The sequence below is a fragment of the Erigeron canadensis genome, chromosome 8 (genome assembly GCF_010389155.1).
Source record: "Erigeron canadensis isolate Cc75 chromosome 8, C_canadensis_v1, whole genome shotgun sequence".
Classification (NCBI taxonomy): domain Eukaryota; kingdom Viridiplantae; phylum Streptophyta; class Magnoliopsida; order Asterales; family Asteraceae; genus Erigeron; species Erigeron canadensis.
Genome location: NC_057768.1, coordinates 43074721 through 43359815, shown reverse-complemented (window position 1 = coordinate 43359815; position 285095 = coordinate 43074721). Strand labels below are relative to the sequence as shown.

General features: G+C 33.9%; 34 protein-coding genes and 1 pseudogene across 45 annotated transcripts; 17 read left to right on the top strand and 18 right to left on the bottom strand.

Moving 5' to 3' along the window:
• Window positions 1-2522: 2522 nt before the first annotated feature.
• Window positions 2523-4180, bottom strand: LOC122580243. The gene is made up of 2 exons (XM_043752520.1): window positions 2889-4180; window positions 2523-2729 (listed from the first exon to the last, which is right to left on the bottom strand). The coding sequence occupies exon 1, from the start codon at window positions 4085-4087 to the stop codon at window positions 2912-2914; it is 1176 nt and encodes a 391-aa protein (XP_043608455.1). The 5' UTR covers window positions 4088-4180; the 3' UTR covers window positions 2523-2729; window positions 2889-2911.
• Window positions 4181-22214: 18034 nt separating this feature from the next.
• On the bottom strand, window positions 22215-26899 carry LOC122578688 (phosphomevalonate kinase, peroxisomal-like). The gene is made up of 10 exons (XM_043750707.1): window positions 26820-26899; window positions 26556-26703; window positions 25893-25984; window positions 25663-25772; window positions 25545-25597; window positions 25083-25466; window positions 24336-24440; window positions 23883-24110; window positions 23196-23318; window positions 22215-22695 (listed from the first exon to the last, which is right to left on the bottom strand). The coding sequence occupies exons 1-10, from the start codon at window positions 26825-26827 to the stop codon at window positions 22465-22467; spliced, it is 1482 nt and encodes a 493-aa protein (XP_043606642.1). The 5' UTR covers window positions 26828-26899; the 3' UTR covers window positions 22215-22464.
• A 5070-nt stretch (window positions 26900-31969) lies between these two features.
• LOC122579473 (pentatricopeptide repeat-containing protein At2g26790, mitochondrial-like) lies at window positions 31970-34737 on the top strand. Its single transcript, XM_043751655.1, has one exon. It carries the CDS (start codon window positions 32144-32146, stop codon window positions 34586-34588), a length of 2445 nt encoding a protein of 814 aa, XP_043607590.1. The 5' UTR covers window positions 31970-32143; the 3' UTR covers window positions 34589-34737.
• A 1798-nt stretch (window positions 34738-36535) lies between these two features.
• Window positions 36536-38615, top strand: LOC122610926 (annotated as a pseudogene).
• A 1023-nt stretch (window positions 38616-39638) lies between these two features.
• On the top strand, window positions 39639-41783 carry LOC122610925. The gene has a single exon (XM_043783879.1). The coding sequence runs from the start codon at window positions 39639-39641 to the stop codon at window positions 41781-41783; it is 2145 nt and encodes a 714-aa protein (XP_043639814.1).
• A 9923-nt stretch (window positions 41784-51706) lies between these two features.
• LOC122610924 lies at window positions 51707-53989 on the top strand. Its single transcript, XM_043783877.1, has one exon. It carries the CDS (start codon window positions 51707-51709, stop codon window positions 53987-53989), a length of 2283 nt encoding a protein of 760 aa, XP_043639812.1.
• A 3623-nt stretch (window positions 53990-57612) lies between these two features.
• Window positions 57613-60003, top strand: LOC122579104 (40S ribosomal protein S3-1-like). The gene is made up of 6 exons (XM_043751204.1): window positions 57613-57723; window positions 57844-57991; window positions 58792-58963; window positions 59079-59133; window positions 59212-59343; window positions 59627-60003. Exons 1-6 carry the CDS (start codon window positions 57694-57696, stop codon window positions 59816-59818), a joined length of 729 nt encoding a protein of 242 aa, XP_043607139.1. The 5' UTR covers window positions 57613-57693; the 3' UTR covers window positions 59819-60003.
• Window positions 60004-65131: 5128 nt separating this feature from the next.
• Window positions 65132-70748, top strand: LOC122578447 (transcription initiation factor TFIID subunit 15). Of its 2 annotated transcripts, XM_043750415.1 has the most exons (8): window positions 65132-65236; window positions 66973-67141; window positions 67260-67621; window positions 67744-67938; window positions 68121-68204; window positions 68805-68886; window positions 68997-69123; window positions 70329-70748. In XM_043750415.1, exons 2-8 carry the CDS (start codon window positions 67022-67024, stop codon window positions 70556-70558), a joined length of 1200 nt encoding a protein of 399 aa, XP_043606350.1. In that variant the 5' UTR covers window positions 65132-65236; window positions 66973-67021; the 3' UTR covers window positions 70559-70748. The 2 variants fall into 2 exon arrangements, with proteins under 2 accessions (XP_043606350.1, XP_043606351.1); XM_043750416.1 differs by lacking the exon at window positions 65132-65236 and having other exon boundaries at window positions 67077-67158.
• A 9941-nt stretch (window positions 70749-80689) lies between these two features.
• Window positions 80690-85048, top strand: LOC122578933 (BTB/POZ domain-containing protein At1g50280). The gene is made up of 3 exons (XM_043750984.1): window positions 80690-80912; window positions 81087-82205; window positions 84302-85048. Exons 1-3 carry the CDS (start codon window positions 80847-80849, stop codon window positions 84836-84838), a joined length of 1722 nt encoding a protein of 573 aa, XP_043606919.1. The 5' UTR covers window positions 80690-80846; the 3' UTR covers window positions 84839-85048.
• A 4279-nt stretch (window positions 85049-89327) lies between these two features.
• Window positions 89328-91195, top strand: LOC122610923. Its single transcript, XM_043783876.1, has 3 exons — window positions 89328-89351; window positions 89483-89558; window positions 90753-91195. The coding sequence occupies exons 1-3, from the start codon at window positions 89328-89330 to the stop codon at window positions 91193-91195; spliced, it is 543 nt and encodes a 180-aa protein (XP_043639811.1).
• A 674-nt stretch (window positions 91196-91869) lies between these two features.
• Window positions 91870-97292, bottom strand: LOC122578231 (large ribosomal RNA subunit accumulation protein YCED homolog 1, chloroplastic). The gene is made up of 3 exons (XM_043750141.1): window positions 97183-97292; window positions 95919-96676; window positions 91870-92423 (listed from the first exon to the last, which is right to left on the bottom strand). Exons 2-3 carry the CDS (start codon window positions 96464-96466, stop codon window positions 92048-92050), a joined length of 924 nt encoding a protein of 307 aa, XP_043606076.1. The 5' UTR covers window positions 96467-96676; window positions 97183-97292; the 3' UTR covers window positions 91870-92047.
• LOC122578230 (auxilin-related protein 1-like) lies at window positions 92808-94662 on the top strand. Its single transcript, XM_043750140.1, has one exon. The coding sequence runs from the start codon at window positions 92928-92930 to the stop codon at window positions 94374-94376; it is 1449 nt and encodes a 482-aa protein (XP_043606075.1). The 5' UTR covers window positions 92808-92927; the 3' UTR covers window positions 94377-94662.
• A 5561-nt stretch (window positions 97293-102853) lies between the features above and the next one.
• Window positions 102854-106785, bottom strand: LOC122579010 (protein COFACTOR ASSEMBLY OF COMPLEX C SUBUNIT B CCB3, chloroplastic). The gene is made up of 4 exons (XM_043751089.1): window positions 106656-106785; window positions 106506-106573; window positions 104233-104366; window positions 102854-103284 (listed from the first exon to the last, which is right to left on the bottom strand). The coding sequence occupies exons 1-4, from the start codon at window positions 106690-106692 to the stop codon at window positions 102930-102932; spliced, it is 594 nt and encodes a 197-aa protein (XP_043607024.1). The 5' UTR covers window positions 106693-106785; the 3' UTR covers window positions 102854-102929.
• Window positions 106786-112826: 6041 nt separating this feature from the next.
• Window positions 112827-115226, top strand: LOC122578884 (protein S-acyltransferase 11-like). The gene is made up of 4 exons (XM_043750932.1): window positions 112827-112987; window positions 113368-113593; window positions 113702-114000; window positions 114595-115226. The coding sequence occupies exons 1-4, from the start codon at window positions 112970-112972 to the stop codon at window positions 115072-115074; spliced, it is 1023 nt and encodes a 340-aa protein (XP_043606867.1). The 5' UTR covers window positions 112827-112969; the 3' UTR covers window positions 115075-115226.
• A 530-nt stretch (window positions 115227-115756) lies between these two features.
• On the bottom strand, window positions 115757-117718 carry LOC122610921 (pentatricopeptide repeat-containing protein At1g09220, mitochondrial). The gene has a single exon (XM_043783875.1). The coding sequence runs from the start codon at window positions 117716-117718 to the stop codon at window positions 116351-116353; it is 1368 nt and encodes a 455-aa protein (XP_043639810.1). The 3' UTR covers window positions 115757-116350.
• A 1142-nt stretch (window positions 117719-118860) lies between these two features.
• Window positions 118861-120792, top strand: LOC122578635 (large ribosomal RNA subunit accumulation protein YCED homolog 2, chloroplastic). Of its 6 annotated transcripts, none has more exons than XM_043750636.1 (8): window positions 118864-119030; window positions 119107-119280; window positions 119374-119463; window positions 119546-119635; window positions 119931-120011; window positions 120232-120277; window positions 120402-120488; window positions 120600-120792. In XM_043750636.1, the coding sequence occupies exons 1-7, from the start codon at window positions 118899-118901 to the stop codon at window positions 120476-120478; spliced, it is 690 nt and encodes a 229-aa protein (XP_043606571.1). In that variant the 5' UTR covers window positions 118864-118898; the 3' UTR covers window positions 120479-120488; window positions 120600-120792. The 6 variants fall into 6 exon arrangements, 4 of the variants coding, with proteins under 4 accessions (XP_043606572.1, XP_043606571.1, XP_043606570.1 ...); XM_043750635.1 differs by having other exon boundaries at window positions 118865-119030; window positions 120603-120792; XM_043750634.1 differs by having other exon boundaries at window positions 118865-119030; window positions 120595-120792.
• A 6218-nt stretch (window positions 120793-127010) lies between these two features.
• On the bottom strand, window positions 127011-135033 carry LOC122579027. The gene is made up of 8 exons (XM_043751108.1): window positions 134704-135033; window positions 133823-134221; window positions 133553-133623; window positions 133061-133456; window positions 130737-131961; window positions 129424-129518; window positions 128897-129038; window positions 127011-127926 (listed from the first exon to the last, which is right to left on the bottom strand). Exons 1-8 carry the CDS (start codon window positions 134915-134917, stop codon window positions 127238-127240), a joined length of 3231 nt encoding a protein of 1076 aa, XP_043607043.1. The 5' UTR covers window positions 134918-135033; the 3' UTR covers window positions 127011-127237.
• A 3656-nt stretch (window positions 135034-138689) lies between these two features.
• LOC122610020 (MAP3K epsilon protein kinase 1-like) lies at window positions 138690-150151 on the top strand. Its single transcript, XM_043782992.1, has 23 exons — window positions 138690-139071; window positions 140296-140430; window positions 141179-141199; window positions 141368-141441; window positions 141535-141625; window positions 141700-141783; window positions 141879-141980; window positions 142072-142203; window positions 142305-142376; window positions 143140-143246; window positions 143322-143412; window positions 143520-144227; window positions 144665-144709; window positions 145032-145211; window positions 145305-145394; window positions 145869-145960; window positions 146047-146130; window positions 146587-147389; window positions 147854-148242; window positions 148338-148472; window positions 149012-149418; window positions 149544-149658; window positions 149867-150151. The coding sequence occupies exons 1-23, from the start codon at window positions 139012-139014 to the stop codon at window positions 150041-150043; spliced, it is 4194 nt and encodes a 1397-aa protein (XP_043638927.1). The 5' UTR covers window positions 138690-139011; the 3' UTR covers window positions 150044-150151.
• Window positions 150152-151284: 1133 nt separating this feature from the next.
• Window positions 151285-151893, bottom strand: LOC122610920 (zinc finger protein ZAT11-like). Its single transcript, XM_043783874.1, has one exon. It carries the CDS (start codon window positions 151834-151836, stop codon window positions 151285-151287), a length of 552 nt encoding a protein of 183 aa, XP_043639809.1. The 5' UTR covers window positions 151837-151893.
• A 7496-nt stretch (window positions 151894-159389) lies between these two features.
• On the bottom strand, window positions 159390-163835 carry LOC122578347 (eukaryotic initiation factor 4A-3). The gene is made up of 8 exons (XM_043750292.1): window positions 163368-163835; window positions 162294-162534; window positions 162081-162161; window positions 161469-161576; window positions 161268-161387; window positions 160227-160394; window positions 160021-160107; window positions 159390-159792 (listed from the first exon to the last, which is right to left on the bottom strand). Exons 1-8 carry the CDS (start codon window positions 163673-163675, stop codon window positions 159679-159681), a joined length of 1227 nt encoding a protein of 408 aa, XP_043606227.1. The 5' UTR covers window positions 163676-163835; the 3' UTR covers window positions 159390-159678.
• A 1882-nt stretch (window positions 163836-165717) lies between these two features.
• LOC122578346 (probable inactive ATP-dependent zinc metalloprotease FTSHI 5, chloroplastic) lies at window positions 165718-174985 on the top strand. The gene is made up of 19 exons (XM_043750291.1): window positions 165718-166861; window positions 167087-167558; window positions 167672-167872; window positions 168332-168622; window positions 169405-169656; window positions 169756-169845; window positions 169944-170075; window positions 170654-170827; window positions 171006-171127; window positions 171205-171406; window positions 171496-171624; window positions 171709-171891; window positions 171993-172112; window positions 172553-172738; window positions 172829-172903; window positions 173426-173485; window positions 173764-173871; window positions 174152-174232; window positions 174604-174985. Exons 1-19 carry the CDS (start codon window positions 165918-165920, stop codon window positions 174670-174672), a joined length of 3891 nt encoding a protein of 1296 aa, XP_043606226.1. The 5' UTR covers window positions 165718-165917; the 3' UTR covers window positions 174673-174985.
• Window positions 174986-176556: 1571 nt separating this feature from the next.
• Window positions 176557-179371, bottom strand: LOC122579936 (probable metal-nicotianamine transporter YSL7). The gene is made up of 7 exons (XM_043752203.1): window positions 179044-179371; window positions 178757-178929; window positions 178478-178575; window positions 178242-178379; window positions 177874-178063; window positions 177637-177721; window positions 176557-177600 (listed from the first exon to the last, which is right to left on the bottom strand). The coding sequence occupies exons 1-7, from the start codon at window positions 179333-179335 to the stop codon at window positions 176606-176608; spliced, it is 1971 nt and encodes a 656-aa protein (XP_043608138.1). The 5' UTR covers window positions 179336-179371; the 3' UTR covers window positions 176557-176605.
• Window positions 179372-183947: 4576 nt separating this feature from the next.
• On the top strand, window positions 183948-185586 carry LOC122578626. The gene has a single exon (XM_043750623.1). The coding sequence runs from the start codon at window positions 183974-183976 to the stop codon at window positions 185333-185335; it is 1362 nt and encodes a 453-aa protein (XP_043606558.1). The 5' UTR covers window positions 183948-183973; the 3' UTR covers window positions 185336-185586.
• A 202-nt stretch (window positions 185587-185788) lies between these two features.
• LOC122578625 lies at window positions 185789-187581 on the top strand. Its single transcript, XM_043750622.1, has one exon. The coding sequence runs from the start codon at window positions 185852-185854 to the stop codon at window positions 187343-187345; it is 1494 nt and encodes a 497-aa protein (XP_043606557.1). The 5' UTR covers window positions 185789-185851; the 3' UTR covers window positions 187346-187581.
• Window positions 187582-187919: 338 nt separating this feature from the next.
• On the bottom strand, window positions 187920-200998 carry LOC122578266. Of its 2 annotated transcripts, XM_043750185.1 has the most exons (25): window positions 200717-200998; window positions 199033-199691; window positions 198823-198947; window positions 198248-198342; window positions 197928-198143; window positions 197284-197374; window positions 196601-196652; window positions 195731-195796; window positions 193873-194024; window positions 193621-193691; window positions 193318-193512; window positions 192830-192868; window positions 192628-192735; window positions 192411-192500; window positions 192236-192311; window positions 191523-191619; window positions 191260-191329; window positions 190715-190891; window positions 190512-190634; window positions 189766-189849; window positions 189467-189651; window positions 188950-189088; window positions 188809-188868; window positions 188324-188395; window positions 187920-188249 (listed from the first exon to the last, which is right to left on the bottom strand). In XM_043750185.1, exons 2-25 carry the CDS (start codon window positions 199599-199601, stop codon window positions 188142-188144), a joined length of 3060 nt encoding a protein of 1019 aa, XP_043606120.1. In that variant the 5' UTR covers window positions 199602-199691; window positions 200717-200998; the 3' UTR covers window positions 187920-188141. The 2 variants fall into 2 exon arrangements, with proteins under 2 accessions (XP_043606120.1, XP_043606121.1); XM_043750186.1 differs by lacking the exon at window positions 195731-195796 and having other exon boundaries at window positions 200717-200997.
• Window positions 200999-206944: 5946 nt separating this feature from the next.
• On the top strand, window positions 206945-211509 carry LOC122611185 (nucleolin 1). Of its 2 annotated transcripts, XM_043784163.1 has the most exons (18): window positions 206945-207113; window positions 207202-207244; window positions 208007-208197; window positions 208351-208431; window positions 208531-208722; window positions 208844-208945; window positions 209038-209157; window positions 209258-209299; window positions 209392-209469; window positions 209570-209758; window positions 209841-209885; window positions 209967-210049; window positions 210122-210236; window positions 210318-210406; window positions 210488-210578; window positions 210672-210763; window positions 210849-211165; window positions 211263-211509. In XM_043784163.1, exons 1-18 carry the CDS (start codon window positions 207081-207083, stop codon window positions 211286-211288), a joined length of 1929 nt encoding a protein of 642 aa, XP_043640098.1. In that variant the 5' UTR covers window positions 206945-207080; the 3' UTR covers window positions 211289-211509. The 2 variants fall into 2 exon arrangements, with proteins under 2 accessions (XP_043640098.1, XP_043640099.1); XM_043784164.1 differs by lacking the exon at window positions 208531-208722 and having other exon boundaries at window positions 206946-207113.
• A 988-nt stretch (window positions 211510-212497) lies between these two features.
• LOC122578433 (reticulon-like protein B8) lies at window positions 212498-215083 on the top strand. 3 transcript variants are annotated; one of them, XM_043750397.1, is made up of 6 exons: window positions 212498-212611; window positions 213431-213613; window positions 213699-213870; window positions 214319-214451; window positions 214566-214635; window positions 214761-215083. In XM_043750397.1, exons 2-6 carry the CDS (start codon window positions 213436-213438, stop codon window positions 214922-214924), a joined length of 717 nt encoding a protein of 238 aa, XP_043606332.1. In that variant the 5' UTR covers window positions 212498-212611; window positions 213431-213435; the 3' UTR covers window positions 214925-215083. The 3 variants fall into 3 exon arrangements, with proteins under 3 accessions (XP_043606332.1, XP_043606331.1, XP_043606330.1); XM_043750396.1 differs by having other exon boundaries at window positions 213424-213613; XM_043750395.1 differs by lacking the exon at window positions 212498-212611 and adding an exon at window positions 212635-212660 and having other exon boundaries at window positions 213424-213613.
• Window positions 215084-215184: 101 nt separating this feature from the next.
• LOC122578435 (endoglucanase 5) lies at window positions 215185-218082 on the bottom strand. Its single transcript, XM_043750398.1, has 7 exons — window positions 217885-218082; window positions 217556-217768; window positions 217223-217423; window positions 217042-217128; window positions 216669-216957; window positions 216058-216594; window positions 215185-215477 (listed from the first exon to the last, which is right to left on the bottom strand). Exons 1-7 carry the CDS (start codon window positions 218080-218082, stop codon window positions 215185-215187), a joined length of 1818 nt encoding a protein of 605 aa, XP_043606333.1.
• Window positions 218083-219339: 1257 nt separating this feature from the next.
• On the bottom strand, window positions 219340-234834 carry LOC122580685 (alpha-galactosidase 1-like). Its single transcript, XM_043752951.1, has 25 exons — window positions 234646-234834; window positions 233810-233955; window positions 233598-233651; window positions 233443-233523; window positions 233227-233367; window positions 233116-233148; window positions 232899-233033; window positions 232716-232809; window positions 232356-232438; window positions 232230-232258; window positions 222943-223062; window positions 222379-222437; window positions 222236-222292; window positions 222114-222148; window positions 221930-222033; window positions 221665-221740; window positions 221469-221527; window positions 221314-221379; window positions 221157-221240; window positions 220990-221054; window positions 220809-220891; window positions 220637-220727; window positions 220343-220392; window positions 220118-220258; window positions 219340-219730 (listed from the first exon to the last, which is right to left on the bottom strand). Exons 1-25 carry the CDS (start codon window positions 234830-234832, stop codon window positions 219638-219640), a joined length of 2166 nt encoding a protein of 721 aa, XP_043608886.1. The 5' UTR covers window positions 234833-234834; the 3' UTR covers window positions 219340-219637.
• Window positions 228466-229538, bottom strand: LOC122580686. Its single transcript, XM_043752952.1, has 3 exons — window positions 229203-229538; window positions 229008-229106; window positions 228466-228904 (listed from the first exon to the last, which is right to left on the bottom strand). The coding sequence occupies exons 1-3, from the start codon at window positions 229479-229481 to the stop codon at window positions 228545-228547; spliced, it is 738 nt and encodes a 245-aa protein (XP_043608887.1). The 5' UTR covers window positions 229482-229538; the 3' UTR covers window positions 228466-228544.
• A 663-nt stretch (window positions 234835-235497) lies between the features above and the next one.
• Window positions 235498-239972, bottom strand: LOC122578437 (3-oxoacyl-[acyl-carrier-protein] reductase 4). The gene is made up of 11 exons (XM_043750400.1): window positions 239617-239972; window positions 238871-239013; window positions 238664-238717; window positions 238225-238305; window positions 238100-238145; window positions 237275-237369; window positions 237165-237197; window positions 236933-237067; window positions 236754-236847; window positions 236045-236127; window positions 235498-235753 (listed from the first exon to the last, which is right to left on the bottom strand). The coding sequence occupies exons 1-11, from the start codon at window positions 239774-239776 to the stop codon at window positions 235721-235723; spliced, it is 957 nt and encodes a 318-aa protein (XP_043606335.1). The 5' UTR covers window positions 239777-239972; the 3' UTR covers window positions 235498-235720.
• A 6283-nt stretch (window positions 239973-246255) lies between these two features.
• Window positions 246256-251020, bottom strand: LOC122611257 (photosystem II stability/assembly factor HCF136, chloroplastic). The gene is made up of 9 exons (XM_043784251.1): window positions 250566-251020; window positions 249289-249524; window positions 249064-249194; window positions 248809-248941; window positions 248447-248569; window positions 248224-248298; window positions 247085-247200; window positions 246868-246941; window positions 246256-246455 (listed from the first exon to the last, which is right to left on the bottom strand). Exons 1-8 carry the CDS (start codon window positions 250939-250941, stop codon window positions 246875-246877), a joined length of 1257 nt encoding a protein of 418 aa, XP_043640186.1. The 5' UTR covers window positions 250942-251020; the 3' UTR covers window positions 246256-246455; window positions 246868-246874.
• Window positions 251021-251628: 608 nt separating this feature from the next.
• Window positions 251629-255667, bottom strand: LOC122578920. The gene is made up of 3 exons (XM_043750972.1): window positions 255136-255667; window positions 254811-254947; window positions 251629-252578 (listed from the first exon to the last, which is right to left on the bottom strand). Exons 1-3 carry the CDS (start codon window positions 255346-255348, stop codon window positions 251864-251866), a joined length of 1065 nt encoding a protein of 354 aa, XP_043606907.1. The 5' UTR covers window positions 255349-255667; the 3' UTR covers window positions 251629-251863.
• A 4993-nt stretch (window positions 255668-260660) lies between these two features.
• Window positions 260661-270568, bottom strand: LOC122611073 (ENHANCER OF AG-4 protein 2). 2 transcript variants are annotated; one of them, XM_043784031.1, is made up of 14 exons: window positions 270194-270568; window positions 269435-269511; window positions 268586-269046; window positions 267115-268453; window positions 266527-267019; window positions 265073-265181; window positions 264848-264960; window positions 264688-264772; window positions 264585-264645; window positions 263622-264240; window positions 263073-263538; window positions 261521-261616; window positions 261332-261420; window positions 260661-261031 (listed from the first exon to the last, which is right to left on the bottom strand). In XM_043784031.1, the coding sequence occupies exons 1-13, from the start codon at window positions 270305-270307 to the stop codon at window positions 261350-261352; spliced, it is 4104 nt and encodes a 1367-aa protein (XP_043639966.1). In that variant the 5' UTR covers window positions 270308-270568; the 3' UTR covers window positions 260661-261031; window positions 261332-261349. The 2 variants fall into 2 exon arrangements, with proteins under 2 accessions (XP_043639966.1, XP_043639964.1); XM_043784029.1 differs by having other exon boundaries at window positions 264585-264772.
• Window positions 270569-274098: 3530 nt separating this feature from the next.
• Window positions 274099-278526, bottom strand: LOC122579282 (ATP-dependent Clp protease proteolytic subunit 2, mitochondrial). The gene is made up of 3 exons (XM_043751417.1): window positions 278108-278526; window positions 274465-274892; window positions 274099-274364 (listed from the first exon to the last, which is right to left on the bottom strand). Exons 1-2 carry the CDS (start codon window positions 278436-278438, stop codon window positions 274474-274476), a joined length of 750 nt encoding a protein of 249 aa, XP_043607352.1. The 5' UTR covers window positions 278439-278526; the 3' UTR covers window positions 274099-274364; window positions 274465-274473.
• Between the last annotated feature and the right edge of the window lie 6569 nt (window positions 278527-285095).

Sequence of the window (285095 nt, the reverse complement as noted above, 5' to 3'; positions counted from 1 at the left end):
ATTTTATTTGTGTTAGATAAGATTTGATAAATGTTATATAAATTGATTGTGTTTTAAAACGTGTTTTTTAATGGTATAACTTTTATCAAATTTTATATAACAAAACAAAATATATTTAGGGATTAGTTTTCTCGAATGTAAGAAACTTTGAACGAATGTCTATAGTAGGAAATAACTAAAGTTGTGTGTATTGTATGTAAACAACTTTGAAATAATGTTTATTGTATGTAAGAATTTCGTTTCAACCAATTAGAATCTGACAAGTGGCACCTGTATATGGTTGACATGTATGTTTTCTTACATACAATAAGCATTTTTTCAAGTTGCTTACATACAATACACATAACTTTAGTTTTTTCCTACTATAGACATTCGGTCAAAGATAGTTACATTTCAGGAAACTAATCCCATATATTTAAGGTCAAAGTTTAAAAATAAAGACTTTGAATATTCAAAGTTGAACACTTCTAGTGGGATGGAGAGAGTATCATATAATGCAACATATATAGTTTTGTGTTGCTAATCTTTGAGCAAATATCTAATGACGATAATTGTTGAGTATAACGGAAATGGAATCATGTATCTGGATGAACTTCACGAAGGATTTTTGGTGTAATTGTTCATGGTATGTAGAAGATGGGACGTGACCAACGTGGCAACGTGAATGGAAGATATATGAGTACTGACTATATAGTGTGATAAAAATGTAAGATTTAGACTGTTTATGATTCTATCGAGCTTATGTATTTAAATGTTGTTGGGTTATATAACTATTTATCAAATCAAATCACAAAGCACGCAATTGAAGACAAGATCTATGTAGTTTAATTAATTAACCAAAGTATAGAATATGTACCTTAAATTGGAGAGAATTAAGCAAGAAACCTTAATAAGAAGGTTTGAATTAAACTTCTCTACGATTGCACACACAACGTTGGAATGTATGTATGCTAGTACTTGATCACGAACCGAACAACCCTTGTTCCTTGCTCTTGAGTTTCGACCCAAACAAAAACCCAAAACCCTTTTTCCTTTGTAGTAGTCGACCGAACCAAGAGAGAGAGAAGAGATTTTTAGGGTTTTAGAAAATCTAATTAATTGTGTGTAGAAAACAATTAGGTTAGACCTCTATTTATAGTGTTTAGGAAACTTGATGACCAAGTTTAGGGTTTTTAATCCCTAGGTCGACCGTCCCCCCTCATAGAACATTCTAGAGGGGTTTTTTAATTCCAACTCTTCTCCGTTAAGTCCGTTAGTTAAGTACCGTTAACTTTTAACTCTTTTAACGGACCTCCGTTAGTTTTTCGTGATCAAATTAATTAATAAAATATATTAATTAATTTATAGTTACATTCACGTTGAGGTGTGACCCCGTAGGCTTAAATACTTTTCGGACATACGTTCATTTTACGTGATGATATTCTAACAAATGCATATATGATTACTTTTCCTTTTTTTTTTGTCTTGCAGGAAACTGTGATGCATTCTGTTGCTAAAATTAATATTGCGCATTACTTTTTTAACAAACAGAAAATGGTGGTTTGTATTCCATTAGGGGGTTTACTGGAAATTGCTTAATGAAAATCGGTGTTCCATTCAATTTTCACGGTCTATTTTTAATATGAAACCAAAATCGGAATTGATTCGTTCAATTTTTGAAAAACCAAAACCAAACCAATCCGTTGGGTTCGATTTTTAGTTTTTGGGTTCAGTTTTTGCTCACCCCTACCAACAAACTTATTATGAATTTTTTTCCTCTATTTTATGAGCTAATTTCTAATTTCTTTCACTTTTAAGGTTGTTTCTTACTTTTTTTTTTTTATTTTTATTTTTTATCTTATGGACTTCACTTATAGGTTTCTAAATTCTTTTTGCGCATTACTTAAGGTTGTTTCTAAATTCTTTTTATATCAGCTTTATCAACAATTTTACCTAACTGATCAATCATGTATACTATAATTATATAAAAAAATAATAGATAATAGATATATATATACAAACCTAAGAGTTGTATTTAACGTGTATAAAGAAAATTGTACTTTCTATATCAAATCCATTTCAGAATTTTACGATAAATGTATAACTGTATTTTTTAAAGCTTTGTTTAACAAAACCCAAATTATATACCCAATTTCAAGATTAACAATTTCTAGTCAAATCCTTGCTGCTTATTTGCTTTACCCTTTTAAACTAAAAACGTCATCGGTTATATTTTGTGTTCGCAGAGAGTACCGAGTACTATCTATGTTAACAGATATCTATAACTTTTTGTTTTGTTTTGGGAGGTAATTAGGAGGGGAGCTGAGAACGGTCAATAAGTAAACAAAAAGAAGGAGAAAAGAGGTGAAGCGGATGAAACAATAATATATAATTGATGGGTTGTAACAACTAACAAATCAACAATTAATAAGAAGGGTAAAAGAGTCATAACAAATTAGTAGCAGTAAGGGAAGAGTATTACAGCAGCAAATTCACTTCCCATAATTAATTGAGCAAACAACTTAGATAAACACATTACATAATACATAAATGTTGGAAGCATTATATTACAACACACATGACTTGCAAATATATATAGTAGATACTGTATATTCAACAGAAATACTACTAGAAGCTAGCTAAATAAGAAAGCCTCCGTGATATACACATAATGTTACAGAACAAAACGTCTTAAATAAATGATAGCTAGATCGTCCAGCGGAACAGCTGAATTCTTGGATATACATCACCTATATTATGACACAGTGGCAAATCAAAACACATTCATTAGCTAAAACTTATAATTAACTAAAGACAATTAAGCTAGCAAGAAAACTTATAGAAGATACGAGCGTACATACTATAATTAGTACGTGTAAAGAAAAGGAATCGAAAGTGTATATACGTACGTGTTGAAGGTAATGATCGAATTTCAAGGTTGCTTCAAATGAATAATCCACTCCTCAATGGATGCCATTTTGTCTGGATCAAGACCTGCAGGTAGTTGGCATTCTTCAAGTTTTTCTATTATCTTTGTACTCTGGACAAGAAGTTTGACTGCAGCCTCAACACTTGCCTCCCGTTTCTCAATCTCATTTGCATGGCATTTCATCATAACCACTCGTGGTAGGTTGGAGAAGCAAGCAACCAATACGTCTGCAATCATGCTACGCAAAAGTCGGAAGAAACGCTCGTTCGTCTGGATTTCTTCTGGGTACTTAGACGAGATTGAGCGTTTAATACGCCGCATTAATAAACCAGCAGCACTACTACTACTACTCGACTGATCATCATTGGGAAAGTCGATCGTGTGTGCCCCAGTGGTGGTGGCTTTAGCGTCGACCCACAATGTCGTTGCGGCCTTACGGATATTTACAAATTCATTTGCGCGGTCGAAGCTTTCCTCCACAGGATGAATACACAAAAGAGCTTCATCGATAGCTTGAATCAAGCTTTGAACTTGGTCCTTAGCAATACCGGGGACAGAAGAAATGGCAATGGATGCTAAGGTTATTACTGGTACACTCCAGCTGCTACTAAGCTTTATTTGATCGTCGTCGTCGTCGAAGATTTCAACCCCTTTGAATCCATCATCATCAGGCCGCTTGGCAGCAAGAAGCTCTAAAAGATTGTTGTTAAATACTTTGTTGTTTTCTTTATCCTTGGCGCTCTCAATCCGGAATTTCATAGAGCGTGAGATTTGCTCTACAACTTCTGGAGAAGCTTTCATCTCATCATCAAGTTGCAAAACATAACCGCTTAGGTCTTCAATTTGACTTATTGCAACCGCCGGTGTAGTTGGTACCCGGCAGCAAGGCCTTTTCATTAACGCTCTTAGGCCCCATACAGGATAGAGCATGCAAATTTGGATGACTAAAACAAATGTACTCTGAAGACCAATGCAAATGCTTAGCCCCCAGTTTGTCATAAAATAGACGCATTTGTTAACAAGTAATCTAGCTGCAGGATAATTACTACTACTAGCAGCTGCTGCTATACGATATCGATTAGTACAAGCTTTTTTCCATTCACGCAACTTGTCTGTCCAATACTTTTCTTTTGTGAGGTTCCAATTATGTGACTTCAAGCTGAAGCCTCTGAATTTCATACACCCATAACATCTAAAACCCACAAATACGGTACCTAGTAGGTTACCGATGGACTGTACTACAAGAATGAAAGGAATTGACCATTTATAATCTGATTGGTATTCGGTCGCCCTATCAAAGTGTTCAAAAAAGGACCAAAACACGATTGTGAATATAACCATACCACAAGCACAGAAGAAAAGAGAAGCATATGATAATATATTCCTAGCCATAACAAACTCAGGGCTACCGGTTTTTGCCATGATCAAAAACCTGGTCACATACTGTGTTATTTCCTCAACTGTAGTTATTCTATTATTGCCATGACGACGTTGTTTTATAGTAATCTCTTCATTTAAGGCCTGTCTTTTTACTTGATACTTGTCATCTAGAATTTTCTTAAAGGATGGGATAATGATAGCTGTGGATATGGATATTGCTAGCAACAATACCATGATACCTGCATAGGTGGCCGCCATCCTTACATACCTGATACTGTAGTAAATTCCACGTACCGTCCATCTTTTTTCGCCCTTAATCTTGTATTCGAAAACATGAAAGGGGCCACCATCGTTAATCACACCGGTACCAATCTCGATGAACACGTTCGCTGCTACGGTGACTACGAAAAGGACCAAACCTCCGATGTTTACACTCAACTCCTTGTTGTTCATAGATGCCAAAGAAGGATTAAAAATAGCCAATGAGGTGCACAGGAAAGCGATGCTACCTATCTTGGCTGCTTGATCCAGGTTACCTGGCATGGAACCACTCAAATCCACCGGCAGCTTCATCGCCGCGGTTATCAGCGTCAAAGAAACAACATTAAGAGAGAAAGACTTACTTCGGAATTCGTAACGATCTTTCCGCATACCATGTACAAAATCAGCCCCCATAGCAAAGACGCAGCACAACGACGTTAGTGCAATGTAGACCCCAATAGCGACCAGAGGTTTGCTGAACTCGTCATCATTTAATTTGGTTTCGTTGCCCTTGGCACAGAAATAGTACAGGTTATATAAACTCGTAGCGTTTACCAAAGGGTTGTTGGTCTGATCATTGAATAATTTAGTCACAGTTTCGTTGCAAAGTGTCGGATCAGTATTATCGAGATCCATATATATATATATATATATATATGTTCAAAAAATTTTATTTATTTATTTTTTTTTCTGTAATGTGTGAATTGGTGCCTTTTAGTTTGTGTACAAAGCATCGAAGTACTTACACTTATTTATATATGAAAGATTTATAAACAAGTTGCATGATATCCAAATTTGTACCCATGCATGATCAGCTACATGGAAGGTAAAACTTGATAATGGCGGCTTAACTATTCGGTCAATTAAAGTTTCATATGTTTATTAATTATAATTATATTGGTCTTTAATTGAGTATGTTACATACACTATTAACTTAACTAGATTTTAGACTCGTGTCCAATATTGTACACGGAGTTTACGATATTATCAATATTGGATCTTTATACATTTAAGTCATAAAAGTTTATAATTTTAAAAATATATGGTTCTAAGTGTTTTATATTGGAAGTTATAGTACAATAATTACAAGTTCGTCACTGTTATTATTAGTTGAGACATATTGATGAAAATGTTTGCTGTAGTCATTCCACAAGACACATGTTATAATAAATTCTCTATTATAAAATTTTTTGAAGCCAGTTGTACTCATAATGTGATATTATTATGAAGATAATTAATACTCATATATAAAATATAAACATACTTATGATCCTGTACTTGACATTCAAATATATATATTTGATCGTGAAACAGACCTATAACACGAATAGGTTTATTTTTAATCACATATCCTATGATAATTAGATAACAATTAGGATTGTTTTTCATATTCTTTGATAACAATTAGGAATTTTGATTTGAATGACAATTGTAACTTTAAACATTAATATGCAAAACTAATATATAAAAATGAAGAAATATATGTACAATTTTTTATTGAGAGATAAAATGAATATTCAATGAAATTCATATTGGTTTGGATTTAGTATTCAATTAACCATCTGTTGTAAATCGTGCTTTGTTCTGTGATCGGCCCATGTTGAAATTGATTCCTATTTTGAAATTAAGCGGAGATATTTCATTAGTTAATAAATCATTAGGTTTTGAAATAATTGTTTGTAGATAATATTTCATATGTTGAAATTGTTTTAACTAATTAAATGATTGTTTTTAAAAAACTCTTCTTGTGTTGATGACTTAAAATAAATAGAAATTAAATATAGGGTTAAAATTATAAATTATCGATGAAAAACAAAAAAAATACAAATTAATGAGACTTTTCCTACAAAATAATATAAATACTAATATAACAATATATTTGGATAATGATTATTAGGATTTTTAATTTATAGTTAATCTAAATGATGACATAAGCGAAAGTCAAGTTGATAAAATCGAACGATTTGAAAAAAATTAAGATTAAGATTATGAAAAAAATAATTAACCATATAATAAGTTAAATCTTAATATATATACACTATAAGACAGTTGAACTAATAACTTATTAACCAATCAAATCGCACAATTTCATCAACTTGACTTTCGCTTATGTCATCATTTAGATTAACTATAAATTAAAAATCCTAATAATCATTATCTAAATATATTATTATATTAGAATTTATATTATTTTGTAGAAAAAGTCTCATTAATTTACACTTTTTTATTTTCCATCAATAATTTACACCTTTTATCCATGAATACTTAATTTATATTTATGTTTAACCATCAACTTGAGAAATATTTTAAAAATTTATAATCATTTAATTAGTTAAAAAAATTTCAATATATTAAATATTGTTTACAAAAAATTATTTCAAAACCTAATGACTTATTAAAAATATTAGATTAGATTTTTATAAATTATAAATATTAATATATAGTTTAATAGTTAATATAAACACAATTTAAACTCTAGATACATATCCAAAACATAATAACATATGACGATATATAACATCCTTATTCTAAACACAATACGAATCACAAAACATGAAACGGTCACAGAACAAAACACGATTTACAACACAGGGTTACTTGAATACTAAATTGAAGTTAATATGAACTCTATTCAATATGCATTATATCTCTCAAATCAAAGAGGTACATATATATATATATATATATATATATATTAGGTTTGCGTATTAATGTTTAAAGTTACCATTGTCATTCAAATCAAGAAACCTAATTGTTATCAAAGAGTATGAAAACAATCTTAATTGTTATCTAATTATCATAGGACAAGTGATTGAAAATAAACATATACGTGTTATAGGTCCGCATCATGATCACATATATATACTTGAATGTCAAATACATGATCAAAAGTATGTTTATATTTTAATTCTTAATTATCTTTAATAATAATATCACATTATGAATACAACTGGTTTCAAAAAGTTATATAATAGAGAAATTATTATAACATGTCCCTTGTGGAATGAATACGACAAATAATTTCATTAATATGTCTCAGCTAATAACGACAGTGACAAACATATGATTATTGTACTACAATTTGCAAAGTGTAACACTTAAAACCTTATAGCTTCAAAATTATAAACTTTTATGACTTAAATATATGTAGATCTAATATTGAAAAATATCATAAACCCCGTGTCCATCAGTCTTGGACACGAGTCTAATATCTAGTTATAAATCTATAAAAAACCAATAATTTATCTTTCAAATTTAATGTATAAAACTACAATATTGTATTCAAAACTCTACTTACTTATTAGAGTATATTTTTATGATAATTAGTTTACTTGTTTTTTTAATAATGTCTAAATCATATTAGTGTATTTGTTTTTTGAATAATGTCTAAATCATATAACATACAACAAATAAAATAGATAAATAAATTACTCCGTATAAAATATACTTCATAAATAAACATAAGTTTAATTTCAATTTCAATGCATAAAACATAAATTATTGAAAGGGTTAATTTCTAAGAAATAAATAATTTATTAAATTTGAGTAAGAAATTGAATTTTTATTTAAAAACTAAAAGGTTAAATAAGATTTTTTAAAATACAAAAGATGAAAAGAAAAAAAATACTATAATATATAACTTAAGTAAATACGTGATTAAGTTTACAGTTTGAAAGTTTATTCATATATTGTATAATCCTTGAATAATAGATTTGACTAAATATATTCTTTTAAGTAAGTAATATCACAAATTAGTAGAAAAAGATTGACAATAAGCAAAAAAATTTGTTAGACTCAAAAAGACTTAATTCAAATTAGCTTAAATTATACTCGTAAGACTTTTAATTTTATTGTTTTGGATCCTAACATTCAATTTGTTTTTTCTTTCTTCTTTTTTTTTTTTTTAAGTTTTACCAAGTGGTTGAGCATCTGTCTTACAAACAGAAAGTTTTGGGTTCAAGACTTGGGAAGTACATAGGAAGTCTTTCTATGAAGGCTTGGCTTGGGTATACCCAGGTTCAAGTCTGAGGAGGCAGAGTTTACCCTTATTGATCGTCGTGTCTTCGGGCGGATTAGTAGGGGGTTTTCCCCTCATCGGGTATTTGAAATAGCCATTCCTACTTTGAGAGAGCTCTCTAATGCGGACCCGGTTAAGACAACGTATGTTAGACCTCTTGCTGTCATATCACGACACGACGTTCTCAAGCGAAATCCACCTTTAAAAAAAAAACTCAATTGTTTATAACAACCAGCAGCCAATAAAACAAAAACCGGTTTTCTACGACATTGGAATTTAGTAAGGCCGGTGCTTATAAGAGTCCTACGGAGCGTCCAAAAGGAGGAAAGACGCGGACGAGCTATGGACACCCATCGTCCTTGTGGTTGCGTCCTTGGTAATATTCTTGGGGAAGAAGTATGTGGACGCTATGAATGGTGGGGTCGAACAGTTTTTTATTTTTTTATTTTTTATATATGTGTGTGTGTGTGATAAATAATAAATTAATGGCGAAGAAGTTTTGAAGAAGTTGTTCTTATTGACAGTGAGAGTCCTGAGGGGAGTCCTGGATTATGTAATGCTGATGTGACAAGGAAGAAGCTCCAAGAAGCTGGTGCTTATAAGCACAGGCCTAAGAAGACGTTTCAAAAGTGGTTAGTGTTGGCATATGATCATATTATTATAAGTCGCATGTCCGGGAATAATTTAAGCCTACAGGGTCACACGAAATGACACGGTAACTCGATAATAACAATTGATATATTAAAGTAATATATTAATTAGTTTGATCATGAAATAATTAATTAAACATAGTTAAAGGATTAATTATATTTAATTAATTAAAAAGGAGGATTAAAATGTGAAAATTGGAAAGTGGGCTTGGACCTTGGTCCATGTATGGGGGACGGCACATCAAGGCTTTCCATAGCCTTGATGTTGCTTAGTTTCCAAGTTTTGTTTAACCTAAAATTACCCTATAAATACAAGGGCTAATTCCTAGGTTTTTCATTCATTCAATTCACAAACAATTCTCCTCCCTCTCCCTCTTCTTGGTTCGGCCGAAACTCCCCACCTCAAAGGGGTTTTCGGTTTTCAACTTTAGTTTAGGGTTTTAAACAAAGGCTTGTTTAGGTTCGTGATCGGGGTACTAGCATACATTATTCGGGGTGTCTAGTGTGCGATCGTGGATGGGTTTTGCTTTAAACCCTAAGCATTAATAATAATCTTATTATTATTATTTCAATTGGATCTTTGCATATAAGGTACACGTCTCGATTCCCTCTTTGTTAATTAATGTGATTGCATATATGTTTCGATTTCTTCCGTTGCGCTTATTCGTGATGTTGTTTGTTTATATGTTCATATATTGTAACAGTTAGTCCCTTGATAAACCAAGACCAATCAGTGGCTGGGTACATGGTTTGTAAGTTGTAACAATAGGTATCTAGAATAAAGATCATTATTATATGAGTATATAACAAGAAGTGGGGTACCACTTCTATATATAGTTGAGTCCGTGAGTGGTGATTCAAACAAGTGTTGATATACTTTCTCTATCAGAAGTTTCTATCAATGTGCTACACAAGAAAAAGACGTGTAAGGTCCCTTTTGGCAACTGAGAATAAAATGAATAAATGAAAGACTTTGGCAATTTTCTTGGTCGTCAGATTTCACTGGAAAATATATACTCATATTATATTAGGTTGTTGAAATCGTTATTTTATTCATGGGGTACGTTATTTGTCTTTGGAAGATCTAACTAATCATAAATTTGGTATAAGATTGGAAGTTCAAATTGTTATCTGGATGTTTTAATCTATACTAGACGGATGCCAGCGCGATGCAACGGTGGTAGTGGTAGCGACGACGGTGTGGCGATGGCGGCAGCGGCAGCGGCGATGACGGCGTGTTATATAATAATAATAATTAAATGGATTTTTAATAATATAATACTTTTATTATGCATATAAAATCTTGTATAATATTTACTCGGTTGTGGACTAATAAATAAACTGTATGATGGTGAAATCATTGATTTCAATAACTGTGTATCATTTTTATTAAGTACACTAATTTCGGGATACACAAGATAATATCTAATGACTTTAACAATTGTAAAGTAAACGACATTGCGAATATCACGATGCTTTATTAGATAGATACATAATTGTAGTATAGAGTTCGTAATTTAGTATTTGATTTTGTATATTTAACGAGATAACATTTGTTTTTTTTTAAGTATTACACTAAATATTCATGTTTTATTTATGTTTATTATGCGGAAAAATAAACTAACACGTTCATTACTACTTTTAAGTAAATTATAAGACTTTTAATTGTGTTATTTTATATCTTAAATTTTCTATTTGTTTTTTATTGGGTATAACTGACATCTCATTTTTCAAAGGATAATAATAAATTAACTTAATTTGTATGCTTAGAAATCAATCTAATCATAGGATGATGACATGTGGAAAAATCAGAAGGCAAGATTATGAAAGAGAATTAGTGGAATCTACATGTCAAATTCTTAAGGTTTTAGGTTGATTTTTAGACATATGAGTTAGGTTGATTAATCATTTTTTTTTTTAATATCCTAATTTAAGTAGAGATTGGATATTCTTAGTTTGTTGTTATAGGTTTTACACTTCTACTTGTCGACTTAATTGTCTATAACAACCAGCCAATAAACCGGTTTTCTACGACATTGGAATTTAGCAAGAAGACGTTACAAAGTCTTTAGTCCTAGGTAAATGAAGACCAATCAGTGGCTGAGTACATGGTTTGTAACAATAGGTATCTAGTTTTAAGATTATTATAACGATATAAATGGGGTTCCGGCCGCCTATATATGGTTCAGTCCGCGAGTGGTTGTTTTTAGAAGAAATACTTTATCTATCAGAAGTTTCCATCAATGTGTTACAAGAAAAAGACGTGTAAAGTCCCTTTTGGCAACTGTAGTAGAATGATGTATGAAAGACTTTGGGACTTTTTTATTGGTCGTCAGATTTCACCGAAAAATATATATGTTACTAGATTAAACCCCGTGCGTTGCACGTTTTTAACTTGTTATATTGATTTTTCGAAAATTATATACAGTAAAAACAATCATGGAAGTTAAGATAAATGATTACATATTGTAAAATAGACATTGAATTGATATAAATTCAAGTGTAAAAACCAGATTAAGCTCATCATAAGTATGTTCATATTGATTGAAGTTTTCCGTTACAATGTCAATCGGGACAAATAATAAATTAGTCATTTGGTCATAAAACATTAAGACATGTCCTTTTTATTAAGGTCAAAGTTAAAAATGTTATACTATTGTGCGTTGCATGTTTATATTTTATTTATCATTAATTCATCAAACTATATATAGTAAACACAAAGTTAAGATGAATAAATATATGTCTTAACATAGACGATTCATATTATTTTAAGTAATAATATCAACAAAACGTAAGATATTAAACATTATTACAAAGTAAAAGTTGTAAAGATTTGAAGAATTAAACATGAAGTATGTACAAACATAAATTCAATTTAAATTAGTCAAAATTTTTATGAAAACAACAAATATTGTGGTAACTTATTACGTAACAAAAGCAACTAAAATTAATTAAAAATTCTAAACTCTAAATATAATGTTCACAACTTTATTATTATGCTTTAACTCTATCATAAGATCATCATAATAAAAAATCACAAAAATGAAACAACATATGGGTTGATATAAAAGTTATCTTCTATCTTTAAAATCATGGTCACTTTTTTATTTTCTAGAGAAAAGTTTGATATGCCTAAATAATAAGCCTAATGATATACCTAAAAATTTAATATTGATACATAGTATGATTAAAGGTGAAAAAAAAAATAAATGACATCCATATGTCATCCATTAAATGTTTTTAACATGTTTTTAGATTTATATTTTAAGCATATATATATATATATATACAAACTCAATAAACTTAAATAATGATATATATAATGTGGTCATTGGTTTGTATGACATACTCAATAAACTTAAATCTATCTATGGGAAACAAGCTGAATCTGAAGTATTTGAATTGAATAAAACACTTCATAGCTTGCATCACGAGCAAGGAGCACCGGTCAGTCTTCATATCCTCAAGATGAAGAGGTATTTTAAGCAATTGGAAAGGTTGAATTATGCTTATCCACAACCTTTTATAATTGGCATAATTCTCAAGTCTTTATTCAAGGACTGTGAGGAATTTGTGCGCAATTATAATTTGCATAGCATGGACACAACCATTGCTGAACTTCATGCCATGGCGATTGAGTATGAAAAGAAGCTTCCAAAGAAGTCTGCTACACCCCGAGTTCTCACGATCAAGGGGGGAAACAAAGGGAAACGACCGAAGGGAAAGGGCAGCAAGAATAAAGGAAAGCAAGTTGCTCCTCCTAAATCTAAAAGGACCCCTCCGGCGAAAAAGGAAAATTCTGTTAAGGACCAATCTTGTTATAACTGCGATAAAGTGGGACATTGGAAACGGAATTGCCCTAAGTATCTTGCTGAGTTGAAGAAGAAGCAAACTGGTTCGGCCAGTACTTCAGGTATCTTCACTATTGAATTATATTCATTTTCTAAGCAGAATTCATGGGTTTACAACACCGGGTGTGGTACTCATATCTATAATTCTTTACAGGGGCTTAGAAGAAGAAGGAAACTGAAGCCGGGATCTTTACAACTGTTCGTGGGAAATGGTCTACCGGCAGCTGTAGAAGAAATTGGAGAATATCATTTGGTTTTACCTAGTGGTTTAATAATTGTTTTAGACAATTGTCATTATGCACTTTCTATTACTAGAGGTGTCATTTCAGTTTCTTTGTTGAAAAACAACGGATCATTAATGTTTTTAATGATTATGGAATTTCAGTTTCTCGTAATAATGTTCATTATTTTAATGCTATTGATTGTGATGGTATTTATGAAATTGAAATGCATGGTTGTGATTCAAAGGATATTTCAATATATAATGTTAGCAAACGAGTCAAGCTAAATTCGGACTAGTCGACTTGCTCATGTTGGCAAGAAATGCATTGAAAGACTTCAAAGGGATTGTGTCTTACAAACAAATGATGAATCATTTGATAAATGTGTATCTTGTGTTTCAGGCAAAATGACAAGGAAACCTTTTCTAAATAAACCGGAAAGGGCTAGAGAGCTACTTGGACTAATACATACGGATGTATGTGGCCCATTTAGACATGTGTCAACGAGAGATGATAGCTACTTCATCACTTTTACGGATGATTTCAGTCGTTATGGTTATGTTTATTTGATTAAGCATATACATGAAGTCTTCGAAACATTTAAGGAATTTAAAAGTGAAGTAGAGAATCAACTCAGTAAAACCATCAAGATTCTTCGTTCGGATTGAGGTGAGGAATATTTAAGTCAAGAGTTTAAAGATTATCTTAAAGATTGTGGAATAGTTCAACAGCTTACTCCTCTATATACTCCTCAACATAATGGTGTTTCGGAGAGGAGGAATCGAACCTTGTTGTAAATGGTTCGATCAATGACGAATCATACAACTCTTCCCTTTTCGTTTTGGGATTATGCCCTTGAGACTGATGTTCGCATTCTCAATATGGTTCCAACCAAGAAGGTTGACAAGACACCGCATGAATTGTGGCATGAGAGTGTTCCCAAATTGTCTTACTTAAAGGTCTGGGGATGTGAGGCACTCGTGAAACGAGATACGCCTGAAAAACTTGAATCTAGATTTATTAAGTGCATCTTTGTAGGATACCCAAAGGAAACAATGAGTTACTACTTCTACTTTCCTAAGGAAAACACTGTCAAGGTATATAGATTTGCTGAGTTTTTTGAAGAGCAACTCATATCTCAAAAGGACAGTGGGAGAAATGTTAAACTTGATGGGCATCAAGAAGATGTGTCAACTTCTGAAAGCACTAGGAATCTTCAACTTTGGGGGGGGGGGGGAATGTTCAAAGAGATGAATCTCTAGATGAATATCAAGTTGAAGATGAAGCGATTCCACTTCGTAGGTCCTCAAGGACAATACGTGCTCGTGAAAGATTAAATCTTATGATTGAATCTGAAGAACACGTAGTAGGAGATTTGAATGAACCTCCTAATTTCAATGCAGCATTATCAGATCCGGCATCTGACAAATGGCTTGAAGCTGCGAATGTGGAAATGAAATCCATGAAAGATAATCAAGTCTGGAGCTTGGTTGATCTTCCACCAAATGGTAGAACCGTTGGGTGTAAATGGATCTTCAAGAAGAAAACTGACATAGATGGAAATGTACACACCTATAAAGCTCGTTTTGTGGCGAAAGGTTATACTCAACTTTATGGAGTTGATTATGAGGAAACCTTTGATCCCATTGCGGACATTAGAGCTATTAGGATCATCTTAGCCATAGCAGCGTACTATGACTATGAGATAGGGCAAATGGATGTCAAAACTGCTTTCTTGAATGGTTTTCTGGACAAGGAAGTCTATATGGTACAACCAGAAGGTTTTGTCAATCTAGAACATCCCAACAAAGTATGGCAAACTTCAAAGGTCCATTTATGGATTGAAGCAAGTATCAAGGAGTTGGAATAAATGGTTTGATGAAGAGATCAAAAAGTTTGGTTTTGCTCAAAATCCTGATGAGCCATATGTATATCGCAAAGCTAGTGGGAGTAATGTTACTTTCCTTGTCTTGTATGTGATGACATATTGATAATAGGAAATCACATTCCAATATTGAAAGACGTTAAATCTTATCTTGGAAAGTGTTTTGCTATGAAAGACTTGGGAGAAGCCACATTTATACTTGGAATCAAGATCTATAGAGATAGAAGTAAACAGTTGATTGGATTAAGTCAAAGTGCTTATACAGATAAGATCTTGAAGAGATTCAAGATGGAGAATTCTAAGCGCGGGAACTTGCCTATTGTTTGATCAAAGAACCGCGTGGTCCTCCGACCGAAACAAGGAGGGGGTTTTGACCGATTCGTTGGAGATTCCCTATCGGTGTAAAGCTTTGTGAAGCTTAACGCCACAAGATCGGGTGTGTTTGTGTTGGCGGTGGAGACGACTCCGCAGAGAAGACGACCACCATAGGTGTTCGGGTGAATGAGGCTTAGTGTCTCATAGAAAGAACTTGTTGCCTTTATTCATGAGGAGAGACCTCCTTTTATAAGAGAAACTTATCTTGGGGGATAAATTAGGGTTTTAGGGGGATACCCTAATGTTTTTCGGGCCGAAGATACGATAAACATGTTTATGGGATTTACATGCCATATTATAGATATATTATAATAATAAAAGATAAGGAAACATACCTTTACTTTAGGAGGAAGAAAATAAGAGATTTCTTCCATATTTGGCGGAGCTCCGTTCTGACGGATGAGCTTCGTTTCTGACGGAGGTGACCTCCGGTGAGCTCCGTAATTCTGGCAGATTTACCTTCGGAGATTGTGAGAATGTAGAGAATGGATTCAGTGAGTGCTTCAACTCTGTTATATTAACTGTGAGAAACAAGCCAGTTATCACAATATTTGAGTCAATCAAAGTAATTATTTTGGAGAGACAATCAGTAATGACAGAGTTGTGCCACAGATGGAAGACTGACATAAGTCCTTCCATAGTGCAAAAATTGGAGTAGGTGAAAGATCAACAAAGGTCAGTTTATTTGTTCATTCATTTTTCTGCATTTTGATTGATATGTTGGTGTATTTTCTAAAAGTTGTGTTTTAAATATTTACTTAGATTTTGGAAACCATACCATTGTGGTGGGAATGACTGGGAAGTAAGGCAGCTAAATGATTCTTTCAAGGTGAATGAAGCTTTTAGACATTGCAGTTGTAGGATGTGGGAACTATCTGGTGTTCCTTGTCCACATGCATGTGCTGTGATATTCAAGCTAGAAAAGTCCCCTGAAGATTATCTACCTGGGTGGTTTAGGAGGACAAAATACATTCAGACCTATAGCACCTTCATTATGCCAGTAAGTTGAATGTCACAATGGAATTTGATTGATCATGAGAAGCCTTTACCACCTCACCCTAGGAAGATGCCTGGCAGGCCAAAGAAACAAAGGAGGAGAGCAGCACATGAAGGTGGAGTAGTGAAATCATCACAACATTTGACCAGGGTACCTAGAGGAGGCATTGTAATGAGATGTAAGAAATGTGGTCAGACTGGACACAACAAAAGAGCTTGTACTAATGAGCAAGTTGAACCTCCACCAAGACAAGCCAAACCAATTGGGAGACCTAGGAAAGATGGAAAACCACCAAGGCAAAATTCATGTAGAGGATCTGCTTTTGTGACTTTGAATGGTCAGCCTGCTGCACATGTTAGTGTTAATGTTCAAGGGCAATCAAGGGGTCAGGCAACTATCAATATTGGTGGTCAATCTGGTTTTGAAGCAACTGTGTCACTAAACACTAGAGGAGAAGATTCCCCATTGCCTTCAATGCATGCCACACCATCACCAAAGGAACACTTTGAAACAAGTCCACCAAAAAAAGACCTACAACCCCAGACACCCCAAACTACACCATTAACAACACAAGAAATTCAAACTACACCACCTAGATTTACATTGAAAAAGAATACTTTACCTCAACCAAGGTGGACAATATGTAAAATATTACAAGACACATCACCAAGGAAGGGAACTAGTGCAAGCCCTCCAATCAGACCCTTGTCTGCAGACAATGTTGTAATTGGATCTCAATTTTCCATTAGCAGGGCAAGTGCTGGTTTGGGAGTCACTAGTTCTGGATTTCGGAAAGTGAGAACTCAAGGTGTGATCACATCTAGATATTGCATATTGGTTTCTATAAAAATTTGTCAAATTTATTTCCTTGACTAGCCATTATGTGTTTGATGTATATATATAAGTCTCCAAAATGGTGGGGTGTTGGTTTATGTGTTGACCCAGTGACTAATGAATCCTTTATAGGTGGAGATGATGGCATTCATGTTCCAATGTGGCCCAAAGATGTCCCAATGCCTAGTGCTAGTGTTGAATGAGAAAAGAAACAAAAAGCTAGGGAAGCTGTGAAAAGGAAGGTTTCAAAGGCTGCAAGGAGTGATTCATTAGAGGCATTAAAAAGGAATTATCCACTGCAGACAACCAATGATTCTGCCCAACCAAAGAAAAAATTATTTCAAAGAGAAAGGCCAACACCTGAAATTAAAGCACAACAGAAGAAGGCAATTTTGGCTGTGAGGAGGAAGTTAGCAGAGGATGATGCAAGAAAAGAAGCAGAAAAGAATGAAACGACCACACCTGAAATAGAAGCACAAAAGAAGAAGGGAATTGCAACTGTGAGTGTTGGAAAACGTGTTTAAGCACGTTCCCGGATCGATTAACACGAGATCTATACAATCATAGATGTGCGGAATCCGTCTATGATCGTCTTTAGGGTTAATTAATGATTGTATGATAAACACACACGAAGATAATAAGAACAGGAGATAAACACGAAAATACTATCATTAATCATATGATTACAAGGTGAATCCGTATGAAAAACATCTACAATGATTACGGATTACAATCATTGAGACGAATCGTGATAGTTTGGGCGGTATCTCGAGGTATAGATCTCTACCTCCAGAACCTAGTGAATGACTCTTTGTTGCAACTAAATCATCAACCTAAATTCGTGACCTAAGACTTATATTTATAGGCTGAACAAACGGACTGGGCTGTCAAATTCGTACAAACGGGTTGGGCCTTACTAACTTAATAGTTCTTACGAACTTAATCTTCGTAAGGCATATATGTACGAAGTTAATAGTTCTTACGAACTTAAACTTCGTAAGCATAATTGTACGAATTTCTCAGCCTTTTAGAATTATTGCATCGGACAACAAATTGTGCACTTTATGTGCTCTAACAGTGAGGAAGAAACTAGCAGAAAATCATGAAAGGAAGCAGAAAAATGCAAGAAACAAAGCAGAAAAGAATGTTGAAGCTGCAACAAAGAATGCTGCCAAAGCTGCTGCTGTGGGGAGGTCAAAACGAGAAAGGGAATCCAACAATCAACCTGCACCTACTAAAATCTCACAAGTGAAGAACAAAACTAGTGCAAGTCAACCAGTTAAGGCAAAATTACCCCTCGAACTTAGAGCACCTAGCCAAAGGATCCTTTCAAGAAAGTTGGCCAAGCATATTGAAGGCCCAGGGAGCACATACGAGACTGCAGTTGAACTCTGAACACATTAACATTCCCAACCCAAGTCTTTTGATGTCCCATTATATAACTTGTAATATCTAAGTACACTATGTTAACTTATAAGTATGGTAGGATGTTGTTATTAGCTTGTGGATGGTATATGTACCAATCATGGCAGTCTTTTGGTGTAGTAGCTATGTGCCTAACACGGCAGGCAAACTCTGGCAAGAATGGCATATATAACTTCTTTTGTATGTAAATTATGTGTTGTTATTACTTGTGTTGTTTCCTGGTTGTATCTGCATAATTATGGTTATATATTAGGGCTCTATATATATTAGTTGTTAATAATGTGTTGCTTCTATACGTTTATGTTAAAATACATCTTTTGAACTTGGTTATTTTACATAATTTTGCTAATACATTACTTGTCTTGTTTGTTGATTGTATCTGCATAACTTTCATTCAATTATATTTGGGTAAAAAATAAGATTAACTGCATAATATAACCAAAATCTATTACATAAACTTTCATTACAACTTGGATATGTCTACAACACTAACCCACCGATCCAAATACATAAGAACATGACCACTAATAACAAAGAAAATGTAATTTTTTCATACACTTTCTGGTTTGACTTTTTGATAGTCAATTCTTTCAATAACTTCAAAACCTCTCTTTTGGTGTGTTCATGTTCCAAGTCCATATCCACGTTATCTTTCTGTTTTATGCTCTGTAGCTTCATGTGCATCCCAAAAACCAGCTCTTTGTAATAATCAAATGGAAGTTCATCATCCAAAAAATGGTACATCCCACACTTTTTCTTTGAATCCTATCATAAATATTACAGTATATTGGTTAACAACAATTTTGTTACAAAGAAGTTGCATACAATTGATCGATTACAAAGTGGATTATACTTACCACAATCGGGCAGGCAAGGAATTTTCTCCCTGGGTTCTTCATTGTCCAGGATGTACGTGGATAGATTTTGTAGCCACAATGACAATAACATAATAGGGGTTGATGTTTTGATCCAATGGAAGACGAAGAAGAACTCATGTTATGAGAATGGATTTTATTAAATTAAGGGTTTGGGAGGCTTTGGAATTAAAAGGGAAAAAGGGGTTTTAGTTAAATTAGGGTTTTTTTAATGCAAAAATATCTACTCCATTGACCTATATATATATAGCAGATATGTAGTGGAATAAGGACATGGCATGCCACGGAAGACAAAACAGCCAAACAAGGATGGTGATATTTTCCGTCCCTAGGTTAGCAAAGATTTACACCCTAAATGATTATATTAGACGGTTTTTTTGGTTTATACCTTTAATAGTAAAAAAATGGCAAGTAATATACCTTTATAACTAATTTGCCCTTTGCAAAATGGGGAGGTAGATGACGGCAAAGTCGGCTGGAGATCTAAAGAGTCACCGGAATCTGATAGAAATGTATATTTTATCACTTAAAGGAGGGTTTAAGGGGTGTGTTTTAAAGGGCTCAGATTCACCGGAAAAATATGTTGGAGTCGGCGGCAAATTCCGGTACTATATGTACAAGAGGTGGTGTATCACTTTTCAACCTCAAAATTTTACTTATATAGAATATAGAATATATACATTATATATATATATGGCTACCATAGCATAGAGAAAAAAATAAAGCTAACTTTTAATCCTAACCATTAAAATTCACAATCCTTTAAATCTTGGCCTTTAAAATTCAAAGTCAAATTTCTAAAGTTATAAAAGTCAAAAGATATAAACATGGTAACTTTTCAATTGTATTAAACATATTAACTAATTGCTTTAAAAAATTTAAGTACATAGTACACTAAAAAAAACAAATCATACGACAATGATAAGAGTGTTTCTGTATAACGACATACTTTAATTAGTTATTCTTACACTACAGTAGATAAAATTTTTTTTTTTAAAGGTGAATTTCTCTTGAATATTTCGTGTCATGATTCGACAGCGAGAGGTCTAGCATACGTTGTCTTAACCTTGTCCGCGCTAGAGAGCTCACTCGAAGTAGAAATGCCTATTTCAAATACCCAATGGGGGGGGGGGGAATTTAATTAGTTTTGAATTATATATGATGAATAATGTTTGATATTTTCACATTTTTGATCGATTAGTTTCAAATTAATGGAAGTTTTCTATTTTAGTTAATTTGGTAAATGGTAAACTTATAAATTCTCACACCAAATTTATAATTTCTAAGAAAAAAAATACTATAAGAAAGAATATGATAGATTTTTTTTTTGAACGGCGGATGGGAAGGTCGTTCCATCGAGTTGAGCAGTGACATCCAAACGGGCAGTATGTTTAGGGTTCGAAACGCCTTACACCGCTGGTACCCCCAAAGGGAGCCCATTACATGCAAAATTTTGTAATCATAGATTCAAAAATAACTAGATGTTAGAGTTTTTACATAGATTAGAAGTGTGCTCGTGTAATACATGGCATCCAAATATTTTTTAAATGTTATCGTAAGGGCATGAAGTTAAAAAGTAAGTGACGGTTTCTGGCTGCTGGCATCCGTGAGAGTTGTGTAACATAGAGAGTTTAAGGTGTATCATACTACAAAGTTGAAAACCTTTGGGTAATACTCCAGTAGCCACTAGCCACCACTTTACAGGGGAGGTCAAATTTGAGATAATCAAAGGATTATTAAGTGACTGAGAATCATCTGGACACTAGCCTGACTGGAGGATTAGTGGATACCAAATGGTACATTAGATTATTTCCATCCAATTACCTTTTTTACTACAAAGTTGAATTTTATTTGTATTGTTTTTACATTACCATTTGTTGTTATATTGACTTTTAAATTACGATAATATATAATATATAAGCACGACCCAGTTATGTTGACATGTTGCACTCTCTGATCTAACTCTAAACATTAAAAGTTTCATGTTCAAAAGTTCAACTCGTGATCGACCCGGGTTTACAGAGTTGGCCAAGTTATAGGTTAGCGGGTTGATAAGTAAAATAAGTTGATCAAATTATAGGTTAGCGGGTTGATAAGTAAGATAAGTTGGTTAGTCAAGTATGCTTTTAAGTGGATTGGTTTTGATTAAGTATGTCAAATCAGTTGTTTTTAGGTCAATTTCATAACCCGGTCAACGACCGGGTATTGGTCTAGTTATATAAAGGGAAAAGAGAATATAAGATTGTCTGACACCTAAGCTTAGGTGTGGAAACCTCACATACTAATATTTTATTATTTCTTGTTTAATGAATAGATGATAGGTCCCCATGATTTTTATGGATTAAAAAAATAATATGTGAGTATTCTACAGCTAAGCTTAGATACCCGACAGCCTTATATTCCTATCCCCTTTTATATAATATAAAAATAAAGTAAAAGACATTGCATCTTTAAGACATTTTTTAAAGTTCGTTAGATAACATAGACTCTCGACTAGATCAATACATATGTTTATCATAGTTTTATACGGGTCATTATCCCAAACAAAAAATCTTCAATTTGTGGAACTTCCGAAAGATGTTTTATCTTCAATTTGGTAAATAACATTAGATAAATCACCATTAAAAAAATCTAAAGACTAAAAATAAATCGCAAACACTTGTAAAGGGCCACTTGGACTCGATCATGCTAACAGACTTTCTTTCGATGTGGAAGCTATAACAATTCAATGAAAAAACCCGTCTAAAGTAATCTCTGAACATGCCATGCCATAACTTGAGAAAATTACTTGGCACGGGGATCATGACTCTCTAACGACACACCACGGGGATCTTCCCTCACTAGTAAAACCAAAACATTGTGGGAACTCCATGCTTTTGTTAGATTGTTATTAGAGTCACTTAAAGTAATAGCAAACATAGCATCAAATCCACCTGCACCGGGAACTCCAGCCAACAAGATACCTTCTGTGTCCATGGTCACATCCAGGAGCCGAGTTTGTGATTCAGGTTCTATCTGCAAATAAAAGAAATGAATTGCCAAACACAGAAGGAAAAAAAAGTGAGCTAGTTTGACTTTAAGTCTAATATGTTGCAACTTTGGAATGGTATCGAGATGTTTCAGTTTTGACAGTCAAAATAAACTACATTTAACTTTATAATGGTGTGAATATTGTTAAATTTAGAATAGTGTGAATATTGTTAACTTTAGGAGAAGTTTATAACTAGAATTAAATGATTACACAGTACCAAAAATTGGTAAAAGATCTGTTTAAAACTGCAGGATGATTACCAAAAGTTATTTAATAGAGGCGACCCATCAACCAAAAGGTTGCCCTATTGTGGACAATTGTGTGAAGTGTTGTGAATTATGTGAATTTTGTATCAAAACTATTTTCTGAGGATGATTGATTCATGATCTTGAATTTGGATAGCAAAGTTTGACATTTCAAGTCAAACGATGAACATAATTTATGGATACAAATGGAATGAGCTAAAAAAGTTAAAAGAACTGACCGGGATGCCGGCAGACTCGCCCATCTGCCTCATGTGGCATCTGATGGTAAGCATAACATCTCTAGTTTCCAGTAACGCCTTAACAATTTCTAGATGACTAGCTTCAGTAAACTGTCCTATCCACTGCTCAAGCAATAAATATATATCAGATAAAGGCTAATTGACAAGAGAAACACACAATATGAATAGAAATAATCTTGAAGCTACAATTAATAATTTAATATTGATGTAAATGAAACAGTATTCCTTTAGTTACAGAATCTAAATACATCCACGCATTGAGGGTCTTACCACAATTGACTTTATAAAGTAGTCAAGTACAACGAGTAATACAATGCAACATGCCAGTAATTTGATCTTCATTTTCTCTGGTAATAGTTATGATACTATGTACCTTTTGCAGTTCAAAAGAGAACATCAGTAAATGTTGTCATTTTTTGGGTTAACCTAGGTATCCGGCTACTTTGTGAGCCAACTACCCGCTTTGCGGTAGCTAGAGTCACCGTTGTTGAAATTCCGGGGTTACAAGGGGATATATATATTTGCTCTTAGCATTTGAACTTGGGACCTCTAGGCATTTTGACCTTTAGAGACTTTGCCTTTACCACTAGGCCATAACCTTGTTGTTATAAATGTTGTCTTTTACTCTGCTTCTAGAAAAGATTAATGGAATGAAAGATATAAAACCTTTTCTGATTTATAAATGCTGCAGCAGTTGATGACAGTTTTGTATGAATCCCAGTTATCTGCAGCCAATTTGCTTAACAAATTAAAATGTGACTCAAGTGCTGAATTCGCCTCAGACAACTTGTTCCACGTATCCTTGGCCTTTTCCGGGTCAGATTTTTGCCATTTCTTGACAGCACCAACCATCGATGGTGAAGATGATCCTCCACATCCTGGTTCTCCTAAGATCTGATAGAAAATAAAAGGCACGAAAAAACGAAAACTTAACTAATAAATGTGAGCAAATACCTTGTAAAATCTTACAAACTTAGTATTCTGAAGTAAACATGAAAAACAAAATAAATCTGATTAGTTGTAAGACACAGTAGTACAGTTACACTGTAATATAATATGGTTTCAGACTTTCAGGAGCAATTCAATTAGTCACGACCAGAGAGTTTATAGGATATTCACCAGGTTCATTAACGGAGGCAAGGAGAATTTTGTCCTTTCATGATCCCACTTGCCTTTCAAGACTTCACCAATGACTTCATCTAATGGTCTGGTAGAGACAGCTTCCTGCAATGATGAAATGATATTGTGTTTAATTCTATAACATCACAATATTATGGATCGGACTATTGTCAAATATATATCTGTTCTCTATCAGGATTTAGGACTATATAGGCTCTATGTAGTCCTTTCAACACACAGATTCGGCTGCAAAGAAGCTCCTTAATACTTTTATAGTTTTATTTAGAGGTGACTTTCGAGCCCTGTACTTAAGGGGTTGATAAAGGCTACATTTATTCTCGAGCGTATAAAGAAAAAGAAAACTGTACCAAAGGAAACGGGTCAATTGAGTGAAACAAGCTGAAAGTCTCCCTATGGGTTTTTTTAATGCATTAAACTCCTAAATCATCTTATTGAAAATTCTAGATCATCGATGAAATACTTTAACTGGTGTAACAACATTTGGCCCACTCAATGACCAGTAATCGATTAAAGGTTTAACCATTTTGGACTTAAACTGTTGTGAGCCAGCCCATTTCAGCAAGACTTGCACCAAAACTATCCATTTTCACCCATAACATCCCTGCCTGATATACATATGTTACCGCCTATACAAGTAAGTGCCTCTGTGTGTGTGTGTGTGTGTGTGTGTGAGAGAGAGAGAGAGAGAGAGAGAGAGAGAGAGAGAGAGAGAGAAGGCGGGGGGACCTGAGCTGAAGAGATGATATTTGGAGAAAAGCGGACATAACGATGACTTCCATAGACAGCAGAACTAACATCAAACCCACTGCCAACTTTCCCTTGAGCAATGCAATGAGCAGTTTGAGCTATCATATGAACCATATCAAGATCCGAACTGGACTCACTTCTATGACCTATTATACTGGTACGCGGAAGATCAACCACCCCAAGATAACTTAGTAAAGCAGCTACTACAGCAGTTGTCATAGCCGCAGATGACCCTAATCCAGTTTTTGCAACTTCGGGTTTGCAATTTTCTGCATTCGACTCTCCTGAGTTGAAAGTAATTGATGCGAATGGTGGAAGAGTAGCCAATGATTCCGGGCTTAAAGGGAGCTTACATGCTTCAATCTTAAAATAGGTTAACAATTCAGTTACTTTTCTTTGTATAGCAATAAGTCATATACACATGTTGATGGATATAAATACCTGATTCCGGTATGAGTAGAAGTCATTGCAACCTAAGATTGTAATATCCATACCTGCATAGCTGATTAGTTAGAGATCAGATGTGGAGTTCATTTTTGTTCAACTTATGACATTTTACCTTGTGACAGTAATTTGTGCAATTGGTTCCTCTTATTATTGTCTAGAGTAGCATATGCTGCTGCTATGGAATACTGGACTGCATACTCAACAAAGGGGTTTCTTGATTCACTGTGATGTAATCAACAATCGATGATCGATCAGTTATTAGACTTTAACTCGCACCTTCAAATCATATTCATTTATTAAACATACAGCAATAATTTTAAAAACCAAATCAATAATACTTGCCTTGAACAGTGAAGTGAAAAATCTTTTAGTGACATTCTATATGTAGTTTCTCTTGACATCTGAGGAGAATTTACCATCACATCCATCCACTCCTGAAACACAAGATTTTTAGTTGTAGCAAAAAAGGTTTTAAACAGCAGAGAAACCAGATCCTATGGTCCAATGTACCTTTCCCGAAGTATCAACTAGCAACGATATGTAAGTTAACCAAAAACAAAACTCAAGGCAATGTTCAGCCATCTTTGAGTACCACAATGTGGAGTGAGAATGGATTTTAAGCCAAAACCATAACGTCCTCCAAAGTTATTCCACAAAATATTTACAGTGATACCACTAGGGCCTCTATATACATCATTATTACCAATATACTCGTATGTTCTGTTGGTATCCTTGTGTATCACTATCTGTCTTCAAATGTGTTCAGGGTTGCGATTTCAAAACTAACTTTACATTTCCAAAAGTACATTTTGGAAAACATGCCTTAACTTGCTTTTTCAAACACTTTTTTGCCAAAACAATCTATCTATTAGCATTTTCATTTTGTAAACACAATAAAACGCAATCCCAAACATTCTTTAATAACACAAACATTTATAAGCAAATGGTTAACTGGTAGATGAATATAAAGATTAAAAACAAGATGCTTAAAAAAAGATCACTCACTGCTGTCAAAGTAGCAGATTCATCATCATGAAGCGGATTAAGAATGGCGTAAAACCGAGCGTTTGTGCTAAGAACAATTCCTGGATTGGGCCTCTCTAGTACCAAATAACCACCAGTCATCAAGACCTTCCCTGGAGCAGAAGCAACCCTGAAATTATAAAGAAAAAATAAAAATCAATTTTCAATGACAACATATATATCCCTACCGATAAATGAATAAAATCACAAAATAAAGGATGATAAAGTTATTACTTAGAAACTTACACAGCCATATATTTCACAGAATTATAGAACAAGTTGAGAAAATGATGATGGAAATGAAGTTGTTGTGATTAAGAAATGAAAGGGAGGGAACAGCAGATGGATGGCATTATAAAATACTTTCTTTATATTTATAGTTTTTCAAGTTCAAAGTTGCGTCGCTACTTTGATGCTCGGGTCCCACAAAACACAAACACACACTTCACAAGTTCCACATTTTAGTGCTCATGCATATTTTTACTTGGTGAATGATGTTTCTACAACAACATTTTAACCGTTTACAATAATGTATTTTTTATACAGTTGTACATAGTACAGTATAAGATGTACATTTGTTGTAGATAACAAAAAGGTGGTGTAGATATATCATTCCCCTTTTTACTTAGCGACTTAAATATAATGATATTAATTTAAATACGTATAGTATATACACTACTCGTACTATACAATACAAAAAAGTCTCTTAATATAAAGCATGACAATGATGTTTTTAAATAAAATAATTTAAAATTTTACATACTTCTTATCACACGCCTCCTAAATAGTGACGCTTCAGGTATAAATAACAAAAATGATAACTCTTAGAAAGAAAAAACCCTTAAAAATCCGAAATCAACAATTATTAAACCTAAAAAAACATATATTATTACTAAGTCGTGGATTTAGGATTCAAGTTCAAAGGGTCCTCATTACCTTGATTCTATGTTTCTAGTGAAGAAAAGGACGGGTCGGGTTGGGCCGTAAATATGAACATATAAACATAAATTTGGTAATATGATTAAAATACCATATTCTAAGAGTTAAACGACCAACAAAATAATAGTCCTAAACAAACTCAAACTGTAAACTGTTAGAACATCATATAATATTATGTTAATCAACTATTAATAACCAAATTCATTATCCTTTAAGAAAACTAATGTTAGTACAAACTATACCGAGTATACCTTCTAAGATTTTTAAGTTTTTACAAAGGGTGATGATATTAGTACAATAAGTTTTTATTGATCTATGTTGTAATATTAATACAGATAGACTAATAAAAACCATGATACTATATCCTTTCTCTTTTACAAAACCCATATAATGGACAAGTTAGGTGATTTTGTGGGAAGAGAACCACTAAATGAATAATATAAATTTGGGCTTATTTTCTTATTTAAGCCATGGGCTTACTTTATCAAAAGAAAAATAAGGGGTTTCTCTTTGTTATTCACTTCTGTTTGTTTCAAGTTCCAGCCCAGAAAGTTCGCATGTTCCAGCCCATTTACGGTGTCCAACCCTGTTAACCCAAAAACAAGACCTTAGCTTCATGTTATACATTTTGTGTAGCGGTTATTGACATCTTTGTAATTTTTTACTGTTTTATTTATGGATGTGCAAATGGCCCGACCCACGAAAACCCGGCCCGACCCGTGACCCGTGAATGCATGGAAATTGAAACCATGACCCGGCCCGTGAAGGTCCGAGTCGGGTACAGGCGGGTCTCGGGTTTTCTTCACGTTTTTGCCTTCACACGACCCGCGTGACCCGTGACCCGCGAATGCAACAAAAACGTGACTCATGACTCGGCCCGTTTGGGCAACGGGCGGGTCGGGGGCGGGTCAACTGTTCTTTTGCTCATCCCTAGTTTTATTTTAATAAAAGATTTCTATATCTTCTTGAAAATTATCAATATTGGATATGAAAAATACCCACATATTACTTACTTACATATTTATACCATACTAGGTATTTTACCCGCACGATGTGCGGTAGCTTTAAAGTTGATTTATTTCTTTTTATTTTATAAAGCGAACCCTACAAATAAAATTACAACATACGAAATCACTGAAAACTCATGAACCAACTGCTATTTTTATTGTTCTGAATAAGCATTGTTAACATAAACGAACTTGCTTTTTTGCAAGACATCAATGAGAACTCAGTAAACTATGTAATCAAGGTTAAGATATTGCGTATCTCGAATAGTTTGCATAAAAAAAAAACTTGCTACACCATACAATCTTGATATGATTTAACAATTAGTATTTACATTTGAATATTTCAAATAATTTTTAAATATATTTTTATATTTGAAGGCATAAGTATTTTTTCTTACATATACTAATTTTTATATTGATAATGTTATAGAACTTGTGTATTTGATACGAGTCTAAAATCTAATAATATTTAAGGTGATCCAAAATATATTGGATGGTATTGTTTTCATGTTGATACAATTTACATACATATAATTGAAAGTAATGTTATATTTTAAATTGGTTATAGATTACTCTGAATATTAAAATTAAAATAAGATAATATGGTCTAAAAAGATTGCACACTTAAATTCCGAATAATTTTAGTTTCTAAAAAATTGACGATTTGTTCACCATTGTTTCTTTTCTTTTCAATTTTATTTTTAATTTTATGTTTATTTCTATTTTTGTTTTCTTTTAATAATTAATTTATATAAGTATATGTATACTAATTTTTATATTGATAATGTTATTAAACTTGTGTAATTGGTTATTGATTAATCTGAATATTAAAACTAAAATAAGTTAATATGTTCTTAAAGATTGCACACTTAAATTCCGAATAAATTTAGTTCTTAAAAAGTTGACGATTTGTTCACCAATGTTTCTTTTCTATTTTATTTTTAATTTTATGTTTATGTTTATTTCTATTTTTATTTTCTTTTAATAATTAATTTATATAAATATATGAGATAAAATATTATGAAAAATTATAAGAATTACATATAGGATAAATTCTACATGATAATGTTTAAGCATATCTTTGGTTTTGAAGAGGCTTTAATTACTCTTTTAATATGTATATAGATATATCTTTTATCTTGTGAAATATTTATAATTATCTTCACATCAAGTAAATCAGTTACATTTACATCTATTTACATCACTTACCATCTATTGCCACCACACTATTTATTGCCGTCACATTATGCGGATCTAGTTTTATGTAATTTTTCATTGTACTAGTTTTCTAGTTTTGACATATTTTTTTGTTTAATAAATAATTATTTACACAATCAATTATATTTTGAAGGATTAGTATCCTTACAACACATTTGATTATCAACACGTATGTTTCTTATAATTGTGACGAAATTAACAACTCCCTTATTTTTTTAAGCTTTTTTTTACATCCAAATGCCCACAGGCGTGAGGGGCTAATATCCTCTTTAAAATTTAAATTTTGTTATGTATCTTTAAATTTTTTGGATTTTAAAAATTTTCTTATAGATTTTTAACATTTTGTTCTTTTTTAGATTTATATTTTATGATTTTTTTTAATGTTGCCTCATCTGAAATTTATTCTAGATACTGCCTCTGCAAATGCCTAATACTTCGTTAATTATTATAACCAAAAGTTATCGAAATACCGAAAGATATATTTCCTTTAGACCTGGCAAAATGGGCGGGGCGGGTGGGTTTGGGTAACGGATCAAAGCGGGTACGGGTCGAAACGGGGTGCGGTTCCAAGCAAGTAATTTTAGAAATGCGGGTCAAAGCGGGTTGGGTGCGGGTCGACCCGCTTTTTTTTTTTCTACAAGTGAGAAGAAAAGTAACAATGACTAAAATTTAGTTGTTCGACATAATCGTCATTTAATAGTCAGACTAGTTACATCTTTTCGATTTTATTTGCTTGTGCTAAGACAAAATAATAAAACAATTTCTCATCATGAACGATCTCGAGTTCTCATTCCAAAATATTTCTATATTTACAAAGAACCTATGCTAAAGAAAATTGATATTAGTACCACTATTTTTAATAAATATATCATCATGTACAAGTTTTACAGTGTATAATAAGTATTATACAAATATAATACATTAATCACATGTAGTGGTCAATATCATCCCCTTATGCTAAAACATGGCCATTTTTAGTGAGCGCACGCACAGATCATGCTTCTACTTACCAACTATCATTCTGTAACACAAAAGTTAAAGTATTGTTTTTATTGTTTATTAATACGGAGTATAACGTTTTCTAATATATAACTTGATATTTGTACATGATGGTTTTTTTTTTGTGAATTAAAGAACTAATTTAAAAGGTAAAAGTGTACAATACATTATTGTTAGTATTATATTATACCTTATAAATAAATAAATAAATATAAGAATTATATTTACATCGATAATTAGTATATTTGTATGTATGCGATAATAATCTATATTCCATTAATAAGCAAACTACTCCACCCCCTTTCAACACCTCTATCTTTAAAATGTCTTTTATGCCCTCCTAATTTACACTACCCTATTTTTTCTCCATCACGTTCATTACACACACATACGTTCATCCGATTTCCGATTTTCTCTCCCTCCCCCCTTCTCTGATTTTCTCCCCCCATAAACACCATCCACCACCGCCCCAAATACCACCATCCACCGCCGCAATCCACCTTCTATGTACGCTATCCCCCATAAATACCATCCACCACCGCCCCAAAAACCACCATCAAACCACCATCCACTGCCGCCGGCTTATTTTTTTTTTCTTTTTCATCGCCGCCGCCCCATAAACCACCATTAAACCATCAGCGTTTTTTTCTTATTCCTCGCTGCATCGCGCTAGTTGTTATAACAAACACATTACACATTTGCAAACACATTACACATTTGCTAACACAATTACGTGTAAGGTTTATTCATGGACAGTTGACACCATGCACCAAGTACTGACATATATATATTTTTAGATTTTTTTAATATGTATGAAATAAACAGTTATATAATTAAAAATAATAATAATAATAAAATAAATAAATAATGTTGTACTAGAAATTAGAAAATGTGCATAAACCTTATTGGCAGCTCTCTTTCTTATCCTACGCCTCACCCAAAATCTAAATTTAGTTTTACATCGCATACTTCCGTCGTCCACGAGATAGCAATAAAAGATACCCAATGGGATGACCCGCTATGAATATTGGGAAAAGATTGAAATTACCCACTAGACCCGATGTCATTGTTTTAAGCACGCCCATCTTAACCCAAAAGATCAAATTCCTTGCCCAAGGAAACCCGCTTTGGGTAAATATTGCCAGGCTTAATTTCCTTCTATACGTTATTATTTATTTATAAAAGATTTTCTTGTTTGCCAAGTATTAATAATTCCTATAATTATCATAAATATTTTTGTTAAATATTTACCTCTCAAAATTGCATAAACCCTGGAATTCTGCTAACATTCTCTAAAACCCTTAAACAACAGTGGCTACCATAATTCAAAACCCACAATCTTTCTTCTTTTTATATCCAAAATCACTACAAATTTTCAGAAGCAAATGAAATGTTTGTATAACTTCCATGTTGGTTCCTTTGATCAGGTCAGTTTCTTTTCGGCATTTCGCCAAACATAACCCCTTTTTTCGTACTAATTTCTTTACATCGCTTGCCCGGTTACCTTATTCCGATGTATCTGATTCGGGTTCCGAAGAACACCCACCATTTATTTTTAATGAATGTGGGTTTAACTCGGTTAAGTTTGATAGTGCCCACCAAATGTTTGATAAAATTACAGTTGTTAAAACTTTGGATCAGTTCATAGGACAGCCCAGTAATGCATTGTGTTTGATTAACCATTTGAAAGAATGTGGCTTTAAGCATGATGTGGATACTTATATGGGTGTTATTAGGTTTTTGTGTTATTGGGATATGATGGGTAGGTTAAAGTTTACGTTTTTAGAGGTTATCGAGGATAAAGATGGGAACTTTGGGTTTGGTGTTTGGGATTTAGTTGAAGAAGTTTTGAAAGAGGTTGGCTTGGATGGCGAAAATGTGTTGGCTAGAGCGATTGATGGGTTGATTAAGGCGTTTGTTAGTGTGGGACGGTTTGATGAGGTTTTGGATGTGTTGGCGAGGATAGAAGGGAGGTTTCTTCCGAATATGCGTTCTTGTAATCTATTTATGAACTTGTTGGTTGAAGAGGGTGCAGTGGATACGTGTTTGGCAGTTTATGAACATTTGAAGAGGAATGGTTTTTGTCCTAATGTGTATACGTATGGGATTGTCGTTAAAGGGTTATGCAGGAAGGGATGTGTGAAAGAAGCTGGAGATGTTTTTAGTGAAATGAAGGAAGCTGGGGTTGAGCCTAACAGTTTCACTTTTGGTTCTTATATCGAGGGGCTTTGCTTACATGGACAAACACATTTTGCTTATCGGTCCCTTAAAATGCTTAGAGAATCAGGCGCACCTGTTGATCTTTTCGCTTATGCTTCTGTCATTCGTGGTTTTGTAAAAGAGTTGAGGTTAAAAGATGCAGAAGATGTGTTTCTTTACATGAAGCAGTTAGGAATCTTCCCGGATGCATATTGTTATAGTGCCTTGGTGCAAGGGTATTGTAATCAAGGGAATGTTTCCAAAGCCTTGGAAATTCATGAGGAAATGCATTCGACCGGTATTAAAAGCAATTGTGTAGTTATGAGCTCAATTATGCAATGCTTATGCCGTCTTGGATTGTTATCTGAAGTTGTTTACCAATTCATAATCTCAATGAACTCGGGAGTTGTTCTTGATCAAGTCTCATTTAATATAGCGATTGTTGCTCTATCTAGACTAGGGAAAATGCCTGAAGCTATGTTGTTGCTAGAAGAGATGAAGCGCTATCAAATTAAACCAGATGTTAAGCACTACACAACTTTGATTAAAGGATATTGTCTCCTTAAAGACCTTAAGAATGCTGAGAAAATATTCAGTGAGATTAATGACAACGGTCTGAAACCCGATACCATTACTTTTAACGTGCTTCTTGATGGGTTCTCAAAATGTGGGTCTGTTGAGAAGACAATGATTTTTTTAGATAAAATGGTAGCACTAGGTATAGAACCCACTAGTGCTACATATGACATAATCATTGATGGATTATGTAAAGGTGGAAAGGTGAAGGAAGCAGGATTTATTTTTGATTATCTTGAAAGAAAAAGCTTCCAAAATTATGTTTCTATGATGAATGGGTACTGTGACGCAAATGACATAGAAAAAGCATATGAACTTTTTCTTAGGATTTCCAAGCAAGGAGAGAACGGGCTTCTAGTGCCAAAAGCTTGTAGCTTTAAACTTCTAAGCACACTCTGTGAAAAAGATGAAACCGATAGAGCGTTAGTGGTATTTAAAACTATATTGAAAACAGAAAATGGGCCGTCGAAAGTTATGTATAGTAAGTTGAAATCTGCATATTGTCGGGCTGGAAATATGAGAATGGCCCGCTGGGTTTTCGATATGATGAAAGCAAGAGGCATAGCACCTGATGTCATTTCTTACACGATCATGATACATGGTTATCTTCAGGTGAAACGCTTTAAAGAAGCTTATGATCTTTTCAAAGATATGATAAATCGGGGTATAGAACCTGATATCATAACTTATACAGTATTATTTGACGGGGAATCTAAATTAAACCGGAGAAGCCCTATTAGTGGAGGGAGCAAGAGAGAAGAAAGGGATTTGTCAGCATATTTGGTCAAAATGCAAGAGTTGGTTCCTGATGTTATTTGCTACACGGTTTTGATCGACACTTGCTGTAAACTAAACAACCTTCAGGGTGCTATATCTCTTTTCAATGAAATGATAGAAAGAGGTCTACAACCAGATACTGTAGCCTACACAGCTCTTATAGGTGGCTATTCCTCTCGGGGTTTTGTAGAGGCTCGGACACTCTATGATGATATGCTATTAAAGGGGGTCCTCCCAGATTCTAGAACCATGGTAGCTCTAAAGATGGTGAAAGGCAGGAAAATGCGAGTTGAGGGCTGAGGACACGTTTGTCAACTCTTCACATGTTTGATAATTGAGGATAATTGTATATTATTAAAAATTCTGTATCTTGTACAGTAAATTACTAAATTGGCAGTTGAATTGATCCCATTATTGTTTCCTATACAAGTGACAACATTGCAGTGGCATTAAACTATGCACAAAATACCTGTAGTGCCCATTTCCTGCAAAAGGTTGACTGATATGAACCTAATGTTTGCAAAATTAGGCTGTTATGTTGCCATGAATCATTTGAATTGTGTAGGCTGAAATGCAATGGATCATGAGCCAGTTTGTGATGGTATACAAGTTCGTGAAAATTAAAGAGTTGATTCACCTTACTCGTGAGAATGTATCCTCAATCATGGTATGCTCGACTTCTTTTATAATTAATTTAATAGTTAATACATAGTAAAAGATTGTGATTTTCTTGTATTTGTTCACTTTACAGTCATATGAGGAGATATAGGCACAGGTAAAAAAGATTCACGAGTGAAACAGCGATATGCTTTTTGGCAGGTGAAGTCACTAGTGAGAGGTAATTTCCTTTTCTTTACCATCACTTGAAAATTTATCCTTCAGTCTACCTTTTTTTTAAGAAAAATTATATTTCTGTGTCGACAATCTCATTACCTGTTTATTTATAAATAATCTATTTGAATGCCTAATACACAGCTGGGGGGAGTTTAGACTTGTATCATGTATGCACCTATGCATTCATTTTGAGTTATGGTGTGCTCAAATTCTTTCCCAAATATATACTTGATATACTAGCAGATTGTTATTTCCCGGTATTGTTCAACCTAGTATTATATATGATGTGTTAAAAAAGATGCAGTAGCAACTTTCAATTTCACTTTGTAATGTAATATATACGAGTAGTTCGGTTATACTTTTCCAAGTAGTTTTGAACTGGTCAATACTAACTCTACATGTCACCAATGATGATATTACCATCTACATCACAAGTCAATGATGTTTACTTTTTGTTGAAGTTGAAGAAATTTCCGACAAATCCACCGTTGTTGGATATGCCAAATTGTTGTTGGATATGCCGAATCATTTTCATTTTGTTAATTTTTAATTTTTTTAAATCTAGGTTTACGATGCTGATAAATATACTTTGTGATCATTATGACGTCATGGTTCCTTTCAGTGACAATTATATGGCATATAATATAATGGATGTGATCATCTAGTATTTTAATGATCTTCCCTACCTGTCTTATTTTGGACATTTCAATATCCCAATGACTAAGTACTATGATGACAAGTAGATAAATAGATGTTGGTAATTTAGTACAATTGAAGGATATGATTTTAACATTTGTAAAAGGAATTGGAGGTATGAGTGTACACCCGTTAAGTGAATTATTTACATGACACATTAAGCGTTGATTTGGTTAAAAAAATTGTTGATGGTTGAAGATGGAAAAAAAGGTTGGACTCCTTAAGCCACAATAGCCCTAAATTATCCTCACTTAGTTATATATATAGATAGATACCGGTGAAAATTAAAAAGTAATAGATATATTGCATTCCTTTGTATTGAGTAGGTATGTTGTCACAAATTTCTTGATGATGATTTTGTCTAATGAGAGTCTAAGTCAACGTAGTCCTAGTCATTTTAATTAATGCTATGATCTTATTAAGAAGTTGAAGTTGATGCGTGCTTCATAGTTACACATTACTTGGCAAACATGATGAATATTTTGCAATGTTACCAAGTTCTGAATCTGAATACCACGTTGTGTGACATCTCGGAAAACTTCAGAAAATCGTTCAACATAGATGATTGGGGTATTACAGTAACTAACTTGCAAACTCTAGTAGATTATGCGGAGATTCAAAATCAAAGCAGATATAGTGAACCTATTGTGTGGATTGGAATTTACATTGCAGTAGCTTCATTTCTTTGCATTATTGCCATGGCTGCAGATTTGTGGGGTGGTTTCCGAAATAAAAAATTATGGTTTCCAAGTAAATATTTCTCTCTCAATGCTGCATCTGTCACGGTGATAACTATCACCATGAAATTGCCTGTGGATCTAAGTAGTGAGATGCCAGGTTACGTGGACCAGGCAGCCAAGCTAGGGAGTATGGCCTTCATGCGCACTATGATGGCTACCTTAATGCCTTCTTTGGCGTCAATGGACAACAAGACCCTTCTTGCCAATATCATAGGTTTGTCTATTCTTGTTATCACCATAATTGTGAATGTTGGCGTCCAGATTAACACTGGTGTCATCGATCATTATTATATTGACCACTATGGTATCATGTTTCACTGTTTTACGGCCGTCTACATCTATACGGCTATGATCTTCCTTTTACTAGTAATAATGGTTTCCTCATCTCTAACAATTTCAACATCCAAGATAATTTTAGAAGGAAAGTATCATGCCACAAACAAAATACTTTTCTCTGACCAATCTCTACAACATAGCCAAATGTCTACAGTTGAAAAACTAACATGTTAGAAGGTATTGGGTCATGGCAGAAACTGGTAGCCCTCAGTTTGTGATGGCTAGCAATCCTTTATCCATGGCTTCTGGAGTAATTTGTGCCATTGTTTTCCTCATGAATTTACTTGTGGTGCTTGAAGCTCTGTATGGATACCGTGAATACCTTGATGCGAAAGAACCTATATCAGTTTACAAGCGGTCAACACTTTTTATTGTCATAACACAGTCCTTTGGGGTTGTGGTGGGTACCATTGCTCCAATATCTAGATGCTTTTCCGTTTTGAGCTTCAAGTTGGTCACTAAATGGGATAGGAATCATTTGATGGTTTTTCAGTTAGAGAAGTACTGGACCCAGAAGCTGTATGAGTGGAAAGAAACTGGTATACCATTTCTATCAAGCAGCCATCTTTCAAAAAAATTTCTATCAAGCAGCCATAGAACAAGAACTTTGGTATATATTTCAAAAAATATCATTCTAAGCTTTTGCATTGGGTTTGGTAATTGTCGTATCGTGCAAATTGATATGGCTCATCCCGGTAGTCATTCTTAGATTTGTTGTCTACTGTTTTTATTGGTGGAAATCATTTACGTCAAGGTTGTTTCCTTCACCAATGGCCACAAAAACCGACGATATTAACGAAGACCTGAACATTTATGTTTTACAAATTCATGATAAGATGGAGTTTGCTGAAAAAACACTGAAGGGCATTTCAATCTCTATGAATTCCCTCATCTTAAAGGCCGAGAAGGAACAGAGCAACACTCTTTTAAAGCTTCTTGAGAAATCTGCTGGATTCAATGGAGTGCAGAACTTTGACACTAACTGTGTTCAATCTCTGCTTTCTGTTGAACTCTTTAACATTTGGAGTTTGCCGGTAGTAACATTAGCATGCATTGCTGTTGCTCTCCCAAGCATACCCAAGGACAAAGTTAAGTTCTTAGTCAAAAGTGTTGGAGAAGGTCTTTCATTCACCCATCTCATCGAAGAGAGCCTCAACAGTGCAAGTAAATATGTCAATACTCAAAAGTCCACCATGACCTTATGGCATAAGGTCGAAAGCCAATGCCAGTGGTTGGAGATTACTCTAGCAAAAGATGCTTTCAAAGGGAAAACATCAACTGAGATTCTAAATTGGTTTGCAGATAAAGCTGAAGAAATTGTGACAGATATAACGAAAAGTACCAACGGGGAATTGGTGGAGAACCCTCCTACGAAGCTGATTGCTGCCATATCAATGTACCGAATAACACAAACTCTCTTACATAGACACCAAAGCAACACCGAACCAATTTGCGAAGAGCAGCTGTTTATCATTTTAAATGACATGATTGCAGACATATTGTGCACTTGCTTCAACAACATACCGCGAGTCATAACAATGAAATGCCATGAAAGTTCGATAGAGAAACGAGAGGCAAGTGTCAAGGTTGCAGCCATGCTTCTTGGTAAGACCACAAAGATAATAGAACTACTAGAGATGCGTGAGCTGCCAAGCATGGATCCTGATAAGATGGCATACGTTGATGAATGGCGTCATTATTTGAAGCAATCAACCCCTTAAGTTGATTTCTCAGGCTTCATTATTGCATAATGCATCTTTTGTGTGCAGTATATTGAATTAATACAGTAATTTTTTGTAACGCAATGAATGAATATAGTAATGTGGACAATGATTTTGATATGATAGAGGTAAAATTGCAGATAAAGATCCCTTCCCCTGCTTTCAAAAATGATGAATATAAAGTCTGGCCTGAATTGAAAAGATATTGTGAGACCTAAACGGCTAAACCCGTTTCCACTTGAACCCATTCGACTTGCTTTTCTAAATGACTCGTTATCCAACCCGAATTGTCATTTTTTTTTAGAACAGCCGAATTGTCATATTTGCCATTTATTTTATCGATTAATGCGCCAATAATACATGACAAAGCTTTTAGGAGTGAGTCAAGGTAATCTGGTAATGATTTTGTCAAAGTCAATCAAGTCAATGATGTTGACAAATAGTCCAAAAAGTCGACGTCCAACATTAATGATATGACCACATTCAGGCTGCATTTACTAGCAGATTGTGATTTCCAGGCCGGGTATAGGTTAGACCTAATATAGCATGATGTGATAAAAAAAAAAGAAAAAAAGGATGAAGCAGGTGAAACGCAAGGTTATATATATTTGACTATCTGAGTCGTTCGGTTACTTCTAAAGTCTCGATTAAATGTTTGTATTATAGGAACATGTTTTGGTAATGGACATGATAATCAATGGTTTGGTGACTTTGTCTAATCATTGACAGCGTAAGCCTACAAAGTCCAAGTCAAAGTTTTGAATTAGTCAAAACTCACACGTGTCACAAATTATGTTTGGACAATAGTGACTAGGCATTAAAGTCAGTGATGTTCTATAAAGAAGATGCGTACATATCATTTTTCGTAAAAACATATACGGATTAATTGGCTAAAGTATCCCAAGATGAGTTCATTTGATTATTCATCTCTGAGATATTATTACCGCCCATGACCATGCCGAATTGTTCCATGCTTGTGACGTGGAATGGGATACGGAAAACAATAACAAGTATAGCCAACCTATGGTATGGATTGGGATCTACATTGCAATTGCATCTTGTTTTTGCATCTTTGCCATGGCAACTGATTTAGTGCATGGTTTCCGAAATAAAAGGTTCTGGTTTCCATCCAAATATTTCACACTTAATGCTGCTTCTATAACGGTGATAAGTGTCGCCATGAAACTGCCTGTGGATCTTAATAGTGGGATGCCAAGTTACATCGACCAAGCGGCCAAATTAGGAAGTTTGGCTTTTATGTGTACGATGATGGCTAACTTAATGCCTTCTTTGGCGTCTATGAACAACACCACACTTTTTGCAAATGTCATAGGTTTGTCCATACTCGCTATTACCATGATTGTGAATGTTATTATTCAGATAACTGCTAGTGTTATTAGTGATATGCATCTCGATATTAATAGTAGCTATTTACTTGATTTTAACTGCGTCAAGGTTGCATACATCTATACAACTTTGATCTTTGTGTTACTAATAATAATAATTTCTTCATCCCTATCAATTCCAACCTCTAAAGATATTTTAGAGTTCAAGTATCAGGAGACAAATAAAACCTTATTAACTGATCAACGTCTGCAACATACTCAAATGTCTATGGTGGAGAAACTAAAACAGTATGTGACGAGGTACTGGGTCATGGCAGAAACTGGTAGCCCTCAGTTTGTGATGGCTAGTAGCCCGGTATGCACAGCTTCTGGAGTAATTTGTGTACTTGTTTTACTAATGCACTTACTCGTGGTGCTCAAAACTTGGTCGGGAACTCATGACGGAGTAGTAGAAAAACAAAAGCCATATGGATCACCGTATAAGAGGTCAATACTTGCCATAGTTATAACACAATCCATAGGAGTCGTAGTGGGAACCATTGCTCCGATATTTAGATGCTTTTCAGTTTTGAACTATAGGTTGATCACTGAATGGACTAGGAATTATTTGATGTTTTTTGAAGTAGAGAAGTACTGGACCCAAAGGTTGTACGACTGGAAACAAAGTCATATACCTATTCTATCAAGCAGTCGTAGATCAAGAACTTTTGTCTATAATTTGAAAAACACCATTTTAGGCCTTTGGATTAGATTTCAAAAGGTAACTGTCGTATTGTGTAAAGTCATCTGGCTCATCCCGATTGTCTTTCTAAGATTTGTTGTCTATTGTGTAAATCGTTGTAAGTCATTGAAGATGAGGTTGTTTACTCCACCTATCTCCCCAGGAGCCGAGGGTGTTAATGAAGAACTTAGAAATTACGTTTTACAAATTCACAATGAGATGGAGCTTGCAGAAAATATATTGAAGGGAATCTTAAACTCTATAAATTCCTTCATCTTAAAGGCCGAGAAGAAACAAAACGAAAATCTTCAAAATCTTCTTGGGAAATCTACTGGGTTCAATGGAGTAACAAACTTTGACAACGAGCACGTGCAGTCTCTGCTTCCTGCTGAGCTTGTAAACAGTTGGGGCTTACCAATAGTAACCATGACATGCATTGCTATTTCTCTCCCAAATATTCATAAGGACAGAGTTGAGAGCTTGGTTAAAAGTGTTGGAGAAGGTCTTTGGTACACCTATCATGTAGAAGAGACCCTCAATAGTGCAAGTGAATATGTAAATATTCGAAATTCTACTATGACCATATGTCATGAGGTTGAAAACAACTGCAAGTGGCTGAAGAATGCTTTGGGGAAAGATATGTTTTCAGGGAAAACAACAACAGAGATTGTCAAATGGTTTGCAGAAAAAGCAAAAGATATTGTGATAGAAATCAAGGAAAGTACCAACGGAGAAATGGTGCAGAAACCTTCTAAGAGTTTAATTGCTGCCAATTCAATGTACCGGGTTGCAGAAACAATCTTGCTAACAGACCAAAGAAATACCGAACTACATGATGAGCAGTTGTTTGTCCTTTTAAATGACATGATTGCAGACATATTTTCTGCTTGCTTCACCAACATACCACGAGTCATAATAACGAAATGCCAAGAAAGTGTGATAGAGAAAAGAGAGGCAAGTGTCAAGGTTGCAGCCAAACTTCTTGGTGAGACTAAAACGATAATACAACAACTTAGGGCACGTGAACTTCCAGGCATGGATCCCGATAAGATGGCATACATTGATGAATGGCGTCATTATTTGAAGCAATCAATCTCTTAATTAAGGTGATTTCTCCAGCTGCATGTTAAAAGTGTAACAAGATCATCTTGTTATTACATTGTTATCTAACTTGAGGTAATTCACTTGTCAAAGGCTCAGAAGGACTTAGCAGGATAAAGTGTTGAAGATAAGGGACTGAAGGTGTGAAGCATAGAAGTGCAAGGACTACTCGACTATTAAAGGATATTGAGGGACTCTAGTGTAAAAGAACTAGGGGTATATAACGACCCTTATACCCAATTTAGGGTTCAGAAAAATATCACTGCTCAAATATATATCTATATTTCTAGATCTTATATCTTAGATATAAATTATCTTTCAATTTCTATCATTGTATCTGGACTATTAAACATTAATATCAATCAATCTTTCATTCGTGTATCTTATTTGTGTTGTGAATCTCTTCTGTAAGGTTGCTCTTGGATTGTGTTGTGATTTCTTACATGGTATCAGAGCACTACGGTGGTTCTAGTTTATTGTTTTTTCTTTTGTGGTGGTTGTATCTCCAATCTAAGGCGGATTCCACTACGAAACCTTAGATTTGTTCTTTAGGGTTTGTTATTCTTCTTTCTGGGTTCGGGGTGTTTGGCTTCTCTTTGGCTTGATTCTTGACTAAGTGAATCAAGAACAACTATAGGGTTTGGTATTTGGATCTCCTGGCGTATTATTGTTTTGTATCTTGACTAAGTGAATCAAGGTCAAAACTATAGTTCTTTGTTCAGATCCTGATTATTTTCTTGACTAAGTGAATCAAGAAAAAATTAGGGTTCCTCATCCTTCCATCCGAAAGCACTGTATTGTTTTCTTGTTCCCTTTTCTTATTTTTTTTTCTTTCTTTATCTGTTATTTGTTACAAATCTTCGTATAGTCTCTTCTCAGCTAAACCTTTTTATATATAAATATATCAACCTTTTTCTACTATCTTCTTCTCATAAAAACAATGGTATTAATACTTGACCTGCCTTCATACGAGAGGTTAGGAATCCTGTCCCTGATACTATTGTGAGACTAAGATATATTTTCAAAACCTTTTTTGAGGAGAGATTATTTGGGGACTTTGTCTCTGTGCTATTTGTTTTTTTTTTCTTGTCTTTCTGGTACTTGTTCTCTATTGTGGCTATCTGCTCATTCTTGTCTAGTATCACTATCTGTTATTTGCCTGCTCTATTTTGCTTGGTTGAATATTTTAATTGTTTGTTCATCTCTGTCTCTGCCTGTGCTTCAATATTAAGTTTTATATTTTTGTTAGTTGTTCTTTGCTTTTAAGATGTCTGCTTCTGGGTCTGGTACTATTCCTCCTATTAATACTGGTAATACACCTCCTGGCACACCTATAACTAACCTAAATGAAACTGAATATGATGAAACAACTAAAATCAGTAAACTAGATTTTGGAGATCCTCTGTATTTACATGCTAGTGATACTCTGAGTACACCTTTAATTGGATTTAAACTGTTAGGAACAGAAAATTACAGAGTGTGGTCCTGTGCCATTGAGTTAGCTCTTGAAACAAAAAACAAGATTGGTTTCATTGATGGTTCTTGCTTGAAATCTGATAATGATCCTGTTCTTGCTAAGCAGTGGGATAGATGTAATGCTGTGGTTCTAAATTGGATCCTTGGTTGTGTGTCTCAAGAATTGTATTTAGGTCAAATTTACTCTAAAAATGCTACCATTGTCTGGCAAGAATTAAAAGAAACTTATGACAAAGTGGATGGTTCGGTAATCTTTAATCTGCATCAAAAAATTAATTCTCTGTCACAAAATGGTTCTACTCTATCTGAATATTATCACAAATTAACCTCTCTGTGGAAACAATTAGATGCTATTGTGAAACTGCCTGCTTGTTCTTGCAAAGCTGCCAAAGAAGTTCAATCACACAATGATTTAATGAAACTCATGCAATTTCTTATGGGCCTAGATGATGCTTATATGTCATTTAGATCTAACATTCTTATGAAAGACCCACTTCCTTCTGTCAAAACTGCTTATAATATTGTGTCAAGAGAAGAATCACACAGAGGGGGGATGGGTAACAAACCTCTCAATGTATCTGCCTTTGCTGCAAAAACCAATTTTCATAGAAACTCAAAGTCATTTGACTCTAAGAAAACTTATGATAATCACTTTGAATCCAGAAAAACTTTTGAACCCTCTCAAAGAACCTTTAGACCTCCCAATCCTAATCTTCACTGCTCTCATTGTAATAAGGTTGGTCATACCATTGAAAGATGTTTTCTTCTTGCCAATAAAAGATCCTTTCATCAAAATACCAAAATGTCTAATAATCATGCTAGTGTTGATAAAACCTCTATCTGCTCTAATTCTGTTAATGTGCAATCTTCTTCTGATCATTCTAATTCTCCTGTTACCCTAACTGCTGATCAACTCTCTAAATTACTTAGTCTCATAGATTCTCAATCTGGTTCTACCTCCTCTTCTGGTCTGCATGCCAATATGGCAGGTAATATCCTGAGTCATAATAAGTGGTGGAATTTCAATACTGTCATGCTAAATAAAATCTTAAAATGGATTATTGATTCTGGGGCAAATCAGCATATGACATGTTCTGAAGAAAACCTTACAAATGTTGTTGATATTAGTGATTTAAACCTAACTATTGGTCACCCTAATGGTTCTTTTGCAACTGTAAAAAAGATTGGAAATCTGCATTTACCAAATGGTGTCATTATGTTTGATGTTCTTGTAGTTCCAGAATACAATGTTAACCTAATGTCTGTTCATAAACTGGCCAGAGATAATAAACTTTATATAGGTTTTGATGATACTAAATGCTACATACAGGATTTAGCTCAAAAAAACCTGATGGGGACTAGTAGTGAACAGGGTGGTTTGTATCTGTATGATGATATGCCTATGTGTTCTAATGTGGTATGTAATTGTAACACCCCGAGCTACGCACGAAATGTCTCCGAAAAGATATAGCGTATGCATGGAATTATCGTAGAACATGATCAATATGCATAAAAGGATCCGGTGAATCCAACATAAATAATCAAGTATAAAATGCATAACATAGGGCGAATGAATCCTGGATCCATGTAAGTCCAAGCCCAGGTCCTAGCACAAGCCTCAATCGATCATCACGTCTTGGATTCACAAGTTTACCTGAAAAGTGTACTAAACAAGGTCAACACTAGGTTGGTGAGTTCGTAGGAGCAAATGACAAGGATCTAAATCCAAATCCATTCGCATTATGAACAAAGATAATGAACAAGGAACACACTTACAATAAGTCCTTAAAAGGCACAATTATTCAATTTGGGTTGGCTCGTAGCGCAACCTAGACCAACACGTATCCATTACACAAATTATACCAAAGCTAGAACACATGTAATGCACGAGAACACTAAATATGGACATCAACAAGTATCCATTAAGTTCTAAAATGTCAAACAAGTTCATCAATGTTCCTAAATTGTTCTCATGTCATTCAATTCTCATTAAGTACATAAAGTACTCGTTTATTGCACTTGCACACATTGCACCTCAATTGTCCACCCTATTGTCTCAAGTACATCCTGTCCATCAAACACAACCAAACACAATACACATACATTTCATACGACTTTACATTTAAGGAATCTTAGATGTTTGTATACAGGGTCACCCGCAGCCTTCCCACCACATCTGCAACTCATTAAATGTATCATCGTCTTCCCTGTATGTACAACTATCCTAATCATAAATAAAACAATCATACTCAAACAATCCATAATCAATCAATGTCCATCAATGACCCTCACATAGGTACTCACATAATGAACTACGCAAGGTATTTAGAATACACATAGTAAACAAGAACAAGTAATAATGATATCCATAAGTATCTAACAAGTTCTATAATGCCAAACATGTCTATCAATGTCCCTCAATTGAACTCAATTGCACGTAATGTACCTCATTGTACTCAATTGCACGTAATGTACCTCAATGTACTCAATTGCACGTAATGTACCTCATTGTACTCAATTGCACGTAATGTACCTCATTGTACTCCATTGCACGTAATGTACCTCATTGTACTCAATTGCACGTAATGTACCTCAATGTACTCAATTGCACCATGACCATCAATGTCCACCCAGAAACAACACTATGTGTATATACTTCGTACGATACTACTTTAGAAAGGCCTTTGATGCTTATATATAGGGTCACCCGCAGCCTTCCCGCCACATCTCCAACCTTTCGAAGGTAATACCGTCTTCCATATATACACAATTAACCTAATAATCAACCAAACATGCACATACAATAATCATATAACAACCACGTATTTACACGTCAACAAATCCATCTATCAAACAATATCATCACTCAAGACACTCAAACATATGCACAATCAAGTCATGTCATCATCAAGGAAATAAAACGTATGCACAATTGAACTATGTCATCAATCAAGGTAAACACATAATTGCACAAACAAACAAGTTAACACACAAAGGTTGTACACTTTTCAGCCCGAATCTCAAACGAGTAGGGAGCTACGAACTCACCTTGATTTCCAAGCAAAACGACACGTTAATATCGAGCTATAAATGTCCAACAACCATCACGTGTCCACAACCTATCAACATATATCATAGTATCATCAAAGACAACTCTATAACCCTGCACAAGTTGGTTAAGTAAGTTCAAGTCAAGTCACAACTCACAAACGCTTCAACAACCTTTCCGAGTAGGAATAAAACACTTTGACTCGACATGTCTTAGAATCGAAGGAAGATTCAACCCAAATAAATGTTACCACAAGAAACTAGCCTCTCATACGATTCCAACGATAGGCCATATGACTCGATTGGACTCACGGATCAAAAGTTATAGACGTTTGAAAACTTGTCAAGAAAGCTACACAAACTCGCGACACGAGTTTATTGGCTAGCGACACGAGCTGAACAACACCTCGCGGCACGAGTTCCCCAGGTCGTGGCACAAGAAAAAGTACTGGTCAAGAGACACCAAAACTCGCGGCACGAGTTTCTGCAGGTCTGCAGAAAAACATGATCCAAACTCGATTTTGACATCCCCAAACACCATTTTGACTTCCAAATCGACCAAGGAACCTTTCTAACTTGTTTTTGAACATTATCAAACATAAATAAATATTTTAGACTCGACCCACTTCGCAAATTCGTTTCATTACATCAATTTCGTACCAAAATCGTTTTTGACCTAAATTGAACCACCAAGAACCCTAATTCGCGTTTTGACTCGATTTGTTACCCGAATTTACTTGAAACCAGTTAGAAACAAGTTAATAAACATAAAATGATGAAGAAGGGATGAGTTTCACTTACCAAATCTTCTTCCAAAAGCTTAACCCCAGTTTGACCCAAAAGAGGATGTTCTTGCACTTTTTGATGACTCAAATCTTGATATGATGCAAAAGAGATGTAATAGATGATCTTTTCTAGCACTAATCTAACTTGAAACCATAATATTGGTGTAAGAATCTTAGAGAGAGAGAGAAGGACATTTGTTTGTGTGTGTTTTGTTCTTATAAGAAGAAAGAAAGAAGGATAAGAGGGGAGAATGAATGGATGGGTGGTGAGGAGGAGTTGGAAGGAGAGCCGGCCTAGATTCCAAAAGGGTAGGCTCCCGCTCCGCTAAATTGACAAATGGCTAAACGTTAACCCTTTAAATGCCAAAACGAACTCACAAACGTACTTTAACTTAACGTTTCGCTAAAGCTCGCTTATTCACCCAAGTTTCTACCTTGATTAACAAAAGTCATTTAATTTAGTTATTAATTTGATTGTTTTCAAATTGTAAGCATCGATTAGCATGACTAATGATCTCGACACACACACAAGTCCCAAATTGCACGACATATTGTTCTATATGTACACATTGCACTTAAATGAACCCCAAAAGACTTAAATTATATTACTAACTAGATTGTTAGCCAAGTTGCACAAATAGTCAACGGGTCAAAAGTCACAGTTGTTACAGTAATTCTGCTAGTACACCTTGTGAATCAAAATTACTTTGGCATATGAGACTTGGACATCCTGCAGACACTGCATTGGATGTCTTCTTAACCCAGAATAACATTGTTGGGGGATCTGTTGGTCCTTGTGACATTTGTCATAAAGCCAAGCAGACCAGAATACCATTCCCTTTGAGTGAACACAAGTCTAAACAATTGGGTGATTTGATACACATTGATGTTTGGGGACCTTATAAGGTTACTAGTAAACAAGGGTTCAAATATTTCTTAACTCTTGTGGATGATTACACAAGAGCTGTCTGGACCTTCATGATGACTTCAAAAATTGAGGTTTTTGAACATATTTCTAACTTCATTCAACTGTTAAAAACTCAGTTTCAAGTCAATGTTAAGGTCATTAGGTCTGATAATGGTTCTGAATATGTAAATAATAAACTGCATGCCTTGTTCACTCATGAGGGAATTATTCATCAGACTACCATTCCTTATACACCCCAACAAAATGGCATTGCTGAAAGGAAACATAGACACCTCCTAAATGTGGCTAGGTCTCTTATGTTTCAGGGGGGAATTCCTTTGTACTTGTGGAGTGAATGTGTTTTAACTGCTACTTACCTTATTAACAGAACACCTTCTTCTATTCTAAATGGTAAAACTCCTTATGAGATGATATATGGGTCTAAACCTTCTGTCAAACATTTAAAAGTATTTGGGTGTTTGTGTTTTGCTACTATTCTTAATAACTCTGATAAGTTTGGGTCTAGAGCTGAGAAATGTGTTCTAATAGGATACCTGAGTTCTCAAAAAGGATACAAATTGTTTAACTTAGAAGATAAAACCTTTACTCATTCTAGAGATGTGAGATTTTATGAGAATATTTTTCCATTTGTCATGACAAAAATAAATGAAGGCTCTTTTCCTGATGTTAATCAGTTAAATTTCTTTGATCATCTTGTGAGTGAGGATAATACCATTAATATAAGTCCCAGTGATGAACAAGAAGGTACCATGGTTCATTCAAGTGATGATGGCAGATCACTGTCTATGTCTGGCAGTCCAACAGTGATTACCAGAGATGTTGAACCATCTCTTGGCAGTCCAAATGAGGCAACTGCATATGACAATGAACCTGCAACATCTCTTGTGAATGAAACTCAGAATTCTGAGGGCAATTCACCTGAAAATGAACATGTTAACCTGAGAAGATTTGACAGACACTCTAACCTTCCTGAATATCTATCTGATTTTCAATTGGATGGAAAAGTCAAGTATGGTCTTAACAAAGTTGTTAATTATGCTAATCTCAGTCCTGAACTTTTCTGCTTCTCCACTAATCTTAATAAAAGTATAGAACCTAGATCATATTTTGAAGCATGTAAGGATATAAATTGGGTAAATGCCATGAATGAGGAAATGGAAGCATTAAATAGGAATAATACTTGGTCTATTGTTGCTTTACCTGAAAATAGACAACCTATTGGCTGTAAATGGATTTACAAAATAAAGTACAAGTCTAATGGTGAAATTGAAAGGTATAAAGCTAGACTTGTTGCTAAGGGTTTCAATCAAAAACCTGGAATAGATTTTGATGAGACCTTTTCTCCTGTGGTTAAGATAACTACTGTTAGATGTATGATTTCTGTGGTTGTTTATAACAACTGGCCTTTGTACCAGTTAGATGTTAACAATGCTTTCTTGTATGGGGAACTTGATGAAGATGTTTACATGGATATACCTGATGGCTATAACCAAAACAACTCTAATCTTGTGTGCAAACTTAATAAGTCCTTGTATGGGCTTAAACAAGCTCCTAGACAATGGAATTTTAAACTAACAAATGCTTTGATTGAATGTGGATTTGTTCAAAGCAAATCTGACTACTCTTTGTTTACTAGAGAAGTTAACAATAAGTTTGTTGCATTATTAGTTTATGTAGATGATATTGTTCTGACTGGAAATTGCAATGAGGAAATTAACTCTGTAAAAAACATGTTGAATTCCAAGTTCAAAATTAAAGACCTTGGAAATTTGAAATACTTTCTTGGCATTGAAGTATTAGAAACCAAGGAAGGTGTGTGTTTGTCTCAAAGAAAGTACTGTTTGGAACTTCTAAATGACTTTGGTATGCTTGGATGTAAACCTTCCTTGACTCCTATGGAAATGAACAAAACCCTAAAGCCTGTTTCTGATAAACATAAACCCTTAAAAAACATCTCTGTATATCAAAAGCTTATTGGTAAGTTAATATATCTAACACTTACAAGACCTGATATTAGCTATTCTGTGCAAAGTCTATCTCAATTCATGCATGCACCAACTCAAGAGCATTTTGATCTTTGTTTGAGAGTTTTGAGGTACCTAAAGAAAGCACCAGGTAATGGCTTGCACATTAAGGAAGGTAATGAACTTATTCTCAAAGGCTATGTTGACTCTGATTGGGGAAGGTGCATTGTATCTAGAAAGTCTGTCACTGGTTACACTGTCTTTCTTGGTGACAGTCTTGTTTCATGGAAAAGTAAGAAACAACCCACAGTTTCCAAGTCCTCTGGAGAAGCAGAATATAGGGCTATGGCAGCTGTGACTTGTGAAATTATATGGCTAAAAAACCTTTTACTTGATTTGAAAGTTAATGTCCAAATTCCTGTAGAACTCCATTGTGATAGCAATGCTGCAATTCAGATTGCTGCAAATCCTGTTTTTCATGATAGGACCAAGCACTTTGAAATTGATTTACACTTTCTTAGAGAAAAAATTTCTGCAGGAATTTTACAAACTATCAAAGTGAAATCTGAGCTTAACATTGCAGATCTATTTACTAAGAGTCTAAGTATTAGCCAACATGAGTTTCTGTGTAATAAACTTGGGATTATTAATCTGTTTTCAAGATGATCTTGAGGGGGGATGTTAAAAGTGTAACAAGATCATCTTGTTATTACATTGTTATCTAACTTGAGGTAATTCACTTGTCAAAGGCTCAGAAGGACTTAGCAGGATAAAGTGTTGAAGATAAGGGACTGAAGGTGTGAAGCATAGAAGTGCAAGGACTACTCGACTATTAAAGGATATTGAGGGACTCTAGTGTAAAAGAACTAGGGGTATATAAACGACCCTTATACCCAATTTAGGGTTCAGAAAAATATCACTGCTCAAAATATATATCTATATTTCTAGATCTTATATCTTAGATATAAATTATCTTTCAATTTCTATCATTGTATCTGGACTATTAAACATTAATATCAATCAATCTTTCATTCGTGTATCTTATTTGTGTTGTGAATCTCTTCTGTAAGGTTGCTCTTGGATTGTGTTGTGATTTCTTACACTGCATTATCATTTGTTGACTAATTAGTTGTCAATGTACGTAGTTTAATTAAAGTTTTCAATGCATTGCATTTGGAATGAATAAAAGACTTATAACAGAATAAGAGAAAAGGGCAAATAAAACAAGTCAGGAGTGATTGATTATTTATATTTATTCATTTATATTGAGCAAAGTCGGCAATGATCATATACTGACCAGCTGGTCTAACTTAAAAAAGCAAACAAATTATTAAAACAATGCTAACGGCACTTAAAACACCAACTTAAGGATGGCCTAAGTAATTCTAAACTTAAAATATCAAAAAACTGCTCGTAATTAAGGTCAACAAACTATGACAAATTGGTCTATGGTGGTAGTTAAAACAAAAGATAAAACAGAATTAGAGATGTAATGCTTTGTACACAATTTTCATAATGAAGAGTTTTGTCATGCCGTTACCAGAGTGAACAAGAAATTTCGGATTTCTCAACCAATTAGTGGGATAATTGTTTATCTCATTATATCACAGGGCAATTTAATTAGAATCATCATATCCTTTTATTTTCAAGTCTTATAATATAACTTCTATTCCAGTGGATAATTAGCATCAACTTTGATTGAGTTAATAAATAAATTTCAAAATGGTTAATTCATACCACTATTCATCTACAGAGTGTAAGCATATATTCGATAGTAATATTCCAAATGCGCCTCCTAGTTTAGCCTTCATGAGGGAGTTATGTGATGAGGTAGATGATATTGTTGCTCGAGATCAATATAGCCAGCCTATGTTGTGGATCGGGATCTACATTGCAATAGCATCATTCCTTTGCACGGCTGCAATGGCAGCAGATTTATCACATGGTTTTCTAACTAGAAAAATATGGTTTCCATGTAAATATTTCTCTCTCAATGCGGCTTCTATCACCATGATAGCGGTCGCAATGAAACTACCTATGGATCTAAGTAGTCCAATGCCGGGTGCAGTGGATCAACTAACCAAGTTAGGAAGCATGGCCTTCATGTGTACAATGATGGCTAACTTAATGCCTTCTTTGGCATCAATGGGTAACAAGTCACTTCTTGCGAATGTTACAGGTTTGGCAATTCTTGTTATCACCATGATTGTGAATATTTGCATCCAGATTAATACCAATCTTATCAGTCATGAAATTAATAATGCAATGTCTAGATCTGTAAGTAATGTAAATTTTCATTTTGCAAAGATGGCATGCATCTATGTGGTCTTGATGATCTTATTACTAACAGTCATGATTTCCTCGACTATATCAATTCCAATCTTTAAACAGATCCTTGAACTGAAGTATCGAGAAATTAGGACTATGGTTCTATATGATCTTGAACCACAGGATGCAACTCTAGAGAAACTTAGGCAACATGTGAGAAGACATTGGATCATGGTTAAAACTGGTAGTCCTCAGTTTGTGATGGCTAATAATCCGCTATCTTTTGCTGCAGGCGTAATATGTGTGATTGCAATAGTCATCAATACATCTCTATTTCTGAAATTTTCAGACAAAGAAGTATATGTGGCTTTTAGATCGGATTATAAGCTGTCAATGCTTGCCATCTATATAACACAGTTTGCCGGATGCATAATGGGTGGCATAACCCCAGTATTTAGATGTTTTACCATATTAAGCTTCAGATTTTCCAGTAAAACAAGTAGAAAGTTTTTGTTGGTCTTTACAGTAGAGAAGTATTGGACCAAAAAGTTGTGTGAATGGAAAGATTGTCAGATAACTTTTCTATCAAGTGGTTGTAGATCACGAACTCTTGTCCATAAGTCAAAAGCCATCATAATGAGCCTTCTCATTATTTTTCAAAAAATTATCGTTGTATCATGCAAAATGTTACGGCTTATCCCTGTGGCCGTTCTAATATTTGTAGCACATTGTTTTCTTAGTTGGAACTCACTGAGGGAAAAGTTATGTCCCTGCACACCCAATATTGCCTCAAAAAGTACCGATGATGTTACAAATAAAGAAGACCTTGGCATCTACGTTTTGCAACTTGAAGACAAGATTGGGCTTTCTGATCACACATTGCAAGGAATCTTAAAATCTATGGATGTTTTGATTCAAAAGATTGAGAAGGATTCAAATCATAACAATCTTATAAAACTTCTCGATAAATCTACTGCATTCAGAGGAGTAGCAAACTTTGACACAGATCAAGTGCAACCACTGCTTCCCGTTGTACTTCCTTACAGCTGGAGCTTACCTATCGTGACCTTGACATGTATCGCCATTTCTCTCCCAAATATTGAAAAAAACGTGGCGAACAGATTGTTTAAAAGTGTCGGTGAAGGTCTTATATACACCCATCTCGTAGAAGAAAGCCTCATTAATAGTGCAGAGGAAAATGTAATTAACCAGAAGGCGGCTACGAGCTTATGGCATGAGGTGGAAGCCAAGTGTAAGTGGTTGGACGAAAATCTTGAAAGAAGTGCTTTTTATGGAAAAACACCAAGGGAGATTGTTCAATCGTTTTCTGATAAAGCAAAAGAAATGGTGATAAATATCCTATCAAGTACCGAAGGAAAACTAGAGAAGAAATTGTTTGCTGCCAACTCAATGTATCGCATTTCTCAAACAATTTTGCTCAGCTACGGAAGCAACATTGATCCGATTACAGAGGGGGAATTGTTTATCCAGTTATATGGAATGATCTCGGACATAATGGTTGCTTGCTTCACTAACATACCAAAAGTGATTATGATGAAATGTCATGAAAGTGTGATAGAGAAAAGGGAGGCTAGCGTTGAGGTTGCAACGATGCTTCTTGGTAGGACTATGCATATCATGAAAACGGTTGAACCACGTGAACTACCGAGCATGGATCCTGATAAAATGGCGTATATTGATGAGTGGCGTCTTCATATGAAGCAATCAATCCCTTAAAATAACTTCTTTAGCTTCATTATGCATTTTTTTTTAATACAGACTAGAGTGTATAGATAGTATAGTATCTGTTTTCATATATACTAGAAAAAGAAAAATGGTATGCTGTTACACGGATTCGAACGTAGGTTGCCGACATAATTCAGGACACTAAATGAACATTTGGATTGCCCTTTCAAACCGGTTTACAACCGGCTCATTTATAACTACCAATGATAAAGTTGAAAGTCATAAATTCATTTTTTAACTCTTGAATGTTTATTATCAATTCCATGTTTTTCAATTGTGAGTGAATATTAAATGCGTGTCGTAATAATATTTCTATCTATACCCCTTTATAATGCATATTAAATTCCTATTTTAAGTAATTAAGTATTTTTCTTAATATTTCTAAAATATTTCTCGCTAACTCATCTATATCTATACTTTTTTAATCCTTAATTTTTGTTCCCCAAATGTCTCTTTCAGCATTTTTATGGTTTTCAAAATGCTTCTTCACACACAACACTATTTAGTATCTATATACATAATAAAACAATATTTATCCTGACTTTTTAAAGTCATCCACCTCAAATTAAAATTTTCACTAAACATGCCACATAGGATTTATCCTACGTGGCACCTCCATATTTTTTTCACACTAATAGATTTTCATTAAATAATATAATATAATTATACATATATTTTAAATATGACATATAGAAAAAACATATATATATATAATTTATATTTATATAAATCAAACATATATAAAAAATCACGATTAACCTTGCATGACATTTTTTAACTTTTTTATTTTAATTATAAACACTTCATAATTCATGACTCATAATCCATGATATTTTATTACCTTTTCTAATATTATTAGGTTATACACGACTAAACAATTTTGTTGTTTCTCCTTCGTTTTTTTGGCCGAAACCTTAACCAAAATTGGTTATTCTAGCCACAAAAAATGTCTATTTTATAATGATAATAGTAGTTATTTTGAGTTTTACGAATGAATTTCTTGATTGTTGGAGATAAAATACTTTATTTCCTAATTGTGTTTAGGATTATTTTTTCCCGTCACTACATAAGGTTTTTTCTCCATCTTTTCAACATAACTGAAAGCAAAAACTATAATGATTTTCTCTTATTTATCTTATTAGTTTTTTACTTATTCGTATTGTATTTATGTGTATTTTACATGACTAAATTTTTGTCATGCTTAGTTTTTTTACTTTGTATATATTATTTCGTTTGATGAATATATAGATATCATGCTACATTATCGATTTACGTTTGATTTGTTGATGATATCAAAATATCTTAGGTTAAATGTTGGTGTGTAATCACTATAGTAGGTTTAGTGACTGTGATACCGACATGTCAATAAAGACAAAAGATGACCAGAGTAATCTAGGAATTAACCATTAACTATAACATAATCAATTTCAACATAATAAGCCTATAGAATAGCTACTTATTAATGCATAAAATAACCTTTTTAACTAGTCGCGCATCACGCGGGGTAAAATATCTAGTATATATATATAAGTATTATATTGGTATGTTTTTTGCTTTATTATATTAGTTCACTATTTTTGTTAACAATTTGTGATTGATTATCATTTAATTAACATTGATCTTTTTATATGGTTTTAAAACAATCGACAAAATCTTATAATTTATATTTTTGACACTCTGTAACTAATATATTCATCCAAAAAAAGTAGTTATAAAATTCCGCTACAACGCGCGGGTACTATGCTCGTGTCAAATAAGTAGTTTAGGCCCTTAAAAATTTACAGTTCACTTTTTTATTTTCAATTTTTTTAATTCAAATTGATCATTAGATCATTAGATAAATTATTAAGATACGCATTTAATATTCAGTCACAACTCACAAGTGAAAAACATGGAATTGATAAATATTCAAAAAGTAAAAATTGAATTTATAAATGCGTTCTATCATTAGATAAATTATCCGATTCATAAATCATATGGTAATCAACATGAATATCGATATCCCAAAATCCTATAATTTAAACCGGGGCTACGTGATCAAGCTATGACCAGTCACTATAACCAGTCGCTATATATTGGAAAAGTTAATTTGTACATTTTGATCATGCACGTTATAATAAGTGATGTTTTGGTACATGTATAGGACATTGATTGAATATTTGCCTATTTGATACTATGTATTATATGAATAAATTTAGATGAACAAGCCTCTAATAAGATCATATGCTTTAAAACATACATAAATACATTTTTATAAACATACTGTAATCATATTAACATGTCAACTGTATAACTGCAAATTGAGAATATATAGTTCTTGTTGTTAGTACTATATATTAAGACTTTTCATTCATACATGACCAATTATCCGATTCATAAATTATATGGTAATCAACATGAATATCGATATCCCAACGTCCCATAATTTAAACCGGGCCTAGGTGAGCAAGCTATGACCCGTCGTTATATATAGGAAAAGTTAGTTTGTACATTTTGATCATGCTCTCATAATAAGTGATGTTTTGCTACATATATAGGACATTGATAGGATATTTGCCTATTTGGTACTGTGTACGTACTAGCTAGACATGGACCATCTAGCTATTTCATGTGTAAATAATAAGTTTTTTAAGAATATTAGAATTACGCTTCACTATCAAGTTTTTATTAAAAGAAAAATAAAGGGGAAAATTGGATAAAGGAAGAAATATTAGAAAAATACATTTAAAAAACTCATTCTTGAGTTTGAAAGGAAAGTAAAAAAGAAAAAAATCATAACTTCAAGCACCACCTTCAACCAGTAACCACCACCAACAACCACCCCTACCACCTGCACCCACCCCCTGCAACCACCCCCGCCACCTGCAACCACCTACCACCACGCAACCACCACCTGCAACCACCCTTTCCACGCAACCACCACCTGAAACCCGCTTTCCACCACCTGCACTTTCTTTTCCCTCCAAATCATGCCAAATATGGTCTGAAAGTTTTGAGATGAAAAAACCCTAAGTTTTCCTTCCCTACACTTTTTTTTCTTTTGTTAGAAAAACTCAAGAATGCAAAAAGGTGAAATTGCTTATCTTTTCATTTCTTTTCTTTACCAAAAAAAACTCAAGAATACAACCTTAATATAAGGGTGTAAATAATGCTGAAACATAGGAGATTATTACATGACGTAATAAGCCACTTAATTAAGTGGTTTAAATCTAATATAAGATACAAATTGATACATTTTTGATAATTTAACAGATCATACAAATCTTAAACTTAAAAGTTCAGACGTATAGGACATGTGGAGAATTTCCAAATCACTAAACGCGTTCTAATGATCATTAGATAAAAGAAAATAGAATGAGCAGTCACCATAACCTATACAACCAACAAACATATCCACTTTGTACTACATAAGAAAAAGTCATAATAATAAAAGTATAAAGGGAGCCAACTAAAATGAAAATCCTTTATATAAAAGGCCTAACAAATGGGCCTGACTAAACCCATCCCAGTTCGGGCCTTAAGCCTGTAACCCATAACACATTTTCCAAACCCTAAATATATAATATATATAAAACCTAATCTATAACATTTTCATCTTTCTGTATATATCTCATCAAAGACACAAGCAGCAGCTGTGGTCAGTGTTTTTCATCATCTCTAAAAACACACACACACACACACACTAATCTGCAATCATGGCGTCTCAACTAAGCAAAAAACGAAAGGTATTACTTTTGTCAAAATCAATCCATGAATCTTACAAGTTTCATGGATTTTTTTTTTTTCATAAAAATGATTATAGATCTTGCTTTTGTATATAAAGTGTATGTATTTCTATGTGTCAGTTTGTAGCAGACGGCGTGTTTTTTGCCGAATTGAATGAGGTGCTAACCAGAGAGCTAGCGGAAGACGGCTACTCCGGCGTGGAAGTTAGGGTTACGCCGATGCGTACTGAAATCATCATCAGAGCTACTCGTACTCAAAACGTTCTAGGTATACTTTTATTCTTATTGTGTGTGTGTGTGTGTATGTATATGTTTGATTATTTATAATTAGTTAGTTAGTTTGTATATGAGAAAATGAACAATAGTTTGATGGGTATGTATGTTTTTGTATTGAAATATTGATGTTAAAATTAAGTGTTTATTATGAAAATGAATATCTTAGATGTATCTTATAAGTAGTTGCGTTAAGGTTAATTTATTTTTTCAAATGATATCTTTGGCTGTGACTTTCTGTTCATTTTAAACAAGGTAAATGGACCTAGAAGTCTCTAATTGTGGCTGTTTTTACCATGAATGGTTGTGTGATTGTTTAAGTTTCTGAATTTGAAAATAACCGTGAATTTAGTTAAAACATGATGGATATCTTTGAAGGATTCCAGAAGATTATAATTGTAATTTACCCGGGTGTTATTATATTTTTTGTTGGAAGAAGGTTACATACATAAAACATTTTTCTCATAAGCTGTTTTTATTATATCGTTGGTGCTTAAACCTATTAGGCTCTATGTTTTTGCTGGAGTTAGTTAATATACATGGTTATCGTATTACAAAATGTAGAAATGTTACTTTAAAACTGAAAAATCTGTTAGATTTGTTCTTTTTAACTAAACGAAAGACCTAGAATGAAAGGTTACATTTGGCTGTCAACAAAGTTATCAGCTTTAACATGATTGTAGCTAGCTTCTGTTTTGTAATTGTTTGTGTAGTGTTTTTTTTTTAGTTTCAGTATGTTGTCATTAGATGTTTATAACACCATGGTTTTTTGCATACTGGACTTTGTCTTTTCAGGTGAGAAGGGAAGGAGGATAAGAGAGCTAACTTCTCTTGTTCAGAAGCGATTTAAGTTCCCTGAAAACAGTGTTGAGCTTTATGCTGAGAGAGTGAACAACAGGGGGCTTTGTGCCATTGCCCAGGCTGAGTCTTTGCGTTACAAGCTTCTTGGAGGGCTTGCTGTCCGCAGGTTTGTAGATACCCTATTTTACTCGTTTTTTTTGGAGGGCTTGATGTGCATAGTATAGTCCAGATTAGTTTTTATACGATTTACTAAAACTGATTTTATAATCAATGATTTTTAGAGCTTGCTATGGTGTTCTGAGATTTGTTATGGAGAATGGAGCCAAGGGGTGTGAGGTATGTTTATAGATGCTTATGTATTGCATGTTAGTACATGAGGCTGGTACTTTTCTCAGCACCGACCATCTTTTTCAGGTGATTGTTAGCGGAAAGCTTAGAGCTCAGCGTGCCAAATCAATGAAGTTCAAGGATGGGTACATGGTTTCATCTGGTCAACCTGTCAAGGAGTACATCGACTATGCTGTGAGACACGTGCTTCTTAGACAGGTGATTCATGGTTTCTTTCTATTTGTTTTCACTACAGCTAGACACTAAGTCCCATTTACTTGTGAACGCGTGGATTGAAATTTTTTTTTACCCGAATGGGGTAGAAAGAAGACATTTAATAGTTTATTGAAACTGATTTCACAGTTTATTACTTTTTTGACACAATCACACAATGACAATTTTTTGATTAAATTGGTTTCTTTGACAATTGTTTGATTAAACTGGTTTCTTAGTTTATTAATTACTTTACACCAGTATGTGACATTGTGTAATCTATGTACAGGGCGTTCTTGGTATTAAGGTTAAGATTATGCTCGATTGGGATCCTTCTGGCAAACTCGGACCCAAAACTCCTTTGCCCGACAATGTTGTTATTCACATGCCCAAGGACGATGTCGCTACATTTCCACCAAAGGAGGTAGAAGAATATATGCCACCAATCGTTGCTGATGAGCCTTTGCCTGCGGCTGTTTAAGGCTCTCTGAAAAAGAAAGATTAGATATCTTTGTGATGTTTAGACTTGGAAGTTTTGGATGATAAATCTTATGTGATCTGTTAAGTACCGGTTTTTAAACTGATTTTTAAGTTTATGTTAATGGTTGACAGTTATTTCTGAACACTTGCATTATTACAAGAATAGAATGTTTTGTGCTTTATTCATGATCGTGCTTTATTCATGAGCGTTCTTGTGTGGCAGTTGTACGCTTTGGCAATTGAGCCTGTCTAAAACTGATTGAGGCTCTGTCATGATCTAAACTATATCTTTTTCAAAAAGAGACTGTCATGTTTAATGTTTATTATTAAACGAAATCTAGGAAATTTTGAAACCAAATACTATGTATAACTTCGAATTTATATAGGCCCTAAGCTCCCTGCTCGGGTTAAAGTCATCGAGTTTAAAAAGTGAAAATTAGGTTTTTCCTTTGAGAAAGGTTCGTTGTAACCGGGTATACCGTATATGTAACGGTATCTGTACATATTTCCTCGCCATTGCTAAGATGTTTAGTATGTTTGAACATGCATGTTCCAGAAGAGTGGAAGATAGTGGACCTCTTGGCTCTTGCAATGTTTTACCATCTTATTTTTTTAACAGAATAGGAGAGCATCTCCACCATCTAAAGGTTTTTGCTCAAATGGGATTTAATCGAATTCCCGCTTCTTGAGTAAAACCTAGATGTTTCATCCGCTGATCCGAGAACCATTAATCTGAAAAATGTTTTAACTAATCTAGTTTCTTCTCCTAAACAGATGTTATTGCCAGTTCGGTGATTTGATTGCCACTTTTGCAAAAGGGCAACCCTAGGCCCATAAGCCTAATACTCGTAAAAATTATAAATACTCGGTAAAAGGTAGAATTACATTTACTCTGTGTGGTTTTTTATTTTCTAAAACGGCGCCAATATCATTGTTTCTCTTTAATCAACACTCTCTCTTTTGTCTCCGGTAAGTAGACGTACTCTTGTATAACTTATTTAATCAATGTTGAACTCACAGTCCGTTTTCATGTTATATGTATGGATCATGAACGAGACTTTAATAAAAGAATGAGAAATCAAACACATATCGATCATTAATTGGTTCATTTATATTTGTAAACTTTTGTTATAAATGAATTGGTTATGTGGACACGTAAGTTTTTTAGTCGTCTGTTTTCTTGTGAATTCTTGTTAATTGGTTAGAACTTAAGACTCCCTTACCTGATGTTGGGGTAATTTACATTCCCAAGGATGACTTTCCGTCACCGCTCCCCAAAGAAGTGAAGGAGGAATAGGGATGCCACCGTTTGTGGTTAATTGTGTGCTGATCGATAAGCCTTTGCCTTCGGCTAGCCAATGCCCATAACATGTTCAAGGCGAAGTCAAAAACAAGATTAAAAGATGAAGCTATCCTAAAGACATGCCACATGCCAATGGTTATGACAAATAAATTTCGTTATGTTGTGTTCTGGTTTCATCAAATTGTTTGTTTTTCTTGGGCTCATTGAATTCATCAAGTTTATTATTTTTATGATTGAATCGTTTGTGACGAATTTACAAGAATATATTTAGTGATACAAAGAAAACATAGTATTAATTTCAAGTTAAACACATTTATGGAGGAATGATCTTTTCTTTTGCATTTATGCAAATGACAACATTCTCCAATGATACGATGATTGCGTATAATTGAACGATGCTCATAAAAATTTAATTTAGTGCCCAAGGAGTCAAGGACATGCATGCGAAAAAGTCACGCTTGTTAATTTCAGGGGCGGTACCAGCCAAACGGGGGCAAAAGGGCCAGTGGTCAATGATCACCTCAAAATTTAAATTTTGTCATATATTTTTATATTTTTTTTTATATCTTATAGATTTTTAATATTTTGCTTCATTTTGTATTTGTTTTTATAAATTTTTCAATTTTGCTTCTTCTGTGATATTTTTTTTATGTAGCGTAAGTGGTTATTGTAATAGTGAAAGACTTGTTCAACAAAGAATACTTGATAGGCGACATCGACAACAATTGGCAAGTGGCTACATTGCCTCTGCCTAACCAACAAGTTGTGGCATATGGCATTGGCAATTAATATCGACTTGATGGTGCCGATTGAATTAAGCGTTGGGGCGTGTTGGGTTGTGTGTTTTGAACTTTTTTTTTATATGTATATGGATATGTATGACAATGCCGATGAAGATTTTACCACCATCTACAATTTGGCATATGTTGGTATGTTTTGACAAGGCCATATGACATTCATTGATTGGTTCTTGCAATATCAACATGGCATATTGACAAATACTCCTTTTACCCTAACGTGTTTTCTTTTTAACATTTAGTCGAGTAATATCAGCATCATAATTAAAAAAAATTTTCATACACATAGTATATTACTCCCAAATATGAAATAGTAAGCTTTCAATTTTCTCTCAATTTCCAGTTTTACACTTTGCGAGTGATTTTCTTTTTTGTATCTTTCGAATCTAAGAAGAACAAATGATATTTTTATATTGCAGAAAGTAATTTTTTAAGATTATTGATAGCAAAAGTCAAAAGTACTTAAGAATTGTTGCTACTTTTAAAGGTAAATATAGTTTTTAGTTTTTATGAACTCTTTTATAATCATAAAAAGATTAATGTTTAATGATTTCTTTATTTTTTTTGCTAAAGTGTTGACAAAATTTGACATCGATAAGGATTGGATGGTGACATGCGTATGGAGTATCAAATAAAATGGTGGGATTTCCTTGGAAAGTCATTGGAATAAGTGAAATTTAAAGATGGTTCAATAACCTTTTGCGAGACTCTGTTGATGCTCGTGACGATCTAATTAAAACTTATTAGTATAATCCTTATCCTCATCCTTATTATTTTATGCATTTTTTAAAAATGTGTAAAATTTTTTAAGTTGTTTGCACTTGAAAATGTGTACAAATAGTCTACATTTAAAAAAGTTTCACATTTAATAGTGTGAAGAAAAATGTTTACACAATAATAAGTGTGTTCAATATCTTAATACATATACTAAAATATTATATATTTGATAATTTTGAGTTATAAATTTGGAATTTAATAAATTTTCCTAAAAATCTTCATGATATCCTAACTATTTGACAAATGTCATCCACTGGTTCTCTTTATTAATTTCATTAATCTATTTTGACGAAAGTCACAATCTTATTATTATGTAGTATAGAATTATAATTATAGTATCAAACTATAATACTTTTTAATTTTGCGACCCGTATTTACTCCGTCTTAGTTCACGTAACGGCTTTTAAGAGTATGAGAGTCACTTAAGGAGTCACTTCGTAAGACTATTCATATAACCATTTCATCATACTCGGACATTGTTCGGGTCTTTTTATTTAAAAAAAATCGGGCCCGTAAAACCACATATGGGCGTCCATTTAACCGAGTTTTTTTTTTCCAAATTGGTGTAGTAGAAAAACTTATTTACCAAATTGGTATGGTTTTAAAAATATTTACCATTTTAGTATAAAACCTAATTAAACATTATATTTATAATATATAAAGACAAGAAAAATGATTAGTTATCATCTGTTTTTTCCATTATCATGTTTCTGTATTGAGTGGACAATGATAATGATAAAGTTAATCTCTAAATCTAACATAAGACGTTAAATATGATGATGGGTTGATGACACATAAACTTAAAATATAACAGAAAAATCAAATCAAATTTATGGATTTTCATCTTAAGCATATTAACTCGTCTTTCGTTTATTTAATGCCATATAAGGATGAATTTAAATAGTAAATGTACTTGCTAAGCAGAGTACTTCTACTACAAAGTGATGAAAAAATCTGAGCATGCAGAAAGAATTAAAGTTTGTTTGCTTATATTGAGCAGATTCAAGATGAAAATCAAGAAAAAAAATTCCATATAAATATATAGAGAAAAATAATTAACTTGTAATAACAATACATACCAAGAATCAAAACTATAACAGTTTAGGGAAGTTAGTTTAAAAATACTTTTTACTTGATTAAAAATGATAGTGCTCGTTCAATGTTGTGATATATTAGTACTTTGATCTGATGATGTTTCAATATACCCTATATTTGAAATCATATGTGGAATATGAGGAATTTTATTAAGTTTTAAATATTAAATTGAAAAAAAGGAACGTAAATGTTATCTAAAAAGAAAACATAGGTCAACAAAGTGATCCAATGATCACAATTTATTTTTATTTTTCATCCAAAGGTTGTAACTTTTTTAGAAATAAATTTTAGTGGTTGTTAATAGTTATTGAAATATATAATGTTTAATTAAGTTTTATACTAAAATGATAAATATTTTCAAAACATACCAATTTAGTAAATAAGTTTTTCCATTACACCTATTTGGAAAATACTCATTTTAACCATCTTAATATATACTATAAGACAGTTGAACTAATGACCAATTAACCAATCACATCGTTCGATTTCATCAAATTGACTTTTGATGATGTCATCATTTAGATAAATTACAAATTAAAAATTCTAATAATCATTATCCAAATATATTATTATATTAATATCTATATTAATTTATAGAAAAAGTCTCATTAATTTACGCTTTTTGTTTTCCATCAATAATTTACACTTTTTATCCCTGGATACTTAATTTATATTTATTTTTAGTCATCAACTTGAGAGAATTTTTTAAAATTTACAATCATTTAATTAAATAAAAAAATTTAATATATGAAATATTTTCTACAAAAAAAATATTTATTTGAAAACCTAATGACTTATTAACAAATATTAGAAGAGTCCTAATTGTTATCAAAAAATATAAAAACAATTCTAATTATTATCATATTATTATTGAACAAGTGATTGAAAATAAACATATGCGTGTTATGAATGTGCATCATGATTAAATACATATACTTGAATGTCAAGTTCGGGATCACGAATATGTTTATATTTTAATTCTTAATTATTTTTTATAATAATATCATATTATGAGTACATCTGTTTCAAAATATATTATAATGGAGAAATTATTATATATAACATGTGTCTTGTGAAATGACTATGACAAACAATTACATCAATATGTCTAGGCTAATAATGACAGTGAGAAACCTATGATTATTGTACTACAACTTACAAAATATAACACTTAAAACCGTGTTTTTTTAAAATTATAAGCTTTTATGACTTAAATGTATGAAGATCTAATATTGTTAATATCGTAAATTCCGTGTCCACGACACGGATCTAAAATTTAGTTAACGACTATATAAAAAAAGGAAAGAAGAAAAAAAGAAATTAATTAAATTAGTACTCCTCGTAATATTTTGCGTCTAAATAATTCAATCCGGCGCCCTAGCAGCTCATCGTCTCTCCGATCTCTCTTTCTGTTAGTCTTCTCGTCAATTTCCGTCTGTCTCCGCCGGTAAGTATATATATCTATATACACATAGAAACATTACATGTATACATACATCCCCTTTGTATCTATCTATCTATCTATCTATCTATCTATCTATCTATCTATCTATCTATCTATCTATCTATCTATCTATCTTCCTTTATTCAGTTTCCACTCTATATAATTTTCTTTAAACAAGAAACACAGATTTAGGGTTTTTCAAATTTATCTGCAATTTTTTAGATTTTTGTATAATTTGAGTTTTGTTATAAAGTTAGTAACTTTGTGATGATGACCCTTTTGATCCCCAATTTTACACTGCAATTACTATTAAAGAATTAATCTTTCAATTAATGTTAACTTGAAACTTTCTGTTAATTTATTATATTTATAATTTTGTTTATGGGCTACTCAAGTACTTTGTGAAGGATTGTGTAATATTGTTTTTTTAGTGAGATACAAACATATAAAATTGAGATTGTACCATTTTTGTGGTTTTAGTGATCTTTTTTTTTAATAAAGTTTTTTTAGTATTTGGATTTTGTAAGTGTAGTGATTCTGCTTCGAATGTAAATGATGTAAGTTTATTGTAGTGCCAATAAAAATGTGATCTTTAGATACTGAAATTTTAATAGAATCGCCAGGAGTTAAAACCCAGGTCCAGTTTACATGCTTTTTGAACAAAAAAGGAATTTTCTTGAAGCTTGATTACTACTGTGATTAAGATATGGTATTCCCTTTTGAGAAATATCGTTGTTTACTACATTAAGATAAATGATTTTGTTAGAGTCTCTGATACTTAGGAAAGCAAGGATTGAAAGCTTTATTTATGGAAACTATCACCAGTTGTAACGTTCTTTCATATTAAAACGTCAAAATAAGATCATAGTTAAACTGAATTAGCTTGTAGTGTCACTTTTCAAGTAAAATTGTGACCTTAATCTTAGTAGATGAGGTCAAAATAGGCTCATTAGCGATCAGCCAAACAACTATACATTGACAAGTCTGGAAGGCTGAAAATGGATTGTAATCTAGTCATATTCATACACGTCCGAACTGAAAATTCTGTAGATAACCCGACACTCAAATTTAAAAGATGTTGAAATTCGAGGTTCTGATTTGATTTGTTGTGTAATGTGCGGATCTGATAGACAGATATTCTTCAAATCAGAAATCATAACTTGGAACCAAAAAGAATACAATGTTCTTATTTTACATTTTAAAGAGATAATAAAGACGATCAAAGGGATGAACTATTGAAAATAATACATTCATCAGTCATCTTTCATAGTGTATACCGGAGATGGCAGATGAATCATCTCCATGATATTAATTTTAGATAAGATGATTAAAAAACTGACAACCTAAAAGTATACGGAAAGTACATTCATTTTCTTGATTGTGGTAGCAATACAAGTAAAATATCTCTATTTGACCTGGTGATATTAATCTCAGATAAGATGATAAAAAAAACTGACAACCCAAAAGTATACGGAAAGTACATACATCTCCTTGATTGTAGTAGCAATACTAAGTAAAATATTTCTATTTACCTGGCTGTGTGTTTGTATGTCTTGGGTATTTTGTTCAAGTATTGGTTATATAAGTAGCGGGATTTTTCTTGAAGAGCAATCAGCTGGTTTTTTACATGCTTATGTACAGTATAGTCTTATCATATGTATGATTTTTCTTAAGTTGAAGTACAAAACCTGGAATTAAATATTCAATATCTTGCTATTTACATTTTTTATTTTCTGTAGTGCTTGATGCTGGTTATATAGTTTGGGATATTTGTGAGATAGGAGAACAATGTCAAACTATTCGGCAAAGGGAGCCTCTGCCAATGGATCCGTGTATGTCTGTAATTTGCCTCCTGGAACTGATGAAGATATGTTAGCTGAGTTCTTTGGCACAATTGGCTTGCTAAAGGTATGGGTTCTAAAAAGGTATTTCTTTACCTGCATGTTAATTTGTACTTTGTATTTTCAAATTTTTTTTTTTTTTTTTTTTTTTGAGCTTGATCAGTCTTTATGTTTCTACTGTATAGAAAGATAAAAGAACAGGCCGGCCAAAGATATGGTTATATCGGGACAAGGTAACAGATGAGCCCAAGGGAGATGCTACGGTGACATATGAGGATCCATATGCTGCACAAGCTGCTGTAGAATGGTTCAACAATAAGGACTTTCATGGAACTATAATTGAAGTTCTGATGGCAGAATCTAAAAATTCACATAGTATGGTTGCACCACTTGTTGAACCAAGTTTGGTTAGTGATGTGGTACCAGATGAAAGTACCTGGGACATAAGCGAAGGTGGTGGCCGAGGTAGAGGTCGTGGGGATGCTTCTGGAAATCCTCCACCAAAAGCATGGCAACAAGATGGTGACTGGATGTGCCCGAATACAAGGTCTGTGATATGACATTGGTGAGCAGCTTCATTCTGGCTATTGTTTAATTATTGGTGAAATATTGCACTTTGCAGTAAGTTATGTTTCATAAGTATTATGTTAATTTCTATTTTTGTACCAGTTGTACGAATGTAAACTTCGCATTTCGTGGTGTATGCAACCGTTGTGGAAGTGGGAGACCTGCTGGTGCATCTGGTGGAGGAGCAGGGGGTGGTGGTCGAGGCAGGGGTCGTGGTGGCCCTGATTCGGGAGGCGGTCGTGGAGGAGTTGGGGGTCCTACGGGACTTTTTGGTCCCAATGATTGGTCTTGCCCAATGTAAGTACATAACAACCAGAGCATTGTTTTGATTATATCTGCGCACTAGTTATTATTTCACATGCTTGTTTTCAAAAAAAGGGTGAAATTTATCAAGTGTCTAATGAGTCTGATAATGTAAGCATGTAATATCATCTATATGTTCATTTAAAAAACTTCTAATGCTTATATTATTTTTGCAGGTGTGCTAACATTAACTGGGCAAAGCGCTTAAAATGCAACATCTGCAACACCAATAAACCCGGTGTTAGTGAAGGGGGTGTAAGGTATTCTATATGAACTCAAACATTCTGTTTTTTGCATCTTACTGGTAAAAGCACGATGCTGATTAGAGGTGACAATTTCGGCCTAACTACGTTTAAAAGGTCTGATTTGGGCTGTGTTCATACCAAGCAGACTATTACAATTTAAAAAGTTTAGCTAAAAGTGGTTGGAGATCACTGAAGGTCTATATTAATGCAAAAGAAAATCAGATTATTGCTAGATCTATATTATTGCGGTAATAATGTAGTTTTTTGTTTTGCACATTCATTATTCTTTAAAAAAAAAAGTATAAATTGTACAAAAATTGTTAGCGATTAACCGTCAACCCACCCCGACCTGTCCTCTTCAACCTTGTCCTGTTACCCAACCTGCATATCTTTCCACCTCAATTCATAGCTTCACATCTTCTATTAAGTTTGGTTACAGTCTACCTTGTTCATACAAATTTGAAACCAATTTTAATGTTTCTGCAACAAAATTATAAAAGGATTATACTCATAAATGTTGATTAGATCCATACTGGAAACTCCCTTATAATAAATAATGCGTCGTATGAAATGTGAATTGAACCTATATGATCATATTTACTCTGTCTTGTGTAGAGGAGGACGTGCTGGTGGGTACAAAGAACTTGATGAAGAAGAGTTAGAGGAAACAAAGCGACGTAGGCGGGAAGCTGAACAAGTAAGACAAACAAAAATATTATGATTACGAAGATACTATTATAGTTATTTTTTTCTATATATATTTTTCTTCATATTTTTCATATGAAAGCCTTTACCATACAATTACAGGATGATGGTGAGATGTATGATGAATTTGGAAACCTCAAGAAAAAGTTTCGTGTAAAACAACAGCAAGCTGAAGTTGGCCAGGTGTTACCTGGGACTGGGCGTGCAGGCTGGGAGGTTGAGGATCTAGGTATGCTCTATTGTTGATTTGTTGTGACTTATGAATATATATACTGTGAGTTATTTGTCAAACTTAAAGAAAACATATTTGTGTTTCAGTCTTCAAACTAACTGTATGTATCAATACTAACATGTATTCTTGGTTGAAACATTTTATAAAGTAGGTCCATCAGTCCATGTAGGCCTGGGTAGTTGGTATATTTTTTCCCCAGTGATTACTAGATCATTATATGATAGAAATTTATAAGGGAAGTCACTCGAAGCTTCATATATTTTCTTCAAAACCCCAATCGTCTCTCCGCTATGCAATGATAGTTTGGTTTGAAAATTTATAGAATTGAAATCTGGAAAGAAAATAAAGGAAAACAAACAAATATTTATAGAAAAAGGTATGAAACATGTACAGCCGTGTAGGAATGTGAAGGGGCTTGTGGGGGGATTTCGTGCCTTTCGTATGAGTCATGACTCATCTATTTCAATCATTTGAGTAATGGGTCATGTTGGATCAATCATTGACAGGTCTAGGTCCATATATTGTTGGAATCAATCACTTCTAAGATCCCCTTGTTGGATTTTTCGTTCATTTAGTCCATTGATAATAATAGTTGAGATATAATCTCCTGGCATTAAATTTGACGATCTAGATGGGAGAATATTGTTTGATTCAGTAATTTAAAGCATAATTTATAAAATATAAATACTAAATCCTGGTGGTTTGACTAAGTTGTTACTCAAGCTATGCTTTAGCTAGTGATATGAATGTACGCAGTTGTCACTTTTTTGTATGACAAGGGCATCCCATAAGTTATGATAAGCATTTAAGTCGAATTAAGTCATGAACTTTTGAAGCAACTGGTGTATTGTAGCTTGCGCTACCTTTAATATGCTTTGACGTCACATTTTTATTTAATTGCAATACTGCATACGCATCAGAGTTTGATAATCAAAGGATTGTTGGGTTGTAGATAGAATACTAACTTGTGCTATAAGTTTGACCCCTGGATTCAGAAAATTATATTTAAGCTCTAGTGCTAACTTTGGCATGTTTGAGTATCTACCTTTAAGGTGATTATTTCATATTTTATCGTTCAACATTCCACACACTTCAGTTCTTTGTTATCTGTTCTTTTTGCTTGTCTTTTGCTTTCAGAGAACTTGATACGTTAGTAATTATTTAACGCTGTTGTCTTTGTGTGCAAATGCTTTGTGTTGCAGGATTAAGTGAAAGAGAGAAAAGAGAAAGAAGCAGAGACAGAGGAAGGGATGAAAGAGAGAGTAGCAAGAACAGAGAACGTGAAGACAGAGGTAGGCGTAGGAGCAGAAGCAGAAGTCGTGACAGGGATAGGGGTCGTGAAAGGGACAGGGATAGGGATTACAATTACGACAGAGACAGAGAATATGGCCGGGAAAGAGGTGAGCGTGATCGTCATAGGTATCATCATTAATTAATCCAAGTTGTGTTTCATAGATTTTTGGGACAATGGTTCCCTTAAGGTTTCTGGGTTAGGCACTGTGAAGTACTTGTATTCTGTCATTCTTCTTTGGACAAACTCTTTATTGAATCTGTTATGTTGATTATATTTGACAAACACTTATGACTTGAATCGTTTTGATTATTGGATGGAATGTTTGTTATCCCAGTTATAATTCTAGCACCATCTGGTCATAAAACATGACCATGAGGTATTTGGGATCTGGGGGTATTATTTATCTATTAGATAATGTTTAGATGGTCAAGATGATCTTTCTCTAAATCTTCAAGCGTGACAGATTTTCTAGCACATCATTTGGTACCAATAGCTACATGTTATAAAGTTGGGCTAAATCTAGCTGCTTTTTTTTTTGCTTCTTCATGGATTGTAAAACGTTATACTATTTTTAAAAAAATTTAAGACGTTATCTATTTTATATCTTTCACTGTAAGCTATTTTTCTTATTGATGAATAAGTTGAATTAATATTAGAATTGGTGTTTCCGTGTGACAATATTTTTTTTATATAATCAAATCATTCTTAAAAGTTATTGTTTATGCATGTAACAATGCTCGAGGCCTCGAGTCAAGCATTATAAGGAGATTGCTAATGAAATCTTGTAAAAGTTAATTATTTGGAGGCTATCGTTCATTAATAAAGTTTTAAATCAAACTGTCTTTTATTAATATAGATTGTACAACTAATGACCTACTAGTTATGTTGTTCGGTAATTGTAACTTTTCACAACTAGAATATACCTTTGTAAGTTTTATTTCAGTCACGTATTTGTTCTTTGTAATTGTAACTTTTCACAACTAGCACTTTGCTAGTTGTCATTTCAATATAAATTCTTCCTATCCAAAACGAGTTGTATTTTTATTATAAAATTTAAGACTTGAATTTTTAATATAAAAATATAACTTTTTACAATTAGCAACATAGTTTAAATCAGTAATAAATACTTTGGTATTTGAAGAAAAATATTATGGGTTCAATCCTCATCTCATTCAAATGTCGAAGGCCTTTTTTGTTTATCATTTAGGTAGAAGAATAGAAGCAACCACTATAAAGGTTAAGGTCCGTCTACATTTAACCTTCTTCACACAGTCAAGGTATCGAGATCAATTTTTTTATAAAAAAAATAATAATAATAAAAAAAATCCTTCAAATCTTGTAAGAGCTTCCCGACATGTTAGTTGATATGATTTTAGACTTTCGTATTCATTGAATTTGGACGGTTTAGAAAGTCCACAAAGAGTCTCATTTATTTATCATACATATACATATACATATATCACATTGTTGGTCGGCTTATAACTTAACTTTGTCTTGAGGAAAAGCTACAACAATATTTTTAGTGTCTTTAACAGTTTAACTACTGTTATTATGAAAAATTCTTGCTCAGAATTATGTATAAACTCTACACTTTTGAATTGTTTTCCTATAGTTGCAGTCGAACACTCAAACTTATTAGTGTACATTATTCAGGGCCAATCTATAATTTCTTTCTTTTGTTGTATACACACAAAAATACTAAACTAATAATGTTATATAAAAAAATAACATTATGTGTTACAATATGATATTTTCAGATGAAAATTTTGCTAAGATATTTAATAAATAACATGTACAAAATTTAAACTCACACATTGTGAGGATATAAATTTGTGACCACTCCATAACAAACATTTCTCGAACAAACTTTTATAAACACATCTGATATGTGAAATGGTCCAATCATCAAAGATGGAGAAAAAAATAGAAAGATTACATAAACTTAATTTAATTGGTAAAAATTATGTATGTAAAATGGTTGTAAACTCATAATTACTCATAAATATTATGGAACAAAATTTAAAGTATTATTATCTAAGGATAAATTACAGATTTATTTGTAAGATTAAGAGTAAGATATCGTATTATTATCTCATTTTGTTTATGGTTCTTTTAATTGATGATTAGTTTAGGTTCGTGATTGCGAATTAATTTTCTGGAATATTCATTATTGAACCAATGATTGGCCATTTCAATTGCTACCACATCCCTTGTATAATTTATAATATCGTATTCTCATTCATTTGGTGTCCGATATTCTTATTTGTTTAAAGGGTACGAGAAGGGTACCCGCATTGCGACAATGATGGAGGTGATCGATGATGGGGTGGTGATGTAATGGCGGCGGCGGCGGCGACGGTGATGATGATGGGGTGATCTACCTGACGGGCTCCGCTCTCGGATTTAAAAATTCGTCGAAAGTATATCGAATGACCGCTCTAATGAAAGAACATGAAATTTTAAGAACACCCATGTAATTTTTATAATTTATTGATGTACGGTTTTTGAGATAAAAGATTTTGAATGAATTAAAAGGATAAAATGATTTATGGAGGAGAGAAAAGAAAAATGATTGGTTGAGATTTGAAGAGAGATGAAATGTATTATAGTTATTTTAGGTAAATATAAAATAAATGAAAGAGACATTTTGGGGAAATATTTAAAATCAATATTAAATATTTAGAGAAAATCTGTTTTATAATATAGTATAGATATATACGATGATTATTATTTAATTATAATAATAATTTTTTTTTGATAAGAATAGTTGAAATAGTGAGAAATAAAACTAGATTAATGACAATGAGTGTGTTATAGTATGCCAATTGAAAGTTTGTAGGCAAAAGATTATACTGGAAGTAGCCCAACTCCATTTCTCTTGGCCTTATCAAGCAAAAACAATTTTGGTCAAATCTTTTATTAAATTAAGAAAACACAACTTAATAATAATAACGAAACTTTTTCATGTATGTAAACAAGTTATGATCACAATGAACATCCTAACCGACAAAATTTTTGAAACTTTCGGATACAATTATACATTTGGCCATAAAATGGACTAATTAAATAAACCTTGAAAATTGTAAGTTGTTAAATATGTTCATGCAATCATGCTATGCAACTCTACTAAACTATTATAACTAAAAAGTAATGATTATTTCGAATTTAACCATTAATTATATATATATTATATAACACTAGGAATTGTTATTTACACGGTACACATGTTGTTATGTATTTATTTACCTATATATATATAACAAGGTCCTAAATTCTTTTATGAAGAAACAAAGACCATTAGATGAGTTCAAACTTTTAATCACAACCCTTAAATCTAAATAATTGTAACATTACCAAATTTATTATTATGTAAACACAACATTAGTCCTTCTACTTTATATATTTAGACAAAGTATAACCTTTTGTAATTAAATATATTAATATTTAATAATGAGAAATATATATATATGATATCTCCATCGTATTTGTATCATATTCAAAGTTTTACAATATTATTTAACAAACAATAAGATGTTAATATTTTATTACTAAATCATTATATTGGAGATTTATTTACTCATTCCGTAAAACAATCAAGATTCAATTGGTAATTTTTAATAGATTAATAGCAATTTGGTTATGCCCTATTTAAATATTATAGAAGAAAATAATAAATTAATCTTTTTTTTTATCACTATAAAACATGTAAAATAAAACTATTTATCAATTATAGTTTTTATAAAACATATACAGGTTCAACCCGAGCATTGTAATTAAAACTTTAAAACCAAAAAATATAAAAGAATGTAAATTTTGTTGTCAATATATTATAACTTGATATGAAGATAGTGAATCGACTAACACAATGATACGTAAAATAAGAGTAACGAAGTATAAAAAGACATTTTATAATACTATATAAAAAAATTAAAAATTCTTTTGTTTCAAATAAAAGATTAGGAATTTTAAATAAGTGTGAGGTTTTTTTTTTGTCAAATATGATATCATAAATGAAAGGAAAACTTTTTAAAAAAGTGTGTGATCTTGACACATAATAATCTTTCTAAAAAAACTTTTAAAAAACATTCCTTCTTTATTATATATAAAGATAAAAGAAATTAATAATTTAATCTTTTTTATCACTATAAACATGTAAAATAAAACTGTTTATCAATTATAGTTTTTATAAAACATATAGCCTGAACTTTTATAATAAGAAAAGGGTAATTGGATGAGAACAACAATGTCTTAAATTCTTTTATAGAAAAACAAGGACCGTTAATTTAAACTTTTAGTTATAACCCTTAAATCTAAGTAATAGTATTATTAGGAAAATAAATATCGAAAAAACACGACATTAGTCCTTTTATTTTATATATTTAAACAAAATGTAACCTTATATATATTAAATAATTCATCTAACATATAAAATCTTAATGAAAATATGCGTATTTTTTGTTTATTTCTGTAAAATCTAATAGTATAATTAAAATTTCTTTTTTTAATAACATAATATTTTATCAATCTAATGTTAATAAATAAGTTAATATTATAAGTAACGTATTAAGCTTTTTCCACTAAGTTCTTTTTTTTAACTTATTGACAAAACTAATTTGTGACTTATAAAATTATCCAATTAAATATTTTGTATTAATTTATTAAAAAAATTAATAATTTATGACTTACAAAAATACCAAGTTAATGAAATCATACGAATAAGTGGTTAATTACAGCCATTAGATCAATAAGGGTTTTGCATATTGTATGTTGACAACTTGATAAACGTGTCCAAATCATGTCACCGACCAACTAAAAACTTACATGTAACAACTCATATTAGTCGGCACGTATACGATGTGACATGATTTAATGAATTTACCTCCTGTTAACATACAATGTCCAAAAACTTTCGTTAATTTCTACAGTAAATGTTTTTCATAATTAATTACATTATGGGATAGTTTTCTCTTAAACAAATTATAACCTTAGTTATTTAAATAATATATATATATATATATATATATATAGAAAGTTACTTACTAAGCGAAACATCTGTGACATAGAGTTATGAGTTTATATCAAAGTCAATACTCTAACTCTCTAAAACGGTGTTTGAGATCACCTTTAAGAGTGACTATCTATTTTTACGTTTGTAAAACTGAGATAATCTTAAAACGTGTTTGGATGAAAAGTAGATTATTAGCTAAAACACAGGTTTTGATACTCATGTACGTACGTACCTTTTTAAAAACGCATTTTTGTGCATAATCCGTTTTGAAACGCAACACCAAACATTTGTACTATTAGTTTATCTTAAAATTTTATCGTAAATACGATAGTTGTAAATGAAAATTTTATTTGTAAATTAGCTATGTTAGAGTAACAAAAATTTTACAATATATAGGTGCATAGGTGGCATGTGAGGTGGTCAATTATATTTATAAATGGAAACAAGAAAGAGAATACATATAAATAATTTAATTGGTGGAAATTGTGTTTGTAAAGATTTATTTTTAAACAATAGTGTTTTAAATAACGGTTTATACCGGCCGATATTTTGTACTGTTTTTCACTATTCATTACTGTCGATATTTCATGTATTGCAAAACCGATCTTTTCGTTTTTCATTTGTTTTTGAACTTTTTAAATTTATTTATAATATTTTAATGTTATTTTTTTGTTGTTTAGGAACTTTAAAACTTATATTTAATGAAATACCAATTTAGTTTTATTTTTGAATGAATTGTAATTGTGTTTGGATTATTTTCGTTGAATTATAACAAATTGTGTAGCATTTTTACAAAATAAATAAATTAAAATTAACCCTACCGGTAATACTGTAATTAGGTACCTCACCGGTATGACTAAAATACCGATATTTAAAACATCGGTAAAAAAAAATTATACATCTAGGATTACTCTCTGTAAATTAACCTATTTTAACATGATAATAATTACTCTTTGTCAATTAACCAGTTTTAACATGATAATAATTAAGTTATCATCTTTACAATAACCATTGGGTAATAGCCCAGTGGCCACTTTTCAGGAAAGGTCATGGGTTCAAGTCTTGTCAAAGACAAACTTGAGATAATCAGGAAATTATTAAGTGATTGAGAATCACCTAGACACTAGCCTGTATGGGGAATTAGTGGGTACCAAATGATACATGAGATCAGGCAGTTTCCATCCAATTACCTTTTTTGTCGTCTTTTCAATCATAATACTAATTAACTCATTTCCAACATTTTTTTTATCCATATTTATTACAATATCATGAAACGATAACATGTTTTTAATCACATATATCTACTTGCATATTACGCGGAAAAATAATCTAGTTTTCTTTAAATGAACCTATAAAAAGAACTAAATGATAACCAAAAGCTTTTTGTTTTATTTTCTTTTAGTTCGATGCTCGAAAAGGAAAAACAAACAAAAAGTTTGGTTCATTTTTTGGTTTATAGTTGATTACTAAAACCAAAAATGATGGCAATAACTTTTTTCTTATGTTAATTTTACATATAAGTTAGTTAATGATTTTAGTTTTATTTATTTTTGTGATGTATTATAAAGTTAAATTTAGATTTTTCCTCATAATGGATTAATAATTACTTCTATTGTTTATAATAAATATTTGAAAAAAGACATTTAAGTAAGTAAATTTGAAGAATATTTTGAATTTTTTTTAAAGAACTTTAAACAAACCTTATTCTAAAAAAGTTAACTAAATTTTTAAAAAAAGCAGTGAGGTATGGTTTTGAGTGGTAGATACACTCGTTTCAAACTTGCATGGTAAGTTTTTATATATATATATATATATATATATATATTGAACGACATTTAATTTTATTCAAACTTTTAATGCTTAAAAATCAAGACTCTTAAAAAACCTTCAATTTATCCATCCTTATAAGTGTGAGAAATGAGACTTTTTAAAGTAGAGCGTGATATGAGTGATGAGTTGCTATCAAAAATATTCCGCCGTAAATTGGAGTATGAGTGAGAAATAAATGAGATGTCACAAGAGATTGATTAGATGAAAAAAATAAAAACGAACAAAGAGATGAGATGAAAACATACTAATAGATTTTGAGTCAAAGTAACTACAGTTCATCAAATTACGGAATCTTAATGCTCATGCGGTTGCTCTTATATATTCTAACATGAGCTAGGCCCCACAATTTCACATGTAAAAATCCAACGTAATTGTGTAGCCCGTGGTGGTGATGTGGCAATCGTACATGAACATATATATACATGCATACACTCCAGCCAAATCATATACTGTTAAAAGGGTGCCTCAACTTGGAAATAATTATTAATCATTTCGACATTTAGTAATTAACACCAATCACATGTTCAAGTCACACTGGAGGCCTAAAAGTCTAAATTAAACTCGATCTTGGCCGGAATAAATAAATTATATCATATCCCAACTTATTCAATTTACTTTCATGTTTATTTTTTGAATTTATAAAGTCTAACATTTATAACTTTGACTTTAAATAATTTTATTTGTATAAAATAATATTTGATAAAAGTTATATAAATTAATTGTGTTTTAGAAGTGTATTTTAATGGTATAACTTTTATCGAGTTTTATATAACATAAAATATATTTGAGGTCAAAATACTTTAAAAATAAAGACTTTATATATTCAAAGTAGCACACTTCTAATGAGACCGAAAAAGTAAATATTTATTTCTGTAACATTACATGTCATTTTCCTTCACATTAAATAAAGACCGTAAAAACGATATAGTACAATTTACTTACTCTATATATGTTATGTTATTATTTGTCTTGACTTATATAGACAGTATATATGTGACTAAATTAAATTTAATAATGATAAATGTGAACAACAGTACTAAAGATAGTTTTTTGTCTCTTGTATATATGTATGGGGCTAAAGCTACGAAAAGACTTGACCTCCAGGGAACCCGTTTGTTCCACTCATCCGTGCAGTGTGTCTTATCTTTGAAAAATGTTTGCTACACTTGAATCTAATTTCACTGATCCACTAACTTGATAACTTCTAATTAATTTATAAAATTAAGATTATATACCTAAATAATATATAGAAGGAGAGCTAGCTAGCTTATGGGGTGATATATATAGATTGGGTTTTTATTTTTTCTTCATAAAATAGACCCCACTGGAAGGAAAGTTTGATGCTAGATTATATATGGAAGCAATGGATGGTGACTAGTGATGGATTGTTGTGGGGTTTGGTCTTTAAGAGAAGACGAATGTTAAGTTAAGATAGTAAAGAATGAACAAAACTGCATGTTTTTTGGGTTGGCAGGCACAAACAAAAATCAAGGCCAGACAAATATGTTATTTTGATCAAAAAGACTAACATACCCTTTTTAAATAATTGAATATGGTCACACACACAAAATAAATAAATCTAAAGTGAAAAACTTAATATATATATATACCTTTGTAGCTAGGTTAATATATGTATATATATACTGTAACTAAAAAGTTCCAATCTATTGCTTTAGATCTTTTTAAGGTAGCTATAAATACGAAGTGACTTAAAGTAAAACTTTTGTTTTCATTCGGGCCCAATGCTGAAATCCACTGCAACTGAACTAAAGTTCTGCATCTTTTAGTTACTTTGGTAGTTAAATGAACTGTCCCAATTACTAACAAAAACTAAAGCTCTTTGCTAAACGAAGCCCTAGCTAGTTAAGGACTTTCGTTAAGTTGCATTAATTAGTTGTACACTTACCATAAAATTTAGGGAATGAGCTTTTAATATGAAAATGTATAATCTTTTTATGCACCTTAAGTGAAGCCTTAGGAGCTTTGTTTCGTATTTTCTAAAACTAAAAACAATATAATTGGTAACCTAACACAAATCTAAGTTTGTATAACTTAATTAGTTAAGTCGAGTATCCGGCTTAACTCAACACATTATTCAAGGAGAATATTTTAAACACTTTCTTTTTTAAACACCGAGTATCCGGCTAACTTTTTACTACTAACTAGATTTATCTATTTACTCAATCACTTAAATTTGAAAGCCATATGTTATAATTGATTTATATATATACAAAAAAGATGAAAACTTTGAAATTGTAGATAATAAGATAACTCTGCATAAGTCTCTATAAACTCAATACAGATTTTATTATATATATTGGCATTAGTTAAAAAGGAGAATATAACATAGGTTTCCCAACTACTAAATCAATATATGTATATGAGGATTATTTATTTATATGTATAAATGCAGAACATAAATTCAAGATACACGAAAATTATAATCTATTTAATAGTTGTATTTAATTTATCTATTTAGTCTTTTTGTTTGATCGATATTTAGTTTTACTTCTAAATAAGATACTTTAATTTAATTAATAGATTTAAGTCACATGTTTAATTTGAAAAAGTAGCAAAATTGAGAGTTTTGATTAGCCAATTAAAGCTTGATTAATTGTCTTTTAATATATATAAAGATAAAGATTAGTGGTTTGGATGAAAATTCAAATTTTATCAAACGTAAATTTGGTGAGAGTTTTAGCTATGTTATATTCATTAAAACTGAGAAAATAGAACGTCAGCAATCGAACTTGAAGTGATTGCATCAAAATCGGTTTTGCTTTTAAAATATTTATTTTATTGGCTAACTTTTTATAAATTAAAAATTTGATAATGATCATTTCTAAACTGCCACTTGTATTTTACCATACATGAAAGCTAATATCGGTAAAAAAAGAAACACTAAATATTTTAAAATATACAGAATTAATTAATGACAACAATAAGGATTGTTGATAATTTAAATTATATAATCTTACATCCATTATTGTAATGGTAAATTAAACATATTAAAAATCAAAGTAACATAACATTTGAAAGAAATAAGAGATAAGATTAAGAATAAATTTAATTAGTGAACAACACATATTAAATTTTTAAGTTTAACTTAGATTGTCAATTATAATTTTTCTAATTTTAATATAAATTGAGCTAAAAAACAATCAAGTCCAACTTGTCTAATTTTACTACTCGTATTTTAATAATAACAATTCTTTAATATCACCTAAAAAATTGAGTTCAAGAAAACTTGAATCCGTGACTCAAATAACATTTGGACATGATGCATGATATACAATAATACTCGCATATATAATATATGGTTTGTCTACTCGTACAATTTAAATCGAAATATATATATATATATATATACTCTCCAAAGCTACACAACGACATGATATACTCTTGTTTTTGGCCAACTCATTCACTCTCGTGAGTCATTATTTCATATATTCTTTATATATAATTATTGTGGTCCTAATCAACAAGAAAAACAAACAAAAAAAACAGCAATGGATTGAATAATAATTACGACCAACTCTTTTGCACAATCAATGCAAACTAGCTACAACATCGTCATCATCATCCTCCATGGCTGCAGAACTCTGTGATTTGCAGGTCCATATTAATGGTCAACAAACATTCTATATCCACGAGGTACGTACAAATTATCAAACACATGATCGACTTTTTTTTTTTTTCCATCTAGAGTTCTAGACGTAAGTAGTGCCGCATCTCAGTGGATCGTAATAAAAATTAATTAATGTTGTTCTTGTTTAATATTGTTTTGTTATATTTTTTATAATTAAATCTGATAAAGATTTCTTGCAGAAAACAATAACAAGATTTTCAGTGAAGTTAAGGAAGATCATCAAGAAAGAAAAAAGACGAACCCAGATTCGAAAAACTGGAATAGAGATCAATGATTTCCCTGGAGGGTCGGATGGGTTTGAATTATTTTCAAGATTTTGTTACAACAATGGTGAAATTGATATATCGGTTTCAAACATCTCCCTCCTTCATTGTTGTGCGGTTTCTTTGGCTATGAATGACACACTTTTGCCTAGAACCACTGAGCTTTTCTCACGGATGTCCGACTGGTCATTTTCGGACATCCGTGATTGTCTCAAGAACTGTACATCGATCATTTCTTATGCTGACTCTTTTGGCATAACAGAAAAACTCATATCCAATCTCATAATCAGAATCACACAAAACTCGGATTCCACAACTTCAATCCCATATTCACCATCTTCATCTTCTCCTGATAGTACTACAAAATCTAGTAATACTTTATTAAGACTATCATCTTGTTCATCAACAAAAGGCTTATGGTGGTTTGATGACATGATAATTTTACCGCCAATGATAATAGAAAGATTTGTGAAGGCATTAGGTGCATATGGCAATGAAAACAATAGTTTACTTGTCACAAGATTCCTTCTACATTACTTAAAAACTTCATCACAATCAAAAACACAATTAGCCTTTTCAAGAAGTGAGTATGTTAGTCTAGCTGACACAGCTGTTCATGGTGTGGTCTTAATGGGCAAAAGTGCATTTTCTTGTAGAGGACTATTTTGGGTGTTGAGAATTGTATCAAGTTTTGGGCTAAGTAGAGAATGTAGAAATGGGCTAGAAAGATTGATTGGGGGAATGCTTGATCAAGCAAAAGTTGATGATTTGTTGGTGAGTAATAACAACAATGGATCAAGTGGTGTGTATGATGTAAACCTTGTTTTGAGATTGATTAGAGAGAGTAATAAAGTTGAAGGGGTGTGTTTGGAAAGAATGAAGAAGGTTGGGGGGTTACTTGATAAATATTTGAGAGAGATAGCACCAGATCAGAATTTGAAGATATCAAAATTTTTAGGTGTTGCTGAAAGTTTACCGGATTGTGCAAGAGATTGCTTTGATGGGGTCTACAAAGCCATTGATATATATCTTGAGGTACAATTAATATTCTTTTCACCATTTCCTTTGTATTTGCATTTAATGTACATATTATGGGGAAATCATTTGTGTCACAAATAATTGCACGTAACTAATTTTATATAAGAGAGTAAACTAGAAAGTGTCATTAATTGACGTATAAGGAGTACAAAGTTAAAGTTCAAAAAAATAAAATAAAAATTGTTACTATTATCTTATTCATCTTCGACAACTAACTAGCTAGAGATACAAAATTTGAACTTTATATAGAGCCAACGTATATCGGTCATCACATAGGTTCACCCGCGTCGATCGACTCTTGTCACCCACAAAGTGTTTGGTCACTCTGAAATTAGTCGGCTTACAAAGTAAGCTAGTCAAATATATTGTATTAAATACCGTTATGCTCTATGCATTTGTTGCTTATATATATAATGACCTTAATTATTAACATCATTATCATGCTTAATTAAATGGTGGAGTATAAGAAAATCTATATGAGTGATCAAGATTGAATTACATTTACAGCCATGTTAAATAATTTAATTAAACTCAGTAACGTACTCAAACGTTGTAAACACTAAATAATGAATCTATCCTAGGGGAATAAGGGACAAATATATACTCCTATGAATTGATTAATTTTTATCGTTTTACTTAGAATATTGCTACTCGATCAGCTCGTATTATTTTAATTAAGCGTGAATGTATGTTTTCTTTTACCTTGTTAGATTGGATTTTTTTTTGTGCATCTGAAAGTCAATAGATGCTTTTGAATGAGTATACAGGATAGGGACATACGTACAGACAAAACATAAAAATACAAGGGATGTGACAAATTAGTATGGTTATTCCATTTTTGGATTGAATTTGACAAACACTTGCTGTATATGGACATCAGGTTTTAACTAGATATATCGACATGTATATAGCGTGTGAGGCGTGGATTCGAGTTCGATCTGCATATTGTCCGTTTGAATATATATGTCTTTGTGGATTCTCGAGCCATCTAATAACGTAACTCATGACCGTTAAAAAAAACTAATATATATATAACTTTCATTGTTCGGTGAATATTTCATGTTAGAATACAACTAGCATAAAAATTCCCAATTATATTTGGGAAGCAAATTCTTAATTAATTTACAGATTTGGTTTTAGTTTCGCTTTCATTTATGTACGATTGCTTTGAAGAATATATATAGACACAATTGAATTTGAGTGAATTAGATATATACATTTGGCGAGGCATTCTTATATATTAATCATAATTAAGTAGAAAAATTTGCGTGAATTTGGAAAAAGGCCGGGGAATGAAATTAAGTTGACAAGTAACTGGGTGTTCAATACAGCATGAGACAGAGGGTTTGAGCGTAAGTAAGTAAATTGGCTAAAGAATCCAGTGGAACTGAACTGAACTGAACTGGTCAGCAACCCACACCCACACCCACATGATTGCTTTTTTTTTTTTTTTAATGGCTATTTTATTGAACACCAAAAATTCCTCCACAACCTAACTTTCCACGTGGCCCCACGTATACATTTAATCCTTCCAAGTGCTAGGTAAGATATCTTTTCTTTAACAAAACTTTTTTTTTTTTTCAAACCTTTAGTTAAACTTCTTATTTTTGTTTATCGATCATTTTTTTAATTTTTTTTTTTTGTTTCATACTTCTCGCTAAAAAAAATATAATAACGGAAAAACCATAGCTTCGTTATTACCATAATTGGATATCCATCGACTTATGATGTCGATTCTCAGACAGAGCATACTTTTTTAAGGGACATAAACCTTTGATTTTTTAACATATAATGTATAATATGTTATGTATGTATAGAGAAACATATTTGATTTCATATAACTAGCTTATATTATGATTTCGTTACATATATAATTTTTATTTTCACAACATTAATTAATATTGCTTATATATTTGAATTTTATAGGAGTTAGACTGTTAGAGGCATTTTTTTAAATTTTCATTGCCGCCACTAATTACATTACATGTTTAAATAATAGCTAGGTTGAACACATGCAATAATGCAATTAAAGATAACTAATAGTAGTATAAATTCTAACCATGGTTAAGTTGTTTAATTAAATTTGCGCGCAGTCGCACCCATGTTTATCATTGGAAGAAAGATCAAGGCTATGTAGGTGCTTAAACTACGAGAAGCTAAGCTTAGAAGCATGCAAAGACTTGGCCAAAAACCCCCGAATCCCACCAAGAATCGCAGTCCAAGCACTTGTGTCACAACACTCGAATATACCCCCGGATGATCATAGTTACAACAACGATAATCATGATCAAGATAACTATACCTACATAAAAGACCATGATCGAGAAATGAAATTAACCAAAAGCAGTAAAGAACTCATGGTGCTCTACAACAAAAATGACGGCCACGATCATCTTCATTTTGACTCCTCGGATCATAGCTCAAAAAGCAGCTCACGCCACGAACATAATAAGGAAGTTGATGATGATGATGGTGTGGTGAAACTCAACTTGCAAAAGATGCAATGGAGGGTGGTGGAATTGGAAAAGATTTGTAGGGAAATGAAGGGTCAGATGTCGAAAATGGTTAAAGGTGACCGAGTCATCATGTCTGGTTCGTCACATGGTAGACCATTGCCAAGATTGTGTTGACCTTATGGAAGATTAATTTTGATTTGTTTATTTTTCAAACTTTTTTTTTTTTTTTTTTGGGTATGTTGTCTAAGTGTATAAGAATGTGTCATGAGTGTGATTTTATGTATATTGATTGCTTGATCGAGAATATGGGTTTACTACTCCGATCCATATCAATCAAATGGTGTGTTCCGGTCCATTTGAAGTACCTACCTTGTTCAATTTCAATTCTTGCTTGTACATATAGTATTATTCTAGCTAGTAATATGGATATTCAATCATTAATTAGCTAGATTGCGTTCTAGTGATATGAAAATACTCTCCATGTCATATACGAGTATGTCTTAGAGTTTGCTATCTGTATGATCTACTAATACTTAAGTCTTGTTTTAGATAACCATGTAATTATCTCATGTGTTTTTGTAGGATTAATAAGCTTAAAGAGTTAATGTCCTACCAGCAATTGATATATATGAGCTTGGATTGAACGTCGGAGCATTGTTTACTCTTACATTGAATACTAATAGTTTTCTTGTAGTTTTTTTCTTGTTTTCTGCTTTCTCCATGTTGATGGGTTGAATTTTTTTTTATTATTGCTGTTGGATTGTCGAATTGACTATGGTTCTTGAACCAGCTGAAAACAAGGATCTGCACATTCCTGGAAAATGAATTGACTTGTAAAGAGTTGGATTCTCAGGATAAGCAAGGCGTTGATTGGTGAAGTTGAGACACCTGTTATCTTTCAAAATTTTAGGGTGATTATTGCTCAAGCGGTTGGAAGATGTTGCAGTTGGGTAGGCAGTTTCGTAGTGAAGTTTCTGGTGGTTGATTTTTATATCTGGGGTCGCCAGGTGATAGTCTCTCTAAGTGGATGATTATGATAGCAGTTCTTTTGGTACATCAGCCTAATATCTTCACCTTTGTTCTCGCCATGCCTATTACATGTTGTCTCGTCTTTATTCATTATTGTTGATGAGTTTGGCATTCACTACGTTTCATTATGCCCTTTTCTTTTCTGTGAGTTCCTGTTAAGCCTCTTGCTGATCTCATTATGGGAGTTTTTTTTCTTCCATCTGGTTTTAGCCGATGTTAGTGTGTTTGGGGTGTAAGACCTTCGACATGACTAGCATTTTGGCTGCCCACATTTAGTGCACTTGAGGAGAAAGACCTTCGGTGTGACTAAGTGGTCCGGCGTTTGTAAACCGTTTTTTATTTTTATTTTTGGGTATTACCACTTGGCTGCCATAGACCCATAGTCCTCTTGTGAGGATTCCTATGTTTATTAGTTTTTTGTTGTGGGTGATCTAGTTTTGTTGAGAGCATTCTTTGGGTATTCCTTTCATTCGGGTGCCCGTCGCTAAGATTGTTGGGGGGGTGTTAAGAAGTGACTTTAATCCTCAATCTTAGCTTTGTTATAATAGGAAGTGTTCAATATAAGATACATATAGCTGAGTCGGGAAATATTAAGATGCTCGTGAACGGATCAAGGTTAACACTGGACTTGGGCCTTCTCCTTGGTGGGCATATGAGCTTGCTATGATATATTGGACTTATGTAACAAATCAGATACAACGGCTCTTTCTATCACGTACAAGCATCCAAGGTTCAAGTGTCTGGCTGTATATAAAGAAAAAGAAGGAAACATGAAAAGCATTCCAAAAACAGAACAATGTAGCCCTTAATTGCTTGTTGCTACTCAGTACAATCTACAACACAATTTCATAGCCGTTATTATCTTTTGCTTCAGATTTTCTTTTCACAAAACCCTTTTATGTATTTGATTATCAATACCACTTTTGGGTATTATGCTTTGTACCTTGAAACTCTTGTTATTAATTATCTAGTTGTGTCTGAATTTAGTATCATATCTGGTTCTATATCTATTTTCCAGTTTTCCACATTTATCACTCAGATTTTATCAATCTTTTTATATATATAACGTTTTTAATATATAATAACCTTTATTTTATTCTTGTTACGTATCCATTTTTAATATATAATAAGTTTATTACATCCCCCTTTTAAGCCGCCCATCATTCGATGAAGTATATGATCATTGGCATTGCGCATCGGATGTAAAAGAAGATATAGAGCAGGTGACCAAACACAAACAGGCTTTTGCTTTCAATAAATCTTCTATACATGGCAGATTTATCTTTTTTAAGGCCCGGCCCCATCCCACGACATACTCAACTTATGAGTCGAAGTTACAATTTCTATATATTGCCCCACCGGCCCGGCCAGTTTCAAACATATGTGAAACTGAACAGCGATCACAAAAGTTTGTTGTTTGAAAATCCATGCATGAACTACAAATATATACTACAATACAATAAACCTAGCTTGATTGAAAATGCCAAGTAATAAAATTCGCAAATAACCTTATACTTAAAAGTCAAATCATATCATAACTCGCTCCATGAGTTGTAACATTTATTATTAATAGTCAGTACTAAATAACATCAAGAAACTCAAAAAAGTTGAATCTCACATAATACAGCAGCCCCTTTTTTCTTTGTGACCATGGACACCAAGCTTGTTAAAGCTAACTGAAGAAGAAGCTTTTTCTGGCTTTGAAGAAGACTTGTGATCATCTGCGGGCTTTTTGGTACTAGAATGATCGCGCTTTTGCATATGGTGTGAGGCACAATCAGCGGCATGGCCTCCACATTCAAGAGTGTTATCATTATAAGTGGCATAATTGTTACTTGCTCCAAATGTAGGATACGGAAAACCATAACCATAACCATAGCCATATCCATTATCATATCCTCCATAACCATTGTTATAATAACATGGATATATTGGTCCCATGTCTTGGTTATTGTTATTATTATTATTATTATTAGTCTTTGGAGCAGCCTCTTTTTTCTTTATAGTTAGATTTGTTGAACATTCTCCAGATTGCAATTGCTCTATCTTTCCATGTTTCTTTAATATCGTCAGACACTTTATAGCTTTCTTTGGATTAATTTCACCATTCATGGTTATCGTCCCATCTCCTCCTACGTTCCATTGTTTTACCTCTTTAATTAACCGCAATCAAAAACAAAAGTCATTAATCTAGCTTCTTTCTGTTATATCAGCATGAATAGAATAGAAATAGATGATGGAAACACTCAAAACACACACACATATATTACCTTCAAAAGTGTTGAACACTTTCTTAACTAGTTTATCCCCCGAACTGTCAAGATTCACCTTAAAGACGAAGCCCTGCATGCAATACATGTTACGTACATTCATTAGAACATATCGTGGCAATTAGATTGAAGTCATTATAAGCACACATATAGCTAGCTAGATACATATTTAACAGTTTTTGATATTACTCAAAACTTACAATGAACTGCAGGTTCTGCGGTTGAGACTTGGGTTCCATGGAAGCTATATAGCTAGCTTCAAAAATGAACAAAATGATTTGTTACTAATTTATATATTGAACTAGTATTAATACCCGTACGGATTGATCATATATGTTTGATCTTGGGGATAATTTATATACATTGTAGGTAATGAGTTTATGAGCATATGACATTGAAAACAAAACTTATATAAAAATCAAAGCTGTTTAGAAAATATACCAGGATTTCAAGAATAATATGTTGATAAGTCGAATGTCTAGCTATGTTACATGTACTGTTAAAATAATATAATAATAAAAATCAACAACGTACATTAACAAAATCATGATGGAGTTAACTTCGAGTTATATGAAAACTAAATAAAGATTAAAAGTATGTAAAATCAAAGATAAACATAGATAATCAATTTATCTAGATATCCAAACATAGAATGAACAATAAAAAGATTAACGAATTCATCTGAAAATCATGCTATCTAACAACAACATTCATACCTTAATCAAAAAAATCCATTCACTAAACAATTAAAAATCATAATTACCAGGAGACTATATGCAACTTTTGAATATATGAAAGAAATTATTAAGGGTGTGTATGTAGGAAACTTTGTTAAGAAAGACAGACTAATTTGATAACTAGTCAACCAGCATATCGGATTGTTAGTCATCAACGGATTTAGGTCGACTTTTAATTATACAAATAAATTTATTTAGCTTTAGGACATAAATTCGTAAATAAATTCTAACATAAGTCACATATACCATGATAAGTTATATGGATTTGTGTACTATACCTTGCTTTTGGGAACGACGAGAGTAGACGCAAAAAGCCGACCGGTTTGTGTTGTTTATGTAATCAATTCACGGAAATTATCATGTATATATATAGAGATGAGATGGGTAAGAAATTTTGCATCTCAATCTTCTCGTTTTAATATTAATTTATAGAAACCTCGTATCTACAATATAATTAGCTAAATCTTTTCTAGAAATAGCAATCTAAATATAATATATTTCATTTTATACGTATCTAACTACAAAAATAGATTGATTCTGTCCCTTGTTTTAAATACATATATACGCACGTATGGACAGTAGGTCGATCATTTATTCCGCTAGCTCTAGAAATTCATCTTCAACGACATGGCGTTACCGTGCGCGGATATGGTAAAGTTAACCTTCTCGTCATTTAATTAATTAATTATTGATAATGCGCGCCTATATATGTGATACAATTGAAGATATATGTGTTTGAATAATTGCTTATAACATATATTATTAATTAATTGGTTTTGAAGGAATGTCAACTTCAAGTTCATGCTGATTGTGAATCTTGTATGATGAGGAGTTATGATACGATACGGTCCATCCGTGGTGAGCTTTTGTTTTTTGTATATGGTTTTTGTGTTGCATAGTATGGTTTCTATATATTAGTCTCTCGATCTGAGTTTGCTTACTGTGTTGATGCTTATATATATATTTATATATTTAGGGGAAAGATAATTTGAGACCAACTAAAAAAAGTCCAAAAAAGGACCATTGATTTTCGTAAGTTACACACCACCATCATGTATCTACTATGATATACAAGACTTTTTTGTAAAAACACTAAGACTTTCAAGCGACGGGCCCACAGAAAAATCATGTGTAAGTTAACTTACACACTTACACATGTGTAAGTTACACATGTGTAAGTAACTTACACATGATTTTTCTATGGATCCATCGCCGGAAAGTCTTAGTGTTTTTACAAAAAGGTCTTGTATATCGTAGTAGATCATGATGGTGTACAAAAATCAATGGTCCTAAAATAAGAGGTGGTCTCAAATTATCTCACCTTATAATATATATATATATATATATATATATATATGGGCTAAGTACGCCGGAATGCAGTCAACTAATCCTGAAAAGTTATTGTGTGCACGAACTCTAGGTCGGCTTTATTGTATTCAAGAAACTTGTTCAAGAGTCTCATAGTAAACAAAAGTTACCGGGTAAGAAGTTAGCCGGTCACCACTTTCACGTTGACCAGCTGACTGCTTACGTGGTGTGCACACAATAACTTTTTGGGATTAATTTATGCACATAATAAAAAAATACATGAAAATAAACAAGTTTTATGTGAATTAACCGGTCCCACATCCGTTTTATGTTCACAATAAAAATAATTTCAAGTTTTCTGAACACAATAAAGCCGATCTAAAGTTCGTGTATACAATAACTTTTGGTGATTAGTTGATTGCATTCCGGCGCACTTAACCATATATATATTACTGGTAACTAGAAACAAGTAATTCTTACATGATGGTTGCATTACAACAAAAGATATTATTTGTATAAAAAAGAGTCTTTATATTAGCTGGTAAACCAATAACAAAACAAACATCACACAGGGTTATGGGTTTAGAGACAGTGTTTCTTGAAAACTACTGGTCCTTGTTTAATTAATGGGCTTTTTAGACAAGTGTTTCTACAAAACCAGTTTCCATTCAATGAGTTTAGAGAATGTGTTTTATGAAACCGGTCTTGATAATTAATATGATGTTTTGATCAATTAACTTGCAGGAGTTTATGAGGTCGAATGGAACCGTCGAGAGAATATATTCAAAATATCTGGAGAAGTTGATCCAAGTGTACTAATGAAGGCAGCGTTGCGTTCAGGTGAACATGCAACGCTCATCGATGTTAAGCTCAAACATCCACACACAAGAAACAACTTTTATCGCTCATATGGTCCAACCGTTGGTAATTATATGCCGCCCTATAGAGATGCTTACCGGTCATCATTGCATAGCATGCCTTATTATGAAACTAATGATCGTTATTATCCTTATGGCATGTCATATGGGCCGGCTGCTCGAATGGATTATGGTCCTCCTTACAACACTACTTATTATGACCACCAATACCCACTTCCACCGGCAACCCATGTGCCTTCATTGCCATATCAAGAGTATAATGACCCGTATCACAACTATGCAGCGGTCGATCCTTGCTCCATCATGTGACACCCTTGCTATTTGCATGCCCTTCAACTCAACTCTAGAGGGTTTGCATTTGTTGGTTTCTATAAAATATTCGATAGATGGTTGCTAGCGAAGTTAGTACCTTAATCTTTAGAATTTTCATGCTTTTTGAGATACTTTTTGAACATCTGAATACTTGTGGCATTTTACTTGCAAGTAATATCAATAGATGAATTTATGATGATGTTTGTGATTGTGTTATATTTGTGTTATACTTCTAGTTAATGTGTGGCATTGTTGTGGATATGGATGTGTGTAAGCCTTATTGGCTTAATTTGTTTAGAAGATAGTTGAAATGAGTAACCTAGTAGTTGCTACTTATATTTTCCATAACTTTATTTTCCTGTTACAAGATACACAACCACCACCAAGGTGGCCTACTTGCCAGGCATCATTATTTCCTCACAAAAGCAAAAAGGTAGGAAAAGCAAGGAGCTAGGTTCAAGAAGCTGAAAATGTGTAGCTTGAGACTCCCTATGGGGAACTTAATCCCTCAACAGATTAGTTGCTCTCTATTGCCCATCATTATTATTGCATTTGGTCCAATTCCTAGTGACTGAACTATTAAACAGAATAGTTTCCGTTCATCACAGGTTTTTACAAACCCACATTATATCAAGTTGAACAGGTCTCGGTTGGTTCAGAACAGTCCAGCATTTCAGTTTCAATATTTTCAATTCATCAATTTCGGTTTAGTCCAGTCGACGCCTTGTACAATCATGCAAGAATATATTACATTTCAACATATCAAAAAAAGTATACACTGTAAGTACATGTAAAAGAACTACTCTCAACAAATAGATCCAAAATTAATCAGATGAAGCACCGGCCTCCTTATTGTTGCATTTTCTCTTTCAGATCTCCAAGAGGCCCATAACTTTTCGGCTTTGGAGTCACCTCGCTACATTTACAACTACCAGTATTAAGATTTTGACCACATTTGAGGCACAAACCTTTACACATTGGATCACATAAAGCACTGATCTTTATTTCCAGGTGGACCATGTCTCTTACATGCTTCGATATATCTATTGATTTCTCTTCAGGAGGGAAATACAGCCAGTCATCTAAGTCAACAGACACTTCATCTTCTTGTTCATTTTGACCAAAAATCACTCCCATGTTTATAATTTCAGGCTCTTCTATAGGCTCTTCAGATAGTACAAGTGAGAAATTGGAGAATACACAATCAGCCGCCGGTCCACCACACCTAAAATGAACACAAACAGTGCCCAACCCAGATCAGCAACAGATATAAATCACACATATTAATAAAGACTTGGGATTTGTGTAAAAAAGAATAAACTCCAAAAGATGTAAAGGAATCATATGAAGAGTGTAGAGAAGGAAAGGGGACACAAGCTATCCACATTATTCCCCTTTTTATCAAAATTTTTTAATCAAAAGCTAGCGTAAGCATCCAAGCAACCCATTTTGTACCCCACTGAAATTTCCCAATATACCCCTTAAAAAGAAATGTACTACTAGTGATGTTGCAGTATAAAACAAGGTTATAAATATCAAACTATAATTATAATAATGAAATAAAAAGCGAAAAAGAAAAAAGTCCAAGAAAGTAAAGGCATTATATAGCTTGAAACCAACTCAATCCTCCAAAATCCTCCCCCTTCATTCTTTTTGTTCTTTGCTTAGCTTCAAAGACTGAAGATCTTGTTGTGCAAAAACTAAACTTTAAAACTTTTGATCAGTTCCAATGGCGGAGATGGACTTGTACACCACCGTCAAGAACAACATGCCAACCAAGGCAACAACAAAAATCTACAACCACTTCTTGTACAAAGCTGTCTTCCTATCTATATTATTCCTGTTGGTCCTTCCATTATTCCCTTGGCAGGCCAACCCTGATTCCGAGAAAACAAACACCACAAGTTCTTCAAGTTGGGAGCTTCTGCAACTTGTGTTTGTTGGAATCGCGGTTTCTTACGGAGTTTTCAGCAAGCTGAACGATGAAGCATCCCCTAAGTGTGAGAAAGAAGAAGAAGAGGGGTCATCGACTCATACTTATGTGGCCAGATTGCTTCAAGCATCTTCAGTGGTGTTTGATGATGATGATGATGATTTGGCACGCGGGCATAGGTCTCATGAGAAGGATAGTAGCAAGCAGGTGATTCAGACCTGGAATTCTCAGTATTATAGAGGTGAACCGCCCATTGTAGTTGTCGCCAAAGAGTCATCATCCAACGGTAATCCTCCTCCCCTGCTTTTGCCTGTTCGCAATTTAAAACACAAAGCTTCTGCATCATCATCATCATCATCCATGATCTATGATGATTCCAAGCCGCTGAATAATAGTTCTCCTTCCAACTCTTTGAGACGGTTTTCATCTTCTAGAAGCAGAAGCAGAAGCAAATTAAGCGGGGAGGGAGAAGAGGAGAATACAGTTTTACGGTCGCCCATACCATGGAGATCAAGATCAGGGAGGATGATGACGGGCATCGAATCACCTTTATCTAAGTCTTCTTCAAACCCATTATCATCCTCGCTAATTCAATCCCGAGAAGAACATGACGTTGGCCCAAAAAACAAGTCACCAGTTCCTCCTCGTCCTCCACCACCCCCTCCCCCACCACCACCGCCACCACACAGCAGAAGAATCAATACATATTATCCGCGTAAGGAACTTAGAAGAAATATCCCGAAGTATGAGGATTCTAATAACAGGGATGGTAGTAGTAGTGGTAATAGAAGAGGGGCAATCAGGACTCAAACTGATACCTCATCGGGTGCAAAGTTTTTCACATCAGGATATTTATCACAAGACAGAGAAATCCAAAGCTTCATAGAAAGAAGAGGGAGCAAGAAACAATTCTTCATCAATGATGATGGAGATGATGATCATGATCATGAGGAAAAACCTCAAAAATTTACTGAGAACCCAAAAGAAATTTTCAGGGAAACGGCATCAAAAGATTCAGATGATGAAAGCGAGGTGGAGGAGCATGAAGAAGAGGAAGAAGAAGAAGAGCTTCAAGAACTTGCTTCAAAAAAGAACGTCGAGTCAATAATGGATAACGTTGGTCCAGATGTGGATAAGAAAGCTGATGAATTCATAGCCAAATTCAGAGAGCAGATTAGACTACAGAGAATAGCTTCAATTAGAACATCAACTGCACTACTTAAACCTACTAAAAATGTTCCATAACAATAATAGACCCTCACCCAGATTACTAAATATCATTATATAATTTTCTTTTTCTTAAAATCATTCATTATCTTCATATGTGCTCCATTGGAGAGTTCTTTATGTCTTTTTGATTGGTACGTGGACTTATTCATCACGTCACATGAATGATATAAACTGTATGCTACTCCCTAATGTAATATTTTCTCCATTTCACTCCCTTTGGTTATCATGCCAGCTTTTCAGGCTTTAACTATCGGGATCATTTTTTTAAGTTCCAAACGAGAAGAAAGAAAAGGATTACGGATATGGTTATTTACATTGATGGTTGACTGGTTGTAATACAATGATGTGTTTTTCTATTCTTTCTTTACGTTTAGTCGTTTACTCTATAAAAGAATTCATTTATCTTGAAACAGAGTCCTGTCCATATATACAAGTTTTGGCAATATAAATACTTGTGCTGACATTATCTAATCCTAGCCATGAGACTATTTTTTCCTACAGATGGTCACTATATTAATGTTTGCAGCATAGACTATATGAAATAAGGTCATCTGAAGCAGGATATAAGTAATGACCACACTTGTAGTAGCACGGTACTTAGCACACCTTTGACTAAAACACGATAACTTTGTTTATGTCAAAGATCGCAAGTTTGAACCATTAATTTAGCAATGGGCCGACTTCAGTTATATTATACCCTAAAAATGTAAAATCTTAACTAGATATACCAACAGCCAAGTTGGTTGAGCCAGTCATAAGTGAGTAGGAAGTGTATAAAAATGCATATAACCATCTATTTAGAACAATAAGATCTACATCTAAAAAAATATTAAATAGTTTGAAACCATATTAGATGTATTGACTACTAATAAAATTCACGAAGTAACAAAAATGTCGGTGGCCCACCCAAACGGACCCATTTTTACAAAGACTTGCGCATTGAGACACAACTTTGTTTCACCTGCTAAAGAAACTTGCCCAACCCACCCAATTTGTCACATCTAGTTTATGTCCTTTCTAAAGGCAAGTTTACTGACCAGTCCTTTGTGGCATTGCCGTTTTATTATATCTATTATGCAACTCCAAAATCATATCTCGTAAAAAGTGATGTCACAATACTTTTTTAATAAGGACAATCTACAATAAACAAGTTAAAATATACTATATACTAGAAATACTGAAAATAAAATAGTCAGATCTGACTAATTGTGATGCATACAGTAATAAGTTTAGGGAGCTGGGACACTAAACATATTCCAATGTGCATTTTTATATGTGCTAATCTAACTGAATAGCAATGTAGCTCTACATGTTTTCCATGTATTGCAACGTACTCGTACTATTTTTGAGCACCCAAGTCACTGAACATAAAAAAAGGTGTTCACCCTTGGAAATTTGTCCAATGACCATAGTGGGACACGTTCTTGTACACCCAATACATGATAATATTAGGTAGCCATTATAGAACAAAGGGAGTTCAAATCCACAAGATAAAACAGCTAAATTAACATACATTTTCCAGTTAGCATAGGCATAAATTCAAGGACATAAGGTTACCTATTGCACCCGAGAGTTATGACTGTACGTATGATCCCATCAAGTTTCAAGTTCTGCTTTTTCCTGGTAACGTCGATAGATATCAAGACAGGAGTTCCGTGTGGAAAATCTTTCACTGACTTTGTGACTCGTAATCCCATCAAAGAGGCTCGAGATTTTGAAACTTCGGACGAAATATGTCCTAATCCTAATCTTTCTAAAGTTGTACAATACTCAAGGTGAGTGATTGAAGGGTTTCTTTGGTACAAAATCGCCCCTTCCCAAGGTGAATCTAGATCATCAACATCTTCTTGATCCTTCCAATCATCTTCCATAAAGTTGTCATCACCCGCAAACTCAAAGTGGGAGTTAGTTGATTGTCTTGTAATAACTTCTAAACTTGACTTATGTTTTAGATTCATGGATTGCTTATTAGCAAATAATGGTTCTCCAAGAATGTTGCAATGCGGATGCAATAAGGATGTTTGTGAGATAAAAAAGAGCGGCGCCTTTACATTATTAGCACAAGAGCAAGAGGAAATAAGTGATGGGGATAATATGAGAGACATTATGATTCAAAAATTATGGAAGTCCCAAAACTTTTAGTTATGATGCCCTCTCTTAAAGGAAGACACAAAAAGGTGAATGATTTTATCGAGTATTATATCCAAGAATACAAAGTATGCAGACACCCAAGACGTACTGAGAAATTATGAAATCGGAACTCTAGCTGTGCAGAGGTGTGAGGATAACATGTTGTAAGCAGTAACAAACAGCTCCTGGAAGGTGGTTCAACAAAAATCAATCGAATCTATAAATATACATAGGTTACAGAACTAATTGTACTTTTAACATATTCATAAACATAATCCAAGTTTAAAGTTCGAAAAATAGTATATCCACAATAAATCTAAAGTCAAAATTTACATGGATTGCATTGCATTGCGTCACAGATATCAAACTCAAAGCAGATTCAATATTATTCATACTTTTATAAAGTTATTTACTCTACCCCCATTTTTATTTTTCATATCAATCATCATGTGACATGTCACCCTTTCTCCCCTACCCAACAGCAATATGATACTAGCACTATATACAAAGCAGATACCTCACTGTAAAACCCAATAAAAAAAAAAGCAGCTGATATTTGGGTAATTTCATCAATAACTAAGAAAAAAAAAGGTTATACAGAAATTAAAAAATTGGTGATGATGAAACCCTGAATTGAATGGATGAAATCAAAAAAAAAAAAAAATTGATTACAAAGGAGGGGATAAAGTACCTGCGAAATCAGTTGAGGTTTAGAAGATGTACTGTAAAACCCTTTTGTCTGTCTCTGTCTGGATAATGGTTCCTCAAATAAAATCCATTTACATAACTGACTTTAACGTCTGTTTGCTGCGTCAGTGCGGACTTAACGGTGCAAATAACTTCATTGCTATTTATAATTTTATTGATTGATTTTTCAACTTTTTTTATTTAACTCTCTTCATTTTTAAAAATACACCGTGGTTAACGTTTTATGCTCCTTTTATCATTATCATATCTATAAGTTCCACATCTTGTCATTTGGGATGTTTCAACACTTTAAAATATCCAGGTTAGGTCACAGGGACGGAGCCATAACTTTTTTTGTGAAGGGCCAAATTTAAAAGTTTGTTATTATTATATTTATTAGGATCATCTTTAAAGAAAAATATTTTCAAAAAAAAAATAGCCCTTACCTGAGAATTAGAAAAAATGGACTCCTAAAATATTTTCATGTGAGTGCAAGTTATGGAAACTTGAACATTGGTCTTTGCAAATTTGGACAATGGACTGAAGGAGGGGCTGTGTTATATTAAACAACATATAATAAGTTCATCGAAATAAATGATATAGAATTTAGCCTCTACATAAATTTTCACTTGACTATTGTGATTACTATTATATAATAATTTGAAAAGAAAATAACATTTTTACATACAGTTATACTATTTATCAATGTATGATACATTTAACCAAACAAATTAAACACTTTCGTAAACTTATCTTTTTAAACTCTATTAAAAATCAAGATTTTTACTTTACCAATAGAGAATTTTATCTCAAAAACTAATACTTCCAACATAAGTAATATACTTTCAAAGAAAAGTGTAACATCCAACAATTTTATCTTAATTTTAAGCATTATGAGGTCATTTATGTCATACTTTTCGTTTTAATAAAACTTTTTTTTTAATTAGTTCTTTTATTTAATTAAAAATATAACTTTATAAAACAATGTATATTCATTTATTTATTTATTTTAGAGAATCAGGTGGGCGTTGATATCACGTCTAAAGAAACACTTGTACCTCTAATCCAAACCTATAACTGGTACAAGTTCCATTCTCTTCAGGCACGTAAACATCTCAAGCATCTTAGCTCATATTTTACCTACAAAATAGTTAATAACATTGGGGTAAGCTTTACGTTTAGTGAGTATATAAACTGGTATTATATAGTTGAAACAAATATAGACCGTTTATTTCAATTTTCCTCGATACAATATTATATCAACATTTTTAGGGGTGTAAGAAATGAACCGAAAAACCTGTCCGAACCGCGTGATCTGAAACTGAAAAAACCGAAACCTGAAAAAACCGAAAACATAAAACCGAAGTGTAACGGTTTGGTTACGGTTTTCAGTATTCATTATCCGCAGTTAACCGAACCGAATTTTGATATATGCCTACATATAATCATATATAAGTATATTTACACATATATGTATTACATGAATACATCATTTACATATCTCTTTAGCTAATTTTTTGTAATTGTTGTCTAAAATATTAACAATTTTACTAACTTTCTTTCTCAATCTATGATTGGTTTTGAATATTGTAAGTAATTTTCTTATATATATATATATATATACTCTTTTTAAAAAAAGTTGTTAACTTTGTTTAAGATATTAATCAAAAATATTAGTAATATCATATAAAAAAACATTTTAAATAGTAAATCATGATACTGTTAAATAGAAACTTGTATTACATAAATATAACGTTAGAAAAAAGTAATTAACAATTAGATATAATGCATATTTATTTATAAAACAAAATATTAATGTAGTTAAATAACTATTATACATAGAAAAATTAATTAATGATATGTAAATTGACTATTATAATTGAAAACTTAAACTTTATATTAGCATAACTTTAATATATGGTTAAGCGAAAATAAAACCGAAATTAACTGACTTTTTGGGTAACCGATTTGCGGGTAACCGAACTAAACGGTTCAAAATTTCTAACTAACCGAACCGAGACCCGAAAAAGGGTTCGAAATTTCTAGCTAACCGAGCCGAACCGTTTACAACCCTAAACATTTTATACTAATCAACACATAATCGTAACATTATTGATCATATAAAAGTTCACAGAGTAATTACCTAACATAACCCTCATGTGAACATTAACCTCACCGTGGACTCACGCCTAACTTATCTCGTCATATGAAAACGACTTTCACGATAGCTCAATCGCTTTCAACGGCTTTCACGATAGCCCAATCGTTCTCAACGGCTTTCACGATAGCCCAATCATTCTCAACGGCTTTAACAATAGCCCAATCGTCACAACGGCTTTAACAATAGCCCAATCGTCACAACGGCTTTAACAAGCAATATCAATCTACTTCATAACTAATAGCTGGTTATGCCATATAATTCGAAACATTCATTTTTAACACAATTATATTCTCAACTTGTCGCGTAGAACATATACGACAACTATCAACAAACTATCACATTACAGAAATATCCGACATATATTTCTTTCGCATATATAATAATAGTTCGTATACTCACCTTGAGTTGAGCTAATATGTACGTAAACATCCATCTAATCCAGCTCTAAGAAACCCGCGTAACAACCTTAAATTGTTGGCTAGCAATTTTTTTAACTCAACATTTAGTCACTTTTTCTGCTCCTTTGAAACCTTGGCCACGTACACATAAGAGATTCTCCACAACTCAATATTTGTTTGAATACTTCTTCTTCTCTATTTCTTTCTTGTTTGCTCGTAAGTTCACACTCTTTTCGCTTTGATTTTTGTTTACCAAATTTTGATATTTCACCTTGTCAATGATATTAAAACTTAACTTAATAAGCTTTTTAAAGCTTTTTCATTTATATATATATATATATATATATATATATACATTGAAAGCATACATCGCTGACAAACAAAGGGGATACTGGCTATAAGTAATATCATTGGCCTTACATAACACAACGCCTTTTAGGCGTATTGGTTGTGGATGAGAGGAGAACCCCACAGTTAAGTGTGCTCAGGTGAAAGCAATGCCTTATGGGTGACCCTTCTGGGAAGTTTGCCCGGGCAACCAGAAAAAAAGCCATGAGCCTATGGGCAAAGTAGACAATATTGTGTTGTGGTAAGGCGGGGTATTACAAGTGGTATCAGAGCAACCCTTGGGATTGTTATGAGTGTATGACGTGCTTGCATGACTCAACGAGGACGTTGGGTTGTGTGAAGGGGGTGTGAAAGCATACATCGCTGACATACAAAGGGATCATGGCTATAATAGGGAAGTGATATTTGTACCACTTCTTTTGATAAATTTACCACACCTATGCAGTACAGGTTTATACAATCGGCTGTAAAAGTTATATATTGTGGTGCATCAATCAAAAATGTGGTACGAATATATCATTGGCCTTACATAACACAACGCGTTTTGGGTGTATTGGTTGTGGATGAGAGGAGAACTCCACAATTAAGCGTGCTTGGGCGGCAACAATGCCTTATGGGTGACCCTTCTGGGAAGTTTGCCCGAGCAACCGAAAACAAAGTCGTGAGCCTGCGGGCAAAGCGGACAATATTCCGTTGTGGTAAGGCGGGTTGTTATAGAAAGGCGTATGACAACAATGGTGACATTTGTATGTATTTTTTGTTTATTTATATTTTTTAGGAACAAAACTACGAATATACCTTTAAAAAATTACATTGTACCAAAATTGGTATGGGTGCAGTTGCCCACACTGCCCCCATTGTAGATCCGTCCATGGTTGCATAGGTCTAAATAGAAGAAAACACATTTTACGAATTACCATAAATAGTGAAATATTGTCCGTTCTATCTTAGATTAGAAAACCATGTATTCACTAAGGGTTACTGGTGGCCGATAAATTCTCAACCCACTCAATTATTCTTTTTTTCTTTTTCTTATTAAACTAAAACATAGTAAAATTAAAACTAAAACATATGAATATATAGCCGGCGGCGGTGAACCGTAAACGTAACCTTGTGAGTACGCCGGTTGTGGGTAGTAAGCTTGAGGTTGGGGAATTTGTTGTGGGATTTGATGTCAAATTTGTTGTGGGATTTGATGTCGCATTTGTTGTGGGATAGAAGCTCTCGGCAGTGGCATATTGGCTTGTTGATGATTCGGTGTTTTCGTCGGGGGAATGAATGGCGTTCGCTTTCCTCGTCCTCCTCCCCGTCTACCACCAGCAACATTTTTTTGCTTCCTTGGATCCATGGAAGACAAGGGATTGAATGGTGTTTGTTTGAAAGGGTTTTGTATTCAATGGGGTAAATGAAAAGGAAAGGGAGAAGAAGGTGAATAAAATTTGGGGATAAATGATTTTTTATTTGTTTTAGTTGGCTGTAACGTTATAAAATCGTGGGCCCCCACCTCCCAACATTCAAAACACCCTTTCTCTCTCCATTTATCAATAAAGGGTATATAACCCTCCAACCTATTCTCTTGGCCATAAATTCATTGTTGGCAGTGGTTTACCTGGAGGGTTCAACCCATAAATTTGCCATAAATTTGGTCACTCCGTCTCCCTAACAATTACCTAAGTTAAGATTTTTGACTTTTTTCTTTTTCTATATGTTTTAATATAAAGTTACTAAATCTTATTTGTTTTTCGCTTCTTTTATATTTAAACAATTACTATATTGTACTTTAACAATTTTACGTTGATTACTATTAGAATATCGCTTTTTGGTGGATAAATTAAAGTTGATTCAACTCCACAACTTCATGTGTACTACTCTTTGATGTTTCTGCGTTGGCAAGCCGTCCAATGAATATTGAGAACCATGGGTTCCACCGTTCCCGCCACAGTATATTGTTAGTGAACTCATTGTAAAGGACTTTCAGAGAAGAGTTGACAATCATCTTTATGAAAAGCGTAGACAAAACTAGGAATAACTTATTAACCTATGTTGTGTACATAAAAATCAAATATTGTTGTCCAGTATGCATGACTGAGTTGGTTAAAAGGGTAGAGCAATTTTGCCTTTTCCATAAAATGAGGTCAGACGTTCAATTCATGTGGTCGACACCACTCTTTACCTCTCACGTGTTCGGTGCGGAATGGTTTAATTGGGGTCAGTCTCAGGTTTTTTAAAACAAATCTTTGCCCTTTCCAAAAGAAAATTTCAGAATCCAAAAGAGTTTCAAGAAGCTAAAAATGTGTCCAACAAATTAGTTCAATCTGGTGGCCTTTGGATTTATAATGACCGATATCTTAATTTAATAGGTATGCGTCCAAGAGTTTAGAGTTGTATGTACCATACTACCATGTAGAGTTTAAAGATAAATAATAGGTTTGGAGCTTTATAGCCCCCAATTCTTGTACTTTTATCACTTGGAGAACCTGTGGAAGAAAAATATTATACCCATTTTAACAATAACGGGGGGTCTATCAAAGGTAATTACAGAATTATACCATTTCAAGTTTTCAACAATAACTTGATTTTTTTTTTTTTTTTGGTAAAATGATTAAAGCTTAAATTTGGATAACTTTCACCCTTCGACCCACTTTTGTTCTAGTTAGAAGCTATGTTTTATATTTTATTTGCTTAACCTGCTACAGATTAACATAAATCCCTATCAACCTGTCAATAAAATGTGTATCAATGCAGTTAGTAAATATTAAGAATCCGTGTCAAGCAAACTGTGTTTTATTGACATAGGTAGGGTCCAAAAAATTGTAGATGTTTTTTTACAACTCGGTACATAATCTAAACCTGTTGAGATAAGAGGACAAGTAAGCCTTGAGGACCAACTAATATTTCATTAAGAAAACTAATCAAACCGAACCAAACCACAGGAGTTACATCAACTCCACCAAGGGGCGGAATCACCTTCCGGGTCACAGTTAAAATTGGCTCTGTCGGGGCATATGCCACAACATATGGAAACTTCCCAACTGGAATCTTTGGATACCATGACATCACAATTCTTACAATGAAGAGGAACGAGAATGCTGACAGGAAAGGCCCCAACAGCGCTATTGCTAACTTAGCTGTCCCCGGATCCAGATCCATCAAAACTAAACTTTGGATATAATCTGGCATGGCATCTGATACGTGACTTCTGTTCATGATCAATAGATTCAGTTACAAGCAAAACTTAGTCAAAATGACAGATAACAGCAGTTTGTTTGCATTCAAAAAAAGGATTATAACATTGAATAAAGTTTCATTCAGGGTAATCTTATAAGTTAACCTGCTTTCAGGCGCATGTTAAAGAAAGAAAAAAAACAACATGCTCAAATTTACTGACATGTCAGCTGCAATCTCATCATTTTGGCAAGGTAACCTGGTCAAATTCCCTCATATCTGAAGATCAAAATTTACTGACATGCTCAAATTTACTGACATGTCAGCTGCAATCTCATCATTTTGGCAAGGTAACCTGGTCAAATTCCCTCATATCTGAAGATCAAAATTTTTGAAAGCTTTATCGTTTCGTGGGTGCAAACAACCTTCGTTGTCCAAAAGAAGTTCTTTACCTTTTTATGCATCTAACCTGACAACTAGTGAGTCATGTACAATTACAAAATTATATCATTGGTGATAATCTATTCTTGAAGTGACAATCTATTCTTGTGAATAAAAAAAATTCAGACATTTTATGATCAAAAATACACTTTGGGAACTATCAACCCATGACATGTATCTTTATAACCTATTTTTCCTATTTTACCTGCCCCCCCAAACATTACCATATAGACTCAACCGTAACTAACTGGGTCAGAAGTACCACCTGTGCTGCAAAATTGCAACCTTTCAATCACTGGCATAATATCAAGCTAATACTACCCTTTTCCGTGAACAATATTAATTTAAGTCTACAAAATTGTTTTCCTTACTAGCAGTTATTGAAGAGAGTTTCTGACATTTATCAACCAGTCAAGTACTTTCCTTGAAGTGCATGTGTGCTATATTGCCATACCTTCTAACTTCTAAGTGTCACAATTCGGTGGATGGAAGGAGTAATAACTAAAAGAAAAAAGTGATCGGGAAAGAAAGATCTACATACATAAGTTCAGTGGAGTTGAGTGAAGATGATATAGGGATATCAATGCTAGGCACTGTAACTTCTAACATATAAGAGGCTCGATATTTTTGAAACCGTAGGTTTGGGACTCTTTTTGTTGGGCATATGAATCTTCTCTGCAAAATTACAGAAACCACAGCTGTAGTTAAGTATGAACATTTCACTACAACAATAAACCTGAAAGAACGAATGTATATAACTATATAATAAGTTTCAACTAAGCACGCTAAAACTTGAAAGTCAAACAAACTGCTCTTTAACTCCATAATCAATATGGGGTTGTTTATATTTCCAACAAGAATTTGATGACTTCATCAAACTCTTTCACATGTACCACAAGCCAAATAAATGTTGATAGACTTGCAACAAAGTAATAGTTGACTTTAAACAAACCTATGGGAATCCCAATCATCTATATCTATACTCATATATAAAGCATATTGTCTACCCTTCTCTAGGAATTTTAAGACTTCAACTCTTAAGTTAAGACACGATCTTAGCCGTTCATCTTTAGCATGATAGATCAAGACCATCCATTCTCATCCTGTACTAAGGACAATATGGTCATTTGACACACTTCTAAAATATAACAAAAAGATTATATAGTCAAGAACATGACAAATGGTCCCTTCACAGTTGTGATCCCTGTGGTCTTTCATATTTCTCTCCCTCTCTCCATTTTTCTCTATCTCGCCGGATATAAAGAATTCACCGGAATTATAACACTCGACGGTCACACATCTCAAACTCCGGAGTCAAGAACATGGGTAAAAGTAGGAACTACTCCGCCGCTATGCGCGGGTAATTTTTCTAGTAACTTCTAAACCTTAGTAAAATGTCATGCTAAGCCACTTCCCCGATTCCATGTAAAAATGTGAGGTGCCACACGGACACCACGTCATAAAAACTTAACAAACGGGGATCATAATACCATAACGGGAAACTTTAATAATCATCTATGTAAAATGTATAACAAAAAATCATCTCCGAGTGGTCTCGGACTCAAATCCTGCTTGAGACAAATATATAGGGAGTGGTTCGGGAACAGGCCACTGGCAGTAAAAAAACCAGATTAGGCCGTTAAATCTAAGTAAACAAGTAATTCGACAATCATGTTTTAGTATATTGGTAGATAACTTGAAACATGATTAGGATTAGGATAGCTAGGCGGCCTAAGGTCCTTTTTTGCCATAGGTTGTTTAGAAGTAGTTACCGCCTTGGCTCAATCGAGATCTTAGCAGGTTTTGTCATTTCTTATTTATATGTATGTTGTCTTGGTTGTTTCCCACTACTTGTTCGAGTTACGTATTAGTTTGCTACTTTTATGTTGTTTAATATGCTCGATATGGTTGCTTTCGTATCTGTATTTGTATTGGCAAACATGTTTCTAAGATATCGGTAGGACACATGATTGATAAACGTTCGACCCGCATAGTAGCCGGACACAGCAAACAGGTATTTTTTCTTTTCAGATTCTCGGCAGACAGGTATGATTTTCTAAACATTTCTCATTTTCCATCTTGCACTCCTTTGTGGCCGGAGGTCCCTATGGAAGCAATCTCTCTACCTTTGTGTAGAGGTAAGACTGTCTACAGCTTACCTCCCCCATACCCGCGCAGGGATTGGGTCCTGTTGTTGTTGTTGTAGATAACTTGAAAGTTGAATAGGTTACCAGCTTTCATCTATATTAAATTGTAATTTAATGGTTCCTAAGCTATATTTTAGTTTTTACCATCGGAGTAAAAAATTTTTGAAAAGCTTTTTATAAAAACGCTTTACATAAAAACTTAGCCATTGTGGATGCCCTTAGTAGCATGTTATGCTAAGCCAATTCCCCTATTCGATATAAAGATGAGAGGTGCCACACGGATACGGTGTCATTGAACTTTAACCAACAGGGTTAATAATACCATTACTCGAAACTTTAATGATCATTTATGTAATATGTATAATAAAAAATCATCTCCGGGTGGTCTAGCAGCAAGGATGGAACCGGCCACTGGCGGTAAAAAAAAAAAAGGTTAGGCCGTAAACAATGGCTCCCTATTCCTAAAACCACGAAAGGAAAACCTACTCAGTTTCAGAGTACGGTAATGGTATTTTAGTACACAAACATCATAATTAAAAAATAAATATATAAAATAATGTAAAGGAATCAGCAATACATTGAAAGCTAAAACTGAAAATGAACAAAAATAAATAAATGATGAAAGTAGAATTAGAGTAACAGGGAAAGAGAGAATGAAATGGCTTACAGGAGATAAGAAATTTAATCGGGATGGGAGGTGTAGTGGTTGTTGTTGTACTAATAATAATGAAAACCCTGCAAAACACGTACATCAGCATATATATTAATATTTTAAGGCTGTATATATCTATATCTATGTGTATATGTATGTAGATACCTTTGGTGTGATGAATTGAAGAAAATGGAACAGCCATTTTTGCGTTTTGGGTCTCCAAAAGGAGAGACGAGAGAGAGAGAGAGGGAGAGGGCAAAGGTTATCCTTCCTACCGATTATTTTATTATCATTATGTGATAGTGATACATGAATATATGTATGGTCCTAGTCTGTTACAATCTAAAAAATACTCGTAATACCAAAGTAAAAAAAATTAAAAAAAGTTGTAACTAAATTATCAAAATTAAATGTTTTACATAATTTAACTACTGAAAAGATATCAACGAAGATATGATGAAAACTTTGTTAATATTCAGGTTATAAACTATGCATTTTATAAGAAATATCTTCTTGAAAATATTGATCAAAAATTGTCAAAAAAGTGCGGCACACCTAATACCATGGTGTGTTGCACCTCACTTCGTAAATTTTCTTTTGAAATTACTGCTGGGCATCCCCTTACACGTTGCACAACGTGAATAAAAATCTGGACTTCGACTTTTAAATATGTGTACCACATCTAATTAAGAGGATATCGCACCTAAGCTCTTGACAACAATATTAAGCATTTTGACTGATTTGCAAAGTCCTAACTTTTACTTATTAAATACCATTACTTCAAGAATTCTTTATACATCAAGATATGAGTTCAGACGAACTCAGTGACACCAAAACTTGGCTTGACCATTCTTACAAAAATACCTTTACATTTCGGACCCATTTGATGACAAAATGGTGAAATATCATACACACAAGTTTCTTGGATTCCTAACCCATCAAACTTTACAAAGATAAACTACAATTTTTACATTCAAATTTCTACAGCAACAAGCAACTAGAAAATCATTTTTTTTTTACTTCAACCGGCCACTTGATCCATTTATGAGATGGACATTTAGTTAAACAATAAGTAAAGACTTAGCGATTAAATTATAACATTAACCTCATGGTACATGGTACTCAAGTATTTCAGAAGTCAGAACGCAACAAGCATAATTTTCAACTTGTTACATTAGATATTAAATTCATTCAAGTGATAGATATTAACACTCTTTATCAATGTAAAGTCAAAAGTAACACACTGTAAAATCTAGCAATGCTTGGGATTATTTATTTGTTAACGTTTTGTATTAAATTAATTTGAGTTTGACTGTGGATTTAAATTTGGTGATTTAGATCTAGTGTGTGTAAAGTTTGTTTGTGTGTGAGATGCAGGATGAGAAAGAATATTGCAACATTTGAATATCGCCGTAAGAAAGAAGATTCGCAATGAGAACCAAGGATCACATAAAGAACCTATGATCGCATAAAGAACCTGTGATCTCATAAAGAACATATGATCTCGTAAAGAACTTAAGATCTCGTAAAGAACATATAATCGCATAAAGATCTTGCGATTATCATTCTCTCATTGCGAATATAGTAAATCTCGTTGCGATCTTCCGAATCTTATTGCGATTATCTCAGATTATTACGATTCTTATTGGTATTTTGTGAAAATTCAAAAATTGTTGGGTAAATTGATATATTTTTATCCATATTTAGGTATTGAAGCTAGATTCTCTTATATATATCTTGTTATATCCATCGACACCAATACCCCAATATTACATGTTTATAACTAAACATCATAATCTATAACTCTAACATCTTTACTGATTATTGAAATATGTCTATTTCTATTGGAATAATATATAAACAGTGAAGTCGATTATTGTAAACAAGTATTAAAATAAAAATATAGGATTATCCTTAACCATTAAATCATGGTAAAATTGATGCACGAAAATTATTTTCAACTAAAAAAAGTTGATTATTTGAGAGATTTAAAATAAATAAATTAACAGAATAAAACTTATTTTACTCTTTTATAAAATAAACTACTCTCACATCCTTTTAAATTGATAAGATATTTAAAATATCCTTAACTTTTAATATTTTATAAACCAATACATTAGATTTACCAAAAATACCCTTAAAATATTGTACAACCCATATATAATATTTATCTTTCTTATTTATTAATTTAAAGATTTCACCAAATACCTATAAAAGTAAGTAACTCTCAATGTCGTCTTCCACGAGTTTTGGGTTGTCATACCTCACCATAGGCGGAATCGTAGGATATGACGAAAAGATATAGCAATAGCACATGGAATTTGTAATAGAGTTATACTAAATGAAATCCAAATAAATGTAATTCCCACAAGCGGGATAAGTCTAGGTAACACGCCTCAAATAGCAAAAGATGTAACAAATAGCAAATAGAGTTCAATGATTAAATGCAACTAGGAGTCCATGAAGGATCTCTTTATTAGTCTTCCTAAAGTCCTTATACTCAATCTCCTTAAGCATTGTTATTACCTGGAAATGAATGCTCGAAAATGTCAACATAACGTTGGTGAGTTCGTAGGTTTAAAGGAATACAAATGAGTTTGCTGTGCATGGTATATCAAGTTTGGACAATAGTGTAAATACAAACATAAAGTAGCGTACTAAATACTGATCAATGCCATCATAGTTATCCGACAACACAATCCCCATCACTCCTGTTAACAACTCAATCATGCTTTAAATACCAACAACTACCAGCTGGAGTATAAAGTTGGTCGATAGTTTTTCAATAGTCTTCAATAGATATCAAAAGACATCTATTGCATCAAAGAAATCAATACAAGCAAGCTAGCATACACAATTTTATAATTACACGTATTTGTCCATGAAAACAAACAAGTTTTGGCACAGCTAGTAAAGAAATGAAAAGTGTTTTGAGCATCATTTTCCCCCAAAGAAATAATATAAAAAGGGGTCACGAAACTCACCTCAACAAGCAAGTAGTTATGCAATCCAACAAGGTCGCTAGAATCTACACAACATATAAATATGAACAAGTTACAATTATGGACATGGTCAAGAACCGTCCATTGTAACCCGTATTTGATGTAATACACATATGGCTACTTTCAAAATATTCACAACTGATTTATCATATATTATTAAGCTACAAGTCACATAACTTAATATATGGTATTTGTTTTAATGATTTAAGATTAAATTCTACAAGTTCATATTCACCGAAATTTTTGGTAACTTTATCTATTTTTTATTAGGATGAAACGAACGATTCAAGATTCCAAATCTTAACTTCTGTTACCTTAGATTGTTATATACTTACACTAATTTTTACATAATTTATTTGGCACGTTAACTATTTTTAAAAATTCAATGATTACAGACTAGTCAGAAAAGTCACTGTTTGCGCACAGAAAAGTTTTATAAAAGTTAAGGGCCTTCGAAGCTTCAAAAAAATCCAATTTTTTTACTGTACAATCTTAACATCTCAAAAACATTTCTGGAGAAAAATAATTTTCCAGTTCATAAAATCGACCAAGATATGACTATTTGAAGTCGACCAACATCTGTTCGAAAAACTCAGCTTTGCGCAGTTTTGTTATAAAATTCGTTTGACAACCTTAACCTTTATATTTTGACACGAAACCAATTCCACCAGAAACTAGACTTCATGAACTTAATTTTAGACACAAAAAACGTGACTTAACCATCTTCCATGACCAAGATACGACCTTTCAAAATTAACAAACCGAATCTGTCCAGATTCAAAAATAACCCAAACTTACTGTTGTAAAGACTACTACAACTAATATTCATAGATAAACTTTCAAATCTTTCCAACACCTATTTACATCTGTTATCATGATTTTCATGCCTTCATAATTGAATTTTTTTTAATTACATTAATTATTATGCTACAATAAATACGTAAACTTTTAACATTAATATGATTTATACTTCAAGCTTTTGATTTAACCCTAAAAAAAACCCTTTCATTCATTATTATAAATTTGCCATAATATATATTCATCAAATAGGTTACTTATAAAAAAAAAATTAATAAATAAAAAGATATGCTTATATATATATATATATATTAACAAATAAAAAGACTAATATATATGAAAAGAGAAGACAAGTGATTTTACCTCAAAATTGATGATCTTCTTCTTAGATACCTTGAAAAAAAATAGAATATAATCTTTAAGAACTTTATTATTAATTGTAATTTAAATCAAGATTCAATTGAATTATAATTAAACTTACCAATAAATTATAGCTTTGATCTTAAGAGAGTTTTCCCTCTTTTTTTTTCTTAGGGTCGACAGCAAGAAGGAGAAGAGAAACAAAAATAGTTTTTTTTTTAGGTATTTACTTATATTTATTATAAAGATAAGTGTTTTAGAGTTTGAATGTAATTAGGATATATTAATATATAATTTAACAAGAGTTCTAATAGAAATACAATTTCTCTTTTTTTTTTTTTTTTTCTTTTGGTCGTTGCCTTAGCTAAGATATTATCCTCCTCCATATATAAGTTTATTATTATTATTATTACTTATATTAATTATAAAACTTACGTTGATAATTATTGATTTTTTTCACCATTAAATAACGTATAGTAATTTATCAATGTCTATAAATAAATATGACTAACAACTACGCGTCTAGACATTACGGGGATAGTTATAGTCATTTACATTTAGGAAGATCAAATGTCTGAATCCTAAACTATAAAAATCCAAGCAATAAAAGTCAGAATGATCACAACATCTCCACGCTTGTTATACTATTTAGGCACATTAACTAGTCAAGAAATTAGGAATACAAGTTAGAGACTATTATAAAATAATGATTTTGGTGATGGATGTCACATGGGTCCCAATACCGTCTTCGACGATGTATGGGGGAAGTTGATATGTAGACAACTTTACCCCTACAAAAGGTAGAGAGGCTGCTTCCAGGTTCTACCATAGGTAGAAAAGGACCTCCAGCCTTGCTGGGCATGAAGATCGAATCCATGACCTCTGTTTCCAGAGGCATGAGCTCCAACCCAGTTGGTTTATTTCACCTAATACCTATAATACGCTTATAAAATTATATAGAACATATATCTTTCGACCCTTGATATTACTACATTACCTATTTTACATAAACTATTTTTATGTTAATAACCACACTTCTACCGCCAGCGTTGCCGTTACCGCTGAAATACCCCTTTAGTAAAAAAAAATAAATGTAAAGAGTTTGTTTTAAAATAAGAAAATGATTAATCTTCCTAACTAAATAGGCTAAATATCTTTTTAAGTATGAGATGATGACAAATAGTAAGATCAAAAGATGAGATTAGAAAAAAGATAGAATAAAATTTACATACCAAATCTATAATTCTATATGTTATTTTCTTATAATTTTTGAAAGATTTATATTCTAATTTCTAGGACAATCTATTTTTCCAGTTTGTCGGTCATGATTATAAGTTCTCGTTGACCATGATTTTTTAGAAGGGAAATGATCAATTTTTTTAATAAAATAACCTAAAAATCTTCTTAATTATTGAATGATGATAGGTAAAAAAATTAGGAGAAAATTTAAAAAAGAAAATCAGTAAATACCACGTCTTATAATAGTTTTATTTTAGGAAAGATTTATAAATTTTCTTTTTAAAATATTAAGCGGAATGATCAGAAAAATACCAATGAGTCTGAAGAAAAGCTATAAAGAATCCTGGTTTGCAACCAAAACCTCCTAAACTGTAAATCAACTCAACTACCAATAATCCCAATCCTATTCTAACGAGAGCAAGTACCCGCACGTTGAGGCGGTGAGATGGTGGGGTGATACCTCGGTCATAGAGTATGATAGGTTATAGGAGTTGATATGTCATAGAGTATGATAGTCAAATGTCTTAGCCGTACGGGCTTCGCCCTCAGATTTAAAAATTTGTCGAAAGTATATCAAATGACATCTCTAATGAAAGAGCATGAAATTTTAAGAACACCCATACAATTTTTATAATTTATCGATGTACGGTTTTTGAGATAAAAATTTTTCAATGAATTGGAGGAATAAGTGATTTGTGGAGGAGAGAGAAAAAAGATGATTGGTTGAGATTTGAGGAAAGGGAAAAGGTATTATAGTTATTTTAGATGAAAATTTCAAGTTCAATATTGAAAATCTAAGAAGAATCTGATTTAAAATATAATATATAGTATAGATAATTACCCCTTCCCTTTGTTTTTGTTGTATTGTATATCCATGTATATGTATTGCTCCGTTTGACAATATCTATTTATATTGTCAACGATTGTTTTTTTTTTTTAATTAAATTTATTTAGAAATTCTTTGATTTATTCGTCAATATTAAAACCAACCAAACAAACAAAGAAAGTTTTATTGACGCAATGAATCCGTACATTTTAAGAGTTTAGATTTATCTGAAACTTTAGTATCAGCAGCCAGCCATGGATTCACCGAAACAGGTATTATTATTATTATTATTATATACACCCATTGATGAAGCTTGATCTATTTATCTTGTTTTTCTTTTGTTTTATCTCTGTTTGTTATAGATTGGTATATCTTTGACTTTGATTTTGACACCAGTCAACGACAATAAACTTACTTAGGACTTCAATTTAGGATTGCTTATATTAAAGTGCCTGCCTTTCTATGTTAAACACACATATATTAAAAGTAATCAATTTTCAAACAATGTTTGTTTTTGCTTATCTGCCATAAAAATAATACTAAGCAATAAGTGTGTGAGATAGATATCATTTGCATTTAGTTTTTAGAGTCTAGTTTAGGTGAATGGTTATACCTGATTATTGTTTGTTGGAAATTCGATATAATATATTAGGAGGATCATTATGTAACATCGATAACTGAGGATCACGAGACAACCTGTTGGGGATGTGGACTGCGCCTTATTATTGCACCTTATGCCCCCGTTTTCAAGTGCGGTTGGTGTGGAGCCATTACTAATAACAATGCACGTAAAAAGGAAAATAAGTATTATTGGTGGAGACGTCTTCGAGACAGATGTTTTGTTATTATTCTTTTGCTATTCATGCTTTTCATTATAGGTAACGTTTTTTTTTTTCTTTTTTCTATAACGTACTAATGTTTTCTGTTATTGGTACTTAATTGATAGTTTCTAGATCTATTATGATATATCTGATTGAATTTTACAGGTAGTGGTGTGTGGGCTATATATCCTATTGTATTTTCGATGAGCTTTTTCTGTGGTGTTTTCCATTTGACTGTAACGTGTATCTTGTCAATAAGTACCCTTTCGACGTATGTTCTTGCTGCATTCCGGTCTCCTGGTGCTCCACCGCTTATAGCATGGGGCAGCTACCCAGCCGTGGGAAGAGGTGGTCTTGCGGATTACAACTTTTGTCATGTATGTTCAAAGCCAAAGCCTCCCAGCACTCATCATTGCAGTTCATGTGGAATGTGTGTAATGAATATGGATCATCATTGCCCATTTGTAAGTGTTCATTTACATCGTCATCTAGTTTGCAAAATTGTCTGGCACTGGACAAAATTTAATTAGGCATGATTACTACAGCCATTCCTGCCAATCATAGTAGCGTTTTTGTGTATACATGCTAACTGCTTTTCTTCTTTGCAATTTCTTAAGGTGTGCTAGTTAGTTAATAGATCTCAACCAAATAAAATGGTTATAAATAATATTAGTTCTCTCTGTTTTCCCGTAACTTCTAAATTGACACCAAGAGTTCTTGTTTTTTATATGGATAATACTGGACTCTGAATATTATGTAGGAGGAAAATCCCCCAAAAAACCTAAGCCAAGTTTTGAAAGTTTAAATATATGATTATTTAGGCAGCTTGGAATAGTATTCTTATTGGATCTAGATGTGGAAATATGGGCAGGTTGGGTAAATGGTTGAATATGCAATTAAGATTGTTGGGTCGGACCAAGCCAACCACAGATACTTAATACTTTGTGTTTCACCCATTTGGTTCATTAGAGGCCACGTGTAACCAACATCAACCACTGTAAGGTTAACCATAAATGAACCTCACGATTAAATGCTGAAATATATTTATATATATGCAGATTGGTAATTGTGTTGGTGCGGGTAATCATCGAAGCTTCATCCTCTTCCTTATCTCTGCAGTCACCAGCACTTTCTATGTTTCTATTGTATCATCATATGTCGCATATCATATATGGCCGCCATTACGACACATTCCCACAACTGTTTTGACTAGGTCAACCATTTTTGCAGTGCTCAAAGAAAGTGCGATCCCTTTTCTTATATCTGTGGAGTCTCTACCCATCAGAGGTTTTGTACTCATTTACCTATTCTTTGCCAGTGTTTCTGTTGAAATTGGTTTAGCTGTGCTTTTATGGCAGCAACTCTGCTACATATATGAAGGTAAGACGTATTTGAGTCACTTAAGTTCAAGTTCAAACGGAAATGATGAGGTTGAGGAAAAAGACTGTCAAAATCTTGTTAGGTTTTTTGGTTGCCCTTATTCTGCAACTAGATGTGTACTTAGTTTTTGGAATTCTAAGAAGAGACACAAGAAGTGAATACAGAGTAATACCAACTATATATCCTCTAGAGCAGGGGCGGATCTAGAAAGATTTTAGGGTATGCATGTTTATTCATAATTTCATTGTAGTGTAAAAGTAAATTAACACAAAATATTTTTAACTTCTATACATGTGAATTTTGTTTTGGTTATAGTAGTGAATATCTTGATTAATTAACTCTGGATGTCTGGATCGGAAAGTTCATTTGTTTTATGATGATCCAAATGTATACTAGAGTTTGATATTGCACAAGTTAATTGCTTGTATTTACATCATTAAAGATTCTTTATATGTGAGGTATATCAGATTTCTGCTGTTCAATCAAATGGACTGACTGGCTGAGTGAAGACTGATTAGTGATTACTACCAATGACCTATTTAATCAATGGTAATTCAGTAAAATTTTGAAAGTAATCTTTAGATGTGGTTTAACATAAAACCTAAACCCGTACCCAGTTTGTCTCTATTCAAGTGTATCAGTATGATGTTTTGAACCAACAAAGGAATGATCAACAAAAAAATAATGGTATCTAGGAGATTTATGCAAGTAGTTTGAACACAACCTGTATAAGGATATCATGTTTAGTTAGTTAATAACCTGGCTCATTAAACATGACTCATGGAAAAATGTTCGCTAATAACTCCATATGTTAGCATATGCTATTACATGCCTATAAAAATAAGTATGCTATTTCATGCTTGTTAAAGAAGTATACATGCAATTCATATTAAATCTGTAAATGTTATGAAACCAATATGCAACTCCGTTGAACATTGTATGCTTGTCTAATACTGTACTAGATTATTCTTCCGCATAATACACGGACATATAGGGTTTTGATAACCCTACAGTACAAGTATCTCTAATAACTCCAAGGCAAATATAGATTTCCAGCTATCTGTTTTGTGTTGCTCAAAATATACTGACATGAGAAAGCCAAGAATCAATTTGCAGCCTTCTAGTATGGGCTTCAGAACAAAAATTTCATACCCCTCCCAGGATAGGAATTGTCTAAGACCAACCAAAGTTTGATAGAGGCGTCACTTATACCCATTTAGTTATGAATGGGACCATTTGGGTTATGTTTACCTCCAGCAAGTCGTAATCTTTTTTGCCAAGTTAGGCATGGGTTGAATGACACCCATAGTGAAAGATTCTGACAAAGAATGCAGCGGTTCTATTTAACCAGGATTTGTTTCAACCCATACTTACCTGAACATATTTTGACCCATTATCTAACAAGCCAATTTTACCCCTCTACTTTTCCAGACTTTAAACGTAACTGTGACCCGGCACTTTACAAACATCCATTTGATCCATTTTTCTCCTAATGTTTTCCGAATCAACATAATCACCCACACTGGAAAAGATGTTGGACATAAGGACGTAATCACCAGAGTAACGTCTGTCCATTTCAAATATTCTGCTTGAGATTCTCATCCCCATCTCAACGTTATTATAGTAGCTACATGCCCCAAGCAGTGTCCTCCAAATGACAGCATTAGCTATATCCTTCGGTACCTCCAAAGCCATATTCTCTGCTTCTTCTAGCCTCCCTGCTCTCGCCAACATGTCAACTAAGCAGCCATAATGCTTTATATCTGGCACAATATTAGAATCATCCACCATTTTCCTGAAAAACATCAACCCTTCTTCAACTAATCCACCATGACTACAAGCACTTAGAATGCTCAAGAAAGTAACCCTGTTAGGCTTCATCCCAACTTCCTCCATTCTTTTAAAACTATCCACTGCTTCCATTGCCATTCCATGCATTGCAAACACAGATATAATTGACGTCCACGACACTAAGTTCTTCTTATCCCTTTCTATAAACTCGAAAACTCGCAAAGCGTTATGCACACTCCCACACCTGGAATACACATCAATAAGAGCATTCGTAACACGTACATCCCTGACATAAAATCCATTTTTCTCTCCATAACCATGAACCGATTGACACAGTTCCAACGACCTAAGATTCCATATCGCAGGATAAACTGCTAAAACAGTTATCTCAGTCGGCTTAACACTCCCATTAAACCCAATCATATGTCGAAACATCATCACAGCTTCCTTTGCTTGATTAGCTCGTGTATACCCATCAATCATACCGCTCCAAGAAACAACATTCTTAACCCGCATTACATCAAAAAAGGATCTAGCCAACACCATTTGGCCTTGTTTCGCTAACCCAGTAACCAAAACATTCCAAGTAACCAAATTTCTCTCAGGCATTTCATCGAACACCTTTCGAGATTCTTGAATACACCCACAAACGACATACATGTTAACCAAAGCAGTCTGAACGTAAACATGGGTTTGAAACCCACATTTGAAAGTGACACAATGGAGCTGAGAACCCGACCCGGGTAAGTCTGAATTAGCACAAGATTTGATCAAGTAAGCATAGGTAAAACTATTGCTGTGAAATGCAGTGGTGGTGTGAAGGTGGTGTTTATAGAGCAAAAATGCTTCTTCCGGCGAATCTCCAAGAGAGTAGTGGCGGAGGACGGTGGTCCAAAGGGTGGTGGACGGTGGTGGTACGGTGGTGATTAAGTGAGCGTGAATTTGTTGGATTGATCGACGGTTGGATTGATGTTTTTGTAGTGAAGATAGTAAGTTATAGTTTTTCTTCATTGGTTTTTAGTTACATTTTTTTCTTTATAAAGTTATATATTACCAGTTGTAATTGACTAATTGTCATAACTTAATGAATTGAACCGATACAGAAACTGATTAAGTTGTATGCTTATAACATGGAATATGGATAACCGGTGAATTATTAAGCTTCTGTCGACCAATTTTACAATCAACATAAGAGAATGTAAATCGTATAAATTATCTCTACTGCTATGTTACCATAAGATGTTTCACCATAAGTTGATCACATGGAGATTCTAAACCATGCTACGATTTTGAGTCTTTGAGTGTTATAGTTTTCTTAGTCAAGAGATGAATGATATACACACTTTTAAACTATAAACTATCTCCAATGCTAAGGATGCCCTTAGGTGTCCTTGAGCTACCATATCATATCCTTACAAATCCTTATACATCCTTACAAATCATTCAAATCTTCTAATTTTATCTCCAACCTACACACATCCTTACATATCCTTTTATCTCCACTAAAAAACAAAAATATATTAGGTAATGACAAGTAAGGGCACGCCCTTAGGTAAGGGCATTCTTCAAAAAATACTTAGTTTTGGACAAACTTCAACGGCGAAGGATATCCAAAGACGCCCCCATTGGAGATAGCGTTATAGTATGATATAATGAAATGATAAGGTACAGTAGTAACTCCCAATATTTGGCTCGGTACAATAACAAATTTGATAGGAGGATAAAGTTAGAGGTAGAAGATTTAAATCGCTAGACGCGAACAATTTGTAAGAGCCACTTAATAGGAGATTTATATGGTTCATGTCAAAGGGTCTTTCTGTACAAAACCCCATGCATTAGTAAAACACTAAAGGTTAAGTCAATAGCTCGGTTTACCACCACCAACAAAAATTGTCCCAAATTGCAAACCAGAACAATAACCAAGTCCAGCTGCAACTTATATACATGATAATCTTGCTAATGGTGAGTAGTCGTCCACCAGAATTCGACACTTTACTTGGTTATTCCATTTGAAAGGTTCATGGATTCACTTTGATGACAAGGTAGTGTGACTTTAATGACAAGGTTTGTTTTTCAAACTGGAACAAACTTCAAGGGCTTATAAGGGTTTAAGGAAAAGAAGGACACCACAATTGTTGGTCAACTACAAAAAAGATCAGATCGAGATAAGGTGACCCTGTGCGACCAAGAGATGGGAATGGGATACTGCATTCCAGGAACCTTAACAACATCTCTACCTGCTTCAAATTCAACACACACCAAATCACTCAGCTTCTGTAGATACACTCTTTCTGCTTCCATTCAGAAAAACAATATCCCACTGGTAACCATTTCTGGCATGTATTGTTACAATTCATAAAAGAATATGGAGTGACTATTAATTTGATAGTGTTGTTCAGATAGGAAAAAAGGCAGGAAGAAGGCTGATACGAATCTCGACAGCAGAAGGAAAATGGCAAGGAAGCTGGAATGCTGACTATAGCTTCTCACTTAGAGACCTACAATTGGAAGATTTAGTTGAAGATGGTGATCCTAATAACACACGAGTATTCGTGTCTCTATCTATTGAAAGGGTTTCTCTTCTGTCCTTGTTCTGTTTAGTAAATATGTAGAGGAGGCAATAAGGACTGTGTTGTAAGCTAGCTAAATGTCTTTTTATTTATCAGCATGCAGGCTTTGGGCTTTCGGTTGATGGGGCAATTGACACATCATTCACCCGAAAGTGTAGCAATTGCTCTTTGCCTTATTGCAGACAGGTATTCTTTTGTGTATCTGTGTTGGGGGGTGAGAGTGCAGTGAGTCATGATTTATCCTTCATTCATTCCTGTATGTTGTCAGATTTCCACCAACTTCAACGTCTGGGTTCTTTCAACTACCAAAGATGGTGACTCAAATCAGCTGCCTGAAATCGGCGGCGACGATCCATCAGTATCTCCTTCTCTCTCTCTCTATATATATATATATATGCCTATATGGACATTCGTTATATGTATGTATAAGTTTGTAAGCATGATTATGAACGTATGAGTCACTATAATAGATATAAAGGATGTATACATAAATGTATTATGTATATAGATGTGCATTTTACTATACTCCACCCCCTATATATAAATGTGTGTTAATGTTACATACACATAGATTGCCTGTGTGAATCACATATACATATATACATTCACCATAGTGGAATCATTAATAGGACTGAACGCATTATATTTTGCAGGTCATCTATGTTAAGCCAGGATGTGAAGCAGATTTGGACTCGTTGATACAGGACACAATTAGGCTGACCACTTCCGTGAATGTAAGGATGACAGGCACTCATGTAGATGTATACTTCTTTGATTCAAATCTAATAAAAGATCGTTTATAACTAAGGGACCCCGGTTTGCCATCATAAAACAAAAACATACTGGTATAAAAGAAATTCCTGACTAAAAACCAATTAGACTTGTAATCTTAGGAATATAGAAAATAACCGGTAAGAACTATATTAAACAGGATCATTGCTCTGTGTTTTCCAGGAAATCTGCTCAGATTTTTGTGACAAATCAGAACATGGGTTGAAAAGTAAGTACTAAGCAATGAAATTCCCAACAAGTGAGAACCAAAGAAGGAAAGAAAAACTGTGTTAGGAGTATATTACAGTTATATAGCAAACCTCTTATTTGCAAATCTTGGCTTCGATATGCAGATATAAGCAAGACAAAGGCTCCAACTATCGATAAGAGGTGGTCCAAGTTACTAGAGCTAAAGAAGTTATATCAATAAACAAAATATGGTTAGTTATACACTATGGTCTTAAACCTTATATTCATATGGTAAAATTGCCATGTTAAGTGAACAGATACACATGCGACCAATCATATGTTTATCTAACCTTCCAGTTCAGCAGATCTATGTGGAGTCCTGAAAACCGATAAGAGCATGGCTGCAAGTTTCAAGTGCAAAAGAAAACATTAATTTTTCCTTTCTGAGCTGCAATGTTGTCACTTGTATATATCCCCTTTCATCTTGTTCGATGTATATATATGACATATGCACAAAATAATCCATACAATAAATACTTTGGTATCCGCTAGTCACATACCTTGCATTATCTTCAAACAATCATAGAAGACAAATTGGAATATAACTTTTCAACAACCATTAGAAAACAGTGACGGACGAGCCAAAACAAGGGTGGCAAGTACCGTCAAACATTTTAACTTGTCTATCTATTAGTAATGATACAATAATAATTAAAGCAAAACAAGATATATGAGCATCTCAGGTTTTTCGACTTGGTAATAGTCTTTAGTCTTCACAGAAAATTGAGCACTTTTATCAACAAAAATCAGCTCATCATTCTCCACAGAAGGTTCTACTTAGGTATGTTTTGATAGAATATCATGCTCCCCATTGACCATATCATCCCCATGTAATCTCTGATCCTTATCAAAATCACTGCTGCATCCAATAGAGCCTTCGATAGATTGAGCCTCTGTTTCTGACATGGTAATATCAATATCATCAGAGAGTAGCTGGAGGCCTAGATCTTTAACAAGTGAACTCAATTATCTTTGTTTCTTCTGCTGAATAACATATGTCAGACCTCTTGCAGCGAACTACCTTGCAAGTTTGACGCAACATCATCAATAGTAATATGATCACCCTCTTTCATGGCCATAATAGTTATTTTATCTGATTTTGAGATGATATTGACATCTCTAATTTAGGAGGCCCGGAAGAGTCGTATGTGAACCGACAATGTTTTGGGCATTCACCTAGAGTTCTAAATTCCTATTTATTTTTCGTGACCATGTGGGTTAATTCCTTCATAAGAGATCGAGACTCGCCAGACCCTGTGCATCAATGAAACCTGTCAGATTTAAGATAGCAATATCCAAAGAAAATTTTGGAACTAATCATTTCCACCTGCAAAACAACAAACAAGCGCACGATTCATATACTCATATATGAATATTTTTTACGACTGCTCAAATCTCAAAAAACATGCGTAAACTCAAGAAAGGGATGAGGACAAATTAAAGCTTAAGATGGCATATCCTTGAGATTTTAGTCTAACAGGTCATTTGAACAAAATTTCTGGAGCTATCATCATAGCTGTTTTCCAGTGAAATGTCAATTACAGTTTATAATTAACTTTAACTATCCTCCCTTATCAAGAAGGAAAATCTTATCGTAAGAGATACCTACGGAGTTGTTTTAACAACTCCTACAAAAAAAACTCTAACAAACATTGTTAAACACACATTTTTTTTCTCTTTCTCTCTCTTCAATTAAATAATAAAATTCATCCAAATCATTCAAAATGTTCTAACTCACAAACCGTAAATCTTTAGACGAAACAAAAAGCATGGGTAGTCTTAAAATTTCGTCTTCTTTCATTAGAGATCCAATTCGATATACTTTTGACGACTTTTTAATTTTTGTTTTCTTTTTGGTAGTTACACATAACTTACACATGTGTAGGTTGAACTTACACATGTGTAGGTTGAACAAAAATTATGATTCGGAACGGGCTTCGCCCTTAAGGAAATTCATAAACCAAAGCTAGTGGGGGTGATAGGTCATAGAGGGTGATAGGTCATAGGGGGTGACCAGTGAGGAGTGATCTACCTAACGGGCTCCGCCCTTAGCTGCTATTCCTCTGCCATGGACTGACGGGCTCCGTCCTTGGCTACCATGGCTCTGCCATGGATTGACAGGCTCCAACCTTGACCTTCATTGTTGTATACATATGCTCATTTACTAATTTACATGTGAAAATAATGATCTTACACATGTGTAGGATGAACGTGATGAGAAAAAAAACGAAAATTAAAAAGTCATCAAAATTATATCGAATTGGATCTCTAATGAAAGAGGACGAAATTTTAAGACTACCCATGCTTTTTGTTTCGTCTAACGATTTACAGTTTGTGAGATAAAGCATTTTAAATGATTTGGGTGAATTTTCTTATTTAATGGAAGAGAGAAAATATAAGAAAATGAGTGGTCCAGAATTATTTTCACGTTCTTTTTTATTTGTGAGTTCTCAAATAACCCTTCCTCTTTTCATCCTTTTATATCTTTCTTTCATACTACCCTAAAAGTTACTTTCAGAGATTCTCACTCGTAACAAAAGCAATGTACATTACACAATCCCCCTAGTGTTTTTACAAGTTTTGCCTTTTGAAATGATAATTTGTTATATTCTTAATCAAATTAACTCCAATTTATATAAGTTATTTCGTTATTTATTATTATTGATCCAAAAATGTATAATTTTTATCTAATTCTTCAATTTATCTGCACATTATCTGCATGTTGTTGTTGTTGTTGTTGATGTTGTTGTTATTATTATTATTATTATTATAAATAATAACTTTTATTGAAATTTCAAAAATTTACAAGAAATTAGTGGGGAGCCGTGATACTATCTAGGCTCCCACTCCTCTAGCTATAGCAAAACCAATCTTACTAAATATATAAGCAGCCGAACGAGCTCCAACGTCTTGAGTCGCGGAGGACTTTCGGATCCGCTTCAGGATAGTCACGGCATCCTTTTCAAGTTCCCCCAAAGAAGAGAATGAGAAGGGAAGAAATCCATAGCCAATATCTGCGCACTTAGACTTATATTTGGTGCGTTTACGTTGTGCAACCTCAACCACCGCGCTGCCAGGCACAAAGTCAACCATACTAGTCTGCTTCAAGAGTGACTAACCTGTCAAATCAACACATACATCAAGCCCTCCATCCCATGAGTAAAGCAATATTATTATTTATCTTTATCATATATAAAATAAAAATACCGTCCTAAAATTTCCTTAAAAATAATCTTATGTGGCAACGTGAAATATTTTTCAAATTATTTATATCTTTCTCTTGATCTACTTAGATTTTCCAAAAAAAATACGAGTTCTGTTTTTCTTTTTCGTTTGTTTAAAGCATACTAAATACACTATATATAGGCTACTTGTGACCCTATTTAAATAGTGTTTGCATTCCATTTAGATAAAGTATAAGCCAAGTCGACCCATTTCTAAGTCATAGGGGTTGCCACCTCTGCTACGGATGGGCATACATGTCTCTGGTAATGTGTATATGTTGAAAAACCCTTCCTGTGACAAACAGTATGGACTCACACACTTATCTACATATGGAATGCATCACATGAGGATTAATTTGGTGTCGACAGCAACACATAACAACAACTGCGTATGTGGAATTCGGTTGTCTTAATGAGATTGCTAGTTGTAATTAAGATAATAGAAGAAATTAGGCATATGTTCTCCAGGTTAACGCACACGGCACATCAACACATTGGTGTTTTGATATAAAGTCCTTCCAAGCATTTCCAGCAGTAACAGACCTAGAGCGGTTACCAACAATTAACCAGCTGCATAAATGTAAGAGCACTCATATGAGTTATAGAATCAAACCTCATAATAATATTGATTTACGAATGGTGGATGTGGAGTCTCTTTAGAGTCGAAAGCAACAAACTTGGAGCGTCGATATGGTAGAAGACTTCCATCGGAAAAACAAAACGAAGATAACTAGATAGAAAAGAATGATCAAAATTAGCCTCTTCAGGATAGACATAATGTTGATGTGAAAGAGGATCAATAATCACTAATGACATGTTAGGGTGGAGGACCCAGATTTTAACTAGATTTTAGAGTTAATTACACTTTTGGTCCTTGTCGAGGGTTAAAAATTACCGTTTTCATCCCTACCTTTCATATATTACCGTTTTGGTCCAAAAAACTTTGCTCCGTCAACACTTTTGGTCCAGTTCTCGAAACGGACGTTAAACGCCCATCACGTGATCTGCACGTGATGGGTATTTTCGTCTTTTCATTTTTACAAGGACCAAAGCTGTAAATATCTATAAACTCTGTCTCTTTCATCTATAATCTATATCTCATATGTAATCCATAGATAAATGCATCCAATAACAATTACATAACAATAAAAAATAAAAATCTAAGTTCTTAACAAATATTCAAAAAATCAATCACTTATGTGTAAAAATCTGTACAAGCTGAAAATAAAAAGAATCAAAGCTTGAAACAATAAAAATAAACTCAAATCCTATATATATATATAAAGTAACTGCTCAGTGCCGCCTTTTGCGGGTTTTGAGCCCCAATACCTCGACGGTGTATGAGGAGGTTAAGATGTAGGCAGACCTTACCTCTACCTAAGTAGAGAGGCTGCTTCTAGTTTCTACCTAAATGGTAGAAAAGGTCCTCCGACCTTTGCATGGGATGAGGATGAAACGAACTCGGTTATCTCGGTGGTAGTGTGAGGACAGCGATGGCTGTAGCTTAGAGGTGGTGGTTGCAAATCCGACCTCCATCTGTCACCACAATTACATGAATTTTGTCAACAACCCATCACTGTCACCTTCCCCTCTTCTCCGGTTTATCCGCCACCCATCACACCACCGTAGCTCTCACAAATATATAGATATGATTTTATAGATTTAGATCTGGATTGCTAAGAGATATATAAATAGAGAATCAACAACAACAACAACAACAGGACCCAATCCATGTGCGGGGTATGGGGAAGGTAAGCTATAGACAGTCTTAACACTACACAAAGGTAGAGAGACTGTTTCCATAGGGACCTCCGACCACAAAGGAGTGCACGACGGAAAAAGAGAAATGTTTAGAAAAACATACATGTCTGCCGAGAATCTGAAAAGAAGAAATACCTGTCTGTTGGGTCTGGCTACTATTCGGGACGAACGAACATCAATCATGCGCCCTACCAAATATATATAGAAAATAAAAAATGATATAGAAAATTAGAAATAGAGATTCATATAGATTTAGATACAGAGCTTGATATAGATATTGACAATTTTTATGTATGTGTATATTTACAATGTTATAGTAAATTAGTATGATTTTTTTGACAGAGAAAAATTGGTTGATTGATTGATTTGGTGAATTAAATTTGTTTAAAGATATCTCAGGTTAGATTTATGGATTTGAATATGATTTTCTTTTAGATTTGTTGTTAATTGTTTATTGATTTTGATTTTATTTGTTGATGGTGATGGTGATGGTGATGGTGATGGTGATGGTGATGATGATGATGAAAGAGCATATAGATATTTACGGTTTTGGTCCTTGTGAAATGAAAAGGCGAGAATACCCATCACGTGCAGATCACGTGATGGGCGTTTAACGTCCGTTTCAAGATTTGGACCAAAGGCGTGACGGAGCAAAATATTTTGGACCAAAACGGTAATATATGAAAGGTAGGGATGATAACGGTAATTTTTAATCCTCGACCGGGACCAAAAGTGTAATTAACTCTAGATTTTGTATTACATTTTGGTGGAATAGAGCCATGGAACATTCTAAATTTATTAAATTGTTTTCAATGTCATGTGCATATAGTTTTCTTCTAATTAAATATGTTTTGTATACTTATAATTTGTTAGTTTGAATTTTTATTTTTCAGTTAATAGATTACAACCGGTAAGTATATTTGATGTATAATATTAATATTACAAAACTATATAAAAATCTAAGATATTTAGGTGTGTAGCACCCGTTTTTTAGTTATGGTATGTATGTGGTCTTTGAAGTTCATCGAAGAGTTCTAACAATTAAGAGCATTTTTTGTTCCCTTCGCCCTGAGCATCAATAAACTCAGGACCGGCCCAGTTTATATATTCTCAACAAAATTTGATTGGATTCCTCATTTCCGGTACTCTTCAACTACAAAGCAGTAGGCCAATTCCACCTTTCATTAATTAGTATGTCTGCAACAGTCATAGGATCATGGTTGTTCCACTAGTCATACCAGAGTTAAGTATTTTTCCTTCTACTAATACAGTCATAGATGAGTATTTTATGTTCATTTGGTCGTTTGTACTGTAATATAGGAATTGAAAAGGATCATTTGACAAAAATAGACGCAATAAAGAATTGTGGATTGCGACATGGGAAAACAAGAATACAATGAAAAATGATAAGCTTTATCAAGTTAAGTGTTATAACTAAATGTTACTTTCTACACTTGATGAGAGTATGAATTCCTATGGGTTGGTTCGGTGTCAATTATAATTAATAAATTACATAAAACTTTTTAATGATTTAAAATCCGATAGTGGGGTCAACATTAATGAACTTCAGTCGACGGCTCGAAAATGTCATCTTAAGAATGCGTTTTCTTTTTCGTTACTGGGCTGCAATGTGTCACACACAAAATATTCAATAAAATAACTACTTTGGTATCTGCTAGTCACATACCTTGCATTATTATCTTTAAACAATCAACCATGGAAGACGAATTGGAATCTAACTTTACAACCATTAGAAAACCTTTTCAACTTGTCTATCTATTTGTAACGATACAATGATAACGAAAGCAAAACGGCATTTATGACCGTCTCAGAAGAGGAAAAAAAATCGATGCAAAACCTTCATCCTATGTACAGTTCTAATGTAACAAGTTATAAATTTAACCATCAAAAGCTTGAGTAGGCTTAAACTCATTTGAGAAGCAAAGCAAGTGCCATCATGTCATTGGCCATTTGAACTGCTCCACTGCCCCATCACTTATATTCCAAGATCCATCCGCAATCTCATCAAATAGTTGGTTCCAACCCCATGCCGAGTACCCCACAAAAAACCAGTAATCAGTCATAGACCGATTGTGTGACTTTAAATGTTGCATCAAATTGTTTGTAGCCAATTGATCAAGGAAGTAGATGTCTGGTAGAACTTCAGGATGCTCATTTTTGAATGATTGACGAGTCAGAGAAACAAGAGGCATTCCACGTGTTATGACAGGACCACCATAAGATATTGGTGCCTCTTTCAACGATTCCAATCCCTCCTCGAGTTCTGTGATGGAATCCCAACTGATAAGCTTGTTGATGATCACACCTTCGAATCCAATACTTTCATTAACTTTCACCATGAGAATTTTGGATCTAGAAAATGGATAAACATTTTGAAGTTTTTGTGTTGCAGCAAGTATGGAGCCAGGTAGTATTTTGTGGCCAGATCCACTGAAATCGCGAGGTGTATTAGGTTTAACCTGGTTGCTTTTGATCTCTAACTTCTGGGTCTGGGTCCGGTCCTTAAGTAGAATCTCATTATTTTCCTTTGAGAGTAAAACGTCCTCATCTGTCAAAGGTTCTGATGTAACCTCAAATTGTTTCTCATTCCACACTCCATGTTCAGGTTCAGACCACAAAACACCTACAGGACAGAATACATTGAAGCCAAATGATACATGTATCATATATTAAGAGCAGTAAACCCAAGAATAAACTTTGTGGGAGAGTTTACATTATCTTGGCATCAAGCATCCAGTTAGTGTTACATAAAATGTATTAGTTTATTAGTCGGCGTCTTTGACTCGGCAAAAGGACAATGAAAACACTAAGCTGAAGATAAAAACATCTCCTCCATCCCAAAAGAAGTGTAAAGTTTGTTGACCATTGAAAAAATGTCCAAGATACCATTTGACGTTCAAATTAAAGCAAATATTATGAACTATAATGTTCTTTTACAATGTGTCTAGAGAAATGTACATGTAATAATATATTATCTAACATTTGTCGAATTGGACCAAATAGATGAAAATTTTCCAGCTAGTTGGTAATAAGATTTATTAGACAATTAGTCCTTGTTTAATCAAACTTATGTGTTCTTTTCTCTTTCCATGTACTAAGGATTTTGCGAAAAATAGACCTAGGGCTACTGAAAACAACCGCCTTTTAGCTACATCTCTTGCGTATTTCTTTGCAAAAAATCTATCATCAAACATCTATAACAATTGATTTCTTAACCCACATTTTTCTCCCCTGGCCGTCCTTTTTCTCATCATCATCATCCAATCACTAAAATTATTGTCTTTACCAAAAATTCAGGATAATTATTCAATGGTGGTTATCAACAATAGCCCCCCTAAGGACTATTTTTAGCATTTTCTTCTTATTATGATACTCCGTATTTATTTGGCAGCAACATCAAAACATGTAAGCCAATGCTTCTGTTATTTTACCCAAAAAAAAAAAAAAGATATCATGAAAGCTATCAGGTGGAATGCTAAAATTTTGAAGGACTGATGAGTCTGGAGTCATAAGTGACAACATAAAGAGTTTGCCCAACTATTTCAGGTCAGCATACGAGCTCCAAGATATAATTAAAGTTTGACCAACATTACCTTGCTCCTGGTAAATCCAATGAGAATTGCCACCTTGATCTGCAATAAACTTTATAATATTGAATGCTGATATATCCCTGTCATAAGAGATTGCTTCCTTCCTTTCTGCCGGATATAACAGCAGAGATGGGTAAAAATCCCTCTGTATATTCAGAGCACATCAATATGCATAAAAGTTAAAAGTAGTCATAATAAATGCATTCTAATAAATAGGCTTTATAATTTAAAAAAAAAAACGATCTAGATAAAGCCAATAAAGTTGTTGCGGGCCTATTTTGTAGGACACAAGGTTTAAATCATCACTATGTGAAACTGTGAAAGCATGTATCATGAATCAAGGCGCAACAAAAGAAAGGTACAAAGCAAAGAAACATCCCATAAATATAAAATGAAATCTAAATAAACCCTAAACCAATGTTACAAACTACTCCAATGTATTTAAACTGGAACATGGAAAATACAAACACAAAAGATGAATTGAACATACAATATGCATAGTACAGCAAAAATAAGGGATAAACAAGTACCTTAGTGGATGACTTTAATAGTGAACTACAGTCACTTTCTACACAATCTATCGTATAGATCATTGGCAGCTTCAAGTTAGTATTGTTTATGCCATCTGCAACCCAAAAAAACTTCCTTAGCAACAGATTGCATCGTTCATATAACCAAAAACTTAGCAATTAAAATCAGAGAGTCAAGCATAAAAACACATATTAGGAGATGAGAACTAAGAATGAAAATCAATAATATAAATAGACACATACATAGATGTGTATAAACCCCGTGAAAATTATATAAACAAATTCACTTTAGTATCAACATTCAACAGATACATCTGAAGAGATGCTAAAAGAAATTAGCCTTTATAAGATTCATATGCATGTTCAATATCCAGGACATATTTGAATTCCTGGGTAGCAATCATGGTGTATTTGTATAAACGGGAACCGCTGCAACCGACGCCTGACTCAATTTAAAGTGAATTTCTTGTTGATGTAGTAGTACGGAACAAGGAGCCAAGGACCATCACCTTCGTTTCTCTAAAGCATGAACATAATTCCTTGTTCTTGTCTCTCATCCAATGTGGCATTTAGTTCACTCTTAATGAGATTGCTAGTTGTATGATTATAGAAGAAACTAGGCATACGTTCTTCTGACAAGAGAAGTTGCATCACCTCCTCGGGGGAACGTATTCTGGAAAAAAAGGATAAGTTCTGGCCTCTTCTGGAAACCCATTATAGTGTCAGTTACATGGATCGGCGGGATGCCAGATGCATGTCATAAATATAAATTTTATAGAATCTATGAGTCATAGAGAAAACTCTCTTTTCGTAAGGTGTAAAAGATACTTAACTCTTTCCTCAATGCAGGACATCATATTATAAATTTCATAACCAGTGTCCCAGACTCTCAGTCTTTCTTTTAAACCCTCTCTATTCTTTAATTCTTGGAGGTGAATAAACCAAGTAAGTTATCCTGCATTTTTTCCCCTCGTAGAAGTGTCTAACTGGAAGACCACCTTACTAAATAATTCACAAAACTTCTGATTAATAGACACAAACATCAGACAGCAGGCATCTCCTGTTTTACAATTAATTCATCTTTATGTTATCACATCAAAATTGGTGTTTTGATATGCCTAGTAAAACTTACAGTTACGCTTGAGGCAAAAACTTGAATTGAGACAGAAAAAGATAAAAAAGAAAAAGTGGAAAAAAGAAAATAAAAGGCAGCGAATGGAAAATTTTACAAAGAGAAAATACAAATACCATATAGCAGTTGATAAGAATACATAATGACATCCAATCTAAATGTGCATTCTTTAAGAACTTACCATTTCTTGATGAGGATTGCTCATTCCTGAATTGACTTTTCACCATATTGCCATAACCTTTGAATGCCCGGTATATCTCTCGAACAACAAGTTCCGTTCTCAGACAGAACCCGCACCAACTACTAGTAAAAAGAACCAATACGTCCTTCTTCCAAGCATTTTCAGCATAGGACCCAGAGCGGTTACCAACAACCAACTCCATAAAGGTAAGAGCACTAACACGAGGTATAGAATCAACCTCGTGAAAATCTTGATTAACAAATGGTGGACGTGGAGTCTCTTTAGAGTCGAAAACAACAGATTTGGAGCGTCGATATGGTAGAAGACTTCCGTTAAAAAATAACTGAAGATAACCAGATAGAGAAGAATAACCAAAATTGGCCTCTTCGGGATAGACATAATGTTGATGTGAAAGAGGATCAACAATTACTAATGATGGAATCTTCAAAGTTCCCGTTAGGGCTTCTAGTAAACGATATTGTCCATCAACAAAGAAAAATGAACAGTTGAAAATGGATCCCTTTTCAACATTATCATATTCAAAACTGGCAACGAATTCCTCTCGGTAATGGTCTTCAGTCTTCACAGAAAATTGAGCACTTGTATCGACAGATATCAGATCATCATCCTCCACAGAAGATTCTACTTTAGTATGTTTTGATAAAGTATCATGCTCCCCATTGACGATATCATTCCCATGTGATATCTGATCCTTATCAAAATCATTGCCGCTGCCAATAGAACCTTTGATAGATTGGGGCTCTGTTTCTGACATGGTAATATCAAGATCATCAGAGAGTAGCTGAAAGCCTAGATCTTTAGCAAGTGAACTCAATTTTCTTTGTTTCTTCTGCTGAAGAACATATGTCAAGACCTCTTGCAGGGAACTACCTTGCAAGTTTGATGCAACATCATCAATAGTAATACGATCACCCTCTTTCATGGCCATAATAGTTATTTTATCTGATAATGCAGTTGCCTTTTGAGATGATATTGACAGCTCTAACTTAGGAGGCCGCGAAATAGTCCTATGTGAGCCGACAATGTTTTGGGTAGTCATTTTAGATGGAACATGATTAGGCAGTGCTAGTTCTCTTAAGACCGTAAGAGAATCCATACTCTTTCTTCTAATCTTCAAGGAATCAGATGATCTGTCTATGAAAAGGAGTACTGATGGCCTATCAGCTGGTAAACCAATATCAAAACCATTTTCATCACCTTTAAGCTGCATATTCAATAGAAATCAAGAAATGAGGACAATAATCATGAAGGCCTAAATAGAAACCTGGTCAAAATGAAAGGCTGGCATTTGTGAATGGACCTAGGAGACACCAATAATACAAAACTGATATGCAAAAAGAAGATACAAAACTAAAAGGGACAGTTGAAAAATTAGCCTATGCGCGTCTTCCGATTGATCACCAATCACAGAAATGCCATGAAAGAACGCAGGTACTAACAGTTCACGAAATACTAAGTAAGATATAACACGTTGGACAGAGGCTTATAACACACTGACTCAAAAAAAAGATTCAATTACTGGAAATAGAGTCCCAATTTGAGAAGAAAAGATCTCCAATTACAAAGTAAGTAAACCCTAATTTAAGATATAAAACACACTGACTCGAAAACAGAAAATAAACCTAATATTAATACTAATCCTACTAAGCAGTTATCTAAAAGTTACTAAACTCAACTCCTCCACTAATTATTCCAGAACTTTCTGTGGATAACTCCCCATTACTTATATTTTCCCTCCCTTTGGTTTCCCTCCTTATTTTCCCTCCTTCAGCAGCTTCAAGTGGGCCTGATCATGGGTCCAATCCAATCCAGCCAGTTTCAAATGGGCCTATTCTGACTTAATATGACTCAGCCTATGTATTGGGTTAGTATCACTTAGCATCATCATTTATACTTCAGAACCAAAGTCAAGATAAATACACCCCCAACAAAAAAAGCAGAAAGTCAAATAGTACACCTTCAGAACCCGACTTTATGGCTAGTCATCACATCATACGTAGGTTTGAGATCTCATGAACAGCATTGTCAAAACAACATTGGTAGATATAGATGAAGCAACAACCTAATTGCCAGATGGAGATTTCAACAATGTTAAATCATCTGAGTCATCAGCCTAGAAAAGATGAGATATAACACTGGGAAAAGGAGAATATGGTCTTGTAAAAGTGAGGAATCTATGATCAAATCAATGTAAGGCTGACTCTCCAACGAACACAACTAACGGGGAAAAAAGCACAAGTCCACAGAGCAATGAGATAGATTAACCATAATCAACTATTAATAATGGAAAGCATATAACTTGCCTCCATAGCAGGTGATGCATTCATCTCTATGATTCTTTTGAGATCACTTCCTCCTCTGAAAACCTTAGCACAGCTAGGACATCCACTAGAGTAAAGCATCATCAGCCACGAACCAGTGTCTCCAACACCTAGAGATGAAATTAGCGATCTCTCAGACACTAAACCAAACTTTAGCCTTTCAGGAGGCAGAAAGAACTCTCTGACAAAACTAGTAATATTGTATAAGGAAGACTCAAATAGCTGAAACTCCTCAAAACTGCAAGAAGCTTCATCTATGGAGCTCACTTTTTCAGCCTCCAAGAAAGCACTCCTATTGAGAGGAGTGAATTCACCAAGCACAGGAAGTCCACTAAACTGATCATTTACATCACATGTAATCTTTTTGTTTTCCATACCCTGATTCAAAAAAGAAAATATGTACATAATTATCACCGGCACCTCTTATGTCCTTTTTCGCCCCATCATCATGTGGAACTAAAAACTACTATATACCTGATTTTTCTTCTCATCAACTGAATGTATTTCATCATGTTCTCCATATAAACCTGTCCCCGGAGAAACACCTGCAAGACAAAGCTTTTCATCAGTAAAGCATAGATATATAATATGTCCCTGACCTGATAAAGTCATCTGAAAGTGCTTGTTCTAAAGATTTGAATTATTTACAGAATGGGTGGGAAGTGGAAACATCACACCTTAGCTATTTCAGGACTCAAAATTTAGTTTCTTATGAAAATAGATGAAAATGGTAGGAAGCAATACCAAAAGCGATTTCAGACACATTATTCATGACCTTGGCCATCAGTTTGGGTGTCCATCCACAGAACTCCAAAACAAGTAAAGCCTTATCCGTTGACTTAAGGAAGGTTGTTAGGTCCTCCACAGTTTGTAAAGACTTAAGAGGGAGTTCTTCAGGCAAAAGTGACATAAGATAACGAACAGATGACAATATGCTTTGAACCCGAAGTATTCCTTGATACTTGTACGGCAAAGAATGACGGTAACATATTATATTTATTTCCATCGTAGCACCGAGAGCATCTGCCAGCATCTTATCATGATTTTTATGAAGGAACATCAACTTCAGAGTTCTAAATTCCTCTTTATTTTTTGTGACCATGTGGGTTAATTCCTTCATAAGAGATCGACACTCGCCAGACCCTGTGCATCAATGAAACCTGTCAGATTTAAAAATAACATTATCCACAGACATGTCTGGAACTAATCATTTCCACCTCCAAAACAACAAACAAGCACACGAATCATACATGAATATTTTTTACAAGTGCTCAAATCTCAAAAAACATAAGAAAGTGATGAGGGCAAAATGAGGAATGCTAAATGTACAAACTATTTACAAACAAATCTTTACAAACTTATGTGGCATATTAGGTGGACAAATTAGATATCAAGTTTTATTTTCATTCATCCGTCTCTCACCTCATTTATATACAGTTATATCCACACACATATATGTGTATATATAAGCTAATAACGAAATTTCTAATAAAGAGATGGGATCCACATCTAACTGAAGTTGTGTGTGTGTGTGTGTATATATAATACATAACGATAGAGATGAATGCATACATATACAGTTATAAATAAAGCAAGCTCAGTGAGATGGTAGAAGAAGAATTTACACGGAACGGTGACGATGACAAGGATATGAGGATTTAAGCGAACTTGAGAAGAGAAATTGTGTTTCGTGAGCATTTGCCATTCAACTGTTTCTTTTTTACTGCTGGTGGAGCCAACCGATTGGATTAAAAAGATGATAATGAGGCAGAATACAAGGAGTTCCAGTGATGAACAGCGGCGGAGATGCGGGTTTGGAACCGCCGCAGGGCTTTTCATTATGGAAAAAGAATACTCCGTCGGGAAATACTGACCAGTTTGGAATGGATGCCGGCAGATTTGTTTTATTTATGGATCGGGTCTCATGCTCTCGTCTGATCCACCCGCAATTTCTTTAGATACAGTTCACCTCTGGAAAAAATGGTTTTTTTTAATAGTATACTGGAAATGACATAACATAATTGTACGTAAATTATAAATTAATAATAATAATAATATATAATATTTTATAAAAATATAAATCTTTTCATAAAATATTACTTTAACTATATAAAAAATCCAATGAGATATAATATTGGTGGTCCTATTTACATTTATTAAGATTACTAACTAATAAACTCGGGTTGAATCAGTGGTAAAACACCCTTGCCTTTGGAGACAGAGGTCATGGGTTCGATCCTCATCCCATGCAAAGATTGGAGGGTCTTTTCTACCATTTAGGTAGAAACTGGAAGCAGCCTCTTTACTTAGGTAGGTAAGGTCTGCCTACATCTTAACCTCCCCCATACACCGTCGAGGTATTGGGGCTCAAAACCCGCGGAAGGCGGCACTAAGCGGTTACTTACTTTTTTTTTTGTATGTAATTTAGGAGAGTTTTATGTATGTCTGGTTCAACCCTATTTGCTTCTTTGGTTTGCTGGGAGGGGGTTTAGGGGAGTTCTTACACATACCGCTCGTAATTGTTGGATTCCTGCTTGGTTGTATGGACATGGACATGTTTAATAGGTTTAAATGTCCCTTTTACTATATATTGTCCATTTTGCGCTAAAGTGTGTAATGTGATGTTGCTAAAATTTTTACACTCTCTATCTTTTGCCTCTTTTTGGTGAGAAATCCTTTTGGAAACAACCTCTGTACCTTTATGTAGGGGTAAGGTTGTCTACATTCTACCTTCCCCAAACTCGGCTTTTGCCGGATTGGGTATCGTTGTTGTTGTATGTAATTTGTTGTCAATATATTACTGAGTATATTTTTTGATATGGAGATAACAGTATACTTATAAAGATGAAAATTAATATATAAACTGATTAGGGTGATAAAAAAGTAAAAAGTAACTAACATAAATCATTGGTAGATATAAAATTAAAATTTAAGGACTTAAGGAAAATTAAGAAAAATAATTTGTGGAAAATAAAGAGCTTAAAGAGATTTTGAAAATAAAGAAAAATAATTATGACATCATAAATTTTTAAAAAATAGCTTAACAAAAAATGTTAGCATGCCACATAAGGAAAAAAGTTCTAGAAACAATTATCTTTTATTAATATAAGAGATGTCTGAATATGACCTAGACGTTGCATATATCATGATATACGTTTCTTGACCTACTGACTCAAATTTGCCCTACACAAATAAACTGTGGATATACGCGATATGTAAATAGACTAGGGTGATATTCTCTGACACAACCTCATAAACTGTCACGTGTCATTTTATTATAAAAAACAGACGTTGCGTATATATTTTTAAGCCTTATATCTATATGGTAAATTAGATAATTCTTAAACAATTAAAAATAAAATAACTATTATATAACAGGGTGCTAATATGATGGCTAAACATCCCTAACCATTCGTGATTGTTAGTCCTTTTAACATCAACCATACAAATTTTGTCGAAATCTAAACTTGAAAAGCAAATCGGTTTTTGACTTTTTGGGGATAATGATGTCCTTAAAATTGCATTAGTAATAGTGACGACATCATCATGATATAATATACACTTATTATATTCTCTTGTGTGTCTTATGATAAATTAGATTAATAGGCATATTAACTAGCTATTGTATCATGTATTTATCATTCATTCTCATTTGAAAAAAGTTCGATATCAGTTCTCATTATCAACTAAATATACATGATAGAATTTATAAATATCTGATACATTATTAGTCATACAAAAACTCTTATAACTAGGAAGATCAACAACATAAGTATTGTCATTTATCTTGCACATGCTCTTGTACATCCTATATGTATTTTGTTGCGACTTGTTGTATGTATCCGCTAGACATTTTTCCTTGCAAATTTAAACTATTATCTCATTATCACGAATAGGTTAACCCGACGATGTTTACTTGTTGTAATCTGGCACTTTTCATTAGAATCAACAAACCTTTAATACACAGTTTGATGTATCGCTTCCACCATCCTATTTTGCTTGAATATGTTATTATCCGTACAAAACAATTAAATATTTGAGCTATGAACAAACCTAGTGTAAGTATATTTAGTGTTCGTTACATTTTAAATATTTAAATTAAAAAATGATCGACCTAAAAAGTTGTGTTTTTGTCATGCCAAAAAGCTTTCAAGCCATGAATTAAGTTAGTTAAAAGGTAAAAACCTCCTTCATATAATTTTTTTTATAAAATAACTCATGATAATAAAGGCGAAGCTAACTTTAGTGAACTCTTATTAAAGTTTGTAGATCGAATATTGTCCTACAAATAAGTTAATTTTTGGAAGACCATTTCTACATTCAGCGAGGTATATATAAAAAAATTAGGTAAATTACACTTTTCCCCTAAAAGCAAGAAATAACCTGTCCGGGAACGTCTAAGGAAAGTAAAGGAAACGAAAATCTAGTTACAAACGAGCAAGTCAATTTTGTTCAGAACCAATACCGAGGAGGAGACTTTCAACGAGGACTATTTGCAAATTATTCTGAAATGTTTTTATGACACATAACAATTTTTTTATATGTATGTTTGACTAGGGTCGGCTCTGAGGGTGTGCAAGGGGTGCAACCGAGCCGGACCCACTATTTCCAAGGGCCCACCGGAATCCATGGATGTCTGTTGTGTTGTGTGTTTGTTCGAACTGAATCTCGTTGATGATGGAAGCGAGTCAGTTTTTTCTATCTTTTGTAGTTTTGTTATCTAGAAAAGAGAAAGAAGAAGGGGTGATGGAAGGAGTCTCGTCAGAATTTATTGACGTTTATATACAGTGTTGTATATAAAAAAAGAAAATAGATGAAGGGTCTTATACTATTGTATATAAAAGAACATAGATGAAAAGATAAAAAACATTAAGTGGAAATCCAAATGAATTGATGAAGTAAGAAAAAATGAAAAAGATTTCCTGCTATGGACATAAAAGAATTTATTTATTTTGTATTAAAATAATCAATTTTATTTAATTCAATTTCATTCACATATATGTAAAACTAAAATAAACAAACATATATTACAAAATCTTTACACAGAGTGAACTTCGTGTAACCAATAACACATAAAGAAGAGTTGCACCATTTTTTTATTTAACAATATAAGTTAGATTATAATTTTTAGTCGTATTATTGTCTATTTTAAATGTCAAAAACAATTTATAATTGCACTATCATGTTTACTTATGTGTTAAAAGGTCCACTTTTATGAGCTCCTCAGATTTTTTCGAGTTTACAAAGATTGTGTTTGACTAATTTGTGTTAATTTTTTTTAAAACATATAAATATCGTCGTTTGTCATAGCTCAAGTTCTTGTTTTATTACTTTCTCTCATTGTGTTAGTTTCATTAATAGTTTTGTTAAGGAATTGATGAAAAGCAAAAAAATCCTTAAGTTAATTTTAATTTTCAACGTCCTTGAAGTTTGAATGCATATATATATATATATTTTTAACAGCAAAGGTGAATTATATTTCATATATAAGTCAGACGCTAGAAATTTGAATGCATATTCATATAATTTTTTCTTTTAACCAAATAAAAAATTAAAAAAATATATATACTCCGTATGTATAAAAAGTGAATACGAGGCTCTCGCAATCAGACAGACATCTTTGACAGAAAGGCGAGAACCAACCAACATCAAAAACACACACACAAACACATACTATTTCTTCCAATTTTTACACAAATTCACCTGAAATTCCACCGCCGATCACTTTCCGCCGCCCCATTCCGTCATCCGCCACCTCCAATTCTCCCAATTTCCAACACTTTACGTCTCAATTCCACTTCAATTAAGCATCTCAATGACGGAATTCTTATTCTAGGGTTTCTGAAAATCCTCTCCCTTTTCTGAATTTTGAGCTGGATACAGGAGGGGAGATATATATATATATAGATAGATAGATATAGAAATATAAAAAGATGTCTCGGCAAGCTACAACGACGGCGTTTCATAAATCCAAAACCCTAGACAATAAATATGTAAGTAAATTATGTTAAAGTTTGTATCTTTACACCTTGTTTTTCTATTTTTGTCTTTTTTTGATGTGAAATTGGTGGCTTAATTTTGAATTTGGATGAAAAAATTTTGGTCAACTTAAGTTTGACTTTTGAAAAGTAGTTTATTGGATTAATGTTGGTATTGAGCTTGAATAAGTTTTGTGATAGTTGAAAAAAAAAATGTATTAGTTTCAGAGTGACGATCGAACTTTGGGTCGGGTTGAATATGTAGAGTTGGTTCATGAGCTAAGTAATGTAGCTTGGAGAAATAGCTTGTATGGTCAGAAGTTTTAACTTAGATTTGTGGTAATATGATGATCTATATTTAGGAGGATGGTATAATTATGCAGCATTGTGGTTTAATAGAATTTTAACCGGTTTGAGTTTGTGTGATTGTGGATTCTGACTGTGCATTAGTTGGCAATGGTCGGAGAACACGATTACGAAAAAGAAGATTATAAGGTCTTTAATAGCACACCCATTTTATGTCCTCACTTAGTAGGGGTATATGCCGTAGATTCTTGACTGAAGGATTTTTCGGAAGTTAATGAGAAGAATTTGATGGGTGAATTGACTGTATGAGAAAAATGACGCCACAATACAATGCTGATGTTTAATTTGTAATTAATTTATGGGAAGTACTAATTTATATGATATTGAAAGTCAAGGTGTATCCTATTTGTTGGAACTAGTGTACAGAAATAAAACCCCAAATTAGGTGATTTGGTTTGTCTCTTTCAAGGTAAAATGGGATACCAATGGAATCTCTACAGCCCATGGTCTGTAAGTTTGAATCTTTTCAGGAACATGGGTGTGTCACGTATGAAGTTGTTTGTCATTATAAAAAAGAAAATGACACAATGTGACAACGAGTGAGTGATCTCTTGTAATTAGAATATTCCCTTGTTTACTAGAACTACCATCTGTTAACGTAATTGCACAAAATGACCTTCCTTTGAAGTAGTAGGCTTGAGACAACAAGCATAATGATACACTTATTTGTTTTGAGTTACAACGATATCTTTACAGTTTTGCATTATGCAGTAGAAATGTTATGTATCGAGAGGAGTTCACTCTTGGTGCTATGTGGTGGTTTCTTTCTATATTTCTCCTTATCTATATTAATGGTTTACTTTTCTGGCATTGGATATCTGCATATTGAACTTGTGTGTGCTTTTCTTTTCTATTTTTTTCCTGCAATTGAAGATGCTTGGAGATGAGATAGGGAAAGGAGCATATGGCAGAGTTTACAAGGGTTTGGACTTGGAGAATGGAGATTTTGTTGCAATTAAACAAGTTTCTTTGGAGAATATAGCACAGGAGGATCTTAACATCATCATGGTATAATTTAATCGTTTCTATCTTTAGGAAGTTAATGTCCCCCTTTCCTCGCTGCATTTTGTTAACTTTTAGGTGGAAAATACTCGAAATTTATTTTTCATTTTATTTCATAATTTCCAATGTTGCTATCAGAGTAATATTTAGTAAAATAAATGAACAGTCTTGAAGTTTTGTTCATTGTATCTCCATGTTTCATTGTTTCTTAGGCCTATATGTTTACCTTTTGTTATGTTTTCCCTCTCATTGAAAGCTTTCGTAGAATATTTTGATCAGGATGGATGATGGTTTGAATTATACTATGTAGATCTTTTAGGTAGTTGCTAAGCATAGAAGCACTAGTTATGCTTGTAATTAGTTGCATTAAATACCACAAACAGAGCAAGACTCTTGTAATTAATTGCACTAATGGCTAAGCATAGTGCCACTAGTTACACTTGTAACTATTGCATTTATTCAGTACTCTTTTTATAGAATGTTCCAAAACAGAGCGACATGAAGCTGCTGGGTTTTTTTTTTTAATTTATTTAGTCTGTTACTCTGTTATTATATCTAGGACTTCTAATTGCTTCACACGTTCTTTGATGTGATACTTAATATCATTCCTACCGTATTGGTACTGGTAGATTATAAGTTTGCCCTTTTTACTTTATTAGCATGTTGATACACAAATTCTTCTATTTTGTATTAATACCTTTGTTGCTTTATATATGGACAAATTCTGAACTGACTCAACGCGGTAACTTTTCAGCAAGAGATTGACTTACTTAAGGTAATATTCTTGTTCTGGCTTCTTTCTGTTTATTTTGTATTTAATAGCTGAGAATTTACATCACTTTTTAATGTCTCCTATTCGCACTAATTCACGGCCATTTATATTTTCCTGTATAATAATGCTTCTGGATATTCACAATGTATGACTCATTGGTTATTTATGTAGAATCTGAACCACAAAAATATAGTTAAATATCTTGGATCCTTAAAGACAAAGACCCATCTTCATATAATTCTTGAGTAAGTGTCGTATCTCTTTTGTGCTTACTATGCTCATCATCGGTATCAGTTTTGAAAGAAAATTTTGATTGGTTTTGCTCTTTGTAACCTCAGGTATGTGGAGAATGGCTCACTTGCAAACATTATCAAGCCAAACAAATTTGGGCCATTTCCTGAATCATTGGTGGCTGTATATATAGCTCAGGTTTGTTATTGTCCCTCACTAGTCCACTTTCTTGACCTGGTCCAAATCTAGTATGTCTGACTTTATTCTGATAGGTTTTGGAAGGCTTGGTGTATTTACATGAACAAGGGGTTATTCATCGAGATATTAAAGGTGCAAATATCCTGACCACTAAAGAGGCAAGTATATTGCCAGTTAAATTACTTATCTTTTTTGGTTATCATTAATCCAAAGTTGATCTTAAATTGTTACTTATGTCAACTCCTGTTTTCAGGGTTTAGTAAAACTAGCAGATTTTGGAGTTGCCACAAAGCTAACAGAAGCCGATGTTAATACACATTCAGTTGTTGGCACGCCTTACTGGATGGCTCCTGAGGTAATACTTTCTTTTTAATTTTATCTTGATAAGAACTTCATATACCAATCCTGGTGTTTATATTCACGTCTCTGTACTATCATATTCTCAGGTAATTGAAATGTCAGGAGTTTGTGCTGCATCTGATATATGGAGTGTTGGTTGTACTGTGATCGAGCTACTTACATGTGTACCTCCTTACTATGATCTTCAACCCATGCCGGCTCTCTTTAGGATTGTTCAGGTGTTCACTCCTTTATGCTTATGATTTATATGTTAGGTTCTAAGACTGCTGCTTTACCTTTCACTGCACTTGTTACTGAATTTCTTCGACTTGTTCTTCAGGATGAGAATCCTCCAATACCAGATAGCTTGTCACCTGGCATCACAGATTTTCTACGGCAGTGCTTTAAAAAAGTAAGTTGTAATATAGACCGTTCAATTGTCTTTATCTCCAATCAAACTTGCTAGTAAACATTATACTAAAGCAAATATTTGTTTATAAAGTAATTGAGTATAGTATCACAAGTATGAAATGAAAAGATTTTGCTCTTTCACAAACTGTGTTATTCCATAGAAGTTAGTTTGTTATATATTATAGTTTTTTTAAAATCATATTTAATACTAATATATTGGGAATATGGTCCATGCTGTAGTGTCCATCTCACTTTAGGCCATAGCCCATAGCACAATGTTATTGTTTCACTTTCCTTATTAAAAATGATAATTACGGCCATATTTAATTGCTTCTATATTTTTCTTTTTGCAAAAAAAAAAAACAAAAAAAAAACTGGAGGCATATAGGTAGAAAAATCCCTGTTGCTTGTAGTAGGAACTGTATGCCCATAATTATTTTTTAAACATTAATAGTGGACAAAAAAGTGAGTGGGTCTACACAGCCTGATCCCACCTGTAAGTTTGTTCGTAAGTGTCTTTTAGTGTTAGCCCATTTGTACCCTTTTGGATATGTGAATATGTCAAAACAAACCTCAATGACTGACCAAAAACGGGACAAGTTGATCCAGACATGTCCACTTGGGCCAAATTCGCAACTATCAAATTTACATCTGATTTGTACTTGTAGTCCTACGAAGTTTCGAGAGAATGTGGCTGTTTGCATATTCAGTTGTATCCCAAGTAGTTATGTTTTCTTCCTATGACATACAACTTCATATTTCAGGATGCTAGGTTGAGACCCGATGCAAAGACACTGCTTTCTCATCCTTGGATACAAAATTCAAGGCGTGTGGTATTGCAGTCTTCACTCCGGCATAGTGGTACACTGAGGTATCCCCGTTAATCGTTTTACTAACTAATATATCCAATAGTATGCTTATTATCTGAAGAGCATCTCTTTTGCAGAAATATAGAAGATGATGGTTCAGTGAGTGTGAAAAGTTCAAATGCGGATGAACTAAACAGTGTTGAGAGCCTCTCTGCAGAGAAAGTCAAAGTATTTTCTTGTAATTGGAACTGATAAGTAGAGCATTCCTAGAGGCTGGTGTTACTGGCTATCTAATAATTCTGTATTCTTTTACTAAATGAATTTTCCTTGTTCAGGAAAACAAAACAGAGTTGTTATTAGCTGAGGCTACTCTTGCTGGCAAGTCGTATGAGGAACATGATTCAATTGTTGAGGAAATAGTAGACGTTTCTGAAGATGACGTGTCTGCAGATCAAGTTGCCACGTTAGCTATTCACGAAATATCACCAGTAGAATCCTCATCTGCTAACAAAGAAGTAGCTAATAAAGCAGAGGTCTATGTGCCAGTAGAATTGGATGCTACTGAGGTATTTATAGCAAATGCTGAAGCTGGATCTTCAGAGTCAAAGTCAAAAACCACAGTTGATAAAAAGTTAAAAGAAAATGGAAGTTCTGTTACTACAGATGGCAGCCCACATAATTCTGGGCGCAAAGGCAATGATCATAGTTCTCTAAAGGGTGCGAAGGCATCGAGAACCATTGGAGGAAATGAGCTAAGTAAGTTTAGTGATACACCTGGCGATGCTTCGTTGGATGATCTATTTCAGCCAATTGATAAGAGTGATGATCGGTCAGCTGAAGCTTCTACATCTGCTTCCTCGTTACATTTAAATCAAGGCAACACATTTACTACCGATAGCGGGAAGGCCGACCTGGCAACCCAATTAAGAGCTACAATTGCTCAAAAACAAATGGAGAATGAACCAGGACAGTCTAATGGTGGAGATATACTTCATCTAATGATGGGTGTCTTAAAGGAGGATGTGATTGGTATTGACGGTCTGGTATGCTTAAGACATGTTTAATCATTAACTTTTTTTTGCTAGTGACTTCACATTGGAACCATATACTTATGAATGGTTCAATTCGGTTATTTTTCATCTTTGATGGGTCAAACGGGTAAACTAAATAATTAGATCATATAGAAATCGTTTAAAAGTTTCTCAAGTATCTCTAACATGTAAATCCTTATAATTTTGCTCTTTATTGAAACTATTATGGAAATATTATTTTTTTTGTATAATATTCGAGACACCAACCATATTTCAAATGACTGGACAGAAAGTGTTCCAGGTCGATGGATCCCAGCCAGAACTGTAGAAACACCCAATTTGATCCCCACCGTGCTTTTACTTGTTACCCAACCTGCCTTGCCTGCCATCTTGCCACCTCTAATGTTTACAAATAGGTCTTGAGTTCTTCAATTTCTTTTATTTATCAGGGCTTTGATGATAAGCTACCCACAGACAATCTCTTCCACCTTCAGGTATTCATTTTTATTATATGTTGAAGTAGGTTAATAAGAATGCCATTAATACATGTTACAATCTCTCCTTTCATCGGGATATTCTATGTGGGCATTGAGAAATTATTATTTTTATTGGTCTTGTCTTATATATTCTTGCTACTAATTAATTTATTGTTTCTTATTATCCCATAAGATAATAGGTATATTGTTTACATATATTTTATTGGTTTTGTTTTCCATGTCGAAAATATTTGCTACGAATTAACGTATTGTTTCCTATCATCTTGTAAGCTAATGGTTATATCTTGTACATATATTTAACTTAAAGATCAATATATAGGCTGTTGAATTTGGCAAACTAGTGTCACAATTGAGACCAGATGAATCAGAAGATGTGATAGTGTCCTCCTGCCACAAGTTAACAGTTTTTTTTCAACACCGCCCTGAGCAGAAACTTGTATTTATGACCCAACATGGCTTGCTTCCTCTTCTGGAACTGCTCGAAATTCCTAGGACAAGAGTATGGCTATTCAAAGTGGTTTGCTATATATTTTTCCACTTCAACTATTATACGAGATGTTAATTGTTGTAATAAATTACTACTATATTTTAGGTGCAGGTTATTTGCTCTGTTCTCCAGGTTTTAAATCAAATTATCAAGGATAACACTGACTTTCAGGAAAATGCTTGTCTCGTTGGCCTTGTAAGTATCTTGTACCCTTTTACGATTGTAGATTACAAGTTCATTATTATATGTGTAGTGTAATAATAGACTCAGGGGTGCTTAGTTTGACTAATGTGCTTTTACTGGGTCAAGACGGGTTATGTTTTTATCTAAAGTTGGTGAAATAGGAAGTAGGCCAAGGTTGAAATTTCCCGAAAGTTTATACTTGAACACATAAAATCTTCTAAATCAATTCAGTTTAAAAGTTGCTGATTTTTTAACTAATAATAATATTTATTTGACCAACATTCATTTTTTATAAAGACTTCACTTTTTTTTGGATAATTAGTGTTTGGGTAGAGTGGTAAATCAAACATGCTTAAGAATCACCTGTTCTGGCCTAAACATTTTAGACCTGTTGGCAACCTAACAGTTTCTGATATACATTATGCATGTGTGTGGTTTTTCTCAAATTCAGTTTTTAACTGTTCTGATTATCGAGAAACTTCCCAGGTTCCTGTTGTTATGGGATTTGCAGTGCCTGATAGAACAAGAGAGGTTCGTATGGAAGCAGCCTACTTTTTGCAGCAACTTTGCCAGTCAAGGTATCCAATTATTCAATAAGCTTACATCAATTGTTGTGCTTAACTATGCAAAGATTCTGGATTGAGGTGGAGGTTTTTTGTTACAGTTCACTGACGCTGCAAATGTTTATAGCTTGCCGAGGGATTCCTGTTCTCGTGGGATTTCTTGAGGCTGATTATGCAAAATACAGGTTTTTACCTGATACAGTTATACACAATAAGTTTCATACCTTAGCAATTGTTATCATAGTTTAACTGTGGCGTATCTTCTTTAATTTGAAGAGAACTTGCATGTGTATGTGGTTGTTGGTTGAGTGTATATTGAGTAGAGGTGGCAAATTAGCGGGCTGAGTGACAGTTCAAAATGGGTGGTTCTTTGGGTTTCTAAAAAATAAATGAATAGTGTGTTGATTATGATTTAAAAACTATTTATTTCAGTGATAATCAAGTTATAATTGAATAAAATCTTTTAAGAGGTTTATATGCATCAAATTACCATCTCTTATGTTTATTATATGTTTGATGTCTTCTTACAATTTGTATACAAGCACATAAGCACGATCATCTGGTATTTTTCAATGGCTACTTATAGGAAAGCTGTCGTAACTTTTATGCCAAATATATTAATGATGTTTCTTGAATACCAGGGAAATGGTCCATCTAGCTATTGATGGCATGTGGCAGGTATTCAAGCTTCAGAGATCAACTCTTAGGAATGATTTTTGTCGAATAGCGGCAAAAAACGGAATATTACTCAGGCTCATCAATACTCTTTATAGCTTAAATGAGGCAACAAGACTAGCTTCCATATCTGGTGGAGGTGGATTTTCAATGGATGGTTTAGCCATGCGTTCCCGTTCTGGCCCACTGGATCCAAGTAACAATGCCTTTATTCAGAGTGAGAATTCAGCTAATGGTTTGGATTATCCTGTCAAACATGCTGTAACAGATCATACTTTTACACCTGGACCCCAAGAATCGTCTAGAATTTCAACTTCTCAGTCACCCGATTCAAGATTTTTTACATTAGAATCGGATAAACATCACTTGAGTAACCCTAGTGCTGAAGCTCCAGTTACTGCAAGATCACCAGATTCAACATCAATGGATAGAGTCAAGGATAATTCTTCAGAGAGAGATAAGACTGATGCTTCACAAGAAGCAGAACCTAGACAACGACTTTCTAATTTTGGAAGGTTGTCTACTGATAAGCCCAGAAAATCTATGGATGCGGTATCAAATGGGTATCATGCAGCGGTTCAGCAAGAAAATGTTCGGCCTCTGTTAAGTTTGTTGGATAAAGAACCGCCTTCACGACATTTTTCAGGACAGCTCGAGTATGTACGTCATCTTACAGGCTTGGAGAAACATGAAAGTATACTGCCTCTTCTGCATTCATCGAATGAGAAAAAGACCAATGGCCTCGATTTCTTGATGGCTGAATTTGCTGGTAAACAGTAAATTCTTTTTCCAGAAATATTCTGTGCTCTGCTGTTTATGATTCTGTTTCTATAGCAAATTGGATGAGTTGGCTTACGGGGTTGGGTCATAATGATTAGCTTTTTGGAATGTGACAAAAAGGAGTAATTTATTATTCTTTTTTTTATGAACTTTACACATTATGATTACAAAAACTATACTATTACGATAATATTATGAATTTACAGTAAATGATTTTAGAGATTTTATGCACTATAAATACATTTTGGCTTTCTACACCTTCGACAAGCTTGACCTGGTATTCTATTTCATACTTTAAATGCAAGTGCATAGCCCAAATTGACCTCTGTACCTATAAGTGGGTCAAAATTGCCAGCTCTGTTTTTCCGTGTAATAGCACATATTACCTCAATTCACCACTGTATATCATTTTTGTTAATATTCTTATTTTTAGTTTATTTTATGACTGTACAGAGGCTTCTAGTCGTGGAAGAGAAAATGCCAACACTGAGGCATTGCCAAGGACATCACATAAAGTACCTACTAAAAAAACTGGGGTGGTGGGATCCAATGAGGGAGGGGCTTCTACGTCAGGACTTGCATCTCAGACAGCATCAGGTGTACTCTCGGGTTCTGGAGTTCTTAATGCTAGACCGGGGAGTGCAACATCATCAGGACTCCTGTCCCACATGGTATCGCCTTGGAATGCTGATATAGCTCGGGAATATCTGGAAAAAGTGGCAGATCTTCTACTTGAGTTTGCAGGTGCAGACTCTACAGTGAAGTCCTACATGTGTAGCCAAAGTTTGTTTAGCCGTCTCTTTCAGATGTTCAATAAAATAGAACCTCCTATCTTGTTGAAGGTACATTTTTTTATATTTCTTTAATAGTCAATTTTGTTCTGACTTCCATTTGTGAATATTGGTTCTTATTTTCTTACTCGTGCCTTCGATTGCAGCTGTTAAAATGCATCAATCATTTGTCAACCGATCCACACTGTCTAGAGCATCTACAAAGAGCTGATGCCATCAAGCATCTTATTCCTAACCTTGACCTCAAAGATGGTCCGCTTGTGTCTCAAATTCATCATGAGGTGAGTAAAACAATTAAATGGGTATTAGAGTATTTGGCTTATCCTGGAGGCCCAAACTTAACATATATTGTAAACCATGCACATGCAATAAGGGAGTGTTTTGATGTATGTTTTGAAAGCGATTATGCGGTATACAATAATTAGAATCAGTAATCGGCTGTAGTTAAACAGGTTGCAGGGTATGGTGTTTGGATTGCTTCTGTCATTTAAGTTGTAATAACTTGGGATTCAGATGTTTGAGTGTTTTAGAAATCTTGATTTTGATAAAATGATTATTTAGAAGCAGAATCAGTTTGAGACATTTAAAAGCTGACTTTCTTATCATTAATATTTTGTGTGGTTAAGATGTAATAACTAAATAATCAATTCAACACTGCCCTTGAAATGGAACAATATATCAAGCTGAGCTTTTCTTCTATATATTTATGAGGATATCCAAGGCTCTTGTTTTCTTAATAAACATATTGCATAGGGTAGTGTTATATATGATTCTTGAAATGCTTTGAATAATATGTTTAACAATATTTTGCCCATTGAAGGTCCTCAATGCACTATTCAACTTATGCAAGATAAATAAGAGGAGACAAGAACAAGCAGCGGAAAATGGAATCATTCCACACTTGATGCGTTTTATTATGTCAGATTCTCCACTACGACAATATGCATTGCCTTTGTTATGCGATATGGCACATGCGTCACGTAATTCAAGGGAGCAATTAAGAGCACATGGTGGAATGGACGTGTACTTGAGTCTACTTGAAGACCAACTTTGGTCGGTAACGGCATTAGATTCGATTGCTGTTTGTTTGGCACATGACAACGATAACAAGAAAGTGGAGCAAGCATTGCTAAAAAAGGATGCAGTTCAGAAGTTGGTCAAATTCTTTCAGTGCTGTCCTGAACAGTTTTTCCTGCATATATTAGAGCCTTTCTTGAAGATTATAACGTATGTTTTCCTTACCTTTCTGTTAATTGCTTATGTGTTTTACATGGAGATTTGCAGAACCTTATTTGTAGGCTTTTCTTTCATCTTTATATATATGTAGTTTATGGAGCCATGATTTGTTGCAGGAAATCATCTCGAATTAATACTACATTGGCTGTTAATGGGTTGACACCATTGCTCATATCAAGGCTTGATCATCAGGATGCTATAGCTCGTCTCAACCTGCTCAAACTTATAAAGGTTGGAAACATGTTGCTTTTATGTTATACACTAGTGGTGGAAATTTGGCCCATCAGCTTGTGAATGTGTCAAATGGGTTGAAAAGTCCACCTGAAGTATCTTTCAATTACTTAAATTATTATAGTTATAACATGAGTTTTGATCATCATATTGAACTATATTCCTTGAAAGTTTGAAAACTGTGTTAATTCTGGTTAACTTGTGACAGGCTGTATACGAGCATCACCCCCGTCCGAAACAACTAATCGTGGAGAATGACTTGCCCCAAAAACTCCAAAATTTAATTGAAGAGCGCAGAGACGGTCAGAGCTCTGGCGGTCAAGTTCTGGTGAAGCAGATGGCGACATCGTTGCTTAAAGCACTTCATATCAACACCGTATTATGATGCAGCTGGTCGTTCATCCTTTTTCTTCCATTGCACATGTAAATATAATTTTTGGTGTGTGATGTAATTATTTTGCCATTCATTTTATGAAATCACATTATTGCCTGAGTTTGTTTTGTTTCGGTTGTGGCTTTTTTGTGTTCCATTGAAATCACCAACCACCATCTGTGTAACAAAGTGTATAGATTAATTCTTATGAGTTGACCCGAGTGCTAAAGAACATGATTAAGTTGTGCCTCTACTTGTTGTTATGAGCAATCTTCTTCATATGTGCTCTTGTTTCTTCTGGTCTTTGGTTTTAAACATCTATATTCATATTTATAATTATATTTGCACCAACTTAATGATATGCATCAACATGATTACTGAAACAAACAAAAAAAATCAAAAGATTTACGATAACCTAAACTTGATTACATATTACTCGTAATTAATAAAAGATACATAAGCCATTGGCACAAATTGTTAGGCGTGTAAAAAAAACCGGGTGGAAACCCAAAAACGAGACCAAACAGTAAATTGGTCAAACAACCGGGTTTGACTCAACCCGTGGGTTGTAACCTGTTTGGGTTTTGGGGATTTTGGATCGGGTTGAAATCGGGTTGTGTTTGGTTTTTGGTAAAAAAACCCGGTCAACGTATGACTGAAAACCAGATTCAAACCAAGTCGGGTTTTAGGTTTGGGTCGGATTGGGTGAATATGATCTAATTAAAAACTTAACTTGGTCTAATCCTTTCAAGTTTCAACATAACCAACTACTGGATTTTCGAGACTACATACAAACTCATAACTATTGTGTAAATATAGAGTTATAATCATAACAAGAATAATGAGGATAAAAGTAAACCAATTAACAAGAAATCATAACAAGGTAGGATGGGTAAACTGAACGATAGTACTTATATTATACCCGTAGCATATGACAATCCCAAATCCAAAATTACAAACTAAAAGCTATAGAATAACATCTCATCATGAATCTAAATTGCAATGTAGTAAAAATTTCTGGGCGAATCAACTACATAGATCTTTAATTTCTCCCAAAAAAGTATCTACATATGAATCAATATATCAAACAGTTTTTACCGCAGTTAACAAAAAAAGATTAAGAAACAATTACTCCTAATTAGTCGCCATTCAATTCATTCTATTAACGCTGCACCCAATTAAGATGATGATAATGATCAAGAGATCTTTTAATAGCATGCAGTTCAAAAAAAAAAAAAAAGATTCAAGAATCATCAAACACTTAATCGCCATTCTTTGGCTGCCAACATCAACTCACTTCTCATCATGATCTTTTCGTAATCATCATGATCCTGCTCCTCATCTGCTGCCGCGGCTTCTTGTAGAACTACTGTCAAATCACTACTACTCCTTCCATGTTGATCATCAGATAAAGCCGATACAATAATCTGCTTTTCTGCTTCTTTCCTCCTGTGTCGTCTCATGTGACCACCCAAAGCCTGCCCGCTATCAAACTCTTTATCGCACTGCTTACATCGATGCAACACGAAAAACGACTTGCTGGTATCAAGCCGCAACTCACATTCATCGAATTTATCATCAAAAGGTTTAATCTTTTTGTGGATTCCTTGATGCCCACCAAGTGCTTGAAAACTTTTGAATCTTTTTCGGCATGTCTTGCATTCGTAACCCCCAAGATTTTCTTTTTCTTGATAATCATCATCATCATCATGGCTGCTGCTGCTAATCGCCATAGTAGTAGTAGTAGTACTGTCGTCGTCACTGCTTCTTTGTCTTTTGATGGGTTTCTTGATTTCGATCGTCATCGATATATATATGCAACAACTAGTTAGGGTTTTTCTTTTCTTGATTGTGTGTGTGTTGTGATGTATGTATATGTGGGGTGTATTATATATATATAGTTGCTCTGTGAATGTGTGTGTGTGTCTTAATTGAAGTGTATGTAATAAAGAAATAGAAATTCTATATATTATATATATTGGGGGTATGCTATAAGTCGGTTATGATGATACTAAAAGGAAACAAGATTGTGTTTATATATTACTTGCATCGCAAGGAATTCAGGCAAACACACGCCCCTTCGTCTCTGTTCTAAATAAGGAATGTTTTACTTTGCATAGAAGTTACGCCAAAAAATTTATTTACCGTGTTAATTTAATTTATTATTGTGATAGTTAATGGTAATTTTCTACTGTAGTAAGTTAAGATGAATTTATTTTTACTGTAAAATAATAGTTTGTTTCCACCTTCCAAGAAAAAGATTCAACATATTCTTATTGGTCCTCTTAGATTCATTTGATATTACTCTTGAACATACTGGATAAGTTAAAAAGTTACTGTTCGTCTTCTGCGGATTTTAAGCCCTAATACCTCAACGGTGTATGGGAGAATTTAATATATAGGCAGACCTTACCTCTACCTAAGTAGAGAGGCTGCTTTCAGTTTCTACCTAAATGGTAGAAAATGTTCTTCAACATTTGCATGAGATAAGGATCGAACTCATGACCTCTGTCTCCAGAAGCAAGGGTGTTTACCACTGATCCAACCATATAAATTATAATGACTATATCATTACCATTACTCTCTTTTTTCCTTTAAAAAGAAAATAGAAAAAAATAGTTAAATTTTGTCTTTTTATGATCCTAAAATAAATAATTTATGGGCTCATGAATAAGATGTTTTGAATGAAATGGATGGGCTTTCACCTATTCTTTTTCTTTTCAATTCTTTTATATATATTTACATAAAAATATACATTTATGGGCTCATAAATTTTGAGCCTTGATCAGAAATTATAACTAAATATTTTTTTAGGCCCTTGCTAGAATTGTAAAATTTTTTTTTTTTTTTTCTCTGTTGTTTTTATTTTCCTATTTAAATTTTTTTTAAAAGATATTTATGATATTTCCTTTAGATCAACTTGTATCTTTATATTTAATATGCCAAGCTTTCTACTGTAATTATAGTATTGTTATTAGGTATGTATCTAGGTAATTTTTTACATTATTCTTCCATTCTACCGATTTCAATTTTTTTTTTTTATTTTATTACAAACTTTTTTGTCGTGGTTGTCATAACTCATTTTGATTTACATATATGAACTTAATTAATATGAACTAGTGTAACGGGAGCATATCAATAACAAATCAAACACGATAGCTGAAGCCCAAAACACGGGCTTTAATTTAAAACCCCCTAGTTTGTTATAAATAGTTTTATGAGTGCATAATAATACATCAGGTTTATATACTTTTAGAAAAAAAAAGCTAACATATAATATTTTTAATTTAATCAAAAGTTTATGCCACATATGAACTTCAGATATTTGAGATAACTTCATATTCTCGATTAATATATCCTGATACATAATGACATATATATGTTTCTTAAAAATTTAATATATTCTTAACTTTTTGCTAGTTTCTTCTAGGGCTAGTATAAGATATTCCTTCATCGATCAATTAACTCGAGATCAGTCGCAGAGGGAGGGGGTGGCTGGCTGGTGCCAAGCTCCCTTCATGAAGCCCAATATGTTTAATACATAATAGTTTATGATCTTGTATTCTTGTATAGTATTTGAAAAAAAAAAAAAGAATCAATAAGCCCCTTTCAATAATACTCCGTATGAAAAACTTATTAGGCAACACAAGAATCAAGCCCCATAACCAATGTAATAGTACAATGACAGTAGAAAATAAGTTCCCAATTTCCCATTGACATCATTGATTAGGCGACAAATTTTATTCATAAAAATTACTTTTCACTTTTATCCATTATTTTCTCTTTAATATTTGTACTGATGGTATATATAGAAAATAAAAATTTATTTAAAACTAAAGTTAGAATATTAGTTACTACATTAGTCCAAGGTGTGGATACTAATATTATTTTATGTTGTACGTAAATAAGAGATTACTATTTCCAAGGTGTGGATACTAATATTATTTTATGTTGTGCAAATAAGAGATTACTACTCGTATTTCATAATTAATTAAGATCCAGACTTTACTTTTCTGTATTACGAAAACTCTTTTAAGTTGTCTCTCTACGATTGTATTGCTATGCGCCAAGCCTCTTTAAGTTTTACTCTGTATAGTAGTACAAAAATAATTATAATGTAACAAATAATTAAATCATTTTGTGCCAATAAATTAATGGGTGAGTACGTAAGTTGATTTGAGATAAATTAATTTGATACATGAAGATTATGTATAGATTCTTAATTCTAACCGTTAACAACATGCATGGAGTTGTTAATTAAACTATTGAAGATGAAACGACACTGCCATCAATGCCTATAGTCCCGAAAATACTTTACCAACACCATTTGATCAATACAACACCGGCCGGCGTTAAGGTTTTTGAAACACGTACCAATTCATCTATCTATCGATCCTTGATGAAGAAAATCATTAGTTATTAGTATTATTATTGTTTATTTAAGAACGTACATGTGGCATAATTAGAGACATAAAACATTTATTAAAACTCTAGTTGCTTGCTACGTACTCAGAATATTTCATCTTTATTAGAGAAATTAAAACTTAAACAAGAGTATGGATATTTAGTTAAGTTATATAAATCACGAGTTTTCACTAGCGCGCATGCAGTGCAACTAACTATATATAATCGATCTCTTGCAAAAGTAAGTAATTTTTATTACATATAAAAAGGAATGCCAATAATAATTAGTAAAAGACTAACTATATATATATGCATCGATCAAAAGGACGGATATGACTTGATTAATTAATTACAATATGTATAGATCGAGTCGAGCGAGCTAATGAATGAATGGATGGATCTATCGATCATATGATGCTTAATCATATAATTACAACACATAGATATGCCCTTGTTTGATTTGATGCGGCTAGTTGCAAAGTTGTGTTTTTCGCATGGTGTGTGTTTTATATAAATTTAAGTTGATGATTTTGATTTCTCTCTAGTGTTGATATCTCTATCTTGATAAAACTTCATTGAGTTATTTATAATTTTGTTGATTTGCATCCTTGTAGTATTGTTTGGTTGTGTGTATGTTGCACACTTTTTATGATTATCTGATTATTTGTGATGCTTAATATGACCAATTTGTTATATGTGGATCTTAGATCTCTCGTAATTGTTCACCCGACCCTTTCCTTTCTTTTTTTCTTCTCTTTTAACTCTTAACTTTTAAACTTATCACCTTTTTCTTTTGCATTCAAACCTTTAATCCTAACCTTTAACCCTTAATTTTTCTTTACCCTTTTATCTCTATTAACCTTTAACCTTTAACCTTTATAACATTCCATTTCACCATATATTATCACAAACATTTAACCATTTTTTATCACCTTTCTTTACCTATCCTCTTCACCTCCCCTTTACAAATTGTCTTATGATCCTTATGTGTTGTCTTCTTATGATTTGGTTGTTGATTGGTTATTTGGGCATTCTTAGCCGCTTATGGCAGCCCTTTCTTATATGTTTTGGGCATCCTTAGTCTTCATGACGGCCCCTCTTTTTTGTCTTAGTTGATTTATGTAACTGTTTCTGTTTGGATTGTGGTTGTATGATGGTTGTTTAGGATTATTTACCTTGTATTGGTTGAAAAATGATTTATGTTTTGACCATGAGACTGTAGTCCAGATTGGTGCAGTCAATGATTGAGGTTTTTTTCTTATTTGGGTGTGGATACAAAGTTCACATTCGGTAAGGTGGTTTTTTACTTATAAGAAAACCGTTGATTGTTTTTCTTTTATCTTTACAATATGTTTGCAAGGTGTTGGTTGTTTATTTGGGTTAAAATTGCCTTTTTTTGTGATGAGGTCATAAAAGTTTCCCTTAACTCAAATTAGTCTTTATGTTCTTTGCATGTTTAGTTGTTTACTTTACTTGTGAAGTTGTAAAAGTTTTTGGTTAAGTTGAATTAGTCTTTATATTCCTCACACTTATGGTTGATTGGTTGTCTGATGTTCTTTTATGATGATTATATCTTATGTTTATATGTCTGATGCAGACATTTCTCTTATGATGTTATAGTTGTGATTTATTCCTTGTTGGAAGGATTCTTTTTGTTGATAGTAATGTTTATGACATATTTTGAGTTGTTTCTTTGCATTTATGCTACAAAATTAACATTGGTCATGCTCAGGGAATTTTCCTATATCTTTGACTATTATCTTAATGGTTTGTGGTTTATCTTTTCAATCTTACTGTTAGATATTTTTTGATATTTAATCTATTGTTGTGATCTGTTAGTTTACCATATTTTTGGTATCTAACTGCAAGATTGAGGGAGGGATATGAGTATCTAAGGGTAATGTTGAATGGGAATGTTCTATAAAAAACCATGTTGGTAAAGTTGAGCTAGTTAAAATACAAGATTTGTTTTGTTATGGTCTTAGGTTTGCTCAAATCTTTAAATCTTAAAATTTTGTCTTTGAATTCCAAAATCTTTAAATCTTAAAAATCTTTGAATTCCGTTCACTCCTTTTTGTTTGGATACCTATTTAATTTTATTACTTTTTGGCTCTCTGTTGGTTTGTTGTCTTCTTTGCAGAGTTTAGGCTAGCTAGAACAAGGAAAAAGATAACTGCAGATTTGTAGAAAATGTTTAGTTTCTACATGGATTCATGGAATGTGGAAGCTTAAAAAGTAGTACCTTGCTTCCTTAAAACAAACTGGTCAATGCTCTTCCACCGAGCATCAAGTGTGACGAGCAAGTTCTTAAGCCAGCAAGTTACCTCTATGAGCCTTCTATCGACAATTTTCTACCAGTGACCAGTGAAGTGCTCGAGTTACTTAGACCATCATGTTATTGTGCTGAACTTAACACGAAGATGTCTTCACTGAAGCTAAACAACCCAGACAAGCCTTAACTCGTTGGTAACGTATAATTATGAGCGACTACACTTGCTGCCACAACTTCAGCAGACCACTGTCAGTGAAGTGGCACTGGTCAGCACCTGATGTGACCAACCGTTACTTAGATCAGCAAGAAACACTTCAGCGGGCAGGTTGCATCAGTGGGTTTTCTCAGCCAAGTTCCATCAGTAATGAAGCCTTCAGCAACCTTTCAATGAATCTTTTCAGCATTTCATTTTCAGCGACCAGTGATGAATCAAATTAGTCCACCAGTGGTTACTTGAATACTCCAATGAGTTGCTTAAGTTCATAGCAGATTTACTACTTCATGAGCAACCCCTTCTTCTTAGTCTATGAACTGGTCATTGCTGACCGATCAATAGCTCTTCGTCAGCAACACAATTTAAAAAATAATAATAAAAAAAAAATAAAAATAACCGATTATCTTTCAAATATTCATCTTCTCAATTGTTGGCTATTGGTTTGCCCACACTCAGTGCACTTGGGGTGAAAGACTTTCGGTGTGACTGAGTGTTCCGGCCTTGTGACCATTTTGTATTTGACTAGAGATCTTACCCCCTTCCATTTGTAACTCATAATTCCTGTTCTACTAGGTGAAGGAAGTAACTGACGCTAAGATTGGGGGGGGGGGGTGTTTAGAAGGTGATGGTGTTTTCTCCAATCTTAGCTTTAGCCCATATCCTAAGTGTACGAGATAGCATGTGTTATTGATATAATCAAGTTGAAGGGCTGAAACGTATTTTGCATGAAGATGAGGGGTCAAAGTAGTATGGGTTGTAACTTCATTATACCCGTTAGTGTACTGGATTCAGTAACGGATAGCTTCTCATCCCTTTTATAAAACACAGAAGCAGATTATCACTAGTGATACGTTTCTTTCTTTTGAGAAATTCCTTCAAGAATATATCACAATGTAGATCCCTTTTATTTTTCGTTTTTGTTAACAATCTGGTTACTAACCATCAGATTTGTGTCTTGTAATTAAGATTTATCAATTAATGGGTAGTTTATATGACTAGTTACTTAAATCTCTTCTGTTCTTGTTTCCTTTTGATAATCTTTTCATAATCGCCATTCTCTTGCCGCCAACATCAACTCATCATATCGATCTCCTTCTTTTGTAATCCTCCTCCTGATCATCCTGACTACTAATTACTTCTTCTTCCGGCCGCCTTTCCATCATCAAATCATCCGCACGTTTTTGATGATGATCAACAAGTAGTAGCTGGCGGTGACGTCTCATGTGACCACCCAAAGCCTGCCCACTCTCAAACTCCTTGAAGCACTGCTTGCATCGGTGCACATAATAATTATTATTAGACTTTTTATTATTATTATAATAATAATTATCATTAATTATGGGATTATTATTAATGTTATTATAAACGACCATCTGTAGTATTAGTAGTTGTTTATTATTATTATTATTATGAATTCCCTGATGCCCACCGAGTGCTTGATAACTATTGAATCTCTTCCCGCACGTCTTGCATTCGTACCCCATCCCGCACGACTTAATAATTTCTTGATAATTATTATGCTGCCTGACGACAACCTCCATTCTCTTACGTACAACTAGCTAGCTAGCTAGAATTGATTGAATATTAATATTTCGTACGTATCTTCTTAACTAATTATTCGATCTTGTGTTTGTGTGTTGTCGTGTGTATGCTGTGTGTTTATGTGATGTGTGTATTATTATGAAGATGCGAGATGATTGATACTGATCGATCGACCGAGAAGTAGCTAGCTAGCTAGTATAGTATTTATAAAAAATTTAGAATATGTATATATGATCGATCAATATATGGTTGGGTTAAATTTAAGTAATAGGTATATGAGCGAATGTAGACGAATGAATAAAAGGAAACAAAAAACTTAATTGATTCAGCTAGCGCGATCCATACTTGCATACCAAGATATTAATTATTTCTTACAAAGGAAAGTTTACATAAATTTTACTTCATTTAATTCAATTAATTTGGGATAATTTCTACTACCATCTTAAATAGTTAATAGTTATTTGAAAAATACTTAGTACCCTTGGGGCGCAAGTTATATGGAGGATTTGTGGGTAATTGCCAAGTTTGTATTTTTTATTTTTTTAAAAAAAATACGTTCAATGTTTATTTATATAATTTTTTTAATACCAAATGTTCATTCTTAAACCTAATTGTCTAATAATTACTGCATTTATATTAGTCATACTCATAAAAATATATACTCCTTTTTAGTAAAATTAATTTGATTTATTAAATGCACTAAAATTTGTGGTCTCAAAGGACGAGTTAAAAAACCAATTCTTTTTATTTTTTTTTAATTGATAACGTGGTTTTGTATGTTAATCCCAGTACTTAAATTTTTAATTAATAGATAGACACAATACATGCATCTATTACACACTACATTGGGTAGCTAGGGATTGGTACCATTTTGCACAGCGTGCCTTCTGCTACGGTACGAGTTTTGATGATATCAACAGTACTAGTATGATAAGATCAAGCTTCTTAATTAAAGAATCCTATATTCACAAAACAAAGTCGGCATAAAACATGAATTTTAATCGATAAGAACAGAAAACGTCTATCCTAAAGAACAACAATTTGGGATTATCCTTCAAGCCCACAAAACAAATCAAAACAGCTTAAAAATGTTATGCAGCATCAAAGATACACTCATTACTCGGAAAACCCAGGGAAAACTACAGCTCTTCAGGTCAACCACCAGCAAAACACACCGTCATTCAAGTCCTAGCTTATCAGACCTTCTATCCGCAATTATATCAAATCTGCCACATTCATAGGCATTTCATCAATCTGGGTACTGTAGTACTGCTCTATGTCTCTTAGAATCTTAATATCATCAGTTTTCACGAAATTTATTGCAACACCCTGCAAAATAAGATTTCAGAAAAAGGTGAGTTCTACAAAAACATAACAAAGATAAAAATAATGCTAGAAAATACAATGCAAATTCGAAATCAATTCAGATGGCAATTAGACTTCGTATATCACCACAAAACGCAACCAAAAGCATATAGAGTGGCACACTTTGTGGACGTAGTTGAACACCTCTCAGTGTTCTGTAAAAGAGAGACAACAAAAATAGTTCTTACGTACCTTTCGTCCAAAACGACCAGATCGACCAATACGATGAATATAAAGTTCACGGTTATTAGGGAGGTCATAATTTATCACCAAGGAAACCTAAGACATGACAGAAAAGAACATATTAGATGGTATGCATACATTGACATTACTATTTCGAGAACATTTAAGTTAAGTGAGATACTAAATACATTAATAAGATAACTGGGTTGCCTTACCTGTTGAACATCCAATCCTCTGGCCCAGACATCTGTGGTGATCAGAACACGGGTTGTACCAGATCGGAACTCTTCCATAATTGCATCCCGCTCCTTCTGAGGCATATCTCCATGCATTGCTGATACAGTAAAGTTGTGCTCACGCATCTTCTCGGTCAACCAATCGACCTGCACCGATTAGAAGTAAGAAAAGGTTATCTTTTAAGCCCAGAAAGCATCAAAACCAAATTATGCTCCAAATATCCATTTGCTGAAGGTTCAGTTTTGATTATTATACACGTCAATTTTGCCAAAAGAAGGGAGAATCTATATGAAAGCACAAAAGGGTTAAGAGTCAATTGGGCCATCTTTGCTTTCATTTTAATAAAATAATTAGCTTAATGAGTAGATCGTTCAATAGGGTAAGTCATTAACATGGAGGATTATATTTGTCTTCATCAAATGTGCTGTAAAGTATATTCTTCCAGTATTTATTCATTGTTTTTAGCTTTTTTTGTAAGACTTATATATCTCACAATTTTTATAAAACTTATATGCTTCACAATACCTTTTATTAAATTCTGTGGAAGTTTCAAGATTTCTTCAAAATCACTCTGTTTATAAATTTCAATGTTTTATTGGTCATAACATGATGTTTTAATCACAATGACAGTGTAACCTTAAATTGTATCAAAAATATGATCAGATTAGTTGCACCCTGCTTTTCATGAGTTATAACTAAAAGAATGAAGTTATAAGTTATGTTTTAAAATATCCTGATCATTGATGATAAAGTCAATTAAAAACTTTACCCTGAATATTTATCAGTTTAATTCATCTTCCTTCTAGACGAAGGGTTAGATTGGTCATTTAGATTTAGTAATTTATTTAGCATACAAAACAAAACAACAATGATTCATATACTTTCTAATCAGAACAGATCTTATAAATCTAGACAGAGACCTTATCCTAACAAACTTCATGAGAAAATAGAGAAGCAGGCCCCCCAACTATTCATCACACCAAACAGAAAAGAATCAAAAAAGAAGAAAATTGTGTTACCTTTCGCTTGGTGTTGCAGAAAATTACTGCCTGGGTAATTGTAAGAGTATCATAAAGATCACAGAGAGTATCAAACTTCCAATTCTCTCTTTCTACCGCAACAAAGAATTGTTTTATTCCCTGCCAAAGTAAAGTATGTAAGTTGAAATCAACGACAAATTGTCATTGAAAATAACTTGCATTGAAAATACCCTGTCATACCTCAAGAGTCAATTCATCACGTTTTACAAGGATGCGAACAGGATCAGTCATAAATTTGCTGGTCATCTCCAATATTTCATTAGGGAGGGTAGCAGACACCAAACAGACCTACAAAAAAGATGCAAGTTATTTAGATGAAATAGTGCCGAATGTAAAAAAACAAGAAATTTCTAGCTCAATGGCGATGCTATTCAAGTAACTCTAAGCAGACACTACAAAAAGTTCTCGTTGATTGAGAAAAGAGTCATGATGTTCTATAAGATAAGAGATACTACAAAAAGATCTAGAAAAAGCTGGACATGGTTTAACAATAACATATAACTAAATTTCTAGGCATACACCAATTATGGTAGCATTGGTCATGGTATCAACGTCTAGTTTCATGATAGCAAGATAACATGCTACATAATGTTTATCATGTAAATGACATATCAAGTGGTTTATTGCATATAGTAAATCAGTAATGAAGAATACTGTTGACAATAAAGTTGAAATGTATAATATAACTTCAGTATTGCATAACCATCTTTCATATAGGTGCTACCATCTTTCCTCAATTTCCTATAGCCTCGCTATCCCGCTTTCTCTACCCATATTAATCACCCTCATTACCTGGAGCTCTGGTGGAAGGTATCGATAGACATCATATATCTGATCCTTAAAACCTCTGCTCAACATTTCGTCAGATTCATCCTGATGGTATTTAAGAAATTCAAATCATCAATATGGCAATTGTATCCAAAAAAAAGCGGTACAAGATCGTAGTATAAGAATTAAGACAAGCTATGTAGTTATAATTTAACACACCAAAAGAAGATAACTCACAAGAATTAGTAATTTGATGGCTCTAGTTCGCAATGTCCTTCTCTTAATCATGTCACATACTCTGCCAGGTGTTCCGGAAACAACATGAACTCCATTTTCTAACTTTCTTATGTCCTCCCCGACACTTTTTCCACCAATGCAGGCATGGGCTTGGATGCTAATAAAATCACCAATAGCCAGTATCTGTTTCTCTGTCTGAGATGCAAGCTCTCTTGTAGGTGACAAAATCAAAGCTTGAACCCTGTAGATGAGAATAACAAATTTATAAATACAAGGGATAATGTACAAGGAAACAACCAAACGATTCTACGTATTTCCTAGCCAAAATACTGAAACTACTTTATACACTACTCAAGTATGTACGATGTATCCAGTTTCGTTTATGGCAGATCTAGCAAAGAACATACTAAACAACATACATTTTACAGTTCGTTACGTTTCATTCTAAATAATATAGAAAGTAAGCAAAAAAGAATTGTGTTGCAAAAATCTGGAAGTTATATTGGTCATCCAGAATGTCTTTTTCCTAGAATTGAGAATGAATTAACTGGCCCACATTACAAATCTATAAATAAGGGGAAAATACGTATCAGAGTACATTGTTCCAAACAATGTCAAGAGGTACTCCAAATCACCTCAATGATGTCGTATACGTATCTTCCTGGTTCCTAATCTAAACTTTGAGTGCTAGGATAAAATGAGTTGTTTGCTTAATTCAAGGTAACACAGTCACTTTTAATTTATTAATTTCAAACTACCTTTTCAAAATTACAACTTTGTACGATTTTTTAGGTGAGTTTTGTGTTGGTTCTTATGGAAAAAAGGTGTCTGGTTACAAGTATATGAATCAGAAGACTTTCTTGATTTGTACAAATCTTGCCTGAAAAATTGATAAAACACATAAAGCTAGAAACTTTATGCAACCAAAACCCCCAATTACCCTTTTCGATACAAACCCTAGAAACCCCAAAACCCTAAACAAATATATACATACTAAATAAGTGTGTGTGTGTGTGTGTGTGTATATATATATATATATATGTAGAGAGAGAGAGAGAGAGAAAAGGGACGTACTCTCTGGAAGAAGTATCAACAATCTGGCAGACAGTAAGAGCAATCATGGATGTTTTGCCAGTACCAGATTGAGCCTGAGCAATGACGTCACGGCCCTCAATAATAGGCCTAACAGCTCGCTGTTGAATTGCAGATGGTTTTTCAAACCCATGTTGATAAATCCCACGAAGCAGATCGTCTTTGATTCCCATCTGATCGAAACTCATGATTGGTTCTACCCCTCGTGATGTTTCAAACACCAGCTTCTCGTCGTCCACCATCGTGTTCCGCCGTCCCCTGTTTGCCGGAACCACTGACGTTCCCGCCATTTTGATGGGCTTTTTGGGTTTTTAGGGTTACGATTGGGGAAAGAAAAAAAGAAGTGCGAGTCTTTTTTTAATTTAATTTTTGGATTGAATGGCCGAGACGTGAAAAGTGTGATGTGTGTGAATAAATAGGGTTTATGAGATTAGGTTTAGATTTGTGATTTTTGCTCCCCCTTTTTACTATGTTTGCTAAAATTAAATAGGAAAAGAATTATTATTTTTCTTATATATAAAAGAAAAAATTAGTCGCGTTCAACATTGCTTTAGCGGACTCGGTTATTATCGTTGCATTTGTTATTGATGATGGGATTTATTTTAATAGTTATCGTACTTAATTACTCAAGTAGTTCTGTCTTTTCCTATGATAACTTATTTTTAAAAAGAATTTTACAAACAATGAATTTTTATACGAAGGAAGTGAATATGAGATGCATTCATGTTTAACTTTAAAACAAAATAACAAATATCAAAAATTTTCCTACCAATACATTGTACAAAAATAATGACGTGAAACAATTTAGTTTATAATAGGTTTATATACCATTTAGGTTCCTATCATGATGCATATATTTATTGGTAAGTCAAAGGGTATTAATAAACTTTATTTTTTTTTATTATGGTGAAAAACTCTACACGTAAATGTTGATAGACCTAGCATTTCATAAAACTCCAAGTTTTTGTATATTAATTTACCTAAATAGTCTTATTTTATTATGACGAAACAATATAGATAACATGCTATAACATATATTATTATCACTCGTATATTATATTCTGAGCATTTAATTTATAGACAACTCTCACAAAAATAATCTAAACATTCTCCACTACATAAGTAGTAATATCTAGCGGACAAATTATGTATGCGTACGAGTGTGCCACAACGATAAATTAGTTGATCCTTTTATGAATAACATTAATAGCTATCATTAATACTTTGTAATACAAGTCTAGTAATAGTAGTTTTAACTAACAAGTCCTAAACATGCTTGGTTGGAACAAAGTAGCTCCCTTGAAGGTGAACGTCCTTGGTTGAAAACTTGAGATGAAACGGCTACCCACCAAAGACCTTCTGCTCAAGCGAAACATCACTTTGCAATTTGGAACTTGTCCTTTATGCAACAACCATGACGAAACAACCCACCATCTTTTCTTATCTTGATCTTGTGTCATCGTAATCTGGTCCTTCATTATCTCATAGTGCAAACTTTCGTTATACTAACCCTCCATCAGAAAGCTGCTAGAAGTCCAAGAATACCCAAACTTCGAATCAACAAAGATCAAATATATCAAACGTGTCATACTCTCATACATTTGGATCATTTGGAGGACCCGGAATGACTGTATCTTTGCAAATAAGAAACCATCAACTCAACATGTTACAAAGGAGATCAAGACTTTGATCTTTTCGTGGATAGCTAATCGATCAAAACCACCCCATGTAGACCGGACAAAGTGGTCTTATTTTAATATTTAAGTCCTGGTCTTATATAAATGTATTGTAAAACTATGTACATCACTAGCACCTTGTTAGTTTTCTCCATTAATAAAGATTGAATGGAAAAAAAAAACCTTATAAATATGATAGTTTTAAAACAAAAGTAAAAATAGAATTTGTATAGTTTAAAAATAGGGGTACTAAACCATAAGTTACCAAAACTTAAAATGAAAAATGATTTATTTTCCTAAAACATTAGCCTAATAATCATTTTAATACCATAAAACCTTAACATATGTAATTCACTCATATTTTTTTTTCATCATCTTTTGAATTTTTCATGTGATTTGATCTTATGGTTAACAGGATAATTATGCTAATGTTTTAGGATGGTCGATCGTTACACACTCAAATATTACCGATATCTGAATCAATTTTGAGTTTTAGTAATTACGTTCATCAATAGTTCGAACCAAATATTTGACAGCTATCCCGATTCGACTCGGTCCCGGCTAACATCTCCCTACACTTTGCACGAGTCTTCAACTAGCAACGTAAGTAACCCAGACCCCAAAGATTCACATCTCTAACAAACTTGGGACTTTGAACATTCGGTCTAACCAATGCCCCTCTTTCCCCCTTATCTCTCACACCTTCTTTAGTAGTGACACTACTACTGTCTGTCCTTAGTCTCTGCAAGACTAACCAAAACCCCTCACCAGAATCCCATTTTTGTTCCCATGAAACCAACCAACAATTCTTGTTGAATGACTAACAACCTATTAACCAAACACATCAATCTTTCCCATGAATCCCACACTAAATTCCCTTTACAACCCCATCACTACTATCCACAAAACCCCTTTCAATTTCTGTTCTTTTTCACAAACCCACCACCATAACCAACACCATCACCGCTGCCGGCGGCGGCGGTGGCAGTTTCAGACCCATTTCACTGTTAGCTCATCACATATCAACAAACCCATAACCACAAATAGTCTGCATTCTGTAGAGAAACAAGATAAAGATAAGGTAATTTTGTGTACTAGTAATAATAATGTAATTAAGCAAATTACGAAGCCGATTTTAGTTACGGTTTTTTGTATTGTTGTTGGGTTGTTTCCAAGTTTAGGAATTTATCAAAACCCACCTGCAATTGCTGGCCCATTAACTACAATTAGTGAATTCTTGAAAAAAAATAAAAGTAAAGAAAGAGTGGGTAGTGCTAAAGATCATGCCTTTTCAGAGTATACAAGGCGGTTGCTTGATACGGTTTCTGGGTTAGTAAAGGCTATAGAGGAAGTTAGGCTTAACAATGGGGATATAGAGAATGTGAAGGTGGTGTTGAAAGATGTTAAGTTAAAGAAAAGGGGATTGCAAGATGAGATAATGACCGGGCTTTACGGGGAGTTGAGTGTCTTGAGGGGAAAGAAGACGGAATTGGATAGGAAGTCCATGGAGATTCTTAGTTCTATGATGAAGTCTAAGAGGGAAAGAGATAGAATTTTGGAAAAAGGTGGGGTGAAGGTGGTGAAAGACCCGTCAGTGGTGGAGTTGGATGAGGTGATTAGGAGTAAAGAGAAGGAATTTATGGAGGTTTCAGAAGAAGTTGGTGAGATTGAGGATCAAATGGAGATGAAAGAGACTATGGCTTTGAGTATTGGCGTTAGGGAACTTTGTTTTATTGAGAGGGAATGCACGGCGCTTGTTGAGAATTTTACTCGAGAAATGAAGCGGAAAGATACTGACAGGTAAGTTATTGATCACGTTGAGAATTTCATGTGAAATATATTTGTTATGTGGATGTTTGTGGTGCTTAAGATTACTCATTATGTCGTTGCAGGGTGCCTAAAAACTTTTGATACCTTTTGATGATGTCTTGAGCTGCTAACTGTTATTTTCATACACTATGTCACTATGTGTGTTCTATATACGTATGTTTTTGGTGCTTAAGATTACCTCCAATGTCTTTGCAGGGTGCCTAAAAACTCTCTTACCAAGCTTTCTAGATCTGAAATACAGAAAGATCTGCAGAATGCACAAAAACAATTTTGGGAGCAAACAATGTTACCAAATGTTGTGGAAAATGAAGATATCGGATTTCCATTTGATCAGAATTCCATTGAATTCAGTCGCCGCATCAAGCAAACACTTGAAGAATCAAGAGAAATGCAGAAGAATTTGGAGACTTATATTAGAAAAAAATTGAGAAAGTTTGGCGAAGAACAGCATGCTATTTTGAACACCCCGGTTGATGAAATTTTGAAGGGTTATCCAGAAGTTGAAGATATGTGGATGTTTGGAGAGAAAGCGGTTGTGGTTCCAAAGGCTTCACGTGCTGGTTTGTTGCATGGATGGAAAAAGTGGCGAGATGGAGCTAAGAAAGATCTTAAAACGAAAGTATTGGATGATGTTGAGTTTGGTAAAAAGTATGTTGCTCAGAGACAGGTTAGGATTTCCTAAAAAAGACAGCATGCCACTTGTTATATCAATTTAGAAATATTTTATTATCCGCATATGCAAACTTGTTGGATGAATGACAAAGTAATTGCTTGTTGTAGGAAAGAATCCTTTCGGACCGTGATAGAGTGCTGTCAAAGACTTGGTATAATGAAGAACAAAATAGGTGGGAAATGGAACCTATAGCAGTCCCTTATGCTGTATCCCGGAAACTTCTAGAAAATGCAAGGATTAGACATGACTGGGGTGCAATGTATATTAATATGAAGGGAGATGACAAGGAGTACTTTATTGATTTGAAGGTTATTCTGTGATTAGTATTCTGAGTTTCTGACTATGCATAATTTCTAGAGGTCGCAATATCGAGCCTTTTATTTGTGAATATCTCGATCAGTGTTTTTGTTTTATGTCTAACGGGTCAAACCAGTAACACCAAATAGTATAGCCAAAATGAAAAAGGGCCAAATGGGTTGAACGTCGGTAAGGTGTAGTTCTAAAGTATAAAACCTCTGAAACCATTTTATTTAATTATCTACATCATTCGTCAAAATATTGTTTTTGCAATCTTAGTTGCAAAACATATTACTCACTTTTTTTGGCAGTATCATTTCCGGCTACTGGCTAACCTACCTGACCCCTACCAAAAGTTTCTCATTTTGAACTGCTCGTTTGTCCTGTTCCCCAAGTCACCCATTTTTTCACATCTCATCATTCTTCATGCAAAGCTTGATTTTAATGCTAATTGAAAGTTTTCATCTCAGGAATTTGACACGATGTTTGAAGATTTTGGTGGAGTTGATGGGTTGTATCTGAAGATGCTTGCCTCGAATGTTCCAACTTCTGTTCAGTTAATGTGGATCCCATACTCTGAGTTAGATATCCGCCAACAGTTGCTCTTGCCACTTCGGTTTTCCCGACAGTTATTAGTTGGGTTATGGAATGCTAGAGATGTAGCCACTGTTGATGGGATCTCTAATTGGGTAAAAAATATAAACAAGGACATTTTGGTGCTAATTGTTTGTCCATTTCTGGAGCTTGTTATTCCTTCCCAGGTAATTTTTGCTCTTTTGCATAACCTGTACATGTCATGATAACAGCTTATTATCAATTTATGCTATCATATCCCCTCTCAATTTATTAAGGAGCCCAAATAAAATTTGACACATCTCCCTCGTTTTCCCACCCAAGAATGTGCACATCACTTTTTCCCCTCTTACAGTACCATCAACAGCCAAAATAAAAAAGAGTTGAAAACACCGAAACTATTCGCTGCAAGCCTGCAACATCATGGCGCGGGCACTCTGCTAGCTTTCCGAGTTGTCATTACAGATCTACAGGGGGTTTGGATTTGTGCATCGAAGTTGGTTATCTGATTATTCTGACTTGTAGATAATTAATTTTCAATGCTTAGATAAACAGATTCTGAATATAACGGTGACAGGTAAAATAGTTGTTAAATAGTTGTAATATACAAAAGTAAGAGTTTGAGTCATTAGTGTAAGAATTAGAAGTCGAGGGGGTCATTGTGTAACATTTCATAAGTCTGTTAAGTAGCGGTTATTTTGGTCGTTGGCTATATAAGCCGGTTATCGTACCAATATTCATTTCATATATTGATTTGATACAAAATTCCCCAATTCTCTGGTTTTCTCGCTTAATAATAACCATTCTAAATTGTGGAAGCACATCCTAGCATTCTCTTCACCATTTAATCACAGCTGATTATCTGATTTTGATATTTTAAAATATCAAAATTCCTTCCAGAATACACTTCCTGACAATTTCTAAATCAAGTTAAAGTTGATGTCATGCTGTCATACAACCTTGGTAACAGGTAAAGATGAAATTGGGTAAGACGACAGCCATGAAACAGTATCAGAATTGGAAGTCAGAGGCAGAAGAGAGTTTACGAGCCCAACGTGAAGACGAGGAGTTCAGCTGGTATTTTATGTTTGCAGTTAGGGCCATTATATATGGATATGTATTATCCAGTATATTCCGTTTTCTAAAGAAAAGAACACCCAAGCTTCCTGGAGTTAATAGGCCGGGACGTAGAAACCCGAACATGAGGAAGCTGCGAAGGCTGGTATGATTAGTTCTTCTAGAAGTTACTGTTACATTCAATCACAGGTACATTTACTTTATGCCATACCCTGAATAATTATATTATGATTTTGCAATGCAGAAATATTTTTTCTGGGCAAGGTTGCAGGGAGCAAGAGCTAAGAAAAAGGAAGGTGTTGATCCTATCACCCACGCTTTTGATCGGATGAAGGTTTATACTTTGACTCAAAACACTAGACTTTTTCTTTTATTTGTGATTCTGATAGCAAATTATATAAATAATTGAATCTCGCCTTTCTAATTCTTTAGAGAGTAAAAAATCCACCTATACGCCTGAAAGACTTTGCAAGCGTTGAGTTCATGAAGGAAGAAATTAATGAAGTTGTCGCATTTTTACAAAACCCTCGTGCCTTTCAAGACATGGGTGCCCGTGCCCCTCGGGTATGTTGTTTTCTGAATCATCATCGCAGGGACTTCTGTCATTCACAAACATGAGCACATACATACATTTTGTGGAGTGCTTTACCGAATATCATGTGGATCCACTCTCTAAAAGGTGAAACATGTACAATTATGATAACTAGCTTCAAAGGCAATAAATCTGACAGGTCAAAACTCGCCCAAATTATAGGTTCAATGTGTAACTTCTAAATTAGATAATTACAGAATTAAAAAAGTTTTGTTACTGAAGTAATATACGGAGTAATTCTGTATATCATATTTGAATTCAAGTTATTACATAAATTATATTTAGAGCTTTTGAGCAGAAAATGTTTTAGGTTGACCCGGCTTGACCCAAGCCTGCCGTAAGTTACCGTTACACAAGCTGTCCATTTTGTCACCTTTAGCATTTGTACAAGCCTGAGAGCTACTGGTTCATCTAATTGTATGATCTTCACTTAGCCAATTACCATGTGGTTTAAGCTTTGCACTTTAGTATGGCTAGAGTTCTGAAATATAACAATAGAACCATATACCATACATTGCCTGATAATATGTTGTATGTACTTCAATTGCAGGGGGTTCTTATTGTTGGTGAGAGAGGAACTGGTAAAACTGCACTAGCTTTGGCTATAGCTGCAGAGGCAAAGGTTCCACTTGTGGAGGTGAAGGCCCAGCAATTAGAGGCGGGCTTATGGGTTGGCCAAAGTGCATCCAATGTTAGGGAACTGTTCCAGACTGCCCGAGATCTGGTAATACTCTCTCATATGATAGTTTCTGTCCATTCTTTAATTAAGGCCATTCTATTGAAGGTGTTTTACTATGGGAACAAAAATGACCAAATTAGTGATTTGGTAAATGTTATGATCTAAGTGGCCGCCTTATGTTGTGTTTTGCAACAATTACTGAACAATATGAATCCATTTATAGGCGCCTGTTATCATATTTGTGGAGGACTTTGACCTCTTTGCTGGTGTTCGAGGCAAGTTTATACATACTAAAAAACAGGATCATGAGGCATTCATCAATCAACTTCTTGTGGAACTTGATGGGTAATTCTTGAATATCTTCATATTCTTTGATTTAGGAAGCAAAATGTACATTACGTGATATGTATATATTTCTGCAGGTTTGAGAAACAGGATGGGGTTGTTTTGATGGCTACCACCCGAAATCTTAAACAAATTGACGAGGCTTTACAGCGCCCTGGTCGGATGGACAGAATATTTCATCTTCAGCTACCAACACAAGCTGAAAGGGAGAGAATACTTCAGAATGCTGCAAAAGAAACCATGGATCCTGACCTCATAGACTTTGTTGATTGGCAGAAGGTGTGAAAGTGTATTTAATCAATTTATTAGTCCTGTTTTTTGTTACTTCCAAAAAGATTGCGACTTTTATTGTTATATTGTTTGTTCAGGTAGCTGAAAAGACGGCACTTTTACGACCTGTTGAACTCCAACTTGTTCCTGTGGCCTTGGAAGGTAGTGCGTTCAGGACTAAATTTCTAGACACGGATGAGCTCTTGGGATATACTAGCTGGATTGCAGTAAGAACGTTTTTTCTTGTACATTGATAGAGTTTTTTAGTTAAATCTTCTATGCATAGACTCTTTATTATGACTACTGCACAGACTTTCAGCAGTAGTATTCCCACATGGTTGAGGAAGACAAAACTTGCTAAGGTGATGAGCAAGATGCTAGTGAATCATCTCGGCTTGACATTGTCCAGAGAGGATTTGCAAAATGTCGTTGACTTAATGGAACCGTATGGTCAGATAACCAATGGGATTGAATATCTAAATGTCCCTCTTAATGTAAGTATATTGTTACTTTTTTTTTTAGTTATATAGACGGCCGGAAGAAATATTTTTTGTCAGACTTCTCTTGTCTCACATTACTCATCATGACATGATAGTGGACGAAAGAGACAAAGTTTCCACACGCTGTGTGGGTTGCAGGTCGTGGAGTTATCGCTGCTCTTCTACCGAACTATGATGTCGTTGATAATTTATGGCTAGAGCCTTTGTCTTGGGAGGTATGCATCCAATTGATGTGGTAAAGTAATGGGTCAAAAATGAGTAGTTTTTGGGATGGGCTGACTCTAGGCACTTACTGTTTCTTTCTTAAAAATCAATGATTGATGCTTTATATATGATCACAGGAACTAAATTGTTGTAATAATAAATTATATATTTACATAAAAATGATCATCTTTATTTTTTAGAATGGTAAGTATCCACACATATCTACAATTTGCCCACCATAGGACTAGAACCCATGACATTTTTTGTTGATGATTTACCTTGATTACTACTAGGATCAATGCCCTTTGACCTGTTTACTTCATTGTTTTTCTAATGTAACCCAGATTGACCAATTTAATAAGAATGGTTTAATTACCATCTTTAGTTTTTAGTCCTTCTACTGATTGTTTTCTATGAATATTCTTTTTGTATATTTTGTTTTTGCATGCAGGGAATTGGGTGTACAAAGATAACAAAGGCTAAAACGGAAGGTTCGATGATTGGAAATGTTGAATCCAGATCATACCTTGAAAAGAAGCTCGTATTCTGCTTTGGGTCCTATGTTGCATCCCAGATGTTGCTTCCATTTGGAGAAGAAAATATCCTTTCTTTGTCCGAGTTGAAGCAGGCACAGGAGGTATATATGGACTTCAATTTTATGTCATCTTCTTCTCACTCTCTGTTTATATACATATCTTAACAATAACAATATGCTTTTTACAACCAGATTGCTACAAGGATGGTGATACAATATGGATGGGGACCTGATGACAATCCAATAGTTTATCATCATGGCAATGCGGTATTGGCTTCATCCTAGCGCTTTGTTATTTAAGGGGTACTCGGATGTGCATTTGGAAGTGATTGTCATATTCATTACCAGGATCATATTGCTAGCTCAAATAAATCAAGTTGTAGAAAATTGTGTTTAGTGTGCTTTTAATGCTTGAAGCTCTAGTAAGTTGAGAGAAAAGAGAGACGGCTATGAATAGGATATAAAAATCTCAGCTTAAATCAATAGAAGGGCAAATAAGTACTTCTATTTTACCCTTTAACAAAATGGTTTGCTTTTGTGTTTGAAACTGATTTTTGACCCCTAAACAATAAGAAGCATCAAAACGTTAGAAAACGATTAATACAGTTGCTATTCAGAATATGGAGTATCAGATAATTAGTTCCAACATTCAAATTTACAAACTCCAACTACATTGCATCCAAATGAACCTACTTTTGAAATAGCAGGGAATAAGTCTCGCTTGCACAAATGCCATTATCATGTCTTAAAGAACTCAAAAGTGGTATCTGATGGTTGTATTATTCCCAGGTGACTGCTTTAAGCATGGGGGACAGTCATGAGTATGAGATGGCAGCTAAAGTTGAGAAGGTAAACTTGTTGCTGCTGCTGCAGAAGTTTTGTTTCAGTAGATTTGTCATCATTGATTGTTATTTATTAAGTTATATTCCCAAATCTATTAAGCGGAGTTATGAAGGTGGGTGGCTTTTAGCTTTTGATCACCTTAGTGGGATATAAGTTAATGCATATGCTGTTCATATACATATATATCATATTAAATTCATATAAACGAACAGTTAATTGATAGTATATTACTTTGAATTGAGAATAGACTTGAGAATTGACACTGGGTGTGTTCTTTTGTGCAGATGTATGATTTAGCTTATGAAAAAGCAAAGTCAATTCTTTGGAATAATCGTAGTGTTCTTGAAAAGACTGTTGAGCAACTGCTCGAGTCTGAGATCTTAACAGGGAAGGTAAAGCAGTTTCTACTTGATCTATATCTATGTAAAGGCTATATCATTCCATATCTAGATTTTAGATGTATCTAGGCTATATATGGCACATAGCACAGCATTCTGCATACTGTAATTCAATTGAGCTTTGTACAACTGCTGGTATTTGTAATCAACGAGCTTTGTTCGATTTAACTTTCAGTTTCTTTTTTTCCTTTATCAACACTTGATACTAGTTTGTCCAATAATTATGATTAATAATGTGATGATCATAATTGATTAATTATTATTATCATGTCAGGATCTCGAAAGGATCATCTTGGCAAATGGTGGAATTAGAGAGAAGGAGCCATTTTACCTTGGGAAACTCCATAATGAAGAGGTACAATGGTCTAAAAAATCTGATATTGTTCTTATATGATTCTCTAATTTGTAGGGCCAGATTAACTAATGTACTAAAAATCATTTGATAGATTAAGTAGATGTTAATTTTGTTAAAAATGATATATATATATATATCAAGAATTGACAAAAAGGGGTAGTGGGTTAACTCAGCTTAGTGACCCATACTTAATAATGACTCGCTTCAACCCAAGCCTGTTTTTACCCATTAAACAACCTGCCCATCTTGCCACCTCATGTATAAATTTGCATACACAAATGGCTATATACTCCTCATTTAGAGACTTCAATTTAGCACATGAGTAGCTGCATTAACAAACTGGAGTTAATTTTCTATAATCTTTATGTCAGCCTGTGTTTGGGAACTTGCTTGAAGATGGGAATGGATCACAAAGTGCTCTTCTATCCGCAGCAAATTAGGATGACCAAAATAGCTCCATATGAACACACAGGAAAGTAGACTGACTTACAATACAAAGCATAATATCATTTAGTTTTTTGATTAGCAGAACAATCTGTTATTTATAATGTTGTATGTATATTAAGGGTGAGGGGAGCTCTGAAATTGTTTCAGACTCTGTTCTTAGAATAGTTGTACTCATATGGTATAGAGGAGTAAGAGTTTGAAAGCGAGAAAAGTCGGTCATGTTTCCTTCTCATTATACACAAATGTTGACAATTTTGATAGTCCTTTTGGGCACAACTATATTTATTACACAATTTCCAAGTTCAATTATAGTACCCAACTTATATGATGGATTATGGTTTAGATAATCACCCTTAGGGATGGTTTTCGGTACGGAACCGTACCGAACCGTCCCAAAACCAAAAAAATACCGAAACCGAAATCAACTCAAAGTGTGAACCGAGTACTGTACGGATTACAACGGTACCGTTACGGTACCAGTACCGATATTTCGGTTTTATCCCGATTTTTCACTAGTCCTTGTATATTTGGGGTTCACTAGGATGAAATACGGTGGGGTTTTCATGAGTTTTACTTTGTTGTTGTTCCATGTTACTTTGTTGGTGAACATGGTGATGTTATGTTGTTTGCAACTGTGTTTACTTTATACCATTAGCAAAACAGAGATTTTGGAGATGAAAGTAATACATTTGAGGCTAGTTTTGTATGGTTTAGTGTGGTATATATACATTCTGCATGAAACATTAGGATTGCAGTAGCATTGTAGCAAACGTAATATCTAAAAACTTGCAGCAGCAAAAGTTTGGAAATTCTACCCCAATTTTTCAGAAAACTTATCGTTGTTATTTCCTTTTTTAGTTTAGTAGCTACATTTTACATATACTGAGCATATAGATTTATAAATATACGAGCATGGTACCCGCGCAATGCGTCGGCAATAGTGGAGAAGACGGTCTGCTTTATTAGGGATTTTGGATAGTTACGTAAAAAAACAAAAAGGTACAAGAGAAAATAAGGTATTTCAAAGACAGAAATATTTAATAGGGGGATTTACATTTATTAGGAGTAGATATAGATATAAAGATATAGAGATGGACATAAATAGATATACAAAAGTGATGATTAAATTACATTGGTGGGGAAGATTATAGACCATGTTATCATGAATAAAATGGATACAAAAGTGTTGGTATTAATATCGGTTTCCCTGTACCGAACCGGTACTGAACCGAAACCGATTTCGTCTCAAAATCAAAACCGATACAGAAACCGAATCCCGATCGGTACCGATTTTTGGTATGGTACCGGTTCGTTTTCTGTTTTTCGGTTTTTTTTTTTCATCCCTAATCACCCTCATCTAGGTCTTTCTAGATTCGACCTCTCTACCCTCAAGTACATCCCACCTCTCTCATATTCCGCCCTTTGTGGGATTGGGTATCGTCGTCGTTGAGATCATTACCATATTTTTTACAAAGTGATATGATTACTAGGGTTACACAATTAGTTTTTATTTGGAATAAAGTGCTAGATGTTTTCGAATGTATAGATAATTGCCAACTAAAACGATTGAAATGTGTTGGCTAAACAAGCTAAAAAGTGCGGGTGAGGGAAACTGTTGATTAGGGCTACTGAAATGGTTTGTGAATGAAAATGCGTTATTGCTAATCGGTTAAGCAATAAACATCATGAACCTCTAATTAATCAGTAGTTGCAGATGTTCAACTGACACTGTAACAACTAAATTTTTGATGATGCTTCGTAAAAAAAGTCTGTGTCGAACAAGTAATGGCACCAACGTTTGTTTACTACTTATATGATACATACATACATACATAGTATACATTCAATTCAATACAAATTAAACAACATGAGAGATACAAAACCGTACTTATCAGCACTAGTAGCGAAAACAAAAACATGTAAAAACTAACGACTTAGCGTTGCCACAAAGTTATCAACCTTTTCATTTACACGCCACGAGAAAAATCTCATGCAAATCGGGGGTGTCACCTGGAACAAAGCTAGTATGGCCTTGGGAACAGACCATATCCCCTCACCACAAATCAAACCAGAAGCCACGGCTGGTCCAAAAGCCTTGGCTTCTTCTTTGTTCCTCTTTTCCCAGATGAAAAGAATCAAACTCCCAACACACATATCAATGGCGAATGACGAACCAATGTAGAATGGAATTGCAATCGCCATTGGAATTGGAATAAACCTGGAGTATTTCTTGGGTGCAGTGTCCCGGGCCACATTTATAAGAATTGCAGCTGCAAAAAACCCGTAGCACATTGATAAACAATGCTTTGGAAGTGACCCGAACCCTTCCACTCCCAAAATAGCAAGATTTCTATACACCAGAGCGAATGGTGCTGGATACTGGGACCCTACTTTACCGAGATCCGGAAATGCACTATAAAAGATCCAAAACACACAGGGTGCAATCACGCACCCCATTGCAGTCCCAATCACTTGGCTCACGAACATGGCACGGGGTGAGGCCAGGGTCATGTAACCGGTCTTAAAATCCTGCATCAGGTCTGAAGCAGTCGCGACTATGTTCATCATCACCCCACAAGCTGCCAGCCCAGCCATGACACCCCCATGTGACTTACCAGCCCACGCCCCAATAACAAAGATAGCCAACTTTCCGTAAGTTGACGCCAACGACCAGTCAGTAAGCCCGCACCCATAAGCATTACAAAACGCTAACGCAGGAGCAAATGCGTAAATCACAAGCACATAGTACCATTCGAGTGGCTTGAATATTTGTGGCAGGGTAGTCGAGGCAACTGCAGCTATAGCCAGGTACCCTCCAACAGCTAACCATGTAGGGATCTGATCCTTCATAAATAACTGCATTCTACGCTGGTCATCGAAAGATGTAGCCATTCCACTATCTGGGGTCGAACCATCTGCTGCTACTGGAAGAATCGTTTCTTTGTTTTTCAGTTGACCATACAACCCAATAACAGTGGTTCCAAGTACTTTTACGAAGTTGTATAGTCCATCTCCCAGGATCAGGGCTATGGCAGTGAAAACCTGTGATTAGAGGTAGAGGTAATGATACGATTGCATAGATGAATCTCAAAACAGAAAGTATATAGCAAATTATTTGGAACTGTGATGAGTATATAAAATGATCTGAAAAGATTATAAGATTTGAATAATTGATGTACTGTAACTATATGTACCTTGTAACCTTGGAGGCCATGGAAGCTGGTGGGTTTGAGATCAGCGTCGTACCAAATGCCTTTTTTCTTTTCGATCTGAGGCCACATTATACCCCATGAAAGGATTGCGCCAAGAAGTAAGGATACATTTATAAGGTATGGACATATCATCCCTACCCCAACGTACATTGTTGAGAAATCGAAGAAAAACCTGCAGTTCCCATTTCTATGTAAATTAGTAAATTGACGATCATACCTCAACCTAAGGTTAGAGAGACTGCTTTAGAAAGACCTCTGACAAGAGTGTGTTTGGTCAACTAGTTATCAAAGTGATACATATTATACCTTATGAGGATAAGAAATGGTAGAAGAGTGAGGCTAGTAATTACGAGTTATTGTAAGCTTTTAAGCCAAAAGTGGGGAATTGGGCGAAGCCACATTCGTCAGCATCAGAAGCAAAGAACCATTGAAAGAAACTCCATAAGAAGCTGAAGGAGAAGAACTTCCCTAATGCACTCACTTGTTTCCTACATATATATCACAGTGTGAAAACTATTTTAAAAATATTCTGTGAACATAAACGCATAAAATCAGATAGGCATTCAAAGAGACAGTATAGGAGTACTTGGCAAGTTTGGCACCGGAAGGGGTATGGAAGCTGTTAATGAGATGGGCAGTTGCAGTTCCACTCGGGTATATGAGCTTGAAGTCAATGATCATGATCTGTAAATCAAACCATCATCAAATATATATGTTTAGAATAATTTTGTTACTAACTTATATATAATCCATACTCAAAATAGTTTTGGATTCCTTATTATAACTTTATCGATCAAACTGTATAAATAATAATGTTACAGTAGTGTTTCAAAATCTGATAAAGTTAGACTAATTTAATTACTACCTTTCGAAGAGGAACAACAGAGCAAAGGCCTATGAAGCTAACAATGAAGAGAAAGCCGATCATCCAGCTCAAGCTCGGGTTCTTGGTGTTCATACTTCTGTTTGGCCAGTCTGCATCTGATGATTGTTCTGCAATCACATCGCTCATTCCAAATAGGTAACTCCCAAAACCTCCTGACAAATTTTATAACCACCACGGCCAGTTCATGTCAATAGAATAACTCGCACAAAATATACAGTAAATATTTATATGAACGTACGTAAGAGAAGAAAAAAAAATGATGATACCGCTAAACGCGATCCCTGAGGTAGCAACGACACACGTTTGAATGACAGTGTTCTCTTGTCTAGTAAACGGGTGCTTTAACCACCCGCCCTGCTCCAACGCCTTGGTCCAAGTCTTGACAAAGAAAAACCCCAACAAACCCGCAGCCACATTCATGGATGGGATGATACCCGTAGTCAGAGTGAGCTTCATCACTATGAAACTAAACATGACACCCAATCCCAAACTCACCACGAACGCCCTCACCGTCAACTGCTCCTTCCACGACGGTATCATTGTGTCTTTAAAAACCATCTCCACCGACTCTATTATTTCTTTTTCTTTCAAACCGTCATTCTCTTGTTCCAGTTTTGCTTCGTCCTTCATTAAATTTTCGTCGCTTCTTGTAACTCCTCCATCGCCATTTTCCAGCTCTAGAGTGCTCTCTGCCCCCATTTTTAAGTTCTATGTGTAAAAACTTCATTTCTATGGTTATATATATAAATTAAGAAGGATATATGTGTTTGTCATTCGAATAGAATATAAGATTTTGTAATAGACGTATTGTTGGTATCACCGTACGTTGTCAATATGTAAACAGCTCGGAAGGGGTTGATTGGCCCGTTTACTTATATACTCCATTTACAATGACAAACACAAGTTTACAAATTAAGTCAAATGTCAGGCCTAGACGTTTTTTATAAACAAAACTTTACAAATACAATTTCTATCAATTAACAAAATCATGTTTGTATTTATTTTTGTTCCCCCTCTTTTACCTCTTGTTTCGTTGATCGATCGAACCATCTTACTTCCATATGTATTTGCAAAATATTTTTGGAAGTCTAACATTGTTCAAATTAACGTCAATTATTTTATCATAATCTGGAACCATCAATGCTTAAAATTTACTAAACATTTGATACTTCACTAAGAACTTGTTCTCAACATTATAGATCGAATTTTTATTTGCCTCTGTCAACAAATGAATATAAATACTATATCCAATTCATAAAAAATTCATTGTCGTCTTAACTTTTTCCAAAATGTTCCGGTGGATTATATCCTGACATCTTTAATTAATTAGGTTTGAATTATATATGTCAGATACAATTTTGGTGGTGGCCATGGAAATGTTGGGAAATTAAATATATAGCCACGAAAAACTCGATTAGGCTGTATACATTCGAGTAGAATGAACCTCGTCACTTGACTGTATCATTTTATAACTATTTAAAGTTGAGGCTTGCCAAAAACATAAGCGTATTGTTAATTCATACAACACATATGATTTTCTTAGTTAATTTACTTTTATTATCTATCTATTTAATTCAATAAAAAAAACAACGAGTAGAAACAAATACTATCTTTTCTTTTCCATATATCCTTTTCAAAGAGAATTTTGACCATTTCAAAGTTTTGATACATCAAAATGCATGATTGATTTTATAGATTAATAATAAAAAACGACTATATTTTTATCATCTTTTTATGTATAATTATAGTTATTATAAGTAATTAAACTAATGAGAGTATGTATATCTAAAATCCGACCTATAAACAACAACCTAGATGGTGTGGAAGATATCGTAGCAAAACTTTGTTGTTGTCACAATGCCTCAAGTCAATTTGTGATGGATGGATGACACGGCAAGTTGCTAGCTCTACATTATAATGACCTTTTTTTTTGGAATTATGCTTTCATCCGTAACTTCCAATGTCACACCCACAAACTTGTTAATCATCATTAAAACTATGATAATAATCTAGTAATAATTGAGTTTCAGCTCGCTTAATATATATATATATATATATATATATTATAAGTTCAGTGATTCTGACTTGCGAAAAACTATGATAATAATCTAGTAATAATTGAGTTTGAGCTCGCTTAATTAATCTTTGTTTAAGCTAGAGATAGGTGTTTGTTTAACATGCTCATTTTTTTATATTCCAAACGTATATTAGTATGTGTTTAATTAACATTTATCTTAATTAACTTTCAAATAGTGAAATTATATATGTACTAATGATTTATATCATACACTTAAAGAGATAGAGTATATATATAGGGGTTGGGTATTGTAAAACAAGTATTAAAGTAAAACAAATAAGACAAGATCTTGACCCTTAGATTATGGTTAAATTGATGCTCGAAGATTCACGAAGCAATTAATGTACGATGATTTTCATGATGCATGATGATTATCGATGAATAAAAATATATTGTTTTATTTGTTTTACTTTAATAGTTATTTTATTTTACCTAAAACCTATATATATATATATAATGATTTACTCCGTATATTATACACTTACACTATGTTCTTAAGTTTTTTTTTGGTAGGAAAAGAAATGAATCCAAATAATTTTTGTGTGAATTGAGTTCTTGAGTTTTTTTTAATGATAGAAAGGAAATAAAAGAAAAGAAAGTGGAGAGTTCAATATCTTTTTGAGTTAGAAGAGAACGAAAAGAAAATATAAAAGATAGAATTTTACATTTATAACTTTATAATCATTAAAACCCATATATAAGTTTAAGGGGTATATTGATAAATCTATCACTTTTCCTTCCAACCATGCCAAAATTGTCTGAAAAAATTTTTAGATTAAAAAGCCCCAACTTTCTTTTCCTTCTATATCAAGGTTGACATTTGTTTGATTCTTGTTGCCCATTTTTTATTACCACATTTTTTTCCTTATTTCTTTTCAAACACTTTATTAATTGATTTAATCACATAGATCTATTTTCCTTAATGTTTTTCAAGTTATTAACTTGAACATCAATACTTTTCTTTTTTTTTTTTACTATTTATGCTTCTAAGTATATTAAATTATATAATTTCATATTTATCATTGTGATTCTTTCACACGAATTTAATTTTTCTAATACAATTGGTTTTATTTTTAAAATTGTTTTTGACACTAATTTTATTATCTTTTTAATATCTTTATATATATATATTTGCTAAATTTCAAATTTGTCATTGTAATTGGTTATATTTGTTTACGTTTTTCAAAATTTTATGTAATGATTCAATATTTTTAAGTGTCAACAAATCAGTATTGTTTAAATATAATAATTTATAAATTTTAAACTTTATTACTGTTATGTGCATATTTTTATCTATGTTTTAATATTGCATATGTGCCATTTTTTAGTTAATAATTATCATATTTTTGTCAATTTATAACATTGTTTAGAAGTTGTTTTTTTATTAAAAATTTTGATCGACCTCATAACTACAACTATAAACTTATTGTATGATGTTTCCAAGACACGTTATAATTTTATGTATTGTCACACATAATAAATGTTCAGTCTCCCGGGGCAACGCCCGGGGACAAATCTAGTCTAGTAATAAAAATACATACTAGTACTAATACTCGTGTGTGTTGCACGACTGACTTATAATTATATATATATATATATATTTTATTTTATTTATAAAAAACTTTATATATCTATTTGATGCATAGATAATCTTTATTATCCTAAAACACAGTTGGTCTAATAACTTATCGACCAAGCACAACTCTTGATTTTTTAATGTTAACTTTTGTTTTCAATTTTGACTTTAATTTACACTTTTTTGTTTTTCAAAAAAAATTTACACTTTTTATCCAAAATTTTTAATGTAATAAATAAATAATAGTAATAGTTAATATATATCCGATAGAATAATAGTTAATATTTATCCAATAAAATATTAACTAATATAAATCCAACAATATGTTCTATCATATATATATATATATATATATATAATTAATTAAAAATAAATTATATCTAATGTAAATATATTAAGATTTTAATAGTAATTGTATTATTTTAATTCTAATTTTAATTTATATATATATACTAAAAGACAATTGAACTTTTATTTAATTAAACTTGGTTTTTATTTACAAATCCCGGTTTTCACACATGAATTGTACATTGCAGTATCTCGAGTTAAGTCGAGAATGGACTTTAAGGTGTTAATATGTGACAAAGATGAAAAGACAAAAAATACTACTACAAATTTCTTCTATAAATAAGTCTTTCAAACGATAAAGGAAGGTATATGCTTCCAATATTCTTTTATTACATTAGTTTCTTTCTATTTTTTTCGAACATTCAGTCGGCATACGACATTGGGAAAACCTCACCGTATAATGGTGAAGCCATGTATGTACCCTAAACAACGAGATGTTGACCATGGGTCATTACATGTATTCAGAAGGAAAACCCCCTTCCTAAGGATCGAACTCAAGACCTTGGGTAAAACCGGGAATGTCTCTGACCAGTTGAACTGAATACTTAATATACTTATATCTCCAGCTTTGAAGTTATAAGCTTTTACGAGTCATATTTATTAATATCTAATATTAATAATGTCGTAAGTCTCGTATTCAGTATTGGACACGAGTCTAAAATCTAGTTGAATGCTAATTTAAACATAATTATATTATTGATCGACTTATAATTTTATATGATCTAAAAATAAATAATAAGATTTTAGCATTTAATATGTTAATGTGAAAGTAATATAGTTGTAAACCTTTTACAGATATGATTTTTGATAGAGGTTATAATTTTGTTTTAGTTTATTGATAGATAATTAATTACATTGTGGGTTTGTAATTGGGTATTTGTATAAAAATTGTAATTGTATTGAAGAGTTTGAATGACTACTTAATGTCGTATTAGGATTCTCTAACTTCTTTTAGAAAGAAAGACTATTCATTGTAACTCCTTTTTATATTAACTTTCATCATTTGTATTTGCATCGGATTTAGAAGTCGTGCAAATATGGTATCATTTAAATAGATAATACTATTTAAATAGATAATACTGTAAGACTTAAAGATGGACCTAATTTTTTAATTTATAATTTAATTTATTTGATAAAGAGAAACTTGTCGTTTCAAGACAGTGTCATTAGTTCATTGGTAGAAATATATATATGGATGGATCTGATGACAAGCGAACCACATATGGATCTGTCACTCACAACAAACCAAAGCATGCCGCCATCAACCACCACCACCACCTCTGATCATCATCATCATCACCCACCACAAGTACCCAACCTCCAAACAATCTTACAATCCGCCCGTCCCTTCCTCCGCGGCGAGTTCGAAACCATCGACACCAACCTCCCTTCCCTCATCGCCGTCCTCAAATCCGTTGGAGCAGGCGAATGCTGGCACAAACATGGCAGCTTTTTGGACCACCTCATAGACATCTACCGCATACTAAAACTCTGGCATGCTCCAGATGCAGTATGTCTATGCGGCCTATTTCATTCCGCTTACTCCAATTCTTACGTAAACCTTGCTATTTTTGACCCTTCCACTGGCCGCGACACTGTACGTGGCCACGTAGGTGTCGCGGCCGAAAAGTTGATACATTTGTTTTGTATCGTCAACCGCCAACAGCTCATTTATAATGAGCTCTTGGGTCGGTATTCTGACGAAACTGAACTTGTGAAACATGTTCAGGATTCAGAGGTTTCGTTGAGAAACGCGAAAAGGACGATGTCGTTGGGAGTCGGAAATTATGAGGAATGGAGGGAGAAGTTAAATTCGTTTTGTCCGGAGACTGGAATTGTGATGAAACATATAAAAACAGGGGGAAATGTGGTTTTGACCAGGAGAGTTGTGGCGACGTTTTTGCTAATGACAATTGCGGATTTTAGTGATCAGTTGTTTGGTTTTCAGGATGTTTTGTTTGAGAATAAGGACGGGATGTTGAAGTTTTCAGGAAATGATGTGGGAAATGCTTTGTGGCCTGGTGATGGAAAGCCAGGATTATGGATGAATTCGTTATCTCGAATGGGTGCCATTTATACTTTGATTGTGAGAGAAGAAGAATTGTGTCGTAGACGTCAATCGGGTCAATTAGCTAACGTGGATGATGAAATTATCGAGCTAGTGATACCGCCGATTTTTGACAACTGTACAAAGGTTGTGAGTGCGAAAGATCAGATTGAGGCGCGGGATTTGTACTGGGAAGGTGTTTGTGAGGTATCAAAGATAGGATTAGATGGATGTGAAGAGGCGTTGAAAAGGAGTGTTGTGAAGAATCCATATGTTGGGGAGCCTCATGTGGTTTTGGGGCAAATTTATCTGAGTAAAGGGCGGTTTGAAGAGGCGGAGAAAGAAGGGGAACAAGGGCTGAGGCTTTTGTTGGAATGGGGAAGTCCATGGGATAAGAGGATGTCATGGGAAGGATGGATATCTTGGTGTCGAGTTTTGGTTATGAAAGCCAAAGAGAAATCATGGCCGGATAATGGTTTTGGGATCCTTAACTTGGGGCTCGTCCGATAGGCTCTTGCAATGTATGAAGGTTGGTTTGTTTACCTAAATATATTTGTACGAAATGCCATATGTTTAATTAGTAGAATAATGCTGGCATTTGTATGATTTTATATGTATAAGGAATCACTCAAGAAACAATTAGAATGGTACTAGTTATTACTTTTCAGCAATCTTGTTCTGCTTTATTAGTCCATAGTACTGAATATGCATAATTCTGTGATACAAATCCATTTCTATTTAATCTTCCTTTTCATTGTTAATTAATTCAGTGGTTCACTATTATAGATAACTGTTCTTGACTTTGTGCACTTGCTGTATCTTAAAGCTTGTTGATATGGTCTTTGTTATTATACATATAAAAAGGTGGTGTGATTAGAAAACTTAGACACCTGTTACCTTTGGCTTTTACAATCCATATATTGGATAGAATTTTTGGTAATTGTCAAAGTGGTTGTTATGTTGTCCTTATAAAAACCGCAACTCCACAAGCTTTCCCTTGTGCCATTCTTATATCTCTCAAAGAAAATGATGCAGTTAGCATATGGAATAAGACCTCACAGGCCCTTTCGCCTTTCCTATACTGATGTCTGCAAGTGGCAACTGCACCAGCAGCCGTCCTGTTTCTCCTGCCCTGCTCGTTTTCCTTCCCCCTCCCTCTCCCGCACCCTTTGCATCTATCAACTGTCTCGTTCAACGAAAAATCTGAATACGTATCCAAGTTCAACTGATCTAACAAACCAATCAATTATTTCGTCAACCACCGAGGCACAAACAAATCATTTGCAGTTCCTGTTGGAATCAGCCCGTCCGTTCCTTCGTGGACAGCTTGAGAACATTGACGTGAATCTACCTTCTCTCATCGCAGTCTTGAAATCCGTTGGAGCTGGTGAATGTTGGCACAAGCATGGAAGCTTCCTGGACCACCTCATCAACACCTACCGCATACTTAAGCTATGGGGTGCACCAGATACAGTTTGCCTCTGTGGTCTCTTCCATTCTGCATACTCTAATTCTTATGTTAATCTTGCTATCTTTGACCCTTCAACTAGCCGTGACATGGTTTGTGGACATGTTGGTGAGGAGGCCGAGCGGTTGATCTATTTGTTCTGTATCGTGCCTCGTCAACAACTCATCCATGATGATTTGCTGTTCAAATACCCCCACGATTCCGAGCTTGTGCAACACCTCAAGGATTCTGAAGCATCATTGATTAAATCAAAGAAAGGATTTATGAAGGCTGGAGATGTAGAAGAATGGAGAAAGAAACTTCAGTCAGTTTTGCCTGCAGATGGAATCATATTGAAGCATATAAAAACAGGTGAAGATGTGTGTTTGTCAAGGAGAGTAGTAGCCAGTTTCTTGCTCTTGACGATTGCTGATTTCAGTGACCAGTTTTTTGGTTTTCAGGATGTATTGTTTGATAATTCAGATGGAATGATGACCTTTTCTCGAAATGATTATACAACTGGATTATGGCCAGGGAACGGAAAGCCAGGACTATGGATGAACTCTATATCAAGAATGGCCGCCATTTACACACTGATCGTGCGAGAAGAATATTTGTACTCAATTGAACATCCACAATTAGCTGACATCAACAACCGAGATAAACAAATCGAGCTTGTGACACCACCAATTTTTGGAAATTGCACCAAAGTATTGAGTGCCAAGGATCAGATAGAAGCAAGGGATTTGTACTGGGAAAGTGTTTGTGATGCATCCAAGATAGGATTAGATAAGTGTGCAGAGATGCTAAAAATAAGTACAGAGAAGAACCCATTTGTTGGCGAGCCACACGTGGTTTTAAGTCAGATTTATTTGAGCCAAGAGAAGTTTGAAGAGGCCGAAAAAGAGGGTGAAGAAGGGTTGAGGCTTCTTTTGGAATGGGGAAGTCCATGGGATAAGAGGATGTCATGGGAAAGCTGGATTGCATGGTGTAGAGTATTGATCATGAAAGCCAAGGAGAAATCATGGCCACAGACTACTTGGGGAATCCTCAATCTGGGACTTGTTCGATAGGGCTTAAAATCACTTTGCAGCTATATTATACCAAAAGCTAGCCATAGCTGCATACTGCCCGCATCTGATTCTCATTAGTTCTAAATAACATGATATTTCTAAGTAATCATGCACTCAGTTTCTAATCATTATTTACTTTACCTTACATAAGTTGAGCTTCAATCCTTTTTGTTCCTCTTAATACACAATGACTTGTTGAAGGCAAAAGTAACTAGTTTGGAAAAAAAAAATGAAATAGTGGGATGGTGACATGATGAATTTGATGATACGGTACTTTTCTTTTTACATATATATTGACTTTGTGATAGTAAAATATAAAAATTAGGAGAAGGAAGGGCCAAGGGTAGGTGGATATCATGATGGAACAATATCTTTTACATATATAATGACTTAATAAACCACCACCCAGTTTGAAATGGTATTATTAAATTTGTGTTTTCGTTGAATCCCTTAAAACTTGTTAGAACCTGCAACCGTTTGTTTGTCACGTCGATAATCGCCTGGTTTAAAGGCCCTTTCAGATAAATAAAAGCTATTACAGTACTAAAAATGCTACTTAAACTGTATACCCATGTCTAGTCAAGGTAAACTCTTATGAGATATAAATGGGACAAAAAATCTAGGAACGTTTGTATCAGCCACTATCTATAATCTTGTACAGGTCGTAATACATTACATCGTGACCAGGGACAACTCTCCCATTAATAACAAGTACAAAGATTTCAGCTGCTAAGGTTACTAGCTAATTATCTTCTATCTATAGAAGTGACGAACAAAACTGCGACTGATGGTAGAATCAGAAGCCAAAGGGTGATTTTCTCCTGCTTCCACCTTCTCCATATTGCTCGTTCCATTTCCTAAGTTCGTTCATGCTTGCGGCATCATAAGCCACCGATGGCCCCACCTATGAATTTCATGTTAGAAGATAGTACAAGTAACAAACAAACAAGAACAAATAAAAAAATCTATAAAATCTACCTTGGCTTTAGATTGAATAAAATCATCCAAATTGAGCGGTCTTAGTACTGGAGCCGTATCATGTTTACTTCCCTGCAACAAAACAGGCTTATTTATATGACAAAATGGTACCAATATAAAAATATCATGTGTTACCCAATTTTCTGAATAGACGCATGCACATATTTATATTGTACAAACCAAGCGTCAAAGACACATGAAAATAGGATCTACAAGCAACTATTTAGAATTGGTACCCATTAAAGAAATGGATGAGGATCTCCTAAAGTTATTTCCAACTTTACTAGTAAAGTTGAAATCATCTTGACCCTTTGATTAAAATTAAAGGTCAAGATTAAGAAATCATCTTTAAATCTCCATAATTTTAGCCCAAAGGTCAAGATCACCAACTTTACTAGGAAAGTTGATAACAACTTTAGAGGATCTCAAACAACAATACAAGCACAATGATGAGTTAGTTACTAATTAGGCTGAAGGAAGCTTACCTTCTTTTCTTGATCTAGAAGTTCTTGAACAGGTCTATATGCCGCAGCAATACAAAGATTCTGCAAAGACAAAAAAAATAAATAAGAAGATTAAAACGTGATCAAGGCACAGAAAATTAGATCAGTCACAAATAAGATTACCTTTAAATCACTTCCGGAATATCCTTCTGTTGCGTTTGCAAGACTTCGTACATCAAAATCAGGTTCAATGTTCTCTTGAGCAAGAAATATTTTCAGTATCTTCAATCTATTGTCAGCATCCGGCAAGTCCACGTATATTCTATAAACCAGTACCGGTAGGTATTAAACCATTTGGTCGAGTGGGTTTTTCTTATTGATCATAGAATACTACATTTACACACAGCAAAATGGGGGACTGGCGGTTTGGTTCAAAACAAATCTCTGGTACAAAATGGGTTGATTGACCAAAAACACTTTCGTCTAACTCCAACAATTTAAATAAAGTAGCGTTTGAAATATGATTACAAAAAATATATTTAACTCAACAGCTATCTAGCATTTTAATATATTGATCTAGTTTTATGCTCTAAAATGTACTGACCCATTAGAAATGTAACCCGGGTCAGTTCACTCACAAGTATATGAGCCAAAATTGTTACCCCTAGAAACTACCACGCATTCTTTAATATCGACTAACCTTCGTGGTAACCGACGGATCACGGCATCATCAAGATCAAACGGTCGATTTGTGGCACCAAGAATGAGAATCCGCTGACTATCTTTAGATCTCAGTCCATCCCACGCTGCCATAAACTCGTTTCGCATTCTTCTGGTGGCCTCATGCTCAAAGCCTCCTCCACGGGCACCAAGTAAACTATCAACCTGTTTACCATACACCAAAAAATATCTAACTAAATTGATAATAACATAAGATCATATACATTTACAACTGGTATTCATGATTGTGCACTGTATTTGACATAGAAAGTAGACCACCTCATCAACAAAAACAATTACAGGGGCCAACTTGCTGGCAAATGAGAAGAGAGCCTTCGTAAGTTTTTCGGCATCACCAAACCACTGCATACAAAAACAAAAAAATCAAAACCTGTCATCCATAGAGGAATCATTCTTTTGCACGAACAGGAAAAATATCACATGCGTGAAACAAGCACAATGTATACTCCATGTAATCATTTAATACATGTTTCACAATGTTCCATCACAATACGTGTTTGGTAAAAATGTCTTAGATGTCGGAACGGAATATATGCATGTGCTTGGATGAGTGTTTTAAGTGTCTACATTATGATAATAATTATACAATCTGAATGAGACCAGGTGCGGTAAAACAGGCAGTAGAAGACGTTGGATTGGATGATAATCATTACAGTATTATAATGAGAATCAGACAATCGGATGTAACGTGTATTTTTTTATACTAATTAATATAATGATCTTAAAATACCTCTCTTGCACAAAGGGAGTAAAAAACTCACATATTAATGTAACGAAGGGGTGAGATGGTCAACTTATTATACTCAAAAGATATATAATATTGCAGCCAGTATCTAGCTGATTGAATATCCCTATAATTCTAGACAACCATGAGCAAAAGGTGCTAATCTGAATATTTAAAACAGATCATTGGGAGGAAAAAAACAAATTATTGAAGTCACAAACCCGCAACAATCAGAACTAGTTACAAAAACCCAAATCCAAACACCTGATGTTTTAAGTACCTTAGATGTAAGTGTGGAACCTGTTATGCTGATAAAGTTGGCTCCTGCTTCAGTTGCAAGGGCCTTTGCAAGAAGCGTTTTCCCAGTTCCAGGAGGCCCGAAAAGCAATATTCCTTTGCAAGGCTGACATATATTAGCTTTTGTTAGTTATACACGTAGAAAACAAAATGATCATACAACACACTCCGCAAAAAGCATAGTACCCGCAACAGATTTCCACGAGAGAAAAGCTCGGGTCTCTTCATTGGAAGAATAGCTAATTCATGTAATGCTGTCTTTACATCCTCAAGAGCCCCAATGTCATCAAATTTGATACCAATTTCACCGGGGGGGACAACCGATGAAATAAAGTTGCTCTCGTACTCATCCTTGGCAAGATTCTGAAAGTAATCCATTGTGCACATGATTAAAATGAAAATTTGCGTTAAGGGCATGCACGCACACGGGTACATGGTAATTGATGGGACGGAAGCGGGTCATGTTGTGCAGGTCAAAGAGGTCAAGTCAGATTCAGTCAGGCCCAAAACACGTATTTTGCCAAAAGTCTTTTATAATCTATTTATTGCACCAAATGTGATTGCAAAACTAGATTGCTTTAATGATCTAATTTTTCAATAAAAAAGGACTTGGGAGGTTCTGTGAACCTACATAACTATATTTAGGCGACTTTCGACACATTCAACCAATTCATAATTATACATTTAAATGGGTTGACAATTTCATCTTGAGTAAACAATAAGAGACGAACCTTTAGATTTTGTGCAGGCTTCTTAGAGATTGATTCATGCTCCCTTAGCCTCAAAATTGCAACTTCAAGGCTTCATGTTCAAAATGTTAGTCAGCTTAGATATTATTCAAGAAAAATGCAAGTTTAACACTTTAGCCCCTTCAATTTCATTTTCCATCTTTGATTATATGATCATGGTATCAAGGAATGGGAGCAGAAAAAGCAAGACTGCAAGAGTAAAATGGCATAACCAACTGACCATACATTAGTCAAAGAATCAATACCTTTCACGGGGCAAATTCAATCTATCTGACTTCACGGAAGGAAGGTCACAAATGGATAAGTAATGATTTTTAGCCCACCCAACAACATTCTCAGCTTCTGCATATTCAAAAGAAATTCCAAGAAAAAAACATTAAAACTATTCGAGAACTTAAATCTTCATTTCATTATGACATATACAAAGTGTTATCCATCAATTTATCGTCGGTGCATTCCTTGATTTTCAGAAAGCTCAAAATACATGTGACTCTGTATAGTTTATTCAACTCTTATTATATGTAATCCTATAAGGGATCATGTGCTTAGCATCATGATGCTTGGTGTAGCAAATTCTGATTACTTGAAAAATCAAAGTGTAAATAGCAACAATAATTGTGAAACAAGATGATATGCTTAGGTAAACAAGTCTTCTATTGAAGATTAAAAGAAGGGGTAACTAGGTCCTTTTGTGTTGTCCGTTGATCATCAGTTCTGGATTTGAACAGTTACCCAGAACTGATCATTCGATCCCTACAAAATCAGATGGTTAAACCCAGTTTCAAAATGCAAATCCAAATATCAGCCATGTACCACCTGTCCCGTTTATAAGTAAAATTATTTTTTCCTAGTTCTGGAACTTGAACAATCAATAATTATTAAAGTACGGAATGACAATTAAGATGATAATGCACTAACTTTACACACAAGGCATAATATGACAATACAAGGATCTTACTCTTTGTTGTCAGTATCACCCCGTCGGTGTTTACATGCAACAGATCCACGCAAGACAGCTCGTTTTCTTCAAGAACCTGAAACAAATTTGCAAATGTAGTTACATACAGACAAACATCACATAATTACTATTATTGTATTCAGGGGATTATGGCACTATGAAAGACTATATATACCTTATGCAGTTCATTTATATTACTTCGTGATATAACAATCTGTCTGTCTTCATCAATTTGTTTATTGAATACTTTAAGGGGATCTTCCTCCTGGAAGGCAAACGACAGAAAAAAGATATTGACTTCGCATCTTACACACATTGAAACCAACTGATGAATCTAACAAATGGATTTCTAGTAAGCTTCCCATTTGTTGGCCTTTCAGATATAGAATTACCTTTGGAGGATGCAGCGACATAACATTGGTGAATATCTTGTAAATATCATCGTCCTCTGACCTTCTCGTTGGCTTTAGTCCCTCAGTGAGTCGTTTCAAAGAGAGAGGCTGCAGAAAGATAAAGTGTCGTTTAGTAAATAAACTCAAACAAGAAAAGCAACTGATACATATATCTAGAAAAAAGAAGAATCAGAGAGTTTACCAACTTAGCAAGGCGGCCGAGATTTGGAAGAATCATAGTCTGCGGACAAAAGAACGTACAAAACATAAACACCAAGAACAAAAATGTAAGAAATAAAAAAAAATAATAATAATAATAAGAAGAAATGTGCATCACATAGAAACCCTGACTGCAGAAAAAGTGAACACACAGAAGGTTGCTAAACAAGCGAGTCAAAGTGGGTATTTTTGTTAACATGTCAACCAGGTCAGGTTAACTGACCAACAATTTCTCACCCTCCTATTTAAATCAAAAAGATAAGTATATGAATTTTTTTCAGATGAAATAATTTCAGAAGTTGTAAACATTGGAGAAGAATGTAAGCAGTTCGACCAATTTGTCCGGTTTCTTTTTAGCCAAGGACTAAAAGTTTACCCATTAGAGATAAAGTACAACCCAAGTCGGCCCGTTATGTAGATAAGTTGAAATTTACACCTCTACGTGCAAGCATGAAGTGAAATTCAACTTACAAATTTCTCTTTTTCTTTCGATCCAGTACCGACTTTGTTTTGTCCACATATCAATACAACAGGTCCTGAAATCTGATCAAACATTTCCTGAAGCCTATTCACAAATTCTTTGCGGTTTGACTTAGAAACAGCCCGTGACAACCACAAAGATGAGTCTGGGAAATATACAATAAGAGGTTGCTCAGAACGCAACACCTGCAATCATAATGCAAGAAGTGAAAAATGTAATCAATGTTTTAAATATTACATTTTATGATTTTTAATCTGAAACCATAATAAAGACTAAAGAATTGCATATGTAACCTCAGATAATGCCTGCATTGCAATATACCAGTCTTCAGCTTCAGTATCAAAATCGCGTTCAATATCCTTAACTGCAAACCCACAATAATCCCTCAGCCCCACAATCATCATAATGTAAAGACTTGGAGTCTTGGATTACAAAATAGACATTTTATGCTCCTTATTCAAAGCTTAAAATAGCAATTACAAAAATCTTGGTTATGTGACTCCTATTTGCCATAGCATAAAATATCCTTAATGTGCATGATTTACCATAGATCCAGTATACTGATGGGTTTGCAGATTCATCAACTTTCTCATTGTCTTTCACATCATCCGTCTTGTCTTCCGCCCTGTCCAAGATAACTGCAGCTCTTTCCCCATCAACCACATAAATCTCTCCACGTTGACCAGTGGCTAAAGGTCTGAGAAAGAACAATTACCAAACGAAATAAAGTTAATACTAATACCTCAAAAACAGCTATTTGCAATCGTGAACGTGTGCACAAAATCAAAATAAGTTAAAGTACAATAAAAAAAAACCTTTAATTTAATTACAAATTAGAAGCAAGACTTAAAGAAAGGGTTCCATGTTACTGGAAATGTCACATAAATAGCTTATTACCAAGCTCTCCACATATTACTTGCATACAAGGTTCAATCAACTCAATTGTGTTAAACAACTCGAAACTTAATAACCTAAAAGAAGGTAAATATAAACAAGGGTTTGAAAAACTTCCAACCTCTACAGCATTGCTGTCATCACAAACATATCAATCACTAAACCCACGTTAGCAGAGAAGCACAAAACAAAACAAAAAAAGGCCCACTTCCAGCAGATACACATGATACAAAAACAATAAACCATATGGAGCAAAACATACAAGCTCCAAGTAAAGAGAGTTCTTTCGGAAACAGAAAATATAAGATTTCAAACTAAATAATGTTTTATGAGTTATAGAAAGTGGGAAAGACCAGAAATGCAAAAAACAAGAACATGTTATATCTGAATCTATTTTGTGTGGACTAAAACTATATCCTTAGAAATATATAAAATCAAGTAAACTGCTGACAGACATGACACGTTTGCCTGAAAATGACAATTCCGGCCCAAAAGGGGTCGATTTAGGTTGTTATTTATCTGAAATGATGGAAACAAAAGAAATCTAAACTGATTTAATGCCATCCAAAGACTATTCTGAGTGCAGACAACCTCCTAAATCATTTATTTCAAAAAATAATCTTGCTATTGATTGTAATATTGTTTTTGTAAACAATACAAAATATCTATTGATCAAAAAGGAGAACCCAACCCGACACAGCCTATTTCGAGTCGTATTAAAAAAGATCTGTTTTAACCCAATCGGGGCATAGCATCATGTCAGCAGACATAACTATCTTAGTGCAATTGATTAAATGTCATTATACTATTATCCATGCAAAGAACGGACGAACACTCCCTGACCCCTAATGTCCAGGTGTCTTCCGTACTTATTGCATCAAAAGCTCCACCTTAAAGAAGATATATTGCTAATTTCTCCAGATACCACGGTACACATCCCATCTATATCCTGGTTAAAAACTTAACTACTTCGGGGTCTCATGTCAGAACATACTATACCAACACAGCTAGCATGGCCGCTATCATAGAAAGAAACTTGCTCATTTTAGAAGCAGTCTTTTTAGTAATTTCCAACTTGTCTTTTCTGACTTTCTTATGGTCTTCTCATTGTTATCTCAGCACCCTTTGTATTATTTCTTAACTTCGTACTTATTCAGGAGTTCATATGCTCGATTTTGCTTTTCAGCAAAATCCAATCTGTAATTTTTATTGCCACCAGTTCAGACTTCTGATTTCTATGTTCTACCCTTTATTTTCTCGCTAAATCTTAGAATCTTGATATGCATGCATTTATACTCGCATCCTGGAAATCTAAAAAAAAAAGGAAACAAAAAAAGGGACTGAACTGAATTAATGGATCCTAAACTTAACTTGTTTCTATACAAGACAATGCTTGAAGGGGGGAATGATATTGGAACACCAAAAATCAATTTTTTTGTGATTTAAGTGACGGAAACATGGCAGCAATTGTTTTTTTCCGTGTTTCAATGCGACTTACCACCAACCCACCTGCGTGAGATAACGGTATATGCAGTTGTTGTTCCATCAGATGTTGCTATCGACCCCAAATTAATCCTGTGATGCATTCCATATGTAAATAAGTGTGTGAGTCTAAACTGCTTGTCAGGGGACTCTTAGGCTCAAGGGTTTTTCAACAGATATACACTACCACAGACATGTGCCCATCCGTAGCAGAGGTGGCAATTATGTCCTCTATTACTTAGAAGTGGGTTGACTTGGCTTATACTTTATCCAAATGGTACGCAAACACTATCGATAGAGTCAGAAGTGACCTATAGTGTATTTAGTATGCTTAGAACAAATGAAAAATAATAAAGAGTCAACCCAATCTAACCCAGCCCAACCCTATAAGAAACACATGTTCCAGCCTGAAACCATTTAACCAGCCCATCTAGGCACACCTACCCAACAAGATAGATTTTTTTATCTACTTATCATCATGCTAATTCCAATATTTATAAAGACAAGAGCAGTCTCAATACCATCATCTAAACTACAGCATTTGCAGCCCCTAAACTACATTCACGTCACGCATAACCCCCCCCCCCCCCCCCCCCCCCCAGAAAGAGAAACTGCAAATCTAAATGTTTGTAAATCATAACCAAGATCATACAAGTACAGGTATGTTGTCACAATCAACGAGACAAGTAAGACCATACAACAAAATTATGTAAGAAAGAAACCTCACATAAAGCATCAAGCAGAGATTCTATTGAGATAATCATAAACATAGTTTACGTGACCATATTTATATTTTATAATAATATATATATATATAGCAAGCAATATCAAGTAAAGTAACTAAGGCAACTAACTGAGATCGAAAAATGCTTATGAGAGATAACAGACGACATTAACCTGCCATTTTCTTCGACAACAACATCTTTCCCAACATACTTCACACGATCCCCTGGTTGAAGTATACAAAACATAATTAGCCGTCGCCACAAAAGAATATGAAGAAAAACATAAGTATCATCGGTATTAACCAAACAGACATACACTAAGTTCTATTTGAATGGATGGATAGATGTTATTGATCATAAACAGGCGCCTGTAATAACATATATATATATATATATGGGTAACACTCTGGTAAGAACACTTTTAAAATAAGAACGTTGAGAACACTTAAAAACATCAGTTTGATGCATTAAAAGTCCATAAAACTAACATATTGCATAACTAATTATCATTATTTAAGTGTTTAACAGCACATGAAATCGTCAAAATCGAAAAAATCACGTTTTTTGTTGAATGCATCATTTTGATGAATATGCATTCCAAGATGAATGCACAAAACGAAAAACATGATTTTCTCGATTTTGACGGATCCATGTATTGTTGAAACACTTAAATAATGATAATTAGTTATACACTATGTTAGTTTTATGGAGTTTTAATGCATCAAAATGTAGTTTTTAAGTGTTCTCACCGTTTTCTTATTTTAAGACTGTTCTTATTTGATTGTCCCCCTATATAATATATATGTATATATAACTTAATGGAATATTTAGGTCATGTGGTCACATAGAAACTACCTTTCTTTAATTGCTCCTTTGCTTCCTCAGAAGACTCTGCCTCCTCCTCCTTTGAAGATTCAGAGGAAATCTCCCCAACAACGGCGATGTTCTGTTATAGTTAGAATATAAGTGCAAAACAAGTAAGAAAGTGCATATACATTAGATGCATTTTCACTGCAGCATATGTTACATAACAAAGTTCATAACTTCATTTTAACTTTGTCAGCATACTTCTCACAGTTGAGAACACATGATTAAGTTATTTATACATTTCTTAAGTGAACAGTTCGGAACAAATTGGGGTGTTTGGCTACTACTGTTTGCGTTTCTAACTTAGAGCTGACAATCTGGTTCATGCAACTTGAAGAAGCAATAATCAGTTTATATAATAAAATTACTTTTTTACATTTTCATTTCAAAAACAGTCTAAACTTCTTTTCACAAAAACCTCCTCTTTGACCACTTTATCTATAGATTCTTAAATAATCAGATTTTTCAAACAGACAAAAACTTGATTTAGATATCACACCTTCAAACACCAGACGCACATCGAAACCTATTTTCTATGTCCGGTAGTATAAGAACTGATGAACCAATTCTATGATTCCAAGTATTCAACATCACATAACTTTTGTAAAAGCACGCGTCCATAAGGGAATTACCTTTGCAAAATCTTCAAGGTTCCCAGGAACAAGCTTTTTTAAGGCTGCAGTTGCCCGCGCCTCCATGTCCTCATCATCTGATTTAGACTCACCACTGCTAGTCCAATCTTCTTCATTACTTGCCTCGTCTTCAATTTCGGATTCTGAAGTAACCTCTTCACCTGATTCTCCATGTTCATCGTCTGACTCGTTTTCTGAGTTATCTTCACCAAAATCCTGCAATAATATTATTTATAAAAAGAAATTCAAGAACCATGAGGTTCAGAAATAGTTGGCAGATTCCTAAAATGGCTAAATGAAATACCTAATATTGAACTTACATAAGGAGCTAAAACATTGCTGTCAAGAATCAATAATGGAACTTGTAAATCCTGTGCAAGTGCTCTAACGAATCTCTCTCGATAAAGCTCGGTGCCTGCATCATCAAAACCATCAATTGATAAAAGTATACAATCATTCATACAGATCTAGAAATTCACTAAAGAAAATGGGTGGGTCAGTGAGGCTGGTTAATGTCTCAACCCAAGTTGAGCATTGCCACTCTAGAAAGGATGATCCTGTAGGTGGGAAAATATATGGGTCAGGCAGGTTGTAAGAATAAACAGAGCCACTCCAGTTGGATTGACCACCCGCACATTTTTGAAAATATTTTATTTTTAAGATAGCTGATGTATTGTATATATTTATAAGACCTTTGCTATTGGAATAAAGATCTAAGGTTTTTAACAAAGCAGTTTAAGTGTTTGTAAGCAACTGAATATACTTTTTGCCACGTTCAGCCCATTTAAACATTCCATTTTTCATTCAACTCTTTAAGTTTTACCCATTAGACCTGTTGGATAACATACAACCCAAATTGACCCCTTTTTAAGTAGCAAAATTTAGTGGTCTATACCTGGTACACTCTGAAGCAATATTCTCCCACTTGAAGAATCTAGCCTCGAACCATATGCAGTAGTAAACTTCTTGTTTTTTAAATGAGAAGCAGCACATTCCACTAAAAGATTCTTAGATTGCTCACTGTAATAAAACAACTTAGCAGCAAGAAAGCAAAATATATGACAACAAAAAGTAAAACCGTAAAACAAAGGCTTCTAGTGCTTACTGTATATAATAAGGAAATGTGTCCCATGAAACCGTTTGTTTCTCCCACGGAATAATTCTCCTTACAAACTCATTTTTGAATCTTTGTCGTTTGGTTAAAAAAGGTGATTCTTTCCTTTTACTTTCAATTGCCAATTTCTCATTTATAAGCCATTCTTTCTGATCTTGCTCTCCTAAACGAGCATGTGCATCATGGTGATTCACTTCCACCTTTATACTTTCTTTAGCAATACTGCCCTCGTCGGTTTTGGACGCATCTTTCAAGGGCACATGTTTATCTCCACTTGCATTTCTTCCATCACCCTCTGAACTATAAAACCGAAAAGAACCACTAGAATTTGCATATGAACCCGCTAGCAACCTTGTCGAATTAGAGCCAGAAAAAGTTGGAGACTTTGATAGATGCCTTCTAAAAACAGCATTCCCAGTCAACCGGTTTGTTTCAACAGTGGAACGGCTTAACGACCGATAACAGGTTCTATCAGGATTATTTAAACCAATCAAATATCTGCATGGTTGAAACAAGAGATCCCATCTTCTATTCTTGTACTTTAGTCTTACTGAATTCATTAGAGTCTCGCACACTTTGTATAAATTAAAAAGATGGGAACGGTTCCCAGCAATACACTTACTAACCCAGACTACTTTCTGAAATTGTTTCTAAAAAAAAACAGCAAAACAAAAAATAAAAGTTAATTGGGTATGCATATCATACAAAGAAGATCAAGAAGTAAACTTCCAAAAGTACTACGTCATGGGAGTGTTAAAATTCACTGTCGATTATATTGATTATAATGTATGGATTAACAAATTCGACATCTTTCTCAACTAGAAGTTAAGGATACTCGATTGCCAGCTGCGATTAACTTACTATCTAAAGATAAAGTAAAACACATAATTCAGTTTAGCAACTTCCCATTTAACAAAATGTATTGTATACACAAAGTTGTCATTTTACGGGCATTCTCTATTGATTAATGGTTCCTCAAATATTGTCAAACACTCAAAACATTTGATCACTATGTAGCATAAACATGTCCAAACACTATTTTTACAGCTCGTTGAGGTAAAGTTGCTCTATAATCCGATAATTCAATATCACACAGTCACTTTCAAAATCCACATCCAAAACCCCTTAGCTCTAGTACTACACCAGTAAGCCATTCAGATATTAAACACTAAAACTCAATTAATAAATAAAACATTATCCTAGTAGTGGCTTAGTTTGTCTACAGGGAAACTTTTATGAGCCCTAAAACAAAAATCAAAGATGGGGTCTTTTCGTCAGCTTACAGTGAGGATATATACATTAAGGATATTATTTATAACACATAAATAAAACCAATGAGTAACAAACTTCTAACTTTGAAAAGATTATACAAAAAAAGACACCGAATAATCCCAAACACAATAAAACATCACGTGAGTTCATTTCTTAGCTTCAAATCCTATCAAGAAATGATTTTTATTGCATATTACAATGTCAAGGCAAAGAACTCTTAAACACCCATATCAATTTTGCATATAAATTACAATGTTCAAATTTCAAAAGGTCCTAAAAATCAAAAACTATATTTCTTGAAAGAAATCGCATTAGCTGACATGGGCATTAACATTAACATCCCATAATAAATAAAAATATTAAATATAGCATATAACATATACATATGTAAAAGAAAACAAACCTTTAATTCATGTATCTATGCATCAGAACAAAAAGTATAAAACTTTATTATTATTTATTATGTGAAGTGAGGTATGAAAGTATTGAAAGAGAATGAGGGAAAGGTGGGGTGGTTATTAAGGGGGTGTAAAGGGATCTGCCCTTCACTATCGGAAAAAACAAAAGATAAAAATAAATAAAGGATGAAACTGATTTGTGTTGTGTTTTCTTGAATTGATGTGTGTATGTGTTTAACCTAAGTTAAAAGGTATGGAAGAAGATAGAGGTTTGTGTTGTTGTGTTGGGTTGGGTTGTGGCGCAAGTTTTGTTTTGGTGGCGGGTGGGTTGGTTGGTTGGTTCTAGACTAGTGCCAAACTGCCAATGGCACGGAGTGTTTTAGATAGACTAAAGAGTGTGAAACCTTTGAAAAATGTTTGTGCATAATCTTTGAAAAGATGGTTTATGAATCTTGAGAACTTTTTTTATTAGATTTCTATCGTTCTATGTTAGAATTTCGAAATGTTTTACTCCGTACATAAAAAAGGAGTCTTACATCTGTTAAACTATATGATATGATTTTTCTATTGTTCAATATCATATTGGTTAGGTTATTTGACTTTTTTTTTTATCATTCGGTATAAGCTTTCTTTTCTCTTCATGCATTTGTATGATAGGGTGAGTTTTTATGAGTTTCAAGTTTTACCTTTTAAGAAAAAAAACTTATATTTAACAAAAAAAACCTTGTTTGGTAAAAAAAAAAATGCTTCAAGTTTTTTAAGCGTGATGAAAAATTTTGTACGTAAACAATGATAGACGTAGCATTTCATAAAAGCTCCAAGCTTTTTGTGTATTAATTTACCTAAATAGCTTTACTTTATTATGACGAATCAGTGTCGGCTCAAGATCTTTTGAGGCCTTAAACGAGATTTATTTTGAAGGTTTAGTTCGTTACCATACAAAGAAAGCAAAAGAAAAAACAAAGATACCTAAATAATGTGAAAAGGCAATGACATCGTTGGTCTATGTTTGCTGTACAATTTTCCTTTTTCTTATAATAAAACTAGCCCAAATATCCATAATATTAAGCTCATTCAATAAAATATAGAGGCCCAAGAAAATGGAGATCCAAAGCAGTCGCTTACCCCTTAACTACTATTAAGTCGGCAGTGTAGGTAACACACTGTAACATGTGTCAATATCACTCATATAGTCATATATCACCTTTTAACCAATTGACTTGTACACATAAAATGATGAAATACATTTTTTTAATGAAATTTTATACATATATTATGTATATGTTTTAAGTTGATTTTTCGTTCTATTTATTTTAGGGATTAATTTCCAGGAATGTAACTATCTTTGACCGAATGTCTATAGTAGGAAAAAACTAAAGTTATGTGTATTGTATGTAAGCAACTTGAAAAAATGTTTATTATATGTAAGAAAACATATGTGGCAACCATATACAGGTGGCACTTGTCAGATTTTAATTGGTTGAAACGAAATTCTTACATACAATAAACATTATTTCAAAGTTGTTTACATATAATACACACAACTTTAATTATTTCCTACTATAGACATTCGTTAAAAGTTTCTTACATTCGAGTAAACTAATCCCTTTATTTTATATATGAATAGGAAACAAATTATGTTTTTAATGTACAACAATATCTTCCTCCAAATCATCGACTTGTTGGCTTCAAAATCGAAATTTAGTTTCTAAATATTTGATTGTATGAAGTGCTACAAGAAGTCCACCTATGTCATCCATATCGAAATTTGCTACATTCGTTTATTTTCTAAAACTCCGTCAATTACACTTTGACTACAACATCAAAGGGTACTAAAAGCAAAAGATTAAAACCCATATATAAAAGCAATTATAAACATTATGCGAAAACTAGTGTGTTAAGTTCTAATAGTGAGAAGAGTTATTCTAATCATATGACACAATTGTTAACTATTGGTATTAAACAAATTAGGGGTGTCAATTGAACCTGTTATACAAATGGTACCTCCAACCCTTGTATGTATGAGAAAGTCGAACTCAATAATCCACTTTTTGGTAATTAATAACCTCAGTTAACTATCTATATTGATGTTAAATAGGTTGGAAGTTATTCGAATCAACAAATACATGTGTTTCCAAACATCAATTAAAAAGGTCAATCATGAATAAGATGATGATATATTTTATGTGATCTAAAGTATATATAGATTACTAACATATGATTAAGATGATAATATATTTTATGCGATCTAAAGAGTTTAATGTTTGTTATAAAATAAGTGTTAGACACAAAAATTAGAGATAAAGTTGTTAAAAAATGAGTGGTTGTTGAAAATTTGTCAAATAAGAGTCTAAGACGTATTTTGTCGGGGTGAGGGTCAACATGTCACCTAAGTACCGTTTGCATACATAATTTGAAAATTTGTTGGATACCTACGTTGATACAAAAATAGATGGTGCAACCATTTACGGAGAGAAAATTATGTTATTGTTTCATGGCTTTAATAACAAAATGATAGGACCAATATCCAAATCTCACCAGGTGCGACCAAAACTGTTGTCGAGTGGATTCGAGGTAGACGACTCTTAATATTATTATTTTAAAATAAAAAACTCTCTTTTCGATTAATTATTCGGAATTACTAACTAGATCTATCTACTAACTGATTTCATAAGCAACGTGACAACACGATCACTAATTATCTTTCATCAGTACTACCTTTGATCTTGCCACATGGGTTGATCTATTTTTTAGGCATATTTTTAGTCACACTAATCATTTTCTTATATATATATATAAACATAATTGCTCTAATAACTTATATATTGACCAATCACAACTTTCAATTTTCTCAAGTTGACTATTTATTTTTTTCAATTTTGATTCTAATTTACACTTTTCGGTTTTTCATCACAAATTTACACATTTTTAAACAACAATTCCAATATAATAAATATATATATTCGAAAAAATAATAACTAATACACATCCTAATAATATGTTATATCAAATAAATACAAAATTTATTAACTAAAACTAAATAACATTTAATGTAAATGTATTTTAGATTTTAAAAATAATTGTATAATTATCCTTTTGAAGTTTTTTTTTTTTTATAATCATGACACATATTAAAAAAGTAAGACATGTAAAAATTTGATATTTATAGAAAACATTGCCATATTTAAATTAAAATATTTAAGATATGTTTCATATAAAAATATGGTTATTTCAATGTTTAAATATCAATAAACTAGATTATTGTCCCGCGTAATACGCGAGATAACGTATTTAATTAGTGACAAGTTAACGTTTCACAATATCATACATTGACAACTACAAAAAAAAGATGTTGAAAATAGATTAATTAGTATCATGATGCCAAAGATGTAAATTAATTAGTATCGTGCAGTAATGAGTTAATATGCATATAAGCAAATTTTCATTGAAGACTATCGCATTTACGATCAAAGTTAATGTATGTTTGTATAAACAATTAGTAACACTTTCAAATTATTGTATCAAATGATAGTTTGAAATTCAATATAAATAGATTTGTTTAGCGGAATATAAATAAGAGCTCTATATGAATTTGACTTCTCTTTAATTAGTGTAACTATATTAGTCATTTTTTATAATTTTCACGTAGTTTAATGTTTATATAAATACACATATAAATAAAATTTAACAAAACAAAAGTAGTTAGCATTTAAACTACGTATGTTTGGAATGAAACCCAGTAATATCGAAAACCCTCTTAATTATCCACTCCTACAAATTTTGAAAATGTAATTTATACCCTGATAGATTTCCCAAAGGTTTAAGATCTTGTCAATTGCTCACCTTTTGAAAGTTTACTTTTTGTGTTTATAGTTAACCTTTGAATTTTTAAAATTAATTTTACATTAATATATTAAAAGTTTTGGATTATGTACTTATATATTAATAACATTTGAAACAAATATTGGGTTTATGTAAGAAATTTAAAAAAGTAAAATATTTAGGAAATTAACATCTTAAACTTTTAATATGTACTTTAATTAACATCACTTATGTAAAAGCAAATTATAATACAATAATCAAGATTTGAAAGTTCAATATAATCTTATAAGAGATTCAACATTTAAATTTATTAAGAAAAACATATAATAAATAACTTATTAAAAAGTGTCAAGTAATAAGTTTTTCAATTTGATAGGATCAACAACATAAGCAAATGTTGATTAACTGAAATAAAATATTTCAATTGATTAATAATTATTTAAGAAAATCGTATTTTTGTATATATAAAAGTTAAATTATATTTTCCCGCATATTACGCGAGACAATATAAATACGCGAGATAAACATAATAAGTTTTAAGAATAACATAATTATTAATTATAGATAAAATGTTAAAATACAATTGTATTGTTATTTAAAGTTTTATTTGCATCAAATATGGCTAGTAAGATATATAAATTTTTGTATAATGACAATGTAATGTTAAATACATCTAATACTGGTGAAGATAGTAATATTCAAAATTGCTCTTTAGTGTAGTTGGTTTTTATAATATGGTTGTTATATATTTGTATAATGACGATATAAAAGTAAATATAAACAAAACACTTTATTTACTATAATGATTTAATTTCAAACCAACTCATTTAGGTGGGTTGTCCACCATGACATCATTGAGAGTCTGTTAACTTGAGGGACGCATATTTAATTCTTACCATGGATAAGACTGATAATTATAGTTAATCATCGATGCAAAAAAACTCAACATTGAGGTTTCGTAGGTACCAATTCGGTACACGGGGTTAAAGGGTTTAATCTAGAATTTAATATATATAGTGAATGACATGTTTTTCCTTTAATTAATATATTAATAGTTATCTATATTGGTTAAATAATAAACAGATAATCTAAAAGACTTTAATGTGTATAATATAATTGTAAACAATTTGATAACTTAATAGTACAGTTACAATATGAACTCATAAATGCATGAATATATATATATATATATATATATGGAAAAGTGAGTATGTGGTTGTCCCCCATATATATATATTAGTTTATTATGTTTACACATTACACTGATCGATCGATCTGTGACTTCCTACGTATATATATACTTTATTAAATATACAATATCTAATTATTTAAAATACAAGGACTAATATTATGTTTTCTTAATATTAGTGATTGAATATTAATGGTGGAAAGTGTAAATTAGTGATGGAAAACAAAAAAGTGTAAATTATTTAAATTATATGGACTAATGTTGTGTTTACTTGATATTAAATTTGGTAATGGTATTATTATTTAGATATAAGGGTTGTAATCAAAAGTTGGAACTCATCTAACAGTCCTTATTTATCCATAAAAGAATTTAGGACCTTGTTATATATATATTGGTAGATATGTCACAATATAAAACTTCGATGGACATATTATAATTTTGTAATATTCAAATATCGTTAAACATATCACCGTAAACAGTTTCTATGAATTTAAAAAATATATATATTTCAATATCAACTCAAAGTTTTAATATAAAGATCAATTTTTAATATTAAAAATGATAAGTTAAATTTTAAATCATAATAATATTAACAGATCGTAAGCCTGTGTATTATACATATGTATTTAGTATATCCTAAAGTTTTCGTTAAAAAAATACTTATCATACATTTACTTTTATTTTTAACAAACATAACTCGATATCATACTTTTTCTTTTCTTTTACGAGCATGATACCCGCGCAATGCGGCGGCGAGTCGACGATGACGGTGGTGGCGACATCTATTGGTGTAGGTAAAAGTATCTGATTTAAATGGGTTAGTAAATTTTTTTTATAATATAATGGACTAATATGTAATTTAATATTAAGAGTTGATGGTGATTTAATTCATTAAAGGTATTTTGGTCAATTCGTATGTCCCATTTTTGTAAACTTATTGTAAACTTATAATTTTTATATAGTAGTATAGATATAGATGTTTACGGCCGTAAAGAAAAGAAAAATACTTATCATACGGTTACTTTTATTTAACAAACAATCAAAGTATCAAACATAATTCGATAGCATACATTTTTTTCTCTGTCTAATAACTAACGGAAAAGACCTCAGTCAAACAAGGAAAAACCTAAAACTAACGGCGTTAAACAAACTAAAAATATCTCTAACCTCACATGTATTTTTCATTATATATAGACACTATCTTACCATTCTGCCACCCTCACCCCTTTTCTAAAACCCTAATTTTTATTTCAATATAAGGGTTTTTGTAGTTGCTCTCTTCCCCCACCGCAGCTACACCTAATTCCCAGCCTCCTTTATTCCATAAACCCTAATTTTTTTTTACATCTCTTATTATTATGGGTACTAAAGTTAAGAAGTCTGCTTCCAAGGTACTATTGCTCTCACAAATTTTCATTCCTTTTTCATCTATATCTATATATGTATAGATGTTTATATATGTTTTGTGTTTTGGTTCAGGCTGATGTTGTTGAGGCTAAGCCGATCAAATCAGGGAAAAAAGGTAGAATCTTTTTATCTTTTTTTTTGTCTTCTTATATGTTAATTTTATTTATGGCCTTTTTTTTAATAGACAGAATGAAAGTTTTTTGAATTTGTGTTGTATTATGTTGAAAGAAAGCTAAAAGGCATGATTTTTATTGTTTACTTTTTCTGAAAGTATGTTATTGATGATTGTTGTGCGTATATATGTATGTATGTATTTATTTTTAATGTGTTTTTATCATAGTTTATAGTATTTTTCATGTTTTTTTTAGTTTTATTAGTTAGTAATACATTTTTTCAATGAAATAGACAACATTTATATTGGGTATGCTATTGATGTTTGTTATGAATGTGTGTAAGTGTAATTTTTTTTGTTTATATATTAGTATGCTCTTGATACATCGGTATGTATATAATTGGATTTGTTTTGTAGCATGTCTATTTGTTTTCATGATTTTGTTAGGCTTCCAGTACTTGTTTTTTTTACTTAACATATTTCAGCAAGTAACTACAAAATTAATCTTTCTATACAGTTATTGGATTTTATACAGTTTTTGGCTTTTTTGTGTGTATGTATGCATGTTACTTGTTTGTTTATTTAGTTTGTTGAATTTTACGTTTTGAATTATGTATCTATTTGAGTTAAGAGGTTGATATTGAAGTGTTTTTAGTTGGTTTTGATATTTTGTGGAAGTATTTGACTGTTGAATACGCAAGTATAGTTTTTTTAGTATTTTGTGCTTTTTGAAATTTATTGAATGCTTGTTTAATATATGTATAGGCAAGAGAGATGCGGAGGAGATTATTGAGAAGGAAGTAGTGAGTAGCAAGAAGCAGAAGGTAGTCAATGGTGGTGTTGCTCAGGCTGTCGAGAAAAAGAAGGTTGAGACAAAGACACAGAAGAAGATTGTTAAGAAACAGGAAAGCAGTTCCGAGGATGACAGCAGTTCTGAATCTGAGGAGGAACAGAAGGTATATATATATTGTATGTATAGTTTTTACATTCACATGACATTTTCATTCAGAAGCCCTAATTGAAAAAGCATGGGCCAAATTTGATCAAACATGCTTTAGACATTTTTTTAAAAACGATATCTAGTGATTTTTAACATTTTGAAATTACAGGTTGTGGCCAAGAAACCAGCCCCAGCTAAGAAACCAGTGAAAGATTCCAGCAGTGATGACTCTGACTCTTCTTCTGATGAAGTAAGTTTCTGTCACATTGAAGTTTTGTTTTTTGTTTCTATGTGTTAGCACAGTTGTAATGAGTTATTTTTTGCAAACCCCTTTTTAACATGTTTGCAGGAACCCAAACCTACTAAGAAACAGTCTGTTCCAACACCAAAAAATAAACCTGCTAGTAGTTCAGATGACACTGAATCATCAGATGATGAACCTGCTAGCAAACAGGTTGTCTTTACTGACAAAAATAAGAAACCTAGCGTGGAAAGTTCTGAAGAATCTGATTCTTCAGATGATACTGATTCCTCAGATGAAGTGAGTTGGAGTGTTTAGCTAGTTTGTGGCTCCTGTATGCAGTTTGGTTTAGTTTGGTTCTTGAAGTATGCTACTTGTGTAGATTGTTTGCTTTGTTCTAAACATGTCTGCATTTATGTAGGAGGAACCAAAGAAGCCAGTGGCTGCAGCCAAAATTGCCGCTGCACCAGCTAAAAAGAAAGATGATTCGAGTGATGAATCCGACTCCGATAGTTCAGATGAAGTAAGTGTAATTTTAATCTAGTTATTTTTCTAGTTTTTTGTTATGTTAATCATGTTGAGTTATTCATAAACTTTTGCAATGTAAATATACAGGAGGAAGCCAAGCCTGCAGCAAAGCCTGCTCCCTCGAAAAATGGATCAGTAGCTGCTCCAGCAAAGAAGGCAGAGAGTTCTGACGACAGCTCTGAAGAAAGCGATTCATCTGATGACGATGTATGTTGAAATTACTTTCTTGACTATGCACGTTGAATCTTGTTGCCTTTCCCCTTTTAACTTTGTCTTTTGAATAATTATGTTTGCTTGGTGTATTCAGGTCAAAGCAGCTCCTGCAAAGAAACCCGCTGTTGCAGCCAAGGTATTTAAATGCACGTGGTTTTATGTTTAGTTGCTGTCGTATAGAAGCACACCAGATTTTTTGTTCTGAACTGACATTAATGCTTTTTGCAGAAGGAATCGTCATCAGAAGAAAGCTCTGATGAAGATAGCTCATCTGATGAGGAAGAGCCTCAGCAGAAAAAGGCCAAGGTAGCCTTGCAGATACTCAGTATTTGTCATGCTAGGATGTCTTTTGATTGATTATTTTATATAGTCGTCCAACTAAAATGCTTTTGTGAATATATTGTAGCCAGCTGCTGTTAAACCAGCTGCTAAAGTTGAAGAGAGCAGTGATTCTGAGTCCGAGGAAAGTGATGATGAGCCTGCAAAGCCAGCTGTAAAGAAGGCAGCTCCCAAGAAAGCTAATAGCTCTGAAGAATCTGATGATGATGAGGATGATAGTTCCGAGGAGGACGAACCTAAAACTGCAAAGAAAAATGTGAGCATTGTTTTCTGCTTTTATCTATGTACATTTACTAATCTTGCTTTGGGTTGTGGTGTCTAATTGCAACTATTTACAGGGTACTGATGTGGAAATGGTTGATGCTCCATCAGCGAAGAAAGCGGTTAGTGCTCTATGTTCATATCCATTTTTGTTTTATATGTGGTATTTCATTGCATTAGTAATGAATGGTGAAATTTTGCAGCCTCAAACTCCAGCAACCCCTGCTACTGGATCCAAAACATTGTTTATGGGCAACCTAAGTTTCTCTATCGAAGAAAATGATGTGTATGTGTTTCTTCTAATTGAGTTTTGCTTCTTTTTGATTCTGCTAGTTCCTCACTACTAGTTACGATGCAGAGTTAATTTCTTTAAAGAGGCTGGTGAAGTTGTTGAGGTTCGTTTTGCTATGAGAGATGATCGCTTTGCAGGTTATGGTCATGTTGAATTTGCCACCCCTGATGCTGCCCAAGAGGTATAATTCTTGTTTTGAACTTCTCTTTATGGGTTTCCTAGAGAAATTTTGGATATAATTAGCATGATTGTCCATTTGAAGGCTCTTAAACTTAGTGGTCAAGAACTGCTCGGTCGTGAGGTTAGACTTGATTTGGCAAAAGAAAGAGGTGCATTTACTCCTGGGACCGGGTATGTTTTTTTTGAGGTCTGCATATTCTACATTATTATTTGAAAGAACTTTTGATTTGATATTTCATGTTTTCATTGTAGAAATGAGAGGTCTTTCCAAAAGAGTGGTGGCCAGGGTCAATCTTTATCTGTGTTTGTAAGGGGATTTGGTGCCGATGATGATTTTGACAATGTATGTTCACCCAACTGAGACTATGCTGTAATATATTATGTTTATGTGGAGGTGTTCCATAGAAAATGTCTAACTTCTTTTATCTGTTGCCAGCTTAGGGCGACCCTCGAGAATCACTTTGGGCAATGTGGAGAAATTTCAAGGCTGTCTATTCCCAAGGATTACGAGTCTGGGGCTCCTAAAGGGTAGGGGTTTTGTACTACAGATAATTGGGTTCCTAAACCTTCTAATACATGCTGTCTAACTTTTTTCATGATAAAATTTCTTCAGGGTTGCCTTCTTAGATTTTGCTGACAAGGCTGCCTTTAATAAAGCCCTTGAACTCTCTGGAACTGATGTTGGAGGAGGCACGATTACTGTTGAGGAAGCTAAACCAAGAGGCGATAGTGCAGGATCTAACCGTGGTGGTGGTCGGAGCGGTGGTAGAGGTAGATTTGGTGACAGAGATGGAGGTAGGAGTGGCGGAAGAGGCAGGTTTGGTGGCAGAGATGGTGGTGGCAGGAGTGGCGGAAGAGGTAGGTTTGGTGGCAGAGATGGTGGAAGAGGCCGTGGGCCTAGCAGACCAAGCATGGCAACCCCTGGTACAGGTATGATGGTTTTTCTTATTTAGTTGGCTTTTTTTTTTCTTCCCAAGTTGTTCATTTACTGATCAATGGTGGTTTATCTTCTTTGATTTGTTTGCAGGAAAGAAGACAACTTTCGATGATTAAGGATGAGAATTTTTGTAGCCTGTTGTTTTCACCCTTTCCAGATTGTTAAATTTATCGGTTCTTTGTCTTGAATTGGATGATAAATGTGATGAGATATTTATGTTTAGTAGTTTAGACTACCTTTTCGAAGTTAGTTTGACATATGTTTATGTAATATTTTTGGTTAACTTACGTGCTTTGTTTGAAGTTAAAACTGAATACATATTTGGTTCTGGTTTCAACCTTGTCTTTCCCAAACTTTTTTAAAATAGTCTGTTAATTTTATGACCATTTTTGTCGGATCTTTTATTTTAAAAAAACAGAGTAACAGACTACATGTGTTTTCTAGTACTAATTATTACTGATGTCATGGTTTTTTACACCTTGTATCTATATAGTCTGTTACTCTGTTTTATATAACAAATGAACATGTTCGGGTGTTCAAATCAATATTTGTAATATATTATTTTCATACGTTAATCTAAATAATAGTTAAATCAAATATAATTTAGATAAATAAAAACAAAACGTGGTAACCATATTTAATTTGATTGGATATGAAGATAAAGGTATTATTATAAACAAACGTTATAACACTTCATTTTTTTTAAACTTATATTTGGCGTATAGATGATGGTTTGGTAGCATAATTTATGGTTAAACCCCTATACGTCTAACTATAGACATGGACTAATTACATTCAAAATCCTTAAAATAAAATATTAACCAGTTTAGGTAAAACGTAAACACGACATGATAACTAATCGTGTTTATACTTTAAACACGAACATGCCACGATTTTAATAGGGTTAAATCTATTAAAAAATATCTGTTAACATATATTTCAAAGGTAGCAAGTCTTAACGTTTGTGTCCTAACATGTTTCTTAATGGGTAACGGGGTTTTAACCGATCAAATTCGTGTGTTACGAGGTTTTTTAACGGGTATCGACAAGTTAAACGATATGACAAATTTTTATCATATATCTTGTTAAAACACCGAATTTTTATTACGCCAATTTTTCCAAATACCAACGCTAACACAAAACATGTTAAAATCAAACGCGAATTTAGTTGTATTGGGTCAAAATTAAAGGCTGTAACCGTAAACAAACAAACGCATGGGGGTCTTATTGTTGGTCCATTATCTATCAAATCAAATCAAATCAAATCAATCAATGAATGTAAAACCAACAATAATAAAACGTGTCGTTTTAACAAAAACGTATGGCGCCAGCAGCCACCCATCCCCCAAACCTTCATTCATTGTTTAAATCGCTCCATTCTTTCTCCTCCACAAACAGTTTCTGATTCACCAAACATACATACACACTGTATCTATCTGGTAATCTCTCTCTCTCACACACACTCACTTCTGTATCTATATGTTAACGGTTACTTCTACACTTATTACTAATTATCTCTCAATTAAGTTAAATAGTACAATTAGTGGTTTCTTTTAGAGTTGCTGTAAAGAAAGACCTTTTTTTTTTTAAAAATAAAGATTGTAGTAGTAATTTTAATTGATGTGGAGTTGACTTATAATAAAATTTGCTTAAAGTTGATATGCTACACCTACTAATGAGTAGTCTTTCTAGTTGTACTACTTTATCTTTATTTTTGCCCTTGTTTTAAGACCTAATTTTATTACTCAACTATTTTTTTTTTTTTTTTTATAAATTTAATTAGTTAATAGTTTAGATGGACATGATTATTTTTTCTTTGATTTTATAAGTTAATTATTTATTTGTTCTTCTTATGTACTAGCATTTTAGGGGGTGTTTGTGAATTGGGTATAGGCTATTTAAGTGCTTACATGATGAGAGGAGGATTTCTTTTTCTTTTTTTTTTCATATAAAAAATATAAGCACAGTAGGTTGGTACGGCCTAACATTTTCTGATCGCTTTGATATAAGATCTTCCAATCAGTCCCATAAACATTTTATCAAACATCTTGATAAAATGATTTATCTAAGTAAAAAGTTACATGCTTTTAGTATAGAGTCAGAGTGAGTTTACAGTACAACTACAAAAGGTTCTACGTTTTTTCTTAACGAGTCTTCGTTTTAGTTTGACAATTTTATCTTTATGTAATGTAATGTATAGTTTATATTTATGTTTCTCACAAATTGATAGTAGCATTACTCATCGTTCCAGCTAACAGGAGCCATGCCTGAAGGAATAACACCTGAAAATCTGATGAACAACATCATGGATACGTTCTCTGATAAGATTCATAAGCAGAATTCCGGATCTTTCTCTGTGGAGGAGAAATCAGTTGGTGCCCAGTTCAATAAGCTCTTTGGTAGACAGAAGCCTATTCACAATATTTTAGGGGGTGGAAAATGTAGGCATTATGTCATCACTTTTTTGACGTAAAAATGATGACAGTTTGTTTTTTATAGTTACGATTTCCACTCTTTATTTTGTAGCTGCTGATGTGCTCTTATGGAGGAACAAAAAGATATCAGCAAGTGTCTTAGGTGCGGCCACCGCAGTTTGGGTGCTTTTCGAATGGCTGGACTACAACTTTCTGCCTCTTGTGTGCTTTGGTCTGACTATATGTATCATTGGTCAGTTTATTTGGGCACATTTACTGGGCGGGTATTCTTTCTCTCATACTTCATTTTTTTTAATAATTAAATACCAAACATAGTACATATGTTTATGTTAAAAACAATGAAATTTAATGCATGAATGAACCATTAAAGGTAAAAGCTTGTTGTTTTGGGTTGAGGCACTCTTTTGTTTGCAGTTTAACTGTTTAGGTAACATAGATAAACTGTCACTTTATGATACTATATACTTTATCATTTGCATACTTGTAGAAAAGATTTATCGGTCATGTGCTTATGCTTTAAAGTTTAAAGATAATTTCAGCTACATCACTTTATTCAGTTTTATATATATTAAACTAGGCTATATAAATCGCGGATGATTGTTGAGATGATCAACTGTTGTACTCCGTACAATATGTTTTCTTTATTTGTTCTTAATTTGAAATTTATCAGTGGAATTCTGTACATTATTAAGAGTTATGATTTCTAAGCAGGTCTCCACCTCGTCTTGTTCTCTCCGATGAGTTACTTGAGAGAATTGCTACTACAGTAGGGGGTGAAGTTAACCGTGCTTTGGGTTTCCTTCAGAGTGTGGGTTCCAGAGGGGATATCAAGCAACTGGCAATTGTATGTCTAATTTGAAGCATTTTGTAGGCTGATGCCATTTTAAGCATTTATTACTCAAAAGAGATGTAAAGCCGGTCTATTATCAATATATTTATCCAGTTATATTCTGTGTAGGTTTGTGGGAGCTTGATAACTGCTGCAATAATTGGAACCTGGTGTAACTTTTGGACTGTTATTTATATTGGTAAGTTTTTGAAAGTGCGCTTGGCAGTTTAACTGCACTGTATTAGTTTATTGGGCCACGCCGTAGATACTAAAATTGGAATTTATAATATGCAATCTGACGTTTATGTATTTGTTTCTGATAAGGTTTTGTTGCTGCCCACATTCTGCCTGTTGTGTACGAGAAGTATGATGACCAAATTGATAATGCGGTGTATAATGTCCTGGGAAAGCTTCAGAACAACTATAGTAAGCTGGATGCTAGTGTGCTAAGCCGAATTCCAAAAGCAACAGGAAAGAAGTATGCATAGTTGTGTTCGAGAATGTTATGTAAGTTTAACAGTTGCCATTGTAGACTGTTAATGGTGTATTTATCTGCCATTTGGTAATAAATTATTGCTATTGTGATACTAAAATATTAACTTGGATATATCTAACTTTGAATATAAACGCCCTTTCATTTTCTCAAATTAGATACATTTTTTCAATAATTAAATGTCAAAATTAGAAAAATTCCTGATAGGTTACAGTTATCGAACATGTATATGTATTAGACTTGGTGTTATGATGATCAGTGGTAGGATTGAACTGTGACCTTTGCTTGTGGGCCACCTTGAACATACACAAAACTGCACTCAGACCCGGGTTGGATTACCTTAGCCCATTCTGGAAGCTCATATATGTTCTTATTTTGAGTTGGTGATAATCCCCATAGCGAACCTGATAGGTTTTCAATGTCCAACTTTAAATCCGTGATTGGTTTTTCTGAGAGGTTCTTGATTGTCACCTTGTGCCTATAGTATGCGACTGTCCCTACCGTCCACGAATTTGTTATCGTGTGAAAGAATTCCACTGGTGCTGCTGCTAAGAAAACATGACCCAAGTAAGTTTTCCTTCAATTATGTTGAAAGAATTCGGTAATACCCCAATACAAGATGGGTGGCTCGGGTAGCAGGTCAAATTTAGTTTTTTTTTTTTTAAGTAGCAATGTAGCATGGGTTGGAATGGGCTGTGTCAGGTTGGGTTGACAGGTGTTTTTTCCTTTCCATTTTGCTACTTTTTACAAATATTTACTATTTAGTGAGTTAATCTTGAATCTTGATTACAAAAAATATATTATCATTGATATTTTGGAGTTGGTCACTGATAATTGACTTTGGATGACTTTCAGGCATTTTCATCCTATGTAAATAGTTTGACAGATCCCCTATTAGCTATGTCTTACATGATCTGCTTGAGATAAAACACAACCCAAGTTAACTTATTCACGAGTACAAGGGTAGGAATCGACACCTCTAATGTCAACATTTATCCAAACTCACCTGGTTTTTCGTATGGTTTAGCTGGCACCTTAGGATGCGAGTCTGCGTCAGTTACACATTCAAGTTAGAATACATAAGATACATATGCTCACAATAGTTCACTTTGGTCGTATATTACTTACATGAATTGGTTTGTCCCTTTGTTGGGGCTGGTCCTGCTGCAGGCTTTGAATCAATGCTATGTAGCTTAGAGAAGAGTCCTATAAGAGGGGCAGTCCCAGAAAGTGTAGGCTCTGTTTGTTCATAATTGGACCGATCATCATCAAAATTATCATTTTTGTCTGGTCCACCAACAAGCCCACCATGGATAACGTTTGGATTAGCCTCAGGGCGGCGGTACCATGCATCAAACCCTTGTACACAACCCACAGTTGAGTGAAGTACAAATTTAGAGGCAATGGATGCACCCCTATGGTGCACATGAATCGGGTAGTTTTGACCATAGCCGACTATGTAACTCATTGACTTTGGATTTTTCCCTAGGATATAATCAGCCTGAGATCTAGCGAAGACAAGAAGGTCATGAGGTTGGATTTTAGCATCGGGACACGTTAGGACAGACTTAGCTGCTGAGAGGTAGTCAGAATAGACAGCCAGCAGGAATGCAGCCGAGGCTGCATATTGCATGTTGTTCCACTCGTGCATGTAGAGTAATCCCCCTGTATTGAAAGAAATAAGTACACTTTTGATTTTAATGGATAGACGAAACCTTTTAGATAGACTATTAACGAACCAGGAGTCATAGGTGCGTTGTAGCCATCGTTCTTTTGATGACAAGCACATGCAAAGTAATCAGCTTTTGCCTGATACTGTTTCAGTGTTGCGGTATAGGCACCACCGTCTCCATCCACTAACACCTTGGACAAGAGGATCTGGACTCCGGCGTATTTGTTATCCCAAGAGAATTCCTTCACTGCCCAGCCAGTACCGCCCATAGATGCAGCATTATCCACAACATATTTCAAGTAGGACTCATCCTTCGTTGCTCGGTACAACCATGTAGCAGCCCACAATAGTTCATCCTATAAAGCAGTACAAACCCATTACTTTCTGAAATATGAACGTGTAAAACCCACCATAGTAGACAGAAAATAATTTGAACTTACTGAGTAACCAGATGATGTATAGAACTCTTTCGCACTCGGGATTGAATCTGTGAACAGTCCCCTAAATCGATCAGCAAACCAAAAAAGCTGTAGTTGCCATAATAAAACCAAAAGTTACACCACAACAACCCGAAAGAAGCCACTTAGGAACTAGAAAGTGATTTAATACTCTTTTCCTGACCTGTTTAGCATGAACCAATAGTAAATCAGAGTAAGAAGAGTTATAAGGTCTAAATGCTATAGCAGCAGCTGCCATAGCAGCCGCGGTTTCACCAGCAAGGTCTGAACCCGGATGATCAGTATCCAATTTATAAGCCGTTCGTGGTGTACTCATGTCTTCAGCTCGTTCCCAACAGTAATGGTCTGAGTCCCCATCACCAACCTGTATCACAAGTTTCCACAATTTAGGTGACCAAACTCTATTTCTTAACTATTCAGTTAAGGTTGGAAGGAAAACAGTTAAATAATTAGATTGTAGTTTTTTTGAATTGGTAGGTGTGTCTCAAATGCTCACCTGTCCCCAAAGAACATTGGGTTCTGAATGAGCTTTTATGAAGTAGTCAGTACCCCATTTGATGGCATTCAAAACATGCCCCATCTGGTTAAGATCCATCATACTTCTGCCGTACTCGATGGCACCCCATGACAGCATGGTGACACTATACGCCATTGGCAGCCCAAACTTCACATGGTCACCAGCATCATAATACCCTCCGATCAAGTTTACCTGTATTCCCACAACAACCTGGTTAGGTCTCCGCATCTAACTGAAATAGCTTAGATTCACCTAAACATTCCCATCATTGATGAACGATATATGTTAATGAATAACGAGATACTTACTCTCTGCTGGTAGCCATCATGGAGACCGGAATCACCGCGCCATTTCACTCGTTGATTCATGGGTAACTTTCCAGACCTTTGTGCCTCGAAAAATAACAAACTTTTATCCATGGCCTGCCCATAGTCGAACCCCAATGATGCATCGATGAAGGTCAAAACTAAGATGAACGTTACCAAAACTTGTCTTGAGTTCCCCATTATGATTGGTATTCGCGTAGAATCGAGTAGATAGAGGTGAATGAAGATGATGAAGAGAAGAAGTGATGTGTGATTTATGTATGGAAACGTATTATATATAGTGTATGTATAAGTGAGATAAGATGAAAATGAGAATAAATGTAAGAAAAGATGGTAGGCTTCACGTTGATGATACAGAATCCATGTTAGAGCTCCCCACGTTGTGTTTAGTACATTCTCTTATGATTGCCAATGAGACAATTATCTTGGGTTGACTAGAATTTAAATTATTATTATTATATATTACATACGAATATATATATATATATATACATTTATGTTTTATTTTTATAATATAAAGAGAGATACCCAGATAGGTTTGACTAAATTGTTTACAATTTTTTTTAGTGCAAAACATACTTGTCACGTCTTGAGGAGGTTTTAAGATTATGGGTAATTTGGTGTGATTTTTAAAAGATTGATAGTGACAAATATGTAACTTCATTGTTATTAAATGAGACATAAGTTAATTTAATTTACATATGCTAAAAACTAAATTAACCTGATGTAACATACTGTGCAAAGGTAGGTGATGGTGCATCAAGATTATGATACACACACCATTATTCTATTATGCATTTGATTTGAGCTCATAATCAAACCATTGTGAATGTGCATCAGTTGTTCATGGCCTTTCAAGAAACCTCCAACAATTCGATTGTAGAAAATAGCAGTAATTAATACTTGTATATATATTTATTTTTTATATATATGTTTCTGATGTCAAATTCATAACCGTTGATACCACTGTTAGCTGACTTATAAGAGACAAATGAAAAAATTGGTGGTTCTCTTAACTTATAAACCCTGCGGCATAATCTGAATTTACGTGCTCAACTCTTCACATCTGAATTTTGAAGCCTCTCGATAACATACTCGGACTCTCATAGTCTCATTTGTGATACTTGTACTGTTTGCCGGCTCTTTAGTAATATATAACTGCCTAAACTAACATAATTAATGTTTATAAACCGGACAAGAGGATGAAGATGTAATTGAGATGGGATAATATTCTTGATTGTTGTTAAAGTGCATGATCTTGGGTTTATATATTATAAGTTCAAGAGAACACTCGGAGGATATCATATTTGATCATTCCCCTCGGACCAAAATTGCAATAAAACCTTAAAATGGAGACGTCAAAAGCTATTAACAGAAGTTAGGAACCATATCTGAAGTTCTAGCAAACTAATATTAAGCAAATGATTTAGAAGCATGTAGTAAAAATCAAATACTTTATCAAAAGACGACGTTTTGTTGTTCATCGATGAACAACGAGTTGCCAAAATGTGCGTGTCAGTGTGTGTACATACACATTTCCTTGATCTTAAAACTCCATGATATCACTAAGGATTCCGTTCTCAAATAAAAGTAAAGTTAAAGTTATCACGATAAGTTCCAACTAGTCATACTATAAGAGTAGCAACTCATTTAACCAATGAATGTAATAGTACACATATATATACTTTGGAGTTTGGACTTGCTAAGATGCATCTTTCAAAAGAAACAGGATTTGTTAAGATGCCGGATTCAAAATGAACATTTTGCAGGTGTGAGAGTCAACCATAACAGTCAGGTTCCCAACAGGTCTTTCCTTTAGGTCGTTGTGCTGCATTACAAGATAAAAATGTCAGTGAGTCTATTCATGTTAGGTTATTGTTTTATTTTATCTCCAAATCTCCAAATCTGAAATGTGTAAAATACATAATACTCGTAACCGCTGTGATATAAGAGTACAGGTTGCCTGGCCCAAATGCAATTTTAATGTAAAGAATTTTCTATATGATTTTAACAGGTAATATAATATTGGTGACAATATTCACACACCACATATTTATAAGAATATCAACTTCTTTAGATCAACCTGCATCCTGATCCCTACTGAAAATGTTACCATTTTGACCCACAACAGATTGACCTGTTACCTAACCCATCCAATTTGTCCCCTTTAATGATGATGATGATCATGGAAAGGTAATTGTGATTTGTAACTTACAAGCCAAAGATCTCTGGCAACCACGATGGTATTCTGAGGAAGTCCTATGTCATCCCAGTGGGCTGTGATCGGCGCAGTTACAGGACCACGGTTCACTAGGAGCACAACTACTCTGTATCTGGAAAGTGGCCCTGCCCAAATCTGCCAAATGAACAAATATAAGTGCCATCTTGGTGCAAAAAGAAAAGTATATGAATTAACTTGAAGATGGGATTAGTGAAGTACCTCGAGATCACCTTCCATTCTAACTTTTTTGGCCTGAACGCCTAGTCTATCTGTGGAGATATAAGCATTTGATTCAAGCAAAACGATAGAAAGAGTCAAAATATGATGTTTAAATCTCAAAATAACCAACGAATAGATGTTCCTGTAAATCAGCATGATTATGAACCAGTTTTTACAAAAAAACCTAGAATATTTCAATCATAAAACGTTTTTATGTGTTTTACATGACTAGATGTTCGGGGGTTTTAAGCTTAGAATTCGATTAGTGCAAATCTTAAAATCGAGGTAGCACACCTTGGTTGACAGCAATGACCTCACTGTTTCCTAGGATATCGAGAGTCTCTTTTGGGACATCTCTAACATCACAGCCGATAAGAAGGGGAGCCTGCAAGGACTCGAGAATGTAAGCTTGCGAAAAACTTTGCCTTTAGCCAAACAAAATGAATAAACGGGAAAATGTATATACTTTGGAAATAGCCCATATGCTAAAATGAACAATGTATTCATCTTTTGTCATCCCTCCATTCCCAACCTCGAGCATGTCTGGATCTGTGAGTAACAAATGTCTGAATCTGATCAGTTGGGTTGAATCTGAAAACGAACTGGCATAAAGCGTATTCACAAATTATGAGAGGAAAAAAACAAACCATTCCAACCACCAGGTCTTGCATAATCTGCATAATACTCGTTCATATCTGCTATATGCATCATGCTGTAGGAATTTCAACAACATCATCGAAATAAACAAACTTTAGTTTAACATGAATTTACTTGAAATACCCTGAGAAAAAGCGAAACAAGCATATGAAAGTACCTATCCCATGTATCTTTAATGTCATTTGTAGTTCTCCAACTATTTCCTACTTTAGAACCCCATAGAGCAGGATGCATGTCTCCCCTAGCAAACCATTTAAGAACCGAAAATAAATATTGATAGCAAGTGATGTGATTGGTTGAAACAAGAATATTACCATTCACATAGTGACAAGAAGATAGGACGGCCAGCGTTCATGATAGCTTTAGTCATTATCGGGTATCTGCATAAGTTTAGACAGATCATCATGTTAGATAAATATAACATAAACCATGGGCATGATTTTATACGACTAAAGAAACAGCGAGTTACCGAATAGTTGGTTTTATCTCTTTGTTGTTACAGTTATCATACTTTAGGTAGTCTATTCCCTGCACACAAAAAACAATAATCGCCTTACTACATATAATTGAACAGCATATTCAATATATTTCGGTCCAACTATATGTTTGACCCAAAAAAAGTCAAAGTGCAGCGTCAGTTGAGACAACAGCAGCTAAAATCATACCCAAGAAGCAAATGTTTTGGCATCTTGCTCCTCGTAACCAAGTGAACCTGGCATGGTCTTGCTACAAGTCATGGTACTGAAAAGTAGAGATGAAAAAGTGATAAGCTATATTGCTTGAGGGACTAACAACAGTCATTATCTAAAAGAAGACGTGATTAAAATTTATATATAAATCATAAATAAATAAGAAATAAGAATCTTGCAGAAAACGTGAAACGTTGAATTCTGAGCCTTAAAGGAAGAAATTCGGTATGACAAGTCTTACCCTGAATCACTATATATACCAAGCTTAAGACCCTTGCCATGGACATAGTCAGCAAGAGCTTTGATGCCAGAAGGAAACGTCGATTTCTTAGGAACAAGGTTACCCTGAAGAGATGTTTTACATGTTTAGATTGCTTACTTTAAAGACCAAAAACACCCATACAAACACTACAAAACGAGCAAACCTTTTGATCACGAGTTAATTCAGCCCAACAGTCATCTACAATGTGATAAAACATCAAATGTTCAGGGTCATTTCCCAGTTCAAAAGTAAACAACATAATGATGAATATATGCAAACACATACCTATATTTACATACTTGTATCCAAGCTTAGCCAGACCAGTTGAAACAAGAGCATCAGCTGTTGAACATATTAATTTTTATGGTTATAATAATAAGTATTAAAATTGAAGCTAAACAGTGAGTGTTATTCATCAAGTTACTCACCAGTTTCTCTGATCATACTTTCATTGATGTTGCAGCTGAAGTGATTCCAACTATTCCACCTGACAACAAATCCTTCAAGTATTAGATATATACTTACTTATGGATGTTAATCATTAATTCTTGTCTAATGGAGATTCATATAAAGCATTCAGGGTTACTTTTATAAAAAAATCTTTATGTACTCCATATGGTAGAGAAAATATGTATGAATCAATAGTTTTGAAAAACGGCGACGGGAAAGCTCGACTTTTCCATGATAGCTTGAACAGAATCCCTATCCGTTTAATTTTACTAAAGCAATAGTTTTATTTATTTTCTTGTAAACTCTATGTGCTTATTTATTACTAGTAGCTTAATGAATAACATATCTTCTTTAATAATCCTAAAGCTACATATATATATATATATTTTATCTTTCAGAAATTGACAAATACAACCACAACAATCATCTAAAACACCCAAAAAATCAGAAAAAAATAAAGCAATCTGCCCTGCCACATTATATATGTGGACAGAAATACAAAATAAGAAATTGACAAATTAGATATGAATAAATATGCATACCCCATGGGAGGAGTATCAGCAAGGCCATTAGCTAAAAGATTCCGTCTCCGTCTCAATGTCTCCAACGACTTGTCCGCCAAAGCACGACCTTCTCCAGTAGCTGCCACGACCACGACCACACTAGTCACCATCAACAATAACATCATCATCATTATCTTGGTGGTCATTACTGCAATTCTACCCGTGCTAGGTGTTATAGATATAGTATAGTAGTCCAAATATTATTTAAGTAAAGAAATCTTTTTATCGGTACGTGTTTTTGGAATTCTTATTGGTGATAAGGACTCATGACACTTTGTATATGTATCATATCGACATATCACATACAGCATATTTTATTTATTTATCATAGGACCTGTCTAGAAACACGTGAAGCCGTTATCATCTAATCTTCAATCTTTTTCTAGGTTTATGTTAAAAAAACAATAGATTTATTCTTTTTGAACACGTCAATTTCGTCTTTTATCTCCATTAATAATAATTCCAACGTATCTCTCACTAAAATTCTAACATGTGACATATGAAAGGATAACCTATTTATCGGGCGTAAAAAAAACTTTTATCTCGGGAAAAAAAAAAAAACACTATTCAATTAAAATGTATATGATCATGAAATTGTTTGGGAAATTATAAACACAGCCCAGTTTAACATTCCTAGTATTTTTATAGTACACCACCATTAACCTATCATTACGAGAGGAAAAACTACTATTTAGTTAATTAAGTAATAACATTTAATTAAATCTTATGCATTATAAAGTCGGTTAAGCTAAGCTGCTTATCAATACATATGTAACTTGTATTATTTGGTAGTTTAAGATTGTTTTCTACAAATACTTTTAAAATGTTATTGATGTGGCAAATCCATATTATTTTTTTATGTAATTATGATGTTATACTGAAAAATGTAAAATAGAAATAGCCCTTTACATATTTAATAAAAATATTATACATTTTTTGAAAAGAAAAAATTCTTTTATATAATGTCACAAATAAAATATCTTTTTTTATTTATTTAATGCAATAGTCATTTTTATTTTATAAATTATTGGTGTGTAGCTGATAAATTAACTATATAATTATTGTGTTAGTTGAATTATTAGTTTTATATTAAGTTATAATGTTTCAATAACAAACATTACATATATATTTTTTTAATACATTTTATGAGTTTAAAATTTTAATAGTGTTGATTAGGTAGTTATATGTATTCAAAAATCAATGAACGAACCAACGAGCCACATTGTAATTAATAATGGCATTGGGTAACACCACCAGGTCAACGGTCAACCCACCAGGGTATTAGCGGCGACGTCGCCGCTAATAGTGGGACCCCCGACACATACCGACCAGCTTGCAGACTAACGTGACCGTCGACGTGGCAGTGCCACGTCATCACCATTTGCGGCGACGTCGCCGCTAATGGTGATGACGTGGCACTGCCACGTCGACGGTCACGTAAGCTGGTCGGTATGTGTACATCGGGAATTTAAGTATCGGGAATGGTTTTTTGTATTTGTTTCAGTAAAATGAACATTTGTTTCAATAATATAAACACTTGTTTCAATAATATAAACACTTGTTTGAATAAGATCAACAGATAGTGCATAGGAATTATCGTTGCAACAATTTGAGACTATATATATATGGAATGTCTAATTATCTATCGTATACTTATACTTGACAACCAATATTCATGTAATAATAAGTCATGGTTTTCATACTGAATCTTTGTCTATTTCGGAAAAAAATTTGGATACATAGGAATCATCATTTTCATTACATATTTGTAGTTGTTGTTATTGTGTATCTTTTCCTTTTCAATCTTATTGTTTATATATATATATGTATTATGAATATAGATATAGATATTATACGTATGTGTAAATATATATATATATACATATATAGGAATCATCGTTTTCATTACATATTTGTAGTTGCTGGTTTTGTGTATCTTTTCCTTTTCAAGCTTATTGTTTATATATATATATATTATGGACATCATTAATAGTTAATGAGGTTGATGTTGATTTGAATTGTTTCAGATGGATAGTTTAGAGGATATTTGGGCAGACCCAGAAAACGTACGTATTGAAGTGCCGGATAATGTGTTTGAGCAACCTGTTGCAGACGGTGAATATGAATGCGAACCTGGGGACTTTGAAACTGATGAGGTGTTCGGTTCCTTTGAAGAATTAACGGAGTGGGCTCAAAGAATAGCAATGGATTTGGGTTATGTTCTAGTTATACGGCGGACGAACAAAAACTCAAAAGAGGTGGTCAATAAAGTGACACTTATATGTCACCACGGTGGAGCGCGCGATGCAAGGTTAATTGGTCCACCTAAACGGTCAAGTAAGATAGGTTGTCCTTTCACTTTAATAGGCCGCTCTGGGCGTGATGGTGGTTGGAGGTTAATTGTCCAGGATTGGAGACACAATCATGATCCAACTACTAATCTGCAAGGGAATGCATACGCCAGACGGATGACGGATGAAGAAAAGGAATTTGTGGGAACCCAATCGGATCGCGGTTTGTACCCACATCAGATCCTGGTAAACCTCAAACTTGAATTTCCAGGAAACTTGACTCGCAAAGGAGACATTACGAACTTCCTAAAAGCGAGAAGAAGGTCGGGGCAAGCAGGGCGCACTCCAATGCAGGTACAAACATTAAATATTTTATTGTACTACGTAGTTGGAATTGACTTATTTACTCTATCTTGGTCATTAATCGCAGGTTATGTTTTCATTGTTGCAAGAGAAAAGGTACTTTTACCAGTTCACCACAAATAACAAAAATGAACGCTTGGAGAACCTATTTTTCATTCATCCAACATCAATGACCCTATGGCGCGCATTTCCCTGGGTTATTGAAATAGACTCCACTTACAAAACTAACATCTACAACATGCCGCTAGTTGAGATCGTCGGCGTGACTTCAACGGGGAAGACCTTCAGTTTAGCGTATGCGTTTATCGTAAACGAGCGGGAGGCAAATTATCAATGGGTTTTACGATGTCTTCGGTCCACCCTTGATGATAGCTTTGCCGTTCGTGTCGTTCTTACTGACAGGGAGCTGGCCCTGATGAGAGCTTTGAAGGTTGTTATGCCGGATTCGAAACATCTACTGTGTAGGTACCATATATGGCAAAACATAATCAAGCACTGCGAACCGGCATTGCGTATGAAGAAAGATGTTAACATTGACAGGCTTAACGTTTGGTGGAAAAAAGTATATCAGTCTCGGACTTTTGATGAGTTTAAGTCAAATGAGAAGGAGTTAAAGGAAAAACTTGCGGGTTTTCCAGGCGTCTACAAGTACCTGACCGATAATTGGTTGTCCCCATACCGAGAGCAGTTTGTGTCCTGTTGGGTCGATGAACACCTCAACTACCAAAACCACACCACAAACAGAGTGGAGGCCGAGCACCATCTACTGAAGGAAGAATTGAGGGGGAAATGCACATTTACTAGAATCCTCCAATGTGTTGATTCTGTCTTGATCAGTCAAGAAGCAGAAATAAGGGGCCAACTGGGGTATAGCTACGGGACCCGGAAGGGGAAACATAATTACAACTGTATGAAGGACCTGTTGGGAAAGGTTTCACTTAAAGCTTTGGACATCATGGCTGATGAAATTGTACGCTTAGACAAAGTCCTTAAAAGACAGGTTAACAAATGTGGGTGCAAGGTTCAGTCCAGTTGCGGGCTACCATGTGCCTGCAAGATTGCCGAGTACATGCAGCGCGGTTAGTACGATTTATTAATTGTATTTTTTCATCAAAAGGACATAATTTCATACACTTATTTATATAAAAAAATGCAGGGACTCGAATACAGCCTCATGTCATAGACCCGTTTTGGCAAAAGCTTGACTTAACACCGTGGACATGCGTAGAAGACGAAGACGAAGAAGACGATGTTCATAAAGTTGTTGATGGTATTACGAATTTCTTGGATCAGCAACCCAAGGCTCAAAAGAAACATTGGTTGTCAAAAATTAAAGACATGTTTAAGCCTGGTAAGACACAAGTGAAAGATCCTCTTGTTCAAAAGACCACACGCGGAAGACCAGTCGGCTCGAAACAAAAGCCGCCAAAGGTATACATAATACATCTAAAAAATATTTGTATTATTCAAAAATTTATAGTATATATAACTACCTCAGTTAAGGAAACTGATTCTTACTAATGGTCTAGGTGCCGGATCTCAACACCAACCCACCTGGGCTACGAAAATCCAAGTCCAGTCGACCGAGGGAATACAAGGTGCCAGATTTGAACAAACCACCACCTGCGCAGCCCGCCAGACACAGTACGTACGAGCCGTCCCAGTCCTGTCGTTATCCCGATAACCGAAAATTGTTCGACGATCAATCCCACCCTGAATCAGAATGGGTCAAAGATAATCCTGACATTTTCGGAAACCTGCACCCATATCCAGGTCTTGATGATATATATACGTGGGGGGACCCGTCCCAATCCTACGGGGTCGGGGATACACCATATGTGACACAAAAATTATATGGATTCGGCGATACGTCCCAAGACCATTGGCTCAACTATGACCAACCATATTCGAAGTTAGTAGATGACATCTTCGGGCCACCACCTACACAATCTAGAAATGCACCCATATATGAATCAAGGCAGGCGCAGGTTTCGGATCCGGAGTCAGAGGCACAGTCATCGGCCAGTTGGGTTGGGTATGTTGCGGAACCGTATAACGCCAGTCTTTCCAAAAATTACGCTTGGGTACTAGGTGAGATACCATCGTACTTAAGGCCGTACGTTATAGGCGCACAAAACGTTAAAGGAGACGGTAACTGTGGATTTCGAGCTACCGCTGTAGCTTTGGGGCTAGATGAGGAGATGGGTGCAGAGTGGGTTCGTACGCAGATGCTAGCGGAGTTTGAATCTGACCTCGAAGGGTACATACAAATGTTTGGGCAAACAGAGGGCAACCGAATGTTGACGGCGCTGCGAACATCTTATTATGGACGAAGCCGACCCATGCATCATTGGATGAGTAAAGTGTGGTTCCATATCCTCCTGGCCAATAAGCTGGGTATAATAGTCAACTGCGTTAGCCTACGTGACCCCCGAACAGTATTTCCGATGCATCACGGCTTAGATCAGCTGTTATTCAAACAACCGATAAGTATTGCGCTGATAAACAACGAAACCCATTTTGTTGCAGTGAAATTAGCAGGCGACTACCCAATGGCCTACAAGAATCCGGAATGGGAATTTCACGCAACCGATCCTGCACGTCGACTAGCAATAACGTACGCAAATCAAGAAGATGCGTATCAAAATTGGTTGTACGCAAACATGCCAAGAGTACCACCAGGCCCTCCTATTGTAATAAATGATTAAATTCGTTAAATGTTTTAAATCTACTAATTTCTCATATTTTTCTGTTGTACATACATTGATTTTATAATACTTTTCTAAATTTGATTCCAATTATTTTTTTATCAACAAATGTATAAAAACATAAAAAAATACAAATGAAATTTTCACGCAAATCAAGATTACAAAAGGAAATTACACTTCCGTTAAACGATGAATACAAACAATTAAAAAAAGGGAAAACTAATCACTTTCATCATCACTATCACTATCACTATCACTACCCAACCGCTGTGTGGGGGCCGGTGACGTGCTAGGCCCAGCATGGGATGATGACGTGCTAGGTCCGTCTTTGAATGATGACCGGGTCCAAGGGCTACCCTGGGCGAACATATCATTGACGTTATAGGACGGTGACTGCTGGGCTGGGAAGGGTTGCTCTATATCCTCTGGGAGGGGGACATTCAGTCCACGTGTTCCCCTAACCACACGCCCAACCATACGAGTATGTCCCGATCGTGTCCCTAAAGCGTCCACATATGTCTGCGTAGGCGGGGTATTGGGCACTTGGGAAAGTCTTTGGTGGGTATCAAGAAGCTGCTCCTGTAGCACATGAAAATTAAGTTAATAATAACTAAAAATTAGTTATTATCTTCCTGTATATAAAAAAAAAATATCTTTTTCCCGGATTTGTGCAAGATCTTACATAAATGGGCATAACTGCGTCCTGCACCATCCCATCTCGTCTCGTGTGGGCCCGCAAATAAAACTCGGGCGGGTCCTCACGTCGCCCGTCATTATCTTCCTGTATATACATTAATCAAAGTTATATATTTGTATGTGTATCTCTGTATAGATATATGTTTACATACGTGGGTATAAATAATTACGTATAACTTACAGCGTAACGCCATTCACGCTGAGCGTATGACTGCCGACCGTGAGTACTGACAAAATTATTTTGTTGCTGCCTGTTTGTCGTGTTTCTTTGGGCAGCAATCATTCGGGGCTCGCTGGTCCAGTAACCCAGTAGATAACTCCACGCCTGTGGAGGCATCCCATACGGAGGTTGACCCTCCAGTTCTGCCAGCCTTTGGGACCCACCCCTGTTAGTGAACCAAGTCTTCTTGAATTTTGCTTTTTTATCCCTGTAGATCTTCAGGGCATCCTGACGTATCATCCTGGTCACGGCCTCTCGTAACGGGTGATTTTCTGGGTGACCTAGATAGGGTTCTAAGTAGAACCGTTTCTGCAATAGTACCAAGTAAAAGTTAGCATCTACCATATTTTTTAAATAAAGTATTTAAAAAGTAAAAAAAATTAGTTTTATACCATAAGCCAGTCAGTAAGTCCATCCTTGATGGGCTGGGGCACCTGATCCCACGACTCGTAATTATGTGGGACGGTAGCGACATAGGTCCCCAAATAGCTCTTGTACCACTTGGCGTGGTCCCCGATTGCCTGCCACCTACTGAGATCGTTATTTAACATAAGCGAGATTCGGCGTCCCAATTCTGAAACTCGCGCTCCAGATCGTTGTTAGCAGCAGCAGCTCTCCCTGTGCTAATACCTGCAAAACAAAATAAAATAACAAATATATATACATATGTACCATATATTTATATGCAACGTACATTAATATATACTTACCACCCGTACGCCTACAACCCCATTCGGGATTCCACCCCCAGTTTGGAGGGTCGTTGCCACCATCTCCGCCGTGAAGTGCAACCATTTTAACCTACATCAGCCGTCTCAATTTATAAAATAACATAAACAAACATAAAAGTCATAAAAAAGGTGCGACCTAAATTAACATATTTTCGACACAAAATTGTTTTCCAAAATTATTATACCTAAAATGACCACTTTTTTGCAACTTTTTTTCAAACATTCGTTTATAACATTAATACTAACCTAATAACAACTATATTAACAATTACAATTATACTAAAAAGTGTTTTTCTAACTAAGAATCATACTTTGAACTATAATAAACAATAATTATAACTACAAATGTTTTCCTAAAAATTAATGAATTTCTAAAAATCATATCATTCCTAACTATAATAACATAAGTAATCTTTCCTAACTATAAAACTATAACATTTCTATAACTAATACTTTCTAACATATAATTACTAACACTTGTTCCTAACATATTTTTTATATAACATTAAACTATAACATTTATATAACTAATATTTTCTAACACATATTTTTTCTAACTTTTTTTTTCAACATATATTTTCTAACAAAAATATATAACAATTCTATAACTAATAATTTCTATAAGAAATAAATATTTGATAACATTATTATATATTCAAATAAAAACAAGTATTTAAAAGGTAAATGAGTGTTATCTCGTCTGAAAAATAGTTTACCGGAAAAATATGTATAGCAAAAAACGGACTGTCTGGCTGGCCGGAAAAATAATAGTCACCGGAAAACTATAAAAATTGTTTTCCCATACGTCAGTGGTGGAAAATACGTTCCCCGCAAAACTGGTAGAAAGAATAAATTTTCGCCGGAAAAATGTCGCCGCTAAAAATACGCCTGAAAAACGACTCCGGGAAGCCGGAAAAGGTAGATAGTGTAAAAAGGAATGTTGATAACGATGATGAGGGGATAGATGGCCGGATTTGTGAGTTATAAGAATGGAGTAAAAAGGATTTTCCTGCAGAAAGAATGGAGGAGGACGAAATTTCTTAAGGAGGAGGAGAAGTATTCCGGAGAAGAGGAGGAGAAGAGGAACGAATGGATTGCATTGTTTATATCGAAAATCTGCCAGTGGGGGACCCACTATTAGCGGCGACGTCGCCGCTAATAGTGGGGACCACCACCACGTGATACGGTCAAACGTTACAGACGCAAGTGACTCTGGGACCCACTATTAGCGGCGACGTCGCCGCTAATAGTGGGTGGTCGGGTTACACTTTTCTCCCTGGTCGGGTTACGCGCTTCGTTAATATTATTCATTTTATTTGGAAGGTAGAAGGTTGCTATATATCATGTTCTTCATTGCAGTATGTTGACATTTTTATTAGATCGAACATCACTTTTTAATTTTTTTTTAGAGAGTTTCGATTTTTAAGTCCACAATTCTTCCTCTGTTTAAAGTATACGAGAGTAAGTACCCGCGCGTTGCGCCGGTGAGATGGTGGGGGTGATAGCCAGGTCAGAGAGTGTGATAGTAAATGCCTACGGCCTCCGTCTTCCGCCATCGGATTTAAAAATTCGTCGAAAGTATATCGAATGACATCTCTAATGAAAGAGCATGAAATTTTAAGAACACCCATACAATTTTTATAATTTATCGACATATGATTTTTGAGATAAAAGATTTTGAATGAATTGGAGGAATAAATGATTTATGGATGAGAGAGAAAAAAGATGATTGGTTGAGATTTGAGGAGAGAGAAAGGGTATTATGGTTATTTTAGATGAATATAGAATAGATGAGAGGGGTATTTTGGGGATGTACTTAAAATCAATATTGAAAATTTCAACTTGAAAATCAGGAAGAAATCTGCTTTATATAATATAGTATAGATATGTCAGTGTATAATAATATAAAAAGTATAGGGTAGTGTTCTATAATTTATTCTAGCCCAATGGGCCTCTACCCATAGTACTATATGTATTCTCTATATTAATTTGAGTTGTCGGCTGCGAAAACATAAGTCGTAGATAATGTATGAAAATGCATATAACGATAATAAACTGTTTGATACATACATTAATTGGGATACCTATCAAAAGGTTTATTTTTTTTATTCATAACGAAATTCATTTAGATTTTAGAGCCTTTAATTTAGTCGTTTTAAAATGGAAAAATCATCAAGATTAATCAAATTGCCTCTTAGGCATCAATAAACAACCCTTCACATGGTTTATACTGGTTAAAAATGGATTTGTAATTTACATAGCCAATCCCCCGTCGATAGTAAGCACCTGCAAGATCAATATATAATCATTGGTTAACTTTCACTGGTAAGTTTATGAAGACACAACATGTTATCACGCATGATAACACTGTATTCTTCGTTACCTGTCCTGTTATGTAACCAGCAGCGGGACTGAGAGCCAAGAATTCAACCAGGCCAGCTACATCTTCGGGTTGGCCAAGCCTTCCTGTAAATCAATTTATAAAGAACTATTTTACCTTTACTTTTCGACAAGGTTAGCATGTACGATATATAATTATTATATACACAAAAACTAACTTATTACCAAACTGAAGTCAATATAATCTAGCTATAACACACAGAACACTGCAGATGCAGTGAGTATAAAGTTTGTTTTTCGAGTACTTAACTGACTTAAATACAGGGGATCATATGAATGAATCATTTAAGATGTTTGGACATCGATAAGAATTAAGATTCAGACAAAAAAAAAAAAACCTCACCCAATGGGATATATTCCAAGATTTTTTTCTGGTATTGTTCATCAAGGCTAACAGTCAAATCAGAGATGATGAATCCAGGTGCAACAGCATTCACCTATTATAGAGAATGAAGGAGATCTATTTACGACTATATATGCTTATTACTGAATCATCAATCAAATATCAGACGAGCGCAGAACTCACATTTATGCCTCTGCTCGAGTATTCTTTTGCCACACTTTTAGTGAATCCTATCACTCCAGCTTTTGCTGCACTGTAATTGGCTTGCCCAACGTTTCCAGTTATTCCAACAACCGATGTTATATTGATTATTCTTCCCTGAATCATATAACCACATGCTTATAAAAACGATTGAACCTAAATGTAACAAGCTCATCGGAAAAAGAACTTGACCGGCTACCTTTCTCTTCTGCATCATAATTTTGGTAGCTGCCTGAAAGACATAGAAAATTCATTAAAAAAACGATACTTAAAAAAGCAAGTCTACTTAGCAATGGATCAAGAAGTATACTTGTGTACATAGGAATACACCAGTGAGATTCAAATCAATAACCTCCTGCCACTGAGACGGCTTCATCCTCATCAACAAACCATCCCTCGTAGTCCCAGCATTGTTGACTAATATATCAACAGTCCCCCATGAATCAACTGCCTGGATGTAATCATAATAAAGTAAACAAAAGTTTAAGTAATTAGAAGAACGAATAAAGATGGAATTAACAATTACTGTTTTGATCATAGCTGCAGCGTCTGCTTCTTTTGAAACATCTCCTCTAAATGTAAGTGCCTTGCCACCAAGTGCCTCAATCTGAGCCATAACTCAATGTTCACAAAATTGGTAATCTCATATTAGAAGACGTTAAGTATCTGATAGAAATTTACCTCTTTACAAACTTCTTCTGCCTCTTTAGATGACCTTACATAATTAACCAGAACCTGCAAGAATGGAATGTATGATAATCTCTCATCTTAGACTAAAACATCTTTTGAAATTTTGCATTAAAATGAAATGCACTTTGCATATATCTTAGTTGCTCATGAGGCCTATTCCATTAAATATTTGACTGCTATCCGAATACTAAATTTTTTCTGACCTTACAACCAGCTTTGCCAAAAGCTAGAGCAACCGCCTTGCCGATACCTCTAGAGGCTCCGGTCACAATAACAACAGGAATTTCCTTATAAGTTTGTATTGCTTCAGGACTTGTTTTTTTCACATTGGCCACTTTAGCTTTGAAACCTATAAAATTTCATGTAAGCCAGTGTGTGTGAGACACTTGACTTTTTATAGAAAATGTATAGCAAATCTTTTTTACAAATATGATACATTTGTCCCAGATGGACCTGAACTCACAACGTCTTGATTGTTAAATTACCTTTAACACACTAGGCCAAATACCCTTTGGTGACAAGTGTATTTTAACTTTAGTTTTTATGTACATATTTGAAATAAATATAGTTGTCAAAACAGATTTTATATAATTATGCAGGTTTTCAGAGCAGAGCCGATTTGAGTCCTAGACCCAAGCTCAAGTGTGCATCAAAATGGCTCGTTGAGCTATCAAGTTGAGGTCAAACTCGTCTCAACTCGTTTACAGCCATAGGTGTAATTACTCCAAACTTGAAGGTACTCCTGATTCTTTTCACCCGATCAATGACCCAACACTCGTACATTTGATTCGTTTGTTAATAGACCACAAATCAAGTTCCAGGTAAACAAAATTTAATGATAACTGGTTTGTATAGTTCTACATTACTTTGTTACCATTACATCTTGTTTAATACAATATAATATGTTAGGAATGTACTACAAATCGTATCATATATATATATATATATTATTTCTGTAACTACTTCATTAAATACAGCTTACAAAAACGTTCCTCAAACGCAAATAAAAATTATTTTTTTTAGAAAAAAGAGTTTATACCAGATGAAATAAATGAGACTTTAGTTGGTCGTTGCGGATAACTACAACTCCTGCTGAGCCGAGCTAAGGACACATTACAGCCAGAAAAAAAGATTCTGTGATCAAATAAGCCACTAGTACCAACACTTTCTACAACTGATGTGGATTTGTAAGAGGCAAAATAAGCAGATGAAGCCATAATAAGCATCAAAGATGTTACAGTGAAAGTAACAAAAAGATCAGATCGACTATATGTATATTTATACTATATGGTAGGGATGTTTACAAATTAACTAATTTCCACAAACGCAAGCTATATATATAGAGGGTGTTTGGTGGTGTTATGGACTTATGGTTGGAGTGTACGTACCATAAGTGCGATGACTTGGTTCTTTCATTTAATTAAATTCACCTTTTCTTCAACTTTGTCGTTCTCTCATTCTGCAAATAAATGCTTTGAGCCAAACTATATATTCATGCATTGTCTCACCACGGGTACAGTTTCGATTTGCAGTCATTGTTCCATCAACTTCATATTAATTTGCTTTTTTAGCATTATGAAAACTTGACCGGAAATATATATATATATAGGTATTTTAATACGAGTAATTTATTTTTGTGTTTAAACTTTGGCTGCCAAAGGGTATTTTATTTCTTTAGTTACTTTTAGCTTTTTACTGACATTCTTTCATCGTTGTATAATTAATAAAAAACTAAAATTTTCAAACAAAGGTTTTTGCATCAACCCAAGCTGGCCCATTAACCAACCAACCAAACCGTTGGACTATCTGTTGCGAGGAACAGCAAGGGACCAGACTGACACTGACCCCATCATATAGAGATCAGCCATTCAAAATGTTGAAGAACAAGGCATACAGACAGTGACCAACATGCCACACTTCAAATTACTTAGAAATACAAACCTATATGTTTCCGTTTAACTAAAAGTATGAAAACTGCATTTCAAAAATGAAGAAAGTTTGAAAACTCTACAAATGCGCAAATGGGTGCTAATTATTCTGTAGTGATCTCAGGGCAGAATCAGCGACTTTATAACATTCAGGCTATTTCAGAATTTGGCCGTATTTCGGTGCTCTCACATCACCATTCCTCCATCAATGTTTAACACCTGCAAAGCAAATTATCATGCGTCTACTTTGACATGTCATGGGTATGGTAAGGTTTTAGATGCGACTATTTCTACCATCAACAATATGTATAACAGTATAAATATCACATTTATTTTATAACATGTAAGAACTATAATGATTTCAATGGTAATACTGATGGTAAGATTAGATTTTCCCTTTCTGAATATATATCATGTCAGCTTGTTGAAATGGGAAAATTAAGTTAAAAGATTTTCTCAAACAACTTAATCAGAATAAGATAAAAACAAAAAATTTAGTTTTTTAGAAACCTGTCCAGTAATGTATTTAGACGAGGGATGGAGAGCCAAGTATTCGACCAGCCCAGCAACTTCTTCAGGTTCGCCATACCTTCCTGTAATTCGACTTAAAAAGGTCAGCTTTATACACAAGTCACCATTCACAATACTTTGATTCTCTGTTATAAAAGTAACATCCCAAATGAAAGTGACTTTTATATTATCTCAAACGGATTAAATAAATAAATAAATAGCCAAAAAATCAGTGTGTCAAACGGGCCAAAAGTCACCCAAAGTGGATTTTCTAATCATATAAACACATTATGGATTTGGATGAAGTAAATAAATTTTAGATAAAGAGCGTCTTTGGGTCAACAGGATCAAACCAAATTCTAATGAACAGCCAGCCAATTTACCCAAGCACCCGACCCATCCACTTTGCCACCTCTATTCACGACACATTAAGATAGAATGTTCCACTATTATTTATTAATGACACGTCTAAAGTGGCGAAATAACAAAGATAACAAAAGAAAAAATTGCGGGACAAAACCAAGTTATGATTTTTTAAGCAATGATTAATGATATGTAAAGAAGTAAATCATGATCAGATACATTCCATAGTACAATAAAATAAGATATGATAGAGTAAGTCTCATCACCCCACTTGCAGGAACATTACATATATAAGTAGAAATGAAGAATCAAGAGTGGTTTGATTTAAACAGAAGGAAAAGCTCACCCAAGGGGATTGTCTCCAAGATCTTTTTTTCAATGTCTGCTCCAAGTGTAGCAGTCATATCAGATGCAATAAACCCTGGAGCAATAGCATTCGCCTGCAGAAAAAGGAAATTGCTTAAGAATATACCTACGAACATTTAACTGGTGTTTAAATAAAAGAGAACAGTTCAACAAACTCACAGTTATTCCTCTGCTTGAGTATTCCTTTGCCACAGTTTTAGTAAAGGCTATTACACCTCCTTTTGCAGCACTGTAGTTTGCTTGTCCAACATTGCCAACAACACCTACGACAGATGCGATATTGACTATTCGTCCCTAAAAGACTTGCAATTTGTTACAAAGCCGTATAAATGATAAACATGTAAAAAAGTTGGGGAAAAAAAAGCTACTAAAAGACAATAAATGGAACTACCTTTCTTTTCTTCATCATAACTTTGGCAGCTGCCTAAAAAGAGAGAAGAGCTAATAAAAACCATATCTAAATTTTGGTAGGCTACAAATACTCAAGTATATGAATCAAACCTGTGTACATAGGAATACACCAGTGAGATTCAAATCAATAACCTCCTGCCACTGAGATTGCTTCATCCTCATTAACAAACCATCCCTTGTTATCCCTGTATCAATAGTTATATAGCCAAGATCAAATAAAAAATAATAACACGGGCAAGGATGAGTGGAAAAGTTACAAGGAAAAGAAAATGGAGGATAATTTTTTTTTTTCTAACAGTCTTACTGTATGTTGAAGTGAGAGAAGAAAACATAGATAGTATTCTTCTAACTATGCCTTTTACTACAAATGATAATCTACATTAGCAAGTACACACATGGTTGGGATGATATTAGATTTAGAGGCCATATAAGTTTTGATTATTTAACACCAGGTGATTTATATTAAAATAAAAAAAACTACATGCCACCCAAGTACATATTTGTTTTCGTTCACACCAATTCAGACCTATGCCGAAATTTTCTAAAATGACAAAGATGCTAGTAATAACTTTAACATAATGACTAATAACTATGTTTGTCAACAAAATATAATGCCAAGGGGCATCTTTCAACTAATACATATCATGTAACTATGTTTGTCAATGCTTGAATAGCTCCTTCGCCTCCTACTAAAATAGTTATTGTTGGATAAATTCTGATCTATACATTCAATTACTGTTAGGATAAAGCTCTTTGGCTGTTTTATTCATAGGAGATTTGTTTTAGCTCTAATTATGGGTATAAATAGAAGTATACTTCTACTTATTTTCTCCATTACTTTAAAAGATATCTTCTAACCCAGTACCTCTCATACAATGCAAGACCATGAAGTAAGACTAGGGTGAATTAGTTAACCTGCATTGTTCACCAAGACATCAACCGTCCCCCAAGCATCAACAGCCTATAAGAATTACAAAGTCAATGATAAATTTATATAAACGTTACACAGATAATCAACAATTGAAAAAAGTTTTGCTCACGGTTTTAATCATAGATGCAACATCTTCTTCTTTTGAAACATCTCCCCCAAATGTGAGTGCTTGACCACCCAATGTCTCGATCTGAAAAGTTTAATCCCATTATATTCAATTGCAATTTTTTAGATAAAGACAGCAGTAACCAAATGTTAGTGTTTGATTTATCATTCTTAAAAAGGTTACTAAATATTAGAAGATGCGTACACTAAGAAGATATAAGCCTTAATGCCTTATTCTTATGGACCTTTGCTAAGAAATAAGCTAAAAAGCTTAAGTTCTCACATTCAATGACCATTAAGTATAGATATCTAGTTGGAGGGCAGAGCATAAATCATCTTTCACCACTCTCACGGGTCATGATTGATTTGAAGATACAAGCACAGTTCAAACAATGCATATCATATAGAAATAACGAATAATCAGGATTCTGCTTTAAGTTTACCTGTTTACAAACTTCTTCAGCCTCTTTAGATGACCTTGCATAATTCACCAAAACCTGCAAAATAAGCCATAAATAAGCAATCACCCACAAATGATATTAATTGTTAAAACAATTTTGCTAACATCGATCTATCTATCTATATATATAATGTATATTTTTCCACGTGCAACAAGAATTTCAATCATGAGTACAAGACTCTTTACTGACCTTACAACCAGCTTTGCCAAAAGTAAGTGCAACTGCCTTGCCGATCCCTCTAGAGGCTCCAGTCACGATAACAACAGGAGCTTCGACCTGAGGTGGTGCTTCAACGCTTGCCTGATCAAGAGTAGCTACATGTGTTTTCACACCTACAAATCACATTACAGCAACAAGTTCAGCTTTATATTACCGCATCATATCATATTAAATCATGTACACTGTAGTTTCTACATCTACTACTCACACAAATATTGAATGTTATTAACACCAACACTTCTGAACCGGGCAACCGGCAGTCTATAGAATCATTTTTATCTGTTATGTGATCATTTCATAGGATGTTTGTGTCTACGATTCTATTTAGAGGCTACTTCACTTCAATATTGAATCACAAACATTTTTATGCTTAAAAATTGGATATGAACGTGTTTCCATTAAGCCATTGAAAATGCTCTCAACACACGAAGCACACATTGTACTTATTTCTAAAACAAAATAACTGAAAGCTATCGAAAAATGTTTTCGATTTTCTCAAGGGAACTACAAACCTACATGTTAATTCACAAGTGACTAAATCTAATCAATTGAGCAAAAAAATAACACAGGAAAGCAACTTAATCACATCAAACAAACAATTGCATAAATATATATAAAAAAAAAAAAGAAAGATAACTAACTATACAACTTTATTAACATACAAACACGAAAGTAAAATGCTAGAAATATAAAATTAGGCATAAAAATATATATACCAGAAGATGAGAAAGACAATTTGGATCCACATTGCGAATAATTAAAACATCTGGGAAGCTGAACTGATGAGGTATGCCTTCCGAGAAACGAAACTCTCCGATCGCAGGCGGAGGATTTGAAACCGACGGCGGCGGATCCGGCAAAAGCAGCAGCAGCCATCAGAGCTTTAGAGATAGATACAGGAAAAGAAGAAGAGAGAGAATAGCGAAGGCAAGCAATTTTGGTAGAGAGAAAGGAAGGAAGAAAGGAGTTTTAAGTGGTGTTTTGGGAGGGCTTTGGAAGCTCCGAAACTGTGGCGATAGACTCGAAGTTTTTATTACCTATTACTCTCTCTATTTTATAAACCTTGGAATGAATGTCAATCTTCTCTCACCCATTTTATTTTTGGATGCTAGCTGCCTATATAACCACTCGTATAATTTTTTCATTAACAACTAAAACACTTGTATACTTGTATTAAAAGGAAAAAATGCATTACTAATCAATTTTTCTTTTTTCTTTTTTTACTAAATTAATTCACTGGTATACATGTCACGTTATTGTTTTAACAACATATTCTCATTTTCATCGACAAAAATTAATTTCATGATATGATTTGACTACTCGGTCTTTTCGTACCATGATTGAGTTATGTATCTCCATGATTAGTGATATGTATTCCTTAAAGATAATATAAATCATACCTTTACACCCTCTTAAATTAACCTACTTAAACATCATAGTACGGTTGAATACTAGCATATGATGATTCATTATTCCACATGCATTCCATGGTTGTGTAAGGTCCTAAATATAGTGTTTTGTCTATTATAGAAGGCAATGTAACAACTCAAACGGTATAATAAATTTAGAGGTGATATGATTTGACTACTCGGTCTTTTTGTACCATGATTGAGTTATGTATCTCCATGATTAGTGATACGTACTCCTAAAAGATACATATAAAATATACATTTACACCCTTTTAAATTAATCTACTTTAACATCATGGTACAGTTGAATACTAGCATATAATGATTCATGATTGGACATGCATTCCGTGATTGTGTAAGGTACTAAAAAGAGTGTCAGTTATAGAAGACAATGTGTAAGGTACTAAATAGAGTGTTTCAACAACCCAATTGATGCTTTTCTTTATTCATTTATTGTGGGTCCACAACTAAACTAGTATGGTATTAATTTGATGTCTTGATTTGTTTTGACTGTGGTTGTGTGTCGGTAATGTTAACTAATCGAATCACATTCGAAGAAAGACGTCATTGAAAAGTTACTTTTTGTAAGTCACGGAGATGGGTTTCAATACTCATGACCCGACTACAATACAGAACCAAATCAAATTAGCTTAAAATATTCAAAGGATAAAGCCAAATCTCCTAACACAAAATCAGTATATCATATCAAACATACCAATTGGTTTCCACACTCCGTATTTAATTTCATAAAAAGAAACTAATACTAACCATCATCTAACAAATATTACGTTACATAATACTTGTACAACAAGAACCAAAAAAAGAAAAAAAATACTGAAATCCTTGTCCCAAAAATAATAATTATTGGGTGTAACATTCTTATTCAATGAATCCCGAAAACTATATATATAGGTGTCCAACCTTGTGATATTCGGTCTACTACCGCCTAGCTAGCTAAAACAAGCCAATAGGAGGTTGTAGTCGCTGATGTTGTCCAATTTTTGGGTCAAGAGGAGGTCTTGATTCATCTATCAGGTTTGTCTCCCCTGATTCTGATCCTTTGAAACATCCCCAATACCGCCAAAAGAGCATGTTTCGTGGCTCCCGGGGTTGTCACCCGAGTGACTAGATGGTTGTGGTTTCTTTGTCACCTTGACTTCGGGCATGGCCACATATTTTGGCTCGACGTTTTCTACCTCGCTAACCATAACCTTTTCTGCTGCCATTGCTCAAAATCGTAGTTTTAAAGACAAAATATCAAACCGCGAAACGAGTAAAAGCAGAGTCGTGATAACAACGGCCTCCCCTTAATATCCCTATTCCCTATTTATATAGTACCGTGTGAAAAGTTGTATAATGGTATTGGATAACAATTAGACTTCTTGGAAATTCACTTTCCATACCAAAATTATGTTTATAGATTATCCGTACTTACAAAGAGAAAGAGTTTATGCATATCTCTAATTACTTAAAATTAAAAGACATATATGACCCTTAAAACATCAACTAGATTTAATCATACACTAACACTAACCTACGAAGTTCATATTAACGGACGTATAGTAGTATAAGATGAAACAATAAAATATCGAGATCTAAATAAATCAAGAAAATTACTAGAAAGTATGTCACCACATTATCATGTGAGTAGTTAGCATTTTATTATTATATTTTGATTTTGATATTTTGAATTTAATCCATATGTTTTGTTTTTTGTTTAACATTCGTTTTTTGTTAGAGTATGTTCACCTCATATGTGGTCTTTAAATTGACCGGACAAGATGTTATTACGGTACACAAGGAAAACCCTGAGATAGATCATCAACTGACACGATATATACGGCATTGAATGTCATTTAAGGTAAAACTTACGCACTTTGAATTCAAAACATACCTTCATTGGAGGTTTAGGATACGGCTGAGCTATCAACCCATTAACATCCATATGCTTTATGCATGGCGTAGTTAAACTTATTTTATAATATTTGTTGCATATGTTAATACTAAATACTTAAAATATTGTTTACTTAGAAGTTTTCTTTTAAAATGTCATAAATTAAAAAGGTTAAATGCTTTTCAACATACACCAATCAAAAGTTTTATTGGAACCAGAAATTAATATTTAAAATGAAATATTTTCTTTGGTTAAAATCTGTACATAGTACTCGCATAAAGTATTTACGATTTTTAAAATATAATAGTCTGGAAAAAAAAACTGTAATCAATATTTGTATGAAGTTAATTTTCATATATTTTTTTTTTTAGCTTTCGTGTTCATTAAGTTGTGATATTGATGATACATTTTTTGTTTCACAATTATTATAAGATTTATATATCTTGAGACTACTCGTCCAATGAATGGGTCTGAGCACTAATTTTATAATATTTATTGCATATGTTAATACTAAATACATAAAATATTGTTTACTTGAAGTTTTCTTTTAAAATTTCATAAATTAGAAAGGTTAAATGCTTTTCAACGTACACCAATCAAAAGTTTTATTGAAACCAGAAATTAATATTTAAAATGAAATATTTTCTTTGATTAAAATCTTTACATAGTACTCGTATAAAATATTTACGAATTTTAAAAAATAATAGGCTGAAAAAATATTATATAAAGGCCTCTTTTGTGGATAATAATAGAAGTGTTACCTTAAAGTTGCCACATCGATTAATTTACGTATATCTACTTTTTTAAAATATTAATTTAGTTTAATTATTCGAAGGTGTTTGAATTACTCAAAATCTCCAATATATTTGTATGATACCAGGGTTGGTGTCCGCGCGTTGCGGCGGTTAAACGGTGATAATAATACAAAACAGTGGAGGAGGAATCGATATGCGTGTGTGTAAATAGAAAGGAGAGAAAGAAGTGATTGTGCGTTAGATATTGAGTTTAGAAATATATAATTAGAGATAATGTGTAAATTAGGGGCAATATGGGGATATTGAAAAGATTGTTGAATTTCCTAAAATAGAAAGTCTAATATGTTTTATAAGGATTATAAAAGTAGGGGTATTTTAGGAATAATAAAAAATTGCTTAATTTTTTAATTTCAATACCCTTTATAAGGGTTTGTAGATATATATACTCATCTTATTTAGTCAAGTTTTCCATTTATGTAATTAATTGGTTTAAATAAACTTTTGAATTCATATGTTAAAATACACATAAAATAACTTTTTCATAGTAAAAGATTTATTTCCAAAACAAAGATTATAATAAATTACAACTACATACGATACCTTCTTTAACTATTAAACCACCAACGAAAACCACCATATTACATAAGGAATGAAATCATTTAAGTGTTTAAAAATAACATTACATAAAGATTAATTGGTATATGAATGCACATATCTATAATAATATAACTAGAACAAGGGGGTTGGAGGTACACTTGACACTCATATTCCCCTCTTTGAGTCTAATACTCTATCCTTATTATCAATCCATTTTTTTAAATATTTTTTTAATAATGACCGACCTTTATTAGTTTTAATAAAAAAATTTATTATTATTATTATTATTTATTTATATATATCGGGTACACTTGACATCCTTAATCCCCCTCCTTTAGCCTAATACTCCCTCCTTATTACTTCTCTATTTTTTAAATATTTTTTTAATAAAAATTGGTTGACTTTTAATAAAAAAAATCTCATAAAAAATCTTTATTATTATTATTATCTATATATATACCGCCTGAAAAGAACCCTCACATATTCTCAACCTTAAGAGAAAACCTACGGTAAAAAAAAAAAAAAAAGTATATACTCTACACCTTTTGTTTCTCTTTTTATTTAATTAAAGTTAAAAAAAAAATGTTAAACTGGAATCAATATTTGATGTGCCATATTTTATATCATTTTCCACGTGATTTTAGGACCAATTATTCGTATTTTTTTTAGTTTTATATCCAACTTTCGATCCTTTGAGGTATTGTTAAATGTTTTTAGGTTGGAAAATGATTATACGAAGGAATTGGTTGTTTTAGATGATTTATGGAAGAAACGAGAGAAGGGTTCGGTCGAAATCAAGTGAAAGACGAAAAAAACGGAACCTGGAGCACGTAACTCCCGTTAATGATGTCACACCCGTTACATGGAGATTTTCCAAAATTCCTGTAACGGGGCGTTATGATGAAAACGGCCGTGAAGTGTCTAAAGGCGTGTAACACCCGTTAAGAGGCTAACGCCCGTTAGGGCTTGTGTAGGCGTGTAACGGCCGTGATATATATAACGGGCGTTACACGCTGTTTTTGTATATATACACGATTACGGTTCTGCATTAAGGGACGGATCTTTGGCATAATTTTCTTAGTTTTCTCATAGTTTCTAGCATTTTGGAGCAAACGAGTTGTTAGGGTTTCTTATCTTTTCAGCTTGGGATTGTTATCATTATTCCTACCGGATTCTCTGCAATTGATTGGTATAATATGATTTCTTCTCTATTTGTTTGTTTTAGTCTTTTTAATATGAGTGGCTAATTCTCTTTGCACTCGCTTTGGTAGCAAGCATGTCATAGGGTCAATTTAATGTTACTTGTAATTGTTGAACAAGGTTTTTATGTTTGATCGAAGATCCACATTTATTTGGGTTTAAATATTGTTTTTCTCTTCTATATTTATTGATTGATAATTGTAATTACAAGTTCATGAGAAATCTATGTCATTATCAATTGATTTACGTAATGGTTGATCGGTCTATATTTAACCTAAAGTTGTTGGAGTTCGGGAGAAACCAACGATAAAGATTTTAAACAATTAAATCCATTTTGAGTGTGTAAACGCTTATGATAGAGGGATCTGATTAGGCGAATAAGCAGTTCGGGAGAAAGCTTTTTAAAGATTAAATAACAAAATTAGCTTAGGTTCTTAATGCTTAATTGTTTTGAGTAGATTTTAAGTGCGCGAGCAATAATCATATTTAAAGCAATTAAAGTATCAAGTATAACGGGAGTTCATATTGGTACTCTTTTAAGTCGTTCAACAAATGCAAGTAATGTTTAGACCCGATGATTGGCATGTAAGCCGATCCAAGTAGGCGTCCCTTTTAAATTATTGTTTCGATTCAACAAAACTTCTCTATTCGATTAATCCTATGGGATTACTAACTATTTGCAAAGTGGCAATTCGACCACAAAACCCCCTTTCATTTGAATCGCTTTATTATCAACAATTGCTTAATAAGTCTTTGTGTTCGACCTAGGTTTACCAAGTCAACTATACTGCATACGAACGGGTCCACTGCCTGCAAGTGTGTAGTAGTCAGTAGCTAGGTATTTCGTGTTTATAAATTTAAGACTAGAAAATACACATCAATATTAATATGGAGTTAATTTTCAGATGTTTCTTCTTTAGCTTTCATATTGATTAAGTTGTGATATTGGTCAAACCCTTTTTGTTTCTTTTTTTTTTTATTTAACTAAAGTTGGAAAAAAAAAGGAAAACTGCAATCATTATATATATGAAGTTAATTTTTATATGTTTCTTATTTAACTTTCGTATTAATTAAGTTGTGATATTGGTCATACACTTAACGTTTTTCTTTTTTTTTTAACTAAAGTTGAAAAAAGAAAGAAAATTGAAATCAATATTTATATAGAGTTAATTTTCATATGTTTATTCTTTAACTTTCGTATTCATTAAGTTGTGGTATTGGTTATACACTTTTTGTTTCACAAACAATTATTATAGGATTTATAAATCTTAAGACTACCCGTTCAATGGACTGCCTGAACAATAGCAATAATAATATAATAAAAAATGATTGACATGTTATACGAGTCATGAAATATTGAAATTGAATGGAACATTCTCCATAGACAATGTAATTTCTTCTAATTTGTCGTTCATTATTTAATGAAGTATTTGTGCAGATATCATTGACATGTTATTCAAGAAAGAACAAACTGTTACAATCCGAAAACACCAAAGAAGATTTAAAACGATAAAAGAAGAAGTATGAAGTGTCATTCTTGAATTCATTTACAAGGGTTTCACAAACAAAACAATCACATCAAATCGGGTTGCTCACTAAATACATCATAAATTCGATATAAATTAACGTACTTTCTCTGTGGTACCCCACATATGTATCATACTTTTCCCTGTTACAAAAATTACAAGCTTCACCAAAACCTGCAAAACGGTTGTAAAGTCAGGTTCTATGCTATACCATGATCCGTTTCTTCCCTATCTCTAGAAATGGAAACATGGGTAGTTTGGGTAAGATATTAGTTGGGTCGACCTACAAACACTTCCTTTGTCCATATTAATTGAATTCATGTGATTAATTAATGAGCTGATATTATTGAAAAAGTTGTATGATTAATAAAAATAAATTGTAAGCTTTTTCAATTTAGGAGGTTTTTTACATTTGAATATAGTTTAGGTAAGTGTAAACGCATTTCCTTTATAATTTAACAAATTTGATGAGTCCGAGACAATAGTCTAAATGAATGCATGATTATGTCCAAATAACTGAACTACTCTTAGATGGAAGTTTTAGCATCCTAACGAAACCATAAGCGAGCATCAATGGATTACATACCATGAAATCAGCCAAGATACTTCAGCAAGACACCATCATTTCCTAGCACGAATCCTTGTCTATCATTGATAAACCTGCACGAGATGTGTAAGAAGATAATCAGTATAAAAGCTGTATGTTTTATAAAAGGATGATCAAGTTACAGAGCTAGATCCGCTTGAGTTTATAAATATCAGGAATTGCCGAATGGGATCTGAAAAATGATTGATAAACTCACTTTACTGAGTACAGATTAGCAGCAATATCATCCGCTGCTTTGTCACGACTCCATGACTTTCCACTATTGGTTGTTTTCAAAAGGACTCCACTTCCACCAGCTGCCCAAGCTTCGTCCTGCATTTCGGATATTTAAAAACTCGAGTGGGTTGTCAATTACCATGTGCAAGTATACTGGTCTAGAATGAAAGGACTCAAGAAATGTAGATATCCAACACTTGTTAAATCATGTCTTTACAGTAGATGCACACATCTTTAATACTTTATAATGGTGAAAACATGCACACTAAAAGAGGGTAGCCGTCCCTCTGAAAGCTCTGCAACCCATTCCTTGGCCAACATGGAATATCATACACGCTATACTTGTGCACAAATAATCTCCAGTTTCAAAAATCTGACTATAAGCCATCTTTTTATAAATTGTTATTGGGGCATAGAAAGAAGACCTGAACTCGGTGTTTCCTCAATCTGAATAGATCAATCTGGATTATAATTGATATGGGTCCTGACATTCTTTTACTACGAAACGTCTTTGGTTTGCACTAAACTTTAAAGATCTAACAGAAGTTTCAATGTTGGAATGTGACCTGTGTGATTACTTCAAGTCAAAATTTTATCTTTTTAATTTTTTGTGACTTGGTTTCACATGGAGCACCAGATTCAAACTTTTAAAGTTAAAAAAAAAAACACTAGGTGCTATTATAGGTGGCAAACTCAACCATTTTCCTTACAAATGGGTTAATTCGGGTTGTGTTCTGTATTAAATGGGTCAATATAAGAAGCTAAGTTAAACGAGGAACGGATTAAAAGTTGTACAAAGTCTATTTAAATGCATATCTCTCTTAAATCATTGAATTTATTGATGCTTCAACTATATAAAAAATGGACATAAAGGTGGCTCCAGTGAACCCAACCTGACCGTGCTTAAAATCACACATTTCTACACGAACATATTTGGAGAGGGTACTCCGTGTAGAACTTGTGGACTTGTTGACTAAAAGTGCCATACACTATGGTCATAGTCATAGACTCATAATTTGGAAGTTTTTTAAATGCAAAGGACTAGGTGCAAGAAACACTCTCATCCAGGATTACATACGTGCAAACCACGTAACAAAAGTTAACACAAATTGATATTACCTTTGATTTGTAACCAACATCAAGAATGCCAAAACCACGACTCTGTACTGGAATTTCTTCAAACTCCTCAGTTATCTAGAGGATTAAAGTTCAGGCGATTAAAGTGTCAATGGAATGAAGAAGACTAATTTCAATCTGTTTTGCTTTGCTAAATTACAAGAAAAGCAGGAGCGCATGCTGTATAAAAAATTGGAGCAAACGTTATATTTGAAATTTCACTTACCCCTGTGCCTTTGCTGAGATAAAGACCCCCACCACGTACGAGTAGCCAAAGCCCACCATCCGCTCTCCAACCCATGTTCTGGATTCGTCTTGCAACTGACCTATTATGGGGTTGCCAGTAGGGCTACAGTTGTACCATTATAGGTTCAGTGAGTGAGCAAAATATAACTATCCAAGATTTTCATACTCAAACAAAAAAATTCACCATTTCAGACACTAATATGAAAGAATCCTGACAAAATCAGTTAAAAAAATCTGCAAAATGACCATTTATAACAGCATACCATTTTGGCAATTTTCGAATGGAACTATCATAATTTGTTCACTATATGTGAGAAATATAATGTCAAGAAAGAGCATAACCTGCCCTGGCTCCCAAGTCAAGTAGAAGTTACCACGACTGGAAACAGCAACATAATTTCCTTCCGGGGAGCGATTCACAGTATTGAAGGTACCCGTATAGTAACTAGCCCCACTAATGCCACTAGAAACCGTTCTGCAATCGGATAGAGTTTTGTGAATGTTAGTTAATACGGAAACACAAACACATAAAGGTTGCCGTTAATTGACGCTTAAAAACAACACACTCCTAATAACCATGTCTAACCAATAGATCACCTATTAAGAGTAGCCGAAACAGTTTCTTGCACCGCTGCTTTCCAGTTGTAACCTCTGTTTGATGTAACATATATAGCGCCTTCATCTGTTACCATCTCTGCACTTTTATCTCCAGTTGCCTTTATATACACCTACAAGGTTTTTTAATTATTTATTTAAAACATCTCTTTAGCTTCTACGGATAAATTTGTTACAGAAAATACAGAATATAGAACAGAGTATTACCATGTCACCAGGGAGTTCAGCACTTAATGGTATACGCTCCCAACTGTCTCCGCTGTCTGATGTGTGTAACAGAATGGCAGGTTTTCCAACAATCCAGCCTTCTTTTCCTTTGAAACTGATGGCATTAAACCTGTAATTAAAATCTTCATCTTCAGCTGAAGATATTGAGCGGGATACCCACGTGTTGCCCCCGTCTTTAGTCTCTAATAGAGTTTGTCTTGTCCCCAATAAAAAACCTACCACAAAACGCCATCCAAACATTCCTCAAAAGTCAAAATCAGTCCAAAACTTTACAGGAGAAAAGATATCAAAATATGTTTGAAGAAACACATCAAATATATTATAATGTCTACTATGGATAATAGAGATGATACATATGGACTACTTGACATTAAAATAGATATAGTGTAGTCTATGATTTGTAAAGAGCTAATGAGCTATTGTATAGATTTTTTGGTGAATTCAGATTGATTATAGGTGGTAACAATGGGCATGTCCATTGTTTGGCCAAAATCAGGAAGTGTACGTTTGAATGTTTCTAATAAAATTAGAAGATTTCTTTAAAAATATATATATATATATATATATATATATATATTATAATGTCTTACGCAGATTGAGCAATATAGGTTTTGTATTGAAAGAATCTTCTAACTGTTTGTATTTTTCTTTAGCAGTGTTGTCAATATACTCGTTAGAAAGAATCACATAATAGTTTTATTAGATCCTTGCGTCCCAAAATTATTGTCCACAAACTCACTAATATGGTTACAGATGCTAAGGGCGCTCACCCAGTCTAAACATTCCATTTCACATATTATCCACAAACATGTGAATATGGTCATGTTAAAATAACTAAAAACTGACAAGATCGATGTTAGGTATTAAGACAGTATACAATAATTCTGACTAAACCGATCCTAAAACTACAACGACCACACTTGAATTGCGAAAAATCCAAGGAGGGAGGAACCCCATCCTCGAAACCTAACAAAAACGCATAACCACTGGAGAGAAATCACCCACTAGAAAGACACTCACTTAAACAACATTGTCTCCCACATCATCGATGTTTTTAGGAACGTGGATAGAATATTGTCAATTAATTGTTGGTAGTGTTTTCTTAATTAATTAAGCCAAATGCTGTAAACATATAAGTTCACATGGGTTGTACTTTAATTAACACCAACGGGCCATCAAGCTTATTAAATCAATATGAGCATATATGTATGTATATATTATATATACACGCACACATGAGAGATAGAGAGAGAGACCGTGAGAAGGATCATCGGGGACGAAAGCGATATCGAGAAGGACAACACCAGGATCAATGGGAAGATAAACTCTTTCCCATTCAGAAAGACCATCCGCAGCTTTAGCAGCAGAAGGTGAGATACTACCAACCAATGGAGCTAGCGAAAGCGCGGCAGCAGCATTCGCGGTGTCCGAAATGAACTCGCGACGATTCAATCCCGAAGCTTTGATGCAGCTGCTGCTCCTAGAAGAAGAAGAAGTTTGTTGGTGGTGGAAGTTTCGACGTCGATGATTGAACAAAGAATTAAGAAGTGAAGAAGGCTGCTGCTGCTGCTGCCTATTAATAACTGGGTTTGAAACATGAATTAGCAGCTTTGCATTTGCTGCTGCAGACATTTTCCTTCTGTTTTTTTCAACAAAAAGAAGTTGTTGTTTCTTTGTTTACGGATTGGTTTCTTATCCAAAATGTGGTTCGCGGGAGTGAGATTATGAGTGGATATAGTCACTTCACCGATACTTTACTTTGTTATCATTTGTTTACATATCTATACTCTTTACTCTCCATTCTAATATATCCTTATTTCTATTATATAAAACAAAACATGCCTTTAAAAAAATTAACTTTTATTTCTCTCTCACGCAGAAACACATAGAAAAAACCCTAACCCAAAATTCTTCTTCCTCCCCGCCCTTTCATATCCCACACAACAATTCATCACATCTCCAACCGCAATGAAATTACTTTTACGTTAGTAACCATGCCATTACCGTAACCGTTATAGCTGCTGCATTGCGTGAACACCTATCTAGTTATAATATTAATAATTTATATATACTTCTTTTTTATTCTTTTATAGGGGAAAAATATATATAAATTCAGTCTCTTAACATATTCCATCCATAAAAATGGAAATTAATATGCGTGTTCTCATTCGTTACCATACAAATTTTCAACTTTCCATCCTGCAAAAATACGTATAGTGTCACAATTTATTCTCATGATGATACAGCGGTCACAGAAAGGCTTGCTAAGGTTTCTATTGAAATAGTCGAAAAACCAAACTTGTCTACCACACATAGACATTGGTTTATAATGAAGTATTATTATATGGATATAAATATAACATAAATTCTGTCCAAAGAAACAGAGACATTTTCAACCTCCTGACACTATCTAAATGTGTATCACTGGCCAAAAAATTACAATCATGTTACCAATTCTTTCTATTTTCTTTTCACAATGACACTAATTCTCTATATCTTTCTCCACTTTGTCAACATGCATTTTGTTTAACTAAGCAAAAATTGAATCAAATTACTAATCACGAGCAGCCTTGCTCTTCCGGCCGCTTATTGGCTTTGGCAATCCATCAAAAAGTGGACTTGCTATAGCTGCTATAGACAGCCCTTGAAGATCTGCCTTCAAGTTTAACATAGACGCCAGCCAGGTTGATGATGGAGGTGGGCTAACGTTGTTATTATCGGTCTCCGATTGTTGAAAGGTTGGTGCACTTGAAGATTTCCTCACTCCACTGAAAGCATGAGCCGTGGTGGATAAATCACTCGACCCTAAAGGAATCATGAAGGATGCACCTAGTTCGGATTCAGTAGTTGTACCATGAACTGTTTTAGGCACGAATTCGTAGTCCTGTTTAATCAACATTTCTGGGGTCCGGTTGTTAAGATCAACCTCAGACTTGCGCCTTCTTACCAACTTCTCAATGCTTTTATCAGAACTAGCTCCTTTCTCGCTTGCAATGGAACCGTTATCCATTTTGAATATCTTGGAGAACTCATTAGCATCACTTTTTGACTTCCTGTGATGACCCAGGATTGGATTGGAGGTTTCAGTCATTTCAAAACCTTCACCCACACCTTTATGATCTTTTGCTGGAAGACCATAATAGTCTCGTAAAGAATTGATGGATGATGAGATGTTCCTTTGGGGCGACGATGATAATTTTAAGGATGTAACTGGACTAACCGAATCAGAATATCTACCGTTGGGCCGAGTTATCTCAGGACTGTTTTCTCTGCATGAATATAACCATAATAAGCATTCCACCTAAGCATATGACACACTTATGTGTTGTCCTTGATTGTTTGATTCACAAAGATGGAGAATTTACTGAAATATTATCGTGTATATTGATAGATACGAAATTCTGTTTACAGACCCTTTCTATTTATACTACACAAAGTGACTGTTCACGGATAGTCACGCCTATTCACAACTGAAATAACTTCCTATAACTGCTATTCAGTTATTAACCATCCTATTGAGTATTGACATACTAAGCCCTTAGGCTTTACAATTATTACACAACGCACTATACATACAGTATTAATATTAACCGAGCAATGAATCAGGATTAGGTCCACATTATGCACATATTAAGTAGTTAAATTCATCATGGCAGGTTATTTTAGTTTTCCAAATAGAAAGACGATGATATGGTCAGATAAGTCAGAGATTAGAATTAAGGTGAAATATCACTAAGATATCAGAACATGATACTTTTAAAATCAAATAAACATAGCATTTGCCGCCTTCAGTCCAACTAATGTGCAAAGTAAAAGCAAAACACCACCTCCACATTAGGCTGATGCTTGATGCTTCATGAGGCACTACAATACACTAATTTGAAAACAGCTGACTGGGGATGGATAGTTACTTTAGTGACAATTCGAGTATACATGGTAATAAATAAGAACTCATACAGCTGATTCCAATATCATAAGCAAAGGGAAAGTTTAGACTGCGAATTTTTACTTTGGTGGTTCTGATAGATCATTGTTTCCTATCGTTCATGCTTAATTTCTGAAGAACATACAAAGCAAATACTTACATGCACATCATGTATGTGTATATAGGCTAATGTCCCATTTGTGCATGCACAAATATAATATACAAAGAGCTTACATATAAAGGCCCTTTGTGCTTCTGTATTCATATGTTGATGACATACCCAGTATCCCATGTAGATTAGTCAACTAAAGTAAACTATAATATAACACAAAAGCCCCCCAAGTTTCTCTAGTATAAAAGGGGATTGAGTGACTTCAACTTTTTCATTATGTTGAAATTACACACATAATGTTTTGCCTCTATTCCTCTCTTCTAACCAATACAGTAACATCAGTGGATATTGATTAAATACTTTTGAGTAGAACTCAGAAAAATCATATGTTACTCCCATCCTCCTAAAAAAAATAAGTTATGATTCGACTATGTTGATAAATGAAAGTCATTTAGTCAATGGCAGACCTAGGGTGGTGCTCAGGGGTGCTCATAAAGGACATGGGTTTTTTTCTACATAGTGCTTAGTTTGCCTATTACATTTTTGCATCTAAACATAATACAAGACCTATCCCCATTCCCCAATTATAATTTAAGCCCAATATGTAACACAAAATAAAAAAAGATAAGACTAGCTGAAAGATGTTTTTTCTGAAATGAAGTTCATGAACACAGATTTGTGTAATCGGCTGAGAGATGAATCATTGGATTGGGATTTACTCGTGCTATAGAGAAAGAAGGGCTTTGAGATGTTACGAATGTGGCTATACGCGATTGTTTCTTTTATATTGCCAGCAAAAGTAATTGTGCAGCAAGTGACATTTGGGGTCTTAGGCCCGTAAAGTAATAACCATATACCTCAATATCCGAAATGGAGCTAAGCTTGCACCCAGCAGGGTAATATAGTAAATAAAACCTTAAATTCTTTACTAAATCAGGCATCTTTCTTTTTAGTTCACCAAACTTTCTATTTACATCAATTGGTAAAATACAACCTTAAATTCTTTACAAATAGTAAAAGTTCGCCTGAAAGTGTTGATTATGATAGGGTTTGAGGACGCGACATGTGACAAACAAAAGTAGACCGGTATTGAAGAAAATTTAAATTCCCCAAATTGAGGATTTATATTATCTGGCTACCATATTATGATGACGTGATGTGTGACTCGGTTACCAGCTGGCAGCTATCAGATAAGCCGGTCAAATTTTATGTTACATGAATAATTAAACATAATAACCCTTTAATTCGGGGAAACAAAACATATTATGTTACCCTAAAATGCCTGATAGTCAAATATTGGATTTTCTAGGGACGGGGAAACTTGTAGCAGGAATAGTAAAAAATCATTGAATCAAAGAACCTCATATCAATCGATTCTAACGAAGATGAAAATAATGAATCTAGCAAAGTCCATAAGAATGTGCAAAAAGCAAGTAGTGATCAAACATAGAGAAAAGTAAAAACCTTTGAGTATGATGATATCCATTTGACATAATTACAGGAGAAGGCGGATGCCGCCCTGGTAACGGAATCTTTAACGACTTGCAGGCAAACATTTGTAAGTCTGTTGTTAGACCATTCAACCTCTTGATGTCAGCCACCTAACATACCCACAAAACAAAACAACTATAATAACAAACAAACAAAAATCTAAATATCCATCCAAAATATAAACACTATAATACAATACATACATATATCAACGAAAACATAAAAACAAATGAAATGAATATTATCCCCATATGTATATATATATTAATCAATGGCGGTAAGAGTAAAATAGAAGTACCTCAACACCGTATTTAATAGCGACGCCAGCTAGTGTATCAAATTTTGTCACAATATGTTGAATAAAACCGGCACCGACAGCGACACCGACACCGACAGAAGAAGATGATGTCGGTTGTGGTTGCATTAGTAAGGAACTTGAAACACATACACTACTACTAGTACTGGGATACATCAGCACATTTGTATCTGATGTTGTTACTGCTGATTCCATTATTATAATAATAGATATATATAACTACCAGTGGATCTACTACTGAATTAATTAGTTTCAAATGAACTAGTAAAAAAAAAACAAAAATCAAACTGATTGATATGCGAGATCTGATTTGATAAGAAGATTTAATTAAATCAATTGAGAGTTTGCTGGATTTTAAAAATAGTTAGTGTGTGTTTTTGAGATGTTTATAAAAATACTAGTAATATCATTGAGGAGGAGTGGTGGTGGTGTTGGGTGACGGTGTTGCAGGGCCATTGATAAATAAAAAGGCAGCCTAAATCTATGGAGATTGTATACGATGATGATGAGTCAGTCAAAAGCAAGTCTAATAAAATAAAGAGAGAACTGCATCTTATAAAATTATTTTATTTTAAAAAAATAATTAATCAACTTAACTTATATACTTAAAAATCAACATTAAACCTTAAGAATTTGACTTAGAAATCAACATTAAACCTTAAGAATTTGACTTATAGATTTCATATAAATGCCATTTTTTTTTTATAAATTAGAATCAACTTATCAATAATTTCACTAGTGAAGTTAAAAGATCATTAAATTAAAATTTAAAGGTCTATAAAAATATTAATTTTTAATAACAAGTAATCTTTACACAACATATTTTTTTGTCATACATAACAATATATTCATCGTATAATTATAATACATATAATGTTGTGTATGATAAAAGTGTTTGGTAAAGACCATTTTCTTTTTAAATTGTGTCCCTTAATTTTGATAGTTAAAGATCTATTCAACTTATTAGTAAGTAAAGTTATTTTCAACTTTAATGAATTTATGTCCTAATTTTATTTAGGATGCCTTTGTGGTTGTTTTCTTGTGGACTACTATTTGGTTTGAGCGTGAGTCTAAACTACCAGGCCTGACTCATAGACGGCTCTTGGCGATATTACTCGTGCTTAATATATGTTCCAATGATGTTTTCGGTTTTGATCGTTACAAAAGGACTTCCGACATTGCCAATAAAAAAAAATTAAAATCTAAACTGAGGCACAAATCATTGTCAATGGAACATCTTCAACTTCCCAGTGATTAACGTTGTCAAAATAATCATTGTCAATGGAACATCTTCGACTTCCCAGTGGTTAATGTTATTAAAATATAACCGGGTCTCAAGCTAGTTAATAGTGCTAAAGATAGTAAAAACAAAAAACAAAATGTTAGTAAGGGTATATATGTTTGCCTGTGAATGTTGTAAGGGCCGATCTACTTCTCATAAGTGGCAACTATTAAAGCAAGTGATAATATTAAAGTGAACGGCAGGGCAGCCGATATATAAATGTCTGTATGCAAATTGCTTATAATATACCTTCAGTATTTTAACAGCATAATTCATATTCCAGTGGCAGTTCCCTTCTTATCAACTACGGTATTTATGAATAATTTTATCCACGTTGTTTGACGACTAAGTACCTTTTTCATATGCCCAGGGATGTCGCGTCATTTTATTTGATCTGGAACTTGATCCAAGATTTATCAAAACTTATCCAAGTTTGTAGTTAAATTCTGATGAGAAAATAGTTAAGAGAAATAAAATAGTCAGAAGGAAAAGCAGATGCAAAAAAGAGACGCATGTAATCTGAATAGAGAACCATTTGTTGAAACAAGGCAGCATACATCATCAGTTGTCCTGATAACACTAGGATCAACAAATTGCAATTCAAGCCAAAACATGACTCACTTGTTTTGAATGTTCAACTATTACAAACACCAATTTTACAATAACCTTTCATTTTATTCAACGGTTAAACATAATAAAGAGTTCGTCCATCGTACAAATAAAAATTAAACAGAAGGTAGCGAAGAGTATTGTGGGTGTGTGTGTGTGTAGAAATTACATCTACAATTATGATGCGAAAACCATACCATCAAAACATATAACATATTTAAGAATAAAGAAATGTATGATGCTACTTTTATTCAAGTAATGTAAATTGGGCGGATAGCCAAGTTTTCGCAAATAACCCAAAACTATAGATACACCTAGATAACCTTCTCTATTACAAAGAAAACCATTCACGTCAAATTTCAATCATTTTACATCAGAATAAAGCATAGCATTAACATTTAATGAACAATCAACTCTGCACATTATTCAAACTGGGGCATGTAAAAAATATATCTAAAGAACAGTATTATAATAATAACTTCAGAATTTAGATAACAAAATTCTTACTTGGTTTTCATAATTGCCTTTCATGCATTTTCTCTATGATGTTTTTCGCAGAGCCGTGTAACAACTTTTTATTAACTGACTTCGATCCTCACACATTGCCAAACATTTAACAATCTTAGCATTGACTACAATGTCGCAAGTCTTAAAACAATACACATCTCCATCTTGTACACTCACAATAGCATAAAAGGAAATGCTTTCACCAAAAAACCAATCACCGTACTAGAAAAACCGAAGATTTATGAGACACTACACAGATCACTGACCAAGAACAAAGAAAGAACATTAACCACTTTTTAAGGCTTCTTCAGCTTTTAGATTCAAAATCTAGCAAGTGATATGTGATAGTAACTCCTTACAAAATACAGGTCATGGCTATTTACCAGAAGACCTAGAATCAACCCTCACTGTGAACTGACTGTAACCAACGTAGTAAATAGTAGACTTATTTAAAATAGCGTGAGGACTTCAGCTTTTACCTGAATGAAAGAATCGCCTTTGCTCAGTCCATGTCAGCAATACCTGATAATGTCACTTCTCACAAGCTTAAGCTCCGGTAAATACACAATAACACAACCAACTCCACTCTTGAGAATGTATTCCATTTCGATTCTACACGCCAAACTTCACATGATCCTCATATTAAATCAATAATAATGCATACATCAATTAAGAAAAGCATCTCCGTCGGCATAGATGATGTGTGGCAGCTGAATGAGAGATACAGCCTTTTAATAGTGTCGTCACACCCATACTAGAGCATAAGCGCCAACCAGCCGAGACACGGCACCAACAACTCAAGTACTGATATAGATCATTTCAGGAAAAAGAAGACACGCGACTCAAAAGTTAAACTGTTAATTGCCAGTGTTCAATAAATCATCTTTTTAACAAGGTGTGAAATATATAAAGTCAAAAGAAAAAATAGGCGTGATATACCACTCCTAGGCAAATTATTGTTAGTGCATGACGTCATTTAGAGCTAACTAGTACATAGATCAGCTTGTGGACTGAATAACACAATTATACCACTTCCTGTATGTCATTATAGTAGGCCGAAATAATGCACTAAAGTCATTACCAGGCACAGAACTAAGAATTCAACATATCCTACGTTAACACCAAGACACTTAGGTACGCTAAAAATACCGTAAAACTATCCCCAGATAGTAGATATTATATAAAAAAAAATCCAATCATATTTTGAGTTAACCTGTATTTACTACATAACCTTATTATGTTTTGGTCATCAGATTAAAACCCAACATATATTTAACTACAGTAGAGGAGTTTAATTTTTTTTAAAATACTTAAATATAAATATTTCATTAATAGTTTCATAAATGAACCATTAAACCCAATATTACTACATGAAACTCAAGTTATTCATAGTATTCATATATTCATTATTGTGATTGAATAAGTTTCTATTGTTAGCTTAGTTTCATAAGATAGTTAACATGTATATATCAGATGGAGGGTGCATCGATGCAAAGGTAATGGAACTATATACAACAGAAATTATACAGTGTGTGTATGTATGAAATATTTAATTAATGAAGTTATATATAACAGAAAAACAAACTAAAACAACTTTTTAAAAAAACTACTTGCCATAGAGCATTATGTAGTTTTAAATATTTCCAAAAAAGTTAACGTAAACACTCTGTAAAAAGGTTTGAGTACAACAAATTCAATGTAAACGCATTTCAAAAGGGAAAAAAAATCCTCTAAACAGTAACTTTCCGTAAGAGAAAAACTATAGTGTCAACATAGGGGAAGCCCGAAAAGGTAATATCTAAAGAAAGATCGCCGACCTCAAGTTACTAGCCACCAAGAAAAAGTGAGTTTTACTCTGGCTTTTTCGGTCTTGTTTTGTTTCAGGGACTTACAATTGAAAACGTGAGATAGGATATTAAAAGAAAAGACCAAAACCAGAAAGCATAATAATACAAGTATAGTGGACTGACCGAAATATGAGCTTTAAATAACGGTAACACATTATCTTGGAACCACATTCTGAGTGATTTTCCTAATACAAAGAGAAGCACACATATCGAAAGCGTTGAAACATCGCAACTGAAACATTGAAGACAATTAGAAGAGTGTTTGAGTTTATTGCACCAAAACATAACATACTTTCATCTTTATATCGTTTATACCGTTGTATACAACGAAATTTGTTACATTTTCCCTGGTATGTCCTAGTTAGTCACATAAAACGATAAAAAAACATAAGCATATGATAGTAGGGTAGGGTTAACGCGAGAACCAAAACAAGGGTAAGAACTGTGATAACCACTATTTCCCCCTCTCTTTCCCTTTTTTGGTGTAGTTTTGTAATTTTTATATTTTTAATTTTGATTTTTGAGTTTTTTTTTTATTTTCTTTTAATAAAAACTCATTCCAAAAAAAAAATAATTTAATTTAACTTGTTGAAATAAAAAATTATATGGGTTATGTGTTGAAAAAGGATGGATACTATACGGGCGTTGCCTTTATCCAAACTAAAGGGGTTGTCACCGGACGCATATGGGAATGGTATGGATTTGATAGGCGGCGTTCCAAGAGATGGTGGTGGTTGGATACGGTACGGGCGTAGCCCTTAGCTCTAAGGGCTCCGCCCTTAGAGATGGTTTTTAGTGGTTCTCACCCTTGTTTTAGTTCTCAGTTGATCACTTCACTATGATAGTATGTGTAATTATTTGTGGCAATTAACCAAAAGTTTCCTGCCAGTTTTTAGCTTTTCGCAACCAATACACAATAACACCACTTATAAACATTCAACCGATGTCCACACACACAAATCTAACATAACAGCCACCATGGCCATTAATAAGCGTTGAACTCTATGTTGAATACCATAAATGAACATGATAATAATGTGACAAACAAGCTGATAACAAAAAAGGCAGAGAAGTGGAGAAAGGTTCAAGCATAGCATTGAAATCCTCATCTACAGGGACCACAAAGGTTCAAGCATAGCATTGAAATCCTCATCTACAGGGACCGCAGGTAAGATGAGAGGTTCATCCCATGACCCATATACGAAGTTATGAACATGACTAAACAGAATATATGCAAAAAAAATCAAAGAGAAATAACATAGTAATATTCAACACCAGAAACTTTTTTCATTATACGAGAATAAAGCAAAAGATCTAAAAGCCACCTTAAAGGTGTTTTCCATTTCTATTTCAACCAGGTGATGATCTGGCTTGGAGAATTAACTCGTTTTGCTCTAAAGATAAATGACTTATATCTAATTTATATTAGTTAAATGAAGATGTATAAATGAGTGATGCCTTACACTCGGTAAATGTGTCTGGGAAGCATTTTCGAAGAGAGGAGAAACTACAATATACAATCTGCAAAGGTCACTCACAGCCCCATCAATTTGTAGCAGATAAGGAAACAAAAAAAAAGCACCGCATCTTCCAAGCTTTATGACAGTTTTTGAACCCAACTCACCACCTATAACTGAATATAAAATTGAAAACATATTACTACAAACATAAAATGAAAAGATCATCCAAACCGAAAGAAAACTTGCATAAGCATTATCAGTCCAAACTTCTGGTAGTTATATATAACATATATATTACTTGGAGCACCGGTATACAATATCAGTGCAGACTTCTAGTCCTCTAGTAGTATATTTAAAACATTAAAATATAACAAAAGAGCAAAAAGATCAGAGTGTAATGAGTCATGACTCATGAGTAGGTAAACATCTCTAAGAGATAAACAATCAATAACAAGGCAAAGAAAAGAACTTACAGCAATCCAGCAGCTTCTTTAACCTGATCTCCAAGAACCGAGAGATGACATGTCTGGTCTGCCTGGCATCATCAGCGATCCACTGTAGCCTGAAGACAAACAACCAGCAACTTAGATTAAGCTATCAAGCAGATGATTTGAGAGATCATGAAATGCAATATAAGGAAATAAAAAAACTGCTTTAGTTACCTGGAATTGGGGCTCCTGCAGGAACTATACTCTGGCCTGTTGGTTGATAACTAACATTATTTCCTGGGGGTCTCTCCATGGGTGGTCGAAAATAGCCTGTGGTGGTATATAAACATTAGCTTGCGAAACTTTCAAGTACTAACCCAGCAGAAATGATATCTTGTAGTAAACAAGAAAAACAAATATTGGCCAAGGTACAACAGATACTCGTTTCATGGAGCCATTCATCTTAATAATATGACCATTGACCTGTTTGCTGTTTCTTAACAATCTTAGTGCCCTGTACACAGATGTTGTAATTTAATCAAACTAATCTTCTCAATGGTGTCATATAGGATTGGTTGGACGAAATGTACAGAAGAAGCTTGGGTCTGGCCAAAAGCCAAATCGGATGAGAATATGCACGAGCATGGCAATTGATGGAAAATTAAGTAATATCAGATCGGCTACACTATTAACCTAGAGAAGAGCAAAACATAAACTTTTGCCTAGCACATTTGCCTGGTGTGCTACAGATAAACAGAACAGACATGTGTCCACTGTCTACTAGCATGATCCATTATTGAAAGAACATAATGGTAACAGATAAAGCTGACAAGAATGTTGAGGTAAAAAATCTTAATGTCAATTAATTTGATATGCCAACTAGTAACTTCCATCGGAAGCTTATAGTTTAATTACCAGCAAACTCTACTCAAAGTGGACTACAAGACACCCAAATTTTCATAATTGGAGGCTATGGAATCTTAGATGTTTAGGGTAACATATCCTTTTAAATGCAAAAAATTTCCCTTTTTTTCAAGTATCCCATTGAAGTAAATTACCAATTTCTCCAAAATGCCCCAGCCTACTCTAGGCTGTGTAACACAGAAGACGGGTCAAAGGCACACCTCAGTGGTGACATTTAATGAGGCACACTTGCAGATTATCACTTTTTCCAAGATGTTTTAACCTACTCTAGGCTGTGTGAGCTCACAGAAGGCGGCTCAAAGGCACACCTCAGTGTGTCAATTAATAAGGCACACTTCATAGATCGAGACCTTGACATATTCATTAACAATACAAGAATATTAAATTTGCAATCCTGTACATATCCAGTCGAAGTCCTGAAAAATTATTCACAAGCACCAAAGAACTCGAATGCTATTGGGCAACACATCTACCTCCCGTCTTATCATGAAACTTGGGTGAAAACTCATTAAGGTATGGATTTCTACCAAGTATTTCAGAAAAAAGCCAGTAAATCTACTTGTATTCTAAATTTTTAGTAAACCAAATATCGGGCAAGATTTCTGCAATTAAAACACGACTGATCATTTTCGAGTGTTACGATGCCCCCGATAACATTGCATCAAGGAATGTCAGAAAATATTAATGTATTCCAGTGATATAATCTAACTTTGTGTACATAAAAAGAACAATTACATATTGTTGCAAGTAGCATACATGAAAACAGTATTAATGTATTATTTAAAAGTCATGCACTAAGCAAAGAATGCTCATGCATATACAATTTTTAACCAAATACAATGTTAAAAGTACGATTGCATACCTTCCTGAGCAAAAGAAGGTCCAGAAGTCCTCCCACTACCTATCCATGGACCACGCTGACTATCAGTGCCAAACTCATTTGCAGGTGGCCTCCATTGTTCATCAGCACCATATCTCCTCAAGCCATCTGGAGGTTTTGTTAAGCCATACAAAGGAGGGTATGAATGCTGCAACACTGCAGGATTAGGATATTGAAATTGACTAGTGGCACTTTGAGACGGCATGTTAGGTTGGAAGGCTCTTGAAGGTAATGGTATACTGGCATTTTGGAACTGCTGATTTGAATGAAAACCTTGAGGATTCGCATATGCTTCGTGTCCGTATTCTAACGTCCTCGATGATATAAATCCAGAAGGTTCACGTGAACTGGAAGCCAAAGCTGGCACAAAGCTCGGTGGTTGCTGGGGGAACATTTCACCTCTAACAGCAGCATCAGTGAGAGGTCCAAGACGAGCATTCAAAGGAACCTGGACAAGTTTAGATCACAAGAATGTGTTATTATTCAATGCAATGTCATGCATAATAAATAAATAATACCATCAAGTCTTACACTGGATGGCATTGGTGACTGGTACGGATGTATCAGTTTAGGTGTTGAAGAAGTCTGAGGAGGTATTGATGGTTGAGAAAATGATATCTGTGGTGGAACGCCATTTAGTGGGTGATGAGGATATGTTTGTGATGGAGGTAAGGGCGGAGGTGGAGGTGGAGGTGGGGATGATGGAGGTGGTGGCACCACGTCTGGTGACTCAGGTGGCTCTGGTGACGAAGGCAAAGGTGGAGTGGGAGGGGGGGAATCAGGTGGCAGTGGTGGTGAACCCTCACGAAGAGGGGACACCTTATTGGAATTTGAGACTGCATCCATTGTCCTGTCACAAAATTCCTCCTCTTCAACAGCCTTACAGGAACCGCCTGTCAAAGCTTTTTCATCTTTTGGATGTCCAGACACATCTTCCATTTCGAGTTCACCATCAACATCCTCCAAGATACAGTGGCGTCTGTCATTTGAAGTTACCGAACATGTTTCGAGTTCTCCTGTGCCAGGGTTCAATTCAAATTCTGACTTACCAATGCCTTCTTTATGAGAGAAGTTAAGAATATCATCATCTTCTTCTTCTTCTTCGAAAACATTAGATGACAAAAGTCCAGGCAATTGAAACGTCGCGTTGCTGTAAAAAGTCCAAAAAAAAAAGTTATACAAGCTTTTTCAGATGGTCCAGTATTGAAAGACAACGCATTTTTAACTTTTTTTTCTGACAATGTGCGCTTTTCTTGCTAAACGAAATATCAAATTGAAATTATAAAAACCATATGTAAAACTTTTACATCTTTTCAAAGTCAAATAACATCATTTGGCTTACAAGCACAATTATATACTTATTTAACGATGATCCGAGGAAAAATTGGGTCACACTTATACCTTATAAGTATCAATTATAGCACATGTAATAATCAAAACCAGCTTAAATTGTTCTCCAAATAAATAAAAAAAAAAAACTTAAAGATTGCATACCTCCCATATTCATCTACGAGCATGCCCTCCATCCCTCTAATGGGATCATCCACAGCCCGTTCTGATCGAGATGGACGTTTGGAGAAAAACCCCCCAGAAGCATCATCATTTGAAGATCCAATATCCTCTACATAGCTCCGAAGTAGAGTATCAGGTAGAATTTTCCTCTCGAGCCATAATTTTAAAACCTGCAGCACACATCAATTCAAATTTTATCAAGAACTATAGGCCAACTAATAATCTGAAAGAAAAATGGAAAGCACCTTCAGGCATTGACGGCGATTCTCACGAGCATTGGCACCTGGTGGAGCAGCAGCTCCTAAAAGTCGAGGAAGTGCTGCTTGAACAGCGGGTATGTAAGAGGCTCCAGCAATGCCTGAAGAAACAATGAAACTTATATACAATCCACAAACATAACGGTTACAGAAATAAACAACACAAAATGAAATAAACAGATGGACAGGAATTTATCCATTTGGAAGAGCCACCTTTCTGCGAATGAGAACACTGTGTAATGGAATCCACCAGAAAGAAGATATCCACTCTTCGATTAAAGCTGCCTTCATTTTCCAATTTCCTAGTAAGAAGTTCCACAACCTGCAGAAGAAAATATCATGCGCAACATCATTATCATAATAATCTTCAAAAAAAATATATACACAAGAACATCATGAAGACACGTATACAGCCACTCACTCTCTACATTTTGATACACATAATGGTGTGGTACATAAAGCGATTCATTTCAACACTATTAACAATAATTATGAATATTTTCTGAATCAAATCACAATAAATACAGCGGCATATACAGCAATGTTCAATCCAAAATATGCTCAAGCAAATCAGATAATCAGGTATAAGAAGTTATGATGGTCAGACAAATAACTAAGTTTGGAAAGGAGTGACCCTGATCTTTATTCTCACTGTAAGGAATTCATAGATCCTGAAGCATTATTAACCTATCTATGCTTCTTCTATTAATCAATAAGAGTTTTCAGTTAGCCGGGCACTGATATCACATTCTGTAACTCGTTGCTAGAGATCTTAAACTAACGAATCAGAGTTGTCATATTACATCCAATTCCATACACGCTGAAAACAAAGATCCCAATAAAGAAAAGCCTCCTTCAGATTGAAAACTTAAACTTAAAAAAACATTTGTGTCCAAAAAAAAAGGAACCCACAAGCGTACTAACAGAGTAGGTTATTCAGCATGGCTTAATAGTTATAACTGAAGTATAGGGTCAATCAAATTTAACACACAGGAAATAAAGATATAACAATAGTAATAAAAGGCTATCCCCTTCATTGGACATCTCATTGATCAACACATTTAGCGTAGGTAGGATCATGTAATTGATGGTTTCTTTATCGATAAAACAAAACCATGGCTGCCAAACGATGTGGAATGCTTGTGAAAAAAAGTCACATGAATGTGATATCAAATATATTAATCGTTATGATAGAAGAATAAGATAGCATAACATGCTTCCTTACTAGTAGCATCTGTCTAAAATAAATGGTTGTTTTTGGTTGCAGATAAGCTAATGAGATACAAGACAGTATACCAAAAAAATAATAATGCAAGATCCGCCAACAAGACAAGATAAGATGTTAACGTGAAGTCAGAGATTTGTCCATTGAAGGTTTTTTTAAGATATTACATTTTAGTCTATCCCTCTTTGAATTATAGAAATTTCCTCCCTCCCATTATCACCAATATTTCCGAGGACCTATTGCAAGATGCAACTCGGTCACTGATGACTTCCTGCACCCCAAACTTCCTAAAGTCACAAACGATCATATATAGTGTGTAGATCATAGGAAAGTTAGCACAACATCGCATTGGATGGTGCATATATGCTAGAAATTCCTAATACATGCATTAACAATAAAGAGGCCTACATACACCAAGAACAAAATAACATATTATTCTTACCTCACTAGCAATCCCATGCTTTGCACAGTCAATTGCATGTCTTGTTGCACGGCCAATGCTTTCTTTTGTTCTTGATAGTGTTTCTATCATTCCTTCAAAAGCATCACGAGCTACAGCAGCCTCAGTTCCGCCACTAAGAGAGCCCCCTGCAGGACGATGCCCTGAACTGGTCCTTCTCTCCTCAAATTCAGCCACATCCGTCTGATCATTTGATGCAAGCTGATGTACAAGAGAAGATGGAGAAGAAAGTGATGTGACAATTCCTGGACCTGCTGAAACGGGCTGAGCAGCAGAAATAGAGCGGGGACTCCTCCCTGTTGTTTCACTGGTTGTGACATGTGAAAAACTAATGCTTTCAAGCATAACATTTTGAGATTGAGCTTTTTTCCTTTTCGCCTGGGCAACTGCAATCAGATGCCTCATCGACTTATTTGAATCTGCACCTTTTGAATCAACCAATAAAGTTGCTCGATCCACCCGAGAGAATTCTGCCCTGTAACAGCAAAAAAACATTAGCACCATAAGAGATTTGGGTATACATATGTTTTCTTAATAAAGCAATAAGAAAAATAAATAATCCTGGCAGACCTTTCACTAGATAACAAGTTGCTATCACTCGGTTTCCTCGAGACATTTTCGTTATCAGTAACCCGTGAGCTCAACTTTGGAGTAAATTTCTGCTTCTCCCCGGAAATAACAGACCTGCTTCTCTCATTAACTGCATTATTCTGAGAACGATGCCCAAGGTCATGAATCCCACTTGAGGCCTTAGAAGGCCCTGTTTGAATCTTTTTTTGAGAAGCATTAGCAGAAACTTTTCCTAAGGACTTGTTTGCTATATTAGGTTCTGCCATTTGGTAGTAAGAGTTAAATGGGGACTTGATGGGAGAAACAAACATCTTGCGAACTGTTTCAGCAGATTTTTTTTCAGATTCAGGTTTCATGGGACTGTAACAGACCTTCCCTTCAGTGACTTCTAGGATATCTTGCTGAGAGTTGGGCAGAATTGCTTTCGCATGTAACCTAGAGTTTCTCACACCAGGAGAATTTTGCACAGCTTCAGTAACTGCACCACTTTCTTCAACAGTCGTTGAAATGAGTGATCTTCCATGCACGGGAGTCTTCGGCTCATCCTCATCATCATCCCATATGCGAACCGCTCTCCTCTTCACTGGCACATGAGTACCAGATTTAACAGAATCATTATTTTCACCTTTCCTAGGTGTATTTGAGCTTTCGGTTCTTCTATCGTCAGACATCAAAATAGAACCAGGCATGGTATCTAGTACCCGACGACGACGTTTTGTAGGTGATTGAATATCTTCATCACCGGTAACACCAGAATCTACACCATTTGTCGGCACATTGGATGGAAAGCGGTTTTTTGTTTTCAAACTTGGTGTTGACCTCATGACGTCTTCATTGCCTCCTTTGCTGGAGGTGTCATTTTTCCTGTATGCTTGGGACTTCTTGGAAGCATCATCTGATCCCTTCGACCTTTTAGCAGGATGCAAAACTGCATCATTAAGAACACTTTTTCTTCCAGTAAGTTCCACGTTGTTTCTCTCCAGCTCCATAGGAGCACCTTCAACATCCTTTAACAAATCGTCAACCCCAGCATGTGTCTTATCTTTAGAAACTTTCTTTGTTTTTTTAATATTACCACCAGATTCTAGACTCTCCATACCCAAAGTAGCTTCAATATTGGTTCCATTTGAGGAACTTCGTCGTGTTCCATCCTTTGCAATTTTAGTTGCAGTGGATTTAGTATAACGGGTATGAGATGCAGAACTTACACCCAATGGGCCGTGACTTTTGCTTATTCCATCATCAACATCATGTCTTTTCTTTAAAGATCTTTCAATTTGCTTGGAGTTGTGCCCGTTCATTTCTGCCTTGTCCCCATACTTAAGATTTGTGCTATGACCTGAAACATAAGAAATGAAATTATCCAGTTAACCAGAGATCATTAAGCCCTTCACAAAACGAACTACGACTCACCATCAATAACAAGAATTGCTCTATATGTGGAAATAACATAAACAGTAAAACATTATACCTGTAGCACAACTGGATATAGTCTCTCCTTTAGGTGAAGTTATTACATCATTGCAAATTTCAGCACGTTTTTTGGCGGAAACGGCCGATGGAGAGCAACCATCAACAACAGGCAAAACACTAGGCTTTACATCCTCGTAACCCATTTCCCTTTGCATATGAGAGCACCGTTCTAATCCAGTACCATGATTTACGATTTCAGATGACGTTGCACCACCAGGTCCATCGGTAGCCATCCCATCATCCACCATTTCTGTAGAATTAGCATCAGGCTGAGAACTTTGTCTATCATGATCATCGTTTAGAGAATCTGCACCCTTATTTCTCATCTCTTCAAAGATGCCACAAATTTCATTCACAGCTTGGGAGAAATGTTTGACAGTCTTTCCTTTACATCTATTTAACAATTTGTTTTTTGACTCACTGGTAAATGGCTGGATATCGACAGGAGCAACAAATGCTCTGAAATAGAAAAACATGCACAGAAACAGAACAAATTTTAAATAAGAGGAAAGACATGATCCAGCTATTTTTGGAATATATATCTAACTTCCTTTTAATGAATTAGCAATCATATAACCTTCTTTCTCAACAATTTTATTCTTAAGCATTATGAACTGAAGATATATATACATAAACATTAAATGAGTTATGCAAGTTGATACATTGAGCGACATAGACACCACTACATATACGCTCAGTTGTCTGTTGCATGAGTTATTAATTAGACATGTACCGATGGCTCTCGACATACCTCATCAGCAAAGTAGAAATTTTTCCAATTGGTATCCAAAAACAAGATAGTAAACTTTAATGATTATATCAGCCTTTAAAGGTAGCAATTACTTACATTTCTGCTGTACCAAAGAACTCTACAAAATATTTCCGCGGATCAGGAACTTTTTCATGATCTTCGGGTTTGCTGATCTGCATAAAAGGAAAAGAAACAAGCAAACAAAAGACTTTCAGAATTCCACTACAACCATTCTTATCTTTACACCATGTGGCAAAAGACACATTAATGTAATCTGGCACATTATGAAGCATAATCCCCGAAAAAAAAAGTACATCAACCTTCTCACAGTTTCATTTCACGAAATGATAAATTATTCAACATTCGATGCAATACTAGAATCCTCAGAATAGTAGACCCTCAATAGAACATTCCGCAAACACATCCAAAAGCCACCTTTAAACAATTTGCCATGATAACATCGTCCAAGAACGTATATACGAACTTCAATTCAAATGGCTTCTGGTTTCAAATTTCAGTACTAGTCTTATTTAGCAGACGAACAACCTAAATAAAAATCACCTTCGTTGTGTTACGACTAATCTGATGGTCAAACCAGGTACATAAAACCTAAAATTCTAGAAATAATATACTAAGGCCAGACGACGGGATTAGTGTTACTGAAGCGATCGACAACCACCTTCCGCAGCCTACGAGATTATTAAATAAAGTATATTTCAAGTGATTATATTGACAATTCAACAAATTACACAATAATATCCTACTAAAACCAACTTAAAATCAAATAAAAACATGAAATTGAATACAATTGAAACACAATGCATAAAAGTAAATATAAAGTTATATCAATCTGACCTTAGCAGGCCATGCAGGATGACCTTTAACCTTAGCAAGAACAAGATCGCCTAATTTCAACTGTTTATTCGCTTTCGCTCCTTTTGCTCCGCCGCGTTTCCGCCCCGGAGCCATAGGGCGTTGTATACAATTATTTTTTAAAATTGAAACCCTAAATTGATGGTAGAAAAAACACGCAACGTTTTTCGAATCGGGAACCTAATTTATTTGTACGGAGCATAAACCCTATACAAACGACGGCGATCGGATACGGTGATTCCGGTAGAAAGTAAGCGCGGTGAAACGACGGTTATGGAAGATTCCGTTAGCCGGAAAATAGGACAGGGGTTTTTGTTGAGGCGGTGGTGGATGAAAGTGTGCGTGTTTGTGTTTGTGTGTAAATAATCTCGTAGATAAATTAGTGAAGTAAATAGATACTATATTATCAAAAAAGAAACTTTCTATCACCACTTTTTTTGTGAAGTAAATAGATACTATATTATTGTATCGTAATTTATGTATGTTAATTATCAAAATATATTATCTTATAAACATCTTATTTTTGTAAGTGTGAAATTTATATAATATTTTCATCTATCATTTTATAAAATATTTTTATTAACACTATTTATTTAATATTAATAATTAAATTACAATGTCAGTTATTTATCTTTTAAAATATCTTTATTAAATCATTAATTTTTTACATCAATTATCTACACCGCTCGTTACAGCCTCCACCATCAACTATTATTACACCGTCACCGCCACGACCACCATCGCGTTTAGCAGGTACCATGTTATATATGATAATAGTTATAATAATAATTCGTATTGTATTTTATATATATGTTATCAAATAATAGCAATAATAATAATATTGTAATTGTTATATTCTATTAGTTGATTAACCCAGCTTCAACTCGAACATTTTAACAAAAGTTTTTTAAAAACGCATTCAAGTCACTGATGTTATGACGAAATGCATTGAACCTAACTCCAAAATATTTTTCTACTTGGAAGTAGATATAAAAAATGTTATTGATTTATATTTATAGAAGTTTAATCAAGACTTAAATGAAAATCATAAAAACTGTATGGAAAACCATCTATCCATAAAAAAATATGATAATTTAAATATAAATAAATTCAAAATAAAATAATGTAATTCTAAAACAACAAACTGTTTTGTTTTATAGTTGTAAAGTTTGGATTACATCGTCAATTAAAACATAGATAAGTTTTTTTATAAAAAAAATTAATAATTAATTATAAATAATCATGAAAAGATAAAGAAAAATATTATTATATTTAAGTTAAGTACTTTGTACGATTTATTTCTTTATAAAAAGCTAAAAAGTGTATAACTTTTTCATTCGTTCAATGAATTAACGAATCTTTTATCATACTAAATCACAATTGCTCTGATAACTTATCGACCAATCACAACTCTCGATTTCTTAATGTTGACTTTTGTTTTTAATTTTGACTTTAAATTACACTTTTTTTTTCTATCACAAATTTACACTTTTTACCCAATAATTTTAATATAATAAATAAATAATAATAGCTAATATATATCCGATAGAATAATAGCTAATAGTTATTCAATAAAATAATAACTAATATATATCCAATAGTATGTTTTATCATATATATATATAATTAAATTAAAACTAATATAAATATATTAAGATTTTAATAGTAATTATACTATTTTAATTTTATTATATACTAAAAAACAGTTGAAATAATGACTTATTAACCAATTATATCTTGATTTCATCAAATTGACTCTCGTTGATGTTATCATTTAGTTTTATACATAATTAATTAATAAAAACAAATAACTAAAATAATTATTTTTACAATGTTATTAATCACAAGTATATTTATATTTTAATTCTTATTTATCTTTCATATTAATATCACATTATGAGTTCAACTGGATTCAAAAAATTTTATAATAGATAAATTATCGTAGCATGTGCATTGTGGAATGACTACGGTAAACAATTTCATCAAATAATTATAGTGACGACCCTGTGATTATTGTATTACAACTTGCAAAATATAACACTTAAAACCGTATATCATTAAAATTATAAGCTTTTATGAACTAAATTTATGAAAATATAATATTGATAATATCGAAAACCTCATGTCCAGTGTTTGACACCGGTCTAAAATGTATGACTAAAACAACAAGCATATTTATGTGATTTTAGATCAAGCAATTAATACATGACTAGTCAAAAAAATTAAATCATACAAGTACTAAATTAACTACTTAGTTCCTTACCGATTAATCATATCTATTCAAACAAACAAACAAACAAACAATATCTTTATATATACTAAAAGACAACTGACCTAATGACTTATTAACCTATTACAAAGCTCAATTTCATAAAATTAATGATTAAATAGATAAATTTAGTTTAAATAAATATAAGTATAATAATAGTGATTTCCGTTTAAGTTTAATAGTTTTACGTGAGCATCCATTAATATGAATAATGATAATGATTAAATAGATAAATTTAGTTTAACTAAATATAAATATAATCATATACTCTAAAGCTGACAAATCATATTTTCAACTCAAAATTAATTAAATCAAAACATGCCTGAATTAATTTATACTTTTTGGTTTTTCAGAACCAATTTACACTTGAACTCAACTACAACATTCAACCTTGATATAATTTAGCATTTAGTATTTACATTTAAATATCTCAATTTTTTTAAAGTATATTTATACATTTTAACCTATAAGTATTTTTTTTGTTTCCATATACTAATTCTTATATTTATAATGTTATAAAACTTGTGTATCTGACACGGGTCTAAAATCTAGTATTGTAATTTGTTACACCGGCATCTATGAATTTAAATGCTACAAAATTATCCAATACACAATGAAAAAGTTTAAAATCAAAATATCAATTATTATTATAAACTTACCGTATTAAAAAATCACCATGACTTCTCCTGGTCTGAATCAGTGACACCTTCAATTGACTTGGTGATTCAAAATGTTTGGCAAATTAACTTGTAGTGGAAAATGGCTAATATCTAAATGACAAAAAACATTTCACATGTTTCGTGACCCTTCCCTATTTTCACAATTTTAAGAAAATAAATTATCACACGATCTAGCATGTTCAAATAAGCGATAGTAACTTGTAAAGTGAACTATGTTATACTCGTTAAATAAACACCAACTAAATGTTAATTATTTATAAAACTATTAATACTTTGTAAAAGTTGTATACAAAGATATTTAAAACTACAAATCTCAAATTACTAAACCATAAGATAAGATTAGATATACATCTTAATAATTTGATTACATAAGACCAATTAAACTACTATATCCTTTAAAAAAATCCTATAATTTATTTTATATATAATAATTATAATTATCTCTCACATCTCTTTTTGTCTCTTCGATTACACAAACACCACCTTCAGCTTGAACACTCGGTCCTGACTCCCCTTTTTATTTTGGTGTGCATCGAGTATCACAAGCACCAAAACCTTTTGTATTTTGGTTTAGAGGAAGGTGAAGATGGCGTTGAAGTGGTTAGATATGAGCCTCCAAGCCGACTTGGCTCCTAAGGATCTAGTACATCATGTGAATTCTTGCAACACGTCTACATGTTATTAGATCGACTCCTCGAGACGATCTTTAACAGTCTACCTGGTGCCTGGTGGTGTATACGGCACAACCAAAATTAAAAAGTATACTTTAGAATAAAAAAACCCCAATGTATATTACTTTTCTAATTCATTTGCCCAATTTGAAAAGATAAATGAGAAAGTATTCTGTTGAAAAATAAACCACACGCATACACACAAGGCAAGATAAAGCATGGACTTGAAGCACGGATGATATTTCAAGATTAAAGGTCATGAGCGAATGAAATAATGTAATGATGGATTGATGGTAATAAAATCATAATATTTACCTTTATGCAAATAAATTGTCTAATTAAGTAGGCTTAACTTTATATTATAACATACTGAGAAAGCAAAAAAAAAAAGTACGCAAGTCTGTTGTAAATGACCAAATTGGCATAAGGTAAATGCGTCAAACTCGCTTTTGTTCTACAATTAATCGGCAGGGTGTCAGTCGACTTTTGCTACAAGAGGAGGGAAATAGAAGACACATCCCATACCCAAATACCTGCACCAACAGCCAAAATCGTTGATCATATATCAGATCATAAACAAGTCTTTGATCATTATATCAGACCCCGAAATTGCACACAAGAGAAGATTCTTACATTCAGATTCTAGTCTGAAGGTTTCCCCTTTGCATCATTTCCCACAGCATCAGTTACTAAAGTCAGTGGTCTCTCATCCATGAGTTCATCTATGATCCCGAACTCCTTTGCTTCTTCTGGGGTCATAAAGTAGTCTCGGTCCATATGCTTCTGAATTACATCAACAGGCTGTCCAGTATGCTTGGAATACAAGGCATTAAGAGAATCCCAAACTCGCACAATTTGCTTAGTATGAATAGATATATCCTTAGCCTGCCCCCTATATCCACCTGAGGGTTGATGGATCATGACAGTAGCATTAGGAAGAGATCTCCGCTCCCCTTTTGCACCAGCAGCCAGTAGAAGAGAACCCATTGAGGCAGCCTGACCCAAACATATAGTATTGATGGGAGAACGGATATACTGCATCGTATCATAAATAGCAAGACCTACAAAGACAAGAAGCATTTATTACAACATTTTAACAAGCAGAAACATTGCATCTGCGATGTCATCACCTTGCCCTGTCATCATATCACATGTGGAAGAACTTATAAAACTAAATTGTAAAGTTTAGACATAATGTATAACAGTGTTCAATAACAAGCCTAATTCATATGAAAAATCATAACAGATATCTTAAATTTAAATGTTTAGAATACAGCTTAAGGAAAATACCTAATCAATTTAAGATATGAATAATAACAAAGGTAAGCATGCTTGCACTTTGCTGCATCTCTAGTTATCTTTCATTACGAGTCATAAAAAAAATATAAAATTACATATCTAAGTACCATCTTTTTGCATTTCACAATCACATGTAACAATAATAAGGGTTAAGGTCATTTAAAGGATTGTATTTATTATTTTAAGCTTCATCAAATTTCCTTTTCTTAAAAAGGCAATTATACATAATTCCACACGTATTTACAGTTGTCCACTATACAACAACCCACAACCTATTGCTTGATAGGTCATCATACACACCACTAAAAGCAACGCCCACAGGTTCAAATTTCATGTTTTATTTTGATTTTATTTATATATTTTAATTTAAGTTTACTTAAAAAGGCAATTATATAAACAAATACAAGCTAGCAAGATGTAAGAATTACAATGCCACTTAATGATAATTTCAACCAAACTGATCCTAAAACTATAAGAATCCAATGAGAACCCCCACCATCCAAACCCATCACACGCACAACCACTTAGAAGCAATCACCTGATAAAAAGCATCATGGAAATGGGTGAAAAACCGCCCATGACATGCAACCAGCTGGAACCCTGAATCAAACAGTTCCAAGCTTTCTGGCTACACAATCAAACCGCGTCACGGAACGCTGATGTAGGGGCGGTTGACAGAGAAAATACCCAAACATTTAAGACCACCATAAGTTGAAACAATGATTACCTTTACTACCTCCTTGACCCTTGATGAAACGACCTTTTTTGAATAAAATAACCCCAAATTAACAGCCAAAGACCCTGCTAAAACAACCAAAAACTACCATAACGGTCTGGAAACCACCAACCTGAACCTTGAACTTTTGTTAATGATGCTAATAACCTACTTATGAATCTGACCCACCTGAACCACGGACTTGAATTACTTATTTGGACGAACTTGACTTCCTACCTGAAACACTTGCAGCAATGACTTGATTACTTGAACAAAAAAACCTACGAGAAAGGAAGCGGGAGAAAGTATATACGAAGAAGAGAGGCAGGTTGACAGCTGACCAAACTTGATGGCCGGGGAGGCAGGATAAATGATTGCGGCTGTGTCAAGGGGTAGAATTTGAGTTTTGATTGTTATTTATTTAATGCAGGTGACTATAAAAAAGCAACACAATATCACATCCCAAGGCGATTTCCTTCTTAAAACATCAAAGCTGCACAAAACGGCATAAAAGCCTTCTATAACTGTAAGCATATACGAAACACAACACTTCTCTAGTATAAAAAGAGAAGCATGCGAAATCATATGATATCTAAGGATACTGAAAACTGACCAAACATATGTACGCAACTATTAACAGATCTATGAGTTGTTTCAAATTTAAAACAACAACAAAATGTATGCACCTGGAGCTCGGAGACTCTAAGAAGGATCACCATGAAAATCAGGTGGACTCACACAACAATCATAAAATCACTCTGTTAACGGTGAGGAATTACAATTTACATCAACTTATACAATTGCAGTACTTCCAATATACTACAATGTTCCCTGGTTCAAAAACAATGGCATGTAAAAGATAAGGAGTATGTAACTAGCTAGTAAACAGTTTCAACACATACAAGCTCTCCCAAACTATGTAATAGACTGCAATACTAGAATGTGAATTGCTTAGGTACATTTGAACCATGCAAATCTCTCTTGACTACCTCGTCCACATCTACCCATGTTGATCCCAACCTTCCTCAATAATCCCTATTTCAACCTATATCTCATTTTCTGTTAGATGCAAACCACTATGTTTCCAAATAAAGAAAGCCTCGATTGGACAAATCATATAACATTTTTCAGAAATTTACGATAAATGATTTTAAGAGAGGTTAACTTTAGTCTGTGAAGTTTATCTTCGATCCATCTTTTTACTTTCCAAGCCACACACGCATGATATTATCTAACTTGTGCCAACTTTCAAATGTCAGGCTTCCAATGGAAGCTCGAGTACTATTGTATACATCTCCGCCCAAAAACTTGTGATCATTAACCTCCTTATATCAATATAAGTTACACATTTATCAGGTTGCATATAAAATTCATCGTTATGTCATAAGTCATAACTATCATTTGAAAATATCTTAATTAAATATCATTCACGAATTGCAACCACCTAAGCCTTCAAACTGCTCAAGTTTCTATGTCTTAACTATATGCAACCATATTCCTTCTGCAAGCTTTTTTTTTTCTTAATATAACACAGTTTTGTTCTATTAGTAACATGCTTAAATGTTAGGGGCAACCTCCCTTGAAAATTGGTCACCATACAAATGCGCATCTAATTTTTCTGAATAATAATGGGGTCAGTGAAAAGCAAATATAGCCAACCCCAAATGTATGCCAAGTACGGGGGAGGCAAGATGTAGACATTCATACCCCTGCCCAAAATAGAGAGATTCCTTCCAGATAATGAACAATACAATGTTGATGGCAAAACATATCTATCAACATATTAATACTTAACAAAAATAAATCTCAATCTAATAAAGGGTTAAACGGAAAGTTTTCCTTGTTTAAGTTACCCCGGATGGCATACCATATTTTGGCTCGAATGTAGCGACCTAACCGGGTTTATTTTGCCAGTGGCCGTTCCAACCGTTTCCCTGACCACCCCAAGATGTTTAGCTAGTAAAGATATTATCAGAATGAACACAAAAGAAACTATCACATTTCAAAGATAAAATGCAAACCGGAACTTTCACTCACATTTTAACAAGTTAGAATCTAGAGATACTATCAAAATGTACCACAAAACATATCCAAAAACCATCATATTCTCACTATCATAACACATACATATCCAAAACCAGCCTTGCTGACAATAGCCCCTAAAAGGGATTCTCTATTATTCTGTTTATTGCTTTGTTTTAGCCACAATGTAATAAAATAAAAAATAAAAGGATGGAAAAAGAGAAAGAAAGAAATGAAAACCTGCAGTAACAGCACCACCAGGGGAATTGATGTACATATGAATGGGTTTAGAAGGGTTTTCAGATTCAAGATAAAGCAGCTGAGCAACAACAACGTGTGCGGTATAATCATCAATTTCTCCATTCACACATATGATTCTCTCTTTCAGTAGCCTTGAGAATATGTCGTAAGCTCGTTCCCCACGTGACGAGTGTTCAATCACCATCGGTATCATAGAGTACGACCTCCTCCACCTACTACCACCATGGATATGGCTGCTGCTGCTGCTGCTGCTGGGTTTTGAGATTCCGGTCCATAGCTTGCTTAGATTGCGGGTGAGTAAACTCGACATTTTGCTTCAGTTTTTTTTTTTTTAATGAAATTCAGTTTGGGGAAATGGTGGAGATTTTGTATAGGGGTTATGAATTTATTTTTCAATCTGTGTATTTTGAAAAATGTAAAGGGCTAAATTACCTAACTTCATTTTATTTTTTCCTTATAGAGATTTTTTTACTACATTTTTTTTCAGCAAGGTAAGATTTTCATTACATGTTTAATGACACGAACATTAAAATGTGTTAACGATTTGCAAAATGGATAGAATTATAGAAACATATATACGAATGTCCGTGCGTAACGACGATGATCGTTATAACGACAGCAGTTTGGTGGTGTTGATGACGATGAATAGTGTATAAAGATATGAGTTATTATAATTTTTTTTAAAGGTTAAGAGATAAATATTAATTAAGTCGTTTAGATGTATTTTTGATAAACCAAGTTTGTTAGTGATTAATTGTTTTGATTGTGTATAGAATTTTTGATATTTTAAAATTCAAATGGTTCAAATATATACATTTCAAAGGATTATAGTTTATGATAAAATAATGAGGTTTTTTTTTATCTTTGTTATTTTGGAAGAAAACAAGTAAACAACTACTATATCTACCTATATTATATAAAGAACCCTTTATTTACTGTAACCTTCTTGAAAAAATTGCCACGTGGCTTCAAATGATTAGGCACTGTTTTCCCCACTTGCATACGTTTTTCCCTTTTACCTGCTACTTCTTTTTCTCTTCTCTTTCATTCCCTTCATTCTTACTTAACCTTTCTCTTTCATGAATAGAAAATATTTCTACCTCCAATTATAAACCTTGACAACCCTCCTTCATATATCATCTTTTTGTCTTCCCTTTTTTTAAAAAACAAATAATAATAAAAAAACTACTTGATGGGCATAAAAATAAACCAGCAACAGAGATCAATAATAATAATACAAGTAACTTAGATGATGCGTTTCAGCCCCACGTTCATTTGTTAGAAGTTTTGGGTAAACATCCGGGTTTTCGGGTTTTGGATTTGGTCGGGGTGGTCATCTGTTGCCTCATGCGTCGGACTCCCCCACGCCGATGTCGTACCGGGTATTAGATAGTCATGGGGGCTCCGGGTCGTTTGCCTCAACTGGTGGTGACACCTCTTTTTCCTCCGTTTCTGATGAATACAATAATAATAATCATTGCCCATGCTCAATCGGGTGGTTTCAGGTTTGTTTCTCTTTTTTTTAAAAAAAAAAAATATTAATTATGGGTTAAGTATAGTTTAGGTTGTTGAGATATTTTATTAGTTGATTGATCGATTGACATTTGAAATTTGTTTTGTTAAATTATATCTTGCTTTGTTATAATACAATCTGTACTTAGATAAAAGTCAATATTCAGGTTAGGTGTATCAGAATTAAGTTACTACTTTGTTACATATGTTTGAGGTTTCCTCTTGATGTGTTTTCTAATATGAACTCCTGGAAATTGGCCAAATGAGCTAAAATGGTAAGAGACTCTTAAAGAAATGAAAACAAGGACAGTAGGAGACAAGCAAATTAACAACCTATAATCCATCAGTCCATCATATATATACTTGCACACAATAACTTTCTCTAAATTCCAACTAACATCAATCTTATACATGAAACCTCTTTTTCGTTGCTTTTTTCAAAAAATGTAGGATTAATGAACTGGCTTTCAAATGGATATGAGATTTAGTTAACTTAACGCCTCGCTTTTCATGCTCTAAGGTACGTTTTTTCCCCTATATACTTTAGTGCTTTATACGTTACTGTGACAATCCTGTTAGAATCGACTATCGTTCAACCTATATATTTGCCTTTTACTTGTTTTTCTTTCCAAGGAAATTGTCGTTTTAAACCCCCAATTTACCGGACTAAATATGAAACGAAAAAGAAAACAAACTCAACCTGACCAGGTTCGCAACAACATGTTTGACCAAGCTTTTAATGATAGCCTATTTCAATGCAATAGTCATGTTAACCACGGGGAGGACGTGCAAACTCGGGCTCCCCCGAAATTTGCATTTATAGCACCTATAATGACCCATGATATGAAACTCATGAATACGAGCAATTATAGGAGACAGTCTATCTTGAGATGGAAAACAAAAAGGGCAAACCAAAGAAAAAAAACACCTCCCAAGGAATCTGATACATTGGCTGCAACCAATGGTTCTTCACGCCATGTTAGCCCTTTTCATGAGTCTCCAATTATCTTAACTCGCACAAAAGGTTTGTTAGATATTATGTAAACCTTGGCACGCTCATTAATCGCTACTTGGTAATGACGATCTATATGCCTAACAGATACACAAGCATCAACATCTACCAGTAATAGGCCAAAAACCCCAAGAACAAAGAGGAAAGGTTTGTTTGGGAATTTCCCCTCCATTCAAAATTTTTTTCCCTTTCTATTCACCATCTGAATGGGTGTCGCTTTTACTACATGGTGGCAGGCCGCACCCCGGAAACCGGAAGAAACCTGTTGCAATTCATTCCTTTAATGAGCGAATCGTTGCCTAGAATGAAAGATTGTGCACACTTTGGTGCGGCTAAATTTTACTCTGAAACGCAGAATTTTTGTTGCTCAAATGGTCGTGTTGTTTTGGCTAACAACGAACTCCCAGCCATCCTGAAGCAACTCTTGACATCACCATCAGAAGAAGCAAAGGCATTTAGAACATGCATTAGGACATATAACAACCTATTTGCTTTTACTTCTTTGGGCGTAAAGTCAGATACCACCCTTGCCAAGAGGAACAAGGGCATTTACACATTTAGGGTGCAAGGTCAAGTTTACCATTTCATAAATGATTTGCATCCCGGTGACGATGGTGCCAAAAACCTCCAGCTTTATTTCCATGACACTGAACATGAAATGCAAAATCGTCTAGCATCTTGTGAAAGGCTATCTGAACCAGCAATTGGCATATGCATGGAAGTGCTTCTGCAAAACCCTTATGCTTGTTTCTTTCGAACACTTAAAAACGTTCCTCATTTGGAGAACTACCAGATAATCCTTAAAACACTTCCATCACAAGATCAAAGAGTGTACAATAAACCAGAAGTCTCACAGGTTGCAGCACTTTGGATAGATGGTGGAGAAGATGGGGACCATGGTCATAGGAACATTGAAGTTAAAACGCACAACAACCATTCTAGAAGAATACATTATTATTACGGTTGTGATGACCCGTTACAGTATCCTTTAATGTTCCCGTTTGGCGAACTTGGTTGGCACCAGAGAATCCTTAAAAAAGGCCAGAAACAAAAAAAAAGGCGAGGCGGAACAAATGTTAGTTCTGCAACCCTTATTTCTCCCCAAAATGCTCAAAGTGTTGAGGCTTTGTTGTGCAACGAACAAGATGGTAAGCCAAATACCCTTTAATGTCTACTGTTTTTGGGTCACCCTATCTGCCATAATGGTAAATTCACACTCTCTTTCTTTTGGCCAGTCTTGGCCCAAAATGATGCAGATTATGTCTCTATGAGAGAGTATTATTGCTACAAGCTCCAAATTAGGAAGTATGACAGATTGTGTCTCTTACAGTTTGGTAGACTCCTCCAACAGTATGTAGTTGACAACTACGTCAAACTTGAAACACAAAGATTAGACTTTTACAGAACACAACAACAAGAAATTAGAAAAGAATATCTGCAAGGAGTAGTGGATGCAGTAGCAGCAGGTGAGACCCAAGGTTCAAAGGTTGGCCAATGAATAATCCTTCCATCTAGCTTTATTGGGGGGCCAAGAAACATGCGTCAGAAATACATAGACGCCATGACATTAGTGCAAAAATTTGGAAAACCCGATATATTTTTGACAATGACATGTAACCCAAATTGGCCAGAAATCAAAGACCTTTTGATACCGCAAGAAGAATCACAGAATCGAGCAGATCTGGTGGTAAGAGCTTTCCATGCAAGGCTTGAATTGCTGAAAGAAGACCTGTTTAAGAAACATATATTCGGTGAAGTAGCAACCTACACTTATGTTATAGAATTTCAAAAGAGAGGTCTTCCACACGCACATTTTCTCATTATATTGAAATCTCACTGCAAGATGTATAGGCCAGAAGAATATGATGAGATTGTGTCGACAGAAATACCAAATGAGAAGGATAACCCTCACTTGTATAAAATGGTTGTCAAGCACATGCTTCATGGCCCGTGTGGTATACTGAACGTTGATAATGTTTGTATGAAAAGAATGGTACTTGCAAAAACTCATACCCGAGGCCTTATTCTAATGAGACCACTCAAACATCTGATGCATACCCGATCTACCGGAGGCGAAAAAATGGGGTGACAGTCAAAGTTAGGAAAGCTACACTTGATAACCGATGGGTGATACCATACAATCCCTACTTGCTAGCAAAGTTTGATTGTCATATCAACGTAGAAATATGCTCGACAATAAAGGCAGTCAAATATATATAAGTACATATGTAAAGGTTGTGATAGAATAAGTTTTGCTGTGTCATCGAATAATGATTCCACGCTGATAGATGAAATATACCAATATCAGTCAGGGAGATGGGTTTCGGCTCCAGAAGCAACATGGAGGTTCTACAGGTTCGCAATGAGTGAGATAAAACCTGCTGTTATACATTTGCAGCTGCATTTAGAGAATTATCAGCCATTGACTTTTAAAAAAAAAAAAAAAGCTAAAAAATGTGTTGAATAATCCAGTCCAGAGAAAGACTATGCTTACTGAATTTTTTTTTATGAATAGAACTGACAAGTTGGCCCAAGACTTGGACTTGACCTACTCTGAGTTCCCAGATCATTTTGTTTGGCTGCAAGGGGACAGATTTTGGAAACATAGAGACCTAGGGGATTCTGTAGGCCGAATAGTAGCAGCTCATCCAACTGAAGGTGAAAGGTATTACTTGAGAATACTATTGTCAAAAGTCTGTTGTCCTAAGTCCTTCAGTGATTTAAAAATGTTTAATGCCATCAGACCACCACTTTTAGGGAAGCATGCTTGTTACGTGGCTATTTGGTAGATGATAATAGCCAGCAATTATGTTTACAAGAGGCCTCTACTTTCCACTTGCCCTATGAACTTAGACGCCTTTTTGCCACCCTTCTGGTTTATTCATGCCCCAACAACCCTCAAGCCCTGTGGTTAGCTTATGAAGATTTAATGGTGGAAGACCTATTAAGATTTAACCAGATGACACATAGAGAAGCTACAAAGCAGGCGTTGTTACAGGTCAATGGATTTTTACAGTCCATGGGCAGAAACATTCATGAATTTGATCTGGCACCACAAGCATACTCATATGCTGACCTTCAAGATTTGACAAGAGAAATTAGAGCTGAACAAGGTATTATAGTCTCGTAGGAAGATCTTGATACAATAATAAAACTCAATGAAAAGCAAAAAATAGCCTTCGATATAATAATTGGGAGAGTACATTCAAATGAAGGTGGTGCTTTCTTTGTTGATGGCCCTGGTGGTACGGGAAAAACGTATATGTATAGGGCTTTATTAGCAAAAGATTAGATCAGAAACACATATAGCGCTGGCAACCGCCACTTCAGGCATAGCAGCGCCAATACTCCCTGGGGGTAGGACGGCTCATTCAAGATTCAAAATCCCACTTGACTTAGTCGAAGGAGGAACCTGTAGAGTTAGCAAACAAAGTTCTTTGACAACTCTAATTAAAGGCTCTAAGCTGATCATATGGGATGAGGCCCCAATGGCCAAAAGGACCGCTATCGAGGCTTTAGATGATCTTTTGCAAGATCTCATGGATTCAAAGGAACTTTTTGGGGGTAAGGTTGTCGTGCTTGGTGGAGATTTTAGACAGACACTACCCGTGGTGCGCAAGGGTACTAAGGCGGAAACTATTGCTGCATGTCTAACTAAATCTCCATTATGGCCATCACTTCACATATTACGTTTGGAAGAGAACATGAGAGCTTTGTTAGACCCTGCTTTCAGCGAGTTTCTGCTCAAAATTGGCAACGGAACCCAACCCACGGATGAAAATGACCTAATCAACATTCCTGCCTCCATGCTCATTGACAGACATTCAGAAACTGCCTCCTTAGATGCCCTCATTGAATCTGTCTACCCAAATATTCAGACCTTTAGTGGCTCATGTGCTTTAAATCGTGCCATACTAACAACCAAAATATATTTGTTGATGAGATTAATGACCTCTTGATACAAAAATTCCCAGGTGAGCTAACGGAATATGCAAGCTTTGATGAGACGATAGATCCAAATGACCAAACTCAGTATGAGGACTTTTTGCATTCGCTTACACCAAATGGTATGCCACCTCATAGGCTTTTTTTGAAACCAAACTCGCCTATCATTCTGTTAAGAAACTTGAACCCTACTGAAGGATTATGGAATGGGACTAGATTAATATGCAGAGATTTGAGAAGCAACGTCATACATGCTGAGATTGCTTTTTGAAACTTTGTTGGCAAAGAAGTTTTTATACATAGAATACCTTTCCTCCAACTGATGAGGATTATACTGTTCCATTCAAAAGGATTCAGTTCCCAATTAGGTTATGCTTTGCAATGACTATCAACAAAGCACAAGGCCAAACCCTTGATTTTGTTGGCGTTTACCTAAAAGAACCTGTCTTTTCTCACGGGCAACTTTATGTAGCACTTTCACGGGCAAGGACAACAGAA

Excerpts from the sequence above, each read along its gene's own strand:
- LOC122580243 (XM_043752520.1), bottom strand. The coding sequence starts at position 4,087 with ATGAAATTCAGAGGCTTCAGCTTGAAGTCACATAATTGGAACCTCACA.
- LOC122578688 (XM_043750707.1), bottom strand. Across the intron at positions 25,773-25,892 it reads TTTTCACTTCACTGTTCAAG|TGAATCAAGAAACCCCTTTG; the intron begins GCAAGTATTATT and ends ATTACATCACAG. Across the intron at positions 22,696-23,195 it reads GCGAGTCTGCCGGCATCCCG|ATAGAACCTGAATCACAAAC; the intron begins GTCAGTTCTTTT and ends TTTTATTTGCAG.
- LOC122579473 (XM_043751655.1), top strand. The coding sequence starts at position 32,144 with ATGTTGGTTCCTTTGATCAGGTCAGTTTCTTTTCGGCATTTCGCCAAA.
- LOC122610925 (XM_043783879.1), top strand. The coding sequence starts at position 39,639 with ATGGTATGGATTGGGATCTACATTGCAATTGCATCTTGTTTTTGCATC.
- LOC122610924 (XM_043783877.1), top strand. The coding sequence starts at position 51,707 with ATGGTTAATTCATACCACTATTCATCTACAGAGTGTAAGCATATATTC.
- LOC122579104 (XM_043751204.1), top strand. The coding sequence starts at position 57,694 with ATGGCGTCTCAACTAAGCAAAAAACGAAAG. Across the intron at positions 57,992-58,791 it reads TCGTACTCAAAACGTTCTAG|GTGAGAAGGGAAGGAGGATA; the intron begins GTATACTTTTAT and ends TTGTCTTTTCAG. Across the intron at positions 58,964-59,078 it reads GGAGGGCTTGCTGTCCGCAG|AGCTTGCTATGGTGTTCTGA; the intron begins GTTTGTAGATAC and ends AATGATTTTTAG.
- LOC122578447 (XM_043750415.1), top strand. The coding sequence starts at position 67,022 with ATGTCAAACTATTCGGCAAAGGGAGCCTCTGCCAATGGATCCGTGTAT. Across the intron at positions 67,939-68,120 it reads AATGATTGGTCTTGCCCAAT|GTGTGCTAACATTAACTGGG; the intron begins GTAAGTACATAA and ends TTATTTTTGCAG. Across the intron at positions 69,124-70,328 it reads CTGGGAGGTTGAGGATCTAG|GATTAAGTGAAAGAGAGAAA; the intron begins GTATGCTCTATT and ends TTTGTGTTGCAG.
- LOC122578933 (XM_043750984.1), top strand. The coding sequence starts at position 80,847 with ATGGCTGCAGAACTCTGTGATTTGCAGGTCCATATTAATGGTCAACAA. Across the intron at positions 80,913-81,086 it reads AAACATTCTATATCCACGAG|AAAACAATAACAAGATTTTC; the intron begins GTACGTACAAAT and ends GATTTCTTGCAG. Across the intron at positions 82,206-84,301 it reads CCATTGATATATATCTTGAG|TCGCACCCATGTTTATCATT; the intron begins GTACAATTAATA and ends ATTTGCGCGCAG.
- LOC122610923 (XM_043783876.1), top strand. The coding sequence starts at position 89,328 with ATGGCGTTACCGTGCGCGGATATG. Across the intron at positions 89,352-89,482 it reads CGTTACCGTGCGCGGATATG|GAATGTCAACTTCAAGTTCA; the intron begins GTAAAGTTAACC and ends TTGGTTTTGAAG. Across the intron at positions 89,559-90,752 it reads TACGATACGGTCCATCCGTG|GAGTTTATGAGGTCGAATGG; the intron begins GTGAGCTTTTGT and ends ATTAACTTGCAG.
- LOC122578230 (XM_043750140.1), top strand. The coding sequence starts at position 92,928 with ATGGCGGAGATGGACTTGTACACCACCGTCAAGAACAACATGCCAACC.
- LOC122578231 (XM_043750141.1), bottom strand. The coding sequence starts at position 96,466 with ATGTCTCTCATATTATCCCCATCACTTATTTCCTCTTGCTCTTGTGCT. Across the intron at positions 92,424-95,918 it reads ATAACTCTCGGGTGCAATAG|GTGTGGTGGACCGGCGGCTG; the intron begins GTAACCTTATGT and ends TGTTCATTTTAG.
- LOC122579010 (XM_043751089.1), bottom strand. The coding sequence starts at position 106,692 with ATGGCTGTTCCATTTTCTTCAATTCATCACACCAAAG. Across the intron at positions 106,574-106,655 it reads TTCAATTCATCACACCAAAG|GGTTTTCATTATTATTAGTA; the intron begins GTATCTACATAC and ends CGTGTTTTGCAG. Across the intron at positions 104,367-106,505 it reads GATTAAATTTCTTATCTCCT|AGAAGATTCATATGCCCAAC; the intron begins GTAAGCCATTTC and ends GTAATTTTGCAG.
- LOC122578884 (XM_043750932.1), top strand. Across the intron at positions 113,594-113,701 it reads ATTCATGCTTTTCATTATAG|GTAGTGGTGTGTGGGCTATA; the intron begins GTAACGTTTTTT and ends TGAATTTTACAG. Across the intron at positions 114,001-114,594 it reads TGGATCATCATTGCCCATTT|ATTGGTAATTGTGTTGGTGC; the intron begins GTAAGTGTTCAT and ends ATATATATGCAG.
- LOC122610921 (XM_043783875.1), bottom strand. The coding sequence starts at position 117,718 with ATGAAGAAAAACTATAACTTACTATCTTCACTACAAAAACATCAATCC.
- LOC122578635 (XM_043750636.1), top strand. The coding sequence starts at position 118,899 with ATGGGAATGGGATACTGCATTCCAGGAACCTTAACAACATCTCTACCT. Across the intron at positions 119,464-119,545 it reads CTTTGCCTTATTGCAGACAG|ATTTCCACCAACTTCAACGT; the intron begins GTATTCTTTTGT and ends GTATGTTGTCAG. Across the intron at positions 120,278-120,401 it reads ATCAGAACATGGGTTGAAAA|ATATAAGCAAGACAAAGGCT; the intron begins GTAAGTACTAAG and ends TTCGATATGCAG.
- LOC122579027 (XM_043751108.1), bottom strand. The coding sequence starts at position 134,917 with ATGAAAAGCCCTGCGGCGGTTCCAAACCCGCATCTCCGCCGCTGTTCA. Across the intron at positions 133,624-133,822 it reads TGTGTCTGAAATCGCTTTTG|GTGTTTCTCCGGGGACAGGT; the intron begins GTATTGCTTCCT and ends TTTGTCTTGCAG. Across the intron at positions 127,927-128,896 it reads TTGGATTTACCAGGAGCAAG|GTGTTTTGTGGTCTGAACCT; the intron begins GTAATGTTGGTC and ends TCTGTCCTGTAG.
- LOC122610020 (XM_043782992.1), top strand. The coding sequence starts at position 139,012 with ATGTCTCGGCAAGCTACAACGACGGCGTTTCATAAATCCAAAACCCTA. Across the intron at positions 139,072-140,295 it reads AAACCCTAGACAATAAATAT|ATGCTTGGAGATGAGATAGG; the intron begins GTAAGTAAATTA and ends CTGCAATTGAAG. Across the intron at positions 144,228-144,664 it reads TGATTGGTATTGACGGTCTG|GGCTTTGATGATAAGCTACC; the intron begins GTATGCTTAAGA and ends TTTATTTATCAG.
- LOC122610920 (XM_043783874.1), bottom strand. The coding sequence starts at position 151,836 with ATGACGATCGAAATCAAGAAACCCATCAAAAGACAAAGAAGCAGTGAC.
- LOC122578347 (XM_043750292.1), bottom strand. The coding sequence starts at position 163,675 with ATGGCGGGAACGTCAGTGGTTCCGGCAAACAGGGGACGGCGGAACACG. Across the intron at positions 161,388-161,468 it reads GTGATGAATTGACTCTTGAG|GGAATAAAACAATTCTTTGT; the intron begins GTATGACAGGGT and ends TTACTTTGGCAG. Across the intron at positions 160,108-160,226 it reads GAGGATTGGATGTTCAACAG|GTTTCCTTGGTGATAAATTA; the intron begins GTAAGGCAACCC and ends GTCATGTCTTAG.
- LOC122578346 (XM_043750291.1), top strand. The coding sequence starts at position 165,918 with ATGAATCCCACACTAAATTCCCTTTACAACCCCATCACTACTATCCAC. Across the intron at positions 169,657-169,755 it reads TGAGGAAGCTGCGAAGGCTG|AAATATTTTTTCTGGGCAAG; the intron begins GTATGATTAGTT and ends TTTGCAATGCAG. Across the intron at positions 171,892-171,992 it reads ATCTAAATGTCCCTCTTAAT|TGGACGAAAGAGACAAAGTT; the intron begins GTAAGTATATTG and ends ATGACATGATAG.
- LOC122579936 (XM_043752203.1), bottom strand. The coding sequence starts at position 179,335 with ATGGTTTTTAAAGACACAATGATACCGTCGTGGAAGGAGCAGTTGACG. Across the intron at positions 178,930-179,043 it reads CTCAGGGATCGCGTTTAGCG|GAGGTTTTGGGAGTTACCTA; the intron begins GTATCATCATTT and ends AAAATTTGTCAG. Across the intron at positions 178,576-178,756 it reads CTGTTGTTCCTCTTCGAAAG|ATCATGATCATTGACTTCAA; the intron begins GTAGTAATTAAA and ends TTTGATTTACAG.
- LOC122578626 (XM_043750623.1), top strand. The coding sequence starts at position 183,974 with ATGGATCTGATGACAAGCGAACCACATATGGATCTGTCACTCACAACA.
- LOC122578625 (XM_043750622.1), top strand. The coding sequence starts at position 185,852 with ATGATGCAGTTAGCATATGGAATAAGACCTCACAGGCCCTTTCGCCTT.
- LOC122578266 (XM_043750185.1), bottom strand. The coding sequence starts at position 199,601 with ATGAATTCAGTAAGACTAAAGTACAAGAATAGAAGATGGGATCTCTTG. Across the intron at positions 192,501-192,627 it reads TGTCGCTGCATCCTCCAAAG|GAGGAAGATCCCCTTAAAGT; the intron begins GTAATTCTATAT and ends TTTGCCTTCCAG. Across the intron at positions 189,652-189,765 it reads TAATTGTTTTTGTTGATGAG|GTTGATAGTTTACTTGGTGC; the intron begins GTGGTCTACTTT and ends TATGGTAAACAG.
- LOC122611185 (XM_043784163.1), top strand. The coding sequence starts at position 207,081 with ATGGGTACTAAAGTTAAGAAGTCTGCTTCCAAG. Across the intron at positions 208,432-208,530 it reads CTGACTCTTCTTCTGATGAA|GAACCCAAACCTACTAAGAA; the intron begins GTAAGTTTCTGT and ends ACATGTTTGCAG. Across the intron at positions 210,579-210,671 it reads CCGATGATGATTTTGACAAT|CTTAGGGCGACCCTCGAGAA; the intron begins GTATGTTCACCC and ends ATCTGTTGCCAG.
- LOC122578433 (XM_043750395.1), top strand. Across the intron at positions 213,871-214,318 it reads TGGGCACATTTACTGGGCGG|GTCTCCACCTCGTCTTGTTC; the intron begins GTATTCTTTCTC and ends ATTTCTAAGCAG. Across the intron at positions 214,636-214,760 it reads TTGGACTGTTATTTATATTG|GTTTTGTTGCTGCCCACATT; the intron begins GTAAGTTTTTGA and ends GTTTCTGATAAG.
- LOC122578435 (XM_043750398.1), bottom strand. The coding sequence starts at position 218,082 with ATGGGGAACTCAAGACAAGTTTTGGTAACGTTCATCTTAGTTTTGACC. Across the intron at positions 217,424-217,555 it reads CCAATGTTCTTTGGGGACAG|GTTGGTGATGGGGACTCAGA; the intron begins GTGAGCATTTGA and ends CTTGTGATACAG. Across the intron at positions 216,595-216,668 it reads CAACGCACCTATGACTCCTG|GGGGATTACTCTACATGCAC; the intron begins GTTCGTTAATAG and ends CTTTCAATACAG.
- LOC122580686 (XM_043752952.1), bottom strand. The coding sequence starts at position 229,481 with ATGATACGTCAGGATGCCCTGAAGATCTACAGGGATAAAAAAGCAAAA. Across the intron at positions 229,107-229,202 it reads AGCGTGAATGGCGTTACGCT|GAAGATAATGACGGGCGACG; the intron begins GTAAGTTATACG and ends ATGTATATACAG. Across the intron at positions 228,905-229,007 it reads ACGCAGTTATGCCCATTTAT|GAGCAGCTTCTTGATACCCA; the intron begins GTAAGATCTTGC and ends CATGTGCTACAG.
- LOC122580685 (XM_043752951.1), bottom strand. The coding sequence starts at position 234,832 with ATGCTTATTATGGCTTCATCTGCTTATTTTGCCTCTTACAAATCCACA. Across the intron at positions 222,293-222,378 it reads AAGTATGATCAGAGAAACTG|CTGATGCTCTTGTTTCAACT; the intron begins GTGAGTAACTTG and ends TATGTTCAACAG. Across the intron at positions 222,149-222,235 it reads ATACAAGTATGTAAATATAG|ATGACTGTTGGGCTGAATTA; the intron begins GTATGTGTTTGC and ends ATCACATTGTAG.
- LOC122578437 (XM_043750400.1), bottom strand. The coding sequence starts at position 239,776 with ATGGCTGCTGCTGCTTTTGCCGGATCCGCCGCCGTCGGTTTCAAATCC. Across the intron at positions 237,370-238,099 it reads TGTCTTGGTGAACAATGCAG|GGATAACAAGGGATGGTTTG; the intron begins GTTAACTAATTC and ends CTATTGATACAG. Across the intron at positions 236,128-236,753 it reads CTTGGAGACAATCCCCTTGG|GAAGGTATGGCGAACCTGAA; the intron begins GTGAGCTTTTCC and ends GTCGAATTACAG.
- LOC122611257 (XM_043784251.1), bottom strand. The coding sequence starts at position 250,941 with ATGTCTGCAGCAGCAAATGCAAAGCTGCTAATTCATGTTTCAAACCCA. Across the intron at positions 249,525-250,565 it reads CCCCGATGATCCTTCTCACG|GTTTTTTATTGGGGACAAGA; the intron begins GTCTCTCTCTCT and ends GTTTTGTGGTAG. Across the intron at positions 248,942-249,063 it reads GTTTCGGCTACTCTTAATAG|AACGGTTTCTAGTGGCATTA; the intron begins GTGATCTATTGG and ends ATCCGATTGCAG.
- LOC122578920 (XM_043750972.1), bottom strand. The coding sequence starts at position 255,348 with ATGGAATCAGCAGTAACAACATCAGATACAAATGTGCTGATGTATCCC. Across the intron at positions 254,948-255,135 it reads CTATTAAATACGGTGTTGAG|GTGGCTGACATCAAGAGGTT; the intron begins GTACTTCTATTT and ends TGGGTATGTTAG. Across the intron at positions 252,579-254,810 it reads GGATATCATCATACTCAAAG|AGAAAACAGTCCTGAGATAA; the intron begins GTTTTTACTTTT and ends ATATTCATGCAG.
- LOC122611073 (XM_043784029.1), bottom strand. The coding sequence starts at position 270,307 with ATGGCTCCGGGGCGGAAACGCGGCGGAGCAAAAGGAGCGAAAGCGAAT. Across the intron at positions 269,047-269,434 it reads TTCTTTGGTACAGCAGAAAT|AGCATTTGTTGCTCCTGTCG; the intron begins GTAAGTAATTGC and ends TTTCTATTTCAG. Across the intron at positions 267,020-267,114 it reads AACTTGTTATCTAGTGAAAG|GGCAGAATTCTCTCGGGTGG; the intron begins GTCTGCCAGGAT and ends TTGCTGTTACAG.
- LOC122579282 (XM_043751417.1), bottom strand. The coding sequence starts at position 278,438 with ATGTCGAGTTTACTCACCCGCAATCTAAGCAAGCTATGGACCGGAATC. Across the intron at positions 274,893-278,107 it reads TGGTGGTGCTGTTACTGCAG|GTCTTGCTATTTATGATACG; the intron begins GTTTTCATTTCT and ends TTGTCTTTGTAG.